Below are 249,316 nucleotides of genomic sequence, written 5' to 3'. Positions count from 1 at the left end.
GCGCGCCGAAAGCACGGTACAATTATCGGTTCAAGATTACAAGTTCGAGCTCGGCGCGATACTTTACACGGTGGTTCGAGTCGAGACGATTGCACAGATGTCGAGAAATTCAGCTTCGCTATTACGTACGACTGCGGACGAACAATTCACATAGGCGTCTTGTGGTGGTATTTGGCTTGTCGAGTGCCGCCACAGCGACCAAATTCCTTAAAAATCGGAACGAACTTTCCGAGCGACCAATATGATATCTAACATATTGATAACTGTTTCGTATTATTCAAACATATAAAGTAAAAATACATTCGTAACATTTTGTTTAAAGTTATTGTTATAAACATATTGTTTATTTAATAGTAGTTAAAATTTTGTATAGGTAAGACGTGAATTAGCGTTTTCCGTGTTCAATGTGTTTACCGTACCCACCCCGAACTGTAATACGGTTAGGAAGAAAAAGTAATTCTAATCGACAGTAACCAGATGGAACGGCTCAAATTTACGGTTTCGCCGTACATCGTTTGCGTTATAACATAAACCGAGTCAGAATTTTGAAATCTGCATATTTCTTCTAACATCATTTTCAAGAAACTTTGACCGTTCTATAGAATATCCGAGCTTTTCGTTTCCAGCATACTTTCTTGGAGTTTTTTAGGACTTTTTTAGTTTATTGCCTACTTTTGCTACGGTTAATGTTAAGGACACACGGAAGTCACGTGCGCGTCACGCAAGGGTCTATCGATACCAGAACTAAGATTCTGAGACTAAGACCAAGAGTGGCTATCGCGTGGGGAGATCACTTTTCGTTACTTTTCCTCGATTTGTTTATCCAATAGAGTATCTACATCGACCGCTAGGAAGCCAATTCCAAGAAAAATGCCTTTACTCGATCCGCGTGTCCCATCACGCCATCACATCTCGTTAGAAGTGACAGCTGTTAAAAATCTGACGAGACACAGCATAAGACAAATTATGTTCAAACAGTTAACACGTTTATCCGTCACATAATACATAGATATAATTCGCTTAAATAAACATCTTTTTTAAGAAAATTTTTGATATATTATTCGAATGCAAGTGCTTGAATACTTGGATACAAGTCCCAAGAGTGTCTTTCTCTTACAAACATGTCACTTATAGCAATGCATTTTTATACAAACATGAAACCTAATCTGTCAAATGTTGTGGTCTTTATCTTAATAGAACAAAATGGATCATACATAATTCAATAAAATAATATAAAATAAAAAATGTTTTGTACCTATTATTTCCTTATAAAACGAAAGAAACTTCGGGGTCAACCTAATATATATCGAGTCGTAGTTATTCGCTTGAAACAGGTTAGGCAGTAATTTGTCTAGCTGATATCAATCGTCCATGTGAACGAATGCAACTATTATACAACCTCGAGAGTTATGAAAATTAAATTTCAGATGATATGCAGTGCAATTTATTTGCGATAGAACGATTCGAAACTCTTATTTTATGGTGATGTATCAGTTTTTATCAACTATGCCATGAATCGTGCAGCCAAGATTCTAATGTCATTACCTATGCATCAGTATGGTATAGTTAATTATAGTATAATAATAAAAGCGTAAAAGTAAATCGAAGGCATCCGAGGGAACAGGATTAGAATTAGAATTTTAATGTTTTAAAAAAAATATATCCTAAGAGGTTGCCAGTTTTGAAATCTTTCTAGCTGCATTCCGTCTTACATGAATTTACGAAGAACTTGATTTAAATCAGAGTACTATCTAGATTAGGAAGATTCTGCAAATCTGTAACGCTAACGAAATTTTATTCATTTTTTTCCATCTGATCGACACATTCGGTAAGGGTCTTTCTTCTTTAATCTTCACATTCTTTTCCTTCATCGACATTCATTTTGATGTATGATGATATGACATAGCCATAAATTAGCAATAGAAAAACCAGGGGACCTAACGAACATGCTGCAGGCCATCGAAAACAACAACGTAGACAGTGCCCCAGGATCAGAAAACAGTAACAGCATGGCCACCTTTGACCCGGACCAGGGCGGCACCCCCGGCAACACCCCTTCCGTAAGAGCCAAACCCATACCTATAGTATTATAAACCTTCTCAAAATCAACTCTGGACACTCTGTTCTAACATTCTTAACCGTCATTCTGTTAAATTCGCATAATAAACTCTGCCAGCATATCTAAAGTCTGAATTTTTCTTGTCGTGCTCGTGAAACGTTTAAACCTATGCGAAATCATTCGAACGACGCGACGAAACGACCAGTGATTTCTTAATTTCACCATTCCCCGTTTCTTCGACGTGACACTGACAATGTTGATATAAGCCCCGTAACTGTGTTACAATTGCAAAGGATTGTGTTCAACTTATGCAAGATCTTAAATTATTACGACATAATGCATAGTAAACATTCGTTTTATTTCATTGGTAATAATTTCGTTTCTTTTTAACAAACTGCTACATTTTATTTCTTCGTGTGTACATAATGACGACTTTAAAGTAAAGACAAATTTAACAATTCATAATTCTTCAAGGTCGCCAAAAGTTGTAAAGCATACAATTTTTAATACTATTATGAAATCGAGTAAATAATATGTGTCATTTGTTAGAAATTAAGTCGCTTTCTGTCAATATGAAATTACGACAAAATCGACAAAATCTTTGCTGGAATATTTAATAAACACAATACGAAAATTCTCAAAGTTTAACCCAAATTCTGCACTAAATAAGAAATGTTCGCTAATAATATCAGACAGTATTTCGTTTTCATATGGTACACAAATTTTACATATTGTCGGAATTTTGACAATGGAAGTACGTTATAGCATCTAAGTTTGATTAAGATTGTGAAACATCACAATTAAACTCCACAATATATTAATGATTTCTTATGATAAAGCTCTTCTATTTTTTGCACCGAATCAAAAACTGTATGGTCAAAAATTTCCTTAGAATTTTTGTTAGTCTTGCTCTCATAGATTGTGATACCTAGCACTAAGTTTACGGGACCCGTCAATTTGACGGATTTCGAACTTCGAAATGAAATATCTCGAAAACCATAGCACCAATTTTAACCATTTTGCATCGCAAATTAATCATTTCATCTAAAGGATTTATACACAAAATTATTTTTTCCTAGGCTTTCTAATTTTTAAAATCTGTATGTAGTATACCTATCTCTCTACGGGACCCGTCAAATTGACGGGTAAACGATACGCATTTTTCATTAAAAAATCGATTTATTCAAATTAAGTCTTAAAGGAACAATATTAGGCATCACGTTTAAATAAATTATTAATAAATAAAAAGTCTTTTTTTTAAATCATCACGAAAAAAATAACAAATAACATTAACATTAATCATATCTATTGAGCACATTTTTTGCAAGTATACTGAATGTTGTTTGTGCATTTCCCGCATACGATCTTTTTGCAATATATACAATAATTATTACTTCTATTTTTTTTTGCAATAACCCACTTGGCAACTTCTTCGCACTTCTGACGTTGAAGGTGACAGAAATGAAGCATCTGATCTTTGGCAAATGTTCTCCTCGTTTTCTCCAGTTAATTTCTCGGCTAAACAAAAAGTGAATTCCTTTCTGGATATTTTCGATCTGGTACATTCTTTATATAGTATCCACGCGTTTATCGTTACCAAATCCAAAATATTGAAAAAGACTTGAAGGGGCCATCGGAATCTCCCTGCTTTCACGCTATATTTGCGTGCCATTTGATCAACACCATACTTTGTTTTATTATAATAAGCAATGGCTTCTGGAACACGTTTATAATTATCTTCTATTCGTACACCTGTATGTTTGGTTCTTAGAATGAGGACTTTTACTTTAGGTTTACTTTTATACACAGCAAGTGTGCAGTTTTCTGATTTATATATCAGGTCTGTAAGTATGAAACCTAGGAAGTAGGAATTTGCCTATAGATGGCCCTAGCTGATAATGTAGTTATCGCTAAACTGCGTCATTGATGCTTTGTTGACATCTCACAAACAATTTCGACTCAGAACAATACAAGTTTCATACAACAGCATAGTTTGTAATAGCGTTGAACGTGTCAAATTTTGTGCCTGGAAACTACGATTTACGGACAGCATTGATTATTTCTTACCATTTGAAGAAAACTGCTGCAGAATCGCATCGAATGCTTGTCGAAGCTTACGGTGAGCATGCTTTTGGTAAATCACAGTGCTTTGAGTGGTTTAAAAAATTCAGAAGTGACAATTTTGACGTGAGGAACGAAGAACGTGCAAGACCACCGAAAAAGTTTCAAGACAGCGAATTGCAAGCATCGTTGGATGAGAATGACGCTCAAACGCAACAACAACTCGCTGATCAATTAAGCGTGACACGAGAAGCCGTCCCCATACGTTTGAAAGCCATGGGAAAGGTGGGAGAATGGGTTCCATATGAACCGAATGAAAGACAGCAGGAAAACCGAAAAATCACTTGCGAAATGCTGCTCGTCAGATACAAAAGAAAGTCATTTCTCCACCGAATTGTGACTGGCGATGAAAAGTGGATATATTTTGAAAATCCTAAGCGTAAAAGATCATGGGTAGCTCCAGGCGAACCACCGACATCGACTACAGGACCAAATCGCTATGAACGGAAGACAATGCTCTGTGTTTGGTGGGATCAGAAGGGCGTGATCTATTATGAGCTGTTAAAACCTGGCGAAGCCGTTAATACTGAGCGCTACCGACAAACGATCGATTTGAATCAAGCTTTGCGTGAAAAACGACCAGAATATCAAAAAAGGCAACACAAAGTAATTTTGCTTCGTGATAATGCACCATCGCATACAGCAAAACCGGTTAAGGAAACGATCGAAGCGTTCAGTTGGGAAATACTTTCGCACGCGGTTTACTCATCAGACTTGGCTCCGTCCGATTACTATTTATTTGCATCGATGGAACACGCATTTTCTGACCAGCACTTCACTTCTTACGAAAATGTACGAAAATGGCTCGATGACTGGTTTGCCTCAAAAGAGCGACAGTTTTTTTGGTGTGGCATCCACCAATTGCCAGACAGGTGGGAAAAATGTATAGCTAGCGATGGGCAATACTTCGAATAAAATATTTTTAATCATTTTCATACAATAAACGTGTATTTTCTATACAAAAATTCCGGTTTCATATTTACATACCTGGTAAATTTGAGAAAAACAATGTCATCTTGTCCTTTTTTCTCTTGAGTATCGAGTTTCATCTTTACCCATATAAGGGAAACCATTCAAAATATATTTTGTTTGGACGTCAACTGTTAACCACAACTTAATGCCAAATTTACGAGGCTTATTCGCGGTATATACTGCGTAAACCTGCATCGGGCTTTCCTTGGAAACAATTGTTCATCTATTGAGATATTTTCATATGGCTTGTAACAGGTCTGGCTATTACTTATAAATCTGTTCCATATTTCGGATATCAGCGAAAATTTATGTGTTTGTAATCTTTCGGAGGCTTTCAATGATCTCGCTTCATATGCGCCCCGGGTATATACGATAGAAATCCTAGAAAACTACGCAACTCAGCAACTGTGATTGTCCAGTCTTTTTTCAAAACTCGATGCGCCTCGGTTTCAGTGCAATCGTTTCCGTGTTCCATTGCGTGTCCGTCAATTATCAATTCGAAGGTACTAGTTACATAACCCGACATAATATTTCGGGTATATATTTATCCCCGAAATGTAAATATGAAATCGGAATTTTTGTATAGAAAATACACGTTTATCGTATGAAAATGATTAAAAATATTTATCTGTCTGGCAATTGGTGGATGCCACGGCAAAAAAAACTGTCGCTCTTTTGAGGCAAACTAGTCATCGAGCCATTTTCGTACATTTTCGTAAGAAGTGAAGTGCTGGTCAGAAAATGCGTGTCCCATCGATGCAAATAAATAGTAATCGGACGAAGCCAAGTCTGGTGAGTAAGCCGCGCGCGAAAGTATTTCCCAACTGAACGCTTCGATCGTTTCCTTAACCGATTTTGCTGTATGCGATCGTGCATTATCACGAAGCAAAATTACTTTGTGTTGCCTTTTTTGATATTCTGGTCGTTTTTCACGCAAAGCTTGATTCAAATCGATCGTTTGTCGGTAGCGCTCAGTATTAACGGCTTCGCCAGGTTTTAACAGCTCATAATAGATCACGCCCTTCTGATCCCACCAAACACAGAGCATTGTCTTCCGTTCATAGCGATTTGGTCCTGTAGTCGATGTCGGTGGTTCGCCTGGAGCTACCCATGATCTTTTACGCTTAGGATTCTCAAAATATATCCACTTTTCATCGCCAGTCACAATTCGGTGGAGAAATGACTTTCTTTTGTATCTGGTGAGCAACATTTCGCAAGTGGTTTTTCGGTTTTCCTGCTGTCTTTCATTCGGTTCATGTGGAAACCATTTTCCCACCTTCTGGATCTTTCCCATGGCTTTCAAACGTATGGAGACGGCTTCTCCTGTCACGTTTAATTGATCAGCGAGTTGTTGTTGCGTTTGAGCGTCATCCTCATTCAACGATGCTTGCAATTCGCTGTCTTGAAACTTTTTCGGTGGTCTTCCACGTTCTTCGTTCCTCGCGTCCAAATTGCCACTTCTGCATTTTTTAAACCACTCAAAACACTGTGATTTACCAAGAGCATGCTCACCGTAAGCTTCGACAAGCATTCGATGCGATTCTGCAGCAGTTTTCTTCAAATGGTAACATAAAATCAATGCTGCCCGTTCAAAACTCGACAAAATTCGACACGTTCAACGCTATTACAAACTATGCTGTTGTATGAAACTTGTATTGTTCTGAGTCGAAAATGTTTGTGAGATGTCAACAAAGACTTTTGGCATCAATGACGCAGTTTGGTGATAACTACATTATCAGCTAGGGCCATCTATAGGCAAATTCCGGTTTCATGCTTACAGACCTGATACCCCTAGATCCGCTTGCTTTCGGTTTTATGCACTGTGTCCCGTCAATTGCAATTTCAATTTCACCTATTACATTTCAGAATATGCTTGGAATGCTCGTCCTCGAGCATCTCATCCTCGGAGTCAGAACTAAAAAGAATACGCATCCTTTTCTTGTTACGACACACTTTCAAGAAGTGTTCCTCTTCACTATCCGAAGATCCTTCTATCTCTCCGCTTTCAATGTATTCAGAGCTTTCACTGTCAGCTTCGCATTGGCCTAATTCATACTGATCTTCTTCGAAGGTATCCTCAGAACAATCTTCATTGATGTTGACAATTTTGTTCAATATCTTATTATATCTCTTGGATTTACTCATGATTGCTAGAAAAGGAGGATTGTTCAAAATAAGAAAGTATTGTGCCCAAATTCAATTATCCTATTGCAAATACTTACAATAAGTGGAGACAATAATGGGAAATGTCTACAATAACTGAAACTTTTGCACATTTTCTTTGAAAAACGGATTGTTTATGAAATCAGCTAAGCCGTCAATTTAACGGGTCTCGTAGAGATTGATATACTACGTACAGATTTCAAAAATTAAAAAGCCTAGGAAAAAATAATTTTGTGCGTAAATTCTTTAGATGAAATGATTAATTTACGATATAAAATGGTTAAAATTAATGCTATGGTTTTCGAGATATTTCATTTCGAAGTTCGAAATCCGTCAAATTGGCGGGTCCCGCAAACCTAGTGTCAATGTTATTGTTATTTCTTTAGTGATAATTTAAAAAAAGACTTTTTATTTATTAATAATTTATTTAAACGTGAAGCCTACTATTGTTCCTTTCAGACTTAATTTGAATAAATCGATTTTTTTAAAGAAAAATGCGTATTTTCGTTTACTCGTCAATTTGACGGGTCCTCGTAAAGATAGGTATATACGAAACGCCCGTAAACCTAGTGCTAGTGAGAAAATAATATGTACAAAATTTCAGAGTGACTGGACAATGGGAACCTGTGGCTCGTTTGAGTTAATGTTTTAAAATTTTTTACTTCACGTCAATTTCGAACATAATCGTGTTTCGCTCTTTGACAAGTGTCTAGCAGAATAGAAAGCTAGTAAACGAATATTTCAATAATTATAAAGGTATAAATTAAGGAATTTATTATAAAAACATTGTGACGTTTTTAAATATATTGTTCCAAATATTATGGTAAATGTAAATATCTATGATATTAGGGAATACAGTAGCTACAAAAGGTACATACCCTTATTCTCCAATGAAGCATTTTTTTTCTTGGATTCTACATACATTCCATTGCCATAGTATCAAATTACTCGAAGATGGTATTCCGCTGGGGATAACCATCCACGTGTTATTTAGCAATCAAGTTAGAAAAATTTACCAAATGTCCGGCTGGACAAATTGTAAAGTACAAATTAAATAATAAAAAAAAATTGTATCAAATTTTTACATATTTAAAATTTATACATATGAGAATACTACTAAATGATAAAAAGTTGATAGTAAGTTGGACCTAATTAATTCGTATATAAATGCAAGAATAAATGTAATGGTACAAATACTTTTTGTGGCCATTGTACGAATATATTAGGTCATTCCATAAGCTCGTGCCGTTTTTCGAGCGGTTATATATGTTAAGATTGTTTACATACCTTTCAGCTTCATGAAAAAATGTAATCCCCCTCTCGTTGTACAACTTCTTCCCATTTTTCATTATTCCGTCTCGATAAAAGTTCTCTTGTTTTTCTTTAAAATATGAAATGTATACACAAAGGTCGGCATGAACTTATGGGATGACCTAATAATAATAGAAACAGTAATACACTTAAAGAACAATGATTTTGTATTAAATTTGGCTTCTGCACCAGAGATAAATATTTTAATCTACATAGTATAATATATATTATATTTAATATAATAAATCGTTACAAACTACAATGTTTTCCATATTTATCAATAACAATAAAGGAAAATAGTATCATTTTCAATTTTTTATACAAAATAACATGGCTATTCTGTACAGTGCCTCTTACTTACATTATCTTTTCATACATAGTGTAAAAAAGGTGTTTTGTGCCAAGGTTATAACATAATAACTTTTCACTATATTATAAATCATGATATTAACAGTTCTAAAGCTTGCTTTTACGTAGTTTAAAAGTAGCTGCTAAACACAAATGATCACTTCCAACTGCAAAATTAGGTATTGTAGGTAAAGTGTTGCATCTCGTGGCTGTGGGTAAATCATATATCTCAAGAAGTTCCAGATCGCTATAAAAAATATAATCAACAGTGATCCATTTGCCCTGATTTGTCGTAGCTTCTTGTTCTCCGTGACAATTTTGATGTTTGTATACACTATTAAAATGGAAAGGATGAGTTAAGGTGCCAGAACAGAAATTAACACGATAATCATGTGCAATTTCTATTGTTTGAAAATCAGTTGTATCTGCTTTCACTTCGCAAAGGTTTGATGAATTATTTTCTGAAGTATCTACATCGTGATGTTCGCTATTTTCCAGCTGCAACAGATTAAATATTCAATTTATCTTCTTACTTTGTAAATTACGCATATAACTCGAATAGAAACAATACACGGTCATATTTCAAAACTCTTAATACGATATATATACAGGGTGTAAAAAAATTATTTGTCACAGCTTTGGCATGTAAGTCTATATCTTTAGATTCCATTGGTGTAGATCTGTTAAGAGAAGTGACGACAAAGTCGACCTTGATCTTAAATTTCGAGGTCAAATTCTCTTTAATATCTTTCTTAAAAAATAAAAAAATAAATAAATTACAAAATAAAGACAACAAACTACCTAAACCTTCTGACCAGCATCCTGTATAAAAACAAAAATACTATAAAATTGAGAAGAAAGCACCTGTATGATTTAATAACTCAAATGCAAATATAGTGCTCCATATCTATGGTACTTACGTACATATAAAAATAAGGATGCTAATTAAAGAACTAGCGTCTACTTAAACATTAGCATCCCAATTTCATACCAAGCTGGATGGATCAACCTAACCATAACCTAACCCCAATCTAGGACTTGTAGACCGTAGACGGTTTTCCATTATACATACCTTATCGATCGTCGATATATTTTATGTGCTAAAGAATAATTCTCAGCGGCTTCACCAATAGTAGACTATGTAAGCTTTATCTACTGCGACACGTAAATATATTACATACGAATAAAATCAGTTATATATACATACAGATATTAAAATTAATAAAACTTTGATATTTTTTCCAACAGAATGGTAGAGTTATGATCATGGTTCCGTTGAGACTTTCAATCCTTGCAACGAGTATTATATGATGCAATAAAAAAACTTGACCTTAAAATTCAAGGTCAAGGTCAATTTGTTGACAGACCTGTAGCAATCCGATGGTATAGGAACATCTGCCAAAGCTATGACAAACTGCTTTTTGAATATTTAAACATTCCTGTACATTGTATATATTGTAAGTAGTTGTTCAGAAATTTATCTTCAACACCAATCCTGTTGAATTTTAAATAAAACTTTTTTGGGGTAAAATGATTTGTCCTTTGAACAATTTTTTCTTATACACATAACGGGTGGTCAGCCTTAACACGTTGGGTGCGGCGTCAGATTTTAGAGACTGACATTGTACTGTTGTAGAAAGGACTAAAACGTCACGTTCATCCTTCTATTTCCATATTGTAATTTTCTTAGTAATATATTCTCCGTGTTTCAATTTTGCATATTTCTTTTAACGAGCTTATTCTTCAATTCCGTGCTCTTATATCAATTGTCGACACATAAATGTAGGAACTTTATTAAATACATCTACACAAATCCAGTGCAATATCCGGTGAAGTATTTTGTAATATAGTCTAAATAAGGAAGCTATATGTGTATCTATGTTCGCAGCACAGTTTGAATGCTTTTATGCCATATATACAACTTTTCTGTTTTAGATATTGCCTAAATACGATTCGCACACGAAATGGGATCAACGAATCGTCAGTGCACAACATTTCTTGCGGATCGTAATATTGTTTGAAATTTTCATTTAGAGCATCAACGATATATTGAATCTTTGATAAACGATTGGATGTATCAATCGCTTCATTATTTTCAAAATGCAGCATCTTCAGGGAAATTTCGAACCGATCGAACTAATCATTATTTTTCATGGGAATGTTTGGGCAAATAAAGGTCTTTAAATCAATATAATTTCATAGATGGAAATTTGATCAGTCCCATCTGTAAAATCAATACCATAACACGCTTTATTTAATTTTTATTCGCTGGTATTCATTTATCCAAACGCTTAGAAGTCTTCGTCGACTGTGCAGCACAGATATTTGTTTATGTGTTTGTATTTTCCAACATTTTGTCTGCAGCAAAAAATTCATAAATATCCTCGATTTTAGTGCAATCCTGCACTTCCGCGGTATTTTCCTTTCTTTTTTTTTTTTTTTTGTCATTATATGCACTTATGAAAGGAATGATATTTGGTTGGTTGCCAATTAAATCAAACCATTCCACATTTTGACCATCGGACCATTGCGTATCTAACAAGTCTCTCTGATTACTTCATTTACTGAGAACGATGGTGACAATAAATTCGATTGACGTAGCTCTCTACATCAGCTCTCGACATGATAGTATTATGGACAACAAGTATTTTTTAAAATAATAAACCAACTAAAGAACTTTGTAAAACACCACCTTAAATAGAATTCGATAAAACTTAGTAAAAAAACAGGATGAAACTTCTTGCTTTCAAATTATGTCTTTACTTATTGATTTATATTGACTAGCTCGCGCTCAGCTCTTTACGCCGGCCAAACAGAAAGCATACCGACATTGATACCGCACCCAACGTGTTAATTTCCAAGATATTCACAAAAAGAACTGTGGGTTTCACTATAGCGTATTCTGCCTATAATCGGTGCCTATAAGCCTATAAAGGATATAAATGTGGTGGCTGGATAAAGTACACACAAGCCCAACCTATATAAATTACCCATAAACAAACGATAACAATTAGGTTTGAGTTAGGCGTTATTTTATCCGGTCACCATAAGGCGACTGCCAACCAAAAGCAACGCATACGTTGTTATGAACCCATAATTATAGAGAGAATTCACCGTAATGGCACAGCTTTTTGCTAATACAGTAGACTCCGCTTTAGGCCTCCGCTTTAATCGGCCACATTTCTAGTAATATGAAAAACATCGATCAGAAGAAAAATTATTGAGATACATATTCCGTCATTATTCACTTTCTTTCGACTAAATTTATTTTTTGCCACTTTTTGCATTGTTTAAGTAGTTGTTCTTTTACTAATTTTATTTTCTATTCATATTAAATTTTTGAATATTGGATTCCATACATCTGCGTTATAAAAAAACTTATACATACAATGTATGTATTACATATGTATCATACTTTCATCCATGGTATGGTCCATTGGAAGCAATGCGTACAAGGAGGAAATTGTGTTTCTTTCCTTATTACGGATTTCACCAAAAGATAATTGGCAATCGTTGGACAGTAAATTCTCAGTCAGTCAGTCCTATCGAACATTAGGGCAGCGTCTTTCAAGTGATCTCAAAAGCATTTTAAATGCTACTTCCACGCCTCTGTTTTCTTATATTTATTGCTTTAACGCGAAGTACACTACATATCGTGTTGTAAGCGTAAGCGAAATATATTGACTATTGCAATAAAATTAAAAGTATTGGAACGTTTGGATAATGATGGACAAGCAACGATTTGAATATCGGGAAGAGTGCACTGAAGAACTGGCGAAGAAACCGGAAAACGTTCCAAGACTTGTAAGATAATCGCGAAGTTCGAACGCCCGGCACGACCGCCTGTCCTTCGTCACCTTCGGCTATGAAAAAGCAGGCGTCAACACTTTAAAGGGCGCTATAAATTAGGCCCTTATCCGCGTGGCGTGCAGACCAGCGGTCTGAAAGAGATAGTGAAAGAGATAATGAAAACACGTAAGAAAAACTCTGATCTACTGCGTGGCTGTAATGCGGAGGGTACTCGTCATTCATTGTACAGTCGTCACCACGGACGAACGTAAAAGCAAAATCACGCGAGTTCATCATATTCCGAGCTCGTAGAACGTGTTGTAGGCGGAACTACCAAACTACCGCTTGGATGCATCCTACAGACTTTAGCGTAAAAATACAATCGGAAAGAATGCTGTCGAACATATGCTCAATGAAAAAAAGTAAAAATAAAATAGTTAATGATGCCTTATGGATATGGCTCGTGCAGGAATGATAAAAAGTTATTAGCGGGCCAATTTTAGAAGAAAAAACAATCCAATTGCGCAAGAAATTTACCGGTGCAACACGGTGTGCATTATTTAAGTGTTTGTGACGAAAAAATTAGCAGACCAAAACGCTGTAAATGAATTTTCAAAGAAATTTGTAGACATTATACAGAAGAAAAATCATAGCCTATTCTATCCTTATCAATCAAGCCTTTTCTTTTCCTTGATAATGCTCCCATGTATCCGAGAAATATTTTTTTTTGGTGAAATAAAGGTGATGATTTTAGGTGATTAAGTTGCTGCTACAACTTTGATGCAACCCATGCATCATGGTGTTATAATTAGCCTGAAAAATACATTATAGAAGAAAACTTCTATCACAATTGCTCGAAATAATAACCAACCAAGGAAGACGACTTATTGCCGCCCTTAAGAAAATTAATATTACAGATGTTATTATATATTGGTATCTGCTTCTGAAGAAAGCCCAGCATCGACGTTTTTAACATGATGGAAGAAATTATGACCTGATGCGAAAAAATTCGTCGAGGGAAACTAGTTGCGAAAAGAGCTATGTGTCAATGATCGAACAGATCACGATAAAAATATTGCTTTGCTCAATGATTTCAATCTTTTGGCCGGATGCGAAAATTCAGAAATAGACGATGTCGCTAAATAGCTTATAAATGATAATATTTTTGAGAATGAAATGTTAACGGATGACGAAATTATCCAAGCAATTAGATGATGGAAGACGAAGAATTAAATAATTCAGCAGTTTTGAGTGCAGATAAGAGCGAAGAAGTGAGTCATGCAGAAAGCAAGACTGCAATTGAAACTACAATGAGATATGTTGAGCAACAAGAGAATCATTTGCAATTAATATTTTTATTTTAAAAGAAGTGGCGTGATATCGCGTTAATAAACAAAATTAAATCAAAGAAACAGAAAGAAATCACCGACTTGTGCGTAAAAAATAATATTTAGTAAACATTGTTTATATATACATATGTATGTATTAGGTGTATGCAATAAACATTATTCATATACTTATACGTTACCGAACAAATTCAGAGTCTACTGTATCTCGGCAACTAAGACTGATCGCCCATCATATGTATAGGGAAAAATTGTTCAAAATGTTGATTAGTATAATATATTTCAAAATGATCGAAATCGGAGAGAAGATAGTTTTCCTGGAGCTTCACCTCCATTAACTATTTATTAATTATTAACGTACCATCACTTTGTCTGTTCCTTCTCCACGTAGTCTCTGTTTTAAGACATTAAAATGTTGACAATTATCAGTAATGCAAAGCCGGGGAGGAATAAGAGAATTCGATAGAGACCGGTAGCCAGTTCGTTCAAGATTCTTCCCTCTGCCTTGATATTCAAATACTCCCTCTACAATAAATTTGTATACTCCAGAATGGGGCTGCAAGTTGAAATCACCTGCCAGTATGATTGGAAGATATTTGGCACCCGTCCTGTTCATAAAATAACAGATTAGATATATTATATGTATGAGCGTAATTAATGTTTCCGTAATAAAACATAGTCACAGAAAATAATATTTCAATTAAATTCTCGACGAAACTGTAGAATAGCTACGTTCTTTCCGATTTCCATGATTGTTTAACATGTTATAGAAATCAACATTTTAAATAAGTTTTTCCTATATACATAACTGTCGGGCGGCTATAGTTTCCGAGATATCTGCAAAAAATTATAGATACCACTACAGTGAATTCTACCAATAATTGTGCATTCGTAACAGTGTACGCGTTAATATTGCCAGTCGCCTGTATTTTGTTTGTAGTATATAAACGAGTATAGTTTATAAACGATGTTTGGGCGAGATAAATTTTATAAAAATAATAGGTGAATGAGTAATTGATACTATTTTACGAAATAGGAGAATTAATATTCAATCATGCAACGGCGGTCAGATTGAAAAGACCAACTAATATTTAATGATAACCAACGATTGGTGATATTCATTTTTAGTTGAATTATAACAGATATTTCTTACAATTTTGCATATGCAGTTGCGCACGGAACTTCACCCATGCTCGTCCTACCCTCGTTTATATACATGAACAGAAGATAAGTGTTATGTTTTGACTAGGTCATTCTATTCAGCCGATTGCAACTAATGCAGCCGCAGCTGTTGCCACGGGTGCACAACTATAGGCAAAATTTACTGTGTGGTATCGATAAATTTTTACGAATATATCGAAAACTATAGCCGACCGACGATTACATGTATAGGAAAAAGTTGTTCAAAATTTTAAACTTTACTCAGCAAACTCAAAAATCATCGAAATCGAAGAGATCTATTTTTTCTACAGTTTCGCCAGTTTCTTCAAAAATTAAAAGACCCATACGCTGCGTTTCAGGGTACGATCATACAAACAAATCTCGACAATCATATACCAAAGCCTAGGGAAAACCGTCCGAAAATTAAATCGTGATTAGTTGTAAAAAATCAACATAGAAGATAAAAAAGTTCTCATTCTGCGCATCCGTGACATACTATAAATGTCTAAAACAGAGACAGAGATTCCCAATCATCTGTCTTTGTCTTGTAGGAATTTGGGGGACTTTGTTGACCCTTCGTGTTGATTTTTCGCAACTAGACGCAACTCAATTTTTTCAGCCAGTGTCGAGACCTGTTTATTTGATGATCGTGTTTCATGGTTACGATACGTATAGATATACCAGGATCATAGGTATACCATTGTGTTCGGCTACATAGCGCAACAGATCATACACCGAAACCGGGACACAGCAGTCCTTTATAACTGAAATTTCAAGGAATGTTCTCTTATATTTTCCAAATTTTTAAATCCGCAACTTCCAAAAAAAATTTGCAAAATAATAATTTTCAATATTATAAAATTAATGTTTCGGTGTAAGAAAATTGTATTGGGATATATTAAGCCTTCTAAGTAAAACTAAAAAGAACGCAACTCAATCCGACAAATAATTTCCGAAATAAAAATTATCTAGTGCACCTCAATTTCATAAAATTTTTTTTCTTTTTTATTTATTTCTTTATATTTACAATTTGTCCAATTTGGACATTAGGTCGAATTTTTTAGCAGTTATATTAACATGTTAGTGGCTACCCCCAGCGGGGTACCATCCTCGCGTTTAGTAGATTATATCCTTCGCGAGGTCTGCTGGGTACTTCCTTTTTAGCCTTCTGTCCATGTTTATGGTTTTGAACGTTTCAGCAGCTAGCCGATTTGGGTGTGTTGCTATTCTTGTTTTGTATTTTTCTGCGTATCTGTTAGTTGCTTCCTTGACCGTTGGGTTTCCTAGGTCCCTCCGTATGTCCTCATCTCTAACGTACCATAGTGCGTTTACTATCGTGCTAAGTATTTTAGCTTGCATTGTTTCTATTTTATTTAAATGGCTCATTGCTGCTGTCCCCCATAATGGTATTCCGTACGTCCAGATTGGTTTTATGATCGTTTTGTATAATTTTAACTTATTTTTTATGCTTAATTTGGATTTTCGACTTGTTAGCCAATACATTTGTCTTCTTGTTGTCTGTATTTTGTCTATTATTGATTTAGTATGCTGTTTCCATGTGAGTTGTGTATCTAAGCGGAGTCCTAGGTATTTGACATGCTTTGTTTATATTATGTGCGTGCCGTTCAGAAGGATATTTGGTGGTATCTGTTTTCGCAGCGTGAAAGTAATATGGTTGTATTTATTGGGGTTTGCTTTTATTTGTTTTTCTTGTAGCCACTTTTCTATTTTTGTGATATGTTCTCGTAGTAATTTGACTGCTGTTTCTGGGTTAGTGTGCCTGACTAGTATAGCTGTGTCGTCCGCGAATGTCAGTACTTTGCTATTAGTAGTTGTTGGTATGTTAGCCGTGTATAATGTGTATAGTATTGGGCCTAGGACGCTTCCTTGCGGTACCCCTGCCTTGATATCTTTAACTTCAGAGTATGTGTCATTGATTTTTATTACAAAGGTTCTGCTGCTTAGGTAAGATTTTATTAATTGGTGTATTTGCTCCGGGAATTGTTTCCTAATTGTTTGTAGTAGGCTTTCATGGTTTATTTTGTCAAATGCTTTCTCTATATCCATAAAGGGGGCTGTGCAGTATTATTATTTCGTTGATAAGCCTGTGCATTTGCTCTATCGTGGAGTATTTGTTTCTGAATTCAAATTGATGATCCGGTATTAATTTTTTTATCTCTATTATTGGTTTTATGCGATCATATATTATTTTTTCCAGTATTTTGGAAAATACTGGAAGCAGTGAGATTGGTCTGTAAGATGCAGTTTGGTGTGGGTCTTTGCCTGGTTTAGGTAACATTTTGATCTGTGCTAGTTTTCATGGTTTGGGAAAGTATTGGATTCTTAGTATCGCATTGAATATTATTGTCATTAGTCTTATCGCTTTTGGCGGAAGGTTTTTCAAGATTTTGCCATTGATTGGGTCGATTCCTGGTGCTTTGTTGTTTTTTGTTTTATCGATTATGTTTCTAATTTCTTATGTTTATGTCTTATGATTATGTTTCAAATTTCTGCTGTTGTTTTAGGTATGGTGTATTCCTTGTCAGTTGAGGTACTACTGGTTTACGCATCCTCATCCGTATGACATTTGTGGTTGCTGTTGTTGATATTATATGGCATAAATGTATTGCAAAGGTGATTGGAAAATTCTTCAGCTTGTTCTTCGTTGCTTCTTGCCCATGTGTTATCTGCTTTTCTGATTGCTGGGACTGATTTTATTGGCTTCTTTATTTTTTTCGTAGCTTTAGAACAATTGTTGCGCGGTAGATCTGCATTCACATGTTGCAATATTAATTTTTGACCATCAAATTGTTAACACAGCCGCTAAAAATCGCGTTGTCACGAAATGTCTTCTGCACGTTGAGATGTTCTATTATTCCTGCATTCTGATATATTCCGAACTAATCTGTAATTTTTCTGTTGCTTCGTAAATTCGCTATTCTCACATTAGATGAAAATATAAATGTGAACATTATGAATGAAGACAGTTAAAGAATTATCAAAACTTCAACATTATTTTTCGAAGGGGTCATTTGCCGCCCATGGTTCCTCTAAGACTTTTGTTCTTTGCCATACGTAGAGTACGTTGCAATAAAGAATAACTTTGATCTTGAAAATTATGCTGTCACGAGTCATTTTTATTTTGCGATTCGTCTATTAGAATTAAATCGGTAAATCGCTTCCGATTTCGATGATTTTAGAGTATATCGTATATTTACAAAATAATTAACAGAAATGATTTACAATGTACAGGATGTATAAAAAGTAAGTCCAAACACTATAATAGTGTAGTATCGTGGAAATATTAGGTATAAATTTTTCCTGATACTATTTATAATTTGTAATTTATTTACAATAAATTAGTTATACAGATATTAATGAAACAGAAAACGATGATCGTTTAATATGGAACTAAATGTAACAGCCTTACTCTAATTCGATCACTCTCGCAACTGGACAACGCCAACAACTCAATCTCTCAGCTACGCTAGTAACTCACGCGACTCTCCACTTCACTCCACTCTCAACAACGCTAACACTTCTCGCAACTCGACAACGCTAACAACTCTTCTCTTCGACTCCTTGATAAACTCTGACCTCTCGACTCACTCTCGCTTCTCGATCAACCGCTCAACGCTTCTCGATCAATCGCCCAATGTTTCTCGATCAACAACTCTTTAAATTCAAATCGTCCTCCTCCACTAGCGTTATTTTTTCCTCTCTCTAATCGCATCCTGTTAACGCTCCGCAAGAACTAGGTGGCTTTAGTCGCATAGGCTTTTTTCCCGATGTAAACTAATAACCGAAAGACAGACGACATTGTTTTGATCGATTTCTAATTAGGCTTTTTCCTCACGATACTACAATAGCGTGATTCTACATCTCTGTATCCCTCTGGCGAAGATTTGTAAAAAAAAGTCTATGCAAAATTGACTTTGAGCACAATTTTCAAGACCAAATTTTTTTATAGCAACACCTTGTACTTATTACGAGGAACAAAAGTCTAAAACGATTTTGGGATATATTGTAAAGCTCAACAATTTCAACTAACCAGCGCTCGGCCTTAGTTTTCGAATTCTTTGCAAAAATATCCCACCACGCGGCCTTAATTTTCAAACTGGGTTGGGTAGTAACCTACTAATACTACTAAGTAGTATTAATTCAGTCGCCGTGAGGCGGTTAGGTAACATTATTTAAATTTTAAAGAACAATTAAATAAATTCGTTGGATCTCAGTAAAGTGAAACGGTGAAATGCTGGTCGGGCGGATTAATACTACTACTTAACTCGACTCAATTTGGGTTTGTTAAATCGTTGTTGGGGTTGTTGAGAAATGGTTTCGGTTAAACTTAGCTTTAGTAGGCAAATCGCGAGGTAAAAATGACGAAACTTTTGGGGCTTTTTTTTAGACTAATGTTAACTCTAGATTCAGCACTAAAGTAGAATTTAAAGATACTTATAACTGTTTGGGACACATTTTTATGATATATCGCTTACTTACATAACCTCTTTTAACATTGATATGTTTTAAACTTTATTAAGTTTAAAAAGAAACGGTGATACTGACCAAATTACTCATTATTACCGAAATTTGAAACTTATAAGACGGAATTTCTAAAGTACGTCCACCGTACGCAGCTGCTTAAACCCGAATCACACGGGCGACATCACACCACCCATATGCGGCAATCACGTAACGACACCGCTGCGATGTACGCGTCTGATACTTGTATTTATACACATACCACGCGTTGGTATGTACATAACATACGACTGTATCGATAACATGGCCAGAAATGCTTCTATTTTCCGACAAATGAGTTTCAAATGTTACGTTGCGTTTAGCGCTCGCTCCACCATCTCGGAAGCAGTCTAAATACAAACTCGATGAAATTCAATTGTGGCGGTCGAATTAGTATCTATTAATTGTTATTAAATATCTTTATTTTAAAAATACATTTTTAGTTAATAAAAGTTAATAAAAACGTGTCCATTCTTGAAATTACTATCGACAAGATTTCAAACAAAATCTACTTGATTTTTACTTAATCTAAAAAGCTGTATAGATGTTGTATCATTCAGCAAATGGTTTCTGATTAATATATTACAATAATAACTTTCCTCGACAAAAGCACATTTCTGTTATTTGCTTTTCTTTTTTTTGTTTTAATCATCGGAAGTGCCAATAGTATTTCTTCATCTTCTTCTTCTTTTAATATCGGCACAAGTAAATTTATATTACATTCATTAAGAAAACTGATTTGGGTTTCACTACACACGACCTTTTCGTTTGACAGACAACAATATACATACTAAACGCACCGGGACTTTTTCCAAGTACGAGGCTCTTAATGTGGTCGCTAAACCTTTGAATTTAAAACCTCGAAATTTATGATTCTCATGAACGCTATTCAGACTGGCAAAAAGACTTTAAAAGAAAAAATATATGCATGTGTTTGAAATTTACAGCAATGGGTATAAAACTGATTTGTCAAAAATATCTTTGCCGAAATATAAATCGTCGTCTGATTATAAATCGTACCGCCCATTGTACAATGATCTGGAAATCTGGTAATTTGTGGTAAAAATCAAATTTCACAACTTTAATTTAAAAGCATTTCTTTTCTTTTTTTTTTTTATGAATTTACAATCCTCTAAAGCTTCGAAATTCAGACACTTCTCCTTTGATATGATTACGTTATTAAATATAAAGTTATGAAGATCAAATAATGAAATTTTAAATGAAACTAATTATTTTAATTACTTATTATGCAACCAAAATAGAACCGATATTATAGAATCAAAATATAGGTTTTGCAATTTAATCATAAAAAATTAACTGTTATTAAGTTTTATTAATGGTTATTAAGAAAATAATTTCGTTCTAGCGTGCACCTATGTAAAAATTGATTCTTTTTCTTACATCTTTTTAAGGAATTTAACTATACCTCAACTCCACAAATTAACTAGAATACTAGTATAATAGAAACATATTTTTAAAATAATATTTAATAATAATTAATTGTTATTAAAAAAATGTAAACGTTTTTATTAATCTTCATTCATTTTTATCAAATAAGAATATATTTTTTAAATAAACATATTTAATAAAAATTAACTTGTCCACGGACTTTCGGTTTGATTCGGGACGAGGGTAACTCGCGGACGAAAAGCTCTGTGGAAAAAGTGAAGTATGAAGGGAAAAAGGAGAAGGAAGCACAAAGTGACACGAAGAAGAGAAAATAAAGGGTGAGCATACGAGGGGAAAGTGAAAAAAGAGCGAAAAGAAGCCAGGAACGAGAAAGAGATAGAAATTAGAAAAACTAGAGGAGAAGAGGTTAGGAAGTCAGAAGCGCGGCAAACAAAGTAAGGTAGGGCAACAAACAGAGGAAGACCAAGGAACATGGGTAAAGCGGGAGATAAGGCAGATTTCAAAGACAGATTTCGAAGAAGATTGGATAAATACAGCTTGTCAGAAAAAGAGACACCAACCAGGAAGAAAGTAATGGAGGTAATGATGGAAAAATTGAGAAAATGGAAAGAGGGCTCGAGGCAATGATAACGGAAATAAAAGAGATATTCGAAAAGCAAGTGTAGGAGATGAAGAAAGAAATAAAAGAGGAAAGGGAAAGAAGTGAAAGAGAGAGAGAGAGAGAGAGCCAGAGAGACAGAAGAGTGGGAAAGGGAGAAGAAAGATCTATTGGGCAGAATCAGAAGAATCGAGGAGGAGAAGGACAGAGCAGAGAGAGAGAAAAGAAGAAAGAACATAGTAATAAAAGGAGTAGATTGGAAAGAAGGAAACAATGAAGGAACAGTAAAGGAGTTCATAAGAGAAAAAATGAAAATAGGGGCAGAAATAGAAAGAACACATATGATAAGGGTGGGGAACAAAAACACAATAATAGTGGCGACGATGAAATCAATGGAGGAAAAAATAAGAATAATGAAGGAGAAAAGAAAACTGGAAAAGGGAATATACATAGATGACGATCTGACAAGAGAAGAAAGGGAGATACAGCAACGAATAAGAAGAATAGCCAGAGTAAGAAGGGAAGAGGGCGAATGCGTAAAGATTGGATATAAGAAACTAAAAATAGAAAATAGATGGTACAGATGGAACGAAAATGAGGAGAGGCTGGAGGAAGAAAAAAAGAGAGGGGAAGAAAAATGAAAAAAGGGAATAAGGGGGGGGACTACAAAGGGGATGAAAATGTACTTCAGGAATGTAGCAGGGTTAATAAGTAAGGACAAGAGAGGACAGAAGAGAGGGGAAAAAGGATAAAGGAATCCAAATATAATATACATTACAGAAATTCAGATGTGGAAACAAGATCAAGGCAAGGGAATACCGGAAAGAAGAGGGAGAAAAAAGATGCAGACTATGTAGAAGGAAAGAAGAAGACCTGAGACATGTGATAGAAGAATGTGAAATAACGGGAGCACCAAAGGACATAAAAAAAGTACTAAATGAGATGGGAGAAGGTTTAACAGAACCGAAGGCAATAATCGAGAAGAGAAGGGCAAACGACAGGAAGGATGTACAGCAAGGAGACTAAAGCCCAAAGTTGCAATACTTTTTAGTCATTAGTAGTTCCTAGTTTTAGTGTTTAGAGAATAGGATAACTAAGAGAGTGCAATAGAATAGAGTGAAAAAGAGGGGAGGTAGATGTATAAGAAAAGAATTAGACCTAAGAGATGTAAAACCGAAAGTTCGTCCAAAGCCGAAAAGCACGGACTAAGCAATAATAAATAAATAAATAAATAAATAAATAAACTTGTCCACCACAATCAGATCGCACTGACTTGGATCTAGACCACAATCGCATAATCATATGATCATTTATTTGATCGTGGTCTAGTCCTAGACTGCTTTCAAAGCAATCGATCGTCAGATCCGTGCAACTAGCACAGGCGGACGATAGATATCGCCTACGTGATTCGGATTTAGTACGTAAGAAATCAGCTTTTAAAAAGAATCACTTTCAGGAAATTCATTTCAAGACTTGATAACATTGACTGGTTATAAATTTCAATAGACTTATCGGTTTTAGTCTTTTTTCTGTAAAGATAAGCGAAAGTATTTCAAAAAACGATGAATTTGTTGGACAGTAGGAAATTTTCACTTCCGTAACATAATTTTCAAAGTTTTACAATGTAAGTATAATAAAAAATCAAATATTTATTCCGTATTATTTATTTACTTAATATTCCGATGTAATTTAAAATGTATTGCTTGCCCTTCGTTGAATAAAAACTTAAACAAATAAGATAAATTACTTACATTGTATTCTCCAGGAAAGCAATCCTCTCAATTTCTGCTAAAAGAAGTTGAGTTTGTCCCAATCTCACATCATGTCGTCTCGGATTGTAAAGTAGATGGGTTGTAGCAATCACCAATTGTATTTCAGGATTTTTTTTAACTGCCAGTTTTGCAATAATTCCAACATTATCTCTATTCAACAATTCTATACCAGATTGATAAAGCTCAACTTTTGCATGGTCTATTAAAATAAGCTGATCAGATCGATACAGGAATAGCAATCCATCTTTTTTATCGTTTGTTCGTTTTTTATATAAATAGTTATAACCTAACTCCTGGAGCGGAACCAAAAATTCTTCCAAATGTTCTTCTTGCATTTCTTGAAGACAAATCACCTGAAATCACCAACCACATAATTTAAAAAAATCTCTTTAGATACTCTTCTATAAATGATAACTTTAACAAAAAATAGAACTTTGAAATAGAAATAATTATAGTAAAATTGAAAGGAAATCACAATAAGTTCTTAAGTAACTTTTAATCACAAACACCATCGATATTTTATGTTACAAATCTATTTTCTATTATATTTCAAACTTATTTAATACTATTCACCATCTAATATCGTTTCTCGGTTAAATAAGCATATTAGATAAAAACAGGTTAGTTTATAATTTTTGACGTAAGTATGCCAAAATATATTCCTAGAATACCAACGTATAATGATACCAAAACTCTAATTAGATTGGTAACAATCTCATTGAATTCTATGTATTATGCTTAAGTCAGCAAGCTCTAAAATATAGCAACGAATTTTATGCTACAGATTTCAATAAAGATAGGATGATACGAAAATGAAGTTTTTTCTACAAATCTACAAATACACACATGAAGATATAGAATAGAATATTATACGGGGTGTATCAAAATTATTTGTTATTATACCATTGAGATCTGTTAAAACAATGATCGACAAATCGGCTTTGACCTTGAAATCTTCCACTTAATTTTCGTTTTATCTTATCTTTATTGAAACGTATAACACAAAATTCGTCGTAACATAAATAAGAAGCGGAAGCCGCTAAATAAATAAAAATAAATGTGCATGCATTATTTGAGACTCTACTAATAGGATAACAGTTTAAATATTAGGGAATAAACATGATTTTACACATTTTACTGCATTCATACTCCCCAATCAAAAACTCGAAAGTAACAGTTCGTATGGCAATAAACACTTTGTCGTATGATTTCAGAAAACTTAATTTATCAATTTTATTGTTAGATTGATTAGCTTAAGATTGGTAAAACAGAAATCCGCCTGTTGGTGACCGAGACAAGATCCAACGAAAGCCATTTTACTTGTCAAATAATGTTATATAGTATCATTTATATAGTAGCAAAGCTGATTCTCCGTTTACTTATTATATGCTTAGATAGGATACCTAAACACGATACCTCAAATCTAATTGTCTTGTAACTTATAACTGATTTCTTCGCGGATCACTTCGAGACAGTCTATACAAATTCTAAAAATGACGCTACTTCATGTGATGCTACTTCAATGACGCTACGTCTGTATTAGTATTCTAGGCACAGCTAATTCTCTATTAGCATTAGCGACGTATATAGTGAACGTCTGAACATCAACAAGAGTATAGATGAAGATGAGATCCCTGATTATCAATATTTTATATGAATTATGAGTTCATTTTGTTTAGGACTTATTTCAACTTCTGGCTACTCTCCCAGTCAATGGAAAACAAGCACCAGTATAGAAATGCGGCGAGGATAAGAATACTGACATTACTAATTACAGATCCATATCCCTATTAAATGTCATGGGTAAGATATTCGAGAACATTGCGACAAAAAAAGAACTTGTACTCGTCGTCGACGTTATTTCAAACGATCAGCACAGCTTCGTATCTGGTTGCTTCACATAGAGGGACTGCCGTGTCGAAACGCAATCTGTGTTTTAGTAGTTGTGTTCTGCTTACGCGAGTCCTTGCGTCGTTGCACTTTATACATTTACGTACACATTATATAAAGAAGGGAAGTGTAAAAAAAGACTGCAGCCCGATCCTAAACTTTCGGATCAATGGAAATTTGTAAAAAAAAAAAAGTTGGTGCAGAAATGACCGTGACCTTGAAATTCAAAGTCAAATTTTTTTATTATTTATGCAACAGATGTAAGAAAAGTAGCGTTTATCGATACAAGTTAACAATCCCAATCTATCATTACACATATCGCATATCTTCCTTTCTTTGTTCCTTCTTTTCTTTGCTTTCTTTCCTTTCTATCTCGCTATTTAAACAGTCCCAAACTTGCTCCTCATTTCGGTCCCTAGTTTCCCCTAAAATTACATATAATTCTCCATTTCGAATGATAAAAGCCACGTTCAATTCGATGCATTTCACTTCGGCTGCTTTTGAAACAATGGTAACTCCGATAAGTATTCGGAATCGTAAGTAAACATAATAAAATAGCAAAAATCTTTTCTTTTCGGCAGAATTTATCTTTAATCGTAAAGTATACGGAAAGTATACTCAATTTAACGTTAACATTCAACGGACATAAATTACGAAACCGAACTATGAACGATATTCACTCAGCAAAGAGACACAGCAAAGAAAAGATTGCAATAGTGCTGAATCTGGAGAACAAGGTGGCCCATGAGGAGCAGGAGTGTATTCTATTCACGATAACACAAACGTTTCATTCAAAAATTGGTGTAAAAGTCCCATTCTCGATAAAACCTTCGAAATTATTGCATGTGGTCTTTCGCGAGTCCAAATCTTAACATTTGTTAATTAAGGATGCTACATAATTATAACTTAAGTAGCATCCAATGACAAAAGTTTCGTCGAGTGACAAAGCTATTTAGAGTGCTCGAGTGCAGTGAATTTTATAAAATTGTAAATTTCCTCTCGTATTCGCCGCACTGTTATATGATTGATTCGACGATCTGTTCTTCTGCTCGTTAATAAATATGCATGAGCAAGGAATGATAATTAACCTACTCTTCTTTAGGAATACGGAGCCGGTTTGATCTTCGATATGGATTTAAATGTGGCAATACTAATTCTTCACACTGTATTCTGATATATCTGTAATTTCCAGCTACTTCATCAGTAATATGTTATTTTTCTTATTAAAAAAAGTAAATGTAAATATAATGTACTACAAATGTAAATATAATATAATAAATGTAAATATCGCAACTAATTCGGAACTAGTCAAATCATGAGGACTTAGAGCCTCGTTCAAAAGGTTCTGCAATGTCAACTCAGAAACAGTTCTTCTTTTACACATCTAATAAAATCTCCTTGTAAAGGAGAATAGCTATAACCGATTCTAGAAACTGCGATTTTATGACTCGTCATTGAATTGTTAACAATGATAAAAATTAATTTAAGAAAAATTGACGTAAGTACCTATTGAAGGATTGACGCTATGAGATAGAAAACCCATAGAATGACATCACAAAAGATATATTATAAAAAGTTCAAATGAAGAAATGATAAACATTAGACACGAAGGAACAGATATTGTGCAAGATCATAAAATATCAATATCTATTTCATGCTATTATATGAAATACAAAGCTAAAAATGCTATTGAATGGTTTAAAAAATAATGAGAATGATCACACTTTTGAAACACACAACGACGAAAATGGCATAACACTGATCCAAAAAAAAAAAAAAAAGAAAATAGGTATACCAAAAACAAGAAAATAAAGAAGAATTGGTTTCCAAAAATATAAATGCATTCTATGTATCAAATACGGTACTTCGAAACACAATCTGAATCAAATATGACTAATAACATAATAATGTCCCAAACGCAAAAATACATTAATATTTATAAAATCTTTAAGTGAACTTCATTTATATTATTATTATATCTATATATATATATATATATATATATATATATGTCTATATATTATTATTCATTTCTATTATAGATCAGAGGAAAGTGGGGTAAAACCGGGTGTCTAATACATTTTCATAGTAGAAAAGATCAGAGAACAAAACACGCTTTGAACAGAGGCAGAAATCTTAGAATCAACTAGAAAATTATAGTTTTCTTCTTAAAAGATACGATGCTTATTGTTAGATGAAAGGGAAATATGATTTTGTAGTATCCAGGTGAACCTGCCTGTGTGACGTCCTCATAGATTTTGACGAGGCCTATTTTAATTACTTGTTGTGCCGTACATATAACGAGAAACATAATAAGAACGGGCGGTCGGACCGTGAAAAAATTTATTTTACTTTAGTACTATCTAATACACAAAAAGCAAGCATACGAAATTTCATTGAGTTTGCTGGTATGATTATATGCGGCATATCGTTCTATCGTTTTCGACGGTACATCGAATCAGTAAGAGAGCCGGTGGCATAAATACTCATGTTACCGAATTATCACATTTGCGGTAAAACTTTAATGATAGACGAACAATGATAGAATTTAAACCTAATGTGCCTAACTGCTATTTCCCGAATCGGGAATAAACAGATAACTTCTGGTTGGTTGGTTTTGAAGCTGTTTACTTACGTCATCGTGCATATAAATTTTGTTGATGCTATAAGATACAGGACAATTAGCTTTAATAGAAAAATTTATTGTGCCTCTTCAAATTCTATCACCACTCCCTAGTCGACCATTCAGAAAAAGATTACTCGAAGTTCTTTAAGTGTCTACGGTTACGAACATAATATAAGACTGTGGGCACAGATAACAGACATAAACTTCTCTTACCCGTTGCACCTTGTGATCCATGACTTTATGTGAACGGTATTTTATTTTTTTCCAGAATAATATTTCAAGATCATTGGGGTCCACCCACCCATTTTTAATATTTTTTATTTTTGTTTTTTTTTTTTTTGTTATATGCATGTCACAACAAAGTATTATAATTATAATAGTTCTCGTCAAAATCCGTGTGATTGACCGGTATACCAGTACTCAGTTTTATCCTATGGGTATAGATAAAACCGGGTAGGTACCTATGTAAAATTACAGTGTTTCGCTTAAATCGAACGTTTCAATTATTTCTTGCTACTATCAGCCCCTTAAGCAGCAGAAGAAATTTTGTAGGTCATTCGCACGGGAACTGTAAGTGTGTGGGAAGTATGTATTATTTTAGATTATAGAATCGATTCATCAAGCAAACAATTAACTCGAGCAAATACCAGTCGTATATATCCTCTCCTAGCTTAAGGGATTAACAATAACAAAAAAAAAAACTAATAAGAATTTTAATGGTTCCAAGGCGTCTATCTAGTGGTGACAAAAAATGCTCTGTGAAGATTATCTTCGAGGTTTCCTCAAGGTCATCAAATTTTGTTTTATATACTAACATCCATTGTATATAATGCAATGTTATACTTGAGATAAAGGCGAGTTCAACGATCCAAATGCCATGACCTTGAAGTGACCTTGAATACGAAAAACAGAATTTCAATTGGAAGAATGTAAATCACCTTATTTTGTTAGATGTTTAAAGTGGTAGCCGTCCACATCGATAGATTTTCTCATATGGTCGGGGAACCAGCTCGGATCTATCACCACGAATTGAGTGCATATGACAGCTCTTCTCTTAGAAAAACAATGGTACCCGGTTTTACCCTGCTACCCCCTACTTCAAGACAAAATAACAGGCCACTCAACAATTTTTAGTGTATTTTAAAGTTAATACAATGTAATAAAATTTTAAAGATTATATAATATATATAAATTATATCTGCCCTTATTATTAGTAACATGATAAAGGACTGAGAGCTGTTTACATATTTTCATGGCAATCTAACCTACATATTTATGTGAAAAATGGATGCGATAAAATGATAGGACATGTAAGATAATTTGCGTAAGACAACTACACTCCTCGTCAAAAAGATAACCCAGGTGTGCTATCTTTAATTTCTCGGTGACGCGTGTAAAGTTTTTCGTCTGTAACGTATAATATCAAAACACTGTGAGCTCAGAATATGCGGTTCGTTGAAAATAATTAAAAATATTATGAGGTCTAGTGTGTAATAAAAAAGAAATTGTTTCATTTTAAGAACGAAACGATAACACATGTACAATAAGAAAATAATAATCAACATAAATTTTAACTAACAATAATTACTCATCAAACGTATATACTTATTTAATAATGGGTACATCCCCCTTTATTTTCTATTACTTCTATTATACGATTTGGTATCGATTTATATAGTTTCTGGATATAATTTTGACTTAACGTATCCCATTCGCGTACAATTGCATTTGAGGTGTAATAGTAGTCGTGTCGATCGTTGTGTGGTGATAGTACCGGTGTTAGTGTAGAGGCAGAGATAGATTCTACTGTTGGTATAGATATCGCTGCTGGGGTACTGTTGCTTTTCTTCTAATTTAGATGTCGTGGAAGAAAAATCGAACGCTAAGGCGCTAAACACTGCGCTGCCGTCGTCCGACACTAGTTGCTGTCGAATGCCGCCACACATTTTTTAATTCTTGTACGTGTTGATACTGCTTTCCATTCGCGTATACGCCGTGAACAAGTTCTGCCCAGCAATTTTCAATAATATTAAAGACCAGGGAGCGTGCAGACCACGGCAAAATAGATATATTATTTTCATTAAAATATGATTGGATCAATCTTGATGTGTGTACAGATGCATTATCTTGTTGAAAGATATAATCAGGTCCAGAGATGCGTTCTGCATGATTATTTATTTGTTCTTTGATTAAATTTATGTATCGGATCTTTATTATATATGTACCCTTCTCCATTTCTTTTTCCAATGCATTTTTTCTTTTGCAAAGCGTAAACGTTCTACTTTGTGTTTCATTGTTAACGAAGATTTCTCTTTCAATTTTAGCCTCTTACATCTTAATATCTTTGCAGGATAGTAGAACTCGACGAACACTTGAAACACTGGCACTAATAGTAGATTTATCCATTATTTGCTTCGTTGTTAACTGCGAGTTGGAAGCTACACGTAAAATTATTCGCTTATCACGATCGGATAACGATGACGGCCGACCAGTACTTTTCTTTTCGCCATAATCTTCAACATTTTTTAAAAAATTGTATATTACTTTACGATTTCTTCTTATTACTTTTGATATTTTTGCTACTGATAACCGTTACTGTTTTAATTCAAGAATTTGCTTTTTTCAGACTCGTTTAGTTTTTTTCCGCGTCCCATACTTGCAAATTTATATAACATTGTACTGTAATCTTTACTCGTTGATAGATCATCAACTACTGAGCAATTTCTAAACATATTAACAGAGTGTGTTATCATTTCGTTCTTAAAATAAAACAATGTTTTTTGTTACACACTAAACCTCATAATATTTTCAATTATTTTCAACGAACCACATATTCTGAGCTCGTAATGTTTTGATATTATACATTACAGACGAAAAACTTGACACGCATCATTAAGAAATTAAGGATAGCACACCTGGATTATTTTTTTGACGAGGAGTGTAATCATTTTTATAAAAAAGTTATCTTTTACTTTACTCTTTGCTAATAATATCAATAATTTCTGGAGTATACAGTTTATACTTGAATAATAATTTATATGAAGATTTATAGATTATTTTAATGTAAATTTCGATTCTTGCTTAATTATTGTGATTTCGTATCGTTTATGCAATTAATGATATGATCTAAATAAATTATGTATACAGAAAATGTTATAAAAAGGGTCCAGTACTTAATGGGCCTATAGTATTCGCCAAAAGGAGTAAAAAATGCCTAATCTACATAGGTCCTAAAAGCTATCCTTTAGATGTAAAATCAACTTTTATTATGTATTAATGTTCGATATCGGGAGTTTTTTCACAACACATTTAATGTAACTATAACCGATGAAATCAAATGGCGTTGTTGCAAATTCAATCAAGCATGAAAAAACGCGTTCCATATGAAAACACACATAGTAACATAGAACGATGTTGGCGCTAGTACGAAGGACACGGGATGGCTTCAAGTTCGTCAAATAATTTATGAGCACACTATTTCTCTTTCGACACGGAAGAATTAGAAACATTAATTCAACATTCTAAATACAAAATTATTACTGTCAACAAAAATTACTGTATAAATTGAAACATAGTGTAAATGGCACAGTCTTCACTATTGTTAACAACATCCGATTACTATTTTAATGGAGAAATATGCATCCTTCGGAACTAACATACAAAACACATGTTCTGATTTTTTCATGTTTAATTTCCAACGACTATACATTTGTAGAGAAAAAAAATAAACGACAGATCAGATTGGTGCAGCAGCGAACCCGGACCCCTTCCGCTTGCCAGACGCATGCTTTCGAAGTTAACCTACCCAGGCCGTCAACGAACATTTTCTCTCAAACTCCTAACTCTCAAATGGCTACACATTTAAAGCGTTACAAAGAGATATCCAACGCTAATAACTAATAAAAATTAATTTCACATCGGAATGATCGTTTTTAGGACTTATATTGATTACACATTTTTTACTCTTCTCTGTGAGTATGTAATCTAAGGCCCCAAATTATTGAACCCTTCCTTTTAACATCTTGTACATATATTTCGTGACGACACGTCCCAAATTCCTATTATGTTAAAATTAGGACACTCAAATATACATCCTATTATGCATTATACATTATATTATTATTAAAGAATTTTTAATAACCGTCGCTATATCGCTATATGGTATCATATGATATTATTTCTTCATGTATAGGTTGCCCTTTTCTCCTAAAAAATCTTATATTGGTAATATCATACTAATTAATGCCTTAATTATCGCATCTTGTACTTGTGTGCCATCTTATTTTTATAACTCTCTCGCTCGAAGCATTTCCTTTTTCATTTATAAAAATGAACAAACATGTCCATAAACAAAGTTTTCGCATTGCCAATTCTATTATAACATCAACAATTTTCCTCTAAATTGTTTTCGTTGCATATTCTGCATATGAATGTCTACTCCTACTTTCTCTGCAATTTATCTTCATGATTTGAATTATGTTCCTCACACTCACATTTTTCTTTTTAAATTTAAAGTGGTTTTGTTTTAGTATCTTTGAACTCTTTTCCACGAGAATTTGATAATTAATATTATAACTAATTATTATTACCATTATTAATATCACTTTACAAAAACTGCTTCAATACAATTAAATACGTATTTATTGAGATCTTACTTATTATCCCATCATTTTGTCAGACCTGTTTTTTATATAAACAAATCAAATACCTATAAAATTCCTAACTTCTAAAAAACTTAAGCAGCAATCGAAGCTTTTCTATGTTACCATGAAGAAACAGTGTATATGCCTCTGGATCTATAAAAAATCTTCTTACATTGCATTAACTTAAAGAAACACAAAAATTCCTGAGGTGTCCTATCGTTTATTGTATAGGGTGTATCTATATTTTTTGTCCTAGTTATAAGAAAAAGGGAGTATATCTCTGTATAAAGAAAGCCATAAATCATGTTACGATAACAGATACGTATAAAATTTAGAAGCACCTCATTAAGTACCTATTGAATCAATTTATTTAATCGCTACTTACGCGATTCTTGTTTGGTAGAGTTCATAATCCCTTTTCTCCGACGGAGAAATATATTAAGGAGTCAGATTTTTAGCCCTCTAGCACAGATGAGGTTCAGGATAAGCCTAGTTCTTACGGAGATAGTATATAGTATACCGGCTACAAATTAGAGTACTTTGATATAGTGCACAATTTATATCCACTAAAAAAAGCAACAGTCTAACAATTTTCTAACGTCGGCAGCCGTAGTAATTAAAACACATTTGAGGACAATTTCACGTGACCACATTTTGATATTATGTTACAATTTTTTGTTGCTGATACTGTACAATTCAGCAAGTTTATCTATACTTCTAATAGTGCAATGTATACGAACACGCGATTGTTGTACTCGTATTACAAGTTTAAACCAATCGGGCTGCACGATACTACCGATGCCAAATCATAACTACACTGGAATTTAAATCATGTATGTGTTATTAAACCAAGTTTAGACGCACAATTAGTGACTATCCTATTGTTTTTTGCAAATTACAGAACGTTTCTTATCACAACTACTTTCTTACTCTAAGTGCTTTATGTTGTTTCTAATTGTTCAAAAATTGAAATTACATTAATTTCATTAATTTTCATTTGAGTAATTTTTCGAGAACTTTCGCCGCACCTACGCAGAAATAAAGTTTCATTTCACACGGATGCGGAGACAAATTACATACATCGAGATTAATTGCTATCTACTATCTACTATCGAATACATATAAACTGGCGATTTCTATAATGAAAAAATTTGAATAGGAAAAGCTTTCCAGTACATGTATTGAATATATTAGATACACTTCATAAGATCTAAACTTCTTCCGCGCCTAATTGATTTAGAAATTGGAGTAACTGCAACAAAATAAATGATTTCACCAAGTTCAATAAGTTTAAAATATGTTGTCATGGTCAACATCCCGAACAACTTCGCCTTCTAAATGTTACTTGTCACTCGACTTTAATTTCCGAGATATTTGTAGAAATATATTTGATGTTGTATGTTGTATTTTGCTGTCTACAACATGTATGTTATTAGTCTGTGGTATTCCACAGTATAAACCATATTGCTTAATATCAAATTAAGCAATTCATTTCTATTTGTCTTATTATTCATTACTTTACTTTATTTTACAGCGTGGGCAGCCGAATAATTATCTAACTCAAACTTAACCCATTGACTTTTCTTTTTCTGAAAATGATCGAAAATGGTTATCAAAAATGAGTTAGATTGAGTTGTATAAAAGTACAGACGCCGTGAGCCGTGAGACGTCCATTTATGCCAGAATGAAGTGCAATCATAAGTAACGTAAATTGAACTAAAGCTTTTTTCGAATATTCCAGAAACCAAAACCGAAAGACGGGAAGAACATGTATAAGCAAAAATTGTTCAAAATGACCTTTAACCTTGACAACATATTTCAATGTCATTGAAATCCGTGAAGTCGTCTACTTTATAAATAACTACTGCAATTAATATCAGAATGAATGATATTTAATGATTTAAATATCATTTTATGCATGAATTCACATACAACGCTGCAGCTCATGTGGAATTGATTGTGGGGTTACAGATAGTCAATCACACCTCTCATAAAGTTTACTCGATCGAAACTGGAACCTTCTACCTGAGTTATCACAAATTTATATCTTATAGAATAAATATCAGAATGCGATGAACCTAGCGGTGTGACATCCTCATTGATTTTGATGAAACTTTTTTTAATTATCTTGTTCTGACGCGTATATAACGAACGAAATAATAAAAATGATCAGTCGAATCTCAATGACCTCTAAAAAAAATAAAATGCCGTTCATACCACCTTTTTTTAAACTTCTTCTATTCTCTGATAGTATTCGATAAATAGAGACGAAATATAACGGTTGACCAAAGGACATAGGAAAAGTACTAAATGAGACGGGAGAAGGTTTAGCAGAACTGAAAGCAATAATAGAGAAGAGAAGAGCAAACGACAGGAAGGATGCACAACAAGGAGACTAAAGCCCAAAGTTGCAATAATTTTTAGTCATTAGTGGTTCCTAGTTTTAGTTTTTAGAGAATAGAATAACTGAAAGAATAGAATAATTCTAGTGCAATAGAATAGAGTGGAAAGAGGGGAGGAAGATATGTAAGAAAAGAATTAGACATAAGTGATGTAAAACTGAAAGTTCGTCCAAAGCCGAAAGGCACGAACTAAGAAATAATAAATAAAATATAACGGTTTAGACTTTAGGAATCCATTGGTTTAAAAGTTATCGTCAATAGATGAATCGATTTGGCAAATATCATTTCGGACAAGAGTTACCGGTGGTCGCAAAGTCGAAAAAATGTGTAGCACAACAAATACTACAACGATAACGTTCATAGCGCCAATAAAGCCTAATGCTTTAAAGATCTATCTCTACTACATAAAACAGAGTAAGCCATACTATAAACTAGGATAGTATACTATTTTTTTTTCAGGGTCGTTGAAGTCCGATTGCCCGTTTTTATCATTTCTATTATTATATACACGTCACAACAAAATAATTAAAAAAAAAGTCATTATACCGGATATATGATGATGACAAGTCCATGACAAATTGACCCATGCTATATATAAAATAAATTTAAAATACTACAATGATATTTTTTATATTTTCAATAATGTTTTATTTAAAAAACTACAAAATAAAAGTTTATTTTCAATTTGCAAACTAAATAATAGAAGTAACTTTTTGCACACTAAGAAGTAATTAATTAATAAAAAGTTTCAACTTTCCTGAATAGAGGAAAAAAAATTATATCATTTAATAGTTTCTGGTATCTCATTGCAAACGTTTGTAACTACCCTATTTAAAATTTCGTAGTTACAGTTACTTCCAATTTTAACTGCTATTGATTCTATTATTTGATTTGATTCTATATTGATTCTATATTGGACTGCCAAAATTGGAAGTGATATCAAAATCGATGTGGGCCTTCAGTGCTTGATAGCAGGATTACTATGATAGCGAGATGAATACCCTGTACCTCATCTGTGCTTCTAATATTATATAGAAATATATACACAAAATTACTTTAAAAAACTAACGTTAGCTTGTGCTCCTAAAATCTCTTGCAAGAGAAGCTGCCTCCTAATCTTCCAAGACAGTGCCTGTTTGTCATGAGCCTTGTACAAAAATGGATATGCTTCCAATAGATATTGTGCCAAAATATTGAAGGATAATACTCTCAGAATAAAAGATTCTTCAGAATTAGAGGTCAGCTTCTCTGGAAAAATTTATATAATGAATATCAAACATTTCTTTCTGTGATATTAATACTACTTCTTACCTTTCTTAAAACGTATCCATTGTCTCATTGCTTTATACTTCTGTTTATCAGACATGTACTTATCCATTAAAAACATTGGAGTTTCAACACATGCATTTGTCCCAAGAACTGTTTGCATGTTACTTTCACATGTTAAATTTTCTGGTAAAAAATTTAATGGAATTTCATAATTATTACTAGAAGCGTAATATGTTTCCAAGAATGGTTCCATTGATGCCTGATTTAATTTCTGTTGTGCAGCTGAATTTGCCATTGTTCCCACCAAATTGTAGCAAGATAGTCTCTCAGATGTTAATATGTTTTTACAAAAATTTCTCAAAAATACTTGCTTCGCAGCTAGTCCGGACATATGAAAGGGTAAAAATGGAACAATATCATAGTAATGATGCTGAAAAAACAACAAAGCTATGTTTTAATTACTAACCTTCAAAATTCTTATATAATTACTTTTATGTTATTAAAATTTGAATATATTCACAATGAATTTTCATTTTTTATTAATACTCCATGATCTTTTTCTTTTATTAATTAACTGATTATTTTCTTACTAATAATCAATTTAAAATAATTTATGAATATTTTACCAATAAAGTAATTAAGATCCTATAGTATTGCAATAATTGATAATGATTAGACTATGTGGATGTTTATACATTTATGAAAAATTTAAATATACAAAAATCTATAGAATACATAAAATATTCAACAATATAAAAGGAATTCAGAATAAAGTATTTCTTCTAATATTAAAAGCATCAAAAGTACTTCTATTCATGTTCCATTTTTATGTGTTCGTAAAAACACGTTTTTACATGAATATCCGCAGTCTAATAACTAAATAACAAGAAATTATAAATAAGTAAAAAAATATGTTTACTAATTTAATATATACTTCTTTATATTATCAAAAAGTTACTTTTTCCAATAATATTATAATAATACAATATAAATTACTTAATAATAATATAATAATAATAAATTTCTAATATTTACATTATAATGTTTTCTAGTATTATACATATATGTATTCTATTAAAATAAATCTATATATATATTATATTATATAATGTAAAAGTTGGTGATTCACTCATCAATGCTCATTCCAAACCGCTGTACTTAGAAGAGCAAAATTTGGACAGTATACTTATTTTATTATATAGGCGTAGGATGAAAAAGAATTTTCAGAAATACAGATCCTAAAGAGATTAAAAAGTGGTACATTTTTTTAAAGGATACTCATTTCCTATGAGTTGCTGAAGTTGAGGAAATGGAAGTCAGCATAAGAGCTCCTCATTAAAAATAAACAAATATTTGTTCGAATGCTTTCTGAAATTTATCTTATAAAGGGTGGTCAAGTAGAAAGTGATAAATATATTGTATATATAAGTCAATTTTGAAATTGAAGAATGTATTAAATATATGATATTAATTATCAAAATAAAACAATTATTAAAACTATTAAAATATATAGATAATTTAACTTTTCTTTATATTAGAAAACATTTTTAAATCATGTAAATTAACCTAAATGTTTAAATATACAGCATGGACTAAATAGCATGTTACAAGATATATTTTTAAAATATCATTGGAAATATTGATTCTATTATTTTTTTAATTAAATAAAACATATGGTTTAATTATATGGTATGCACCAATTTTTGAGATGACTACTACATAATGTAAAGGTTAAGGGTAGAACCAGATATTAATAAATAAAAAAAGTTTGTGTGAACATATAGATAGCAAGACATTTCCATGCATGTATTGAAATACAAAAAAATCATTTTCAGCATCGTCTATAAAGATAATCAAATTATACTATATTGTATAAACAGATCCAAATAGGACATATGTTGATATAAACATTTTTATTGCTTTTAAGCGCTAAATCCTTCCCTTAAATATTGCCTACTTATTATAAAACAGCCTTTATAAATTCCAAGTAATATGTTGTGTACAAAAAAGAAATTTCTGTTTGAGAAAGTGCATAAAGAAAAATTTTAATTAATTGAATTGGTAAATTTTCAAAGCTATCTTTTACTGTTTTCTTAAATCTTTCCATAAGACTATATCTTAATTACTTCACTGATTTTATCTTACAAGGAAATGGCAAGAACTGTGAAATGTTAAATCAGTTGGATGTGTATACATTCAATACTTTAAGTTATTCTTAAAACAGCTCCAAAAGGATTTGAGTACATGGCCCACCGTTTTCAGGAAATTAATAAATTCTTTTTATATCTTACTTTATAAAGTCCTTTTAATACTAATATTATGTTATTTTAATTTTAAATTTTTACAGTTTATTTTGATAAATTTTTAATTATTTTTAATTATTTCTTTCTTTTTATTTTTTATATTAGTCCTGCATATTCTTACACATGTCCTGGGAGACAAAGGGCCACACATTCAAATTCTTTTGGAGCTATTTTACCATCGACCTAAAGCATCGAATGAACATAAAATGTGAATACAAAACTTATACAAGACTTTGCAGTTCTTGCCATCTTCTTGTTAGATATTATACAAAACACTTAATATATATCAATTAATTAGAAAAATTAATTCATACATTAACTTAAAATTGAATTTATACAATTTCAAAATTCAGTAAAAAATTAATAAAAATGTTTAAAATCTGTATACGTTTATATATAATATTACACAATAATAATAATGCTCTTTATAAATTACAATAACTAATTATTTAGAAATATTTCATTGTATAAGTATATACAACATAAAATTGCACAGATTATTTATATAACTGTACTATTTTCATATTTTTAATACATATACTATTTTTACATTAATATTGACCAATACTAGACAATTTTAAATTTTATCATATATTCAGGATGTTATATGAACATAATATTCCAATCAATCCTTATAATATATGTATAACATTATCATGATGCAATAAACATCTTATGTAATAATTTGCATCTATTATTAAATACATAGTAAACTTTTTACATTAAATAAAAGCTGCAAAATATGGCTTCAAAATCAAATTTCAAATTTAATAATAAATCTTTAAAATACTTAAAATATTCTATAATTTATTAAATATTTTTTGAAAAAAATGTATTAAAGTTAGAACTACTCTTTGTTGAATGCTTATTATATTGAGTAATATTCTAAACATTATGTTACTTAAACTAGATTCTCTTTTAAGAATAAAGGTTTTATGAAAGTAATATATAGATTTAGAACATACATAATTTTTTTAGTAAGTACCTTCTTGAATAACTTTTAAGTTTATTTGTATATTTGTCTGCAATAATAAAATCACGTTGTTTTCATATTTAAATGGATTTAATTTTTTGATTTAGTTAGGCATTTTTACAATGAGAAGATATCTATGTTCCATTTATATTATTCAAATTTTCAAAAATGATTTGGAACACTTAATGATATAATTTAAGAATCCTAATATATTAAAAATTGTATTTTCTTTTTTCTTAAGAAAATATTTGTTTGAATTTTTTATCTGTTTAAATTACTTATAGTTATTCAATAAAATAAAAAAAGGCTTCTTAATATGAATTATGGGTTACTTAATTTTTATAGTATTTATGACATACAAATTAGAAATTATTTGGAAAGTTCTAACAATTAAGATGATTATTTAAAAATGTTATGCAGAATGTTATATTTGTATCACTATTTTAATATTTTAATAAAGTATTTTTGTCGAAATTCAATTTGAAGTATAAATATTGTAAATAGTACATATGTAACATAACAAAATTATAACAAATAGGAAGGACAAATTTGCAAAATCATGTAAGCTAAAACCATAAGGATATATGTAACATTATGATTTTACACTAAATGAAAAATTTAGGATACGATATTAGCACTAGAAATTTTTATTTATATAATTTTTATAAATGAATTCATTATGAATATATGTAACTCAATAAGAAATAATATTAACCTTATTGTATAATATGAGATGATACATAGGAAAAGAAAAAGTAAAAAACGAATAATGTTATCATACCTCAGATTTGTAACGAAAAAGTCTGAAGAAGACGTCAAGTCTTTTAACGTAAATTTTCCGTGGTAACTTGCTAGCTGTATTCATTTATTTATTAAGTAGTGGGGATATTAATACATAACTATACGCAGGTGCATAGGTTAGGTTATGTCATCTGTTGTCAGAAAACGTAAGCATATTTTCCCCACCCGTGCAAACATACATATGTAAGTAGATACTGTCGCGTCGTCATAATGTACAATAGACAATTGATACAATAGTCAATTTCAAAATTCTGTAATTATTTGGATGTATTCAATACTTATATCTCGACAAACTATATATCAAATAACTAAATAACAATATAATTAAAATTATATCTTAATAAAGAGAAAAGTTCATACGTGATTATATATTAATTATACTTTAACAAAAACTTTTGATAGACACATACCGTTATTTTTTACTCTAAAAGTTGTATAATTCATTTGACCATTTTAACTCATTAATAATCTTTATCGAAATTTAAAATTGCTGTAAAAATGTATACACATTTATTTAATTGATCTGTATTATTAGACGAAATTATATCAAAGAGGAAATGAGAGCGCTGACGCTTATGGTTCCGGTTGTTCCCGAACTAGTGCTACCAACAGCGGCCAAATGTCGAATGTTTTTACGCTAGCACATACAAGAACCTATAAAGTTAGAAATGTTCTATTTTGTTACAAGAGCTTCATTATACGGTACCACAGAAAAGTTCATGCCGAAATAGACAAATATGAAAATAACAGAATTGCGTATAATTAAATTTAGTTGCGTCTGAAAGAGGAATTAATTGTTTATTATAGTCTTTTAGAGAAGAAAAGAATATCTTTCCTTTTGAATGTTAATGGATCAGTGGAATGATATTTAAGTTTAACATTAAATTTACTTTCTTCATGATAATGTTTTTGTTATAATAAAACCTAAATTTCATTTTAATAGTAATTTCAGTAGTTGATAAGCTGCGAATAATATTTCTGACGTAATGTATCTATTTTGTATATGTATTCGTTTATAAAAATGATAAATGGTGATAATGGTAAAATATACAATTATTTAGAAATTTGCCTTTATCACAGATTTTCATGGATTTTGAGGCCTACTGTCGAGACCATTATTCTAAACACATTTGTGGTATTCACGTAATTGTTGCTCAACCCTAGTTCCTATCCAAAATATTTGCAAAAAACTGTCATTACTAGCTCATTGGATCTGGCCTATATATGTGCATCTGTGACAGAGGCACAAATCACAAGTGTAACCATAGCCGACTCGTTGGCCGCTTTGTTCATCGTTTAGCGATCTGTTTATGTTTATATTTATCGGCCATCATTTCCTTTATCTTTCTATCACATTTTACGAATCTAAATAAACAGCTTCTGCGAATACTTCGTTCAAAATAGCATATGCAAAACTACAGCTTGTTTTCAAAAATTTTACTTCAGTATAGATCTTTGTTATTATCTTTTATTAAATTTGTAATTATTTTTATAAGTAATTTGTGATTACTTTATGCGGGCGTTATCGGTCATCTCATAGTTATTCAAATTCGATACATTGATGATATTAACTTTACCACTATGGGGGATAGTGTCACGACCAGCACCCTTCAAATCCGATGGTCTGATGATGGAGATAAAGATGTGGCGGCACTTGGCGACAATGTATTAGGTCATCCCATAAGTTCATGCCGACTTTTGTGTATACATTTCACGTGTCGATTTATAAACAGACGGTGATAAGGGACCAATGCATTTGAAAAATGGGAAGAAGTTGTACAACGAGAGGGGGATTACATTTTTTCATGAAACTGAAAGGTATGTAAACAATCTTAACATATATAACCGCTCGAAAAACGAAACGAACTTATGGGATGACCTAATATATCGCTAAAGTGCCTAATGAGTTGTAACATCAAACCAAATCTCAATCCACAACAGAGACCAGGCCACACACCGAGGGCAGGATGGCATCCAGATGTATACGCATCCTTACTGCGTACCCTCGATAGTCTTAAGGACTTACCAATAAATCTTGTCATTTTCATAATTAAGGTCCTTCAGACCAAAAACAAGCATCTTCTATTTCCAATGTTCTTTACATTTTGTTTACTACGGAAGATACGGAAAGTTAGTTTTCTCACGTTCGATATTTTCCGTTAGCAACTTTCTCTCAAGGGCGGCTAAGACCCTTCCTGGTACATCAGGGTTCTTGTGCTCCAATCAAAAGCAATGTCTATCGCTCTCGCTTCCCTAAACAAAATTGTCCTTAACGAATCAGCTCATCTCGTGGCCTCAGACACACCCACCCCTAGCTTTCCTCCGCCACAATATCGTCAGTAAAAATTGATAGTTGCGTTACGACTCAACTATTTTATTTTATCATCCAACCCTCAACTTTACGTGACATTTTGACGATCCTGCCAGGATAGTGAAAAGTGCTCGTTGAAAAAAAATAAGAAATCCAACCTACGGGAAAAGGATCAACTTGGACCACGGTCATCTCTAACGACAAATCCACTATCAACGAATCCGGAAGAAACCTGCAAAGCATAAAGCATCTACGGAAGCTAACAACTCAAGGTAAACGCTGGATTCATTTCTTACTTATAGAGATAGGCGACCTAACTTTGAATAAGACTTAGAGGAAGAGTTGGAAATATTCAGAATGATGTCGAAAGATAGAGCATTTACCGGCAGAGACGATGACAAACTGTCACAAATTATCAAAATGATAAACAAACTACGAAAAGAAAACGCGCAAACGCAAATATGCATAGACACTATGACCAAACAAGCAAGCGAAGAGGGTCAACTCCTCGATAAAGGAATCGAAGTGCTAAGAAAAACAATTGCCGAAATGAAGTTAGGAATTGGAAGTCAGGAAACTATTAAAAAAGCGACTAGTGGGAGTTGTCAGCTTAGTTCTTAATAGTTTGAGTTTAGTTAGTCTTAGTTCTTAATAGTTTGAACAAAAGCTTGGAGAAAAAAAGACGTTACTGTAGAAAATGAAGAGATGGTTTTGAAAGAATTTTCAAAAGAATTGCAGTCTAATGTAGAAAATTCTTATGAAAAGGAAGTATCAATTGACACCGATTCATAGGATTATATTTTCATTAAAACAGAGTTAATGTTTGATGCCAATAGCTTGACAGAACACCAAAAAGGGCCTTTGAAACGAAGGAAAGAAGATATTGCAACATTGTATAACGATTTGTCACAATCTTCGTCACAAGATACCCAAAATTTACAAGAATGGTTTGATAAAAAAAGTAAAAGTTTAGGAGAAGCAGAGAAAGATCATAACAAGAAGGATAATATTTCAATAGGAAATATTTTGGACAATGATGCAAATAAAGAAAACAAAATTGAAATGAAGGAATTAGAAGCAGTTAGTAAATCAACTGCTGAAAATGATACAAAATCAATAGACAACGTTGAACGAAATATATCATTAAAATCCGTACAAAAAGCAAAAGATAATGCTTACAGTAATGAGTGAAAATTTGTGTAAAATACAGTAATGTAATGAAAATTTGCTTATAGAAAAAGACCAAATGATGACAACGAAAAATGCTTGTGACAGTGCAGAACCAAAAACTTCAGTAGATCTTATGTCGAGAGATTTAGATGCTAATACACAAGAGAAGTCTTTAGAAAATAAAGATGATAAAAGTCTATCTCCATCTATGTTAGATAGTAGTAAACGGCGCAATCTTTATAATGTTGCTGTAAAGCCTGCTACTTCGCTAAAATTTGAAGAAATTGTTTACAATCAACCAAGACAGTCAAACACAAATAAAATTTTGCGAAGCGCTTTAAAGACGAAATTAATCGAAGACAAGTCTCAAATAATTAATAAACAAAAAGCATCGGAAAATGTAGAAAATAAATTGACCAAAGAAAACAAAGGAGGTATTAAACAAAAATCAATTTCAGATAGTGAAAGCGAAACAACTGATGCGCGTCAACAAAAGAAAGTTCTTTTAACGGACATGCTGAGCTACTGATAACGATAGGTGTAAATCTATAGAAAATGACAATGCAGTAACGAGTGTAATAGCAATTGATGAAGCGAATTTAAGCCAACGTAGTAGGAATAAAATATCTCGTTTACGTATAAATATGGTATTTGATAGTCCCTTATCACGTAGTCGGCGATCGAAGAGTTGTGATGATAAAAAACAACCAGAAGAAAACAAAGGTGCTAATATTGCAAAGAGAGAAGCGAAACATAGAGGTAGACCTAGGAGATCGGATAAAGTTTTTTTTTTTTTTATTTATTGAAATTCACAATTTGTCCAATTTGGACATTTGGTAGAATTTTTTAACAGTTATATTAGCATGTTGGTGGCTACCCCCAGCGGGGTACCATCCTCGTGTTTGCTAGGTTATGTCCTTTATGAGGTCTGCTGGGTGCTTCCTTTTTAGTCTTCTGCCCATGTTTATGGTTTTATACGTTTCCGCAGCTAGCCGGTTTGGGTGTGTTGCTATTCTTGATTTGTATTTTTCTGAGTATCTGCTAATTTCTTCCTTGACCGTTGGGATTCCCAGATCCCTCCGTATATCTTCGTTTCTGACGTACCAAGGTCCGTTTACTATCGTGCTAAGTATTTTAGCTTGCATTGTTTCTATTTTATTTAAATGGCTCATTGCTGCCGTCCCCCATAGTGGTATTCCGTACGTCCAGATTGGTTTTATGATCGTTTTATATATTTTTAATTTATTTTCTGTGCTTAGTTTGGATTTTCGGCTTGTTAGCCAATGCATTTTTGTCTCCCTGTTGTCTGTATTTTGTCTATTATTGATTTAGTACGCTGTTTCCGTGTGAGTTGTGTATCTAAGTGTAGTCCTGGTATTTGACTTGCTTTGTTTGTGTTATGTGCGTTCAGAAGGATGTTTGGTGGTATCTGTTTTCGTAGCGTGAATGTAATATGGTTGCATTTATTGGGGTTTGCTTTTATTTGTTTTTCTTGTAGCCAATGGGACTGGTTTTATTGGCTTCTTTATTTTTTTTCATGGCTTTCCATAGGGAGTAGTTGGAGTTCTCGTGTGTAGGGAGCGTCCCTATGAACTTTGCGAATTCGTTATTGTTGTGCTCTTTTATTTTGTTTTTTTATTTCCTTTGCAAGTTCGTTTAGGTGTTTTTTGTTTTCTCGAGTTCTATTTTTTTGCCATTTTGCTTTCGCTTTTCTTTTTTCTTTAACTTTTCGAGTATTTCTTGCGGAATTGTTATTGTTTGTCTGCTGGTTGGTTCGGGTGTCTTATTTTGCTGTTAGTGTCTTTGGTTATCTTTTGTGTTATTATTTTTCATTTAATACCTTTTTTTGTTAAGTTTATGGCAGGTTCCGCCTCCTTGCTTTCGGTTTCATTATCGTTGTCTCCTAGTACGGGCTAAGTTGCTCAGCATGTGCTATTAGGCTTAAAAATTACTATGCCCTTTATCGCCTAAACTGCTTTGCATTTATTCGTATAAGATTTATCAAATTTTAGGAATGCTTTGGTCAATTTTTAAATCTTAACAGCTACTACAAAACAAATCACAGTCATTTTATTCTTTACTTACATGTTATTTTTGTTTATAGAAACAGTGCCCAAAATTTCTACCATCTGTTGTCAAACATCTAATATGTTTCCGCTGATAAACAATAAACTAATTTTTTAAAGCGTTCAATATGTAACGTAAATCATGGAAAATAAAACATTCTGATAGTAATAACGACAATAGTACCATTAACTCTTTGCACTCGAGAGATGACTTTCAATCACCACGGCATTCCGTACTGCAACTCCAGTGGCGAGCGAGAGACAATAGTTTAATAGACAATAGTTTATGCTAGATTTCGACATCTCCAATTGATGAGAGTGCAATATTGGTTCGTAAATTGGTTCCTTAGCTATTTGTGTTCTTTGTTAAGAAGTGTAAAGTGTTAGACTTTAAAAATGGAGATAAAATATTTAATCCCATATCCCTCCTAAACTATGGTTCAACTATGGTATTGTAACAACGTCTCCAACGTTAGTTCGGATTCGACGATCATGGCAAAAGTATTATAGTTTAGAAACCCTAAAAAAGTGGTTTTCGGAAATGAAATTAGCTCAAATGAAGATGAACTTGATTTTGAACTGTTGAAAAATGAGATTAATTATATCAAGAATGCATCTTGGTGAATGCTATATAAATTATCATACAAAGAATATAGAAATTAATATTACAAAACCATATTTTCAAAGATGTAAATATAGATAAATTATTAGAATATGTTTTTGTAAGGTAATTTGTATATGAAATCATTTTACACTAACTGTGAGACACGCGTCACGTATACGCTAAATCATCTGGCGTAGCTGCTACGTCCGGCCGAAAAAGTCCTCGAGTGCAAAGGGTTAATAAAAATAATGATAATAGTAATCAACGTTACATAATAATATTAATAATACCGATAATAACAATAGCGATAATAATAAATTGTACACATTATATATGGTATCACTTTATTATTTGAATATGTAAATAAAAAATTTTATAACTGAAAAACATCGTACACACGATTTGCAATAATCATAAATTTTACATAACTTTATTTTTCTGTTGATAGTACTTCTTAAATATCTTTGAATTGTAATGTTTAAAGTATAATTTTTGAGAAATACTTCTCGTCAAATTTTGCAGTTAACATTACGATACATAATATAAACTAAATAAGGAAATTTCCATTGAATTACACGAAAGAAGTTAAAGATAAAAACATTTTAACATTACATGCTAAGATAACCATGAGCTTGATTTCGACGACGACCAATCAAGTATGCGATCAATACTATAACCACTAATCCTGCCAGTGCACAGCCTACTGCTATTGGTACAACATCCGGTGTATCAAAAGCGCAATCTTTAGCTGAAAATTAATAATAAATATAATTAATAAATATTAGTAACGCTAATGATGTTTTAAACAATAATCATTGCATATTATTTATATTTCTAGCATTTTTCGTATTTTATATTAAATAAAATATATTTTATAACATAATATTGCAAATTATCATTTATTATATGCCTTTATTCATTTGTGGAATCTTGACGTACAGAATGAGACACGGAAAGCGTGAGAATTAACGCAATTTAGAATGGAAACTTGTTTCACGTAATATAAATTTTTGCACCCGAAGACAAAAGATATAATGCATAATTACTAATGCTAATAAAATTGTACTTTTTCAACTCATAATTTCATTTGTAATATAATTTTCAATTAAGTAATATACACTTGAACAAATTTAATAATTATAGTTGAAAAAATATTATTAATTTTCGTTGATTTTGACACGTTTTTACAATTAGTAAGTGAATTTTTATTTTCAAAATCGTTCAAAATATTTTAAGCTTTCTATAACAAACTTTTTAAGAGCAAGAAGCTATTTTTACTGATTTTTCATGTTTTTGATCAATATGGAATGTATAGAAATTTGAGAAACATATCCAAAGACTTTCTCTATAGCGTATCAATTTTTTACATGGGATTCTTTTTCTCTCTACAGTAATGTTATTAACGTAAAGATGAAATGGTAAAACATACCTAGTTATGGCAAAAATAAGACACAAAAGATGTAATTATTAAACACATTGCCCAGAAATTAGAAAGTTGAAAGTCGAGAATTTCTTTATAATCTTTGGATAATCAAAGACTATTATTAATTTTTTCTATAAAAATAAAAGAAAGAAAAGAAACGAAGAGAATTCTTATACACATACAGGCCTTTATGCCACGTGTTGATTTGCACGCGGAGGGTATTACAATACAAATACCCAAATCCACGCCATTCCGCACTACCTGACCATGAACCATTAGACTTTAACCTTACCTTTGCACATGGCCCAACACTAAATTTTCCCCATTACGTAGGGCACTCAGGATCCTCTCCTTACCCCTCAACTCCTACAAACTCAACATATAAAAACTGCGAGCATTCGACCACGAGACTAGTCTTGAGGTTAGGTTGGCCGTGATTTGAACAACTATTTTAATATTTTGTAAATTCGCTACTTTATTGTAATATTGTACTTAATCAGTTTGATGAATAAAAGCATATAAAAATATTAAAGGACAGTCAAGTTAAGCTATTGCTCAGCTCTTCCTTTTTTATCACGACGATTTTACGTGACATTTTGGTGATCCTGCCAGGATTGTGAAAAGTGCTCGTTGGGAAAACAAGGACATCCTACCTACGTGAAAAAGGATTCAACTTGGGCTACAGGTCATCCTCAACGACAAACTCACGATCTACGAATCTGAAGCCTACAACTCGATAACGGATATTCTACGAATATCAGGTAAAGTTTAATTCTTTTGTTCGATATAGACGTTCTATCTTTGACAGCCAATAAAATGTCTAAAGCACCAACAAGTGAAGACAGCGAAATTAGTCTAAAGCAAATACTAGACGCGATACAGAAACAGAACAAAATTCACGCGAGAACTAGCGCCGAAATTCAACAACAAATCCAAATACTAACCGAACAAGCAAGCGAAGAAAAGGCCTCGCTAAAGAAATCGAACTGCTAAGAAAAACAGTTACCGAATTGAAGTTAGGCATTGAAAGTCAGGAAACAATTATGACCAAAGATTTGAATTTGTAACTAACACCACAAAAGGAACCGCGAAATCGAGAAACAGGGATCGTGTACCTGTAGCGAGCGCATCCGAAACAATATTTGATCCTGAAAGCGATAACGATGACGAATACCAAGACTACAATGAACCACGACACCAGACTATGTTATCAGCGAAAGACGCAATAAGATACATTCCAATTTTAAACGGTGACGATGATGTTGGAGTGAAAGATTTCATAAAAGAAGTACGTGCTATGCGAATGCGTTGTTCACAAAGAGATTTGTTATTGAAAGCCTTTAAAGTCGATAAAATAGTAGATAAAGCCGCGCAAAGTATTCGTAACATACCTATTGAAAATTATGCAGATTTACATGACGCTTTGAAATCCAACGTAACAATTCAAGTAACATCTGATGAATACGAAGAACAATTACGCTATTTGAAACAAGGACGTGACGAATCTGTTCAAAGTTTCAATATCCGATTCCGCCGCATATTAAATAAACTTGCGTATGCAATAACTAATAAAAATCCATAACCGATTACACGACGAATAATGATTGAAGCCACCGCGAGAAAAGTAAGTCGAATTTATTTAAAAGGACTTCGACACGACATAGGACGCATACTGTTAGTAAATGAACCATTTTCATTGAGCGAAACAGAAAAGAAAGCCGTCGACATTGAAAGATACCTACGAGAAGAACAAAAGGAATGGAGAAGGACAGGTACTCGATTAACAGTAACGTATAACCGACTTAGTAACAGACCGATACAGACAAGCAACCGACCACTACCTGCCACACGTAATAATCCAATCAACAAAAATGTTTCGTCATTTTCTAAAACGGAACGTATAACATTTGCTGAGCGACAACAAGTAAAATATTTCAAATGTGGTAAATTGGGACACGTTGCACCGCAATGTTAAAATTTTCAATTAACCAACGACAGAAACCTACCACCTTCACGAGTAAACCAGATCAGAACAAGATGAGAAAGAGGATCAACAGCAGCAGGAAGAAACGTTAACTTTGCAGGACCAAAAACAATCTAAGGAGGGGGGTATGTGACAGCGACTGTACCCAAATCCAAGTCATTCCACACTACCTGACCTATTATAGATATTTAAAAATTGATCGATATGTCCCTGATAATAAGACCCGATAAATCTCCTTACACAAATGGATATACAGGTTGGACCAGCTAAATATCTGTCTATTGTTGTATGAAATAACCTCTGATAATAAAGTTGCACTGTTTCAACGAATACGTGTAACGGTAAAAATATTTTTCTCTTAGAGTCATTTTTTTACGAGATTTCAAGATTATTGGTATTTTTCGAATGGAATCATATAGTTATATCTCGTAAAAAAACAAAAAAGTTTATCGATCTTATTAACCATACTGTCCTCCCAATCATTTAATTTTGACACATTATACGAACCATATATAAGACAATCTAATCGGATCAAGACGATTCTCAATACAACCACACTTATTCTGCAGTTTATTATCTTATATCTTAAATATATTATATTATATTATAATATATATGTCGGGTTGGCGTTACGATTAGAGTTAGGGTTAAGGGCGTAAAACGAATCCCTATTGACACTAGACGTGATCATTATGCAATAGAGGAGATATTTACCAGTGCAAACATGACCATGATGGAATTGGACAAGTAATCGCGATAATTTGATACTCGAGAAGCTAATGACGATGATCCTAGGCTCAATAACGAATCCACGGTCAACGGGATGACGAACTCTACTCTTCTTTAGCGTCTAAGTTGTACTCAATGTTAATGTATGGGGCAATCACTACGTATCCGAGAGTTACTTGAATCGTCGTCGAGATCGTACCGGAGAGTGACTCTCCGTCTCGACGATGCCGTCGAGGAAAACTATAATGGGTGGGTCTAAGGGCATGAGATCCTCGGATTCGTCAAAGAAAGCTTTCGTTCCAAAGGTGAGGGAAATTAGCGCTGTTGCTAATTGGTCGATCTCCATATCGGCGTTTTGAAAGAGATGCTAGCCGCCCTTGAGGGGAGGTTGTTGACGGGGGACATCGTTCGTGGAAGATAGGTTTCTCCTATCTTCCCGTAGTTGCAACAAAGACTACTTGTCTATATGAAGGACTTTGCTTGACCAAATCTTAAGATTTATTGCGGGTCCTCACGTTAGCTAAACATATACTGCGGAGGTATGTTGACATCTGGAGATCATCTTACCCGGAGTATAGAATCTGCGTGTGGCGGGCCACGGGACAGAAACCATTGAAATATCCACTGCCACGTGTCGCCACGACTATTTCCTCTAAGAAGAGGTATAGAGTCACTCCGTGCCCCTGTTAGATAAAACGTTCATCCCTTGACCGCGGCTACGCTCGGCGACCGGCCGCCGCCTCGAGCCCAAGCTCACTATCACAAATCTCGAACAATCGGAGTGACATTTGTTTAATCTAAATTACGACATTACGGTATTCCCGAGAATCCAAGGAGAGGTTCCGGTGTTTTTTCATCTCCGACATATATATATATATATATTGTGATTTTGATATTTTTTTATGAATTTCTATAAGTATGTGTATAAATGCACAATCTATAACATGTATGATAAAATGTAAAATCGTTTATGGTACAGAATGTTTACAATCTTTTTGGCTGTGAATAATGCAAAGTAAGCTACGAACATGTGTTGTTGCATTGAAACATATACGTTATGTCCGCTGTGGTTCATTTTTAAATGTCTATTATTAGTAATCAAAGCCTTAATTTTTTTATTTTTCGTTTTTATCTTATTTTGACTGATAAAAGTACTCTTTAATCCTTTTACCAGTAACCTTTTCACTATTTACTATATACTATACAAATAAATTAATTTCTGCATCATATACAATTAAGTATTTTAAATATTTTATACTTATACTTACCTAAACCAAAAACGGTAGAATTATCTACTTTAAATGCTTGAAATTGTAAATCTGATATAGTTAGATATCCAGATGTTTCATTACTGTTATTTTGTCTTAAGTTGAGCGTCTGTTGTTTCAAGCATCTGTAGGAATTTGATACTTTCACCACAAAATTAGGTGCTTTATGCGCCAGAATCACTGATGTATCTGTTAAGAAGGATACACTCATATAATACGGCAAAATACATAGGATACGTAAAGATATAAAAGAATTATATGTATGTACTATGATATAAAAGGATTAACGAATATGTTGTTCAAGTTCTGAGAAATTGCCGTAAAGTTTTCGTATTAACATCTATTACATTACTCAAACTATTATACATACATAATGGATATTTTAAGATTAGATGACCGACCAACATATGGCTCATGTATTCCACGTTTTAAAAAATGTTAACAAATTCATTGTTTTTGATAAAACTCTAATATTTGGCTCTACATTTTACTTTTGAATTACAGTAGGAAAAAGAGAATTCGAATTTTAGAAAATTGTTTTTTGTATTGGTACCATATAATATTCTAAGACTTTTGAATGTGCGCACGTGTATGCAAGTATGTATGTGAAATACATCAATTCTTCATACAAATTTTCTCCGTTTTGAGATATAAATATTTGTTTTTCAGATATATACTAGCAATAAAAGTGGCATTTGATATATGACACTAATATCTTATTCTTGATATCGCAGGCAGATTCTTGTTTAACGAATTAAGAAAGCGTACTTCATTCATGCTGCTTCATTCAACGTAATACTTACAAGTGAAAAATTTTAACAAATCAGATATTATCAGTTTACGCATTTCTTTTCATTAATTCAAACATTTATCTATGACATCGAGAGAAAGAGTAAACGAACGAGAGAAAAAGAGAGAGAGAGAGAGAGAGAACACTCAATACTCAATTTCTCAATTACTAACAAATTAATTATTGAAACTAAACTATTGCATTCTTTAAAATTATATTAAAACCTAAATTCAGGTTTCGACAGTAAGTGTTCAGTAATCACTGTTTTATGATATTTCGTCAATACGTAATAATTTACACACTATCTATCGTATCATATACAAATTGCTGTTATGCTTATGAAGATATTGTGTCCCGAACTATGCAGAGCAAGTTAATTCGCATTCAATCAATATTTTTTGCAATCAGGGATATGTTACTATAATACATCAATTTGTCATCTTGCGTGATACTGTAATTTGAAGATATTTTTTTCTTAAATTGATACATAAAATTATAAAACAGCAAAATGCAATGATGGATATGTTCATTCTCAAAGTCATTATAAAGGAGTATTAAACAGTGTAAGTGGTCGAATAAATCAATTCCTTTTTCTTACATTCTTTTTAAAAACGCATGTTTCAAAGGATTATCTCTTTAGATAGAAATATGAAAACATATACTTATAAAATTAGTGACGATATTGCATTTTCCGTATACTAATATTCAGCATGTAACGCTACAAACAGCAAGGATATACTGTGTAGCAACTAAATCTTTTAGAAACAAAATATTCAAACAAGATATAAATGGTATTAACACACATATTACTGAATTTGTACATTATTATCATTATTCGGAAAGCAGCGAAAACATTGCAGCATTTTCTCCGTTTAAATTGTTGTTAATCCTCATTGTTGGTTATATGAGTTACATGAAAGCATTTGCACATTATTATTAGCGAAGCAATGTACTTGCCAATATTACAAAAATACCAATAAGAAACGTATCGGCAAAACCATGCTCCAAGCGCAACAAAGCAGCACGAGGGTTATTCGCATGAAAAATTAAACAATATTGGCAATAATGGCAATCTTAAGGATGCTTAAAGTTGCTGTATGAGTATATTAGCTGCTCAAGAATATCTGGCTGAATTATAGATCATATATTAAAATATCTGTTATTAAAATTTTAGACGAATTTTTTCTCGTGACGATATTTTTCGATTTCATTTATAGTAAATAAGAAATAATTGAGATCAATTATTTTAGAAAATGCTTATTTCCGAGAAATTTATCTTTACTACATAGAGATCTTATGGTTTATTGTTTAAAAAAAAAAACCGTTCAATTTCCCCACAAAAATCAATCCTTCACCATTTTGTTGTTTATTGAGATATTGAAATTTCCCCAGATAGGACTACATATCAACTTATGACGTAATTACTGCCAATGCTAATTATTCTAGTCAAAGAGGAAATTTTGAAGAGGAATATATTAGAATCAATTTGACGAGATTGGCTTAAAAGTCTTTGTCACGTTCTTCAGTACTAAATATAATACTAAATATAATAAATTGATTTTCTACTTATATTATTTGCTTGAAAAAAATACTCGAATATATCTCTACTTTTCAAGACATGAAAATAAGAAAAACACTTTTTTGTTCCTAAGAATTTAATTCGTAAACATGTTTAGTTACAGAAAAATAATAATAGTAATAAATACTAATAAATAATTTTCGAGATACAAAAGAAAATCAGGATGAAACAAAAATTTAGTGTTATCTACCATCACTTACGAGTGATTCATAGGATTTAGCTAATGCCTTAATATAATATTTACAAGATATGTATTTTGTTCCTTAGTATAAATGAAAAAAGATAATAACATACATACAACTGTATGTATCAAGATAGAGACATTTTAGAAATAAGCGACATACGAACAGATGTTCCACAGAACTACAAGAAAGACAAGAAAGTTTTAAAGTTAAAATATGAAATCTACTTACATACATACATACTTATATATAAATGTACACTCCTGCTCAAAAGTCTTAAAACATGAATTTTTAATAAATTTCTTAATATTTGATAATATTTGGAGATTATGAACTTTAAATTGCATGCATGTTTTAATAAAACTGTTAACTAGTAAGTAGTAGTATATTACATGTAAGTGCATGAAAGGTCGCCACTATCATAGATGGGTTCTACATCTGTGGTTTGAAGATTAGGTTAAGAAAAGTAACATGCAAAACTGACTGTGAAGCAAAGCTTCAAGGTCAAATATTTTTTGTAATATTATATTATGCACATTGGAAAGATTAATCTCATAACAAAAATCACGGACCATAAATGAAATGGTCTCTTAAAACGTTACATACTTTAGTTTCTAAACTGACATTATTCTCAGTGTGTTTACATTTTGTAGCTAGAAAGAACGTAAATAGAAATATCGATTGAAGCACCTATCTTCATGACTTCCAATTCCTCGAATGTTACTTATTGCACGAACAAATGTTTAAAAAAAAAATTAAAAGTCATTGTAGAGGATACAATTTGACATCATGAATGTCAACTACATTTCTTCTTAAGAACTATACTTCTTAACGTACTGATCGATCCACTTCTTTATTCTACACAAAAAGTATGTAGTAAGATGTTTATGCTGTAAACGAAAATCGTTAGTTCCTGAGATATTTATTACTCCCATTGTTTTGTTCTACAAACTTCTAAGTAAAAATATGCATGAAACTATATTCTATACTTCAATTGGTATTACAATCTCTTTCATTTCGTAGAAAGAAATATATGTAGATTTTTTCATATTGAAATATGTTATTTCATTAAAATCAGATGTATCTCACAAACCAGCAGTTTTTTTGGCACAAGCATGTCAATACTTTTTATAAAGAACAACGAATTGAATCGATTCTTGCAATAAAAAACATGATTCTATCAAAAGAAACAGGTTTAAAATTGAATTATTATTCAAACTATTTCAGATTTCAGTTATGGCTTCATTTTGTAATTAAATATATCTTACTAACACTCTCTCATGAATGACTAGAAATGCTTTAAGACATATCAAAATTACATATTAATAATTAAGATCTCTTACTTAGTGTAGTATTTGGAAAATTTGTTGGTGGAAGAATGAGCTCCAAATGATGAAGAGAGTAGTCATTCTCAGTTACATTTCTTATAAAATGCAGTGTCATACTAGCATTAGTTACATTTTTAGAAGACCATTCTAATGTCAAATTTTGTTCCAACTTGCCACAATATCCACTTGCTTTCGTAGTTGCATTGTCTGCTGGTATATCAAATACCTTAAAGAATTTCTGAAAAAATACATTTTTTATTGTTTCAATATTAATATAGTACTAACTGATCATTATAAAGATATTAATAATTATTTTTATATGAACTATTAAATTAAATACAAATAGTTGTGTAAAATCTGAAAGAACTCGTATAATAGGTTGTTGAATTTGTCTTAATATCAGCTACAATAGTATGAAATTGAAAATATATAGTGTCATTTAAAAAAGTCAAGGTGACTTTGACTTTTTATCCCTTTTGAAATTTCTTATCTTTGTACTAATTTTCACCCTATTGGAAGCTGATTGACTTGCATTCGAAACATTTTTTTATCACATTATTGGAAGTGCCTGAAAAATCGTAGCAATAGTTACGCCAAAGATCCTTTATAAGGAGCTGAACTTTGAAGGTTATAACATTACTTCGCATCACGTTAATCAAAGTCAATTAAATATCTAATGAGATAGGACTAGAATTCTTTTTCCTATTATTCGTTAACCAGATTAATCCTATAGAATCGCCGAGACAGTACAAATTCTATTCGACATCTCATTAGGCTGCTCTTAAAATTAGTCCTCGTATTATCAGTACGTCAAAACCGAACACTATATCACTATATAAAGATATACTAGTATTGATAATATACTACAAGCCACAACACTTTGAATTTACAATACATGTAGTAATGTCTCCGAATGAATTGCGTCCAACTATTCCAAAATCTAACATTCAAAACCAACAAATTGACATAAAAAGGATTTAGTTTCAAAAATTTTTTGCCTTTGTGCAATTTCACAAAACATTTTCATCAATTTTAAATTTACCTCAATGAATAAATCTATTTCAGTTCAACTGTTTAACAATGTGTGGTAAGACGTTCACTACGAAATTTTACTTAATTTTCATAGTTGCTGTTGCGAGACATTTTTTGAAACGACAAAAATGCGAGGTTTACCCCACACCACGAAACTCGTTACATATGAAATGAAACAATATAAACAGATATCAATACCTTTTTTACAAAAGTGTTGCATCTTTGCATTCTCACTTAAGATTAATTTTCATTGAATATAATATTTTATTAATTTAGATCATTAAATAATACCTGTTTCGATATAAACAATTACCAAATGATGGATATCTTTAATTGCACAATAAGCGTTCAATAAAATACTCGTTTAGCTCACACCATGTACGATGTTCGTTGCCACAATAACCAAGACTGTTTTGGTTTCCAGAGTCTAACATAAATATTCTAAATAAGAAGTAGATAGTATTCAAACGATATTAAAGATGATTAAAACGTTTTTTCTACAATGATATGGAACATTCACCTTTTCAAATGGCTTTGATATAATTTTTTTAGCCAATATTGTCAATATCAAAAAAAATTTAGCAATAGTACATTAATAACTTACTTAGGAAATCTTTCATTTACTGTATAAAAAGGTATATCAATGTGTATTAACATTAGCGTATCTTTTTCTGTCAATTAAGAAATCTCTGAAAATATGATCTTAAAGAAAATCATTTCTTCATAACAATATATTGTCCCTTCAAGAAAAATACTTCATGCTTTAACAATGTGCAATGGAAATATTGGTAGTGTTGAGTTTGGGTGAAAGACTAGTGTATCGCATCGCGGTAAACACGTTAAAATGGAAACCACGAATTTTCACTGATTATGATTACCTTCCAACCTGCGAATTCGCGGACAAACACAATTTTTATGTGGAAAGAAGACCCATAAATGGGCAATGGATATTTTCAAGATAAATGTTGACTTCAAGAGAGGCAGATCCGATGACCTTGACCTTTACTTTGATATGTGTTATCAAGGACACCTCCTTTATTAACGCTCAAGAACTTTTAGCTATCGCTCGTTATTGTTTATAAAGTTATTAATTATTAAATATACGACACAAAAGAGATCCATTTTGCAATAAAGTTGATATATGTATGGCGTAACATTTGGTTATTATTGAATGAAAAATTTATTTAAAACTTTAACACTTAAAATAAAAGAACGTAACCTAACTTAATCTGTCCTTAGGACAAGTTTATTTGAATTTAATTCAATAATCAGTTAGATTATGATAGGTTAGATTATTTCAAAATGAAGGTACAATGTTGAAGTTCCAAATAAATTTTTCATTCAATGATAACCAGATATGAATTTATTGGCAAAAGCTTGCAATTACTATTTAAATAATATAATATACTATTGGTGAAAGAGATATACTAACGTCGCAAATTGAAGTATTAAATGATGACAATTAAACTAATTGCATCTATAAAAATAGTTTGAATATTAGGTTGCCAATGTCATTTGTAAGTTAATCTGTAAAAGTTATTTGTAATATATATTTGCATTATTTGCAATATGTATAAAAGGTAGCAAATTGTATATTTTTAAAACCCCCCCTTCCAAATGGTATGTTATAAACAATTTTCTTAAATATACTATAGCACAAAGAATTCCTAATTTGACTCACGAGTTGCTGCCTAGTTTGATTTTCGAGATACATATGTATGTTTTAACATCTGATTAATTTTTGCAGGTATAATCTCGCTATATTTCTTCCACCAGTAGTATAGTATGTACCAAATTATAGTGAAACCTCAAATTAAAATATCAAGAAGCAGCATCGAGTGACATCTTTGGTTCCAGGGCCACTGAGAATCATACATTATATTCTATTTTAAGGATTTATGCAATAGTAATGATAATGATTTATGACTGACGATGTTCCATTTACAATTAAAAAGACAAAAAAATATTTCTTATTACTTCAATAAATTGAATAACGAGTAAAAGATATTATAGTACAAATATAAATTTGGTAATTATATATTTTGAGTGACTTTGATTATATATTACAAAGGTCAACATTTTGAATAATTTCATTTATACATATAACTGTCGCTCGACTTTAGTTTCCGAAATATAGTTGAATTTGTACATATACAAGGTGTGTCCTCTAGGATTAATCACTAAAAATGTATGAGGTTATAACATATATGATTCATTTCAAATTTACAATAAGAACTCCGAATCGAATCTTGAGTAATGAAAAAGCTAGTCCGAGCCCGGCCGATTTTTACCGATCTAATTCGAATGTATCGGGTTAACCGTGGCGATCGAGCTATCCGACTTGATTAAGCTACTCGAATATTCGTATGCCTTGGGTTCCAGCCCGAGCTCGCCCGAATTTCACCAATCTTACCAACCAGTAATTTCGGGTACTTGCACATCTTTATTAATCACTATTTTTTAAACATTTCCGATAATCTGCCAAAAAAATGTTCTGGACAAAAGTTAATGAGTTTCGGGTCCGCCGCATATTTGGATATTAAAAATATCCAAACAAATTTTTTCAATGAAAAGCCAGTCATCTTGATTTTTTTAAATGCCATCATATATGTATTCTGAACTTTACAAAGTTATAGCAGATGAATTCAATGACTTACTATAATATGATCTTGAATTCAGAAATTTAGGTTCGATCAACAACTGTAGTGTATGATACAAAATGGTATTATCGTTATCGTTGGATTTATTTAATAATCTTAAAGTTATTTTGAATGTATAATTTGATCGAAATAATATAATTTTCCATATTAACATTTCTATTGATTGAACCTAAATTTCTGAATTCTAAGTCATTGTAAGGTCATGACATAGTAGTTCGTCCAATTTGTCTTCATAACTTTAACTCTGTGAAGTCCAAAATATATGGCACCATTTCACAATAATCCTGATATTTCATAAAATAAATTTTTGGAAACTTTTATGTTTATATATATATATAATAAATATGTATATATTTATTTATAATAATATTTATAATAAAAAATATATATATCAATTGTTGGTTATATAATAGATAAAAGGAGATAAGTACAGTTTATATAGAATTTTATAGTACTCTAGTATTAGTACTAATTAGAAAAATTGCAACTATGATATTAGAAAATGCAATTACCAGGTTATTAAAGCCCTATTACCGACGAAACAAAAATTCTGCTATACATATATCCAGCACAATGTTACTTGCGAAGTCAATATAAAATCGATGAGATTTGCTGTTTCTCCTTTCTACATTATTCCTATAAAATTGTATATAAATTATAATTACTTCTTTTTTTCTACTATCTAACCCAAACTAGTTGCCAACCCAATAATATGAAAAATATTTTGGTGTATATATTGGAGACTAAAGTCGAACAATAGTTATATGGGTAAATGAAATTGCTCAGAATAATGATCTTAATAACATATGTCAGAATCAATGAAACCATTAACGTGTGGCCTTGTTTATATAAACATAATTAACATAAATATTAAATTATACTTAATTAACATAATTTACAATATAAAACATATTGCCTTTGCATCTTTGTACAGCCCTGATTCATTTATCCCTATATCTAAACATGTTCATTTCATACCAAATTGATTTTATGACCTCGCTATACTGTGGTGAGAATTATATATATATATATATAAATATATATTATATATATTCTAATTTGTCATATACCATGATAATGTCTAAATAATATAATATATTCTGCACCTAAATAATACAAACCGTTTTGTTGTCATTAACATAAGAGATATTAAACTCCACAGACATCTGTACTACAATACAGGCTTTGTCTGTTCCATTACCAACTACCCACTTCCCAGCAGTATCAGAAGACAATGTAGAATTTACTGTAGCTTGTATAACTGCTGGGTTAATTGCTGTATGTAAAATCTGTTTCGTAGTTGTTTCATTTCTATAACTTAAGGTGGCTGATGTATCTAGTGACACAGCAGATGATTGGTGATCATTAGAAATAACTGTACGAGTTTGGATAGGACTTTGAGTCGTTAAAACCTCTTCTGGCTTTAATTTATTTTTGTTTGTGTCTAAAGGAGCTGACACAGGTATCAGGGAAAGTATCTTATTTGATGGAACATTTGTTTCAAAATGTTGCTCATTTTGTAAAGATGTTCCATTAGTGAGAATACCTTCATTTTTAGATAAAATATTTTCTTGACCTTCACCTGTTGTAAAATTGAAATATAATCAAATTAATTGAACACATTTACATTGACTTCTAAGTTAATATAATAAATTGGATATACATAATTTCATCATGCTAATATTCAGAACATTGTATAATTTGTGTACATGCACAGTGCATACATGTTTTTAATATATGTTCAAAACTATGATCTCTAACTAAAATGTTGCTTATTTATGAAGTTGAGCTCTATATGAAGTCTTGAAAGTTGTTTCACATAAATACATTTCCAATATCCCAATTTTTCTAGACTTCCTTTAATATTTTATATCAATGATACTGTTTGGGTTAGAGCATTTAAAATGCTTGTAAAATATCAACTATACAACAAGCTTTCAAAACTTATTAAAATAACCAAGACCTTTGAGATTTTCGAAACTTCCAAGACTTCTAAAATTTTCAGGAGATTTATGGTACTGAATTTTATTCAATGTAACACATATTTTTATCCACATATACATATTTGATACAATTTGACTTAATTGACAACTCATCAATATAGATCCTTAATCCTATGAACATCGTTTAGTGTTTGATATACATATAATAATAAAAGAGTTAAGAACTATAAATAATAAAAACTTATGTAAATACGAATTGCCAAAATCTTTGCTTGTATCAATATTTTAGTTAGATTAATGAAATAATATAATTTTATTTCTAAACTATAACATACAAAATTTATTGCAGGAAATATAAGAATAATACAAACTATATTTCGAAATATTAATTTAAGTAATATTTTTATCTGAATTTTTACATAGAAAATAATTTATTTGTTAAAGTAATTCTTATTAATTAATTAATTTGATAATTTTAAATATCTTATTATTATAGCTTTGATTTCTAAAATTTTACCATAAGTTACAATATTTTATCACAAGACAGTATGTTGTATTTAATATCGTAAATACGTTAATGAGAAATAATGTATAATAAAGATAATAAAATTAAAATTAAACCATAAATCTACAGCTGATGTAATTTTGTAAGAAGAGACCTTATAAGTTATATGTGTTTCAGGGAAAAGTAGAAACAAGAAATATAATTTCACGATACATAGAAAATGTTCATAATCCTCTGCAGAAAAAATAAAAGTGTATTTGAAAATTCATACCCAGAACGTGGAGTGCAGTAAAGCAAAGGAGTAGTAAAAACTTTGACATCATTAGAAATTCCAAATTTGCTAGAAATAAGCAAAATCCACTAAAAATTTGAATGTTTATAACTATTATGAATATTAGACACCAATATCAGTTAACGCAAAGTATGTGAAAATACACCGCGTATGACGACACAACGTAAATGTCGATACAATTCTATGCTCTGTAGTTCCTTGAAAATGTTATTCACAAACACATATTGGACAGACTAAAGTACATATGTATGTGTTTTCATTAAGGGTTGGTTCACATTATTTCGAATTAGGTACGTTCTTTTAACATACAACACAAAAGTGAACTAAAAAATGATCTAAACTTATTTACTTTATTATTAAGCAAAAAAAGGTATTATTTATATATTTTTAATAAAGTAAAATCAATAAATATATTAATCTAGTCACGAGTGTATACACACGATCATCGGTCTAATAACTAACTACATATATCGTAAACCATATGTTTTCAAAATGTTTTAATTTAATGCTATATTTATTAGAATAACTTACTTTCAATTCTATTAAATTTTTATATAGTTTGTAAAACTACTTTTCTAAAAGGTATATGAATTGATAAAATTTGATTAAAATTTAATTGAATTAGAATCAATTATGTTTCTTGTGTAAAAAGAATTATTTGTTACCATAATATAAAATTCTATACAAAGTAAATCCGACCTTCGACAATTACTATTATACATTTCATATAGTTATATAATTATAATGACTGGTAATAAATTGAGTACCGAAACGATCCTTAATGTATAATTGTGTTGTGTACATTCTTTAATTGAGCAGTATTTTATTTACATGTTCTTATGCTCATACTATATATATTTTATTTTCTATCTATGTAAAATATGTATATGTATATCAAAGAAGAAATTTTCTCTCTGGTAATATATATATATATAATACACGTAGATACATATGTGTGCACATTATATTACAATCAAGTATGCAATCATGTACTTTATACGAGAAAAACGGAGGATGATTCAGCTTTTATGTTATTGATACATGTATGTGTATAATTTAAAATTTAAATAAATGAACAAAAAGACTGAAAAATCTACCGTTAGTAGTTTGTCATCATATCATTAGAGAACTGAAATCTAACCCACGCTTCCACTTAGTTTCCCAATACATATGTGGTTTGTATTTCTTCCTTGGTAGAATCAACGACAATCATATATATGATCATGGTATTAACTACAAAGTATATAGGTAGTAGTATGATGTATTTGCAAACTTTAAGTATATCAGTACATGAGAATTTTCTATTATGAAAGCTTTTCATTGTTACATGAAGTATAAAAAAAACACAATTTCTTTTTTAAAACATTATATTAAAAAGAAACATTTAGTATGAGTCTTTAGCTCAATATATTACATGTTTATCTATATTATTTGTCTATATTTGTATTACGTATTTATAAAATACTTACAAATATTTGTGCGTTAAATCTATCATAACAAATTAAAAGTAAGTAATCTTCATTAAAAAGAATAAAATATTTCATAGTTTTTATGGAAGTATTAACTAAAATAAATATGTTGAATAGTTAACCTATCTTTAGCTTTAAAATTTCTATGTATATACAAAGATTACATATTAATATATAGGTTAAGATACCTACATATTTAGTAAAGGAATACTACATATATAAAATATGTACATCTTTCATTCGAACTAATGTTGCTAATTAATATACTGCTGAGATTTTATTTTTAAATATTATTGCATGGTTGTACTATCTTATTTACAATAAAGGTTTAGATTTCGTGAAAAAAGAATTATATAAACAAAACTTGTACCAATAATTTTCATGAAAATATATAATTGAGAGAGAGAGAGAGAGAGAGAGAGATTTTTAATCTATTTTAAATAACTAGACATTAATACTTTATAAAATTGATAACAATATATAAATATCAAAATAAATCTTAGGTTAATTTTTACAAAATATATACAGATGGTCACAAAAAGATTCAGATACTGCGTATTTTTAGTTTCTAAGCTGTATATTTTTAGTAGACATTCAAAGACCAATAAAAATTACTGTTATACTATACTATGAAGATAACAAGAGAAAAAATCTTTTGAGTTATTGTTTATTGTTGTCTGTATATTACTGAATAATACTGAATACTGAAAGAGTGAGAATTTTTGTCATAGAAAGTTTCAGACATAAGATACATACTTGTAAAGTTGCAAGTGTGCATTATTTTTGTTATCAATCTGTTCAGAATAAGTCGCAAAAGTTTGAAATTGAATATTTATATTTGCTTTTTATACATGATTACCATGTAAAAAAATATAACAAATTAATTTTGTAAATTGTGGTACATATATTTCATAATAATTTAGTTTCAATTATAGTATTTTCAATCATAATAGTTCCAATTTTTTTAAATAGAGAGTAATTATGATTGTCGAAATAAAACAAAAGATATATTAAACACATATGATGACATAAAAAATCATATGAAGTTAATTGTTTTAATCTCATGTCTTGTATATCATTAAATTTACCTTAATAGTTACTCTCAGATGATATGATATATAAGCAATAGTTTTCCAATTTGAAGAAAAAATAAAATTATTTCAATTACTCGCGACATATTTATTTCCAACATTTAGTTTATATAATTTTACTGTTTGAAAATAGTAATGAAACTTTTAGTTCTTCCATTTTTTCTTTTTTCAATAGCTGTTTGTTGCAACAGAGATATTAATTCATAACAAAGCAAAAATTTTAAAAATTTATATTACTAATCAATATGTAGAAGAAAAACCATTTTATTAAATATTATGTATTATTTTTAGAAATAATGGAGTCGGATTATGATGAGGATCGTGGAGCTTGGACAGAAGAAATGACAAGAAGTGAAGATTGCTTAGGAGAAGATAGTTTTGATAATCCTCAAGAGATATTAAATGAATGCTTGGATAAATTTAAAACACCAGATTACATCATGGAACCTGGTATCTTTGCACAACTTAAAAGGTATAGTGATTTATTAAATAGTGCAGTTCACATTAATTTTACTCATTATAGATATAGTATATTGAATGTATCTACGCAGTTTGCTTCAGAATTTGAAACATATTGCTGAATTATAAGCCAGAGATATTTAATTCTTATATTGGTAAACAAAATGATTTAGATATTATACATTATATTATATAAGATATTAGGTAATTATTTAGAAGTTTAGTTTTAACAGTGATTTCACTGATTTTCGAATATGTTGTAAAATCCAACATTTGGAACAACTTTTCCTTTCACGAAAATGTCGGACTCTCTTAATTTCCAAGATATTCCCAAGAAACAATCTATAGTGTTAGTACCACACACATCAAATCCTGCCTATAATTGTACATCTGCAACAGGGTATGCGTTGGTGTTGGTTACTGACCGACCCATGTCAGTTGGATAAAACAACACCTAACTCAAACCTATATGAACTATAAATAGAAGATAAATATAGGGACAATAATTTACCATAATTTTACCATAATTTTTAACCTTCTTTTTCTGTAATTCACTAAATGCAATTATAAACAATTTATGCCAGAAGTTTGTATGAAGTTAGAATATAGTATAGTATTAGAGTGAATTGTCACTTCCTCTTGCATACATACACTTACTAACAAAAGTTAAGAAATATTATGATCGCTTGGAAATTACTGTATATTTTTTATCTCCTGAGGTACATTGGATAAAATTAAAAATACTATAAAGAGATAATAGTCTACACATGAAGTTAAAATATTTTTTTTTTATATATTCGTATGAGACCTACAATTAATATTGGATCAGGTGAGCAAAATAAAACTTCATGACAAAAGTTAAGAAACATACTTTGTTTGATATACATATAACTGCTTTTAACAAAAACTAAAGGAAAAATAATCTAATAAGATGTTAGATAACTATTGGATTCAATGACTGCATGTCATCTGCATGGCATTGTCAATTGTACACAACAGGCAGTCGATATTTCACACTATATTTTTGTAACGTTTTGCATCAATCCCCTTTTATTTGCAAAAAGTTGACTTTCTAGTTGATATTAAATTAATTCCGTATGTAATGTTTAATTGGGTTTAAATTAGGAGATTGACTTGGACTTAATTATATTAGCATTTTATTCCAGAAGAAATGTTATATAATCAATTTAGAGGAATGTTTTTGGTTCATTATTGTGTTGTAATGATCACTTTATTGACATTTTCACATTTGCACATGGCAACATATATGTTTATAAAATATTGCAGTACACAAATCTGTCCATAGTTCCTTTTATTTGTATTAGCAGATCAGGATCATTAGTCCCATCATGTTATCATCTCCAAATTTCATTGTTTATTTTAGGTATTTAACATTAAAACTTATTGTATGTTCATTATGGACTGTTATCTGTTTATGGTATTTTTAATTCTAATTAATGTATCTTAAGATAAAAAATATACACTAATTTTTAAATGATAATTATGTTTCTTTACTTCTGTCAGTAAGTGTATGTGTTTCAATACAGAAACTTAATTTTTTTTAGTCATTACTCTTCACAAGTATGACCACAATTTGCAAAAATTGTTTTCTGAACACACATATATATATATTTATTGTAATTTAATTAGCGAATAAATGATTTAGATTAGAAACTCATTTCTATTCTCATTTCATAAAGCATCCAGCTATTATGTGTTTTATATGGATACTTAGGTATTCCAGTTACCAAACAAACAAATAAATAATATGTTTAAAATTTTTATAATTAATTTTAATAATTAACCCTTTTATCAGGGTTACATGCATATTGGAATTCACATTATTATAAAAGTAAACTCATACTAGTTATTTATAATATAAAATGCAAAAGTTGTCAAAGCTAAGAGAGGCAGAAATATATATTACTACAATATAGCGAACATAAATACAAAAATATCTAATGAAGAATTGTTCAAACATTCTTTATTTATGTTTCTGAATGTGTTTTGAAATGCATAACAGGTTGAGAATAATAAAAGTACACAGTTTCTTTCATGAAAAATAATTAATATTAAAATCGCCAAAAAGCTAAAATGTTTTATTGTACTCTGCATATTAAATCAAACGTTTATGAAAAATTATAATGTTTTAGGCTTCCGTACACCCGTATCGCTCGGGTTCTCGAAATTCAATTCGGGTACCAGCATGAGTGGGCAGTGGGAGTGTGCAGATCATTTCGAGTTTTGGGATTCCGAGCTTCGAGACGAATCAGAAAAAATTCGGGCGGGATCTTGATATACTTGTATTACTCGAGGTTCCGAAATTCGATTCGAGTATCAGCAATGTATCAGCATGCTAAATAATTAAAAGCGGGCAGTCTAATTTCGTGTCAATTCGACAAGTCGAATGGAATCGGCAAGGCTCAGAAGCCCGAGATCCAACTATTAGGAAATATTAAGAGGAGATAAAGATATAAAAAGAAACAATGATAATAAGCTTTACATGAATAAATATTCATATTCAAAATTTATATTTAAAATTTTGGAAGAAAATTATTTTTATTTTAATAATAATTTTGCAAATTTGAGATTGTAGGATATTTGATTTCTTTGTACAGAGTTTGTAGCGAATAGTGTGTTTTTATTTGCTTATGGTTTTTTAATTTTAGTTTTATATATATTTTGTTTTGTGAAGTTATTGCACTATTTTGTAATTACTTTATCTCCTCTTAATAGCTGGATCTTGGGCTCCCAAGCCTTAAGTCAATTCGTACAATTTTAGTCGAGCTGACACGAAGTTAGACTGTCTGTTCATGCTGATACATACTTCTATAGTTGATACCCAAATCGAGTTTTAGGATCCCGAAACATTCGGAAGCCCGAGTGATATGGATATAGAGATCCCGCCCGAACTTCTACTGATCCGTCCCGAAACCCTGAGAAACAGGGAGAGTCTGCACATTTCTATATTTTTTAGCAAATCTCATAATAATCATTTCATGTTTTCACATTAAACAATCATGAAAATACTGAAATAAAATTCTCTATTATAGAATTTATAATTATTACACAAAAATTCATTATGTATATTTAATGATGAAATGGAAACTAAATATTGATGATATTCCTCTTACTATATTCATTAGTTTTATCTAATGAATTCTATTAACATAACATTGTTATTACCTGTAGATATAGGTAAATAATGGATTCATAATTTTATAAAAAATTAAATAATGTTACATATATGATGAAATTTTCATTTAATGGTACAAAAATATACAAGTAAACATTCTTTGATTTTCCTACAAAGTGTCTTAATAAAGTATATATAACTTAATCTTTTTTGCTTTTTATTTATTTTAAACAACTATTTAGATTATTATATGGAATGATTACAAAAAGCATTTGGAAGCCATTATATTTATTATAACATTTATATATTAATTAATTAGGTCCCAGTATATTAAATTTCATATCACATGATAGTACTATAGTATAGTAATATTAATTATATAGTAATGTTTTCATGTGATTATAAATCTAGAATTTGATAAAGGAATGCTTTATTAGAAAGTAAAGATATGTGCTTTTTGTAGCCACTGTAGATGATGTTAATTTCAATATGTGTATTTAATTATGCACTGGTACACTATTTGTGAAATTTAAATATATATATATTTAAAATTATATCATTATTTTCCCCACTTTATAGATATTTTCAAGCTGGTGGAAACCCAGAACAAGTGATAGAATTGTTATCTAAAAACTATACAGCTTGTGCTCAAATGGCAAATCTTCTTGCAGAATGGCTTATTCTTGCTGGAGTTAAAGTTACAGATGTACAAGCAATGGTAGAAAACAACTTAAAAGATATGATATTGAAAACATTTGATCCCAAAAAAGCAGATAAAATCTTTACAGAGGAGGGTGAAGTAAGTTTTTTAATCCTTCATTGATTTTTGAATTAAATATTAAATCTTAGTTAATACTTAAAGTTCAATATTTTGTGTATCAGACTCCTGCTTGGTTAACGGAAATGATACAACATCCTACTTGGCGGTCACTTATTTACAGACTTGCAGAAGAATATCCTGATTGCTTGATGTTAAACTTCACTATAAAGGTAAAATTTTTATTAAAATATTGCTTTTATTCAAATAGGAATTGTCGGAAGTATTGTTATTACATATATAGATAAATATAATAGTAGTAATAACTTTATACATATAAGAGGCGTGCTCTTTGAATTAAATTCTTTTGCATTATTTCTAGTGTATTATTTGAATCATTTAGAAGTCATGCTAACTAACTCTATAAATTAAAATACATAGAAAAATGACAATTACAAACATTTTTAAATGTACCTCAGAATTTACCAATTTTTGTGCTTATAACAAATAAATCTATGAAAATAAAGTTTTTTTTAAGATGTTGAATATTAAAAAAATAATTTGCGCAGAATTCGAACTCGATTGAATAACGGAAAAGCATGCCCCTGGGTCCTTAAACATTAAAATAATTATTTAAGTGTTTATAAAATCAGTTTTATTCGATTATTTTCTAAATTATCGATTATATAAAAATTGTATCAGACGAAAGTTATGAACATAGCCAAAATGCACTTTTTATATTATACTCCTTTTTTTCCGTATAACGCACGGTTTTTGAAAAAATAAATGAAAGATTGTGTTACGATCTGGTCTTGATCTTCGGTGTTCGCAACAGTTAGATTTTTCGAGTTATATTTAAATCAAAATGGTAGTTGTTGCCACTAGAAATAGTTATTAACTATTTCGATTAATTCGACTCTCATTCGCTTGTCATACTCTTCTATGAGCGCAGCACTATTTTGAGTTTCCAAACTATTGTATCCTTGATGTTCTAATTCGTTACTATAACCTTATGGGTAGCGTTAACTAGCTTATCAATGGTACTGTTGGAAGACTGACTGTATAAATCGTTGATGACTAATAAGATGGTCGGTTTTACTTCTTGACTGTTTAATCAAAGACTGGATTAGAATAATTCTAGGCTTCGCAAAGACTACTATTCTTCCGAACTTGATATTAACTCGCGATAAATTTTCTTGATAAAATTTCTGAATGACTGAACTCAATAACTGAACTGAACTCTATTTTAACTGACTGAGCTTTCTAACTGACTAACCGAACTGATTAACTGACTCTCCTTTTACTGACTGAATTCTTGTTTTTAAGTGTTACCCTTATTTATACTAAGATTATCATGGCTAATTGTCACGTGACAGGTTATTCCATGATAGCACAGAGTTTTAGTACGTGATTATTTCTGCGGACGTTGCAATCTTCGTTTCTACCGGTATTTTTCAAGAAGTATTAGGGTTTCAGCTAATATGGTTTTCGTGGAATTATTATTGAAGTTTCCCCTTTTTAGAAGTCGTTGCTACAGCATTCTTCTTGCAGTATTAGTTTCTGCTGATGATAGGTCATACTCCGCTAAACATGTGGTTACCTTTGCTAATGCCGATACAACGCAATCCGCGCTCTCTGACATCTCAACTCATATTGTTATTAATTCGTTCTTTGTCCCCTAGTAACCCCTTGTCTTTTGTCCTAGCCTCGCTACATACATGCTCAGCAAACGCTCGTTTATAATTCACACGACCCAGGCCCCTCATCGATGATGCTACAATAATAATTTTGTGTATTTGTTTATTAATTTATTGCGATATTAAAGTATTTATACGCGTAGTGTTTGTTGTTTCCTTTAAGTTTTCCGTTTTTAATTTCATTCGCCTAGAGTTGTGACTCGCGCTATTTGCGAGTTACAGCGTATCGCTTTACAGCTCCTGCGGAGCGCGAGACCTGACAGAATGCCTGAAACTGTTGCATAAATATTCTTTCAGTTTTAAAAATTAGAAAACGTTTTAATCATTTTTCATCAGTAAAGGCTAAAAATAATGTTTATTTTGTATTTTCATCTCCAAAGAACTATTTTTAAAAAATTTCGTTAATTTCTTGAAAAAGTCGGGAAATTGCACAATTTTTGTACATTAGTGAAGTAAAAGCTGATAAACAATGTGTAATAAGGAAAAAGGACGTTGCATGGAAAATGAATTTTTTATTTATTTTTAACTTCCTCTGTTTATAAATATTTGCCTGCAGACAAAATTTCTTTTTTATAGAATTAATTGTACATTTATTGTACTTTTTTATAGAATTAATTGTACATTTAGAAACAATGAAAAAAGTTCATATAAATATATCTATATCATACTTGTCTTTAGCTGACATTTGACTAACTTTGACTTTGACATGACGAGTTTTGTGTTCTGTCATTTGTTATTTCTTTATTTTTGTAGAATGCTAAAAATTATCACCTTGTATTTCAAGACAACCTTGTAGACTTATAAGTAGCAGTTCAATCGATTCAAATTCAGGGGAGAAAATTTTCCCCAAGAACCACTGAGAAAATAACCAATATAATAAAAATAATATAATTTTGCACAATAAGAAGTAAAGTTAAAAGAAAAAAGTAAGTCAATAAGCATCAACACAGAAAGATATTCTTCTATATATAAGATATTTTACTAACTTGATTAATTAATACATAAGTGTACTAGTATTATAAAACATAATACTAGTTGGGCTTTATCCAAGAAAAATGTAATTCGTCACTCAGATTTCTAAAATTTTGGATATAATAATTTCTTTTTTCGTGAATACCTGTTTTTTAATTAATAGTCTCATTTCTCTTGAAAATAAAATATGAGCCATTCGTTGTGAAAGTGGGGCAAGTTCACTTTTGAAAAAAGGTGGATTTCATATTGTCGTAGCTTTTATTAACCGTTTGAGTCCCAGGGGTCTTTGAAAAAACAGGGTCGAAAAATCCCCGAACAGCGCGATAGCGCTTCTCTTAATTGATTGCGAAGAGGAACAGGCGGTGCGATAGCGCTCGTCATATTTGTTACTTTAATAACGTCTACTTTAAATACGTCTATATTATTATATATACGTACTATTAGTTTATAAATATTTTAAGTTTTGTTCAATAAAAATTATTGAGAAGATAACAATGAAATACAAAATACCTTCAGTCGTCTGTAGCGCTCAAATGTACTGGGACTTTTCGACACAAAATCTAAACAAAGCGATCGCGCAGCTTAGGACTCAAATGGTTAAATATGAAATTTTACTTTACAATAAATTTACCATCCATATTTAAATATCTAATGTTTTGATCAGTGTACATTTGGTTGGTAATTTGCAAATTTTGGTAGATGCAAAATCATTTACTACATATGAAAGTGGAACAACCCCATTTTCTATACAATGTCCCAAAACTGCTATTAAAATATCGATAATTAATTAAACATTTCTATTTTCTGGGCATTCTTATCTACCAAATAACGCAGATTTTAGAATTATGGAAATGGCATCATGAAAATCAAATGCTTTGTACATTTCTCGAGATTATTACAAAATCATGATAGAATATTAGGAAGAAACGAAATTTTGTTTATACAAAATGAAACACGGGGAATTCTTCCGACGAAAGCTTTAAAAAATGCAATTCTAAAAGAGTAAAGAATATTGATAAGGAGGAGACAAACTGACTGGAAATTCATATGTTGGATGAGGTTTATAACATATTGTTAACCGGCAATTTTACTGAGAATTTATCTCATGTTACCAGCTATTATTTCGTAATTGGGTGTGGAAGTAAAACAATATAAATGAACTTTAATAAATTTTATTTATTATTCAACTTTTAATATTTCTTTTTCGTATGATAAACAGTGCAACAATCACCTACGTTTAATGGTACACAACAAATATATCTAGTTTTGCTGCGTTTTCCTTTCGAAGAGCATACTCTATGCACTATGCTGACCAACAATTGCATTGTATGATCTCCAACAGTGCACTAAGAAAATGATGCTGATGCGAAAAGAAGCGCATCACGAGTTTACTCGTGGCCGCTTGGTAACGTTTGGCCATGAAAACACGAGTTAACTCGTGACCGATCAACAATGTGTTAAGAAGTACCCATGTACTGTTTTGTATAAAACATGATTGGAAGACTTTCATAATTCTAAATTTACTACCATCCATCGAAGGAAGGCCTCAAACTTTAAAGTATTGAATTAACTTACTTTATTGTCTTACATACCTCCTGTATATCATGAATATTTTAATGTACTTGCACATAACACTCTAAAATAAAAGATATTATTTTGTTCTGTAATAAATGTTGTAATAAATTATAATTAAATAATAATTATATAAAAATTTAAATTAAAAAGAAATTTTATTGTTCACGATTTTTATAATTCATTAATTATGAAAATGAGGCAACTCTATTTCAGATTTATAAAAACACCTTTTTTCGTAATGTATTCTTATAACGTTATTATATTACGTTGCGTAGTAAATTTACCTGTGTTAAAAGTATATATAACATGGTGAAACCTTTCTAGGGTGTACTTGTATTTCTTAATTGTATGAACTACGAAACCTTAAATATCTCATTAATAAAGAAAATTAACTTACCCTATTTTTATAATAAGTAGCTTATATGTATTTATATTTGGAAGAATTCAACTCAGTATATCTGAGATTTGTTCGTCTTTATTGATTTATTAATTTCACGGTCATAGAAATTTCTAGTTAAAAGATAACTAGCAGATTGAAATTTGTACACAAATTTTGTACATATATGTATCTTCAACCGACATATTTCAACTTTTATTATATTACACAAGTAATTTGTTTGCAATAATATAATTTTTGCATAATTATATATGGAATATTTTACAAATATTTAATATGTACTGTAAAAATTTTATTGAATTTTTTGTATATTTTCTACATTTCTTACAGCTTATATCTGATGCTGGATTTCAAGGTGAAATTACGAGCATTTCAACAGCTGCCCAACAAATTGAAGTATTTTCACGAGTTTTAAAAACTGCAATTGCTGGATTTTTGCAAAATACAGAAGATTGGCAGTCAAGTATACAAGAATGTGCAGTACGTATTATTATTTATGATTTATATTCTGAATCAATTTAAAGTTTAATATGTGTATATTATATTTCATACACATGCAGAATAAGATTTTTAGAAAGTCTTTTAAGCATAAAGCAATGTCTTTTATAGGAATTCAAGGGCAATATAATATGAAAAAAGGAATTTGTTATGTGAAGGCACTTATATTTTTTTGGATATAGTTTTTGAATGTATTTATTTTCCAAATTCTATACCAAAAGCATTCTATATAGAGTGATTCATTTTTTAGTGTAACTTATATTTATAAAATTGGATTCCAATTTAAATCTAGTTTCCAAAGTGTTCATAAATAATGCTGCATTTTCACATTCAATTTATTCTAACTTATTTCATTGGAATCGAGATTTGGTAATTGCAAGAAAATGTAAATGACTTCCAATCAACTATTTATTTACTATTCTCTCACAATATATTATTCTTCCAGAGTAATGTCATTTTTATGCGGGCAATAACATAAAATCTGTAAGCCAATAGCTTTGATAGCAAAACTAAATAAAATTTATGCCTGGCTGGGTGGACATGGACATGGGGTGAGACTGTACACTGTTAAACTTATTCAAGTGGTATAACTCGAAAGTGGTATTTTGCTGAAAATATAGAAACTGAAACTTGTTGTGTTAGGAAATGGAAAAATAAAATAAATAAAAAATCAACTCATTAATGTAGTATCTCAATGGGTCTTAGAGGAAAGGACACGTAATGATGTTTTGATTTAATTAATAATATTCGAAGCAACGAAATGATTACAATGCTGTCGTACGTCTTATTTTCATACGCGGCTTTCGACTTCCCGGTTCACACTCTCCGGCTTCTACACTCGCTCGCTCTCGCTTCTCAACTCACACTCTGCACACCTTTTGCATCCGTCCTCTCTGGCTTCTCAACTAACACTGCCTTTAACGTTTCTTTGTCTTTTCCCGTCGTTCGAGACACGTGTCCCCAAACGCCCGTGGCCAGGGTCACGCAGGCCCTTTCCACGAAACTATCCACTTAAAAAGAAGACCGACGACACATTGATGTACCCGACGATGCCGCGGCTCTCGCGGCATTGTTTATGGTTCGGCAGATATCTTAGGCCTTTTGTCCACGATACTACATTAATGAAAGTTCAACTCTGGAAGTCCATTAGTACAGCAAATCCTTCCTGGTAACTCATTAAAGTCTGTCCGAACGATAATTGCAATTTTCTAATTTTATTTAGGCTAAAACTTCGTGTAACAGTAGATTATATCCGGAAATATATTTGAAAAACTCATGTCAGACCATTGAAATCGCCGTGCGGTATCATAAGCCGCGTGTTACCTGATGCGGGTGTCTCAACTTTGTATAAATAATAAAACACTTCTCTCAATCATCTTAAACTTCTCAATCGTCATCCTCGGAATTCTGATCTTCGCCATTCTGATATGAAATCAAGGATCCAATTCAAAATGTAAATCATTATCCGAAAACATATGGTAATAATTTTTACAATAATAAAACTGATTATTCATTAAATTGAATGAAAAAAAGAGAAAAATAAATTATGTTTTCCGGAATCATGTTCTTCGTGTCAATTGTTTGCTAAGATTTTAAAAAAAATTTAATGCTGCTAGGGTATTCTTTTACATATTTCAGGATATAATCTGCTGTTACATAAAACTTCAGTCTAGATAAAATTAAAAAATTGTAGTTACCATACAACAGTCTTCCATGAAATACCGGAAAGGATACTTTTCCACTAAGCTGAGGATAATTACTCCACTGGAGGAGTTGATTTTTTATATATTTTACTGTTTCATTTTCAACTTCTGTACTTTTCGCAAAATTTCACCTTTCAAGTTTGACAAGTTTGACAGCGCATTTCTCTATCTTCCATCCCTACGTTCGCCCAGCCAGGGATTGAATTTGTTCATTTTTGTTATCAAAACTATCGACACACAAATTTTTAAAGTTTATATTGACCATTATATTGACTACGTACCAGTGACGCTAGTTCCAGGACTATATACAAGGTGTTCGGCTACAGGTGTAGAATAATTTAAGTGGTGATTCTTGAAGCTAAAATAAAAGAAAAATCAAGAATAAAAAATCATGTTTTCGGCTAATTTTTAATTTTTAATAACTAAAAAACAAAGTAGGAAACGCAATCTCTTTATTCTTGATTTTCATCTTATTTTAGTTTCAGAAATCATCCCTCAAATTTTTTTACTCGTTGTATTAACCGAATGTATAGTCCTGACTATATGTATAGTTTATGCCAGGCATCATTATCTTCATACAGTATAGATTTATGATATGTAATTCCTTTAACTCCAGCTTAATGAACGCTTTCGTTTTCTGGGAGTTTCTGCTTTCTTTTAGATTTTAATTACCTTTTCCCTTCCTGCTCGTAGTTGCTTTTTATTATAGAGAGACGATATACATATGTTTAGAATGTTACAGTATATATTTGTATTACAGTAAAAAGTATATTTTTAAAATATTATAATGTCTTTATATAATCTTTTTCTGACAGAAAATGGTATGTCATGGACAACACACTTACGTCTACAGTCAAGTATTGTTGCAAATTCTTGCACAAGAATCACGTGGTGGATTTATGATGAAAAGGCTTTCTCAGGAAATCACTAAATGCGCTCAACAGAAGTAAGAAAAAGTTTTTACTATTTTATCGAGTATATACAGTCAGAGTGTTCAATTGTTCTCAACTTAGAATCAATAGAATCTAATAATAAAGAATATTAATAAGTTTGTTTTCCAAATTTCTCTAACTTGTTTAAATTGAGAGCATAAACAAACAGAGACTACATAAATTATCAATCGTTTTCTTAATATTTTGATTATCTTAATCTTTCAGCCACACGATAAAATGTATTAGGTCATTCCATAAGTTCATGCCGTTTTTCGGGCGGTTATATATGTTAAGATTGTTTACATACCTTTCAGTTTCATGAAAAAATGTAATCCCCCTCTCGTTGTACAACTTCTTCCCATTTTTCTGGTAGGGCCATTATTCCGTCTCGATAAAAAGTTCTCTTGTTTTTCTTTAAAATAATTTTCTAAGCTATTTTTGAGAATGTCAATATTTTCAAATCTTTTACCTACTAAAAAGTGTTGTAATGCTCTGAACAGGTGGTAATCAGATGGGGCAATGTCTGGGGAATATGGGAGATGTGGTAAAATCTCGCAATTAAATTCAGACAATTTTTTTGTATCGCTTTTCGCGACATGCGGTTTAGCGTTGTCGTGATGGAAGATAACGTTGTTCCTATTCGCTAAACCTGGTCGTTTTTCAGCTAGTGCTTCCCTTAATTTTTCTAACTGAGTGCAATATTTGTCTGAATTAATGGTATCACCACTAGATAAAAGTTTAAAATAGAGTATTCCTTTATAATCCCACCATACACACAAAAGAACTTTACGTGGATGTAACCCTGGTTTTGCACAGCGTTGAGTTGGCTGATTTCGTTGGGACCAGCTACGTTTCCGTTCAGGGTTTTCGTAAAGTATCCACTTTTCATCACCAATTACCAGACGTTTAAGGAATGTTTATTACGCGCAAGTAATGACATGCACGCTGTCGTTCGTTCAAGACGGTTCCGTTCCGTAAGTTCATGGGGCACCCAAACGTTCAACTTTGACACCATCCTCATCTTTTTTAAACACCTATGAATCGTTGTCTTAGGTATTTTCAGAATATTTAACATCTCTTGAACTGTCAAACTTCGTGATTTTTCAACAAGATCCCGAATTTTATCTTCGTCTGTCTGAGGAGGACGCCCGGAACGTTCCTCGTCTTTTAAACAGAAATTCCCAGCTCTAAAACGTTGGAACCACTTCCTACAGGTGCGAGATGAAAGCGCATTTTCTCCGTAAACAGCACATATGTTTTTCGTGGCAATTGTTACAGAACTTCCTTTCTGAAATTCATATAACATGAGATGTCGAAAATGGATACGCATTTCACTTATGATTTTTTACTGTTAGAAGTCACTGTGTTTACTATATTACGATCTTATACCCACGAAAATCTGCTCTAACCTGTTCTCGATCAGCTAAGCTCAAGTGCATTGGCCCCTTATCGCCGTATGTTTATAAATCGACACATGAAATGTATACACAAAAGTCGGCACGAACTTATGGGATGACCTAATATCATCGATCATAGAACATCGTATACATGCATATGATATTACATTTGATAATGTCATGTAGCAAGCATACAACGTATATAAGTATAGTAATGATAATGATAGTAATGACTAGTTACAATAATTAGAGGAAGAGACTAGTAATAGTAACAGGAATAGAGAGAAATGCGAAAATTGTGTAAGCTTTAAAGATTAATGTTTGTTGCTTGTTTATTTACTAATATAGGGAAATTTTGGATTTTGTCAGAAAATAAACATAATATGCCGTTTTTTTTACGTGATGGAAATCTTCGTAGATACTGCACTCGGGGGAGGGGGGGGGATTGCAGGGTAGTACCGCATTCATATAAATTAAAATCTCAGAGTGGTGTCTCACGGACATAATGCCTAGCTAGTAATGAGATTTATTTGTTTAAACTTATTTTACATTGTAAATAACAATAAAAGTTTATTTTAAAACTACACATCCTTATATGATATTTGAGAATAAGGATATCTGTAGATACAAGTCTGTGGCTGTTAGAGCTTGAAATTTTCTTTATGTAATATTATCATTCAAAATAACTTCGTTGTTCTTGACAAGATTAAAAAATGGAGAAAGGACGTATCTTCTATCGAGAATGGAGTAATTGAGAAAAAACGTATAATATTATGCGAAGGTTTATGAAATACTGTGAATAATAAGATAATAAAATCTCGCCCTCTTCGCTGTATTATCTGATATTCCTTTATTCTGGACCACATAGACTTATTTGTCAAATAATATCGAGTACCGGCACGACTAACCTGACTGAGAGGCATCCGTAGCGTTTAATAGGTAATTTACTTTAATGGATTGTCTTATGATCTGCAACATATAAGAAATTAGAGAGGCTATGTGAGTATTTGATTAATTTTATTCCACAAACACGGCCGTCTCTGCCATATTGTTTATATGATAGCGAAATATTTCATTATTTTAAGTTTACTTCAAATACTGTCTACAGTACGCAATGTATAGTTTAGTATATATTGTTCTCCGGAATGATTTCTGAGATTACTAAGATTGTAGTACTCTCGAGACAAGGCAAGCAACAAACATCCCATGATATGATAGGAACATACAGTATAACGTCTACTGGTGTATCGGTATGTACGTTAACAGAATGTACAAAATTCCATACAGTCTGGTTCTCGAACGGCTATGCCACAATTCGCACTGGATTTAGAATATCAATCTGAGAAGGTTGATGCAGCATGATATGTCCGTTGATCTTAAAATTGTCTTTTGGGTTTGGCTCTTTCGGATTTTAAATTTCTGTAACTTCAAGCATCCTTCTTAGAAATCACCATCTATTTTTGTGATGTCGCCGATGTTCGAAGGGATGTCGTTATCGGTATCATTATCAGTATTATTCTGCGATACATTTCTTTTTATTTTTAACTGCTTGTCGTATTTCGCGTTTACTTGTTAAACTTTGCAGGCAAATCTTCCGTTATCTTATATGGATCCTCAAATCCTTGTCCTCATTTCGCCGAATATCTACCGTTGACTTTTACTAAACATAGAATGATTTCATATTGCGTTTGCTTTTTTTGTCAAACCTACTTTTTTCATATGTAGCGTTCTTCATAATGTTGTTGATTGTCTTATCGCGTTGGACCGTGTGAAATAAGCATTATGGAATTTATTACGTCTTCTTCCCTCCTCAATCCGGGAAATATAATACGGTATTTTTATCTAAGAATACTACTACATAGCGTTCCAGCGTTCCAAATAAACGCGTCTTTTGCGCGTTATATACTACATAAATAATTTTTAATTCATTTAATGTAACATAATCTATCTTATTCCTTTACATATTTGATTTATACGCTTTTTAAGAAATCGTAGAGGAATAGAAGAAAAAATTTATCTCTTTAAATTTTTTAATTGTTTCATTGTTCTATTAACTCATCATATAAAATAGAACTTAGACATAAAGTCACGATCTATTAGGGAGTATTCTTCGAAAAAGTTGTCGTTCAGATTTTGCACAATTTCAACGAATCTCGCATATTTATTGTTAATTATGAAAACGTTCCCGGATAGTCACGAGAACATGTGGTTTATTCAATATTCCAATTTAAATATCTTATTCATTGTATCTTCAGTAATAAATATAGATGTAATATTGTTCGATATTTTAATAATTTTTATTTCATAATTTTCGCGCATTACGACGCGTTTGTAATCTTCGCAGAACAACAATGTGATCGTCGTTGCTTTGTGAACAGTTCTTGTATTAATAATAATTTTTATATTTCCAATCTGCGTTTTTCAATGCCTTACTTTTCTCTCTGGGTAGGCTCAAGTAGTTCCCCAACGTAGTCGTATATTTGTGGAGTTTTTTTTCCTGACAAATTGATCCTCAATAAGACATTTTTAGTATTGGCATCTGTGAGGTCTATAATCGTTTTGATGCATCTAAATATACGAATGCTTGTCGGGACTCCGTCTTCTTATGGTGGATTTTCATAGTCAATTTTGCCGCATCACTTAGTTTTCATTCGTCTCTCAGTCAGGATAAATCAGTCAGGAACCCATTAATTTTAGAGCTAAAACAAGGTGTTTAACTGAAAAATAATTCTAATATAATGTTCCTATGCGCACTCTTACAGACATGATGAACTTTCTTGTACTTCGTTCGGTATTTTTCATTTTTAACGATTTGAAGATTTTCTTCTATGTCGTAATTCAAAATTTGTTAACGATTACTTTCTATAAATTGAATGCTATTATCTGATTTCAAAAAAAAAGTTGGTTGTTTCCCTATTTAGTAGATACATATATTATTTTTATATCAACTGTTTGCTTTCTGAAAATATTATATTAACATTAATGAAATATATTGTTTTCTAGTCTTTGTTTGAAATCATTTTTATCAAAAACAACTCACAAAATTGTTAGCAAAAGCTGTTTATTGAAGTGTAGGTAATTTGTTGTCTATTTATTCTATTTGTTAAAAATATAATTCACGTTGAATTCATGGGGATAACCATCATTTAATTAACACCGAGTTTTAATTAATTAAAAATTTAATTATTACAACATTATTGTACTTATTTTATAATTCATATATATATTATATATGTATATACTTTTTACAGCCATCATGATGTTACTCCAATAACAATGGCACTTAATGGAGCTTCAAGTAGCCCTAGTGCATGTCAAGCACTTGCATCCATGTTATCACGGAATACCTTAAATCCTGCTGATATTACTGTATTATTTCGAAATTATTCTACTGCGGAACCACCTCCTATAGAATTACTTCGTAATCCACAATTCTTAGGTATTAATATACATAATGTATAAAATTGTAATTTGTTGTTTTTACAGCTACTATAATATATACAAAATAATAATCTATTAATTCCAGAACTATTAGTTGATGCACTTTTTAAACCGGGTGTAAAAATTAATCCTGAGCATAAATCTAAATACATATATTTATTAGCTTATGCAGCTAGTGTATGTGATATTCCAGCCAAGAAGGGGCATTCACGGAAATTAAATAAGGATGAATTAAAAACAACTATTCAAGCTATAGAAAAAGTCCATAACATTTGTAACATTAATAAAGGATCTACTGAATTGATAGCAGAATTACAAACTTTATATCAGTGCATAAGGTATAATGTATACAAATTATATTAGTGGTCATATGATATTTCTTATTTCTATATATAGTAAAATCTACATTCTTTTAGATTTCCTGTTGTAAGTGTAGGTATAATTAGATGGGTGGAGTGTACTGTAACTGAACCATCATATTTTAAATTGTGCACGGAACATTGTCCTGTACATCTTGCATTACTTGATGAAGTTGTAGTTTGCCATTCTTTACTGCATCCAAAAGTGTTACAACTTCTTGTACAGTTATTTGAAAGTAAACAAGACGAACTGGAAATACTTGTGCAGGTAAGAATATTTTAACCATATGTTTAACAATTAATATCAATATGCACAGTGTATACTACAGAGTGTATACTACAGAGTGTATCCACTTTAATTTACTATCGCAAATATTTCGAAAAGTACGCTAGGTAGAAGAATATACTTTTAGGACAAGATTACAAGAGATCGATAGAATGTCGTGAAATATAACAGGATGTTGCAGATGAAGGTATTTAAGATTGATGACAACTACGTATATTTTTTTAGTGGAATCATATAATTTTTAATACACTGATCGATACAACTAATTCCCTATAAAAAGGTATTAACATATTTGTATTAAAAAATAATTAATTTATCCTTATATTTCCTGAAATGGCACGGCGTATTTCTTTCTGCAAAATGATGAATAGTAATGAGAAAAATTTAGATATTTTCTGTATGATTTTATTAGAAAGTTTATGACATAGCACAATGAAAGTAATGAATTGGTTTAAATTTTTCAATATTCAAAGATATTAACTTAATTGTTAATGCTTGTCTTCTTCCTCTAAAGCTTTAAAGAGTTGTTAGCATTTTTTACATATTATTCATAGCATTATGATACTGCGGAATGTGTTTATAATCTATCCTTTTTGTGGAAAAGAACTCGTTAGTTTATCAACTATTGTGGTTTAGTATGCATAAACATTTTCTTTTACATAACCTCAATGAAAGAAATTCATGACCGTTAAGTCGCCAGTTCTTGATAATCATTCCAGAATTTCCACGACAAATCAACAATATTTATAATGTAAACGAATTCAAACAATTCAAAAGGTTTTAAGCACGACAATTCTACACAAGCGAAGCATTATTATGTTGATACTAGTGTGTGTACAATATTAGTAAATTCAAATTATAAGTGAATTCGATATTTGGTTTTTAAGGAAATTGAGGTAAATCGTATACATCGAGGTTCTTACAAAAAACGTAGTTCTACAATATAACCATTGCCCAAATATTTATCGATCAATAATAATCGTAATTGATTTATGCCAATAAGGATTTTCTCCCGGTTAGTATTAGTAACTGTCTGTTCAGTAAACCAACATTATCAAAGATAGTTTTGTTGATAAATTACACATAATAGAAAAAATAGCATCTTTCTTCCGCCTACCAATAAGAATTTATTTGGCAATTGTTGCGTTGAGTACATCAGATGTAAATGATACTGCTGCGCTGCCTTCGTAACTCTTTCGCTACGGCAGTGTGCTCCATCGAAGTGACACCGCTGTACGGGCCACCATGCCGCCGGAATAGCGGTACTGAACGGAGCACTGCGACGGAAAGCGTGCATATGTCATCGCGCGGACGTCATCTATAGGCGACGCTCGTACACACAGGTCGTCACGGATGTCGCCTATAGGTGACACTCGTAGCGAAAGGGTTAAGGATATCAGATACAGTAGCTCGTGAAATATTATGTATTAATTTAATGTAAGCTACTATTTGTTTTTCATTTTCTTTTCTAAAAAAGACTGGCGTTGGTACTTCTTTCGGACTTGAAACGCTTCTTGTTCTTATCAAATATCCTCGTTCAACTTTGGTATAACAATGTTTTGACTGTTATATAAGTGGGATGTGTTATATCGCACGATAGATTATCGTAGAATAATTATCATTGCATTTCCAAAGAAACAACAAAAATTATGTCAACTATATCTGATTCTTGAATTCTTTTCATCCACTACATCTATTTTTCATGCTCACAATGAAAGCATTTTTGTTTAATTATCTCCTTAGGAAAAACCTGCTTCGTGTCGTTTTAGAGTTATAAGTATGTGTATCAATATCATCTTGTAATAGTAAAATTATAATATTTCCTATATGTATATATATTTGATATAAATAGGTTAATACTTATTTTATAGGAGATAACAATTTCGTTTGCTCCATCGATTAGTTTATTGAAAGTTATATGATTTCATTTAAAAAAATGTGTGTAAGTTTCGCCTAATCTTAACATCTCCATCGCATAACAGTATAGCTGCATATCATACAATTAACCGCCGAAAAATTGAAAAAGTTTTCCTAGTTGTAAAAAATCAACATAGAAGACAAAAGGGTTCTCGGTCTGCACATGCGTAACATGCTATGAATACTTCAGACAGAACAAAGACACTTTACTGATTTTTGTCTGTCTCACACAAACGCGGACTTCGATGACGTTCCATGTCGATCTTTCACGATTAGACACAACTCAATCTTTAAACGGTTTCCCCTAGCAAGTGTTGAGATTTGTTTATATGATCAGAGAGGGAATGAGAATACTCACGCCCGTATATCGAGTTGATTGGTCTTTATACAAGTGTTACACAAGAGGTAAAGTATTGCACGGGTTAAACTATAGCATCTACAAGAACCTATTGAGATCCACATTAACATAGATAAGAATCTATTTAGTTCACACTAGCATAAACAAGAAGCTATTTAATTCTATCACCGATGAGATACGGAATAGATCCATCACTTTATGGTACTTTTTGTCGCATGTTCTGAAATATCGACGTAAAATTAGATGTTTCGCTTTGCCATTCAATGATTTAGAATGGTGAAGTTAGGAATTATTTCCAATCGAATTATCAAATTATCAAAGTACAGTTAACAGAAGTGAAATATTGTCTTGTCTAGTCGTGAAAAATCAACATGGAATGTCAACAAGATCCGCGTTCTTGCGAGACAGACTAGGATGAATAGAATGTCTCTGTCTATGCTTGAAACATTCATAGTATGTCACGCATACGCAGAACAAGAACTTTCTTATCTTCCACGTTGAGTTTTAAAAACTAGTCAAGACTCAATTTTCAGGCGGCTTTCCGTAGACTTCGGTATAAGCGTCGAGAGCTATTTATGTATTCGTGGTACAAATATTGCCGAAGACATGGTTGCCATATCGCATCTTAAGAAAGTGTTACATTTCACGCGTAGTTGCCATATTCCTATTAGTCTGCTTATAAAGAAAAAGTTCAATTTCGCTTGAAAGAATGGTCTAGTTCAGCGGTCCTTAACCTATGGTCCGTGGAACTCCGAGAGCCGCGAAAGTCTCATACACAAGTTATTATATTATTCGAATAAAATGTATTTAGTAAATTTATTTATTTATTTATTTATTTATTTATTTATTTATAATAAATCACTTCTCTCTAAATTTGAAGGTTCTTTATGAGCGTTTCAAATGTACATATTTGGCACATTAGGGATTTAAATTTTGAGTCAAATCGTGGTATTTAAAGAGAATCCGTGATAAACAAAAGGTTACGAATTACCGGTCTACTTGTAATATCGCTCGGTTTTAAAATTAACCTAATGTGACAAGTTTTTTCTTATAAAAGTAATATGTTTAACATGCATATGTTTAACTCGACAGTGGAAACGTAAGAAAAAATGAAAAAGGAAAACAAAATATTACGTTTGAAATTACATATGTTTGAAAAAAACTTAATAATCTGCTGCAGATTTGAATGTACGGGTACTCGAGATTACAGGCTTTGGCGTAGTGGGTACTCGCAACGTAGGAATGCTTGGGTTGCCCGATACTTTTTAGGTAATTCGACAGTTTCGGACCGATTTCAAGGGTTCTCTCTCTCTCTCTCTCTCTCTCTTTCTCTCTCTCTCTCTCTCTCTCTCTTTCTCTCTCTCTCTCTCTCTCTCTCTCTCTTCCAAAGACGATCTACCGAATTGAAACTGCCCGACCGCTTGAAATATAGATTTTTAGAATAGTGTTTTTCTTCTAAGGATTGACTCATGCACAGCTCGAAAAGTGAGAAGATAGATATAACAAGAGAAAACGAGATAGATATGGCACTTCAATGGGATGCCGCAAGTGAAAAACATAATCGGTAATTATGTAGAAAAGGGGATATTTCACGTTTGTCGATTTTTCTAATACGACTTAACAAATCAAGACGATTTCTTTTGCATCTCATAAGGTATGTTTACCTGCTAGATACATTACAAATTTCTTTTGCATTTGTTTTTGTAAACTATCTGTTTTGCAAAAATATACTTTTTATGTATGTTCCCCGATTGCTCTGGACTAGATTAAGCATCAAGATGAAAGCATTTACATTTTGTAGGTAATTCACTGATCGGTCCCATTTGCGAAATATTTCATTTTCTTCGTTGTTAACTATTGTTGTTACAAATTACCTATTATTCACCCATTTCATTTCATTGTATCTGATCGTTCTCCCGTTCGTTCGACGGTAGAAACGATGAAATTGAGCAGTCTCTGGAAGTGTACCTCGTCCTATGTGTAGGTTCTTGTACATAAGTTTGTCGCTCAAAGCTGATTTTGTCCGTGTTTTTTATTACTAATTTCTCGTTTCAAGTACACTTGTGTCTTGTATTTATACGTTGTTTGTAGGAAGTAGACCTCAATTGTTTTTTCGTGAAAGAAGCCCTCGTAATTTTTGCATTTCCGCAAGTGCTCTTTCGTCATGCGGTTTATTGAAAATTTTGTTCGGTGCTAAATCAGATATGGCTAATTCGTATCCTTGAATCTGCTTCCAATTGATTCTTTGTCAAATTTTATAAGTAATAAATCCAGCAATTACCTCTCTCCCAGCTGATCTCTTGGAAAGCCATGTAAATTTCTTTACGATTCTCATTGCGTCGTTTATCAAGCAAACAGAAATTGGTATGTTTTGTCGCAACATAACTCGTGATCCCTCGACTAATGTTATTGTATGCAACAATTATCCACGATTGTTTACATTTGCAGGAATAACATTTTCTTGTATACTTGTAGTCTTAAATGAATTATTCGCAAATTCTTGTAAGATACCATTGAGATCTCATTAATAATCAACTATCATGTATGACGCCACTTTCATCTCTCCTATTCAAACTTCCGTCTTGTCATAGACTGATACGATATAATAGTGGCTCTCTCAATAGGCAAGGAGCCTTCGGTCATCGAGCCTTTGTGTTATTACAAAGAATAAAGGATCTGGCCACTTAGTGGGGAAAGCGATAAGTTTTTCGAAAAGAGGACTGTGAGAGATCTCTATGTGAAGTGCCATGGCATTTACGCCAGAACCTTTATTCCGCCGAGAAGCATTTTTCTCTAACAAGCATATCTGTGATTCTTTTAGTCTCAAAATGTTTGCTAGACAATGTAAAAATATAATTGAAAGTGAACGGAATAGCGATGAAGAAGTAGTTAGTTTTATAAGAAAGGCTAAAAATGAAATTTCATCAAGTTCAAGTTCGGATAATGAGGATGCATATGACAATGGACAACTTGAGGAAATATTTAAAAAACTAGCTATAGAAGAAAAGGATGAATTGATCAATACTGACTGTTGGTTCATTGAACAATATCCAGTGAAACAAGTTTAGCAGCAAACGAGAATCATTTACATTTACCGGGAAATGTGGACTTTATTAATTACCACCTTTATGAATTACCTCTCGATATTAAATTGGGTGAAGCGCTTTCATTATTTTTGAATGAAAAAGCGATAAGCCTTCTAGTCACGGAAACGAACAGATGTACAGATCAAAAATCGCTTCAACATCCAAGCATTGAACACGCTCGAATGAAGAGATGGAAACCCACTACTACCAAAGGAATGAAAACATTGTTGATTTAGATGGGTCTAGTACAGATGCTGCTAACTAAATGTTGGACAACGGACCCTATTTACAACTTTCTGTTTCCGCATATCATAATGTCTCGTAATCGATTTGAATTATTATTAGCGAATTTGCACTTTGAAAACAACGAAGACATAGAACCTAATAATAGATTTGGAAAAATGTTACCACTTGTATACATACTAATGAACAGTTCTCAAAAAGTCTTTTCACCAGACCCAGATATTGCAGTCGACTAGACAATGGTTCCTTGGAGAGGAAGACTAATATTTAGGCAGTACATACCGACTAAATTCCATAAATATGTGTAGCGGCACTCGACAACAAATACCGTTTGCACTGAGCTTTCAAAAAAATTGTTAAACGAAGGGCGTACCTTGTTTGTCGATCGTTTTTATACTAGTTATGAACTAGCATTTAAATTTTTCAATGTCAAAACACATGTTGTTGGAACCGTATGTCACAATAAGAGATTTATGCCAAAATACGTTGTCTTACCCACTGAAAAGAGGTGAGATGATATTACTGGAAGATAATGATGGTATTGTGGTACCAAAATGAGAGATGTCTGTGATGTTAAAATATTGTCGACAAAATATGCACCCGTTATGGTATCAACTTCGGATTCCTTCACTCATCGCGATCGTTTACCGAAAATGAAACCTTTAACAGTAACAGTTTATAATAATGGAAAATATCTTACCGGTGGTTCCATATTCTACACTAGTATGTAAATATTATGTAATTCTACAGTTGTACGGAAAAGTTCATATCTTTCTATTTGAAACACACAAGTATGAGAATAACCAAACAACTAAGTTGGCCTAAAAAAGAGAAATTAACTATTTATTATATTCTTTTAATGATAAAAAAGAAACTCCTTTCTTTTAAGCGGTAATGGATCAATGGAATGATGATTTCAATATATCTTCAATAGACAATAGCTTTTTAAATTTAACATTAAATTTGCTGTCGGTGAAATTGTAGAACCGTTACGTTTTTTCTGACTTCGATGATTTTTTAATATGTCGTCGGGTGCATGATTCTGAACAACTTTTTCCTGCACGTGTAATTGCATGTCGATCATAGTTGCGAGATATGCGCCTAGTGAATTCTGCTTATAATTTTGTGCCTGTAACAGCGTGCGCGTTTAATATTGGTTGCCGGCAGCCTTGCGACCCAACTGAAACTTAGCTATTGTTTATAGTATATACAATGATTCATAAAAGTATTCGACGCTCGTTATTGAAACATTAAAGAATAAAAATATATGAGATACGTTTGATATTTCGAGGTAATACTATAACCACTGTAGAATACAGGTATGAGTATTGTGTACGTAGAATTTAAAGCGAACCGAATAATATTTATAAAAGTTAGAATACTCATTACAAAAATACGCAAAAAGGGGTGACAAAATTATTGGAACGCTTGGGGCGATGTCTACATTAAATTCACGTTATAAATGTTAGTATCGATGAATTCAGTTGATGCTAAGACATTGTTTAGCGAGTTAAATGTTGTAATCAGTTACAATTATCAGAGTCATTATGGATTCGAAAAAGTCTGAAATACAAAAGTGCGAAAAGTGAATTAATATTAAAACTGCAGAAAGCAGGACAATATTTCAGAAAAATAGTCGATCTCTTTAATAGAAGCAAATCGACGATCCATTATATTATGAAAATATGAAATAACATAGGAAATCTTACAAATAAAGCCTAAATATGGTCTGGAAGAGTTGACGCGTCGAGGGGAAAATATAATTACTCGTAAAAAATATGGGTATATCGGCTCCGCAACTGCAGACAATTTTTACGTTAGAGTTGCAAAGAAGAGCCGTATAAAGCCATACAAAAGAGACTAAATTTTGCGAAAAAATGTGTTACTAAAATAAAATTATCTTACTAAAGACATTAATTTCTGGAATACTGTCATATTTTCCGCTGAAATTAAATTCAACATTTTTCAGTTTGATGGATTCAATTATGTGTAAAATACATAGTACTAAAATGGAGATGTGAAATTTAGTTCTGATGGTAAAACACGGAGGTGTTTCTGTCGTGATGTGGGGTTGTATGACAGCCAATGATGCCGGAATCTAGTATTTATAGACAGGATTTTAGACAAATACAATTATTTAACCGTTTGAGTCCCAGGGGTCATTGAAAAAAACAGGATCGAAACATCCCGAATAGTGCGATAACACTTATTTTAATCGATTGTGAAAAGAAACAAACGGCACAATAGCGTTCGTCATATTTGTTACTTTATGAAATACATCTATATTATTATATATGCGTAATATTAGTTTATAAATATTTCAAGTTCTGTTTAATAAAAATTATTGAGAAGATAACAATGAAATACCAAATACGGACGTCAGTCGTCCGTAGCGTTCAGATGTACTGGGTCTTTTCGACACAAAAACTAAACAGCGCGATCGCGTTGCTTGGGACTCAAACGGTTAAATATATTAAAAGGAAATCTGAAGTAAACAACTTCCACTTTCAATCGGATAATTATTCAAAACTATGTGCTTGCATTATGAAAGAACGGATACTATAGAATACATCTCTCAACCTAAACATGCTATCTGCGCTGAATCCAATAGAACATTTTTACTCTGAAATGGGTAGAAAATCAAGTATATTATTGAAATATGGAATAATCATAAAACATAGATATTACACAGAAATTAGTATATAATATGGAAAGCTCTCTTAGAAATATTATTCGAGCCAAAACTGGATTAACTAAATATTAATATACCAGGTAAGATATACAAATAATAAGAAATAATGTATGCGTTCGAATATTTTTATAGTCTTCTTTTTGCATATATCTGTAATGAGTATTCTATAACTTCCATAAATATTAACCAATTAACTTCATATTCAAATAGCAATCTTAAAATGTGTATCTTACTATAGTTATATTATTATGTTGAAATATCAAGTGTATCACATATATTATATTTATATGTATAGACGGTATCTTGTTACTGCATACCGTTGAGGTGGTATTACACGTATTGATTTGTCTAATAAAGAGGCGCGTGATAAAGCTGTAATAGTCAATTATATATAAATCACTTTAAGTACAAGTACAGAGATAGCGTATTCTGTCGTAATCATCGCTCGCTCAATGCTATTCAATTCTTTAATTGTTCAACTATTCGAATATATTAGCTCGCTTTCTAGACTGGTCTTAGAGAGGATGTTCGTCTATTTATATTTTGATCGGTGGAGTAATAGAAAGTTCAAATTTGATTCCGCTTGACGATAACACATAACGGCGATATTGTTTTGTACGGAGTACGTTTACTTCTAAATCTCGTAAATTGAAACGGCATTGATACTCCGAGGCACAACAACATGAGTCACTCTCGATTCGTATCGTCCTATGATTCATATGCCGCTACATCGTGACTCGTTACTTAGTTCGGTTGTTCCTATGAGATTTCGGAAAAAGCGCGCACCAGGGATACATTACCTTCAAGACAGAACGTACATCACACGTCGTAATAAAACAGCGTACAGTCGCTTTTCTAGTCACTTGGACGTTTTCGCGCCCTTATACTCGATCAGATAGTCTCTCTTTATAACCCCCCAAAATGACAGCTAATCAAAAAACTACATCAACCGCTTACAATAGCTATCGACAAATAACATTATTTCCACGTAGCTGAAGAAATCCGACCTATGATTGACGACCGTTTTATGACGGACTCTAAACATCGAACAGACTCCGCACACTCAAAAGAGCTGCATAGTGAGATGTGCTTTCGCTTTTGTATCGGCCAGACCACACTACTACAGTGACGAAACTTTTTATTTCCTTAACTTTTATTAACAAAAGATTTCATTAACATGTTAGTGAGATTTTCTTGATTAAAACGAATCCAAACACAATATTATTATAAAATTCGGTTATACTTTAATTGGACATATCAATCTTTCTTTTTCAACCGTTGATCGATTGGCCGGACTTGCCTCTGTGTAATACCAAAAACTAGGTCCTAACTGTTGAGACAATATCTTAAGCTTAGTTCATACTAGCAGACAATTGTTTACAGAGCCGTATCACAACCAATCAGCATATGTCTTTCATGAAAAATCCGCAGAAAACGGGAGACAAAACTCAAGTCTAGAACTAATTCTTTGATAAAAACTGTGTCCACACTGATAGACAACTGTTGGTAGACATGCATCATCCGGAGGGAAAAAAACCCCGTAAAAAGCACGTCCGCGGACAACTATTAGATCGTCCGGAAAATTCTTTCTTTTCTTATTTTGTTTTGTTTAAGTAAACAAACAACCAGATCACTCTACCGTCAATCGTGTGGTCACTAGTTATCCTCTAGTAAGACAAGAAAACAGTTCTCGACGTTAGTAAAAAATGTATCGAGTGTTTTCTGCGTGGTGAAAAATGGGAGACTAAAAGATGCATTTTGGTCATGTTATGTTTCACTGCTTTAAAAAAGACAGTACGCCTAAAAACACTGCAAAGGAGATTTGTAACGTTTATGGTGATCGGTTTATAACTGTTCAAACAGTCCGTAATTGATTTAGGAGGTTTAGAGCCGGAAATTTTAATCTGGAACATGAAGATCGCAGCGAACATCCATCCACCACTGATACTGACCTTATCAATGCCTACCTCGATGAAAACCCAAGGTCTAGTGTTCGTGAGATAGCAGATGCTTTAAACATTCCGCGAACAACGATTCATGAGCATTTAACAAAGCTTAGGTACGTTAATCGCTACGAAGTGTTGGGTCCCCCATCAACTGACGGAGAGCAATCTCCTGAATCGAATCTCGACATGCGATTTTCTATTTCAACGCAACAAAAGAGAGCCATTTTTCAAAAAATTAATTACTGGGGATGCAAGTTGGATTCTCTACGACAACACTGCGCGCAAGCGATCTTGGTCGAGTCGAGATAAGTGTCCTCCAACGGTAGCAAGACCTCGACTTCACCCGAAGAAGGTACTGCTTTCAATTTGATGGGACTGGAAGGGTATCCTCTGCTACGAATTAGTTCCGGAAGGATAAACGATCAACAGTGAAAAATATTGCACCCAACTCGAAAAACTTAAGGAAACCATTATCACAAAACGTCCTGAAGTGGTGAACAGACGTAGCGTCGTGTTCTACCACGATAACGCGGGGCCACACGTTTCTTTAGCAGTGCGAACGAAGCTTCTAGATGTTTACCACATCCTCCATACTCTCCAGACCTTGCACCATCGAACTATTATTTGTTCCTCTCCCTAAAGAATTTTCTTCGCAATAGAAAATTCAAATCAGTAAACAAAGTGAAAAACGACCTCGAAGAATATTTTAAAAGTAAATCAAGAGAATTTTGGAAAAATGGCATTATGAGGCTCCCGGAGAGATGGCAAAAGGTGATAGAAGAGAAAGGATCATACATCATTTAAGAAAGGTACACAGAAGGAAATATATTTTATACTTACCTCCTATTTACAAAATGAAAAGAACTTTCCGGATAACTTAATATTACTTCCATTGGGACAGAAAGCAAGAGACAATGAAAAATGTGTTCTTTCCTCGTTTTGGATCAACGGTCCCGTTGTGCAATGCGCCGCTGTCAAGAAAGGCCTTGACTAGAGGTCCTTTTCTCTTCACAGTTTCCTAGTTTAGGAGAAATAAGTTTTGTGGACCCATTCGAAATGTCGCAGTTGTTCTCTTTTATTGTCCCTATAATCTGTCCAGCAGGATAAGAGAGCAGACACAAATAAAATGTGATTGCAGCGGCCGCAACTATTGGCTCTCGTCTCGTTGAATAAATTATAGCTGCATTCTTGTTTATGGATTTTTCCCTCGAGTGATCTCTTAAGCGTTTGAGTCCCAAGCAGCGCGATCGCGCTGTTTAGTTTTTGTGCCGAAAAGACCCAGAACATTTGAACGCTACGGACAACTGACGATATTTTGTATTTCATTGTTATCTTCTCAATAATTTTTATTGAACAAAACTTGAAATATTTATAAATTAATAGCACGCATGTATAATAATATAGATGTATTTTATAAAAATAACAAATATGACGAGCGCTATTGCGTCGCTTGTTTCTCTTCGCAATCGATTAAGACAAGCGCTATCGCGCTGTTTCGGACTTTTCGACCCTGTTTTTTCAAGGACCCCTGGGGCTCAAATGGTTAATATAGCCGATTTTTTCGCCGAGAGTATCTTTATTACCGCTAAGTCAAAAGCTGAAAGTGATCCACACGCTTTTCGAACATTTAGATAACACGCACTATCGCGGCGATAGAGATTATTGACATTGCGACGATCTACATCCTTCGGGCGACATTACAGCTCTCTGATATGATTGTATCTCTACCTAGCAACATCCTACTTATATTCTATTATCTACAATGTCGCCCTCGATCTTCGACAACTTTTCACGAAGCATTTTCTTCTTCTAAGGATACTTCTTAAAATATTTGCAATAATACAAATAAAATCAAATATTCTATATAATTAAAGTTATTTTGCGGATGTTTTAAAATATCTTCGTAATAAATTTGACATATATTATTCCGTATTTTTGAATAACAACTAATGAACTTTTATTTTGAAGAAAAATTACTATTTTGATTGAATATTATTTTAGAGCATCAAAAATTATTGACTTCTTTTATGTACAATTATACGAAATTTTTTATGTTTTCGATGAGTTAATGAATCTGAAAATGCAGGTTTGAAGTTGCGAAATTTAGTGGTTCAGAAATTGCAATTATGTAAAACTAACCATTTTTAGGATATTGTTACTTTAACGCCATATTGGCTTCTACCCATACCTCATCCAATGAGTGAACCGCACAGAAGAGCATTCACGTACTCTCGACTTACGCTTACCTTTTAAAAAATGTAATATCTTCGGATTTCGGCCATCAACAATGCCATCAAATCGATATTCTTATGACGGAAAAAATGTCGATGTAAACATTCGCATAGGCGATCGACAAATATGTCATCATGGAAGCGACCTTTTTTTAGTCTTTAGTTGGTTGCCAATTGAATTTTATTTTTTGAGTATGCATACCATAAGAAGTTGTAATTAAATTCGCGAAAAAATTAGCTTATACTAACGTAATCGACCGTCTCACGACGCCTGGGAAATAAATCCTAATCCGGACCAAAACCAATGTCGTTTTATCTACAAATTCCACGCTGTGATTAACTGTTTTATGTACGTATCCTTCTACAGCTAATCTGGCATAACTTTTGAAGTGAATGAGAAGGAATAAAAAATAAAACAAAAGACTATAAAAAAGCGATAAAAAAGAAAATAAGACGAAAATAAAAGTAACGACGCAAAAATACACAAGTGAATACCCCGGAGACATTGGAAAAAGTATTATGAGGCAAGTATAAAAGTTATATCAGGGTGAAAGATCAAACATACGCAAAATACATGTAGCCAAATACATTTGACTTAACCCGTCAAAATGACTGCAATTCACGTGCATTCAGTGGTTCCATGGAGTCCAATCATTGTACGGAACATGGATAGAAGCCAATATGGCGTTAAAATAATGTGCAGTATATTCTGGAAATGTTCAATTTTATATAGTCATAACTTTTGAACCACTAGATTACGCAACTTAAAACTTGTATTTTCAAATTCTATGTATCGAAAAATACAAGATTAAAAATACAAAAAATCAATATTTTTTTGTCCTTGAGTAAAGTTCAATCAAATTTGATATAATATAATCAATTACTTGATATAGAATGAATTTCTTTTAACATATATATCGAAAAGAATGTCACTCTTAAGGCATATAGTTCCGAGAATTATGTTACCCAAAAGATTAAAAAAATAATTCATTCTTCAGTTTCGCTTTTTTCATTTGTAATCATTTCATTCTTAGTTGTGCCATTTTGGGCATTCATTATGAGTAAGTTTATAATTTATTATTAATTTGTTTAACATGTATTTAAACAAATAGTTAAGAAAACGAATGTAAAACGAATGTTAGTAGCTTTTATATTTATTATTTTAATTTTATACTTATTATTTTTGTGAATTAATAACCTTTCTCCTTTAATTTTCAGTTGGAAATGAAAAAAATGCTAATTGATAGAATGGTGAACTTATTAAGTAGAGGTTGCGTGGTACCAGTAGTGTGTTACATCAAACAGTGTTGGCAACGTGGAGACACAGATGTATCGTTAATTAGGTATTTTGTTACAGAGGTATTGTAAAATTATTTTTTAAATAAATATGTACATACACAGCATGCTTAATGATACTAAGATGATATTGTATTAGGTTTTAGAAGCAATAGCTCCACCATATACAGCTGAATTTATTCATTTATTCCTTCCTATGGTTGAAGATGAAGAAATTACAGGTACAATGCGTGGTGATAGCGACAATGATCTTGTTTCAGAATTTATAGGTGAGTTTATAAAATCTTACATGTAGATTATATTTAATTTCTGATCTGTCTTTTTCAGTACATTGTAAAGCACATTGCCCGACTATAAGATGATCTATCGAAAGGAAGGTGGATTAAATTAAAAGGATTAAATTAAAGAAGCTCATAATATTATTAGATATTTTTACTTCATATAAGAATGTTGAATTGCTATATATAAATTCTTTCTATACTATTTTATTAGATCCTTTTCTTATTTCATATACAATATCCAAGGATATGCATATATATATTTGAAGAGTTGGATGATTTTTTCCTCAATCTGTGATATAATTTATGGATTTTCTGCAACAAAAATAACGAAATGTAATTTTTGTAACTTACCAAATTTTTTAAATAAATGAATAGAATTAAATAAGTTTAATTTCTGCTCGATAAAACGTTAAAATGTTAAACAGTCCATAATAAAATGATAACATATATTATATATAACATATGCTTCTTAACTATATGTTAGTGTATATCACTATTAGTATTTAATCAATTATGATGCACAAGGTATCTCTTAACATACAAAGCATATATTCATGGTATTATACAATCCTAGAACTAATGCTTTTATATAAAAATGAGATGAAAATGTTCAATATTACTTTTGCATGGGAACTGTTTCCGAATAAATCCTCATTTTCACTTAAAAGGGAAAAATCTATTATAATTTAGATTTTAACGATTTCTAATTGTATATGTACAGTATGGGATTAGTTTGTGACAATATCTTTATCGATGCCAGTTTTATCGACATCATTTATATACCAACAGTGTCTTCCTCGACACTCAGAGATACTCACTCAGTTCGGTGAAATGAGCGTCGACGAAAATATTGTCAGTGATTTCAACATGTCGACAAATAAACAATGTCGACGAAACCGGGGTCAGTCAAATGGTGATGAAAACATCAATGGTGATCAGAAACCAATCCACAAGGCGAATTCTGGTCCGAACCTAGACTTAATGACCGAACCGAACTATAACTCTGTTCTTATCGTAGATAGAAAGACTGCTTTGTTTGCATTACATTGCACTATTTATTATCATATAGTTCGATTTTTCACAGAAATGCATCGGCACAGTTCCAAATGTACATTTTTTTAAAAAATGGAATCTTACGATTTTATTTGCATTAACTGATTCTTTGTGCCATTTTGAACAGAAAGGTATTAGGATACAATGCCAAAAAAAATTAATATTTTGTAAGATATTACAAATTTAATGAAACTACAGGAAAGCTACCTCATCTTTGATTCTGATAATTTTGAAATATGTTATAGATATCAATATTTTGAACTACTATTTCTTATACACATAACCAGCGGTCGACCTTAGCATTCGAGATATTCTCTAAACACTGTTGATATCACTACAGTATGTTTCAGTCTATAGTTGTAAATCTGTGCCGTACGTATGCGTAAAACGTATGCGTCAGTATTGGTTGTCAGATATTTATCTTCTGTTCATAAACGAGTATTTATAAATGTGTACAGTTGTATATGCAAGGCTGCAAGAAATATTTGTTATAACTTATAACTCGAAAATCATCAGTGAAAATATCACCAATATAGTGGGTTTGGGTTAAATTTTTCAATCCGACTGCCGCGGGGCGACTAGCAATGTTTATATAAATCATAAAATAATTATAAAAATAGGGGAATGAATAATTGATATTAGTTTACGAAATAGAAGAATTGTTATTGTTTCATGTAGCATTGTCAGCTGTGTTGAAAACCCAAACCCAATTAATGTACATTAATGATATTCATTTTTAATTGAGTTGTAACAAACATTTCTTACAGCCTTGTATATGCAATTGTGCACGGGATCTATAAATAAAAGGTAAGCAGCTGGTGACCAGCAATATTCACACATACGTTATAGAATGTACTATATACAGAATAATACAATGTCCTCTAAAAAGAACCGGCAATTTTTCGCGAATATCTCAGAAACTAAGCGAGCTCAGCTTAGTGTACAGAAAAGAATTAATCAAAATATTGAGTTTTACAACATATTAAAGAATCATCGAAATCACACTAATTAATTAATATGTAAATGCTATAATAAATACACTGATATGCCAACACTTTTTGTATGCATTGTAGGTATATGTATATTACTGAACGCGATACATTGCAAGTTATAGCTAAGTATACGTGTACTCGACGAATTTTCGACATCGATTTATTCAGAATTAAAATCTTGTATGAAAAATGATTATTATATATTTTGTTTCTATTTTATCATATCAAGCCTTCTTGGATTGTACTATCTATGATTATACCGTTCGATTATACCTTGTACTTATATAAATTTCACACATTTCACACATTTATATAGTAGGTATGTTAGTAGCAAATTATTTAATATTGAACAGGGAATCTCCATGTCTAAATCTCCTTGCTGTTATATTTTATGCACTAAAATAATTGTGATAAATAATGGTCATGCATTCTTATATAAACATTTCACGCTATATGAAATCTGAATTTAAGACTTACACATTATTGTACATTTACGCATGTTTATTTGTTTATTATTATTGTTTTTCAGCTGTAATAAAAAAGTATTATTGTAAGTGATATATATATATATATAATTTACTATGCTATAACGTACGCACTACGTGTCCTGTTAACACACTGTTGAGCAACTATTTTATGACAAAAATAACGCATACTACCGAGTATTTTTATAATTGAACAAAAATTGATTAGAAATTTTAGTGTTTTCATTAAATAGCAAATGATAATTAACGCAAATTTATATTTAAATAATTGCGTAAATTAATGTATATGCAATCATGAGTACATTTGGGTTTGGTTAATACTCTGCTAATATGTATCTATGTGTTCAGAAAATTCATGAGAGAAGATTCTTTTCCTACGTGAGAAATTATCCTTATCACATACCGTGATATTTCCACAATTCAGCAGAATAAAATTATTACGTCAAAAGAATACTAATTTTATTGAAGATTGTGTCTGTACGTTTTAGGGAATCTTCTAGTAATGTAAAATGTTATATTGAATGGAATGTTGAAAACAGTTTTATATATACTAAAAGCAATTCAATATTTATAAAAAAAACTACTTAGAAGGTATTAGATTTATAAAAAAACAAAAGTATTAGGAAAATCGTTGTAGAAGTACTCTTGTAAGAGAGACAGAAGCAAGGTGATACATTTCTTAGTCCTCAATTTTCTAAATTTTCTTTTAAGATATACTTTTCTCCCTACTTATATTACAAGTAAAAATTTGGGAAAATATAATTTAATTGAATCAAAATAATTATAATATTTGGAATCTTCAAAATTTGGACGAAAGAATAAACGAAAGATTTAATATTGGATTTATATGAGGTATGAGTGATAGAGACAGACAACCTTAATAGCAAGACGTATTAACGTTTCATAATTCTTTGCTATATAAGATACTCTATGAAGCTAGAAAGAAATTCCCTACAAGAAAACGAGAGTCTGTTTGGTTATTTCTGGTGAACCCATAATTATAAAAATATATATACATATTGGCCGAAAGTTTACATGATGTAAATCAATGAGTAAAGTCACATATCAGCGCATGAAAGAAGTACTTCTTTGGTACCAAGGTTGGTTGGTTTGGTTCACTTTTGTATGGTATACCAAATGAAAAGGTGAATGCCTGTAATAGTCAGATAGGTTTGAGAAGCAGAGGTAATGAATTAAATATATTTCCTAAATTATATCATAAGATGGGAAGTGAGAAAAGAAGGGGAGAATGATTACCGTTTTTGTAGGCTTAAGAGCTGCCTTTGATACAGAAGACAAGAGGAAAACTGGCATGGACAATAACAGTTAGTGGAGTAACAATAAGTGGTTGATAGAAAAAATTTTAAATGTACATATATAAAAAAAATCTTATGCAATGTAAAAGTATGGGAAAAGAACGAATGTCTCTGAACAGAGAAAGATAGGAATGTTCTCTAAGCTATTTGGTATTCAGTTTATTTATAGCGAATTGGTGGAAGAAAAACACAGGCTGAATATGACAATGAGGGCTATGAAGGACTATGTATTTAGTAGATTAAACAGAACTATTGCCGACTGTGACAAAATCTAAAACAATGAGACACAAATAATATCTCGTGATTTCATCCAAAATATCATGACAAAAATAGTTTTCCATCTTTTTAACTATGATACATCTTACCACAAAATTAAAGTTAATAGCTATGCCAATACATAAAAATGAGAAAGTAGTTGCTCTAATATTTCAATATGTAATCCACATTTTTCAACATTTCTTAGCGTTTTTTAAATTCTTTTACAAATATTCTCTAACATACACACTGTGTCTATAATGTCCTAGAATTTTTTCAGAATTTTAACATGTCATTAAGTAGGCAAACAACGGATAATCCGAGTTTACCCTGTGACTATCTTTTCAGTCAAGATAAAGGGTTGAGAATTGGCTTATGATGTTTCCTATTGGTAAACTATTGAATGATTCATCACATATTAAAATCTATTCAAGGTCAGTTTTGATCTCCTTAATCTGCTATACATGTAATATGTATATATAAAAATTTAACATTATGCATGTATTTTGTATTGTGTACAATAATTTTATATATATATCACACATTTCTGTGTATATATCTATGACTGTAAGGAAAAACGTTGCATATCACACTTATTCAGTTACTAATGTTTCATGGTCCTTTCTATGGTATAAATGCATATTTCCTTCACTTTGCATAATACTATATATTTGTACAATTAATGTAAATAGCAATAAGCAGAATAGAAATAATTTACGAATACTTTAAATAGAACGAGCAGTTCAAATGTTCAATAGACTTGCGTTATTCTGCCCAATCATATGGCAGTTAAGTTGTTTTTCCGAATCAAAATATAAACACAATACGCGAGCGTTCTTTTGTTAACGCGTTTCTGTTCAGTGCAATCTTGCATTTTATATGACGAATGTCTTAGAATTATTTTAGCAAAATTTAATAAACACATGCATCAAATTCAACAATACTATACAAGATGGTTTGCCAGATATTACTACTTCAATTCATGTGACTGTTATTATTTGCAGCAAGAAATGTTTGGATGGAAATTGAATGGTTCTGGGAGGTGCATATTCTGATCTTATCAGTTCTTTTATGAGTGGACGCATCAGGGACTTGTGAAGTTTAATTTTGCATTTGACTTAACAGGAAGGTTACCTTGATTTTTTTAAACGGAATCATACATTTTTTAATACATCAATCAATGCAATTTATCCCTGCACAAAAGTATTAACCTATTTATACCAAAAAACAATTAGTTTAACAAATATTTTAACTTTGATTTGTGAAATTTAATGTATGAAAGACGAAGACAGCGTGAACATGCAACAGGACCGCTTAGCGTCTGTCCTTGTCTTTTACACATTAAATTTGACAAATTTTTTTTTTGGTATAAACCAGTTAATATTTCTATATAGGGAATGACGAGCCGCATGAATCAATGCATTAAAAGGTATATGATTTCATTTAAAAAATCAAAGTTGACTTTCATAAGTTCCTGATATATCAAAGTTCATACAGACAAAAAAATTATTAACATGAGAATTCACCTCTCTATGAAACTATTTGAATCAATGTGAACCATTTCTCGCTGCAAATAATAACATTCACATGAATTGAAGTGGTAACATCTGGTGCAGGATATTTCATATAGTGAAATATAATACATATGTGCTAAAATGGATCTAATTGTCCAATATTTTTCAGATACTGATTTATGGATATGGATCAATTTTTGAAGATACATGATTTCTAACTATGCGTAACTAAATAGTATACTGAAATAATATAGCTTTACATCAAACAGAATACAAAACCTAGTAACTATAATTATTTTTCCTGCAAATATAGAATAGAATGTTTATATGTATGATTATAGTATAACTGTATAAGATAGTAACACAAAATAATGTACTATTCTTGATAAAATAAAAATATATGTAGAACATAATTTTGGTCATTTTATTTTATATAAAATAATTCATGGTATAAGCAGATTAATGAAAATAACCTAATGCATATGAATTGAATATTGAACTTCGATTGAATTATGTTATTTTCTTGAACTTATAAAACTTATTTTTATGCATTTTTTCTGAGAAATACATGAATCCTATATTAATTAATGCTAGTTTAATTAATGCATAAATTTAAACATTTTGAAATTGTGACATGCAGCATTTTTCCCTACAGCCACGGATATATATGTACACATCTTACATAATATATATATATATATATATATATATATACCCACGTTATTTAAAAATATTACTGTATCTTTCTGTATAAATAATACAAAATAAGTTAAAAATTACAGTTATATACTTACTAATAGGTTTACCATCTTTCCATTGGGTAAATTTTACGTTTATTTCATCACGTTTTAGGGCATCTGATCGGAGCTCTGCTTTTAAAGCTTGTCTAACAAGTCTGGCAGCTATTTGCGAATAATTAATATAACTGAAATGTGAACATAGATTATATAATATTTTTCAGTAATGGATATTTAACATTAAAAGCAAATATCTTTGAAATAAATATTTTACTTTAATCCCGCTTGCCTCCACGCAGACATTTCTGCTGATAGCTTTGTTTAAAATAGTACTTTTAATTTAACTCCAATGTGATAAATCGAAACTGATTTAAATCGTTTTTTAACCGAATCTCTTATATCTGCATCTAATTTCACGATCTTAAGTCGTAAGCGTAAGTCGTAATGAACAACGGTTGTATAACTCCTTGCAATAACTGTCTTGTATACACACTCAGATTTGGAAACTCCAGTGGAGGGGATAAAGCTCTTTTGGGTTAAAAAATGTCTCTCAAGGCGCTTCAATCGATTTGTTAGGCTTGGTTCTGTAGCGCGCCTTGTGTTTGTAATTTGCAATCTCCGATACGACTGTGTCTATAACTGAACTGTACTCTGTGTTATATCAATCTACATTTATTTACACAATTAATTGTACCGTGTCACATAAAATATTGTATGTTTACTTTAAATACATTGAAAGATTGTTATAAAATTATAATTATGAAAAGTCTAATTTATATTTTTCACCTTCAGTGGTAAGGATAACAAAGGTGGCGTTAAATGCATAAGTTTAACAAATGGATCGCAGCGCTATGGCTAGCGGCTGATTTATAAAACACACCTCCGGATATTAAGAACCTTATCCCTTCCACTGGAGTTTTCAGACCCTGTGTATACGACCGTGGTAAGAAAGGACCGCGATTATATAAATTGGTCTTAACTACTCAATGTCGAAAGCATTGATGAAACCGTCTGAAAATTGAGTCATGAAGAATCAATATAGAAGACAGGATTGTGAATATCTTAGCAGAGACAAATGCACTCTACTGATCTCTATATTTCTCGCAAGAACGAGAACTTTGCTTTGTTACATGTTGATTTTTCACGACTCAATTTTCGGATGGTTTTCCCTAGCCAGAGTCGAGATCTGTTTATATGATCCTAGAAGAGCATGAACATATATAACAATATTAGTAAGAACATAGATATTACAGCTTTAAGATAGATACTATTATAAACTAACTTAGAATTTCAGAATTTTAATTTCACTTATAAGGATTGAAAAGTTATATGACATATATGACATATGAAAAATATATATCTGTATTATTTGAATAATTACAAATATACACAACTCAATATAAAAATTTGAAAATAAAACTAGGAATATTTTCGACATATTTTTTAAATTATTGATTAATTCATTATACAATCGCATATAATATAGTGCAGTATAATTTAAAGAAACAATCATTAAGAATTATATAAAAAGAATATTTTATTACTAGGGAAATTTCATGTAAACCGATAAATAATTACATTTTATACAAAATGTAAATGTATGAATGGAACATTCCGTAGCAGCTGGTCACTGGTCACTGACTTCTAGGAAGTTTCTAGCAAGATGTCGGAGGGTGTTTTGCGTGACAAGCCGCTAGTATGCTTTTGGACGATATGACTTGCTTATTGCAGTGTATGTATACAAAATTCCGGCCTATATTAAATCCCAAAGTGTTGCAATATTGCTGAAGTTAAAATTGAAGTTTTAACTACTATTATAATATTAAAAAAACAAGAAAACTAGGACTATTTGCAAAAATTGTGTCAGTGCGTGTACCACTGCCAAGACCAATATTTGGAATGTTAATTTTTCTTCTGATTGCGGGGTAAAATTTTCAGTTTAAGCAAAAACTTTTATCAAAATTGACAAACGCGTTATTATTATTTAAAATTGGGATGGGAGCTAAAGCAAGTACTGTTGCACAATCTGCTGGAGGCAATGGACAATCCTCTACTGGAGCAAATGAAACTGCAATGCAAGGATTTTCTATGCTACGTTCTCTTCCTGGAGGTGTTAGCATGTTACAGCATCAACATCAGCAAGGAAATCAATCACAAACTTCTAGAGTATCCGGAGATAGTAGGCAACGTGCTCGTTCTTTAAGTTCAGTACCGGATCTCTCATCTGGTGAACAAAGTAGTCTTGCTTCCTCAGTTGGAGTTGGAGTTGGTCAAGCACTTGGTTTGCCACAACTTGAATCAGATGATCCTGATGAAGACAGTGGACGAGTTTACTCAGCACATAGCTTGCCATCCCATATCTGGTCTCTCAACGGTAAGTTTATTATTTTATAGCAAATACATTATAACATTCAAAGTGATGGCTCTGTGCCTGTTTTAGTTACTATTGCTTTTATAAGCATATATTATAGTGGATACATGTATTATGTATATATATATGATATATATATATATATATATACATATATATACACTTTATACACATACGTATATCTGCATATAGTATAATAAATATACAAACGATGTAATGTAAAATATTCTAAATAAATTTGTAACTCTTTTGTATGAAATTATGATTAAATTTGTATAATCTAAAAAAATTAGAGGAGTAAACTTGTATTAACTAATATGATATGAATGTTATTGATTACATAACTTTCTATGATATACAGATCTCTAGAATAATCATAAATACAGATAAGCTTCTTAGTTTTCATTTTTGTTTATTTTAGAAAATAATAAAGTAGGTCGTTATATTCTTATTTTGTTTTTGAATATTACATGAATTTCATTAAGTATAATAATGTCTTCAGTTTTTAATCGATTATATTTATTAACCGTATTAGAATTTCAAATAGTGCATTATAATCGTTGTAAAATTTTGAGAAAATAGAAGTAAGGTTATGTTGAGGTCTAGAAATTTTACGAAATAAATGAGAGTTGAAATAAAGCATACCTGCTTGACTCATGTTGTCGTAATAGTTGGCCCGGTAACCATACATATGTGAATCGATTGTATTTTAACCTAGGTGCGTAAATTTTAAATTGCGGTTGTAGAATAAAAGTAATTATAGCAATGAATTTCGTACGATTTTAAAATATTGTCTATGTGATGGGTATGTTAAAATTATTTGAATTTTATTATGGGAATTGTAATAAGTTCATGTCTGAATGAATCTGAGGCAGAAGTTGTTCCAGTAAATCAAGTGAGAAGAATTTTTTATGGTATAACTTTTCTTAGTTTCACGTTAATAAGTATTATGATGTAAAAACAACAAATAATTATTTTATTTTATATTCAAGGTCTAAAATGTCCTGTTTGCTCCAAGTTTGTTCTACCAGACGATATTGAATGTCACTTGGTTATGTGTTTAACCAAACCACGTCTTAGTTACAATGGTAAGTTAATATTTTATGTCATCTGTTTTTACATACATACAATAATTTTAGACTTTTTGATTACTACATATGTACTATTACATTTTTCAATAACTGATATATAAGGAGAATAAGTGTTTTATACATGTGTGAGTAATGTAATTCATATAACTCAAATATCTCAGACAATTTAATTAATTTTAATTATTTTGATACAAAATTATTTCAGATAGCTCCAAAATTTCTGTCAAATTAATTTTCTATTCACTTCTTTCTAAATGGAAACTTAAGTAAAGGAAAGTGTTTTTGTAATATATATTAGGCAGTAAGAGGCTATATAACAATTTCTATATATAATAATAACATTGCATAAAATATTTTTTTAAAACTGTTTCTTTTTGTTACAAACATTTGAAGTTTAAAATGATATATATCAATTGATTTGAATTTTATGAAATAGACATGATGCAAATAAGCTCATTATATTGAATTAAATTTATTAAATGTTTAAATTGTTAACTATGAACATGTAAACAGTTATTTATTTCAAACACAACAGTGCTTTTAATGTAAAATAGTATCCGAGGTGTTATTGCGATAGATGCTTTTCTTATTTTTTGCTACATTCTTTGTGGTTGTTTCGTATTTAAAGAAGTACATCCTTTGCGTGTGTCTGTAGAATAAGTAAATGGTGTAAATAATAAGTGATGAAAAAGTATGAAATGACTGCTGAATAGTTTCTCTTTTCTAATATTCATTTTTAGTTTATGATATATTTAAATTTTTTATTTTATGCTTTCCTTTCTTTACTATATTCATAGAATAAAAATTACTACATTTGACATGCAGAATCAATACAAACAATAAATTTCGTACCTTGAGTGAGATTAATTTAAATATTCATTTAAAAAATATTGAGTATTGCATAATATGATTATATTATGTATACCAATCAAATTTATAAATCTATTTATGAAAACAATGAATTTTGGATATTTTAATCTCGTAATCTTAACCTACTCTATAAACATTTATGATTTTTGAAAGAGTGGTTGAAAAAAGATATGCCAAATAAAAATTATTGCTTTTTTAACATAGATTGTGAAAATAATTTATGTGTGTCCTCATTTAAAACTTTTTCATTGAATCATTAATTTATTTCTTAACTTGTATTTAAAAGTTTTTGGAACCTCTAATATTAAAAACTATATGATTAAAATTTATCATGTGATTTTTAAGAAATTTAACTACTATTGTTTATTTAGCCCATTGTTACTAAGACCTGTAACAAAGAAAATTGTATTTTTTTTTTATACATGTATGGTACAGGAGATTGGAACAAAAGTATATTTAATTTCTGACTGCAATTAAAAAGGAACGTTAAAAGAAAAAAATTAATGGTTCAAGAAGAAGTACATTTTCATGATCATATTTCTAAAGTAATTATTGTTATTCATAACATCAGTAATTAACAAATAAAAGACTTCTCTTCTTGTTAAATTTTATAAATGCATCATATTTCTATAAAGTATTCTTTAATTTGTAGAAGAATTTTTGTGAGGGTTATCGACGGAATATTATTTTCAATAGATTTTTGTGTGCCCATGGAATAATGAAACTATTTAAATAATTTGCAAAAGAACAAACAAAAACCAATTTAAAAAATAGCATCGTATGCATTATAGTTATTGTTAAGAAAACATGTTTGTGGAAAATAATCCTCTCGAACCTTTTTTTTTTCTTTCTATATTTTCTTTCTGCAATCAGAAAAAAGATATGTCTTGCCCTAGTTGATGAAGCATTCTATATATACAATATGCATAAAAAGTAAAATTTTACACCTTTGGGTCGATGCCGATTTGTAAATAAAATTTATGCAAAATTAGCGAGCATAATCCTTAAGACTACAATTTTTTTATAGCAACATATTGTACTCATCACAAATGCCCCTTCTCTCGGAAAAAAAATATTAAAGTTTTAATAATTCTTAAAGTAGCTTTATACACAATGCGTCTACATTCTGCAGTTAGATCCCAGAAAAGTAATATCTGTTATTGCAGTTAGACGTTTCAGATTCTCCGTTGTATATCCCATATCTTCCCTTCTTTCTTTTTTGTCTTTCTTCTTTTTCTCTTTCTGTCGATATAAATAGCCCCGAACCCTGAACCAGGGTCATTTGTGACCTAGGGTTTGGTACCTTTATTGGTTGCGAATAGAATACGTCGCAATAAATAACATTTTCTACCTTGAACTTTTTTTTGCAAATATCCACCGGTCCAGGGCCGTAGAATCGTGCTACAGTCGTTTTTATATTTACTATTTATACAAATATATACCATGGAACATATTTAGGACAATGTACATTGTATACAATAGAATCTGGTTTATGCGAACAGGTTGGAGGACAAAGCAATTTGGATAAATGAACAATTCCTATAATAATAAACGTTCACACGCATATCCATTATAAGAATAAGTGTTTATATGTATTACGAAATTACGCTTGATCATAGTTTGGATAATAAAGGCTCAGCATTAACTTTGAGCATAAACGACGTGCGGATAAACGAAGTTCTACTGTATATACATATATAATGTAGAATACATTATGCAGTGTGCTAGGTAAATTATCACAACCAAGTATTGTTTAAATAAAAGAAAATGTTAAAAAACTATTTGTTGGAGCTTTTATAATTATAAAGGTTATATTATTTCTGGTATATATAATATATAGTATTTTTAGATGGAGAACTAAGTTCAGAACTTTTAAGGACATTTCTTTTTTTTTTTTAAGTGGAATGCTACATTTTTGACTAGATGGTGATGTAAAAATGAATACAAAGATATACTATATTATTATTTGCCTCGACAGACATAATTTATTTTGTACTAGTAAAATCAGTATGCATAGAAATATTTATTAATTTTTACTTTACTACTTGAAAACCTTTAACATTAAAACAACATATAACAAATAGTCAAACTATCTTCCAATAATTTCCAAATATACTTGCATTGCTATTTGTGAATAATATACATTGTATATTTTCTTACTTATTTTAACTGTAAAGATTACAGAATTGCTTTGGCATATCTCATAAAATTTTATAGTTTTGTTATAATTAATATTTCAATTTTAATAAATATTTCAAGTGTTTTTTCTATGGTTAATTGTATCATTATTTTTAAATAACTTTTCTAAATTATATTTCATTATTAATTTGTTTTGCATGTTATTCATAATAGAATATTTAAATATTTCATTATGAAGTTTCCATCTTTCTCAATAGTATTACGAGTCTAGTGATTGTATATGCCTTTGTATGAGGGGGGGCTTTCACTATTGCATTTATCTAAAGAGCACAGAAAAAAGTTTTTGGTAATTCATATTTTCTAAAGTTTTGTATGATTATTAAATCCTCAAACATTAATTTTGTTTTGATATAAGTTTGATATCAGTATAATATGATATTTTTATTATATCCAAAATTTCTTGAGAATTTTACTGAATATCCACTGATAAGTTATCAGTTCATTGCATTAATTTTTTGTATCGTATATTGCATCGTATATTGCAACATACAAGCACATTGGTATTGGAGTAGGATCTATCTTTCATATTCCATAATATGAAATTCATCGCTAGGAACATAAGCGTTTCACTTTGTACGTAATAATTCTTTACAATCTAATAGCAAAGTATTTATAGCAGAGCATATAACATTTTCTTTCTTATTTTCATTTGTACACACAGTAACATACTTCTGCGATTTGTTTGGAAAAGTAGAAAACACTGTGTAGTTTTTATTTCCATACATACACATATACTTCATAAATTTCTAGTACATTATAAATATTATATTATAATAGGTATATATTTATAAATATATATTATACAAATATATAAGTATATATTTTATACATGGACTAATATATGGATATTATATATGAATATATTTATGAATAATTTATAATTTAAATCTTAAAACATTCGTTTATTTTAATCAGTCGAAACTTCATTAATAAATGGAATTACATACTCATTTATTTTGCAAGTAGTGTAAATCCATTTTCTATAATTTGTAGCTTATTTGAATACTTGGGACACCAATAATTAGAAACAAATGATTTTGAAATTAAACAACAGTAGTGTTTTCTTTGCTCTTATTTATAAACAAAAATGGATTAAAAGATAAAACATAAATTTTAAATAATTAAAATATAATGAATTGTACAATTCACTAGTTTTAAAAGCGATGTAAGTCCATTCATGACCCAGAAAAGAAATATTGGTCTTGTTAATTCCCACAAAAATTATTTATGAGCTAAGTAGCCCTTATTAGGATTTTTCAATCAATGAAAACACGAACACTGCAATATCTTATAATAAAGAAAAATGAACTTACATTATTTTCAAAGGTCCATATATAAAAGTGCACGTGTATGTGTAAATATTATAATAAATAAATAATTGTATATAATATATATGAATATATATACACACATATTTTTTAAAAAATGTTTAATAGCTATATGGATAACATTAGAAGCTTTCTTGTATTTCAATTCTTTAATATAGTATTAACCACTTGTGTGGGTAATAATAAGCTACTCAAAAGTAGGGTAATGTTAGAAGTTGTTACATTAATGATAAAGATATATATTTTATAATATATACTGATTTTATTTGCATATTTAACAGCTAGAATTATATAAAAGTTAAAGAATCAAATAGTTACATATTAAATTATGTTGGTTATTTTGTACATTGTGCAAATAAAAAATAATAAAATTTTACATTTCCCACATCACAATAATTAATGTATTATATTCTTTTCTGTTTTCATTATAGAAGATATATTATCTGATGAAAAAGGTGAATGTGTTATTTGTCTTGAAGAATTACAATCTGGAGATGTTATAGCCCGTCTACCTTGCCTGTGTATATATCACAAAAAGTAAGTTTTTATATTACATTTAATAAAATCATAACTTTAAACAACATTCATTGTGTGCATAAAATAACTTTATTGTTATGTACATTTTGTAAATATAGATAATACTATGAAAATAATAAATGATAATTAATATTTTTCAGTTGTATTGATAAATGGTTTCAAGTGAACCGTAGTTGTCCTGAACATCCTGGAGATTGATTCATACCCATTGAAGTTGTAATAGCACAATGCAACTTGTTAATTTTAAAGACTCTTATCAAAATGAGAAAAAAGTGGGAGGAAATGAAAAAAATTTGAAAAACACTAGTCAAGATGGCTGCTAGTCCACTGTGCTGGTTGGTGTATGCAATTGTTTGACTGAATGAGCTATATTCAATTTGAATATGAAAGCAGACATTTAACTAAATCCTTGATTACTACCTGTAAGCAGGGGACTTAAAAAATCGCCATAAAATTCAACGATACAATGCTATTATCTATATGTATCCGTAATTAATCTATTACTGCTCTGTAGCTTACCATTAATTGTACCATATTTACAAATTTTACTTAGTTTTACATTTTGGAATCGGATTAGGGATAATTAGGCTAATCTGTTATTGATTAATATATATTGTTTTTGGAGAAGGGAATATCAAATGAAATGTAGTCAAAAGCCATGAATAACAATCAGGCAAACTTTATATTACACAATTTAATTGCAATTTTGATGATTTCATTATAAATCTGTCGTTCCATTTTTGTTATTTGTTGGAAAATGTACTCCAGAAAGGATATTTTTGATACTTTCATAAAAGAAAGAGTTGGATATATAAAAGTTTTAAGGAACAGACTTTTAGTAATAATGATGTTGATGCTGTAAAATAACAGTAAAAGATTAGGTTTCTTTATTAAAATTTCAACTTTGTGATAAATTCCATTTATGTTTTTAGAGAATAGAAGTCCTGCAGTTATGAGATATAATTTATTGTTAAAGTTATATCATAATTAATATCTTTTCTACATGATAGGAGTTAACTCATAGGAGTTTTTATAACAAAAATAAACATGGTCTGTCAATTTTCGAATAATACATGCGTTGTATATATCTGGATTAGACTTGTATCATATAAGATAAAAAGTCTAATAAAGTAAAAATTTCAAACCAAATACAATTATAAAAGTGATTTAAGCATTCGGTATAATATCTATGATATTATAGGAATAAAAATAAAAGTTCTCTATGTTAATAAAAGAAAAAAATAAAATTTAGTATTGTTTTCAACATTATGAAAAACGATTTAATGTTATTGTTGTTTACAAATTATTTTATCTCAGGACGTAATATTTTTAAGAGACATATAAATAACTGTTTTCTTTATAAGCATTCAATATATTTTAATTATGATAGAGATAGATAAAAAATGTATGTGTTTATATAGTAATTTTTATATTTCAGTGTCACGACATAATATCCTTGCTTTATGCTTTAGATAATATCAAAGAAATGATTCAATTTTTTTGTGGAATATTGAGTTAATGAAGTCATTCTTTTGTATAAGCAGCCCTATATTTACTTTGTTATTTATGGGATAAATTTGAATACAGCAGATAAATCAGATAATTTACACATATGTCATAATATTACATGAAAAAATGTATTTTGTACATATATTTTAAAACTAAATGAAAATTTAATATTTTATAGAATATACTTATCGTGTTACAATACATCCCAAATATAGGCGTCTTTTAAAACAGTTTACATTATTTTATGAATTTTTGTTAGAATGTTATTGAATGTTCGAATATTTTTTTATATTGAAATGAAATATTCGAATTTAAAAACTATAAAAAATAATTGTATAATTCTTTCAAAAAATAGATACAGTGGTGGACAAAAGTAATGACACAATATAATTTTTAAAATAAAAAGCATAAGAAAATAAAAAGTATAAGCATAAAAAGATTGAATTCCAGTCTTTATTTTTTAAGAAACCTTTATCTTAGATGTTCTAGTGTACTATACAATAAGTAGTAAAAGATAAAGTGATATAAAAATAATAAAATTACGCCTTTTAAGAATTTTTATATGAGGGTAAATGTTGACTTTAATGATATTATGATTTTTGTTTTACAATAATATAGAAGACATAAAAATGAGTTCGATCAATGCAACATATAACTTGTTTATATGCATAATATGAAATTTATAGCAATAAAAAAGGGAGCATTTAACCCTTTCGGAACGCTTAGCTTATATGTTGTATGGACGAAATACAGTCAACCAGAACATTTAGCTTATTTATCATATGGAGATCTTATTGTGACTCCAATAAACAATTTACTTTATAACACTATCTCTGTAAAAAAAAAAAAAAAAAAAAAAAATTATGGAAGGAATAGAAGCTAAAAGGCAATTATCAGGAACCAGTAAAATGACCAGTAGCTTCGAATCTTTGCTCTGTTTCATAAAAAGACACTTTGAGAGATTTTACCACAAATAAATAAAAATAAAGATAAAGCGCATGATGTGCTATTTCAAACGTGTAGAGGAGGAAAATATAAGAAAGATAAGAGATACTCATTGGCCAAATTGTAATCTATTCAGATTTTATTTTAAAACTTGCCATATTAGAAACATTTTTTATATCATACTTTGTTATTCTATTAAGTACTGAAAGGGTTAAATTATGTATGTACTTTCTACAGAATAATAAGGAATCAAACTTACGAACATGTATTATTTTGCATGCCAATAAATGTTACATTTTTTCTATAGGTTCGATAATACATAGCGGATTTTGTTGTTGCAGACATTATTCGCGCGTTTCTATAATATATAGAAATGTAGTACTGTACAAATGGAATTCACCTGTATCATGTTTAAATTTCATTCGCAATGGTATAAAAGAAAAAAGAGAAGATAATAATATGATGCTGTTAAAAAAAATCGTTTCTTTTGGAAAATTACTTTAAAAATATTTGTTGCAGTGTTTTATTGTTATATTTTCGTAGATCATTCGAGAATCAAGCGTACTTTTAGAGTGAATATCTAGTATATAGGAACTACAAATTTACACACGCAATTTCACGAATCAGCTGTCATAATACTTGAGCTAGTATTGATAGTAATTTGTCAAAAATGTATTATTACGTTTCTTTAATTCTGACAATGAACATTAACTTATATATATGTCCGCAGAAACAATATAACGTGTATAAAGTGTGAGAAAGTTTTGTGTTATGGCTAAACTCTGTTGAAGAAACATTCCACAAACGTGATCTGGAAATTCGATTATTGTGTTGTATTATGTAGATCGTGATATTCATTGTATTGTATTATACTCTTCACAAAATATCAAGAAGAAATCATATGCTGCAACTCAATATTTGATGGACGAGATTGCTAACATTATAGTTTTTCAGGTCTGCTGATATAAAACGGTCATAGCCGTTAATGTTCTAAAATTTCTCTGAGGTAAGATGTTTAAGCCGCTCTTATAGTCATATGTATATCCTATGAGATATGGAAAATATATTGTAACATAAATCTCGAAAGTTATGCGATCTGATTAGCGTGATCGATATCTTTCTGGTGAAAAATGCGAAGACAAAACGAAGAACAAGTAGTCCGTGTTGTATTTCTACATGGGAAGACTACATGCAAAATTTTTTTCTGGTAAGATAAATTAGTTGCGAGTAATTTTATAGTGAATAATTATATCAACTACTATATTCTATTTTCGCAACAACTTTGAAATAATTTTACAAAAATTTTCTATAAAAGTTGTCTCGTATTTGAAAATGCGACAATTGAGAGAGAGAAAGAGAGAGAGAGAGAGAGAGGGATGGGAGGGAGGGAGAGGTATTTTGCTAAGGAGAATGATAATATTCATAATAAAATACAGAATGATAATGAGAAATAGGTCGAAGACACGAAGAATAAAGTTTAATTTTGATTTAAATTTATCTACGGTGGAAATTGGTTTGGAGAAAATGTAACATTTGTTTAAATTGGAATGTTTTGGAGTGAACTTAATTTTAATTTTTTCAAATGATTATAGAGACAATAAGGTTATAAGACAGGAACGAACCCATATAAAATATAACAGGAAAAGTCGAAAAATCTTTCCAACTTCTGTTACTTACGAAAATGAAACTGAAACACAAAACACAGTATTTCGATATTGTCGAAGTATCATACCTGTTTTGAGCAGGGTAAAATACATTTTTCCGGCATTAATTTAGTTCACAACGCTTTATTATTTACAAAGTACAATAACGAATACAACACGTGAGATGAATACATACATACTGAAAATTTCAATAAAATCAGTTGATGCAAAAATGTATACTTATTATTTATAGCCAATATGTATACGAAAGCATTTTTCAGTGTTCCGATATAAATTTAGAATAACTCCATATGAGAATTTACAATTTTTGCAGCAACTTGACGAACGTAAGTGTTTGACCATATTCGCGTTCGCAGTATAACGCGTCAGAGTCGTAAGTTCCCGTCTCGATACGATAATCGACGCCACGAATCAGCCGATCCCCTATATTGGTTAAGATAATAGGGGTAGTTTGAATAACTTTGATACTGAGTTCACAGTTTAAATATCACTATTTATTTCCAACAGCTTTTGAATAATATAAGTGTTTGTGAGTGTTGCAACTGAAGAGATTTTGTTGTGTTCTTATCGAAGACCGAATAACAAGTTAAAGTGTGTTCTGACCGAAGAATTGACAGCAAGTGTTTTTTTTATCGAAGAGTTGTTAGCAAATAATGTTCAACGAAGAAACCGAAGACGTGCTTTCCGGTAGAAAATTACCGATTCAATTTGAAGGTTCTCTGCAGCTGTTGACTATTCTTCGGATTCTATATTTTTTTTAATAAAATAATGTAAAACGTTAGCTTAAATAGTAATGGAACTTTTATAGTATTTTAAGAGAAATATTTTAAAGAACGATCAAGTCGCGACACATGATTAGTTCAGATTTAGCCTCTACATGACAAGAAAATGAAAAACATCCAATGAAAAAAGATACGAATTTGAGTTCCACAGTAAAGGATCATTTTGCAGAATATTTTTTTGATAGATCTCCATCGATTTGAAGACGTAAAATGTAGCTATGATAGTCGTGACCAATATTTTCTTACGTTCCATACTGTTTGTAGTTATGTTGTATATATGTTTTGTATAGGGCATACAGCTTTTATCTGCAATAAAAGATCTATTGCAGTATTTTTCAAATATATCATGAAATGAATATAGGAGCGAAAACAAAATACATTAACGATGCATAAATTGTTTACTTATTCTTAATACAGAGCATATCTTACATATACATATATGTGTATACAAGAAAGCTTCTCTAAAGTTCTGATATGAATTAATGTAATTACACATTATTCAGAACATTTAACTACGTTGAAATTATTTCGTCTATGATAAGGTTTAATCTTCAAGATACGTAACTCCAACTTGTCTTCGAATTTCGTCCTCTAATTGTGCAACTAATAAAGAAACATTGTGCGGTACTTTAGAGCTTTCAGTTACACCTAAAACGGAACAAACCAAGTTAGCAATAATAAACATAGATATGTACAGGTTGCAAAAATGTTATTTTCCGTAGCTTTGGCAGGTGATTCTACAGATCTGCAAAAAACAAGATAGCTGACAAATTGACCTTAACTTTGAAAATCAAGACCAAATTTTTTTTCGCATCGTATTTTATTCATTGTGAAAATTAAAAGTCTTAAAGGAACCAAGGATCGCAAATCAAACGTTCTCTTAAAAAAAATGTTAGAATTTCACTAATTTTATATATGTATGTACAAGTGTATATACATATATACATGTATATACACATATACATATAAGGTGGCATGGTAATCACAGTACAATCTGATAGGGAGGGACTCGACAGGAAGAAATAAGAAAAAAATTTGGTATAATATTTTTTTGCTTGAAGCTTCGTTTTCGAGAGAATCGACTTTGAAGATTTCAAAAGCATACTTAAATTTGGTTAATTTTGAACTGAAAAAGAATAAACAGTCGATAAAAAATTAAACTGCATCAAAAATGTACAATAGCATTTTTTCATAAGAGGCTTTATTTCCAAAAAAAAAATAAATTTGAAAATGTACCATGCGTTTCTATCGGACCAGTACGTAATTAAATATGTTTAAAGTTTATTTTTTTGAAAACAAGTCCTTAAACGGAAAAATTTTATCCTACATTTTTAACTTATTTTCTTTGTGGGATATTTTCTTTTTAGCCTATTTTTCATATGGATTTTGCACGTTTCAGCAGCCAACTGGCTTGGGTGTGTTGCAGTTCTTTCTTCGTATCTCTTTGCATATCTGCCGATTTCTTCTTTGATCATTGGTATTTTTAAGTCTTTACGTAAATCCTTGTTTCTGACATACCATGGGGCGTTTACTATCGTTCTAAGAATTTTAGCTTGTATTGTCTTTATTTTGTTTATATGACTCATTGCTGCTGTCCCCCATAGTGGTATTCTGTACGTCCAGATTGGTTTTATGGTCGTTTTGTATATTTTTAATTTATTTTCTATACTTAATTTGGATTTTCGACTTGTTAGCCAATGCATTTCTCTCCTTGTTCTCTGTATTTTGTCTATTATTGATTTAGTATGTTGTTTCCATGTGAGTTGTGTATCTAAGATATTTAACTTGTTTTGTTTGTCTTATGTGCGTGCCATTCAATTGGATATTTGGTGGTTTCTGTTTTCGTAGTGTAAATGTAATATGGTTGCATTTATTGGGATTTGCTTCTGTTTGTTTACCTTGCAGCTATTTTTCTATTTTTGTTATATGCTCTTGTAGTAATGTGACTGCTGTTTTTGAATTAGTGTGCTTGACTAGTAAAACCGTGTCGTCCGCGAATGTCAGTATTTTGCTGTTAGTATGTTGGCCGTGTATAGTGTGTATAATATTGGTCCTAATACGTTTGCTTGCTGTACCCTTGTCTCGATTCTTTAACTTCAGAATATGTGTCCTTTATTTTTAGATACAAAGGTTTTGTTGCTTAGATATGATTTGAGTAAGTGGTGGATTTGTTCTGGGAAATGTTTTTTGATTGTTTATAAGACGCTTTCATGGTTCACTTTGTCAAATGCTTTCTCGATGTCCATGAAGAGGGCTATACAGTATTGTTTCTTTTCTATTGCTAGTAAATTTTCGTTGACGAGCCTGTGCATATGCTCTATCATGGAGTGTTTGTTTCTGAATCCAAATTGGTAATCTGCTATTAACTTTCCTTCCTCTATTGCTGGTTTTAAGCGGTCGTATATTATTTTCTCTAGTATTTTGGAAAACGTACGAAGTAGTGATGTTAGCCTGTAAGATGCAGTTTGGTGTGGGTTTTTGCCTGCCTTAGGTAACATTATGATCTGCGCTAGTTTCTATAGATTAGGTTCATTATTGAGTTCTTAATATTGCATTGAATATTATTTTCATTAATTGTATTGCTTTTAGCGGAAAGTTTTTCAAGATTTTACCTTTGATTACGTTGATTAATGGTGCTTTATTGTTTTTTGTTTTCTTTATTATGATTCTAATTTCTAGTGCTGTTGTATCAGGTATGGTGTAGTGCTTGTCAGTTGAGGTACTAGTGTTTTGTACATCTAAGTTTGTATGACAGTTGGGGCTGCTGTTGTTAATATTATGTGGAGGAAATGTGTTACAAAGGTGGTTGGAAAATTCTTCAACTTGCTCTTAGTTGCTTCTGTCTCATGTATTGTCTTTAAGTTCCAGATCATTGTTTTATCCTACAGTTGGATCAGTTCCGTGGGTCATTTCAGTTCAGGTGGACGGATTAAATCCGTTGAACAATTAAAATGACGAATTTAATATGCTTTCCCTTGTCAACAATCAATGCGTAATCTTGGGGGAAGACTTGGCCAGAATATAAAATGTAGAAATTTAAATGTGAGTCTGGTTCTATTTAAACAATAGTGATGGTCATGTAGAAGTTGACATGCAGGTATGACTATTACACAAATTCGAAAAGAAAGAAAAAAAGAAGAAATGGGATATCGGATGGTATATCTGTGATTTTCATACGACAATAGTATATAATATATAATTTTTTATACATATCTTTTATATAGAATTAATGTCAATATTTTTGTCCAATAGAACTGTTGAGTTGGAGCCTATGGTTCCTCTGAGACTTTTGCGCTACATGATAAGTAAAAGTACGATGCAACAAGATTTTGAAATGACATTTCAAGATCAAGATCAAATTCAGTGTTGCGACTATTTTTTTGGTGATCTCCATCGATTCAAGCTGTAGAATCATCTGCTAAAGTATTGACAATTGATCTTATACTCTGTACTTTGGTTTGCTTTAACTAAAATTAAACAGACAATGTAATACAAGTTATATGATACAATTAGATTAATGTATGTAAACATTGGTAACACGGATCATTTATGGAACATAATTCGTAATATTAGTAATAATTCTATATAAATGTTGCTATATGGTTCTTTTCTATATAATATATATATAAAATATTATATAATATTATATATATATGTAATATGGATCTTAAAAGTTATTATATTCATGCAAGGATATTACTCTTAATAAAAAAAAAACTAATTTTTCATTAATGAAATCAATGAATCAAATTGACGTAATGCATGGAAATGGACGGACAATTGAAAAATGAAATAAGTCCACAGTAATAAAAATATACAGTGTCCCAATAAAAGTTAAATTTCGAGGTGGACATAATTTGGTTTTAGCAGTTTTCTTGCAGGGGGGAGCGTAAAGGATATATGAAAACTAAGTCAATTTTTTTTTAATAGAATCATATATAATTCTTTTAATATATTAATCGATCTTACTTGGCATCCTCATAAAAAGCGATTAACCTATTTACATATAACGAAAAGTCATTATTTTAGCACATATATTTCAATGTTTATTTTGTACATAAAATATTATCGCATTGATGGACAAGGAAAACAAATAATAAAGCGTGTCTTGCCCTGCCTTTCGTACGATTAATTTTACAGAATAAAAGTTAAAATATTTGTTAAACCAATGATTTTTTGACATAAATAAATTAATAACTTATTATTATTTAATATATTACCCAATATATTAATATACTAATATACAATACATTTGTAATATATAATATATTATCTTTAACATATAGTTACATTTAAAAGAAATTGAGTTGACTTTGACTAGTGCATAGTTTCATTTCAAAAAAATATTGATAATAAAATCTACAAAAAACAATGTTTTAAACGATTTTCACATTTTTGAGTGAGTAAAAAACAAAAAAATAATTTCTACCGTGTATGTGTGTAACGCCTAAAGTAATGGAACAAGTGCGTGTAGGTGTGTGTGCGCGCGCGTGTGTGTGTGATGTTGAGTGCTGAGGAATGTATGTGAATGCCGAAACTTTATGACAGAAGGCGACAATATACGATGAACCCCAGTATGTTTAACGGGATGCTAAAATAAAGGGTGCCGATTAAAGAATTAAATATGGATATTTAAATATCCTTAAGATTGTCATATGAGTAACATAGTTAATTGAAGATCCCTATATGACTTATTAGTAACTATATTTAGTTAACTAAAAGATATTGAAATATATAATTATATATATTTATGGAACATTATTTACTGTCAATTATTCGACGCAATAAATTTTTTTCGGAAACAACTAATAACAAAAGAGAAGCTTTTCGTAAGTATGACATTATCGTCATCGACACTTGAATTTAATTGCTATCTTGGCACTGGTAAATCTAGTTAGTAAATATAGTTAGTAAAGAATTTTCAGAAAGAAAGTCAACAGTAAAAGATGAATGCTCCAAGAAGGACTATATTTTTCAGATGTTTGTTTAGGATGGATCATTCTACAAAGATCTTCTAATGCATATCGCAAATTTAAATTCGCGTTGATCACTGTAATATCTCTTGTTCTTGTTTAACCATTCCATTGCTATAGGACATAGGGCACATATAATGCATATAAGACATTCGCTACTTGTATCTTATATCGAAAAATGCTACCGCGGATGGTTTATACAGAGGTACAATACAATTGATGATGCGCCTGGTTTAATAATATGTAACTAAAAATTCTAAAACAGAATTATAATATTTTTACAAACTTGTAACTACATAAGAATGCTCATTTTGAGGTAGTTAAAGGAGTGTTACGGATACCGCTGAGATTGTACTGTTTCATATTTTTCGGTTAGTAAAGATTAAGTGGCATTCAAACGATTCAAATGTTTTTGTTGTTTGGTTAAAGTGAATATTAATTAATTGGTAATTTGTGAATAATACTTTGAATTTAAAGAAAATCTCAAAACACGCTAAAGTATAGGTAAACAGTACCTGCTAAAATGCAATTGCGAACTTCATTAGCTTCATAAACAAATCCAACGCTGTTGATAAAATTAAACTTATATTCAGTTTCAGGAAGTGGTATATTTATTTTACCACTTGGCAATTCTACCGTTGTAGGACACCAAAAGTTCGGAACTTTTATCATTCCTTTTGTACCAATGATGTAAGCTTCATTCGGTAAATCAACTAGACAGTGAGTAATAATGGTTGCAGTACGGTTTCCTTTGTAAAGAAAGGTAGTAGATACAGATTGATCAACCCCCTCTTCATTTAAGCACCCAGCAGCTTGTACAGTATGAGGTGTTTCGTTATTAAATATTAAACAAGCAAATTGAATTCCATACACGCCCAAGTCCAATATGGTACCGCCTCCTAGACTTTTTATGCTAAACAGATTAACGTATTTTGTAATATAATAAGTTTGACTTAAATATATAATGCATTTTGCAATGTATTATGCATTTAATAAAAATTAATAGATTTTAGCATACTGCCTAGAATAAAGAATTAATGAATATTACAGATACACAGAAATTAAATTGCAGTCGTTAATACACAACGTATTATAAATGTAGGAAGTTTGATGCTGAGTCATTTACCTATAGAAATATTTGGAAAACGTCAAAAACGCGGAATACAAGAAGGCGAAGTAAATTGTATAAAATATGATTTATTGTATCGATTTCAATATACCGATATAGAGGGTATATCTTATAAGATTTTTTTTTTTTTATTTAATTTGCACTTTAAAAATTTGTCCAGTTGGACATTCGGTAAATTTTATCCTTTGAGAATGACCAGTATTTTTCAAGCATTTCCGATAATTTTACAAAGAAGTGTTTTAAATAAAAGTTAATCAATTTTTGTTTCACTACACATTTGGATATTAAAAATTTCCGACAAATTATTGCTTAATAAAAGGTCAACATGACCTTGACTTTTTAAAGTGGCACCGTATACAATATTATATATTTTGAGCTTCCTAGAGTTGTAGCTGATCCCAAGAAGAATTCAAATTCCACCATACTATGACCTTCAGATGACTTTGAATTAAAAAATTTAGATTGGATCAACAAAAGGAAGATGAAAAATTACTTTATTTCGATCGAATTAGATATTCAAAATAAAATTAAAACTGTCAAACTAATAAGCTTATTTGAAGAATTCGCCGACAACACACAATAATACTGCTTCGCATTACACACTACAATCATCTACTGCTTATTGCTCCAATTTAAATTTCCGAGTTCAAGGTCAATTTTCAAGGTCAAGGTCAATTTTCAATTCATGTCAAGATTATCTCAAAATCATGATATAGTAGGTTATTGTACTCATTTTGACGATTGCAACAACTCCGCGAAGTCCAAAATACATACATAGAGGATCCGGCCGAATAATATGTAAAAGTGGGCACAATGTGATCTTTGTGAAAAAATAAGAAAGGGATATCGAATAACATTTTTTCACTTTCGGCTTGTTTTTCGAGAAAATGAAGTTTGAAAATTTTCCGAATATACTTGGCTAATTTTAGATTGGACAGAATCGACAGGAGGACATTCTACTTATGAAAATAAGTCGAAAATATAGAACAAAATTTTTCCGTTAAAAATTTTATTTTCAGAAAAATAGCGGTTCGACATGTTTAGTTAAGAATTAGCCTAGTACATACGTATGATAAATTTTCAAATTTATTTTTTTGTACAGAAACAAAGCGTCTTATGAAAAAATTTTATTCTACATTTTTGACTTATTTTTGCACGTATGATGATCTCTTGTGGATTATTTATTCCTCACCAGTCCGAAATTAGCTATGTTCAAATATACTTGATAAATTTTCAAGCTCGATTTTCTCGAGAACAGCCGAGAATGAAAAGCCTTTATTCTATATTTTTTTCTTACTTTTGTACATAGAATTGTGTCGTGTCCGTTTTTACATGTTATTCGGCCGGACTCGATACACGTTGTCATTTAAAAACGTTGAGGTGGTCTTGAATTTTCATGGAAAAAGTGTTGAGGTTTATCTCGTAATAGACAGAGGAAATGTGTGGATGAATGTATAATAGAAATATATTTAAGTCTAAGTATAGGTACAGTGTATGCTAGTCCAGATCCGAACGCTGGTAGCGTTATTTTACAAAAGAGCTCCGAAGCCATGGGCCTATGGGTGTTTATATAATTAAGAAATACTGGTCTATCTGTGCCCCGCTGCATCATCTGTGCAAGGCATGTTCCTAGAAAAGGCTATTTTTTCCTAAAAGTGAGAATCACTTCAACAAAAAAAATTATTGAGAAATTTTTAATATCCAAATGTACAGCGAGCCGAAAACTAATTAATGTCTTTTGTTCAAAATAATTCTTTAGCATATTTGTACTTTCGAGCTATCACGGGGAGATGCGGTCGCGAGAATACGCGTCGACGGAAGTCGTAAATTCCCGTTACGATTATAATAATGGACACCACGAATAGTTCGATCACCTGATTTCGGTTAGGATAATAGGGGTGATTCAGTTAGTATAACACTATGATTCACAGAATTATAAATTATGTATTTTCAACACTTTATACAATCACACAAAGTAGTAACGCCGTTGATTATGATATGGATTATGAGAAGGATTATTCTTAGATGATAGAATCCGTATATATGTTGACCTTGACTGTGCGTTGGTTATGAGAACCAATATAGTGATTCTCCTGATGGCGTAGAAACAGTAGAAGTAGGAGCAGTCGGAGCAGTAGGAACAGTCTGAGAGATGAAGGAACTGTAGGAACTCTGGGCACCGTGAGAGCCGAAGGAACTCTCGGACATGTAGGTATTGTGAGAGCCGAAGAAACTCTAGGAACTGTAGGCACTGTGAGAGCCGAAGGAACTCTGAAGTTTGTTCTGATGTGATTACGAAGGAAAGCTCAGTATGGGTGTGCCCTTTGAACAAAGAACGCGGATTCGTTGCTTACATTTTTAGTTAGGAAAGTGAGGGCAATGATCCGCGATGCTGATTGGTTATGACCGATGTTTGGGAAGGAAGATGGGAGGAAGCCTCTTACCAATGTGATTCATGGGCGACATTATTTATGGGAAAAACCAGCTTTTCCGTTATGCAATTATTTCGTTTTTCCCATTAGGTAACTACTTCCTTTCTCCGTAATTTGGAAGAATGTACAATAGACCTAAGGACCTTTTAAGTACCAGTAATAAACTGAAAATACTTGTACGATTAAAGCTTCCTGCCAACTAATAAGACTCGGTTTATGGTGGGGCCTTAGGTTTATTGAGGGTTTCTCTAACGGTGCTTGGGCCTTGACGGTTAGACAATGAAGGACGTCGCGCGGACCTTTTCACGCGAGGTTACAATATTATTGGAAACACTCGAAAAATTGTGGTTAGTATTAAACAATATACCCTGTATATCTTATAGGAATATTGAAATATACATACATACATATTTTATATATATGTAACTTATTGTATCTTAGGCATATATATATGTAGGAAAATGGTATAGTGCTAGTAGATTTGGTAACGGTATGATTGTTACGATATCGTTTGATGCTCCGGCAATCTATGTTTGCGCAATCACTATTCGTCACTCACTATCTTCGTTACAACGATTCTTTTTAAAATACGCTGACAACAGTCTATGACAACGCTGATAACACTCTATGACAACGTTGACAGCACACACTCGACGGTATCTGTGCTTTGAAGATTTGTAACAACGATAATGATACTGTTTTTGGACTTTCTCTCAACTTTGGCTATGTATTAGGTCATCCCATAAGTTCGTTCCGTTTTTCGAGCGGTTATATATGTTAAGGTTGTTTACATACCTTTCAGTTTCATGAAAAAATGTAATCCCTCTCTCGTTGTACAACTTCTTTCCATTTCTCAAGTGCATTGGTCCCTCTCTAGGCCAAATACTATACACATTATACACGGCGAACATACCAACAACTATCAACAGCAAAGTATTGACATTCGCGGACGACACAGCTACACTAGTCAGGCATACTAACCCAGAAACGGCACTCAAAATACTACAAGAACATATCACAAAAATAGAAAATTGGCTACAAGAAAAACAAATAAAAGCAAACCCCAATAAATGCAACCATATTACATTCACGCTGCGAAAAAAAATATCACAAAACATCCTATTGAACGGCACGCATATAACACAAACAAAGCATGTCAAATACCTAGGACTCCACTTAGATACACAACTCACATGGAAACTACATATCAAATCAATAGTAGAAAAAATACAGAAAACAAGGAGACAAATGTGTATTGGCTAACAAGCCGAAAATCCAAATTAAGCATAGAAAATAAATTAAAAATATATAAAACGATCATAAAACCAATCTGGACGTACGGAATACCATTATGGGGGACGGCAGCAATGAGCCATATAAACAAAATGGAGGCTAAAATCCTTAGAACAATAGTAAACGGACCTTGGTACGTCAGAAACGAAGACATACGGAGGGACCTGGGAATCCCAACGGTCAAGGAAGAAATTAGCAGATACTCAGAAAAATACAAATCAAGAATAGCAACACACCCAAACCGGTTAGCTGCGGAAACGTACAAAACCATAAACATGGACAGAAGACTAAAAAGGAAGCATCCAGCAGACCTTATAAAGGACATAACCTAGCAAACACGAGGATGGTACCCCGCTGGGGGTAGCCACCAACATGCTAATATAACTGTTAAAAAATGCCACCAAATGTCCAAATTGGACAAATTGTGAATTTCAATAAAAAAAAAATAAAAAAAAAATTGGTCCCTTATTGCCGTATGTTTATAAATCGACACATGAAATGTATACACAAAAGTCGGCACGAATTTATGGGATGACCTAATATATCGACGACTGTTCTGACACACAAAAAGTCCATTTGTATGCAGTTTTAATGTAAAGAAAATAAAAACCTTTATATCCAACCTAGCAAATCTTAACATTAAAAATTGTCTCAGTAGACACCATCTTTCTTACTTACATGCAGTATTGTGAATTATAATTTCATCCACAATTTTAATTTTAAAATGCATACAAAGGACAAAACAAACATCGTTTACGTACTTGAGTCGTTGAACATCTGGCATTCTAAATCCGAAGGATACAAGAACTTGATGAACATCTCCAATACTTCCGGATTCAATTTCTTTTTTAAGAGTTTCATATATAGGAAAACATCTACTCCAAATACCTTCCATTAAGAACAACTTCTTCTGCTTTGCTAAATTTATCAACTCTGTTGTTTGCTTCAAATTCATAGTTAAAGGTTTTTCACATAAAACATGTTTCCCATGATTTAACATTAACTTTGCAATGTCAAAGTGTTGAGGATGTAACGTTCCAATATATACGACATCTGTAAATGTAAAAAAATACAAAACAATAGATTACAACAATTTTGTGTTATTTCACAAAAACTGGCTATCGTATTTAGCTTTCGGTATTTCAGAGGTGCGTATCTGTAGAGTAATTGCGCATGCGAAGTTAGAAATTGTCGAAGTGATGAAAAAACGAGTGGTAAATGAATTGCGTGTATGATTTCCTTGCCGAGTGGCGAGTATGTACAGTGTACAATGTACAGGGTGTATGAAAAGTATGTGTAAAAACCACCGTAGCGTGATTCTAAACATCTGGATCGGTGGAGATTTGTAATAAAATGTTTGTGCAAAATTGATCTGGAGCATGATTTTCAAGGCCAAATTTGTTTTCTATTGTAACGTATTCCACTCATTATGAGGATAAGAGGTCTCAAAGGAACCATGGTATGGGTCGCACTCAAGCGAGGAACTTTTTTTTTTATTTATTTATTAAAATTCACAATTTGTCCAATTTGGACATTTGGTGGAATTTTTTAACGGTTAAATTAGCATGTTGGTGGCTACCCCCAGCGGGGTACCATCCTCGTGTTTGCTAGGTTATGTCCTTTATAAGGTCTGCTGGGTGCTTCCTTTTTAGTCTTCTGTCCATATTTATGGTTTTGTATGTTTCCGCAGCTAGCCGGTTTGAGTGTGTTGCTATTCTTGATTTGTATTTCTCGGAGTATCTGCTAATTTTTTCCTTGACCGTTGGCATTCCCAGGTCCCTCCGTATATCTTCGTTTCTGACGTACCAAGGTTCGTTTACTATTGTTCTGAGGATTTTAGCCTGTATTACCTCTATTTTGTTTATATGGCTCATTGCTGCCGTCCCCCATAATGGTATTCCGTACGTCCAGATTGGTTTTATGATCGTTTTATATATTTTTAATTTATTTTCTGTGCTTAGTTTGGATTTTTGGCTTGTTAGCCAATGCATTTGTCTCCTTGTTTTCTGTATTTTTTCTACTATTGATTTGATGTGTAGTTTCCAGGTGAGTTTTTGATCTAAGTGGAGTCCTAGGTATTTGACATGCTTTGTTTGCGTTATATGCGTGCCGTTCAATAGGATGTTTGGTGGTATCTTTTTCCGTAGCGTGAATGTAATATGGTTGCATTTATTGGGGTTTGCTTTTAATTGTTTTTCTTGTAGCCAATTTTCTATTTTTACGATATGTTCTTGTAGTATTTTGACTGCCGTTTCTGGGTTAGTATGCCTGACTAGTATAGCTGTGTCGTCCGCGAATGTCAATACTGTGCTGTTGGTAGTTGTTGGAATGTTCGCCGTGTATAATGTGTATAGTATTGGGCCTAGGACGCTTCCTTGTGGTACCCCGGCCTTGATGTCTTTAACTTGAGAATGTGTGTCCTTAATTTTTATTACGAAGGTTCTGCTGCTTAGGTAGGATTTTATTAATTGGTGTATTTGCTCAGGGAATTGTTTCCTAATTGTTTGTAGTAGACTTTCATGGTTAATTTTATCGAATGCTTTCTCTATGTCTATAAAGAGGGCTGTGCAGTATTCCTTGTTTTCTAGTGCTACTATTATTTCGTTTATAAGCCTGTGCATTTGCTCTATCGTGGAGTGTTTGTTTCTGAAACCAAATTGGTGATCCGGTATTAGTTTTTTTGTCTCTATTATTGTTTTTATCCGGCAATATATTATTTTTCCAGTATTTTGGAAAATACTGGAAGCAGTGATATTGGTCTGTAAGATGCAGTTTGGTGCGGGTCTTTGCCTGGTTTATGTAACATTTTAATCTGTGCTAATTTCCGTGGTTTGGGGAAGTATTGAATTCTTAGAATTGCATTGAATATTATTGTCATTAATCTTATTGCTTTTGACGGAAGGTTTTTCAAGATTTTACCATTAATTAGGTCGATTCCTGGCGCTTTGTTGTTTTTTGTTTTATCAATTATGTTTCTAATTTCTTGTGCCGATGTTTTAGGTATGGTGTATTCCTTGTCGGCTGTGGTAGCAGTGGTTTGTGGATCCTCCTCCGTATGACTTTTGAGGTTGCTGTTGTTGATAATGTGTGGTGTGAATGTGTTGTAGAGGTGGTTGGAGAATTCTTCAGCTTGTTCTTCGTTGCTTCTTGCCCATGTGTTATCTGCTTTTCTGATTGCCGGGACGGGTATTATTGGCTTCCTTATTTTTTTCGTGGCTTTCCATAGTGAATAGTTGGTGTTCTCGTGTGTGGAGAGTGTCCCTATGAACTTTGCGAATTCGTTATCGTTGTGCTCCTTTATTTTGTTTTTTATTTCCTTTGCAAGTTTGTTTAAGTGTTTTTTGTTTTCTCGGGTTCTGTATTTTTGCCATTTTGCTTTTGCTTTTCTTTTTTCTTTGATTTTGTCGAGTATTTCTTGCGGGATTGTTATTGTTTGTCTGCTGGTTGGTTCGGGAGTAGTGGTTGTCCTTGCTGCTTCCTGAATAGTTGCTGTCAATGTTGCTACTGCCTGTTCTATGTGTTCGGGAGTTTTTAACGGGATGTTGCAGTTTATTTTGCTTTCTATTATTTCTTTGAAAGTTTGCCATTTGGTGGTTTTATTGCATAGTGTTTCTGGTTTGCTATAGTGAATTGGTTTGTTTCTGTATTCAATTATTATGGGTGTATGATCGGAGCTGAGCTCGAGGTTGGGTGTTATTTTTAGTTTATTTGTGTTTAGTCCCCTTGTAACTGCAAAGTCCAGAAGATCTGGTTTTTTGTTCAGGTCAGTCGGCCAATGTGTCGGTGTTCCTGTGGATAATATATTGAGGTTATTATTTCTAATGTATTTTTCCAATGTTCTACCTCGAGGTGTAATGTTTCTTGACCCCCAAAGCGTGTGCTTTGAGTTGTAGTCTCCCGCTCCGATGTACTTGTCCCCTAGGTCCTGTAAGTATTCTTCCCACATTTGTGTTGTTATTTTGTGTCGCGGAGGCACGTATACTGCTGACAACTGGAAGTAGTTGCTGCTAGTTTGAACTGTAACAGTGGTTGCTTGTAAATATTCTTTGTTAACTTGGCTGTGTAGATAATGTTTGATATCGTTTCTGACTATCACTGCTGTCCCTCCGTGAGCTTTTCCTGAGGGGTGTTTGGTATCATATATGGTGTAGTATGGTATTTTCAAATAGCTTTTTGTAGTGAAGTGTGTTTCTGAGACAAGTAGTATGTCTATATTATTATTGTATATGAATGTTTTAGTTTCGAGGGCCCGTTGTTGTAGGCCGTTTGAGTTCCAGGCTGCTATTTTTAGAGTGTCCGTTTTTATTTTTTGCTTAGCACGTTTGTAATTAGTTGTAGCATGACTGTGATTTGTTGGGTTTGCTGTTTGAGTACTGCGTTTTGTTCGCTTATCATTCTGGTTAGCATTTCGGTGTTCTTTATGGATTGTTTGAGCAGTTCTTTGATTTCTGCAGTGTCGTTGTTACTATTGCTGTGGTATTGGTTGTGTGTATGTGTTGATTGGCTGGTTACTTGAGCATAGCTTAGACCACCAATGGTGTTGGTGCTGATAGGTTTGGTGTTTGTTGCTTGCTCTGTACTTGGAATTATTTCAGGTTTTGTGCTGTCCTGTTGGGCTTGTGTGTTAGTGATTGACCTGCTTCGTAGGGGCGGGAACAGTTTACGTTGTAATTGTTTTCTTACTTCACATCCTTTATAGCTGGCTGGGTGGTTTCCGTTACAGTTGTAGCATTTAACCTCCTCTACTTTTCCCGTGAATGGGCAGTGTGTCGTGAGATGATTTTTTGCGCATTTAACGCATGCCGGGGTTCTATTGCAATAGTTTTTAGTGTGTCCGTATTGTTGGCACCTTATGCATTGTGGGATTTCTTTTTTATGTCTAGGTGGCTCCACTTTTACTATTGTGTTTAGTAATTTTTCTATATCGTATATTTCTTTGTTGTTGTTTTTAGGTTCTAGTTCAACTAGGAATAGCGGTAATGGTTGTTTGGTATCGTATTTGTTGATGTTATTAATTGACCTTACCTGGTGTCCGATTTTTGCCAGTTCTTCACTTATTTTTCCGGTATTTGTTTTTGAGTGTAGTCCCCTGATTACTGCTTTGTAGCTTTTGTCGGTTTTGAGCTGAAAAGTGTGGTATGCTGCGTTTTTTTCCTTTAGTGATCTTGTAATTTTTGTGAATATTTCTGGGGTGTTGGTTTGCATTTTCACCTGGTCTATTTTTATCTGTTTGATGATATAGTTGTCTTTCCCTGCGATGTTGTTTAGTAGTTCGATGAGGGGGTCAATTATTTTTGCGTCTATGTATATCGGTGGTGGTTTGGGAGTACGGTTTGTCGGTCTTTCCGTTGGGTCCGTTGCTGCCTCTTCTGGCAGTGCGCTGAATGGATTGTGCAGCTTGATATCTTGTAGCCACTGTTTTTTTTCGTATGTATCGATTTTCCTCGCGCTTGCGAGCGGGGTTACCTTCCGTTTTTTGCTGGAGGTTGCCACCGTCCAGCTTTCTTCCTGGTGTATTGGTATGTTTTGTTCCCCGTCGGATTGTGTTGTTTCCATAATATCATAATTTTTCTCTACATATGTAGAGTCTGTAGCTTTATTTATGAAAAATGTTTCACCGGAGTTAATTATTTTTATTGGTGGAATCTGCATGATTCCACGTTTTGTCTATTTTTGGCGTTAACTTTGTCCCTTTCTCTTCTCTCTTGCCGCACTTTCACTGGAGCACTGTTTCGCACGTCCGTTTAGGTCGCCTGCCCAGGCGGAACTGTGAAGCGAGGAACTGAACGTACGTTCTCTTGCCCTTGCGTGCTCTTGCGTTTCCAGAGAGAAGGAGAGTAAGGCGGATTTGTTAGATTCAATAACGTTCAAAAACGTTTATAAAAAGATTATTTCTATATTAATTCAGCTTAAAAAAACATGAAACATACCAATATTCTTGTCTTCCGCTAGCTCTACATAATTGTCGAACGCCTTTTTAATTTTATGTAAGCTAGAAAAGTTCTGTGCCCTTGATAGTTCACGTGCCGCTACTGCAAGAACTACATGTTCGGATTCTGGTAATGTTCGTAAGCATGTTACAAAATCATGTGATATTTTTCCAGCACCTGCTATACCCCAATGAATGGACATCTGTAATAATGTAATTTTAAAAGAAGCTAATTATTTACTAAATAATATAGTGGTAAACAATTATAAATTAATTTAAAGTTATAAATAGTAACATTGTTATTCTCTTATATACTAGAATTGATTGAGAAAATCAGTACATGTTTTCAATTGGTATTTCTTATTAATGTATATATATGTCGGAGATAAAAGAACACCGGAACCTTCCCTTTGGAACTTTGGGAAGATCCCTTAGTACTGTAATCCAGATTTCACCATAGCCGTACTAAGAAATTGTTGTCATTCGATCCGACTGTACTTATTCGAGATTTGTGATAGTGAGCTTGGGCTCGAGGCGACAACCAGTCGCCGAACGTAGCCGCGGTCAAGGGATGAACGCTTTGTCTAACAAAGGCATGAAGTAACTCTATAGCTCTCCTTAAAAGAAATACTTGGGACGACGGTAAGCATTTCAACGATTTCTGTCCCGTGGCTCGCCACACGCAGACTCTATTCTTCGAGTAAAACAATTACCAGATGTTGACGCTTCTCCACAGCACATGTTCAGCTAGCCCGAGGACCCGCTATAAATCTTAAGATTTATTTAACGAAAGTCCTTCAAACCGACAAATAGTCTTTGTTCCAACTACAGGAAACTTGGAGAAATCTATTTTTCTCACGAACAACGCTATCCGATAGCAACTTTCTCCTAAGGGCGGCTAGCACCCTTCCCTAACCACCAACATGGAAATTGACCAATTAACAGTAACACCAATTTCCTTCACTTTCCGAACGAAGACTTTTCTCCACGAATCCGATGATTTCGTGCCCTTAGGCACACCCATCATAGTTTTCCTCGACAGCGTTACCATGATGGAGAGACACTCTTCCGTACGATTTTAACGACGATACAAGTAATTCTCAGATACGTGATTGCCCCATGTATTAACACTGAGTACAACTTAGACGCTGAAGAAAAGTAGAGTTCGTCATCCCGTTGACCGCGGATTCGTTATTGAGCCTAGGATCATTGTCATTGGTTTCTCGAGTATCTAATTATCGCGATTACTTGTCCAATTCCATCATAGTCATGTTTGCACTAGTAAATATTTCCTCTATTGCATAATGATCACGTCTAGCACCAATAGGGATTCGTTTCACGCCCTTAACCCTAACTCTAATCTTAACGCCAACCCGACATATATATATTTTTTTTTATTTATTTATTAAAATTCACAATTTGTCCAATTTGGACATTTGGTGGAATTTTTTAACGGTTAAATTAGCATGTTGGTGGCTACCCCCAGCGGGGTACCATCCTCGTGTTTGTTAGGTTATGTCCTTTATAAGGTCTGCTGGGTGCTTCCTTTTTAGTCTTCTATCCATGTTTATGGTTTTGTACGTTTCCGCAGCTAGCCGGTTTGGGTGTGTTGCTATTCTTGATTTGTATTTTTCTGAGTATCTGCTAATTTCTTCCTTGACCGTTGGGATTCCCAGGTCCCTCCGTATATCTTCGTTTCTGACGTACCAAGGTCCGTTTACTATTGTTCTAAGGATTTTAGCCTGTATTACCTCTATTTTGTTTATATGGCTCATTGCTGCCGTCCCCCATAATGGTATTCCGTACGTCCAGATTGGTTTTATGATCGTTTTATATATTTTTAATTTATTTTCTATGCTTAATTTGGATTCTCGGCTTGTTAGCCAATGCATTTGTCTCCTTGTTTTCTGTATTTTTTCTACTATTGATTTGATATGTAGTTTCCATGTGAGTTGTGTATCTAAGTGGAGTCCTAGGTATTTGACATGCTTTGTTTGTGTTATATGCGTACCGTTCAATAGGATGTTTGGTGGTATCTTTTTTCGTAGAGTGAATGTAATATGGTTGCATTTATTGGGGTTTGCTTTTATTTGTTTTTCTTTTATGTTTTTGTTTTTATTTGTTTTTTTTTTGTTGGTATGTTCGCCGTGTATAATGTGTATAGTATTGGGCCTAGGACGCTTCCTTGTGGTAGCCCGGCCTTGATGTCTTTAACTTGAGAATACGTGTCCTTGATTTTTATTACGAAGGTTCTGCTGCTTAGGTAGGATTTTATTAGTTGGTGTATTTGCTCCCGGAATTGTTTCCTAATTGTTTGTAGTAGACTTTCATGGTTAATTTTATCGAATGCTTTCTCTATGTCTATAAAGAGGGCTGTGCAGTATTCCTTGTTTTCTAGTGCTACTATTATTTCGTTTATAAGCCTGTGCATTTGCTCTATCGTGGAGTGTTTGTTTCTGAAACCAAATTGGTGATCCGGTATTAGTTTTTTTGTCTCTATTATTGTTTTTATCCGGCAATATATTATTTTTCCAGTATTTTGGAAAATACTGGAAGCAGTGATATTGGTCTGTAAGATGCAGTTTGGTGCGGGTCTTTGCCTGGTTTATGTAACATTTTAATCTGTGCTAATTTCCGTGGTTTGGGGAAGTATTGAATTCTTAGAATTGCATTGAATATTATTGTCATTAATCTTATTGCTTTTGACGGAAGGTTTTTCAAGATTTTACCATTAATTAGGTCGATTCCTGGCGCTTTGTTGTTTTTTGTTTTATCAATTATGTTTCTAATTTCTTGTGCCGATGTTTTAGGTATGGTGTATTCCTTGTCGGCTGTGGTAGCAGTGGTTTGTGGATCCTCCTCCGTATGACTTTTGAGGTTGCTGTTGTTGATAATGTGTGGTGTGAATGTGTTGTAGAGGTGGTTGGAGAATTCTTCAGCTTGTTCTTCGTTGCTTCTTGCCCATGTGTTATCTGCTTTTCTGATTGCCGGGACGGGTATTATTGGCTTCCTTATTTTTTTCGTGGCTTTCCATAGTGAATAGTTGGTGTTCTCGTGTGTGGAGAGTGTCCCTATGAACTTTGCGAATTCGTTATCGTTGTGCTCCTTTATTTTGTTTTTTATTTCCTTTGCAAGTTTGTTTAAGTGTTTTTTGTTTTCTCGGGTTCTGTATTTTTGCCATTTTGCTTTTGCTTTTCTTTTTTCTTTGATTTTGTCGAGTATTTCTTGCGGGATTGTTATTGTTTGTCTGCTGGTTGGTTCGGGAGTAGTGGTTGTCCTTGCTGCTTCCTGAATAGTTGCTGTCAATGTTGCTACTGCCTGTTCTATGTGTTCGGGAGTTTTTAACGGGATGTTGCAGTTTATTTTGCTTTCTATTATTTCTTTGAAAGTTTGCCATTTGGTGGTTTTATTGCATAGTGTTTCTGGTTTGCTATAGTGAATTGGTTTGTTTCTGTATTCAATTATTATGGGTGTATGATCGGAGCTGAGCTCGAGGTTGGGTGTTATTTTTAGTTTATTTGTGTTTAGTCCCCTTGTAACTGCAAAGTCCAGAAGATCTGGTTTTTTGTTCAGGTCAGTCGGCCAATGTGTCGGTGTTCCTGTGGATAATATATTGAGGTTATTATTTCTAATGTATTTTTCCAATGCTCTACCTCGAGGTGTAATGTTTCTTGACCCCCAAAGCGTGTGCTTTGAGTTGTAGTCTCCCGCTGCGATGTACTTGTCCCCTAGGTCCTGTAAGTATTCTTCCCACATTTGTGTTGTTATTTTGTGTCGCGGAGGCACGTATACTGCTGACAACTGGAAGTAGTTGCTGCTAGTTTGAACTGTAACAGTGGTTGCTTGTAAATATTCTTTGTTAACTTGGCTGTGTAGATAATGTTTGATATCGTTTCTGACTATCACTGCTGTCCCTCCGTGAGCTTTTCCTGAGGGGTGTTTGGTATCATATATGGTGTAGTATGGTATTTTCAAATAGCTTTTTGTAGTGAAGTGTGTTTCTGAGACAAGTAGTATGTCTATATTATTATTGTATATGAATGTTTTAGTTTCGAGGGCCCGTTGTTGTAGGCCGTTTGAGTTCCAGGCTGCTATTTTTAGAGTGTCCGTTTTTATTTTTTGCTTAGCACGTTTGTAATTAGTTGTAGCATGACTGTGATTTGTTGGGTTTGCTGTTTGAGTACTGCGTTTTGTTCGCTTATCATTCTGGTTAGCATTTCGGTGTTCTTTATGGATTGTTTGAGCAGTTCTTTGATTTCTGCAGTGTCGTTGTTACTATTGCTGTGGTATTGGTTATGTGTGTGTGTTGGTTGGCTGGTTACTTGAGCATAGCTTAGACCACCAATGGTGTTGGTGCTGATAGGTTTGGTGTTTATTGCTTGCTCTGTATTTGGTAATATTTCAGGTTTTGTGCTGTCATGATGGGCTTGTGTGTTAGTGCTTGTCCTGCTTCGTAGGGGCGGGAACAGTTTACGTTGTAGTTGTTTTCTTACTTCACATCCTTTATAGCTGGCTGGGTGGTTTCCGTTACAGTTGAAGCATTTAACTTTTTCTATTTTTCCTGAATATGGGCAGTGTACAGTTAAGTAATTTTTTGCGCACTTGACGCAGGCTGGGCTTCTGTTGCAGTAGTTTTTAGTGTGTCCGTATTGTTGACACCGCATGCATTGAGGTATATCTTTTTTGTGTCGTGGTGGTTCGACTGTTACTATTGTGTTTAGTATTTGTTTGATATCATATATTTCCTTGTTATTGATTCTGGGTTCAAGTTCTATTAAGAATAGTGGTAGTGGTTGCTTTGTGTCGAATCTTGTTATATTGTTTATTGTTCTTGTTTGATGTCCAATTTTAGCTAACTCATCGCTTAGTTTATGTATGTTGGTTTTAGGATGCAATCCTCTTATGACAATTTTATAGCTCCTTTCAGTTTTAAGCTGATACGTGTGGTAGATAGCATTTTTTTCTTTTAATGCTTTTATAACTTTCCTAAATGATTCTGGTGTGTTTGTTTGTATTTTTACTTGATCCAATTTTGTTTGCTTTATTGTGTAGTTGTTTTTCTCATCTAGATTATTTAGTAGATCGATGAGCGGGTCTATTATTTGGGCCTCAACAAAGATTGGTGGTGGTTTTGTAATATGGTTTGTTTGGATAGTGGTTTTATTTACGGGGTCAGCGTCTATTTCTTCAGTTAGTAGAGTTGAAGGAGTTACTTAATGGTAATTCTTGCAGCCATCGCTGCTTTTCTGTAACTGGGTTTCCTATGGCACTTATGTCTGTGGTTGTTTTGCGTTTTTTGCTAGCCTTCACTGGCTTCCAGCTTTCGTCCTGGTAGTATCTTTCATGTTCTGAATTGCCATCTTCCTGTCCCCGATGCTCTTTTGTTTCTTCTGTCTCCATGTTAATTTGTTTGGTTTTTATATAATATGTTTCTCCTTTTGTTGCTATGTTTATAGTTGGTATCTGCATTGTTATTTTATTTCCTCCTCACTATCACTTTGCAGCACTATTACTTTGGAGCACTTTTTCACTATTCACTTATACCTGGAGAGTACGACCGTCTAGACACGTCCGTCCTCCTCGGCTGTCCGAGCAGGAGTGAGGTCCGTGACCGTGGCTACGTTTAGTAACCAGTTGTGTCACTTCGAGCTCAAGCCTACTGTCATAAATCTCGAGCAAACATAATCGGATTAAATTATAGACAACTACTTCTGAGCTTTATTATTTATTATTATTTTACCGGGGTTGTCTGTCCTCAAAGCAGAGGAAGAAGGAGGAGGGGTTTTTAGTGGGTATGGCAACAACATCCGCCCGAGTCCCACATAACCCAGTGATGCGGGTCACTGGGCATGCGCAACAGCATTTTCCCCTCCTCACGCAAAAAAAAAAACACATTACATATCTTACATTTTGTTTATGTCATAGTATCAGGTAATATATATTAACTATAAATAAAGGCTAGGCGAGCTTGAGTATTTCATTGAGTATTCCTATTATATATCCTTCATATTGCAGTCCTGTGTACAACTGCATAGTGAAAAAAATTATCATTAATGACCTGCGTTAAGTTTGACTTAATCTTTAAATCCAACTGTCACACCGTAAAACGGCTGACTATGATTTTGGATAATAAATAATAATATAATTACAATTCATATTAGCCTTTTACATCGTATTGCTATTATTAAAAATTGCAAACATCTCAACCATAATATCAAGGAATTTAATTGTTCGACTGTCAAAATTGTCGTCGAAATAGATTTTTAGAAAAATCTCTTGCAGTCTCACATATGCAGTTGTAAACGATTATTTAGTTTTGTAAAATTTAACATCAAGGTAAACAGATCAATGACTGATGGATGTAAACAGATCGTCAAGCGGCTATGCTAGTGAGCTTCACAAATACACACATATGGGCTGAATTGACTGTAGTGGTATCGACTGTTTTTTGCAAATATCTCGATAATGAAGAACCCACGAGTAACATACAACGGCAAAAGTAATTCAAAATGGCTGTAAGATAAACAAACAGAAGAAAACCCCAATAAATGCAACCATATTACATTTACACTACGAAAACAGAAACCACCAAATATCCAATTGAATGGCACGCACATAAGACAAACAAAGCAAAAAGTTAAATATCTAGGACTCCAGTTAGACACACAACTTACATGGAAGTAGCATACTAAATCAATTATAGACAAAATACGGATAAAAGGAAGACAGATGTACTGGATAAGTAGTCGAAAGTCTAAGCTCAGCATGGAAAATAGACTAAAAATTTACAAAACGATAATAAAACTAATTTGAACGTACGGAATACCACTATGGGAGACAGCAGCAATGAGTCACATAAATAAACTCGAGTCGCTACAATCGAAGATACTCAGAGCAATAGTCAACGGCCCCATGGTATGTCAGAATCAAGGATTTACGGAAAGACCTAAAAATACCAACGATCAAAGAAAAAATCGGCAGATATGCAAAAAAATATAAGAAAAGAATGACAACACATACAAATCAGCTGAAACGAGCAGAAATCTCATAAAAAGAAGACTAAAGAGAAAACACCCCCCTGATCTCACTAAAGAAATAAAATAGAAGAGAAATAAAATAAACTAGAAGATGGTATTCCGTTAGGGCTGGCCATTCACATGTTAGTTAGCAATAAAGCTAGAAAAATTGACCGAATGTCCAGCTGGACAAATTGTAAAGTACAAATTAAATAAAAAAAAAAAAAAAAAAAATGGAAATTTACAACGTGACTTCAGTCCTCTTCATGCGTGGATTCGATTTCTGGAATGCATCATTCATATATCTCGCAGAATGAGAACTGAAAAATGGTAAATAAAACAAAAAGACGACAAAAAATAGCTTCTTCATTGAAAAAAAGAAATATAACAGTTATTCCTAAACCTGCAGGTAGCGAGAATTCAAATGACGAGAACGCAGCTCGTCGAGCATTCCAACAAACACAAATATTAGCAAACACAATAGGTGTAAACATCAACCTACCCCAGAATTTACGAACGATTGTAATAACAATATCTTGTCAATTTCCTATAGATTTAAAGAAATTTAAATCACATTGTTTTCACAATGCAAAATTATTTAAAACGGCATCCTCGTGGTATCCAATGCCACAAACAATACACAAAATTTTAATACGTAGCAGGCAGATTTTCAACAATGCATTTTAATCTCAAGGCCACTTAGCAGAAGACGCAGCGGAATCTAAAAACAAATTTTACAAATATGATAGACAATTTTCACGCTTGCAAAAATAGTTGTAAGAACAATTTACAGCATACATATATTTAATAGAGCTACGGAAACATCAGATCCATATATCTCATGCATTAGCCTTAAAAACAGAGTTCATAAGCAATAACTAAAGAATTTAAGTAAATCAAAAGTACCGTCATTATTACGTACCTCATACATCCAATCAGAACCATTAACCATCAACATGTAACATAAATCCAGAACAAGCAATGGACGAAGAAGACCAGTCTGCTGATAATGAAGAATGCGAAGAAAATTTGCCAATATTTAGACATTTAGACAATTCAGAACTAAACTCGGGCGAACTATTATTATAACTGTGACCATATTTTTTTATTTTACTTTTACTATTTTCTTCGGTATATCTTTTATTATTTTTCCCAGTATTTTATTACAAATAGATAGATTAGATTAATGAACAGAATCTGTTTGATTTCTGCGAAGATCCGCTGCACGAGGTTTTCTTATATTTCTGTTGACAGTCCGCTAACATAACCGAATAAAACTGATCCAATATCAAATCTGCGGCCTTTCTGTTCACAAAAGCTAATAGCAGAATCCGTTAATGCAGATTTGGCTGGTAGTGCAACTGGTTTAATAGAGTAACGTTAGTCCTGAAGAATCACGGTGACGTATATTATGTACGTTAAGTAATAAAGAACAATGCTTTTATATAAATATTAGAATATATTAAAATACCAGAATTATAGAATATTAGAATATATGAGAATACCAGAGTTATAAAATATTAGAATACGTTAGAATATTAGAATACATTAAAATATCAGAAATGTAGAATATTAGAATATAGGTTAGACTATACGTTATAATAAAGGCAATTTTTGAGCTTTAGAAAAAAATTCATACATAATTTATCATGTTTAAATGTTACATTTAGTCCCATTTAAAAAGATAAGAAGAAGAAGATTCGCCTGAAGATTCTAGAGATATTTTTACATAAATAAGAGTAGTATTTTTACTTCTAATAACAAATAGGTTGAAGAATAATTGCGTATAAATATTTAAAGAAATATAACTCGTAAATACGAATATGTGTATACATTTAGTAATAAAATTAAATATCGCTAATTGTATATGTATAATAGAATAATTACATAAAATCTTGTCAATATCAACATTAGATACATATAAATATTCTTTTTTTATATTAGATTATTCATATAAAAGTTTATATAACCTAACCCCAATCTGGAAAACAATCATGGATTTCAATGACTACTGACAATTGAATATGAACAGAATTATGTGCATTCATCATTATTATGTTTGAAACTTATAACCAATTGGGATATAACAGCAAAAAATCATATAACAGAGGTCTTAGGAAAATATGTACTGTTCTTTTTATCTTCATAGAATGTTTGCGTAAAAGATTTCAAGTAAAATTTTGTTACAAAACTGCATGTTACTCTTCGTGTTTTTTAGGCTTTGTAACACATGAACACAACTTTTAAATTCATACAATTGACAATTATTAAGTTTAATATTGTGTCACTTAAATTTAAAAAATATTAAATAGGATAAATGTTTTAAAATTTATGTAGATATTGTAGCTGCTGTAAGTATTATACAGGGTATTCCTCCAACTCTGTTCACTTCATTTTTATTGTTTCAAATAATAAGAGAAGAATAAGAATTATTTACAAAAAATTAGGAGGAAGACATACTTTGTTGTAATAGTTTCTTTGTAGGCGAAAAGGTAAAACGCTCTGTAGAATTTGTGTTGTCAAGGCATATAACTTTTATGTCTGACTTCAATAGAATAGGGATTATATTGAAAATAATTCCTCATACATTTGAGTTTGTCGAATTTATTACTTGCATTGTGAAATATTTCTGTTATATTTTGCAGTGTTACTGATATACTACCCAACAAAACATCCAAAAATAACAATTGTAAGGTTCGAGCAGGCCAAAAAATTGTGTTTCTGGTATGAAAAATATGTGTGGTTTAGACTTTCACAATGTCTCAATATCAATATTCTTGTAAGAATAACGCCAACAATCTAACACTGCTGTTTATAATAGTCACTATTTACTGTTTGTTTGTATCTAAGATATTAAACGTGTACTTATCTAAGCAAAGGTTGTACTAAATTACAAGCCTCATTACGATAAACAATATATGCACACATACACATCTAAAAAACACTAATAAAAATAATCTTTCTGTAAAGAAAGATAGAAGGAATCTTAGTAACACTGAATTTTACAATTAATCTAATGAAGTACTTTTATGTTCAGTATTCAACATTTTATGAAATTGGAATATAAGACATTTCACTTAAAAATGAAACTGACATGAAGGTCTTAAAAGGTCTTGAAAGGACTCTGAAGATCTTTTGTATATGATATCACCATATATATATATATATATATATATGGTGATTATATATATATATATATATATATATAAAAGAAAATACATCGTCATTATATTAGATCTGTTTTAGAATCTAAATATATTTTATAACTAACTATTTTCTGTTATTTAAAGTAATAAGAGATATTTCAGATAGACAAAGTTGGTATACATCTTTTATAATATCCTTTTGTAAGTTAGATTTAGGATACTCAGTGATTTGTTAAAGTATTTGAAGACGACCTCTAAATCTTTATTATACATGAAAATTGTAAAATAATATCATTCTTAATAGTTCGCTTAATAATGTTAAAACAGTCTGATAGAAAACATTTGTCGCTATATCTATTTAATGAGGCTTATCATTTTGTTAGGCTATAAATCTCTTAAATATACTATAAATATTTACACATATTAATAAGTCTGTAAGTAGTAACCAGTCATACGAGGTTCTAAACATGGTTTCTTCTAAGTTACATGTACCATTTTATGATCATATAGGAGATATACATTATATTGTATACCTAAACAAATATTTTTTGAGCCGTTTGCTTAAATAAGAGAGAATTTATTTTAGTATAACCAAAGAAAAAAATCTAAATATTTTCAAAATGTATATGATTGACTGTTTTCATAATCACTATTACTAATATTTATTACTAGTAATAGTAGTTAGCAATACTAATATTACCAACTACTACTACTAATACTTTGTGGTCGTGTGCTTTTTGCACTAACAGCAGCGACACGGTAAAGTCCTAAGTTTTTATGTTATTCATTTCTGGTGGTTTTAGACAAGTCCACAGTAATTTTGTAAATAGGTAGATGTAAAATGACAAATGATAATATTAATTAAAATCGTTTTACATATTGTTTTTGGAATATACAGTAAAAAATTCATCTAATTGGAAATTTGCTGTACGTATATATATATAGATACATATCTTTTCTTTCTTTTTTTTTTCTTTTTTTTTTTATTTATTTATTTATTTTTATTTATTTAATTTGTACTTTACAATTTGTCCAGCTGGATATTTGGTAAATTTTTCTAACCTAACATACATACATATGTATGCAATATCTATATAGATGTATATTACAATATTATAATATGAATGATTTCTTATATGTATAAAATTAAATTATAACTTACAATGTTCATAAAAGGTGACCTTCAGGGATATTTAAATTGTTGTCTGTTTTAGAACTTTAAGCGCTACATATATACATAGAACACGAACGTGAAAACCACTAACTTTCAATTAACCTTTTTATGAGATATGGACGTCACAGCAGAAAGGAAGTTTCCTCATAGATAGAAGATTAGAGATTAGAGATAGAAGGTCATAGATTAGAAGATTAAAAATATGTCATACTATCACAATTATATAATAGAGGTTTATGTAATGGATGGAGTGTTTAAAGTGTTCAATTTGTTAATAGTAATTTTGATGGAAGTGCAGAAATGCTACCTACCTTTCCATTTCGATGATTCTTAGACATGTTGTAAAACTAAAAATTTCGAACAACTGTGAGACTGCAATAAATGTCTATTATAACCATAGATATACAAAGAGTTAGAGTACGCGAGTCATATAATCTTAAATTATCGTGTAAGTGGATGCGATATAGGAGTAGAAAGAACGCTGCATAAAAGTGTCTTCTGTCCTTGTCTAATCAGGCATGACACTGACAATGTTTGTGTTGGCTATACACTTATATGTTTGCTATACGAATGAGCATGCGTTATTAGACAAGGACACAAGAGGCCTTTATGCAGCGTTCTCTTTCGCTTTCGCTTTCGCTTTCTCAGCTCGCCCTCGCACTCTATCCTTATATCTCTATGATTATAATTTACAGCTAAATTAAAAGTGAATATGATCTATGTTTCCGATTTGGTTTAGATTTTTCAATGCCGTTGCCAGAGGGTTGGGTTGCATGAAATAATAACGAATCAATTATTAGAATAGTAGGCGAATGATTAATTAGATAACATTATTCTATGAAAATAATATTTTTTATTATTTCACGTAGTGTCGTCAGTCGCCTCGCGTCGGTCGGATTTGAGAAGCTAACTCAAACTCAATACATAGATAATATTCATTTTTGATTGAATTACGACAGATATTTCTTACAGCCTCGAGTATGTGGTTGTGCACGGTGTTTTAAGTTCGCTTGATCCCTGTTGATAACAATGGTTAAGATTACTCTATTTACATATTACAGTATAATAAGTATACTGCAGCAATCTTTTCGAAGGCGGCGTAAAATGTCGTAGATTGCATTTGGTATGGCAATGCTCGAGTGCCATGCTATAAAACTTTAACTCGTTTATATTTATATTATTTAAAATCTCGGCAACTTTATATTTATTTGTATTAAATTGCAATACATTATAACAGAAAGTCCTTATAACAGTACATTATAACAGAAAGCTTGTATCTGTACTGATACAAATTACAGTAAATGTATTAATAGCGTGCGCGTTAATGGAATTATGCGGGATGTTCGGCCACAGGTGTAAAAATATTTAAGGGGTGCTTCCTGAAACTAAAATAAAGTCAAAATCAAGGATAAAAAAAATTGCGTTTCGGGCTCTGTTTTTTTAGTTATTCGCAATTAAATATTAGTTTCTTTCTGAATGGACTCTCCACTACTATCTTGTTACATAACATGTTTAGATTTTAGAAATTTGGTAGGAGGGTAAAACAGTTCTGGAAGGGCAGGATCATTTCAACAGCCAAACATAAAGTACAAACATAAAGTTTAATTTAGTAGAGGTTTAGGTTATTCTACTGTAGATATTTTTGAGCCTTTCCGTTTTTAGTTTTCTAAACGTTTTGATTTCTTTTACTTTTAAATATTATTTGTCATTCATTTACGATTTTTCTTACAAAGCGTCGCGCAAGATGGTTTACGTCGTCAAATGTCATAATATTCTTCTCTACGATTTGTGCTAGGTAAGCCTATGTTTTTTTTTTTTTTTTATTTATTAAAATTCACAATTTGTCCAATTTGGACATTTGGTGGAATTTTTTAACGGTTAAATTAGCATGTTGGTGGCTACCCCCAGCGGGGTACCATCCTCGTGTTTGTTAGGTTATGTCCTTTATAAGGTCTGCTGGGTGCTTCCTTTTTAGTCTTCTATCCATGTTTATGGTTTTGTACGTTTCCGCAGCTAGCCGGTTTGGGTGTGTTGCTATTCTTGATTTGTATTTTTCTGAGTATCTGCTAATTTCTTCCTTGACCGTTGGGATTCCCAGGTCCCTCCGTATATCTTCGTTTCTGACGTACCAAGGTCCGTTTACTATTGTTCTAAGGATTTTAGCCTGTATTACCTCTATTTTGTTTATATGGCTCATTGCTGCCGTCCCCCATAATGGTATTCCGTACGTCCAGATTGGTTTTATGATCGTTTTATATATTTTTAATTTATTTTCTATGCTTAATTTGGATTCTCGGCTTGTTAGCCAATGCATTTGTCTCCTTGTTTTCTGTATTTTTTCTACTATTGATTTGATATGTAGTTTCCATGTGAGTTGTGTATCTAAGTGGAGTCCTAGGTATTTGACATGCTTTGTTTGTGTTATATGCGTACCGTTCAATAGGATGTTTGGTGGTATCTTTTTTCGTAGAGTGAATGTAATATGGTTGCATTTATTGGGGTTTGCTTTTATTTGTTTTTCTTTTATGTTTTTGTTTTTATTTGTTTTTTTTTTGTTGGTATGTTCGCCGTGTATAATGTGTATAGTATTGGGCCTAGGACGCTTCCTTGTGGTAGCCCGGCCTTGATGTCTTTAACTTGAGAATACGTGTCCTTGATTTTTATTACGAAGGTTCTGCTGCTTAGGTAGGATTTTATTAGTTGGTGTATTTGCTCCCGGAATTGTTTCCTAATTGTTTGTAGTAGACTTTCATGGTTAATTTTATCGAATGCTTTCTCTATGTCTATAAAGAGGGCTGTGCAGTATTCCTTGTTTTCTAGTGCTACTATTATTTCGTTTATAAGCCTGTGCATTTGCTCTATCGTGGAGTGTTTGTTTCTGAAACCAAATTGGTGATCCGGTATTAGTTTTTTTGTCTCTATTATTGTTTTTATCCGGCAATATATTATTTTTCCAGTATTTTGGAAAATACTGGAAGCAGTGATATTGGTCTGTAAGATGCAGTTTGGTGCGGGTCTTTGCCTGGTTTATGTAACATTTTAATCTGTGCTAATTTCCGTGGTTTGGGGAAGTATTGAATTCTTAGAATTGCATTGAATATTATTGTCATTAATCTTATTGCTTTTGACGGAAGGTTTTTCAAGATTTTACCATTAATTAGGTCGATTCCTGGCGCTTTGTTGTTTTTTGTTTTATCAATTATGTTTCTAATTTCTTGTGCCGATGTTTTAGGTATGGTGTATTCCTTGTCGGCTGTGGTAGCAGTGGTTTGTGGATCCTCCTCCGTATGACTTTTGAGGTTGCTGTTGTTGATAATGTGTGGTGTGAATGTGTTGTAGAGGTGGTTGGAGAATTCTTCAGCTTGTTCTTCGTTGCTTCTTGCCCATGTGTTATCTGCTTTTCTGATTGCCGGGACGGGTATTATTGGCTTCCTTATTTTTTTCGTGGCTTTCCATAGTGAATAGTTGGTGTTCTCGTGTGTGGAGAGTGTCCCTATGAACTTTGCGAATTCGTTATCGTTGTGCTCCTTTATTTTGTTTTTTATTTCCTTTGCAAGTTTGTTTAAGTGTTTTTTGTTTTCTCGGGTTCTGTATTTTTGCCATTTTGCTTTTGCTTTTCTTTTTTCTTTGATTTTGTCGAGTATTTCTTGCGGGATTGTTATTGTTTGTCTGCTGGTTGGTTCGGGAGTAGTGGTTGTCCTTGCTGCTTCCTGAATAGTTGCTGTCAATGTTGCTACTGCCTGTTCTATGTGTTCGGGAGTTTTTAACGGGATGTTGCAGTTTATTTTGCTTTCTATTATTTCTTTGAAAGTTTGCCATTTGGTGGTTTTATTGCATAGTGTTTCTGGTTTGCTATAGTGAATTGGTTTGTTTCTGTATTCAATTATTATGGGTGTATGATCGGAGCTGAGCTCGAGGTTGGGTGTTATTTTTAGTTTATTTGTGTTTAGTCCCCTTGTAACTGCAAAGTCCAGAAGATCTGGTTTTTTGTTCAGGTCAGTCGGCCAATGTGTCGGTGTTCCTGTGGATAATATATTGAGGTTATTATTTCTAATGTATTTTTCCAATGTTCTACCTCGAGGTGTAATGTTTCTTGACCCCCAAAGCGTGTGCTTTGAGTTGTAGTCTCCCGCTCCGATGTACTTGTCCCCTAGGTCCTGTAAGTATTCTTCCCACATTTGTGTTGTTATTTTGTGTCGCGGAGGCACGTATACTGCTGACAACTGGAAGTAGTTGCTGCTAGTTTGAACTGTAACAGTGGTTGCTTGTAAATATTCTTTGTTAACTTGGCTGTGTAGATAATGTTTGATATCGTTTCTGACTATCACTGCTGTCCCTCCGTGAGCTTTTCCTGAGGGGTGTTTGGTATCATATATGGTGTAGTATGGTATTTTCAAATAGCTTTTTGTAGTGAAGTGTGTTTCTGAGACAAGTAATATGTCTATATTATTATTGTATATGAATGTTCTAGTTTCGAGGGCCCGTTGTTGTAGGCCGTTTGAGTTCCAGGCTGCTATTTTTAGAGTGTCCGTTTTTATTTTTTGCTTAGCACGTTTGTAATTAGTTGTAGCATGACTGTGATTTGTTGGGTTTGCTGTTTGAGTACTGCGTTTTGTTCGCTTATCATTCTGGTTAGCATTTCGGTGTTCTTTATGGATTGTTTGAGCAGTTCTTTGATTTCTGCAGTGTCGTTGTTACTATTGCTGTGGTATTGGTTGTGTGTATGTGTTGATTGGCTGGTTACTTGAGCATAGCTTAGACCACCAATGGTGTTGGTGCTGATAGGTTTGGTGTTTGTTGCTTGCTCTGTACTTGGAATTATTTCAGGTTTTGTGCTGTCCTGTTGGGCTTGTGTGTTAGTGATTGACCTGCTTCGTAGGGGCGGGAACAGTTTACGTTGTAATTGTTTTCTTACTTCACATCCTTTATAGCTGGCTGGGTGGTTTCCGTTACAGTTGTAGCATTTAACCTCCTCTACTTTTCCCGTGAATGGGCAGTGTGTCGTGAGATGATTTTTTGCGCATTTAACGCATGCCGGGGTTCTATTGCAATAGTTTTTAGTGTGTCCGTATTGTTGGCACCTTATGCATTGTGGGATTTCTTTTTTATGTCTAGGTGGCTCCACTTTTACTATTGTGTTTAGTAATTTTTCTATATCGTATATTTCTTTGTTGTTGTTTTTAGGTTCTAGTTCAACTAGGAATAGCGGTAACGGTTGTTTGGTATCGTATTTGTTGATGTTATTAATTGACCTTGCCTGGTGTCCGATTTTTGCCAGTTCTTCACTTATTTTTCCGGTATTTGTTTTTGAGTGTAGTCCCCTGATTACTGCTTTGTAGCTTTTGTCGGTTTTGAGCTGAAAAGTGTGGTATGCTGCGTTTTTTTCCTTTAGTGATCTTGTAATTTTTGTGAATATTTCTGGGGTGTTGGTTTGCACTTTCACCTGGTCTATTTTTATCTGTTTGATGATATAGTTGTCTTTCCCTGCGATGTTGTTTAGTAGTTCGATGAGGGGGTCAATTATTTTTGCGTCTATGTATATCGGTGGTGGTTTGGGAGTACGGTTTGTCGGTCTTTCCGTTGGGTCCGTTGCTGCCTCTTCTGGCAGTGCGCTGAATGGATTGTGCAGCTTGATATCTTGTAGCCATTGTTTTTTTTCATATGTATCGATTTTCCTCGCGCTTGCGAGCGGGGTTACCTTCCGTTTTTTGCTGGAGGTTGCCACCGTCCAGCTTTCTTCCTGGTGTATTGGTATGTTTTGTTTCCCGTCGGATTGTGTTGTTTCCATAATATCATCATTTTTCTCTACATATGTAGAGTCTGTAGCTTTATTTATGAAAAATGTTTCACCGGAGTTAATTATTTTTATTGGTGGAATCTGCATGATTCCACGTTTTGTCTATTTTTGGCGTTAACTTTGTCCCTTTCTTTTCCCTCTTGCCGCACTTTCACTGGAGCACTGTTTCGCACGTCCGTTTAGGTCGCCTGCCCAGGCGGAACTGTGAAGCGAGGAACTGAACGTACGTTCTCTTGCCCTTGCGTGCTCTTGCGTTTCCGTCGAATTCGTCTAGAACAATACAGTTTGCCGGTCAACGGGAGAAAGTCTTTCGCAATTGTTGTTTGAAATAAATCAGCTTGGCTTCATTGAGCGACAGGAATAAGTGACAAGCCTGAGCAAGAAAATGAACGCGTCTACGACAGAAAACATAAAAATGCGACAGGGTATTAAAATCGACGATGCGTGATGATCGGATACGTGATTCGGACGTCGCACCGGGAGTAGATAAGGAACTGGTACCGAAATTTGAAAGCCCCTACGTTATTAAAAAGATTTCAGAGAAAAATAGATATGTTGTTACAGATATAGGTGGGTTTTAATTAACACGTATGCCCTTTACAGGAATAGTAAGAGTCGATCAGATGAAATTTTGCATTTCAGAGGATAATTAACAATTAATAATTCGATTATTTATAAAGCACACCTTCTGTCATTTTACTTTTGTATTTGCGTGATTACCTCGAAAATGAAGGTAAATTCGTCGGCGATATTTTCGATATGTGTGTATACCCATGCGATATACATAGGTTAAGAATATATTTTTGTAATATTTATCGGAAATCCGTGTCTACGTATGCATCGCATTATTTTAGATTTATTGTTACATCAGTTTTGGTTTGATTTTGCCGTCGGAATATCTTGCATTTCATTTGATTACATCGTACTGACAAGCTCTGTTTGGATTCGTTCTGTAGTTCGTATTTCTTTCGTTTATGTTAATGAGAAGTCGTAAATTCGTGACTATTATCAAGGTCGTCACTATTGTCAGGAATGGCTGTAGACGGTTATTTTACGACTTTCTCAATTAGCCTCTTTGGAAACTTAGAGACAGTCCAGACCATCACGAGCTCTGAAACAGTTAAGCATCCCTAAATATGCCCTGACCGTTTTTCCATCGTATTGTGTGCTAAACGCTTCAGTTGAAATCCAGGCATCTTTGTAAAGTTTTAATCCTTCTCCTTACACTTTGTACTCATCTTAACAATAAAGGTTATCTTTATATATGTATTTAGAATATGTCTATATATTGTAGTATCTTTAATTTTGCGCCACCTTCGAAAAGGTTGCGGTATATATAATATGCTGTTTAGTAAGTGAATAAGTAATCCTAACTATTGTTATACGTGCGTATAAATAAAATATAAATAAGGTTGAAATTATTTAATCCTTGTAACATTCCTTATTTGTATAAATACAAAGAAAATTATTTGTCACTTTTCAATGCATTTCAAAATTGATAATATTTCTTTGGAAAAGATTTTTCATCTTATTATACATTCTTTAGTGTAGCGACCAATAATACAGGGTGAACGTAAAACGGTTTTCATTGTTATTGATAAGGCGGTAATTTCTTTCTATCTATTTATTACTTGTTTCGTTTTTTTATACTTATTAATGAATAAACAATTGTGTGGGCTATCCAGTGTTGTATGCGAATAAGGAATAAACCAGCTATACTGCGCCAGCAGTATTATACTTTGAACAGTGACAGAGAAGGATATTTCTATAACTTAATAGTGTGTCAGACATCATTTCGCGGCGAACAGATTTCCGTCGAAAATGAATAATTCGCAGAAGATCGTATCCTGTGACGATTTATGCCGACTAAAGAATATACAATGACCACTTAGATTTATATGTCGGGTTATCGTTAGAAATTTTAGGCGTGAAATAATTAATAAGTATAACAAAAGCTATTGACAATGTTCCTGGGCTCAATAACGAATCCACGGTCAACGGGTAAACTCTTTGTACAATGGAATACATTTTGTAGCACGCAGACACGTTAACTCAGACGCTGGGTTACTTTCAGACTGACAGCCAAGACGATGACAGTAAACTCTCCAAGGTGATTGCAAAATAAAAGACAGATACAGTCACATATGTCAAATACATATCGATCGGGAATATCAACAAATTCCCAAGCGCCGTAACTAGGCAGTCCCGCGTAAACCAGCATTGCTCCTGATCGAGACTTGATTGCTTATACAGCGTGTCCCTCAACATCGGTACCTCCTCTGTAAGACATTTCGTTCATCCCGTGACCGTGGCTACGTTCGGCGACCAGTTACGTCACCTCGAGCCCAAGTATTGGGGATCTTCCTAAAGAAAGGCCCGATTTCCCTACATCTCCGACATATATAAAGATTGACGTTACTGTCGTTGAAATATTTGGGATAATTTTGTATCTGTCTGTTTCCCCTTGCCTATTGAGAAAGGCACTGCTATAACCGCATGACAGGACAAAAGTTTGAACAGGAGGAACGAAAGTGACGTCATAAAAGATAGTTGATTGTTGATGAGATCTCAATGGTATCTTACGAGAATTTGCGAATAATTCATTTAAGACTGCAAGAATTCAAGATATATAAAAAGATATTTGGTGACATAAATGTATTTCTCTTCGATGACATCTCTTTCATGCAATTATTCCCAGCAAAAGAACATTGTTGTATTGTATAAAAACAGTGGTGTGCTGTAAAGATTAATTTATAGTACCAAGTTTCATTCTGCGAACTCATCATTAATATGAGGTAAAAGGATCATACAGAGTTTATCGACCTATTAGATAATTTACAGTTTGGCGAAATAACAACTTCTGAGTTTGAAATACTATGAGTGCGAAGGAGTGATATAGCAGTAAGAATATTCCAGATAGTAAGATTCGTAGACGAATATAACACAAAAATGATTGATGAATTAGCGAAATTACGTGTGTACGTTATTCATTCAGTAGGCGAGAGTCGGGAAGCAGCTACATGCGAGAAAAAAACTTCCGAAAATATTATTCATGCAGATGTAAATAATCATGGATAACTGTTGCATGCAATAACATTAGCCGAGGGATCACGAGTTATGTTGCGACGAAACATACCAATTTCCGTTGGTTTGATAAACGACGCAATGGGAATGGCAAAGAAATTTATATGTCAGTACTTCGAAGAGGTCAGCTGAAAGTGAGAGAATTGGAAGCAGATTCAAATATGCTGACGGTTACATTCCCATATCTCCAGTAATAGCAATATTTCAACTGACGAAATGTTACGGAGATGTTGAATAAAGAATGTCATCGCTTGTGCTAAGCTGGACAGTAGCGGTACACAGATTACAAATGGCTATAATAGATAGGACCGTAATTGATCTTGGCAAAGAGAATTTTGCAAAAGTGCAAATCTATGCCGCTTCTAGTCGTGTGGAAAGTTTAGGCAGCTTGGACATATCTGATCTAGCATCGAATGAAATTTTTAACAAACCATGTGACGAAAGAGCACTTGCAGCGACCAGTTTCCATGGAGAAACGCTCACACACAAAGAAATGAAATTGGCGAATAATAACATATCATTCGCAATAATAATAGTTAAGGATGGAAAAGTAGGAAATTTGCAAGCTATCTCTACAAGACGTATAAGATTGACGTATAAGATACGTCACAATAGCTTAATTCAATCCAAAGTAATCAATAAACCTTTAGAATTCTATCTTGCTTTTGGCATCTAATGTGAACAAATGGTTATTTATAACAGTGTCCTCTGCGGGAACCAATGCGGCTTCGCAAATCGTGCCCAAAGACGAGCAGGTTATTATCCGCTAACTGTGAGAGGGCGATTGCGAAAACCGGTAGGCGTTTTCAGCTACTGAAGATACCGTAACCCGTTGCGATTCTTTCAACCGCAGCAGGGTCGATGGTTACAACAGCGAATAGTTGTTTGTAGATATTTGCTATTATTAATTATTATATCAGGAAATCAGAATTTATATTTCAAACGAATATATATTTCAAATCGAATTTATATTTTCAAAATAACGCCCTTGTAAGTTGGTAATAAGTTGAACGCCCTTCGCCGACAAGAGGTCGGATTGATAGCTCGTCTACGCACTACCTCAAATTCTCTTGCAGCCGCCTCATTCTCGCTTTTGGTTCGCTTCTTAGAACTCGCGACAGAATTTGTTTGTACAACTCTACAATTCGCGCGATGCTCGGTGCATCTTACAAAAACTTCATCGCAACCGTCCGTGTCGTTTCCACCCGACGCTACTGCGGTTATGTTTGTCGCAACCGATTCATCTAACGAAATTTTGTTCATTACGACGGTGTCCTTGAGACAAGCACTCGTGGGAACTACAACTGCCTGCTTGTGTTGCACGTTCTCGACACGAGATAGATCTACCTCACGCCCTCCCGTCCCTATGTCTACTTTAAGGACCTCTGGAAACCCATCGGAATTCTCGTTTTTTATTCTACTAATGGAGATATCTCCCCTCTTCATGTTTATCTCGACGGTATCCAGGAAGTCTGTACCTATCAACAACGAGTGTTGCATCGCAGTGTTCGGAACTACGTGTATCGTTATATGATACAATTCACCGTCTATAATAATATCTGTCGGAAATTTCCCGAGCGTAAAATTTCTTTTAGACCCGATACTGTGAAATTCAATAATGTCTCGACTTAATTTGGGCGCTCCGATTCTTACATACTGATTATACCGCATCAAGATTAACTCGCTACCGGTGTCTATCAGCGCGCTCAGTTCGAAATTTCCGATCTTCACGTCTTTACCACGCTTCGTCGGTAACAATCGAAACACACTACCAACCTCTTTAATGGACTCGCTCAGATTGTCGCACCTCGATGCAATGTATCCGTATTCTCTACACTTGAAACATTTAAGTCCCCTCGACTTGTTCGGATACTCTGCACACACGTGTTCTTCATCACCGCAATTATAACACCTTTTATACTTCGCTACATCTTCCGACTGCTTGTATCTTCCATTGTCCTTAGCTCTTACCGGTCTCATAGTTGACTCTGCTATACGGGATTTTTGTTCTTCATAGATGATAAGATTTTCTTTTAGCTCCTTTATTGATTTAGCCCCGTACAATATTGTTTTATTGACTTCTTTGTCTCTTATTCCATCTATGATGTACCTTATCTTTGCTGCTTCTTCCATATTCATTTGACTGGCTATACCAAGCATTCGGTACATGTACGCTGTACATCCTTCGTCGTCTCTTTTTTTTTTTTTTTTTTGTTTCCTGCAGTTTGCGGTGTATTTGCCAAGTGTTAAATTTTTTCGAAAACTCCCTTATCAGACCTTCTTTTAACTCGCGCCAAGTTCTAGCATGGCACTCATAATTCACAAATATTTTTGCCGATTCGTTTATCAACTTTTTTGCATAAACTACCTTTTGTTCTTTTGTCCACCTACATATGCTTGCAGTTTCTTCGAACGCCTCGAAACATTGATTAATATTTTCGTTGTTTTCGCCTGTAGAAACTTCTAAGGCGTCTTGGACATCCTGAAAACTTACTGTTGTATACCTACGTGCTTTCCTACGGAATTTGTCAGGTTTTTGATATACACCTCGCACGTTCCTTTTGCTTTCTCTTTCGTCTTCTTCGTCGTCTTCAGTTTCGCTTTCGTCGTCGCTCTCTTCTTCCGACGACGTATTCTCTTCTTCCATCGCCGCCTGTAGTCTCACACGTAGTTCAGCTTTTCTTTCTCTCGTCTCTAGCCCCATACTAGCAAGACGTTCTCTTAATTCTTTTGTTCTAAGCTTCTCGAGATCTTCGTCTTCATCTCGATCACGATTAGTTTTTGGTATTGCCCCTGAACCTTGCTTCTCCGTGGTCTTTTTACCGTTTGCTGGATCTTTAGGACTTGGTTGTCCAGTACTATATGCTCGACTTAGCCTGGCAACCAACACGGACCTTGCACCAGATATTGGTAGATTTAACTCGTGCAAGCTTGTTTCCTAATTCTTCCAGCGTTAGATTTTCCTCACTTGAAAACTGTTCTTCTTCACAATTTGCCATTTTCAACTCTTTTCTTTTCAGCACGAGTAGTTCCGTAAAACGTGTCGTTCTCTGTCTGGTTTCAATCCCGGACGAGCCCCCAAAATGTAGCATCGGAAAGGATAGGATTAGGATAATTTAGATTTGTAAAATTCTCCTAATGCTATTTATTTAAGATAAATAAAAATAACAGAGATTTATTGGACAGAGAACGATAAATGTTCAACTTGAACTAAACGCAAAAATCTTATTCTACTGAAATCACTCTCGCAACTCTATAACTTTAACAACTCAATCTCTCAACAACGCTAGCAACTCAGGCAACTCCGCTGACTCTTTCAACTCTACAACTCTACTCCTCCGCTTCTCGACTAACTCTGTCCTCTCGATAAAACGTTCTCACTTCTCGATCAACGTTATTTTGTCCTTTTCCTAATCCGGTCCTGTTTTCGTGCCGCAAGGACTAGGTGACTTTAGTCAATAGGTTTTTCTCTTATGTAAACCTACAGCCGAAGGTCAGACGACAATGTTTCGGTTTGTTTCTAACCAGGTTTTTTCCTCACGATACTACAATACACATGTATATATATATATATATATGTCGGATTAGGGTCAGGATTATGGAGAGGGGCGTTTGCCCATAAGCTTACTGACTGTTTCGCACCACCTCATTGGGTCAGCGCCCGCCAGTTCAGGGTTAAAAAACGGTAGCGAAAATTTGTCAAGTTCTACACTCTTTTTCTTTGTTAGCGTATGAAATACGTCACGCATGAAATCCATTTGCTGTTTCATCGATGTTAACAAGTCCTTGTATCCCACTTCTGATGTCGGATTAGGGTCAGGATTATGGAGAGGGGCGTTTGATGAGTTCTCAATAAAATTAGCCATTGCCGTGATACAATAAAGAGTTTACTAGCACAGGCTTATCAACAAGATTAGGCACTCGTAGCACTAGTGATAATGACCTTAGGTTCGAAACGAATCCGCGGTCACGGGATGATAAACGTATGTTCTCGCACAGTTCAAGTCTAACTCTTTGTTAATTAGATGTGAGGTATTCACTGGTTGTAAGGTGGTACTGTCATTCGTCGATGAGATCGTACGAAAGAATGAATCTCCGTCTCGATGATGCCGTCGAGGAAAACTATAATGGGTGTGTCTAAGGACATGAGATCCTCGGATTCGTCAACGAATGCTTTCGTTCCAAAGGTGAGGGAAATTAGCGCTGTTGCTAATTGGTCGATCTCCATATCGGCGTTTTGAAAGAGATGCTGGCCGCCCTTGAGGGGAGGTTGTTGACGGGGGGCATCGTTCGTGGAAGATAGGTTTCTCTTATCTTCCCGTAGTTGCAACAAAGTCTATTTGAAGGACTTCGCTTGACTAAATCTTAAGATCTTATAGCGGGTCCTCACGTTAGCTAAACATACACTACAAAGGCATGCCGACACCCGGCGATCATCTTACCCGGAGAACAAAATCTGCGTGTGGCGGGCCGCGGGATAGAAACTATTGAAGTATTTACTGCCACGTGTCGCTACGGCTATTTCTTTTAAGGAGAGGTATAGAGTTACTCTGTGCCTTTGTTAGATAAAACGTTCATCCCTTTGACCGCGGCTACGTTTGGCGACTGATTGTCGCCTCGAGCCCAAGCTCATGATCATAAATCTCGAATAGTCGGAGCGGCATTTGTTTAATCTAAGTTACAACGTTACGGTATTCCCGCGAATCCAGGGAGGGGTTCCGGTGTTCTTTCATCTCCGACAGATATATACTATTACGTATTAACGTATAACGTTATATAGTATTGCCATATCACGTATAACGTTGTATAGTATTACCATATCACGTATAACGTTATATAGTATTACCATATGACGTATAACGTAATATAGTATTACGTAATAACGTATAACGTTATGTAGTATTACCATATCACGTATAACGTTGTATATTATTACTATATAACGTATAACGTTATATAGTATTACCATATCACGTATAACGTTATATACTATTACGTACTAACGTATAACGTTATATACTATTACTATATAACGTATAACGTTATATACTATTACGTAATAACGTATAACGTTATATCGTATTGCCGTATCACGTATAACGTTGTATATTATTACTATATAACGTATAACGTTATATAGTATTACCATATAACGTATAACGGTGTATACTGTTACGTACTAACGTATAACGTTATATACTATCACGCAATAACGTATATCGTTATATAGTATTACCATATCACGTATAACGTTGTATAATATTACTATATAACGTATAACGTTATATAGTATTGCCATATCACGTATAACGTTGTATATTATTACTATATAACGTATAACGTTATATAGTATTACCATATAACGTATAACGGTGTATACTGTTACGTAATATCGTATAACGTTATATAGTATTACCATATCACGTATAACGATATATAATATTACGTATTCACGTATAACGTTATATACTATTACGTACTAACGTATAACGTTATATACTATTACGTAATAACGTGTAACGTTATATACATTTACTATATAACGTATAACGTTATATACTGTTACGTAATAACGTATAACGTCATATAGTATTACCATATCACGTATAACGTTATATACTATTACGTACTAACGTATAACGTTATATACTATTACGTACTAACGTATAACGTTATATACTATTACATAGTAACGTATAACGTTATATACTATTACGTAATAACGAATGACGTCATATAGTATTACCATATCACGTATAACGTTATATAGTATTACCATATCACGTATAACGTTGTATATTATTACTATATAACGTATAACGTTATACAGTATTACCATATAACGTATAACGATATATACTATTACTATATAACGTATAACGTTATATACTATTACTGGATAACGTATAACGATATATACTATTACGTATTAACGTATAACGTTATATACTATTACGTAATATCGTATAATGTTATATAGTATTACCATATCACGTATAACGTTATATACTATTACGTACTAACGTATAACGTTATATACTATTACGTACTAACGTATAACGTTAAATACTATTACTATATAACGTATAACGATATATACCATTACGTAATAACGTATAACGTTATATAGTATTACCATATCACGTATAACGTTATATAGTATTACCATATCACGTATAACGTTATATACTATTACGTAATAACGTATAACGTTATATAGTATTACCATATCACGTATAACGTTATATACTATTACTATATAATGTATAACGTTATATATTATTACCATATCACGTATAACGTTATATACCATTACGTACTAACGTATAACGTTATATACTATTACGTAATAACGTGTAACGTTATATACATTTACTATATAACGTATAACGTTATATACTGTTACGTAATATCGTATAACGTCATATAGTATTACCATATCACGTATAACGTTATATAGTATTACCATATCACGTATAACGTTATATAGTATTACCATATCACGTATAACGTTATATAGTATTACCATATCACGTATAACGTTGTATATTATTACTATATAACGTATAACGTTATATAGTATTACCATATAACGTATAACGATATATACTATTACGTATTAACGTACACCGTTATATAGTGTTACCATATAACGTATAACGATATATACTATTACGTATTAACGTACACCGTTATATAGTATTACCATATAACGTATAACGATATATACTATTACGTATTAACGCATAACGTTATATACTATTACCATATAACGTATAACGTTATATACTATTACGTACTAACGTATAACGTTATATACTATTACTATATAACGTATAACGTTATATACTATTACTATATAACGTATAACGTTATAAACTATTACTATATAACGTATAACGTTATATACTATTACTATATAACGTATAACGTTATATACTATTACGTAATAACGTATAAAGTCATATAGTATTACCATATCACGTATAACGTTATATAGTATTACCATATCACGTATAACGTTATATACTATTACGTAATATCGTATAACGTTATATAGTATTACCATATCACGTATAACGTTATATACTATTACGTACTAACGTATAACGTTATATACTATTACTATATAACGTATAACGTTATAAACTATTACTATATAACGTATAACGTTATATACTATTACTATATAACGTATAACGCTATATACTATTACGTAATAACGTATAACGATATATAGTATTACCATATCACGTATAACGTTATATAGTATTACCATATCACGTATAACGTTGTATATTATTACTATATAACGTATAACGTTATATAGTATTACCATATAACGTATAACGTTATATACTATTACGTACTAACGTATAACGTTATATACTATTACGTACTAACGTATAACGTTATATACTATTACTATATAACGTATAACGTTATATACTATTACTATATAACGTATAACGTTATATACTATTACCATATAACGTATAACGATATATACTATTACGTATTAACGTATAACGTTATATACTATTACGTAATATCGTATAACGTTATATAGTATTACCATATCACGTATAACGTTATATACTATTACGTACTAACGTATAACGTTATATACTATTACGTACTAACGTATAACGTTAAATACTATTACTATATAACGTATAACGATATATACCATTACGTAATAACGTATAACGTTATATAGTATTACCATATCACGTATAACGTTATATACTATTACGTACTAACGTATAACGTTATATACTATTACGTAATAACGTGTAACGTCATATAGTATTACCATATCACGTATAACGTTATATAGTATTACCATATCACGTATAACGTTATATAGTATTACCATATCACGTATAACGTTATATAGTATTACCATATCACGTATAACGTTATATACTATTACGTAATAACGTATAACGTTATATAGTATTACCATATCACGTATAACGTTATATACTATTACTATATAATGTATAACGTTATATATTATTACCATATCACGTATAACGTTATATACCATTACGTACTAACGTATAACGTTATATACTATTACGTAATAACGTGTAACGTTATATACATTTACTATATAACGTATAACGTTATATACTATTACGTAATAACGTATAACGTTATATAGTATTACCATATCACGTATAACGTTATATACTGTTACTTACTAATGTATAACGTTATAGACTGTTACGTAATAACGTATAACGTTATATAGTATTACCATATCACGTATAACGTTGTATATTATTACTATATAACGTATAACAATATATACTATTACGTATTAACGCATAACGTTATATACTATTACTATATAACGTATAACGATATATACTATTACGTAATAACGTATAACGTCATATAGTATTACCATATCACGTATAACGTTATATACTATTGCTATATAACGTATAACGTTATATACTATTACTATATAACGTATTACGTTATATACCATTACGTAATAACGCATAACGTTATGTAGTATTACCATATCACGTATAACGTTGTATATTATTACTATATAACGTATAACAATATATACTATTACGTAATAACGTATAACGTTATATAGTATTACCATATCACGTATAACGTTATATACTGTTACGTACTAACGTATAACGTTATATACTGTTACGTACTAACGTATAACGTTATATACTATTACGTACTAACGTATAACGTTATATACTATTACTATATAACGTATAACGTTATATACCATTACGTAATTACGTATAACGTTATATAGTATCACCATTTCACGTATAACGTTATATACTATTACGTACTAACGTATAACGTTATATACTATCACTATATAACGTTTAACGTTATATACTATCACTATATAACGCATAACGTTATATACTATTACCATATAACGTATAACGGTATATAATATTACGTATTAACGTATAACGTTATATACTGTTACTATATAACGTATAACGTTATATACTGTTACTATATAACGTATAACGTTATATACTATTACTATATAACGTATAACGTTATATAGTATTACCATATAACGTATAACGTTATATAGTATTACCATATCACGTATCACGTTATATACTATTACGTACTAACGTATAACGTTATATACTATTACGTACTAACGTATAACGTTAAATACTATTACTATATAACGTATAACGTTATATACTATTACTATATAACGTATAACGTTATATACTATTACTATATAACGTATAACGTTATGTACTATTACCATATAACAAATGACGTCATATAGTATTACCATATCACGTATAACGTTATATGGTATTACCATATCACGTATAACGTTATATACTGTTACGTACTAACGTATAACGTTATATACTATTACTATATATCGTATAACTTTATATACTATTACTATATAACGTGTAACGTTATATACTATTACGTAATAACGTATAACGTTATATAGTATTACCATATAACGTATAACGTTATATACTATTACTATATAACGCATAACGTTATATACTATTACTATATAACGTATAACGTTATATACTATTACTATATAACGTATAACGTTATATACTATTACTATATAACGTATAACGTTATATACTATTACCATATAACAAATGACGTCATATAGTATTACCATATCACGTATAACGTTATATAGTATTACCATATCACGTATAACGTTATATAGTATTACCATATGACGTATAACGTAATATAGTATTACGTAATAACGTATAACGTTATGTAGTAGTACCATATCACGTATAACGTTGTATATTATTACTATATAACGTATAACGTTATATAGTATTACCATATAACGTATAACGATATATACTATTACTATATAACGTATAACGTTATATACTATTACTGGATAACGTATAACGTTATATACTATTACTATATAACGTATAACGTTATATACTATTACGTACTAACGTATAACGTTATATACTATTACTATATAACGTATAACGTTATATACTATTACTATATAACGTATAACGTTATATACTATTACCATATAACGTATAACGATATATACTATTACGTATTAACGTATAACGTTATATACTATTACTTTATAACGTATAGCGTTATATACTATTACGTAATAACGTATAACGTTATATAGTATTACCATATCACGTATAACGTTATGTACAATTACGTACTAACGTATAACGTTATATACTATTACTATATAACGTATAACGTTATATACTATTACTATATAACGTATAACGTTATATACTATTACGTAATAACGTATAATGTTATATACTATTACATAGTAACGTATAACGTTATATACTATTACGTAATAACGTATACAGTTATAAAGTATTACCATATAACGTATAACGATATATACTATTACGTATTAACGTATACCGTTATATAGTATTACCATATAACGTATAACGATATATACTATTACGTATTGACGCATAACGCTATATACTGTTACGTAATAACGTACAACGTTATATAGTATTACCATATCACGTATAACGTTATATACTATTACGTACTAACGTATAACGTTATATACTATTACTAAATAACGTATAACGTTATATACTATTACTATATAACGTATAAAGATATATACTATTACTATATAACGTATAACGTTATATACTATTACTATATAACGTATAACGTTATATACTATTACGTAATAACGTATAACGTTATATACTATTACGTAATAACGTATAACGTCATATAGTATTACCATATCACGTATAACGTTATATAGTATTACCATATAACGTATAACGTTATATACTATGACGTACTAACGTATAACGTTATATAGTATTACTATATCACGTATAACGTTATGTACAATTACGTACTAACGTATAACGTTATATACTATTACTATATAACGTATAACGTTATATACTATTACTATATAACGTATAACGTTATATACTATTACGTAATAACGAATAACGTCATATAGTATTACCATATCACGTATAACGTTATATAGTATTACCATATCACGTATAACGTTATATAGTATTACCATATGACGTATAACGTAATATAGTATTACGTAATAACGTATAACGTTATGTAGTATTACCATATCACGTATAACGTTATATAGTATTACCATATGGCGTATAACGTAATATAGTATTACGTAATAACGTATAACGTTATGTAGTATTACCATATTACGTAAAACGTTGTATATTATTACTATATAACGTATAACGTTATATAGTATTACCATATAACGTATAACGATATATACTATTACTATATAACGTATAACATTATATACTATTACTGGATAACGTATAACGTTATATACTATTACTATATAACGTATAACGTTATATACTATTACGTACTAACGTATAACGTTATATACTATTACTATATAACGTATAACGTTATATACTATTACTATATAACGTATAACGTTATATACTATTACTATATATCGTATAACGTTATATACTATTACCATATAACGTATAACGATATATACTATTACGTATTAACGTATAACGTTATATACTATTACGTAATATCGTATAACGTTATATAGTATTACCATATAACGTATAACGACATATACTATTACCATATCACGTGTAACGTTGTATATTATTACTATATAACGTATAACGTTATATAGTATTACCATATAACGTATAACGATATATACTATTACGTAATAACGTATAACGTTATATAGTATTACTATATCACGTATAACGTTATATACTATTACGTAATAACGTATAACGTTATATACTATTACGTACTAACGTATAACGTTATATACTATCACTATATAACGTATAACGTTATATACTATCACTATATAACGTATAACGTTATATACTATTACTATATAACGCATAACGTTATATACTATTACTATGTAACGTATAACGTTATATACTATTACTATATAACGTATAACGTTATATACTATTACTATATAACGTATAACGTTATATACTATTACTATATAACGTATATCGTTATATACTATTACGTAATAACGTATAACGTTATATAGTATTGCCATATCACGTATAACGTTTTATACTATTACTATATAACGTATAACGTTATTTACTATTACGTAATAACGTATAACGTTATATAGTATTACCATATCACGTATAACGTTGTGTATTATTACTATATAACGTATAACGTTATATAGTATTACCATATAACGTATAACGATATATACTATTACGTATTAACGTATAACGTTATATACTATTACGTAATATCGTATAACGTTATGTAGTATTACCATATCACGTATAACGTTATATACTATTACGTACTAACGTATAACGTTAAATACTATTACTATATAACGTATAACGTTATATACTATTACTATATAACGTATAACGATATATACCATTACGTAATAGCGCATAACGTTATATAGTATTACCATATCACGTATAACGTTGTATACTATTACGTACTAACGTATAACGTTATATACTATTACTATATAACGTATAACGTTATATACTATTACATAGTAACGTATAACGTTATATACTATTACGTAATAACGTATACCGTTATATAGTATTACCATATAACGTATAGCGATATATACTATTACGTATTAACGTATACCGTTATATAGTATTACCATATATCGTATAACGTTATATACTATTACGTATTAACGCATAACGTTATATACTATTACCATATAACGTATAACGGTATATAATATTACGTATTAACGTATAACGTTATATACTATTACTATATAACGTATAACGTCATATACTATTACTATATAACGTATAACGTTATATACTATTACTATATAACGTATAACGTTATATACTATTACGTAATAACGTATAATGTTATATAGTATTACCATATCACGTATAACGTTATATACTGTTACGTACTAACGTATAACGTTATATACTATTACGTACTAACGTATAACGTTATATACTATTACTATATAACGTGTAACGTTATATACTATTACGTACTAACGTATAACGTTATATACTATTACTATATAACGTATAACGTTATATACTATTACTATATAACGTATAACGTTATATACTATTACTATATAACGTATAACGTTATATACTATTACTATATAACGTATAACGTTATATATTATTACGTAATAACGTATAACGTCATATAGTATTACCATATCACGTATAACGTTATATAGTATTACCATATAACGTATAACGATATATACTATTACGTATTAACGCATAACGTTATATACTATTACCATATAACGTATAACAGTATATAATATTACGTATTAACGTATAACGTTATATACTGTTACGTACTAACGTATAACGTTATATACTATTACTATATAACGTATAACGTTATATACTATTACTATATAACGTATAACGTTATATACTATTACGTAATAACGTATAATGTTATATACTATTACATAGTAACGTATAACGTTATATACTATTACGTAATAACGTATACCGTTATATAGTATTACCATATAACGTATAACGATATATACTATTACGTATTAACGTATACCGTTATATAGTATTACCATATAACGTATAACGATATATACTATTACGTATTGACGCATAACGCTATATACTGTTACGTAATAACGTACAACGTTATATAGTATTACCATATCACGTATAACGTTATATACTATTACGTACTAACGTATAACGTTATATACTATTACTATATAACGTATAACGTTATATACTATTACTATATAACGTATAAAGATATATACTATTACTATATAACGTATAACGTTATATACTATTACTATATAACGTATAACGTTATATACTATTACGTAATAACGTATAACGTTATATACTATTACGTAATAACGTATAACGTCATATAGTATTACCATATCACGTATAACGTTATATAGTATTACCATATAACGTATAACGTTATATACTATTACGTACTAACGTATAACGTTATATAGTATTACTATATCACGTATAACGTTATGTACAATTACGTACTAACGTATAACGTTATATACTATTACTATATAACGTATAACGTTATATACTATTACTATATAACGTATAACGTTATATACTATTACGTAATAACGAATAACGTCATATAGTATTACCATATCACGTATAACGTTATATAGTATTACCATATCACGTATAACGTTATATAGTATTACCATATCACGTATAACGTTGTAGAGTATAACCATATCACGTATAACGTTATATAGTATTACCATATCACGTATAACGTTGTATATTATTACTATATAACGTATAACGTTATATAGTATTACCATATAACGTATAACGATATATACTATTACGTATTAACGTATACCGTTATATAGTATTACCATATAACGTATAACGATATATACTATTACGTATTAACGCATAAAGTTATATACTATTACCATATAACGTATAAGGTTATATACTATTACGTACTAACAGATAACGTTATATACTATTACTATATAACGTATAACGTTATATACTATTAGTATATAACGTATAACGTTATATACTATTACCATATAACGTATAACGTTATATACTATTACTATATAACGTATAACGTTATATACTATTACGTAATAACGAATAACGTCATATAGTATTACCATATCACGTATAACGTTATATAGTATTACCATATCACGTATAACGTTATATAGTATTACCATATGACGTATAACGTAATATAGTATTACGTAATAACGTATAACGTTATGTAGTATTACCATATCACGTATAACGTTATATAGTATTACCATATGGCGTATAACGTAATATAGTATTACGTAATAACGTATAACGTTATGTAGTATTACCATATCACGTAAAACGTTGTATATTATTACTATATAACGTATAACGTTATATAGTATTACCATATAACGTATAACGATATATACTATTACTATATAACGTATAACATTATATACTATTACTGGATAACGTATAACGTTATATACTATTACTATATAACGTATAACGTTATATACTATTACGTACTAACGTATAACGTTATATACTATTACTATATAACGTATAACGTTATATACTATTACTATATAACGTATAACGTTATATACTATTACTATATAACGTATAACGTTCTATACTATTACCATATAACGTATAACGATATATACTATTACGTATTAACGTATAACGTTATATACTATTACGTAATATCGTATAACGTTATATAGTATTACCATATAACGTATAACGACATATACTATTACCATATCACGTGTAACGTTGTATATTATTACTATATAACGTATAACGTTATATAGTATTACCATATAACGTATAACGATATATACTATTACGTAATAACGTATAACGTTATATAGTATTACTATATCACGTATAACGTTATATACTATTACGTAATAACGTATAACGTTATATACTATTACGTACTAACGTATAACGTTATATACTATCACTATATAACGTATAACGTTATATACTATCACTATATAACGTATAACGTTATATACTATTACTATATAACGCATAACGTTATATACTATTACTATGTAACGTATAACGTTATATACTATTACTATATAACGTATAACGTTATATACTATTACTATATAACGTATAACGTCATATACTATTACTATATAACGTATATCGTTATATACTATTACGTAATAACGTATAACGTTATATAGTATTGCCATATCACGTATAACGTTTTATACTATTACTATATAACGTATAACGTTATTTACTATTACGTAATAACGTATAACGTTATATAGTATTACCATATCACGTATAACGTTGTGTATTATTACTATATAACGTATAACGTTATATAGTATTACCATATAACGTATAACGATATATACTATTACGTATTAACGTATAACGGTTTATACTACTTCGTTAAAACGGATAACGTTATATACTATTGCGTTATAACGAATAACGTTATATACTACTACGTTATAACGTATAACGTTATATACTATTATGTTATAACGAATATCGTTATATACTATTGCGTTATAACGAATAACGTTATATACTACTACGTTATAACGTATAACGTTATATACTATTATGTTATAACGAATATCGTTATATACTATTACGCTATAACGTATAACGTAATATACTATAACGTTATAACGTTAGCGTTATATACTATTACGCTATAACGTATAACGTTACACTGCATCACTGTATGACGTTTAACGTTATATACTACTACGTTATAACGTATAACGGTTTATACTACTTCGTTATAACGGATAACGTTATATACTATTGCGTTATAACGAATAACGTTATATACTACTACGTTATAACGTATAACGTTATAACGTTAACGTTATATACTATTACGCTATAACGTATAACGTTACACTGCATCACTGTATGACGTTTAACGTTATATACTACTACGTTATAACGTATAACGTTATATACTAGTACGTCATAACGAATAAAGTTATATACTATTACGATCTAACGAATAACGTTATATAATATAACGTTATAACGAATAAAGTTATATACTATTACGTTATAACGTGTATCGTTATAAGCTATTACGTTATAACGTATAACGCTATATACCATTTCGTTGTAACGTATAACGCTTATTGCATCACTATATGGCGTGTAACGTTATATGCTATTCCGTTATAACTAATAGCGTTATATACTTCTACGTTATAACGAATAACGTTATATAGTTTTACGTTATAGCGAATAACTTTATACACCATTTCGTTTTAACGTACAATGCTTATTGCATCTCTATATGGCGTGCAACGTTATACACTATTACGATATAACGGGTAACGTTTTATACTATTACGTTATAACTTATAATGTTATATAATATTACGTTATAACGTATAACGTTATATACAACTTCGTTGTAACGTATAACGCTTATTGCATCACTATATTGCGTGCAACGTTATATACTATTACGTTATAACGTATAACGTTATATACTCCTACGTTATAACGTATAACGTTATATACTGTTACGTTATAACGAATAACGTTATATACTGTCATGTTATTACGAATATCGTTATATACAATTACGTTATAACGATATAACGTTAACGTTATATACTATTACGCTATAACGTATAACGTTACACTGCATCACTGTATGATGTTTAACGTTACATACTACTACGTTATAACGTATAACGTTATATACTAGTACGTTATAACGAATAAAGTTATATACTATTACGTTATAACGAACAAAGTTATATACTATTACGTTCTAACGAATAACGTTATATACTACTACGTTATGACGTGTATCGTTATATGCTATTACGTTATAACGTATAACGTTATATACCATTTCGTTGTAACGTATGACGCTTATTGCATCACTATATGGCGTGTAACGTTATATACTATTACGTTATAACGTATAACGTTATATACTACTACGTTATAACGAATAACGTTATATACTAATACGTGATAACGAATAAAGTTATATACTATTACGTTATAACGAATAGCGTTATATACTATTACGCTGTAACGAATAACGTTATATACTATTACGTTATAACGTATAACGTTATATACTCTTACATTATAACGAATAACGTTATATACTATTACGTTATAACGAATATCGTTATATACTATTAAGTTATAACGTATAACGTTATATACCATTACGTTATAACGAATAACGTTATATACTATTACGCTATAACGTATAGCGTTATACTGCATCACTGTAAGACGTTTAACGTTATATAATAACACGCTGTAAAGTATAACGGTCTATACTACTTCGTTATAACGGATAACGTTATATACTATTGCGTTCTAACGAATAACGTTATATACTACTACGTTATAGCGAATAAAGTTATATACTATTACGTTATAACGCATATCGTTATATGCTATTACGTTATAACGAATAACGTTATATACTATTACGTTATAACGTATAACGTTATATACTGTTACGTTATAACGTATAACGTTATATAATATTACGTTCTAACGTATAACGTTATATACTATTACGTTATAACGTATAACGTTATATACTACTACGTTATAACGAATAACGTTATATACTATTACGTTATAACGTATAACGTTATATACTACTACGTGATAACGAATAAAGTTATATACTATTACGTTATAACGCATATCGTTATATGCTATTACATTATAACGTATAACGTTATATACTATTACGTTCTAACGAATAACATTATATACTACTACGATATAACGAATAAAGTTATATACTATTACGTTATAACGCATATCGTTATATGCTATTACGTTATAACGTATAACGTTATATACTACTACGTTATAACGAATAACGTTATATACTATTACGTTATAACGAATAACATTATATACTACTACGTTATAACGAATAAAGTTATATACTATTACGTTATAACGCATATCGTTATATGCTATTACGTTATAACGTATAACGTTATATACTGTTACGTTATAACGTATAACGTTATATAATATTACGTTCTAACGAATAACGTTATATACTACTACGTTATAACGAATAAAGTTATATACTATTACGTTATAACGCATATCGTTATATGCTATTACGTTATAACGAATAACGTTATATACTACTACGTTATAACGTATGACGTTATATACTGTTACGTTATAACGTATAACCTTATATACTGTTACGTTATAACGTATAACGTTATATACTATTACGTTATAACGTATAACGTTATATACAATTTCGTTGTAACGTATAACGCTTATTGCAGCACTATATGGCGTGTAACGTTATATACTATTACGTTCTAACGAATAACATTAAATACTACTACGATATAACGAATAAAGTTATATACTATTACGTTATAACGCATATCGTTATATGCTATTACGTTATAACGTATAACCTTATATACTACTACGTTATAACGAATAACGTTATATACTATTACGTTATAACGAATAACGTTATATACCATTACGTTATAACGAATAACGTTATATACTATTACGTTATAACGTATAACGTTATATACTGTTACGTTATAACGTATAACCTTATATACTGTTACGTTATAACGTATAACGTTATATACTATTACGTTCTAACGAATAACATTATATACTATTACGTTATAACGGATAACGTTATATAATATAACGTTATAACGGATAACGTTATATAATATAACGTTATAACGTTACCGTTATATACTATTACGATATGACGTATAACGTTACACTGCATCACTGTATGACGTTTATCGTTATATACTACTACGTTATAGCGTATAACGTTATATACTAGTACGTTATAACGAATAAAGTTATATACTATTACGATCTAACGAATAACGTTATATTCTACAACGTTATAACGTATAACGTTATATACTGTTACGTTATAACGTATAACGTTATATACTGTTACGTTATAACGTATAACGTTATATACTAATACGTTATAACGGATAACGTTATATAATATAACGTTATAACGGATAACGTTATATAATATAACGTTATAACGTTACCGTTATATACTATTACGATATGACGTATAACGTTACACTGCATCACTGTATGACGTTTATCGTTATATACTACTACGTTATAGCGTATAACGTTATATACTAGTACGTTATAACGAATAAAGTTATATACTATTACGATCTAACGAATAACGTTATATTCTACAACGTTATAACGTATAACGTTATATACTGTTACGTTATAACGTATAACGTTATATACTGTTACGTTATAACGTATAACGTTATATACTAATACGTTATAACGAATAACGTTATATAATATAACGTTATAACGAATAACGTTATATACTATTACGTTAAAACGTATACCGTTATATACTCTTACGTTATAACATATAACGTCATATACTGTTACGTTATAACGTATAACGTTATATACTAATACGTTATAACGGATAACGTTATATAATATAACGTTATAACGGATAACGTTATATAATATAACGTTATAACGTTACCGTTATATACTATTACGATATGACGTATAACGTTACACTGCATCACTGTATGACGTATAACGTTTTATACTATTACGTTCTAACGAATAACGTTATATACTACTACGTTATAACGAATAAAGTTATATACTATTATGTTATAACGCATATCGTTATATGCTATTACGTTATAACGTATAACGTTATATACCATTTCGTTGTAACGTATAACGCTTATTGCGTCACTATATGGTGTGTAAAGTTATATACTATTACGTTATAACGTATAACGTTATATACAATTTCGTTGTGACGTATAACGCTTATTGCATCACTATATGGCGTGTAACGTTATATACTATTACGTTATAACGAATAACGTTATATACTATTACGTTATAACGAATAACGTTATATACTATTACGTTATAACGTATAACGTTATATACTCCTACGTTATAACATATAACGTCATATACTGATACGTTATAACGTATAACCTTATATACTGATACGCTATAGCGTATAACGTTATATACTATTACGTTATAACGAATAACGTTATATACTATTACGTTATAGCGTTAACGTTATATACTATTACGCTATAACGTATAACGTTACACTGCATCACTGTATGACGTTTAACGTTATATACTACAACGTTATAACGTATAACGTTATATACAATTTCGTTGTGACGTATAACGCTTATTGCATCACTATATGGCGTGTAACGTTATATACTATTACGTTATAACGTGTAACGTTTTATACTATTACGTTCTAACGAATAACGTTATATACTACTACGTTATAACGAATAAAGTTATATACTATTATGTTATAACGCATATCGTTATATGCTATTACGTTATAACGTATAACGTTATATACCATTTCGTTGTAACGTATAACGCTTATTGCGTCACTATATGGTGTGTAACGTTATATACTATTACGTTATAACGTATAACGTTATATACAATTTCGTTGTGACGTATAACGCTTGTTGCATCACTATATGGCGTGTAACGTTATGTACTATTACGTTATAACGAATAACGTTATATACTATTACGTTATAACGAATAACGTTATATACTATTACGTTATAATGTATAACGTTATATACTCCTACGTTATAACATATAACGTCATATACTGATACGTTATAACGTATAACGTTATATACTGATACGCTATAGCGTATAACGTTATATACTATTACGTTATAACGAATAACGTTATATACTATTACGCTATAACGTATAACGTTACACTGCATCACTGTATGACGTTTAACGTTATATACTACAACGTTATAACGTATAACGTTATATACTAGTACGTTATAACGAATAAAGTAATATACTATTACGTTCTAACGAATAACGTTATATACTACTACGTTATAACGAATAAAGTTATATACTATTACGATATAACGTGTATCGTTATATGCTATTACATTATAACGTATAACGCTATATACCATTTCGTTGTAACGTATAACGCTTATTGCATCACTATATGCAGTGCAACGTTATATGCTATTCCTTTATAACTAATAGCGTTATATACTACTACGTTATAACGAATAACGTTATATACTTTTACGTTACAACGAATAACCTTGTACACCATTTCGTTTTAACGTATAACGCTTATTGCATCTCTATATGGCGTGCAACGTTATATACTATTACGTTATAACGAATAACGTTATATACCATTACGTTATAACGAATAACGTTATATACTATTACGTTCTAACGAATAACGTTATGTACTACTACGTTATAACGAATAACGTTATATACTATTACGCTATAACGTATAGCGTTATACTGCATCACTGTAAGACGTTTAACGTTATATAATAACACGCTGTAAAGTATAACGGTCTACACTACTTCGTTATAACGGATAACGTTATATACCATTGCGTTATAACGAATAACGTTATATACAATTACGTTATAACGAATATCGTTATATACTATAACGTTATAACGCATATCGTTATATGCTATTACGTTATAACGAATAACGTTATATACTATTACGTTATAACGTATAACGTTATATACTGTTACGTTATAACGTATAACCTTATATACTGTTACGTTATAACGTATAACGTTATATACTATTACGTTATAACGTATAACGTTATATACTACTACGTTATAACGAATAACGTTATATACTATTACGTTATAACGAATAACGTTATATACTATTACGTTATAACGTATAACGTGATATACTATTTCGTTATAACGAATAACGTTATATACTATTACGTTATAACGTATAACGTTATATACCATTTCGTTGTAACGTATGACGCTTATTGCATCACTATATGGCGTGTAACGTTATATACTATTACGTTATAACGTATAACGTTATATACTACTACGTTATAACGAATAACGTTATATACTACTACGTGATAACGAATAAAGTTATATACTATTACGTTATAACGTATATCGTTATATGCTATTACGTTATAACGTATAACGTTATATACTACTACGTTATAACGAATAACGTTATATACTATTACGTTATAACGAATAACGTTATATACTAGTACGTTATAACGAATAGCGTTATATACTATTACGCTGTAACGAATAACGTTATATACTGTTTCGTTATAACGTATAACGTTATAGATTGTTACGTAATAACGTATAACGTTATATACTGTTAGGTTATAACGAATAACGTTATATACTACTACGTTATAACGAACAAAGTTATATGCTATTACGTTCTAACGAATAACGTTATATACTACTACGTTATAACGAATAAAGTTATATACTATTATGTTATAACGTATATCGTTATATGCTATTACGTTATAACGTATAACGTTATATACTGTTACGTTATAACGTATAACGTTATAGACTGTTACGTAATAACGTATAACGTTATATACTATTACGTTATAACGAATAACGTTATATACTACTACGTTATAACGAACAAAGTTATATACTATTACGTTCTAACGAATAACGTTATATACTACTACGTTATGACGTGTATCGTTATATGCTATTACGTTATAACGTATAACGTTATATACCATTTCGTTGTAACGTATGACGCTTATTGCATCACTATATGGCGTGTAACGTTATATACTATTACGTTATAACGTATAACGTTATATACTACTACGTTATAACGAATAACGTTATATACTAATACGTGATAACGAATAAAGTTATATACTATTACGTTATAACGAATAGCGTTATATACTATTACGCTGTAACGAATAACGTTATATACTATTACGTTATAACGTATAACGTTATATACTCTTACATTATAACGAATAACGTTATATACTATTACGTTATAACGAATATCGTTATATACTATTAAGTTATAACGTATAACGTTATATACCATTACGTTATAACGAATAACGTTATATACTATTACGCTATAACGTATAGCGTTATACTGCATCACTGTAAGACGTTTAACGTTATATACTAACACGCTGTAAAGTATAACGGTCTATACTACTTCGTTATAACGGATAACGTTATATACTATTGCGTTCTAACGAATAACGTTATATACTACTACGTTATAACGAATAAAGTTATATACTATTACGTTATAACGCATATCGTTATATGCTATTACGTTATAACGAATAACGTTATATACTATTACGTTATAACGTATAACGTTATATACTGTTACGTTATAACGTATAACGTTATATAATATTACGTTCTAACGAATAACGTTATATACTACTACGTTATAACGAATAACGTTATATACTATTACGTTATAACGAATATCGTTATATACTATTAAGTTATAACGTATAACGTTATATACCATTACGTTATAACGAATAACGTTATATACTATTACGCTATAACGTATAGCGTTATACTGCATCACTGTAAGACGTTTAACGTTATATAATAACACGCTGTAAAGTATAACGGTCTATACTACTTCGTTATAACGGATAACGTTATATACTATTGCGTTCTAACGAATAACGTTATATACTACTACGTTATAACGAATAAAGTTATATACTATTACGTTATAACGCATATCGTTATATGCTATTACGTTATAACGAATAACGTTATATACTATTACGTTATAACGTATAACGTTATATACTGTTACGTTATAACGTATAACGTTATATAATATTACGTTCTAACGAATAACGTTATATACTACTACGATATAACGAATAAAGTTATATAGTATTACGTTATAACGAATAAAGTTATATACTATTATGTTATAACGTATATCGTTATATGCTATTACGTTATAACGTATAACGTTATATACTGTTACGTTATAACGTATAAAGTTATAGACTGTTACGTAGTAACGTATAACGTTATATACTATTACGTTATAACGAATAACGTTATATACTACTACGTTATAACGAACAAAGTTATATACTATTACGTTCTAACGAATAACGTTATATACTATTACGTTATAACGTATAACGTTATATACTACTACGTTATAACGAATAACGTTATATACTATTACGTTATAACGAATAACGTTATATACTATTACGTTATAACGTATAACGTTATATACTATTTCGTTATAACGAATAACGTTATATACTATTACGTTAGAACGTATAACTTTATATACAATTTCGTTGTAACGTATAACGCTTATTGCAGCACTATATGGCGTGTAACGTTATATACTATTACGTTATAACGTATAACGTTATATACTACTACGTTATAACGAATAACGTTATATACTATTACGTTATAACGTATAACGTTATATACTATTACGTTATAACGTATAACGTTATATACTATTACGTTATAACGTATAACGTTATATACTACTACGTTATAACGCATATCGTTATATGCTATTACGTTATAACGAATAACGTTATATACTATTACGTTATAACGTATAACGTTATATACTATTTCGTTATAACGAATAACGTTATATACTATTACGTTATAACGTATAACGTTATATACTCTTACATTATAACGAATAACGTTATATACTATTATGTTATAACGAATATCGTTATATACTATTAAGTTATAACGTATAACGTTATATACCATTACGTTATAACGAATAACGTTATATACTACTACGTTATAACGAATAAAGTTATATACTATTACGTTATAACGCATATCGTTATATGCTATTACGTTATAACGAATAACGTTATATACTACTACGTTATAACGAATAAAGTTATATACTACTACGTTATAACGAATAACGTTATATACCATTACGTTATAACGAATAACGTTATATACTATTACGCTATAACGTATAGCGTTATACTGCATCACTGTAAGACGTTTAACGTTATATACTACTACGCTATAAAGTATAACGGTCTATACTACTTCGTTATAACGGATAACGTTATATACCATTGCGTTATAACGAATAACGTTATATACAATTACGTTATAACGAATATCGTTATATACTATAACGTTATAACGTTAACGTTATATACTATTACGCTATAACGTATAACGTTACGCTGCATCACTGTATGACGTTTAACGTTATATACTACAACGTTATAACGTATAACGTTATATACTAGTACGTTATAACGAATAAAGTTATATACTATTACGATCTAACGAAAAACGTTATATACTACTACGTTATAACGTTATAACGTTAACACTATATACTATTACGCTATAACGTATAACGTTACACTGCATCACTGTATGACGTTTAACGTTATATACTACAACGTTATAACGTATAACGTTATATACTAGTACGTTATAACGAATAAAGTAATATACTATTACGTTCTAACGAATAACGTTATATACTATTACGTTATAACGTATAACGTTATATACTACTACGTTATAACGAATAACGTTATATACTATTACGTTATAACGTATAACGTTATATACTACTACGTGATAACGAATAAAGTTATATACTATTACGTTATAACGCATATCGTTATATGCTATTACATTATAACGTATAACGTTATATACTATTACGTTCTAACGAATAACATTATATACTACTACGATATAACGAATAAAGTTATATACTATTACGTTATAACGCATATCGTTATATGCTATTACGTTATAACGTATAACGTTATATACTACTACGTTATAACGAATAACGTTATATACTATTACGTTATAACGAATAACATTATATACTACTACGTTATAACGAATAAAGTTATATACTATTACGTTATAACGCATATCGTTATATGCTATTACGTTATAACGTATAACGTTATATACTGTTACGTTATAACGTATAACGTTATATACTATTACGTTCTAACGAATAACGTTATATACTACTACGTTATAACGAATAAAGTTATATACTATTACGTTATAACGCATATCGTTATATGCTATTACGCTATAACGAATAACGTTATATACTACTACGTTATAACGTATGACGTTATATACTGTTACGTTATAACGTATAACGTTATATACTGTTACGTTATAACGTATAACGTTATATACTATTACGTTATAACGTATAACGTTATATACAATTTCGTTGTAACGTATAACGCTTATTGCAGCACTATATGGCGTGTAACGTTATATACTATTACGTTCTAACGAATAACATTAAATACTACTACGATATAACGAATAAAGTTATATACTATTACGTTATAACGCATATCGTTATATGCTATTACGTTATAACGTATAACGTTATATACTACTACGTTATAACGAATAACGTTATATACTATTACGTTATAACGAATAACGTTATATACTACTACGTTATAACGTATAACGTTATATACTATTACGTTATAACGAATAACGTTATATACTATTACGTTATAACGTATAACGTTATATACAATTTCGTTGTAACGTATAACGCTTATTGCAGCACTATATGGCGTGTAACGTTATATACTACTACGTTATAACGAATAACGTTATATACTATTACGATATAACGAATAACGTTATATACTATTACGTTATAACGTATAACGTTATATACTATTTCGTTATAACGAATAACGTTATATACTATTACGTTATAATGTATAACGTTACATACAATTTCGTTGTAACGTATAACGCTTATTGCAGCACTATATGGCGTGTAACGTTATATACTATTACGTTATAACGTATAACGTTATATACTATTACGTTATAACGTATAACGTTATATACAATTTCGTTGTAACGTATAACGCTTATTGCAGCACTATATGGCGTGTAACGTTATATACTATTACGTTCTAACGAATAACATTAAATACTACTACGTTATAACGAATAAAGTTATATACTATTACGTTATAACGCATATCGTTATATGCTATTACGTTATAACGTATAACGTTATATACTACTACGTTATAACGAATAACGTTATATACTATTACGTTATAACGAATAACGTTATATACTACTACGTTATAACGTATAAAGTTATATACTATTTCGTTATAACGAATAACGTTATATACTATTACGTTATAACGTATAACGTTATATACAATTTCGTTGTAACGTATAACGCTTATTGCAGCACTATATGGCGTGTAACGTTATATACTACTACGTTATAACGAATAACGTTATATACTATTACGATATAACGAATAACGTTATATACTATTACGTTATAACGTATAACGTTATATACTATTTCGTTATAACGAATAACGTTATATACTATTACGTTATAATGTATAACGTTACATACAATTTCGTTGTAACGTATAACGCTTATTGCAGCACTATATGGCGTGTAACGTTATATACTATTACGTTATAACGTATAACGTTATATACTATTACGTTATAACGTATAACGTTATATACAATTTCGTTGTAACGTATAACGCTTATTGCAGCACTATATGGCGTGTAACGTTATATACTATTACGTTCTAACGAATAACATTAAATACTACTACGATATAACGAATAAAGTTATATACTATTACGTTATAACGCATATCGTTATATGCTATTACGTTATAACGTATAACGTTATATACTACTACGTTATAACGAATAACGTTATATACTATTACGTTATAACGAATAACGTTATATACTACTACGTTATAACGAATAAAGTTATATACTATTTCGTTATAACGAATAACGTTATATACTATTACGTTATAACGTATAACGTTATATACAATTTCGTTGTAACGTATAACGCTTATTGCAGCACTATATGGCGTGTAACGTTATATACTACTACGTTATAACGAATAACGTTATATACTATTACGATATAACGAATAACGTTATATACTATTACGTTATAACGTATAACGTTATATACTATTTCGTTATAACGAATAACGTTATATACTATTACGTTATAACGTATAACGTTATATACAATTTCGTTGTAACGTATAACGCTTATTGCAGCACTATATGGCGTGTAACGTTATATACTATTACGTTATAACGTATAACGTTATATACTACTACGTTATAACGAATAACGTTATATACTATTACGTTATAACGTATAACGTTATATACTATTACGTTATAACGTATATCGTTATATACTATTACGTTATAACGTATAACGTTATATACTATTACGTTATAACGTATATCGTTATATACTATTACGTTCTAACGAATAACGTTATATACTACTACGTTATAACGAATAACGTTATATACTATTAAGTTATAACGTATAACGTTATATACTATTACGTTATAACGAATAACGTTATATACTACTACGTTATAACGAATAAAGTTATATACTGTTGCGTTATAACGAATAACGTTATATACTACTACGTTATAACGTATAACGTTATATACTACTACGTTATAACGCATATCGTTATATGCTATTACGTTATAACGAATAACGTTATATACTATTACGTTATAACGTATAACGTTATATACTATTTCGTTATAACGAATAACGTTATATACTATTACGTTATAACGTATAACGTTATATACTCTTACATTATAACGAATAACGTTATATACTATTATGTTATAACGAATATCGTTATATACTATTAAGTTATAACGTATAACGTTATATACCATTACGTTATAACGAATAACGTTATATACTACTACGTTATAACGAATAAAGTTATATACTATTACGTTATAACGCATATCGTTACTTGCTATTACGTTATAACGAATAACGTTATATACTACTACGTTATAACGAATAAAGTTATATACTATTACGTTATAACGCATATCGTTATATGCTATTACGTTATAACGAATAACGTTATATACTATTACGTTATAACGTATAACGTTATATACTGTTACGTTATAACGTATAACCTTATATACTGTTACGTTATAACGTATAACGTTATATACTATTACGTTCTAACGAATAACGTTATATACTACTACGTTATAACGAATAAAGTTATATACTATTACGTTATAACGAATAACGTTATATACCATTACGTTATAACGAATAACGTTATATACTATTACGCTATAACGTATAGCGTTATACTGCATCACTGTAAGACGTTTAACGTTATATACTACTACGCTATAAAGTATAACGGTCTATACTACTTCGTTATAACGGATAACGTTATATACCATTGCGTTATAACGAATAACGTTATATACAATTACGTTATAACGAATATCGTTATATACTATAACGTTATAACGTTAACGTTATATACTATTACGCTATAACGTATAACGTTACACTGCATCACTGTATGACGTTTAACGTTATATACTACAACGTTATAACGTATAACGTTATATACTAGTACGTTATAACGAATAAAGTTATATACTATTACGATCTAACGAATAACGTTATATACTACTACGTTATAACGTTATAACGTTAACACTATATACTATTACGCTATAACGTATAACGTTACACTGCATCACTGTATGACGTTTAACGTTATATACTACAACGTTATAACGTATAACGTTATATACTAGTACGTTATAACGAATAAAGTTATATACTATTACGTTCTAACGAATAACGTTATATACTACTACGTTATAACGAATAAAGTTATATACTATTACGTTATAACGTGTATCGTTATATGCTATTACATTATAACGTATAACGCTATATACCATTTCGTTGTAACGTATAACGCTTATTGCATCACTATATGCAGTGCAAAGTTATATGCTATTCCTTTATAACTAATAGCGTTATATACTACTACGTTATAACGAATAACGTTATATACCATTACGTTATAACGTATAACGTTATATATTATAACGTTATAACGTTAACGTTATATAGTATTACGCTATATCGTATAGCGTTACACTGCATCACTGTATGACGTTTAACGTTATATACTACTACGTTATAACGTATAACGTTATATACTACTACGTTATAACGAATAACGTTATATACTATTACGTTATAACGAATAACGTTATATACTATTACGTTATAACGTATAACGTTATATACTATTTCGTTATAACGAATAACGTTATATACTATTACGTTATAACGTATAACGTTATATACAATTTCGTTGTAACGTATAACGCTTATTGCAGCACTATATGGCGTGTAACGTTATATACTATTACGTTATAACGTATAACGTTATATACTACTACGTTATAACGAATAACGTTATATACTATTTCGTTATAACGAATAACGTTATATACTATTACGTTATAACGTATAACGTTATATACAATTTCGTTGTAACGTATAACGCTTATTGCAGCACTATATGGCGTGTAACGTTATATACTATTACGCTATAACGTATAACGTTATATACTACTACGTTATAACGAATAACGTTATATACTATTACGTTATAACGTATACCGTTATATACTACTACGTTATAACGAATAACGTTATATACTATTACGTTATAACGTATACCGTTATATACTATTTCGTTATAACGAATAACGTTATATACTATTACGTTATAACGTATAACGTTATATACTATTACGATCTAACGAATAACGTTATATTCTACAACGTTATAACGTATAACGTTATATACTACTACGTTATAACGAATAACGATATATACTATTACGTTATAACGAATAACGTTATATACTATTACGTTAAAACGAATAACGTTATATACAATTTCGTTGTGACGTATAACTCTTATTGCATCACTATATGGCGTGTAACGTTATATACTATTACGTTATAACGTATAACGTTATATACTACTACGTTATAACGAATAACGTTATATACTATTACGTTATAACGAATAACGTTATATACCATTACGTTATAACGAATAACGTTATATAATATTACGCTATAACGTATAACGTTACACTGCATCACTGTATGACGTTTAACGTTATATACTAGTACGTTATAACGAATAAAGTTATATACTATTACGATCTAACGAATAACGTTATATACTACTACGTTATAACGTGTATCGTTATATGCTATTACGTTATAACGTATAACGTTATATACCATTTCGTTGTAACGTATGACGCTTATTGCATCACTATATGGCGTGTAACGTTATATACTATTTCCTTATAACGTACATCGTTATGTACTACTACGTTATAACGTATAACGTAATATACTATTACGTTATAACGTATAACGTTATATACAATTTCGTTGTAACGTATAACGCTTATTGCACTACTATATGGCGTGTAACGTTATATACTATTACGCTATAACGTATAACGTTATATACTATTACGTTATAACGAATAACGTTATATACTGTTACGTTATAACGTATAACGTTATATACTCTTACGTTATAACGTATAACGTTATATACTGTTACGTTATAACGTATAACGTTATATACTACTACGTTATAACGAATAACGTTATATACTATTACGTTATAACGAATAACGTTATATACTATTACGTTATAACGTATAACGTTATATACTGTTACGTTATAACGTATAACCTTATATACTGTTACGTTATAACGTATAACGTTATATACTCTTACGTTCTAACGAATAACGTTAGATACTACTACGTTATAACGAATAAAGTTATATACTATTACGTTATAACGCATATCGTTATATACTATTACGTTATAACGAATAACGTTATATACCATTACGTTATAACGAATAACGTTATATAATATTACGCTATAACGTATACCGTTACACTGCATCACTGTATGACGTTTAACGTTATATACTAGTACGTTATAACGAATAAAGTTATATACTATTACGATCTAACGAATAACGTTATATACTACTACGTTATAACGTGTATCGTTATATGCTATTACGTTATAACGTATAACGTTATATACCATTTCGTTGTAACGTATGACGCTTATTGCATCACTATATGGCGTGTAACGTTATATACTATTACGTTATAACGTATAACGTTATATACTGTTACGTTATAACGTATAACGTTATATACTACTACGTTATAACGAATAACGTTATATACTATTACGTTATAACGAATAACGTTATATACTATTACGTTATAACGTATAACGTTATATACTGTTACGTTATAACGTATAACCTTATATACTGTTACGTTATAACGAATTACGTCATATACTAATACGTTATAACGTATAACGTTATATACTGTTACGTTATAACGTATAACGTTATAGACTGTTACGTAATAACGTATAACGTTATATACTATTACGTTATAACGAATAACGTTATATACTACTACGTTATAACGAACAAAGTTATATAATATTACGTTCTAACGAATGACGTTATATACTACTACGTTATGACGTGTATCGTTATATGCTATTACGTTATAACGTATAACGTTATATACTATTTCGTTATAACGAATAACGTTATATACTATTACGTTATAACGTATAACGTTATATACAATTTCGTTGTAACGTATAACGCTTATTGCGGCACTATATGGCGTGTAACGTTATATACTATTACGTTATAACGTATAACGTTATATACTACTACGGTTATAACGAATATCGTTATATACTATTAAGTTATAACGTATAACGTTATATACCATTACGTTACAACGAATAACGTTATATACTATTACGCTATAACGTATAGCGTTATACTGCATCACTGTAAGACGTTTAACGTTATATACTAACACGCTGTAAAGTATAACGGTCTATACTACTTCGTTATAACGGATAACGTTATATACTATTGCGTTCTAACGAATAACGTTATATACTACTACGTTATAACGAATAACGTTATATACTACTACGTTATAACGTTATAACGTTAACACTATATACTATTACGCTATAACGTATAACGTTACACTGCATCACTGTATGACGTTTAACGTTATATACTAGTACGTTATAACGAATAAAGTTATATACTACTACGTTATAACGAATAACGTTATATACTACTACGTTATAACGTTATAACGTTAACACTATATACTATTACGCTATAACGTATAACGTTACACTGCATCACAGTATGACGTTTATCGTTATATACTACTACGTTATAACGTATAACGTTATATACTAGTACGTTATAACGAATAACGTTATATACTACTACGTTATAACGTTATAACGTATAACGTTATATACTGTTACGTTATAACGTATAACGTTATATACTACTACGTTATAACGAATAACGTTATATACTATTACGTTATAACGAATAACGTTATATAATATTACGCTATAACGTATAACGTTACACTGCATCACTGTATGACGTTTAACGTTATATACTAGTACGTTATAACGAATAAAGTTATATACTACTACGTTATAACGAATAACGTTATATACTACTACGTTATAACGTTATAACGTTAACACTATATACTATTACGCTATAACGTATAACGTTACACTGCATCACTGTATGACGTTTATCGTTATATACTACTACGTTATAACGTATAACGTTATATACTAGTACGTTATAACGAATAAAGTTATATACTATTACGATCTAACGAATAACGTTATATTCTACAACGTTATAACGTATAACGTTATATACTGTTACGTTATAACGTATAACGTTATATACTACTACGTTATAACGAATAACGTTATATACTATTACGTTATAACGAATAACGTTATATACTATTACGTTAAAACGTATAATGTTATATACCATTACGTTATAACGAATAACGTTATATGCTATTACGCTATAACGTATAGCGTTATACTGCATCACTGTAAGACGTTTAACGTTATATACTAATACGCTGTAAAGTATAACGGTCTATACTACTTCGTTATAACGGATAACGTTATATACTATTGCGTTCTAACGAATAACGTTATATACTGTTACGTTATAACGTATAACGTTATATACTATTACGTTCTAACGAATAACGTTATATACTACTACGTTATAACGAATAAAGTTATATACTATTACGTTATAACGCATATCGTTATATGCTATTACGTTATAACGTATAACGTTATATACTATTACGTTATAACGCATATCGTTATATGCTATTACGTTATAACGTATAACGTTATATACTATTACGTTCTAACGAATAACGTTATATACTACTACGTTATAACGAATAAAGTTATATACTATTACGTTATAACGCATATCGTTATATGCTATTACGTTATAACCTATAACGTTATATACCATTACGTTATAACGAATAACGTTATATACTATTACGCTATAACGTATAACGTTACACTGCATCACTGTATGACGTTTATCGTTATGTACTACTACGTTATAGCGTATAACGTTATATACTACTACGTTATAACGAATAACGTTATATACTATTACGTTATAACGAATAACGTCATATACTAATACGTTATAACGTATAACGTTATATACTGTTACGTTATAACGTATAACGTTATAGACTGTTACGTAATAACGTATAACGTTATATACTATTACGTTATAGCGAATAACGTTATATACTACTACGTTATAACGAACAAAGTTATATACTATTACGTTCTAACGAATAACGTTATATACTACTACGTTATGACGTGTATCGTTATATGCTATTACGTTATAACGTATAACGTTATATACCATTTCGTTGTAACGTATGACGCTTATTGCATCACTATATGGCGTGTAACGTTATATACTATTACGTTATAACGTATAACGTTATATACTACTACGTTATAACGAATAACGTTATATACTATTACGTTATAACGAATAACGTTATATACTATTACGTTATAACGTATAACGTTATATACTATTTCGTTATAACGAATAACGTTATATACTATTACGTTATAACGTATAACGTTATATACAATTTCGTTGTAACGTATAACGCTTATTGCAGCACTATATGGCGTGTAACGTTATATACTATTACGTTATAACGTATAACGTTATATACTACTACGTTATAACGAATAACGTTATATACTATTACGTTATAACGAATAACGTTATATACTATTACGTTATAACGTATAACGTTATATACTATTTCGTTATAACGAATAACGTTATATGCTATTACGTTATAACGTATAACGTTATATACTCTTACATTATAACGAATAACGTTATATACTATTATGTTATAACGTATATCGTTATATACTATTAAGTTATAACGTATAACGTTATATACCATTACGTTATAACGAATAACGTTATATACTATTACGCTATAACGTATAGCGTTATACTGCATCACTGTAAGATGTTTAACGTTATATACTAACGCGCTGTAAAGTATAACGGTCTATACTACTTCGTTATAACGGATAACGTTATATACTGTTGCGTTCTAACGAATAACGTTATATACTACTACGTTATTACGAATAACGTTATATACTACTACGTTATAACGTTATAACGTTAACACTATATACTATTACGCTATAACGTATAACGTTACACTGCATCACTGTATGACGTTTATCGTTATATGCTACTACGTTATAACGTATAACGTTATATACTAGTACGTTATAACGAATAAAGTTATATACTATTAAGATCTAACGAATAACGTTATATTCTACAACGTTATAACGTATAACGTTATATACTAGTACGTTATAACGAATAAAGTTATATACTATTACGATCCAACGAATAACGTTATATACTACTACGTTATAACGTATAACGTTATATACTATTACGCTATAACGTATAACGTTACACTGCATCACTGTATGACGTTTAACGTTATATACTACAACGTTATAACGTATATGCTACTATCGTTATATGCTACTACGTTATAACGTATAACGCTATATACCATTTCGTTGTAACGTATAACGCTTATTGCATCACTATATGGCGTGTAACGTTATATGCTATTCCGTTATAACTAATAGCGTTATATACTTCTACGTTATACCGAATAACGTTATATACTGTTACGTTATAACGTATAACGTTATAGATTGTTACGTAATAACGTATAACGTTATATACTATTAGGTTATAACGAATAACGTTATATACTACTACGTTATAACGAACAAAGTTATATACTATTACGTTCTAACGAATAACGTTATATACTACTACGTTATAACGAATAAAGTTATATACTATTATGTTATAACGTATATCGTTATATGCTATTACGTTATAACGTATAACGTTATATACTGTTACGTTATAACGTATAACGTTATAGACTGTTACGTAATAACGTATAACGTTATATACTATTACGTTATAACGAATAACGTTATATACTACTACGTTATAACGAACAAAGTTATATACTATTACGTTCTAACGAATAACGTTATATACTACTACGTTATGACGTGTATCGTTATATGCTATTACGTTATAACGTGTAACGTTATATACCATTTCGTTGTAACGTATGACGCTTATTGCATCACTATATGGCGTGTAACGTTATATACTATTACGTTATAAAGTATAACGTTATATACAATTTCGTTGTAACGTATAACGCTTATTGCAGCACTATATGGCGTGTAACGTTATATACTCTTACGTTATAACGTATAACGTTATATACTACTACGTTATAACGAATAACGTTATATACTATTACGTTATAACGTATAACGTTATATACTACTACGTTATAACGCATATCGTTATATGCTATTACGTTATAACGAATAACGTTATATACTATTACGTTATAACGTATAACGTTATATACTGTTACGTTATAACGTATAACGTTATATAATATTACGTCCTAACGAATAACGTTACATACTACTACCTTATAACGAATAAAGTTATATACTATTAAGTTATAACGCATATCGTTATATGCTATTACGTTATAACGAATAACGTTATATACTATTACGTTATAACGTATAACGTTATATACTGTTACGTTATAACGTATAACCTTATATACTGTTACTTTATAACGTATAACGTTATATACTCTTACGTTCTAACGAATAACATTATATACTATTAGGTTATAACGAATAATGTTATATACTACTACGTTATAACGAACAAAGTTATATACTATTACGTTCTAACGAATAACGTTATATACTACTACGTTATAACGAATAAAGTTATATACTATTACGTTATAACGTATATCGTTATATGCTATTACGTTATAACGTATAACGTTATATACTACTACGTTATAACGAATAACGTTATATACTACTACGTTATGACGTGTATCGTTATATACCATTACGTTATAGCGAATAACGTTATATACTACTACGTTATAACGAATAAAGTTATATACTATTACGTTATAACGAATAACGTTATATACCATTACGTTATAACGAATAACGTTATATACTATTACGCTATAACGTATAGCGTTATACTGCATCACTGTAAGACGTTTAACGTTATATACTACTACGCTATAAAGTATAACGGTCTATACTACTTCGTTATAACGGATAACGTTATATACCATTGCGTTATATCGAATAACGTTATATACAATTATGTTATAACGAATATCGTTATATACTATAACGTTCTAACGTTAACGTTATATACTATTACGCTATAACGTATAACGTTACGCTGCATCACTGTATGACGTTTAACGTTATATACTACTTCGTTATAACGTATAACGTTATATATTAGTACGTTATAACGAATAAAGATATATACAATTACGATCTAACGAATAACGTTATATACTATTGCGTTCTAACGAGTAACGTTATATACTACTACGTTATAACGAATAAAGTTATATACTATTACGTTATAACGCATATCGTTATATACTACTACGTTATAACGAATAACGTTATATACTATTCCGTTATAACGTATAACGTTATATACTGTTACGTTATAACGTATAACCTTACATAATGTTACGTTATAACGTATAACGTTATATACTATTACGTTCTAACGAATAACGTTATATACTACTACGTTATAACGAATAAAGTTATATACTATTACGTTATAACGCATATCGTTATATGCTATTACGTTATAACGTATAACGTTATATACTACTACGTTATAACGAATAACGTTATATACTATTACGTTATAACGTATAACGTTATATACCATTACGTTATAACGAATAACGTTATATACTATTACGCTATAACGTATAACGTTACACTGCATCACTGTATGACGTTTATCGTTATATGCTACTACGTTATAACGTATAACGTTATATACTAGTACGTTATAACGAATAAAGTTATATACTATTAAGATCTAATGAATAACGTTATATTCTACAACGTTATATCGTATAACGTTGTATACTGTTACGTTATAACGAATAACGTTATATACTATTACGTTAAAACGTATAACGTTATATACCATTACGTTATAACGAATAACGTTATATACTATTACGTTATAACGAATAACGTTATATACTATTACGTTATAACGTATAACGTTATATACTATTTCGTTATAACGAATAACGTTATATACTATTACGTTATAACGTATAACGTTATATACAATTTCGTTGTAACGTATAACGCTTATTGCAGCACTATATGGCGTGTAACGTTATATACTCTTACGTTATAACGTATAACGTTATATACTACTACGTTATAACGAATAACGTTATATACTATTACGTTATAACGTATAACGTTATATACTACTACGTTATAACGCATATCGTTATATGCTATTACGTTATAACGAATAACGTTATATACTATTACGTTATAACGTATAACGTCATATACTGTTACGTTATAACGTATAACGTTATATAATAAAACGTCCTAACGAATAACGTTATATACTACTACGTTATAACGAATAAAGTTATATACTATTAAGTTATAACGCATATCGTTATATGCTATTACGTTATAACGAATAACGTTATATACTATTACGTTATAACGTATAACGTTATATACTGTTACGTTATAACGTATAACCTTATATACTGTTACGTTATAACGTATAACGTTATATACTATTACGTTCTAACGAATAACGTTATATACTACTACGTTATAACGAATAAAGTTATATACTATTACGTTATAACGAATAACGTTATATACCATTACGTTATAACGAATAACGTTATATACTATTACGCTATAACGTATAACGTTATACTGCATCACTGTAAGACGTTTAACGTTATATACTACTACGCTATAAAGTATAACGGTCTATACTACTTCGTTATAACGGATAAAGTTATATACTATTACGTTAGAACGAATAACGTTATATACCATTGCGTTATAACGAATAACGTTATATACAATTACGTTATAACGAATATCGTTATATACTATAACGTTATAACGTTAACGTTATATACTATTAAGCTATAACGTATAACGTTACGCTGCATCACTGTATGACGTTTAACGTTATATACTACAACGTTATAACGTATAACGTTATATACTAGTACGTTATAACGAATAAAGTTATATACTATTACGATCTAACGAATAACGTTATATACTACTACGTTATATCGTTATAACGTTAACACTATATACTATTACGCTATAACGTATAACGTTACACTGCATCACTGTATGACGTTTAACGTTATATACTACTACGTTATAACGTATAACGTTATAGATTAGTACGTTATAACGAATAAAGTTATATACAACTACGATCTAACGAATAACGTTATATACTATTAAGTTATAACGTATAAAGTTATATACCATTACGTTATAACGAATAACGTTATATACTATTACGCTATAACGTATAGCGTTATACTGCATCACTGTAAGACGTTTAACGTTATATACTAATACGCTGTAAAGTATAACGGTCTATACTACTTCGTTATAACGGATAACGTTATATACTATTGCGTTCTAACGAATAACGTTATATACTACTACGTTATAACGAATAAAGTTATATACTATTACGTTATAACGCATATCGTTATATACTACTACGTTATAACGAATAACGTTATATACTATTCCGTTATAACGTATAACGTTATATACTATTACGTTATAACGTATAACGTTATATACTGTTACGTTATAACGTATAACCTTATATACTGTTACGTTATAACGTATAACGTTATATAATATTACGTCCTAACGAATAACGTTATATACTACTACGTTATAACGAATAAAGTTATATACTATTAAGTTATAACGCATATCGTTATATGCTATTACGTTATAACGAATAACGTTATGTACTATTACGTTATAACGTATAACGTTATATACTGTTACGTTATAACGTATAACCTTATATACTGTTACGTTATAACGTATAACGTTATATACTATTACGCTCTAACGAATAACGTTATATACTACTACGTTATAACGAATAAAGTTATATACTATTACGCTATAACGTATAGCGTTATACTGCATCACTGTAAGACGTTTAACGTTATATACTACTACGCTATAAAGTATAACGGTCTATACTACTTCGTTATAACGGATAAAGTTATATACCATTGCGTTATAACGAATAACGTAATATACAATTACGTTATAACGAATATCGTTATATACTATAACGTTATAACGTTAACATTATATACTATTACGCTATAACGTATAACGTTACGTTGCATCACTGTATGACGTTTAACGTTATATACTACAACGTTATAACGTATAACGTTATATACTAGTACGTTATAACGAATAAAGTTATATACTATTACGATCTAACGAATAACGTTATATACTACTACGTTATAACGTTATAACGTTAACACTATATACTATTACGCTATAACGTATAACGTTACACTGCATCACTGTATGACGTTTAACGTTATATACTACTACGTTATAACGTATAACGTTATATATTAGTACGTTATAACGAATAAAGTTATATACTATTACGATCTAACGAATAACGTTATATACTACTACGTTATAACGAATAAAGTTATATACAATTTCGTTGTAACGTATAACGCTTATTGCAGCACTATATGGCGTGTAACGTTATATACTATTACGTTCTAACGAATAACATTAAATACTACTACGATATAACGAATAAAGTTATATACTATTACGTTATAACGCATATCGTTATATGCTATTACGTTATAACGTATAACCTTATATACTACTACGTTATAACGAATAACGTTATATACTATTACGTTATAACGAATAACGTTATATACTACTACGTTATAACGTATAACGTTATATACTATTTCGTTATAACGAATAACGTTATATACTATTACGCTATAACGTATAACGTTACGTTGCATCACTGTATGACGTTTAACGTTATATACTACAACGTTATAACGTATAACGTTATATACTAGTACGTTATAACGAATAAAGTTATATACTATTACGATCTAACGAATAACGTTATATACTACTACGTTATAACGTTATAACGTTAACACTATATACTATTACGCTATAACGTATAACGTTACACTGCATCACTGTATGACGTTTAACGTTATATACTACTACGTTATAACGTATGACGTTATATACTGTTACGTTATAACGTATAACCTTATATACTGTTACGTTATAACGTATAACGTTATATACTATTACGTTATAACGTATAACGTTATATACAATTTCGTTGTAACGTATAACGCTTATTGCAGCACTATATGGCGTGTAACGTTATATACTATTACGTTCTAACGAATAACATTAAATACTACTACGATATAACGAATAAAGTTATATACTATTACGTTATAACGCATATCGTTATATGCTATTACGTTATAACGTATAACCTTATATACTACTACGTTATAACGAATAACGTTATATACTATTACGTTATAACGAATAACGTTATATACTACTACGTTATAACGTATAACGTTATATACTATTTCGTTATAACGAATAACGTTATATACTATTACGTTATAACGTATAACGTTATATACAATTTCGTTGTAACGTATAACGCTTATTGCAGCACTATATGGCGTGTAACGTTATATACTACTACGTTATAACGAATAACGTTATATACTATTACGATATAACGAATAACGTTATATACTATTACGTTATAACGTATAACGTTATATACTATTTCGTTATAACGAATAACGTTATATACTATTACGTTATAATGTATAACGTTATATACAATTTCGTTGTAACGTATAACGCTTATTGCAGCACTATATGGCGTGTAACGTTATATACTATTACGTTATAACGTATAACGTTATATACTATTACGTTATAACGTATAACGTTATATACAATTTCGTTGTAACGTATAACGCTTATTGCAGCACTATATGGCGTGTAACGTTATATACTATTACGTTATAACGAATAACATTATATACTACTACGTTATAACGAATAAAGTTATATACTATTACGTTATAACGCATATCGTTATATGCTATTACGTTATAACGTATAACGTTATATACTACTACGTTATAACGAATAACGTTATATACTATTACGTTATAACGAATAACGTTATATACTACTACGTTATAACGTATAAAGTTATATACTATTTCGTTATAACGAATAACGTTATATACTATTACGTTATAACGTATAACGTTATATACAATTTCGTTGTAACGTATAACGCTTATTGCAGCACTATATGGCGTGTAACGTTATATACTACTACGTTATAACGAATAACGTTATATACTATTACGATATAACGAATAACGTTATATACTATTACGTTATAACGTATAACGTTATATACTATTTCGTTATAACGAATAACGTTATATACTATTACGTTATAATGTATAACGTTACATACAATTTCGTTGTAACGTATAACGCTTATTGCAGCACTATATGGCGTGTAACGTTATATACTATTACGTTATAACGTATAACGTTATATACTATTACGTTATAACGTATAACGTTATATACAATTTCGTTGTAACGTATAACGCTTATTGCATCACTATATGGCGTGTAACGTTATATACTATTACGTTCTAACGAATAACATTAAATACTACTACGATATAACGAATAAAGTTATATACTATTACGTTATAACGCATATCGTTATATGCTATTACGTTATAACGTATAACGTTATATACTACTACGTTATAACGAATAACGTTATATACTATTACGTTATAACGAATAACGTTATATACTACTACGTTATAACGAATAAAGTTATATACTATTTCGTTATAACGAATAACGTTATATACTATTACGTTATAACGTATAACGTTATATACAATTTCGTTGTAACGTATAACGCTTATTGCAGCACTATATGGCGTGTAACGTTATATACTACTACGTTATAACGAATAACGTTATATACTATTACGATATAACGAATAACGTTATATACTATTACGTTATAACGTATAACGTTATATACTATTTCGTTATAACGAATAACGTTATATACTATTACGTTATAATGTATAACGTTACATACAATTTCGTTGTAACGTATAACGCTTATTGCAGCACTATATGGCGTGTAACGTTATATACTATTACGTTATAACGTATAACGTTATATACTACTACGTTATAACGAATAACGTTATATACTATTACGTTATAACGTATAACGTTATATACTATTACGTTATAACGTATATCGTTATATACTATTACGTTATAACGTATAACGTTATATACTATTACGTTATAACGTATATCGTTATATACTATTACGTTCTAACGAATAACGTTATATACTACTACGTTATAACGAATAACGTTATATACTATTACGTTATAACGTATAACGTTATATACTATTACGTTATAACGAATAACGTTATATACTACTACGTTATAACGAATAAAGTTATATACTGTTGCGTTATAACGTATAACGTTATATACTACTACGTTATAACGTATAACGTTATATACTACTACGTTATAACGCATATCGTTATATGCTATTACGTTATAACGAATAACGTTATATACTATTACGTTATAACGTATAACGTTATATACTATTTCGTTATAACGAATAACGTTATATACTATTACGTTATAACGTATAACGTTATATACTCTTACATTATAACGAATAACGTTATATACTATTATGTTATAACGAATATCGTTATATACTATTAAGTTATAACGTATAACGTTATATACCATTACGTTATAACGAATAACGTTATATACTACTACGTTATAACGAATAAAGTTATATACTATTACGTTATAACGCATATCGTTATATGCTATTACGTTATAACGAATAACGTTATATACTACTACGTTATAACGAATAAAGTTATATACTATTACGTTATAACGCATATCGTTATATGCTATTACGTTATAACGAATAACGTTATATACTATTACGTTATAACGTATAACGTTATATACTGTTACGTTATAACGTATAACCTTATATACTGTTACGTTATAACGTATAACGTTATATACTATTACGTTCTAACGAATAACGTTATATACTACTACGTTATAACGAATAAAGTTATATACTATTACGTTATAACGAATAACGTTATATACCATTACGTTATAACGAATAACGTTATATACTATTACGCTATAACGTATAGCGTTATACTGCATCACTGTAAGACGTTTAACGTTATATACTACTACGCTATAAAGTATAACGGTCTATACTACTTCGTTATAACGGATAACGTTATATACCATTGCGTTATAACGAATAACGTTATATACAATTACGTTATAACGAATATCGTTATATACTATAACGTTATAACGTTAACGTTATATACTATTACGCTATAACGTATAACGTTACACTGCATCACTGTATGACGTTTAACGTTATATACTACAACGTTATAACGTATAACGTTATATACTAGTACGTTATAACGAATAAAGTTATATACTATTACGATCTAACGAATAACGTTATATACTACTACGTTATAACGTTATAACGTTAACACTATATACTATTACGCTATAACGTATAACGTTACACTGCATCACTGTATGACGTTTAACGTTATATACTACAACGTTATAACGTATAACGTTATATACTAGTACGTTATAACGAATAAAGTTATATACTATTACGTTCTAACGAATAACGTTATATACTACTACGTTATAACGAATAAAGTTATATACTATTACGTTATAACGTGTATCGTTATATGCTATTACGTTATAACGTATAACGCTATATACCATTTCGTTGTAACGTATAACGCTTATTGCATCACTATATGCAGTGCAAAGTTATATGCTATTCCTTTATAACTAATAGCGTTATATACTACTACGTTATAACGAATAACGTTATATACCATTACGTTATAACGTATAACGTTATATATTATAACGTTATAACGTTAACGTTATATAGTATTACGCTATAACGTATAGCGTTACACTGCATCACTGTATGACGTTTAACGTTATATACTACTACGTTATAACGTATAACGTTATATACTACTACGTTATAACGAATAACGTTATATACTATTACGTTATAACGAATAACGTTATATACTATTACGTTATAACGTATAACGTTATATACTATTTCGTTATAACGAATAACGTTATATACTATTACGTTATAACGTATAACGTTATATACAATTTCGTTGTAACGTATAACGCTTATTGCAGCACTATATGGCGTGTAACGTTATATACTATTACGTTATAACGTATAACGTTATATACTACTACGTTATAACGAATAACGTTATATACTATTTCGTTATAACGAATAACGTTATATACTATTACGTTATAACGTATAACGTTATATACAATTTCGTTGTAACGTATAACGCTTATTGCAGCACTATATGGCGTGTAACGTTATATACTATTACGCTATAACGTATAACGTTATATACTACTACGTTATAACGAATAACGTTATATACTATTACGTTATAACGTATACCGTTATATACTACTACGTTATAACGAATAACGTTATATACTATTACGTTATAACGTATACCGTTATATACTATTTCGTTATAACGAATAACGTTATATACTATTACGTTATAACGTATAACGTTATATACTATTACGATCTAACGAATAACGTTATATTCTACAACGTTATAACGTATAACGTTATATACTACTACGTTATAACGAATAACGATATATACTATTACGTTATAACGAATAACGTTATATACTATTACGTTAAAACGAATAACGTTATATACAATTTCGTTGTGACGTATAACTCTTATTGCATCACTATATGGCGTGTAACGTTATATACTATTACGTTATAACGTATAACGTTATATACTACTACGTTATAACGAATAACGTTATATACTATTACGTTATAAAGAATAACGTTATATACCATTACGTTATAACGAATAACGTTATATAATATTACGCTATAACGTATAACGTTACACTGCATCACTGTATGACGTTTAACGTTATATACTAGTACGTTATAACGAATAAAGTTATATACTATTACGATCTAACGAATAACGTTATATACTACTACGTTATAACGTGTATCGTTATATGCTATTACGTTATAACGTATAACGTTATATACCATTTCGTTGTAACGTATGACGCTTATTGCATCACTATATGGCGTGTAACGTTATATACTATTTCCTTATAACGTACATCGTTATGTACTACTACGTTATAACGTATAACGTAATATACTATTACGTTATAACGTATAACGTTATATACAATTTCGTTGTAACGTATAACGCTTATTGCACTACTATATGGCGTGTAACGTTATATACTATTACGCTATAACGTATAACGTTATATACTATTACGTTATAACGAATAACGTTATATACTGTTACGTTATAACGTATAACGTTATATACTCTTACGTTATAACGTATAACGTTATATACTGTTACGTTATAACGTATAACGTTATATACTACTACGTTATAACGAATAACGTTATATACTATTACGTTATAACGAATAACGTTATATACTATTACGTTATAACGTATAACGTTATATACTGTTACGTTATAACGTATAACCTTATATACTGTTACGTTATAACGTATAACGTTATATACTCTTACGTTCTAACGAATAACGTTAGATACTACTACGTTATAACGAATAAAGTTATATACTATTACGTTATAACGCATATCGTTATATACTATTACGTTATAACGAATAACGTTATATACCATTACGTTATAACGAATAACGTTATATAATATTACGCTATAACGTATACCGTTACACTGCATCACTGTATGACGTTTAACGTTATATACTAGTACGTTATAACGAATAAAGTTATATACTATTACGATCTAACGAATAACGTTATATACTACTACGTTATAACGTGTATCGTTATATGCTATTACGTTATAACGTATAACGTTATATACCATTTCGTTGTAACGTATGACGCTTATTGCATCACTATATGGCGTGTAACGTTATATACTATTACGTTATAACGTATAACGTTATATACTGTTACGTTATAACGTATAACGTTATATACTACTACGTTATAACGAATAACGTTATATACTATTACGTTATAACGAATAACGTTATATACTATTACGTTATAACGTATAACGTTATATACTGTTACGTTATAACGTATAACCTTATATACTGTTACGTTATAACGAATTACGTCATATACTAATACGTTATAACGTATAACGTTATATACTGTTACGTTATAACGTATAACGTTATAGACTGTTACGTAATAACGTATAACGTTATATACTATTACGTTATAACGAATAACGTTATATACTACTACGTTATAACGAACAAAGTTATATAATATTACGTTCTAACGAATGACGTTATATACTACTACGTTATGACGTGTATCGTTATATGCTATTACGTTATAACGTATAACGTTATATACTATTTCGTTATAACGAATAACGTTATATACTATTACGTTATAACGTATAACGTTATATACAATTTCGTTGTAACGTATAACGCTTATTGCGGCACTATATGGCGTGTAACGTTATATACTATTACGTTATAACGTATAACGTTATATACTACTACGGTTATAACGAATATCGTTATATACTATTAAGTTATAACGTATAACGTTATATACCATTACGTTACAACGAATAACGTTATATACTATTACGCTATAACGTATAGCGTTATACTGCATCACTGTAAGACGTTTAACGTTATATACTAACACGCTGTAAAGTATAACGGTCTATACTACTTCGTTATAACGGATAACGTTATATACTATTGCGTTCTAACGAATAACGTTATATACTACTACGTTATAACGAATAACGTTATATACTACTACGTTATAACGTTATAACGTTAACACTATATACTATTACGCTATAACGTATAACGTTACACTGCATCACTGTATGACGTTTAACGTTATATACTAGTACGTTATAACGAATAAAGTTATATACTACTACGTTATAACGAATAACGTTATATACTACTACGTTATAACGTTATAACGTTAACACTATATACTATTACGCTATAACGTATAACGTTACACTGCATCACAGTATGACGTTTATCGTTATATACTACTACGTTATAACGTATAACGTTATATACTAGTACGTTATAACGAATAACGTTATATACTACTACGTTATAACGTTATAACGTATAACGTTATATACTGTTACGTTATAACGTATAACGTTATATACTACTACGTTATAACGAATAACGTTATATACTATTACGTTATAACGAATAACGTTATATAATATTACGCTATAACGTATAACGTTACACTGCATCACTGTATGACGTTTAACGTTATATACTAGTACGTTATAACGAATAAAGTTATATACTACTACGTTATAACGAATAACGTTATATACTACTACGTTATAACGTTATAACGTTAACACTATATACTATTACGCTATAACGTATAACGTTACACTGCATCACTGTATGACGTTTATCGTTATATACTACTACGTTATAACGTATAACGTTATATACTAGTACGTTATAACGAATAAAGTTATATACTATTACGATCTAACGAATAACGTTATATTCTACAACGTTATAACGTATAACGTTATATACTGTTACGTTATAACGTATAACGTTATATACTACTACGTTATAACGAATAACGTTATATACTATTACGTTATAACGAATAACGTTATATACTATTACGTTAAAACGTATAATGTTATATACCATTACGTTATAACGAATAACGTTATATGCTATTACGCTATAACGTATAGCGTTATACTGCATCACTGTAAGACGTTTAACGTTATATACTAATACGCTGTAAAGTATAACGGTCTATACTACTTCGTTATAACGGATAACGTTATATACTATTGCGTTCTAACGAATAACGTTATATACTGTTACGTTATAACGTATAACGTTATATACTATTACGTTCTAACGAATAACGTTATATACTACTACGTTATAACGAATAAAGTTATATACTATTACGTTATAACGCATATCGTTATATGCTATTACGTTATAACGTATAACGTTATATACTATTACGTTATAACGCATATCGTTATATGCTATTACGTTATAACGTATAACGTTATATACTATTACGTTCTAACGAATAACGTTATATACTACTACGTTATAACGAATAAAGTTATATACTATTACGTTATAACGCATATCGTTATATGCTATTACGTTATAACCTATAACGTTATATACCATTACGTTATAACGAATAACGTTATATACTATTACGCTATAACGTATAACGTTACACTGCATCACTGTATGACGTTTATCGTTATGTACTACTACGTTATAGCGTATAACGTTATATACTACTACGTTATAACGAATAACGTTATATACTATTACGTTATAACGAATAACGTCATATACTAATACGTTATAACGTATAACGTTATATACTGTTACGTTATAACGTATAACGTTATAGACTGTTACGTAATAACGTATAACGTTATATACTATTACGTTATAGCGAATAACGTTATATACTACTACGTTATAACGAACAAAGTTATATACTATTACGTTCTAACGAATAACGTTATATACTACTACGTTATGACGTGTATCGTTATATGCTATTACGTTATAACGTATAACGTTATATACCATTTCGTTGTAACGTATGACGCTTATTGCATCACTATATGGCGTGTAACGTTATATACTATTACGTTATAACGTATAACGTTATATACTACTACGTTATAACGAATAACGTTATATACTATTACGTTATAACGAATAACGTTATATACTATTACGTTATAACGTATAACGTTATATACTATTTCGTTATAACGAATAACGTTATATACTATTACGTTATAACGTATAACGTTATATACAATTTCGTTGTAACGTATAACGCTTATTGCAGCACTATATGGCGTGTAACGTTATATACTATTACGTTATAACGTATAACGTTATATACTACTACGTTATAACGAATAACGTTATATACTATTACGTTATAACGAATAACGTTATATACTATTACGTTATAACGTATAACGTTATATACTATTTCGTTATAACGAATAACGTTATATACTATTACGTTATAACGTATAACGTTATATACTCTTACATTATAACGAATAACGTTATATACTATTATGTTATAACGTATATCGTTATATACTATTAAGTTATAACGTATAACGTTATATACCATTACGTTATAACGAATAACGTTATATACTATTACGCTATAACGTATAGCGTTATACTGCATCACTGTAAGATGTTTAACGTTATATACTAACGCGCTGTAAAGTATAACGGTCTATACTACTTCGTTATAACGGATAACGTTATATACTGTTGCGTTCTAACGAATAACGTTATATACTACTACGTTATTACGAATAACGTTATATACTACTACGTTATAACGTTATAACGTTAACACTATATACTATTACGCTATAACGTATAACGTTACACTGCATCACTGTATGACGTTTATCGTTATATGCTACTACGTTATAACGTATAACGTTATATACTAGTACGTTATAACGAATAAAGTTATATACTATTAAGATCTAACGAATAACGTTATATTCTACAACGTTATAACGTATAACGTTATATACTAGTACGTTATAACGAATAAAGTTATATACTATTACGATCCAACGAATAACGTTATATACTACTACGTTATAACGTATAACGTTATATACTATTACGCTATAACGTATAACGTTACACTGCATCACTGTATGACGTTTAACGTTATATACTACAACGTTATAACGTATATGCTACTATCGTTATATGCTACTACGTTATAACGTATAACGCTATATACCATTTCGTTGTAACGTATAACGCTTATTGCATCACTATATGGCGTGTAACGTTATATGCTATTCCGTTATAACTAATAGCGTTATATACTTCTACGTTATACCGAATAACGTTATATACTGTTACGTTATAACGTATAACGTTATAGATTGTTACGTAATAACGTATAACGTTATATACTATTAGGTTATAACGAATAACGTTATATACTACTACGTTATAACGAACAAAGTTATATACTATTACGTTCTAACGAATAACGTTATATACTACTACGTTATAACGAATAAAGTTATATACTATTATGTTATAACGTATATCGTTATATGCTATTACGTTATAACGTATAACGTTATATACTGTTACGTTATAACGTATAACGTTATAGACTGTTACGTAATAACGTATAACGTTATATACTATTACGTTATAACGAATAACGTTATATACTACTACGTTATAACGAACAAAGTTATATACTATTACGTTCTAACGAATAACGTTATATACTACTACGTTATGACGTGTATCGTTATATGCTATTACGTTATAACGTGTAACGTTATATACCATTTCGTTGTAACGTATGACGCTTATTGCATCACTATATGGCGTGTAACGTTATATACTATTACGTTATAACGTATAACGTTATATACAATTTCGTTGTAACGTATAACGCTTATTGCAGCACTATATGGCGTGTAACGTTATATACTCTTACGTTATAACGTATAACGTTATATACTACTACGTTATAACGAATAACGTTATATACTATTACGTTATAACGTATAACGTTATATACTACTACGTTATAACGCATATCGTTATATGCTATTACGTTATAACGAATAACGTTATATACTATTACGTTATAACGTATAACGTTATATACTGTTACGTTATAACGTATAACGTTATATAATATTACGTCCTAACGAATAACGTTATATACTACTACCTTATAACGAATAAAGTTATATACTATTAAGTTATAACGCATATCGTTATATGCTATTACGTTATAACGAATAACGTTATATACTATTACGTTATAACGTATAACGTTATATACTGTTACGTTATAACGTATAACCTTATATACTGTTACTTTATAACGTATAACGTTATATACTCTTACGTTCTAACGAATAACGTTATATACTATTAGGTTATAACGAATAATGTTATATACTACTACGTTATAACGAACAAAGTTATATACTATTACGTTCTAACGAATAACGTTATATACTACTACGTTATAACGAATAAAGTTATATACTATTACGTTATAACGTATATCGTTATATGCTATTACGTTATAACGTATAACGTTATATACTACTACGTTATAACGAATAACGTTATATACTACTACGTTATGACGTGTATCGTTATATACCATTACGTTATAGCGAATAACGTTATATACTACTACGTTATAACGAATAAAGTTATATACTATTACGTTATAACGAATAACGTTATATACCATTACGTTATAACGAATAACGTTATATACTATTACGCTATAACGTATAGCGTTATACTGCATCACTGTAAGACGTTTAACGTTATATACTACTACGCTATAAAGTATAACGGTCTATACTACTTCGTTATAACGGATAACGTTATATACCATTGCGTTATAACGAATAACGTTATATACAATTATGTTATAACGAATATCGTTATATACTATAACGTTCTAACGTTAACGTTATATACTATTACGCTATAACGTATAACGTTACGCTGCATCACTGTATGACGTTTAACGTTATATACTACTTCGTTATAACGTATAACGTTATATATTAGTACGTTATAACGAATAAAGATATATACAATTACGATCTAACGAATAACGTTATATACTATTGCGTTCTAACGAGTAACGTTATATACTACTACGTTATAACGAATAAAGTTATATACTATTACGTTATAACGCATATCGTTATATACTACTACGTTATAACGAATAACGTTATATACTATTCCGTTATAACGTATAACGTTATATACTGTTACGTTATAACGTATAACCTTACATAATGTTACGTTATAACGTATAACGTTATATACTATTACGTTCTAACGAATAACGTTATATACTACTACGTTATAACGAATAAAGTTATATACTATTACGTTATAACGCATATCGTTATATGCTATTACGTTATAACGTATAACGTTATATACTACTACGTTATAACGAATAACGTTATATACTATTACGTTATAACGTATAACGTTATATACCATTACGTTATAACGAATAACGTTATATACTATTACGCTATAACGTATAACGTTACACTGCATCACTGTATGACGTTTATCGTTATATGCTACTACGTTATAACGTATAACGTTATATACTAGTACGTTATAACGAATAAAGTTATATACTATTAAGATCTAATGAATAACGTTATATTCTACAACGTTATATCGTATAACGTTGTATACTGTTACGTTATAACGAATAACGTTATATACTATTACGTTAAAACGTATAACGTTATATACCATTACGTTATAACGAATAACGTTATATACTATTACGTTATAACGAATAACGTTATATACTATTACGTTATAACGTATAACGTTATATACTATTTCGTTATAACGAATAACGTTATATACTATTACGTTATAACGTATAACGTTATATACAATTTCGTTGTAACGTATAACGCTTATTGCAGCACTATATGGCGTGTAACGTTATATACTCTTACGTTATAACGTATAACGTTATATACTACTACGTTATAACGAATAACGTTATATACTATTACGTTATAACGTATAACGTTATATACTACTACGTTATAACGCATATCGTTATATGCTATTACGTTATAACGAATAACGTTATATACTATTACGTTATAACGTATAACGTCATATACTGTTACGTTATAACGTATAACGTTATATAATAAAACGTCCTAACGAATAACGTTATATACTACTACGTTATAACGAATAAAGTTATATACTATTAAGTTATAACGCATATCGTTATATGCTATTACGTTATAACGAATAACGTTATATACTATTACGTTATAACGTATAACGTTATATACTGTTACGTTATAACGTATAACCTTATATACTGTTACGTTATAACGTATAACGTTATATACTATTACGTTCTAACGAATAACGTTATATACTACTACGTTATAACGAATAAAGTTATATACTATTACGTTATAACGAATAACGTTATATACCATTACGTTATAACGAATAACGTTATATACTATTACGCTATAACGTATAGCGTTATACTGCATCACTGTAAGACGTTTAACGTTATATACTACTACGCTATAAAGTATAACGGTCTATACTACTTCGTTATAACGGATAAAGTTATATACTATTACGTTATAACGTATAACGTTATATACCATTGCGTTATAACGAATAACGTTATATACAATTACGCTATAACGAATAACGTTATATACTATAACGTTATAACGTTAACGTTATATACTATTACGCTATAACGTATAACGTTACGCTGCATCACTGTATGACGTTTAACGTTATATACTACAACGTTATAACGTATAACGTTATATACTAGTACGTTATAACGAATAAAGTTATATACTATTACGATCTAACGAATAACGTTATATACTACTACGTTATATCGTTATAACGTTAACACTATATACTATTACGCTATAACGTATAACGTTACACTGCATCACTGTATGACGTTTAACGTTATATACTACTACGTTATAACGTATAACGTTATAGATTAGTACGTTATAACGAATAAAGTTATATACAACTACGATCTAACGAATAACGTTATATACTATTAAGTTATAACGTATAAAGTTATATACCATTACGTTATAACGAATAACGTTATATACTATTACGCTATAACGTATAGCGTTATACTGCATCACTGTAAGACGTTTAACGTTATATACTAATACGCTGTAAAGTATAACGGTCTATACTACTTCGTTATAACGGATAACGTTATATACTATTGCGTTCTAACGAATAACGTTATATACTACTACGTTATAACGAATAAAGTTATATACTATTACGTTATAACGCATATCGTTATATACTACTACGTTATAACGAATAACGTTATATACTATTACGTTATAACGTATAACGTTATATACTATTACGTTATAACGTATAACGTTATATACTGTTACGTTATAACGTATAACCTTATATACTGTTACGTTATAACGTATAACGTTATATAATATTACGTCCTAACGAATAACGTTATATACTACTACGTTATAACGAATAAAGTTATATACTATTAAGTTATAACGCATATCGTTATATGCTATTACGTTATAACGAATAACGTTATGTACTATTACGTTATAACGTATAACGTTATATACTGTTACGTTATAACGTATAACCTTATATACTGTTACGTTATAACGTATAACGTTATATACTATTACGCTCTAACGAATAACGTTATATACTACTACGTTATAACGAATAAAGTTATATACTATTACGCTATAACGTATAGCGTTATACTGCATCACTGTAAGACGTTTAACGTTATATACTACTACGCTATAAAGTATAACGGTCTATACTACTTCGTTATAACGGATAAAGTTATATACCATTGCGTTATAACGAATAACGTTATATACAATTACGTTATAACGAATATCGTTATATACTATAACGTTATAACGTTAACATTATATACTATTACGCTATAACGTATAACGTTACGTTGCATCACTGTATGACGTTTAACGTTATATACTACAACGTTATAACGTATAACGTTATATACTAGTACGTTATAACGAATAAAGTTATATACTATTACGATCTAACGAATAACGTTATATACTACTACGTTATAACGTTATAACGTTAACACTATATACTATTACGCTATAACGTATAACGTTACACTGCATCACTGTATGACGTTTAACGTTATATACTACTACGTTATAACGTATAACGTTATATATTAGTACGTTATAACGAATAAAGTTATATACAACTGCGATCTAACGAATAACGTTATATACTATTGCGTTCTAACGAGTAACGTTATATACTACTACGTTATAACGAATAAAGTTATATACTATTACGTTATAACGCATATCGTTATATACTACTACGTTATAACGAATAACGTTATATACTATTCCGTTATAACGTATATCGTTATATACTGTTACGTTATAACGTATAACCTTAAATAATGTTACGTTATAACGTATAACGTTATATACTATTACGTTCTAACGAATAACGTTATATACTACTACGTTATAACGAATAAAGTTATATACTATTACGTTATAACGCATATCGTTATATGCTATTACGTTATAACGTATAACGTTATATACTACTACGTTATAACGAATATCGTTATATACTATTACGTTATAACGAATAACGTTATATACTATTACGTTATAACGTATAACGTTATATACTGTTACGTTATAACGTATAACCTTATATACTGTTACGTTATAACGTATAACGTTATATATTCTTACGTTCTAACGAATAACGTTATATACTACTACGTTATAACGAATAAAGTTATATACTACTACGTTATAACGTTATAACGTTAACACTATATACTATTACGCTATAACGTATAACGTTACACTGCATCACTGTATGACGTTTATCGTTATATACTACTACGTTATAACGAATAGCGTTATATACTATTACGTTGTAACGAATAACGTTACATACTGATGCGTTATAACGTATAACGTTATATACTACTACGTTATTACGAATAAAGTTATATACTATTACGTTATAACGTATAACGTTATATACTGTTACGTTATAACGTATAACGTTATAGATTGTTACGTAATAACGTATAACGTTATATACTATTAGGTTATAACGAATAACGTTATATACTACTACGTTATAACGAACAAAGTTATATACTATTACGTTCTAACGAATAACGTTATATACTACTACATTATAACGAATAAAGTTATATACTATTATGTTATAACGTATATCGTTATATGCTATTACGTTATAACGTATAACGTTATATACTACTACGCTATAACGAATAACGTTATATACTATTACGTTATAACGAATAACGTTATATACTACTACGTTATGACGTGTATCGTTATATACCATTACGTTATAACGAATAACGTTATATACCACTACGTTATAACGAATAAAGTTATATACTATTATGTTATAACGTATATCGTTATATGCTATTATGTTATAACGTATATCGTTATATGCTATTACGTTATAACGTATAACGTTATATACTATTACGTTATAACGAATAACGTTATATACTACTACGTTATAACGAACAAAGTTATATACTATTACGTTCTAACGAATGACGTTATATACTACTACGTTATGACGTGTATCATTATATGCTATTACGTTATAACGTATAACGTTACATACTATTTCGTTGTGACGTATAACGCTTATTGCATCACTATATGGCGTGTAGCGTTATATACTATTACGTTGTAACGTATAATGTTATGTACTACTACGTTATAACGAATAACGTTATATACTATTACGTTATAACGAATAACGTTATATACCATTACGTTATAACGAATAACGTTATATACTATTACGTTATAACGTATAACGTTATATACAATTTCGTTGTAACGTATAACGCTTATTGCAGCACTATATGGCGTGTAACGTTATATACTATTACGTTATAACGTATAACGTTATATACTACTACGTTATAACGAATAACGTTATATACTATTACGTTATAACGAATAACGTTATATACTATTACGTTATAACGAATAACGTTATATACTACTACGTTATAACGAACAAAGTTATATACTATTACGTTCTAACGAATAACGTTATATACTACTACGTTATGACGTGTATCGTTATATGCTATTACGTTATAACATATAACGTTATATACCATTTCGTTGTAACGTATGACGCTTATTGCATCACTATATGGCGTGTAACGTTATATACTATTACGTTATAACGTATAACGTTATATACTGTTACGCTATAACGTATAACCTTATATACTGTTACGTTATAACGTATAACGTTATATACTCTTACGTTCTAACGAATAACGTTATATACAGCTACGTTATAACGAATAAAGTTATATACTACTACGTTATAACGTTATAACGTTAACACTATATACTATTACGCTATAACGTATAACGTTACACTGCATCACTGTATGACGTTTATCGTTATATACTACTACGTTATAACGAATAGCGTTATATACTATTACGTTGTAACGAATAACGTTACATACTGATACGTTATAACGTATAACGTTATATACTACTACGTTATTACGAATAAAGTTATATACTATTACGTTATAACGTATAACGTTATATACTGTTACGTTATAACGTATAACGTTATAGATTGTTACGTAATAACGTATAACGTTATATACTATTAGGTTATAACGAATAACGTTATATACTACTACGTTATAACGAACAAAGTTATATACTATTACGTTCTAACGAATAACGTTATATACTACTACGTTATAACGAATAAAGTTATATACTATTATGTTATAACGTATATCGTTATATACTACTACGTTATAACGAATAAAGTTATATACTATTATGTTATAATGTATATCGTTATATGCTATTACGTTATAACGTATAACGTTATATACTATTACGTTATAACGAATAACGTTATATACTACTACGTTATAACGAACAAAGTTATATACTATTACGTTCTAACGAATGACGTTATATACTACTACGTTATGACGTGCATCGTTATATGCTATTACGTTATAACGTATAACGTTACATATTATTTCGTTGTGACGTACAACGCTTATTGCATCACTATATGGCGTGTAACGTTATATACTATTACGTTATAACGTATAATGTTATATACTACTACGTTATAACGAATAACGTTATATACTATTACGTTATAACGAATAACGTTATATACCATTACGTTATAACGTATAACGTTATATACTCCTACGTTATAACGTATAACGTCATATACTGATACGTTATAACGTATAACGTTATATACTGATACGCTATAGCGTATTACGTTATATACTATTACGTTATAACGAATAACGTTATATACTATTACGTTATAGCGTTAACGTTATATACTATTACGCTATAACGTATAACGTTACACTGCATCACTGTATGACGTTTAACGTTATATACTACAACGTTATAACGTATAACGTTATATACTAGCAGGTTATAACGAATAAAGTTATATGCTATTACAATCTAACGAATAACGTTATATACTACTACGTTATAACGAATAAAGTTATATACTATTACGTTATAACGTGTATCGTTATATGCTATTACATTATAACGTATAACGCTATATACCATTTCGTTGTAACGTATAACGCTTATTGCATCACTATATGCAGTGCAACGTTATATGCTATTCCTTTATAACTAATAGCGTTATGTACTACTACGTTATAACGAATAACGTTATATACTTTTACGTTATAACGAATAACTTTGTACACCATTTCGTTTTAACGCATAACGCTTATTGCAACTCTATATGGCGTGCAACGTTATATACTATTACGTTATAACGAATAACGTTATATACCATTACGTTATAACGTATAACGTTATATATTATAACGTTATAACGTTAACGTTATATAGTATTACTCTATAACGTAAAACGTTACACTGCATCACTGTATGACGTTTAACGTTATATACTACTACGTTATAACGTATAACGTTATATACTAGTAGGTTATAACGAATAAAGTTATATACTATTACGATCCAACGAATAACGTTATATACTACTACGTTATAACGTATAACGTTATATACTATTACGCTATAACGTATAACGTTACACTGCATCACTGTTTGACGTTTAACGTTATATACTACAACGTTATAACGTATATGCTACTATCGTTATATGCTACTACGTTATAACGTATAACGCTATATACCATTTCGTTGTAACGTATAACGCTTATTGCATCACTATATGGCGTGTAACGTTATATGCTATTCCGTTATAACTAATAGCGTTATATACTTCTACGTTATACCTAATAATGTTATATACTTTTACGTTATAACGAATAACTTTATACACCATTTCGTTTTAACGTATAACGCTTATTGCATCTCTATATGGCGTGCAACGTTATATACTATTACGTTATAGCGAATAACGTTATATACTATTACGTTATAACGAATAACGTTATATACTGTTACATTATAACGTATAACGTTATATACTATTACGTTATAACGAATAACGTTATATACTATTACGTTATAACGAATAACGCTATATACTATTACGTTATAACGTATAACGTTATATACTACTACGTTATAACGAATAGCGTTATATACTATTACGTTATAACGAATAACGTTATATACTATTACGTTATAACGTATAACGTTATATACTGTTACGTTATAACGTATAACGTTATATACTGTTACGTAATAACGTATAACGTTACACTGCATCACTGTATGACGTTTAACGTTATATACTACTACGTTATAACGAATAGCGTTATATACTATTACGTTGTAACGAATAACGTTACATACTGATACGTTATAACGTATAACGTTATATACTACTACGTTATTACGAATAAAGTTATATACTATTACGTTATAACGTATAACGTTATATACTGTTACGTTATAACGTATAACGTTATAGATTGTTACGTAATAACGTATAACGTTATATACTATTAGGTTATAACGAATAACGTTATATACTACTACGTTATAACGAACAAAGTTATATACTATTACGTTCTAACGAATATCGTTATATACTACTACGTTATAACGAATAAAGTTATATACTATTATGTTATAACGTATATCGTTATATGCTATTACGTTATAACGTATAACGTTATATACTACTACGTTATAACGTATATCGTTATATGCTATTATGTTATAACGTATATCGTTATATGCTATTATGTTATAACGTATATCGTTATATGCTATTCCGTTATAACTAATAGCGTTATATACTTCTACGTTATACCGAATAACGTTATATACTTTTACGTTATAACGAATAACTTTATACACCATTTCGTTTTAACGTATAACGCTTATTGCATCACTATATGGCGTGTAACGTTATATACTATTAAGTTATAACGTATAATGTTATGTACTACTACGTTATAACGAATAACGTTATATACTATTACGTTATAACGAATAACGTTATATACCATTACGTTATAACGAATAACGTTATATACTGTTACGTTATAACGTATAACGTTATATACTATTACGTTATAACGAATAACGTTATATACTATTACGTTATAACGTATAAAGTTATATACTATTACGTTATAACGAATAACGTTATATACTACTACGTTATAACGAACAAAGTTATATACTATTACGTTCTAACGAATGACGTTATATACTACTACGTTATGACGTGTATCATTATATGCTATTACGTTATAACGTATAACGTTACATACTATTTCGTTGTGACGTATAACGCTTATTGCATCACTATATGGCGTGTAACGTTATATACTATTACGTTATAACGTATAATGTTATGTACTACTACGTTATAACGAATAACGTTATATACTATTACGTTATAACGAATAACGTTATATACCATTACGTTATAACGAATAACGTTATATACCATTGCGTTATAACGTATAACGTTATATACTATTTCGTTATAAGGAATAACGTTATATACTATTACGTTATAACGTATAACGTTATATACAATTTCGTTGTAACGTATAACGCTTATTGCAGCACTATATGGCGTGTAACGTTATATACTATTACGTTATAACGTATAACGTTATATACTACTACGTTATAACGAATAACGTTATATACTATTACGTTATAACGAATAACGTTATATACTATTACGTTATAACGAATAACGTTATATACTACTACGTTATAACGAACAAAGTTATATACTATTACGTTCTAACGAATAACGTTATATACTACTACGTTACGACGTGTATCGTTATATGCTATTACGTTATAACATATAACGTTATATACCATTTCCTTGTAACGTATGACGCTTATTGCATCACTATATGGCGTGTAACGTTATATACTATTACGTTATAACGTATAACGTTATATACTGTTACGTTATAACGTATAACATTATATACTGTTACGTTATAACGTATAACATTATATACTCTTACGTTCTAACGAATAACGTTATATACTACTACGTTATAATGAATAAAGTTATATACTACTACTTTATAACGTCATAACGTTAACACTATATACTATTACGCTATAACGTATAACGTTACACTGCATCACTGTATGACGTTTATCGTTATATACTACTACGTTATAACGAATAGCGTTATATACTATTACGTTGTAACGAATAACGTTACATACTGATGCGTTATAACGTATAACGTTATATACTACTACGTTATTACGAATAAAGTTATATACTATTACGTTATAACGTATAACGTTATATACTGTTACGTTATAACGTATAACGTTATAGATTGTTACGTAATAACGTATAACGTTATATACTATTAGGTTATAACGAATCACGTTATATACTACTACGTTATAACGAACAAAGTTATATACTATTACGTTCTAACGAATAACGTTATATACTACTACGTTATAACGAATAAAGTTATATACTATTATGTTATAACGTATATCGTTATATGCTATTACGTTATAACGTATAACGTTATATACTACTACGTTATAACGTATATCGTTATATGCTATTATGTTATAACGTATATCGTTATATGCTATTATGTTATAACGCATATCGTTATATGCTATTACGTTATAACGTATAACGTTATATACTATTACGTTATAACGAATAACGTTATATACTACTACGTTATAACGAACAAAGTTATATACTATTACGTTCTAACGAATAACGTTATATACTATTACGTTATAACGAATAACGTTATATACTACTACGTTATAACGAACAAAGTTATATACTATTACGTTCTAACGAATAACGTTATATACTACTACGTTATGACGTGTATCGTTATATGCTATTACGTTATAACATATAACGTTATATACCATTTCGTTGTAACGTATGACGTTTATTGCATCACTATATGGCGTGTAACGTTATATACTATTACGTTATAACGTATAATGTTATATACTACTACGTTATAACGAATAAAGTTATATACTATTATGTTATAACGTATATCGTTATATGCTATTATGTTATAACGTATATCGTTATATGCTATTATGTTATAACGTATATCGTTATATGCAATTACGTTATAACGTTTAACGTTATATACTATTACGTTATAACGAATAACGTTATATACTACTACGTTATAACGAACAAAGTTATATACTATTACGTTCTAACGAATGACGTTATATACTACTACGTTATGACGTGTATCGTTATATGCTATTACGTTATAACGTATAACGTTACATACTATTTCGTTGTGACGTATAACGCTTATTGCATCACTATATGGCGTGTAACGTTATATACTATTACGTTATAACGTATAATGTTATATACTACTACGTTATAACGAATAACGTTATATACTATTACGTTATAACGAATAACGTTATATACCATTACGTTATAACGAATAACGTTATATACCATTGCGTTATAACGTATAACGTTATATACTGTTACGTTATAACGCATAACGTTATATACTATTACGTTATAACGAATAACGTTATATACTATTACGTTATAACGAATAACGTTATATACTATTACGTTATAACGAATAACGTTATATACTATTACGTTATAACGTATAACGTTATATACTCCTACGTTATAACGTATAACGTCATATAGTGATACGTTATAACGTATAACGTTATATACTGATACGCTATAGCGTATTACGTTATATACTATTACGTTATAACGAATAACGTTATATACTATTACGTTATAGCGTTAACGTTATATACTATTACGCTATAACGTATAACGTTACACTGCATCACTGTATGACGTTTAACGTTATATACTACAACGTTATAACGTATAACGTTATATACTAGCACGTTATAACGAATAAAGTTATATGCTATTACAATCTAACGAATAACGTTATATACTACTACGTTATAACGTATAACGTTATAACGTTAACGTTATATACTATTACGCTATAACGTATAACGTTACACTGCATCACTGTATGACGTTTAACGTTATATACTACTACGTTATAACGTATAACGTTATATACTAGTACGTTATAACGAATAACGTTATATACTATTACGTTATAACGAATAACGTTATATACTATTACGTTATAACGTATAACGTTATATACTCCTACGTTATAACGTATAACGTCATATACTGATACGTTATAACGTATAACGTTATATACTGATACGCTATAGCGTATAACGTTATATACTATTACGTTATAACGAATAACGTTATATACTATTACGTTATAGCGTTAACGTTATATACTATTACGCTATAACGTATAACGTTACACTGCATCACTGTATGACGTTTAACGTTACATACTGTTACGTTATAACGTATAACCTTATATACTGTTACGTTATAACGTATAACATTATATACTCTTACGTTCTAACGAATAACGTTATATACTACTACGTTATAACGAATAAAGTAATATACTATTACGTTCTAACGAATAACGTTATATACTACTACGTTATAACGAATAAAGTTATATACTATTACGTTATAACGTGTATCGTTATATGCTATTACATTATAACGTATAACGCTATATACCATTTCGTTGTAACGTATAACGCTTATTGCATCACTATATGCAGTGCAACGTTATATGCTATTCCTTTATAACTAATAGCGTTATATACTACTACGTTATAACGAATAACGTTATATACTTTTACGTTATAACGAATAACTTTGTACACCATTTCGTTTTAACGCATAACGCTTATTGCAACTCTACATGGCGTGCAACGTTATATACTATTACGTTATAAGGAATAACGTTATATACCATTACGTTATAACGTATAACGTTATATATTATAACGTTATAACGTTAACGTTATATAGTATTACTCTATAACGTAAAACGTTACACTGCATCACTGTATGACGTTTAACGTTATATACTACTACGATATAACGTATAACGTTATATACTAGTAGATTATAACGAATAAAGTTATATAGTATTACGATCCAACGAATAACGTTATATACTACTACGTTATAACGTATAACGTTATATACTATTACGCTATAACGTATAACGTTACACTGCATCACTGTTTGACGTTTAACGTTATATACTACAACGTTATAACGTATATGCTACTATCGTTATATGCCACTACGTTATAACGTATAACGCTATATACCAATTCGTTGTAACGTATAACGCTTATTGCATCACTATATGGCGTGTAACGTTATATGCTATTCCGTTATAACTAATAGCGTTATATACTTCTACGTTATACCGAATAACGTTATATACTTTTACGTTATAACGAATAACTTTATACACCATTTCGTTTTAACGTATAACGCTTATTGCATCTCTATATGGCGTGCAACGTTATATACTATTACGTTATAACGAATAACGTTATATACTATTACGTTATAACGAATAACGTTATATACTGTTACGTTATAACGTATAACGTTATATACTATTACGTTATAACGAATAACGTTATATACTATTACGTTATAACGAATAACGTTATATACTATTACGTTATAACGTATAACGTTATATACTACTACGTTATAACGAATAGCGTTATATACTATTACGTTATAACGAATAACGTTATATACTATTACGTTATAACGTATAACGTTATATACTGTTACGTTATAACGTATAACGTTATATACTGTTACGTAATAACGTATAACGTTACACTGCATCACTGTATGACGTTTAACGTTATATACTATTACGTTATAACGAATAGCGTTATATACTATTACGTTGTAACGAATAACGTTACATACTGATACGTTATAACGTATAACGTTATATACTACTACGTTATTACGAATAAAGTTATATACTATTACGTTATAACGTATAACGTTATATACTGTTACGTTATAACGAATAACGTTATATACTATTACGTTATAACGTATAACGTTATATACAATTTCGTTGTAACGTATAACGCTTATTGCAGCACTATATGGCGTGTAACGTTATATACTATTACGTTATAACGTATAACGTTATATACTACTACGTTATAACGAATAACGTTATATACTATTACGTTATAACGAATAACGTTATATACTATTACGTTATAACGTATAACGTTATATACAATTTCGTTGTAACGTATAACGCTTATTGCAGCACTATATGGCGTGTAACGTTATATACTATTACGCTATAACGTATAACGTTATATACTACTACGTTATAACGAATAACGTTATATACTATTACGTTATAACGAATAACGTTATATACTATTACGTTATAACGTATAACGTTATATACTATTTCGTTATAACGAATAACGTTATATACTATTACGTTATAACGTATAACGTTATATACTATTACGATCTAACGAATAACGTTATATTCTACAACGTTATAACGTATAACGTTATATACTGTTACGTTATAACGTATAACGTTATATACTACTACGTTATAACGAATAACGTTATATACTATTACGTTATAACGAATAACGTTATATACTATTACGTTATAACGTATAACGTTATATACAATTTCGTTGTGACGTATAACGCTTATTGCATCACTATATGGCGTGTAACGTTATATACTATTACGTTATAACGTATAACGTTATATACTACTACGTTATAACGAATAACGTTATATACTATTACGTTATAACGAATAACGTTATATACCATTACGTTATAACGAATAACGTTATATAATATTACGCTATAACGTATAACGTTACACTGCATCACTGTATGACGTTTAACGTTATATACTAGTACGTTATAACGAATAAAGTTATATACTATTACGATCTAACGAATAACGTTATATACTACTACGTTATAACGTGTATCGTTATATGCTATTACGTTATAACGTATAACGTTATATACCATTTCGTTGTAACGTATGACGCTTATTGCATCACTATATGGCGTGTAACGTTATATACTATTTCCTTATAACGTACATCGTTATGTACTACTAGGTTATAACGTATAACGTAATATACTATTACGTTATAACGTATAACGTTATATACAATTTCGTTGTAACGTATAACGCTTATTGCATCACTATATGGCGTGTAACGTTATATACTATTACGCTATAACGTATAACGTTATATACTACTACGTTATAACGAATAACGTTATATACTGTTACGTTATAACGTATAACGTTATATACTCCTACGTTATAACGTATAACGTTATATACTCTTACGTTATAACGTATAACGTTATATACTGTTACGTTATAACGAATAACGTTATATACTATTAGGTTATAACGAATATCGTTATATACTATTAAGTTACAACGTATAACGTTACATACTCCTACGTTATAACGTATAACGTTATATACTGTTACGTTATAACGTATAACGTTATATACTACTACGTTATAACGAATAACGTTATATACTATTTCGTTATAACGAATAACGTTATATACTATTTCGTTATAACGAATAACGTTATATACTATTACGTTATAACGTATAACGTTATATACTCTTACGTTATAACGTATAACGTTATATACTGTTACGTTATAACGAATAACGTTATATACTATTAGGTTATAACGAATATCGTTATATACTATTAAGTTACAACGTATAACGTTACATACCATTACGTTATAACGAATAACGTTATATACTATTACGCTATAACTTATAGCGTTATACTGCATCACTGTAAGACGTTCAACGTTATATACTAATACGCTGTAAAGTATAACGGTCTATACTACTTCGTTATAACGGATAACGTTATATACTATTGCGTGCTAACGAATAACGTTATATACTACTACGTTATAACGAATAAAGTTATATACTATAAAGTTATAACGCATATCGTTATATACTATTACGTTATAACGTATAACGTTATATACAATTTCGTTGTAACGTATAACGCTTATTGCAGCACTATATGGCGTGTAACGTTATATACTATTACGTTATAACGTATAACGTTATATACTACTACGTTATAACGAATAACGTTATATACTACTACGTGATAACGAATAAAGTTATATGCTATTACGTTATAACGTATATCGTTATATACTACTACGTTATAACGTATAAAGTTATATACTATTATGTTATAACGTATATCGTTATATGCTATTACGTTATAACGTATAACGTTATATACTAATACGATATAACGAATAGCGGTATATACTATTGCGTTATAACGAATAACGTCATATACTAATACGTTATAACGTATAACGTTATATACTGTTACGTTATAACGTATAACGTTATAGACTGTTACGTAATAACGTATAACGTTATATACTATTACGTTATAACGAATAACGTTATATACTACTACGTTATAACGAACAAAGTTATATACTATTAGGTTCTAACGAATGACGTTATATACTACTACGTTATGACGTATAACGTTATATACTACTACGTTATAACGAATAACGTTATATACTATTACGTTATAACGAATAACGATATATACTATTACGTTATAACGTATAACGTTATATACTATTTCGTTATAACGAATAACGTTATATACTATTACGTTATAATGTATAACGTTATATACAATTTCGTTGTAACGTATAACGCTTATTGCAGCACTATATGGCGTGTAACGTTATATACTATTACGTTATAACGTATAACGTTATATACTACTACGTTATAACGAATAACGTTATATACTATTACGTTATAACGAATAACGTTATATACTATTACGTTATAACGTATAACGTTATATACTATTTCGTTATAACGAATAACGTTATATGCTATTACGTTATAACGTATAACGTTATATACTCTTACATTATAACGAATAACGTTATATATTATTATGTTATAACGAATATCGTTATATACTATTAAGTTATAACGTATAACGTTATATACCATTACGTTATAACGAATAACGGTATATACTATTACGCTATAACGTATAGCGTTATACTGCATCACTGTAAGGTGTTTAAAGTTATATACTAACACGCTGTAAGGTATAACGGTCTATACTACTTCGTTATAACGGATAACGTTATATACTGTTGCGTTCTAACGAATAACGTTATATACTACTACGTTATTACGAATAACGTTATATACTACTACGTTATAACGTTATAACGTTAACACTATATACTATTACGCTATAACGTATAACGTTACACTGCATCACTGTATGACGTTTATCGTTATATACTACTACGTTATAACGTATAACGTTATATACTAGTACGCTATAACGAAGAAAGTTATATACTATTAAGATCTAACGAATAACGTTATATTCTACAACGTTATAACGTATAACGTTATATACTGTTACGTTATAACGAATAACGTTATATACTATTACGTTAAAACGTATAACGTTATATACCATTACGTTATAACGAATAACGTTATATACTATTACGTTAAAACGTATAACGTTATATACTCTTACGTTATAACGTATAACGTTATATACTGTTACGTTATAACATATAACGTTATATACTGTTAGGTTATAACGTATAACCTTATATACTGTTACGTTATAACGTATAACGTTATATACTGTTACGTTATAACATATAACGTTATATACTGTTAGGTTATAACGTATAACCTTATATACTGTTACGTTATAACGTATAACGTTATATACTATTACGTTCTAACGAATAACGTTATATACTATTACGTTATAACGAATAACGATATATACTATTACGTTATAACGTATAACGTTATATACTATTTCGTTATAACGAATAACGTTATATACTATTACGTTATAACGTATAACGTTATATACAATTTCGTTGTAACGTATAACGTTATAGACTGTTACGTAATAACGTATAACGTTATATACTATTACGTTATAACGAATAACGTTATATACTACTACGTTATAAGGAACAAAGTTATATACTATTACGTTCTAACGAATGACGTTATATACTACTACGTTATGACGTGTATCGTTATATGCTATTACGTTATAACGTATAACGTTATATACCATTTCGTTGTAACGTATGACGCTTATTGCATCACTATATGGCGTGTAACGTTATATACTATTACGTTATAACGTATAACGTTATATACTAGTACGTTATAACGAATAAAGTTATATACTATTACGATCTAACGAATAACGTTATATTCTACAACGTTATTACGTATAACGTTATATACTGTTACGTTATAACGTATAACGTTATATACTACTACGTTATAACGTATAACGTTATATACTATTACGTTCTAACGAATAACGTTATATACTATTACGTTATAACGAATAACGATATATACTATTACGTTATAACGTATAACGTTATATACTATTTCGTTATAACGAATAACGTTATATACTATTACGTTATAACGTATAACGTTATATACAATTTCGTTGTAACGTATAACGTTATAGACTGTTACGTAATAACGTATAACGTTATATACTATTACGTTATAACGAATATCGATATATACTATTACGTTATAACGTATAACGTTATATACTATTTCGTTATAACGAATAACGTTATATACTATTACGTTATAACGTATAACGTTATATACAATTTCGTTGTAACGTATAACGCTTATTACAGCACTATATGGCGTGTAACGTTATATACTATTACGTTATAACGTATAACGTTATATACTACTACGTTATAACGAATAACGTTACACTGCATCACTGTATGACGTTTAACGTTATATACTACAACGTTATAACGTATAACGTTATATACTAGCACGTTATAACGAATAAAGTTATATGCTATTACAATCTAACGAATAACGTTATATACTACTACGTTATAACGTATAACGTTATAACGTTAACGTTATATACTATTACGCTATAACGTATAACGTTACACTGCATCACTGTATGACGTTTAACGTTATATACTACTACGTTATAACGTATAACGTTATATACTAGTACGTTATAACGAATAACGTTATATACTATTACGTTATAACGAATAACGTTATATACTATTACGTTATAACGTATAACGTTATATACTCCTACGTTATAACGTATAACGTCATATACTGATACGTTATAACGTATAACGTTATATACTGATACGCTATAGCGTATAACGTTATATACTATTACGTTATAACGAATAACGTTATATACTATTACGTTATAGCGTTAACGTTATATACTATTACGCTATAACGTATAACGTTACACTGCATCACTGTATGACGTTTAACGTTACATACTGTTACGTTATAACGTATAACCTTATATACTGTTACGTTATAACGTATAACATTATATACTCTTACGTTCTAACGAATAACGTTATATACTACTACGTTATAACGAATAAAGTAATATACTATTACGTTCTAACGAATAACGTTATATACTACTACGTTATAACGAATAAAGTTATATACTATTACGTTATAACGTGTATCGTTATATGCTATTACATTATAACGTATAACGCTATATACCATTTCGTTGTAACGTATAACGCTTATTGCATCACTATATGCAGTGCAACGTTATATGCTATTCCTTTATAACTAATAGCGTTATATACTACTACGTTATAACGAATAACGTTATATACTTTTACGTTATAACGAATAACTTTGTACACCATTTCGTTTTAACGTATAACGCTTATTGCAACTCTACATGGCGTGCAACGTTATATACTATTACGTTATAAGGAATAACGTTATATACCATTACGTTATAACGTATAACGTTATATATTATAACGTTATAACGTTAACGTTATATAGTATTACTCTATAACGTAAAACGTTACACTGCATCACTGTATGACGTTTAACGTTATATACTACTACGATATAACGTATAACGTTATATACTAGTAGATTATAACGAATAAAGTTATATAGTATTACGATCCAACGAATAACGTTATATACTACTACGTTATAACGTATAACGTTATATACTATTACGCTATAACGTATAACGTTACACTGCATCACTGTTTGACGTTTTACGTTATATACTACAACGTTATAACGTATATGCTACTATCGTTATATGCCACTACGTTATAACGTATAACGCTATATACCAATTCGTTGTAACGTATAACGCTTATTGCATCACTATATGGCGTGTAACGTTATATGCTATTCCGTTATAACTAATAGCGTTATATACTTCTACGTTATACCGAATAACGTTATATACTTTTACGTTATAACGAATAACTTTATACACCATTTCGTTTTAACGTATAACGCTTATTGCATCTCTATATGGCGTGCAACGTTATATACTATTACGTTATAACGAATAACGTTATATACTATTACGTTATAACGAATAACGTTATATACTGTTACGTTATAACGTATAACGTTATATACTATTACGTTATAACGAATAACGTTATATACTATTACGTTATAACGAATAACGTTATATACTATTACGTTATAACGTATAACGTTATATACTACTACGTTATAACGAATAGCGTTATATACTATTACGTTATAACGAATAACGTTATATACTATTACGTTATAACGTATAACGTTATATACTGTTACGTTATAACGTATAACGTTATATACTGTTACGTAATAACGTATAACGTTACACTGCATCACTGTATGACGTTTAACGTTATATACTATTACGTTATAACGAATAGCGTTATATACTATTACGTTGTAACGAATAACGTTACATACTGATACGTTATAACGTATAACGTTATATACTACTACGTTATAACGAATAAAGTTATATACTATTACGTTATAACGTATAACGTTATATACTGTTACGTTATAACGAATAACGTTATATACTATTACGTTATAACGTATAACGTTATATACAATTTCGTTGTAACGTATAACGCTTATTGCATCACTATATGGCGTGTAACGTTATATACTATTACGTTATAACGTATAACGTTATATACTACTACGTTATAACGAATAACGTTATATACTATTACGTTATAACGAATAACGTTATATACTATTACGTTATAACGTATAACGTTATATACAATTTCGTTGTAACGTATAACGCTTATTGCAGCACTATATGGCGTGTAACGTTATATACTATTACGCTATAACGTATAACGTTATATACTACTACGTTATAACGAATAACGTTATATACTATTACGTTATAACGAATAACGTTATATACTATTACGTTATAACGTATAACGTTATATACTATTACGTTATAACGAATAACGTTATATACTATTACGTTATAACGTATAACGTTATATACTATTACGATCTAACGAATAACGTTATATTCTACAACGTTATAACGTATAACGTTATATACTGTTACGTTATAACGTATAACGTTATATACTACTACGTTATAACGAATAACGTTATATACTATTACGTTATAACGAATAACGTTATATACTATTACGTTAAAACGAATAACGTTATATACAATTTCGTTGTGACGTATAACTCTTATTGCATCACTATATGGCGTGTAACGTTATATACTATTACGTTATAACGTATAACGTTATATACTACTACGTTATAACGAATAACGTTATATACTATTACGTTATAACGAATAACGTTATATACCATTACGTTATAACGAATAACGTTATATAATATTACGCTATAACGTATAACGTTACACTGCATCACTGTATGACGTTTAACGTTATATACTAGTACGTTATAACGAATAAAGTTATATACTATTACGATCTAACGAATAACGTTATATACTACTACGTTATAACGTGTATCGTTATATGCTATTACGTTATAACGTATAACGTTATATACCATTTCGTTGTAACGTATGACGCTTATTGCATCACTATATGGCGTGTAACGTTATATACTATTTCCTTATAACGTACATCGTTATGTACTACTAGGTTATAACGTATAACGTAATATACTATTACGTTATAACGTATAACGTTATATACAATTTCGTTGTAACGTATAACGCTTATTGCATCACTATATGGCGTGTAACGTTATATACTATTACGCTATAACGTATAACGTTATATACTACTACGTTATAACGAATAACGTTATATACTGTTACGTTATAACGTATAACGTTATATACTCCTACGTTATAACGTATAACGTTATATACTCTTACGTTATAACGTATAACGTTATATACTGTTACGTTATAACGAATAACGTTATATACTATTAGGTTATAACGAATATCGTTATATACTATTAAGTTACAACGTATAACGTTACATACTCCTACGTTATAACGTATAACGTTATATACTGTTACGTTATAACGTATAACGTTATATACTACTACGTTATAACGAATAACGTTATATACTATTTCGTTATAACGAATAACGTTATATACTATTGCGTTATAACGAATAACGTTATATACTATTACGTTATAACGTATAACGTTATATACTCTTACGTTATAACGTATAACGTTATATACTGTTACGTTATAACGAATAACGTTATATACTATTAGGTTATAACGAATATCGTTATATACTATTAAGTTACAACGTATAACGTTACATACCATTACGTTATAACGAATAACGTTATATACTATTACGCTATAACTTATAGCGTTATACTGCATCACTGTAAGACGTTCAACGTTATATACTAATACGCTGTAAAGTATAACGGTCTATACTACTTCGTTATAACGGATAACGTTATATACTATTGCGTTCTAACGAATAACGTTATATACTACTACGTTATAACGAATAAAGTTATATACTATAAAGTTATAACGCATATCGTTATATACTATTACGTTATAACGTATAACGTTATATACAATTTCGTTGTAACGTATAACGCTTATTGCAGCACTATATGGCGTGTAACGTTATATACTATTACGTTATAACGTATAACGTTATATACTACTACGTTATAACGAATAACGTTATATACTACTACGTGATAACGAATAAAGTTATATGCTATTACGTTATAACGTATATCGTTATATACTACTACGTTATAACGTATAAAGTTATATACTATTATGTTATAACGTATATCGTTATATGCTATTACGTTATAACGTATAACGTTATATACTAATACGATATAACGAATAGCGGTATATACTATTACGTTATAACGAATAACGTCATATACTAATACGTTATAACGTATAACGTTATATACTGTTACGTTATAACGTATAACGTTATAGACTGTTACGTAATAACGTATAACGTTATATACTATTACGTTATAACGAATAACGTTATATACTACTACGTTATAACGAACAAAGTTATATACTATTAGGTTCTAACGAATGACGTTATATACTACTACGTTATGACGTATAACGTTATATACTACTACGTTATAACGAATAACGTTATATACTATTACGTTATAACGAATAACGATATATACTATTACGTTATAACGTATAACGTTATATACTATTTCGTTATAACGAATAACGTTATATACTATTACGTTATAATGTATAACGTTATATACAATTTCGTTGTAACGTATAACGCTTATTGCAGCACTATATGGCGTGTAACGTTATATACTATTACGTTATAACGTATAACGTTATATACTACTACGTTATAACGAATAACGTTATATACTACTACGTTATTACGAATAACGTTATATACTACTACGTTATAACGTTATAACGTTAACACTATATACTATTACGCCATAACGTATAACGTTACACTGCATCACTGTATGACGTTTATCGTTATATACTACTACGTTATAACGTATAACGTTATATACTAGTACGTTATAACGAATAAAGTTATATACTATTAAGATCTAACGAATAACGTTATATTCTACAACGTTATAACGTATAACGTTATATACTGTTACGTTATAACGTATAACGTTATATACTACTACGTTATAACGAATAACGTTATATACTATTACGTTAAAACGTATAACGTTATATACTATTACGTTCTAACGAATAACGTTATATACTATTACGTTATAACGAATATCGTTATATACTATTAAGTTATAACGTATAACGTTATATACCATTACGTTATAACGAATAACGGTATATACTATTACGCTATAACGTATAGCGTTATACTGCATCACTGTAAGGTGTTTAAAGTTATATACTAACACGCTGTAAGGTATAACGGTCTATACTACTTCGTTATAACGGATAACGTTATATACTGTTGCGTTCTAACGAATAACGTTATATACTACTACGTTATTACGAATAACGTTATATACTACTACGTTATAACGTTATAACGTTAACACTATATACTATTACGCTATAACGTATAACGTTACACTGCATCACTGTATGACGTTTATCGTTATATACTACTACGTTATAACGTATAACGTTATATACTAGTACGTTATAACGAAGAAAGTTATATACTATTAAGATCTAACGAATAACGTTATATTCTACAACGTTATAACGTATAACGTTATATACTGTTACGTTATAACGAATAACGTTATATACTATTACGTTAAAACGTATAACGTTATATACCATAACGTTATAACGAATAACGTTATATACTATTACGCTATAACGTATAACGTTACACTGCATCACTGTATGACGTTCATCGTTATGTACTACTACGTTATAACGTATAACGTTATATACTAGTACGTTATAACGAATAAAGTTATATACTATTACGATCTAACGAATAACGTTATATTCTACAACGTTATAACGTATAACGTTATATACTGTTACGTTATAACGTATAACGTTATATACTACTACGTTATAACGAATAAAGTTATATACTATTACGTTATAACGAATAACGTTATATACTATTACGTTAAAACGTATAACGTTATATACTCTTACGTTATAACGTATAACGTTATATACTGTTACGTTATAACATATAACGTTATATACTGTTACGTTATAACGTATAGCCTTATATACTGTTACGTTATAACGTATAACGTTATATACTATTACGTTCTAACGAATAACGTTATATACTATTACGTTATAACGAATAACGATATATACTATTACGTTATAACGTATAACGTTATATACTATTTCGTTATAACGAATAACGTTATATACTATTACGTTATAACGTATAACGTTATATACAATTTCGTTGTAACGTATAACGTTATAGACTGTTACGTAATAACGTATAACGTTATATACTATTACGTTATAACGAATAACGTTATATACTACTACGTTATAACGAACAAAGTTATATACTATTACGTTCTAACGAATGACGTTATATACTACTACGTTATGACGTGTATCGTTATATGCTATTACGTTATAACGTATAACGTTATATACCATTTCGTTGTAACGTATGACGCTTATTGCATCACTATATGGCGTGTAACGTTATATACTATTACGTTATAACGTATAACGTTATATACTAGTACGTTATAACGAATAAAGTTATATACTATTACGATCTAACGAATAACGTTATATTCTACAACGTTATTACGTATAACGTTATATACTGTTACGTTATAACGTATAACGTTATATACTACTACGTTATAACGTATAACGTTACATACTATTACGTTCTAACGAATAACGTTATATACTATTACGTTATAACGAATAACGATATATACTATTACGTTATAACGTATAACGTTATATACTATTTCGTTATAACGAATAACGTTATATACTATTACGTTATAACGTATAACGTTATATACAATTTCGTTGTAACGTATAACGTTATAGACTGTTACGTAATAACGTATAACGTTATATACTATTACGTTATAACGAATATCGATATATACTATTACGTTATAACGTATAACGTTACATACTATTTCGTTATAACGAATAACGTTATATACTATTACGTTATAACGTATAACGTTATATACAATTTCGTTGTAACGTATAACGCTTATTACAGCACTATATGGCGTGTAACGTTATATACTATTACGTTATAACGTATAACGTTATATACTACTACGTTATAACGAACAAAGTTATATACTATTACGTTCTAACGAATGACGTTATATACTACTACGTTATGACGTGTATCGTTATATGCTATTGCGTTATAACGTATAACGTTATATACCATTTCGTTGTAACGTATGACGCTTATTGCATCACTATATGGCGGGTAACGTTATATACTATTACGTTATAACGTATAAAGTTATATACTACTACGTTATAACGAATAACGTTATATACTATTACGTTATAACGAATAACGATATATACTATTACGTTATAACGTATAACGTTATATACTATTTCGTTATAACGAATAACGTTATATACTATTACGTTATAACGTATAACGTTATATACAATTTCGTTGTAACGTATAACGCTTATTGCAGCACTATATGGCGTGTAACGTTATATACTATTACGTTATAACGAATAACGATATATACTATTACGTTATAACGTATAACGTTATATACCATTACGTTATAACGAATAACGTTATATACTATTACGCTATAACGTATAGCGTTATACTGCATCACTGTAAGATGTTTAACGTTATATACTAACACGCTGTAAAGTATAACGGTCTATACTACTTCGTTATAACAGATAACGTTATATACTGTTGCGTTCTAACGAATAACGTTATATACTACTACGTTATTACGAATAACGTTATATACTACTACGTTATAACGTTATAACGTTAACACTATATACTATTACGCTATAACGTATAACGTTACACTGCATCACTGTATGACGTTTATCGTTATATACTACTACGTTATGACGTATAACGTTATATACTAGTACGTTATAACGAATAAAGTTATATACTATTAAGATCTAACGAATAACGTTATATTCTACAACGTTATAACGTATAACGTTATATACTGTTACGTTATAACGTATAACGTTATATACTACTACGTTATAACGAATAACGTTATATACTATTACGTTAAAACGTATAACGTTATATACTATTACGTTCTAACGAATAACGTTATATACTATTACGTTATAACGAATAACGATATATACTATTACGTTATAACGTATAACGTTATATACTATTTCGTTATAAGGAATAACGTTATATACTATTACGTTATAACGTATAACGTTATATACAATTTCGTTGTAACGTATAACGTTATAGACTGTTACGTAATAACGTATAACGTTATATACTATTACGTTATAACGAATAACGTTATATACTACTACGTTATAACGAACAAAGTTATATACTATTACGTTCTAACGAATGACGTTATATACTACTACGTTATGACGTGTATCGTTATATGCTATTACGTTATAACGTATAACGTTATATACCATTTCGTTGTAACGTATGACGCTTATTGCATCACTATATGGCGGGTAACGTTATATACTATTACGTTATAACGTATAAAGTTATATACTACTACGTTATAACGAATAACGTTATATACTATTTCGTTATAACGAATAACGTTATATACTATTACGTTATAACGTATAACGTTATATACAATTTCGTTGTAACGTATAACGCTTATTGCAGCACTATATGGCGTGTAACGTTATATACTATTACGTTATAACGTATAACGTTATATACTACTACGTTATAACGAATAACGTTATATACTATTACGTTATAACGAATAACGTTATATACTATTACGTTATAACGTATAACGTTATATACTATTTCGTTATAACGAATAACGTTATATGCTATTACGTTATAACGTATAACGTTATATACTCTTACATTATAACGAATAACGTTATATACTATTATGTTATAACGAATATCGTTATATACTATTAAGTTATAACGTATAACGTTATATACCATTACGTTATAACGAATAACGGTATATACTATTACGCTATAACGTATAGCGTTATACTGCATCACTGTAAGGTGTTTAAAGTTATATACTAACACGCTGTAAGGTATAACGGTCTATACTACTTCGTTATAACGGATAACGTTATATACTGTTGCGTTCTAACGAATAACGTTATATACTACTACGTTATTACGAATAACGTTATATACTACTACGTTATAACGTTATAACGTTAACACTATATACTATTACGCTATAACGTATAACGTTACACTGCATCACTGTATGACGTTTATCGTTATATACTACTACGTTATAACGTATAACGTTATATACTAGTACGTTATAACGAAGAAAGTTATATACTATTAAGATCTAACGAATAACGTTATATTCTACAACGTTATAACGTATAACGTTATATACTGTTACGTTATAACGAATAACGTTATATACTATTACGTTAAAACGTATAACGTTATATACCATTACGTTATAACGAATAACGTTATATACTATTACGCTATAACGTATAACGTTACACTGCATCACTGTATGACGTTTATCGTTATATACTACTACGTTATAACGTATAACGTTATATACTAGTACGTTATAACGAAGGAAGTTATATACTATTAAGATCTAACGAATAACGTTATATTCGACAACGTTATAACGTATAACGTTATATACTGTTACGTTATAACGTATAACGTTATATACTACTACGTTATAACGAATAACGTTATATACTATTACGTTATAACGAATAACGTTATATACTATTACGTTAAAACGTATAACGTTATATACTCTTACGTTATAACGTATAACGTTATATACTGTTACGTTATAACATATAACGTTATATACTATTACGTTATAACGAATAACGTTATACACTATTACGCTATAACGTATAACGTTATATACTATTTCGTTATAACGAATAACGTTATATACTATTATGTTATAACGAATATCGTTATATACTATAAAGTTATAACGTATAACGTTATATACCATTACGTTATAACGAATAACGTTATATACTATTACGCTATAACGTATAGCGTTATACTGCATCACTGTAAGATGTTTAACGTTATATACTAACACGCTGTAAAGTATAACGGTCTATACTACTTCGTTATAACGGATAACGTTATATACTGTTGCGTTCTAACGAATAACGTTATATACTACTACGTTATTACGAATAACGTTATATACTACTACGTTAAAACGTATAACGTTATATACCATTACGTTATAACGAATAACGTTATATACTATTACGCTATAACGTATAGCGTTATACTGCATCACTGTAAGATGTTTAACGTTATATACTAACACGCTGTAAAGTATAACGGTCTATACTACTTCGTTATAACGGATAACGTTATATACTGTTGCGTTCTAACGAATAACGTTATATACTACTACGTTATTACGAATAACGTTATATACTACTACGTTAAAACGTATAACGTTATATACCATTACGTTATAACGAATAACGTTATATACTATTACGCTATAACGTATAACGTTACACTGCATCACTGTATGACGTTCATCGTTTTGTACTACTACGTTATAACGTATAACGTTATATACTAGTACGTTATAACGAATAAAGTTATATACTATTAAGATCTAACGAATAACGTTATATTCTACAACGTTATAACGTATAACGTTATATAGTCTTACGTTATAACGTATAACGTTATATACTATTACGTTCTAACGAATAACGTTATATACTATTAAGTTATAACGTATAACGTTATATAATATAACGTTATAACGTTACCGTTATATACTATTACGCTATAACGTATAACGTTACACTGCATCACTGTATGACGTTTATCGTTATATACTACTACGTTATAACGTATAACGTTATATACTAGTACGTTATAACGTATAACGTTATATACAATTTCGTTGTAACGTATAACGTTATAGACTGTTACGTAATAACGTATAACGTTATATACTATTACGTTATAACGAATAACCTTATATACTACTACGTTATAACCAACAAAGTTATATACTATTACGTTAAAACGTATAACGTTATATACTCTTACGTTATAACGTATAACGTTATATACTGTTACGTTATAACATATAACGTTATATTCTACAACGTTATAACGTATAACGTTATATACTGTTACGTTATAACGTATAACGTTATATACTACTACGTTATAACGAATAACGTTATATACTATTACGTTATAACGAATAACGTTATATACTATTACGTTAAAACGTGTAACGTTATATACTCTTACGTTATAACGTATAACGTTATATACTGTTACGTTATAACATATAACGTTATATACTGTTACGTTATAACGTATAACCTTATATACTGTTACGTTATAACGTATAACGTTATATACTATTACGTTCTAACGAATAACGTTATATACTATTACGTTATAACGAATAACGATATATACTATTACGTTATAACGTATAACGTTATATACTATTTCGTTATAACGAATAACGTTATATACTATTACGTTATAACGTATAACGTTATATACAATTTCGTTGTAACGTATAACGTTATAGACTGTTACGTAATAACGTATAACGTTATATACTATTACGTTATAACGAATAACGTTATATACTACTACGTTATAACGAACAAAGTTATATACTATTACGTTCTAACGAATGACGTTATATACTACTACGTTATGACGTGTATCGTTATATGCTATTACGTTATAACGTATAACGTTATATACCATTTCGTTGTAACGTATGACGCTTATTGCATCACTATATGGCGTGTAACGTTATATACTATTACGTTATAACGTATAACGTTATATACTACTACGTTATAACGAATAACGTTATATACTATTACGTTATAACGAATATCGATATATACTATTACGTTATAACGTATAACGTTATATACTATTTCGTTATAACGAATAACGTTATATACTATTACGTTATAACGTATAACGTTATATACAATTTCGTTGTAACGTATAACGCTTATTACAGCACTATATGGCGTGTAACGTTATATACTATTACGTTATAACGTATAACGTTATATACTACTACGTTATAACGAATAACGTTATATACTATTACGTTATAACGAATAACGTTATATACTATTACGTTATAACGAATAACGTTATATACTATTACGTTATAACGTATAACGTTATATACTATTTCGTTATAACGAATAACGTTATATACTATTATGTTATAACGAATATCGTTATATACTATAAAGTTATAACGTATAACGTTATATACCATTACGTTATAACGAATAACGTTATATACTATTACGCTATAACGTATAGCGTTATACTGCATCACTGTAAGATGTTTAACGTTATATACTACTACGTTATAACGTATAACGTTATATACTAGTAGGCTATAACGAATAAAGTTATATACTATTACGATCTAACGTATAACGTTATATACTAGTACGTTATAACGAATAACGTTATATACTATTACGTTATAACGAATAACGTTATATACTATTACGTTAAAACGTATAACGTTATATACTAGTACGTTATAACGAATAAAGTAATATACTATAACGATCTAACGAATAACGTTATATTCTACAACGTTATAACGTATAACGTTATATACTGTTACGTTATAACGTATAACGTTATATACTAGTACGTTATAACGAATAAAGTAATATACTATAACGATCTAACGAATAACGTTATATACTATACTATTACGCTATAACGTATAACGTTATATACTATTACGTTATAACGAATAACGTTATATACTATTACGTTATAACGAATAACGTTATATACTATTACGTAAAAGCGTATAACGTTATATACTAGTACGTTATAACGAATAAAGTAATATACTCTAACGACCTAACGAATAACGTTATATTCTACAACGTTATAACGTATTACGTTATATACTGTTACGTTATAACGCATAACGTTTTATACTGTTACGTTATAACGTATAACGTTATATACTACTACGTTATAACGAATAACGTTATATACTACTACGTTATAACGAATAACGTTATATACTATTACGTTATAACGAATAACGTTATATACTATTATGTTATAACGAATATCGCTATATACTATTAAGTTATAACGTATAACGTTATATACCATTACGTTATAACGAATAACGTTATATACTATTACGCTATAACGTATAGCGTTATACTGCATCACTGTACGACGTTTAACGTTATATACTAATACGCTGTAAAGTATAGCGGTCTATACTACTTCGTTATAACGGATAACGTTATATACTATTGCGTTCTAACGAATAACGTTATATACTACAACGTTATAACGAATAAAGTAATATACTATAACGATCTAACGAATAACGTTATATTCTACAACGTTATAACGTATAACGTTATATACTGTTACGTTATAACGTATAACGTTATATACTGTTACGTTATAACGTATAACGTTATATACTGTTACGTTATAACGTATAACGTTATATACTGTTACGTTATAACGTATAACGTTATATACTGTTACGTTATAACTTATAACGTTATATACTCTTACGTTATAACGTATAACGTTATATACTGTTACGTTATAACGTATAACGTTATATACGGTTACGTTATAACGTATAACGTTATATACTATTACGTTATAACGAATAACGTTATATACTGTTACGTTATAACGAATATCGTTATATACTATTAAGTTATAACGTATAACGTTATATAATATAACGTTATAACGTTACCGTTATATACTATTACGCTATAACGTATAACGTTACACTGCATCACTGTATGACGTTTATCGTTATATACTACTACGTTGTAACGTATAACGTTATATACTAGTACGTTATAACGAATAAAGTTATATACTATTACGATCTAACGAATAACGTTATATTCTACAACGTTATAACGTATAACGTTATATACTATTACGTTCTAACGAATAACGTTATATACTACTAAGATATAACGAATAAAGTTATATACTATTACGTTATAACGCATATCGTTATATGCTATTACGTTATATCGTATAACGTTATATACCATTTCGTTGTAACGTATAACGCTTATTGCGTCACTATATGGTGTGTAACGTTATATACTATTACGTTATAACGTATAACGTTATATACAATTTCGTTGTGACGTATAACGCTTATTGCATCACTATATGGCGTGTAACGTTATATACTATTTCCTTATAACGTACATCGTTATATACTACTACGTTATAACGTGATTCGTTATATGCTATTACGTTATAACGTATAACGTTATATACCATTTCGTTGTAACGTATGACGCTTATTGCATCACTATATGGCGTGTAACGTTATATACTATTTCCTTATAACGTACATCGTTATATACTACTACGTTATAACGTATAACGTAATATACTATTACGTTATAACGAATAACGTTATATACAATTTCGTTGTAACGTATAACGCTTATTGCAGCACTATATGGCGTGTAACGTTATATACTATTACGTTATAACGTATAACGTTATATACTACTACGTTATAACGAATAACGTTATATACTATAACGCTATAACGTATAACGTTACACTGCATCACTGTATGACGTTTATCGTTATATACTACTACGTTATAACGTATAACGTTATATACTAGTAGGCTATAACGAATAAAGTTATATACTATTACGATCTAACGTATAACGTTATATACTCTTACGTTATAACGTATAACGTTATATACTGTTACGTTATAACGTATAACGTTATATACTAGTACGTTATAACGAATAACGTTATATACTATTACGTTATAACGAATAACGTTATATACTATTACGTTATAACGAACAACGTTATATACTATTACGTTAAAACGTATAACGTTATATTCTACAACGTTATAACGTTTAACGTTATATACTGTTACGTTATAACGTATAACGTTATATACTGCTACGTTATAACGTATAACGTTATATACTGTTACGTTATAACGTATAACGTTATATACTGTTACGTTATAACGTATAACGTTATATACTGTTACGTTATAACGTATAACGTTATATACTATTACGTTATAACGAATAACGTTATATACTATTATGTTATAGCGAATATCGTTATATACTATTAAGTTATAACGTATAACGTTATATAATATAACGTTATAACGTTACCGTTATATACTATTACGCTATAACGTATAACGTTATATACTGCTACGTTATAACGTATAACGTTATATACTGTTACGTTATAACGTATAACGTTATATACTATAACGTTATAACGAATAACGTTATATACTATTACGTTATAACGAATAACGTTATATACTATTACGTTAAAACGTATAACGTTATATACTAGTACGTTATAACGAATAACGTTATATACTATTACGTTAAAACGTATAACGTTATATACTAGTACGTTATAACGAATAAAGTAATATATTATAACGATCTAACGAATAACGTTATATTCTACAACGTTATAACGTATAACGTTATATACTGTTACGTTATAACGTATAACGTTATATAATATAACGTTATAACGTTACCGTTATATACTATTACGCTATAACGTATAACGTTATATACTGTTACGTTATAACGTATAACGTTATATACTGTTACGTTATAACGTATAACGTTATATACTGTTACGTTATAACGTATAACGTTATATACTGTTACGTTATAACGTATAACGTTATATACTGTTACGTTATAACGTATAACGTTATATACTGTTACGTTATAACGTATCTACGTTATATACTATTACGTTATAACGTATAACGTTATATACTGTTACGTTATAACGTATAACCTTATATACTGTTAGGTTATAACGTATAACGTTATATACTATTACGTTATAACGAATAACGTTATATACTATTATGTTATAACGAATATCGTTATATACTATTAAGTTATAACGTATAACGTTATATAATATAACGTTATAACGTATAACGTTATATAATATAACGTTATATCGTTACCGTTATATACTATTACGCTATAACGTATAACGTTACACTGCATCACTGTATGACGTTTATCGTTATATACTACTACGTTATAACGTATAACGTTATATACTAGTACGCTATAGCGAATAAAGTTATATAGTATTACGATCTAACGAATAACGTTATATTCTTCAACGTTATAACGTATAACGTTATATACTACTACGTTATAACGTATAACGTTATATACTGCTACGTTATAACGTATAACGTTATATACTATTACGTTAAAACGTATAACGTTATATACTAGTACGTTATAACGAATAAAGTAATATACTATAACGATTTAACGAATAACGTTATATTCTACAACGTTATAACGCATAACGTCATATACTGTTACGTTATAACGTATAACGTTATATACTGTTACGTTATAACGTATAACGTTATATACTGTTACGTTATAACGTATCTACGTTATATACTATTACGTTATAACGAATAACGATATATACTATTATGTTATAACGAATATCGTTATATACTATTAAGTTATAACGTATAACGTTATATAATATAACGTTAAAACGTATAACGTTATATACTAGTACGTTATAACGAATAAAGTAATATACTATAACGATCTAACGAATAACGTTGTATTCTACAACGTTATAACCTATAACGTCATATACTGTTACGTTATAACGTATAACGTTATATACTGTTACGTTATAACGTATAACGTTATATACTGTTACGTTATAGCTTATAACGTTATATACTCTTACGTTATAACGTATAACGTTATATACTGTTACGTTATAACGTATAACGTTATATACTACTACGTTATAACGTATAACCTTATATACTGTTACGTTATAACGTATAACCTTATATACTGTTAGGTTATAACGTATAACGTTATATACTACTACGTTATAACGAATAAAGTTATATACTATTACGTTATAACGCATATCGTTATATGCTATTACGTTATAACGAATAACGTTATATACTATTACGTTATAACGTATAACGTTATATACTGTTACGTTATAACGTATAACGTTATATACTGTTACGTTATAACGTATAACGTTATATACTGTTACGTTATAACGTATAACGTTATATACTACTACGTTATAACGAATAAAGTTATATACTCTTTCGTTATAACGTATAACGTTATATACTGTTACGTTATAACGAATAAAGTTATATACTATTACGTTATAACGTATAACGTTATATACTCTTACGTTATAACGTATAACGTTATATACTGTTACGTTATAACGTATAACGTTATATACTGTTACGTTATAACGTATAACGTTATATACTGTTACGTTATAACGTATAACGTTATATACTGTTACGTTATAACGTATAACGTTATATACTGTTACGTTATAACGTATCTACGTTATATACTATTACGTTATAACGAATAACGATATATACTATTATGTTATAACGAATATCGTTATATACTATTAAGTTATAATGTATAACGTTATATAATATAACGTTAAAACGTATAACGTTATATACTAGTACGTTATAACGAATAAAGTAATATACTATAACGATCTAACGAATAACGTTATATTCTACAACGTTATAACGTATAACGTTATATACTGTTACGTTATAACGTATAACGTTATATACTGTTACGTTATAACGTATAACGTTATATACTGTTACGTTATAACTTATAACGTTATATACTCTTACGTTATAACGTATAACGTTATATACTGTTACGTTATAACGTATAACGTTATATACTACTACGTTATAACGTATAACCTTATATACTGTTACGTTATAACGTATAACCTTATATACTGTTAGGTTATAACGTATAATGTTATATACTACTACGTTATAACGAATAAAGTTATATACTATTACGTTATAACGCATATCGTTATATGCTATTACGTTATAACGAATAACGTTATATACTATTACGTTATAACGTATAACGTTATATACTGTTACGTTATAACGTATAACGTTATATACTGTTACGTTATAACGTATAACGTTATATACTGTTACGTTGTAACGTATAACGTTATATACTAGTACGTTATAACGAATAAAGTTATATAGTATTACGTTATAACGTATAACGTTATATACTACTACGTTATAACGAATAAAGTTATATACTATTACGATCTAACGTATAACGTTATATACTCTTACGTTATAACGTATAACGTTATATACTGTTACGTTATAACGTATAACGTTATATACTGTTACGTTATAACGAATAAAGTAATATACTATAACCATCTAACGAATAACGTTATATTCTGCAACGTTATAACTTATAACGTTATATACTGTTACGTTATAACGTATAACGTTATATACTATTACGTTATAACGAATAACGTTATATAATATTATGTTATAACGAATATCGTTATATACTATTAAGTTATAACGTATAACGTTATATAATATAACGTTATAACGTTACCGTTATATACTATTACGCTATAACGTATAACGTTATATAATGTTACGTTATAACGTATAACGTTATATAGTGTTACGTTATAACGTATAACGTTATATACTGTTACGTTATAACGTATAACGTTATATACTGCTACGTTATAACGTATAACGTTATATACTATTACGTTATAACGAATAACGATATATACTATTATGTTATAACGAATATCGTTATATACTATTAAGTTATAACGTATAACGTTATATAATATAACGTTAAAACGTATAACGTTATATACTAGTACGTTATAACGAATAAAGTAATATACTATAACGATCTAACGAATAACGTTATATTCTACAACGTTATAACGTATAACGTTATATACTGTTACGTTATAACGTATAACGTTATATACTGTTACGTTATAACGTATAACGTTATATACTGTTACGTTATAACGTATAACGTTATATACTGTTACGTTATAACGTATAACGTTATATACTACTACGTTATAACGTATAACCTTATATACTGTTACGTTATAACGTATAACTCTATATACTGTTAGGTTATAACGTATAACGTTATATACTAGTACGTTATAACGAATAAAGTCATATACTATTACGATCTAACGAATAACGTTATATTCTACAATGTTATAACGTATAACGTTATATACTGTTACGTTATAACGTATAAGGTTATATACTGTTACGTTATAACGTATAACGTTATATACTATTACGTTATAACGAATAACGTTATATACTATTATGTTATAACGAATATCGTTATATACAATTAAGTTATAACGTATAACGTTATATAATATAACGCTATAACGTTACCGTTATATACTATTACGCTATAACGTATAACGTTACACTGCATCACTGTATGACGTTTATCGTTATATACTACTACGTTGTAACGTATAACGTTATATACTAGTACGTTATAACGAATAAAGTTATATAGTATTACGATCTAACGAATAACGTTATATTCTACAACGTTATAACGTATAACGTTATATACTATTACGTTATAACGTATAACGTTATATACTGTTACGTTATAACGTATAACGTTATATACTGTTACGTTATAACGTATAACGTTATATACTACTACGTTATAACGAATAAAGTTATATACTATTACGATCTAACGAATAACGTTATATTCTACAACGTTATAACGTATAACGTTATATACTGTTACGTTATAACGTATAACGTTATATACTGTTACGTTATAACGTATAACGTTATATACTATTACGTTATAACGAATAACGTTATATACCATTACGTTATAACGAATAACGTTATATACTATTACGCTATAACGTATAACGTTACACTGCATCACTGTATGACGTTTATCGTTATATACTACTACGTTATAACGTATAACGTTATATACTAGTACGCTATAGCGAATAAAGTTATATAGTATTACGATCTAACGAATAACGTTATATTCTACAACGTTATAACGTATAGCGTTATATACTATTACGTTATAACGTATAACGTTATATACTGCTACGTTATAACGTATAACGTTATATACTATTACGTTAAAACGTATAACGTTATATACTAGTACGTTATAACGAATAAAGTAATATACTATAACGATCTAACGAATAACGTTATATTCTACAACGTTATAACGCATAACGTCATATACTGTTACGTTATAACGTATAACGTTATATACTATTACGTTATAACGAATAACGTTATATACTATTACGCTATAACGTATAACGTTACACTGCATCACTGTATGACGTTTATCGTTATATACTACTACGTTATAACGTATAACGTTATATACTAGTACGCTATAGCGAATAAAGTTATATACTATTACGATCTAACGTATAACGTTATATACTCTTACGTTATAACGTATAGCGTTATATACTGTTACGTTATAACGTATAACGTTATATACTACTACGTTATAACGAATAACGTTATATACTATTACGTTATAACGAATAACGTTATATACTATTACGTTAAAACGTATAACGTTATATACTAGTACGTTATAACGTATAAAGTAATATACTATAACGATCTAACGAATAACGTTATATTCTACAACGTTATAACGTATAACGTTATATACTGTTACGTTATAACGTATAACGTTATATACTGTTACGTTATAACGTATAACGTTATATACTGTTACGTTATAACGTATAACGTTATATACTGTTACGTTATAACGTATAACGTTATATACTGTTACGTTATAACGTATAACGTTATATACTGTTACGTTATAACGTATAACGTTATATACTAGTACGTTATAACGAATAACGTTATATACTATTACGTTAAAACGTATAACGTTATATACTAGTACGTTATAACGAATAAAGTAATATACTATAACGATCTAACGAATAACGTTATATACTATTACGTTATAACGAATAACGTTATATACTATTACGTTAAAACGTATAACGTTATATACTAGTACGTTATAACGAATAACGTTATATACTATTACGTTAAAACGTATAACGTTATATACTAGTACGTTATAACGAATAACGTTATATACTATTACGTTAAAACGTATAACGTTATATACTAGTACGTTATAACGAATAAAGTAATATACTATAACGATCTAACGAATAACGTTATATACTATACTATTACGCTATAACGTATAACGTTATATACTATTACGTTATAACGAATAACGTTATATACTATTACGTTATAACGAATAACGTTATATACTATTACGTAAAAGCGTATAACGTTATATACTAGTACGTTATAACGAATAAAGTAATATACTCTAACGACCTAACGAATAACGTTATATTCTACAACGTTATAACGTATTACGTTATATACTGTTACGTTATAACGCATAACGTTTTATACTGTTACGTTATAACGTATAACGTTATATACTACTACGTTATAACGATTACGTTATATACTACTACGTTATAACGAATAACGTTATATACTATTACGTTATAACGAATAACGTTATATACTATTATGTTATAACGAATATCGCTATATACTATTAAGTTATAACGTATAACGTTATATACCATTACGTTATAACGAATAACGTTATATACTATTACGCTATAACGTATAGCGTTATACTGCATCACTGTACGACGTTTAACGTTATATACTAATACGCTGTAAAGTATAGCGGTCTATACTACTTCGTTATAACGGATAACGTTATATACTATTGCGTTCTAACGAATAACGTTATATACTACAACGTTATAACGAATAAAGTAATATACTATAACGATCTAACGAATAACGTTATATTCTACAACGTTATAACGTATAACGTTATATACTGTTACGTTATAACGTATAACGTTATATACTGTTACGTTATAACGTATAACGTTATATACTGTTACGTTATAACGTATAACGTTATATACTGTTACGTTATAACGTATAACGTTATATACTGTTACGTTATAACGTATAACGTTATATACTGTTACGTTATAACGTATAACGTTATATACTGTTACGTTATAACGTATAACGTTATATACTGTTACGTTATAACTTATAACGTTATATACTCTTACGTTATAACGTATAACGTTATATACTCTTACGTTATAACGTATAACGTTATATACGGTTACGTTATAACGTATAACGTTATATACTATTACGTTATAACGAATAACGTTATATACTGTTACGTTATAACGAATATCGTTATATACTATTAAGTTATAACGTATAACGTTATATAATATAACGTTATAACGTTACCGTTATATACTATTACGCTATAACGTATAACGTCACACTGCATCACTGTATGACGTTTATCGTTATATACTACTACGTTGTAACGTATAACGTTATATACTAGTACGTTATAACGAATAAAGTTATATACTATTACGATCTAACGAATAACGTTATATTCTACAACGTTATAACGTATAACGTTATATACTATTACGTTCTAACGAATAACGTTATATACTACTAAGATATAACGAATAAAGTTATATACTATTACGTTATAACGCATATCGTTATATGCTATTACGTTATATCGTATAACGTTATATACCATTTCGTTGTAACGTATAACGCTTATTGCGTCACTATATGGTGTGTAACGTTATATACTATTACGTTATAACGTATAACGTTATATACAATTTCGTTGTGACGTATAACGCTTATTGCATCACTATATGGCGTGTAACGTTATATACTATTTCCTTATAACGTACATCGTTATATACTACTACGTTATAACGTGATTCGTTATATGCTATTACGTTATAACGTATAACGTTATATACCATTTCGTTGTAACGTATGACGCTTATTGCATCACTATATGGCGTGTAACGTTATATACTATTTCCTTATAACGTACATCGTTATATACTACTACGTTATAACGTATAACGTAATATACTGTTACGTTATAACGAATAACGTTATATACAATTTCGTTGTAACGTATAACGCTTATTGCAGCACTATATGGCGTGTAACGTTATATACTATTACGTTATAACGTATAACGTTATATACTACTACGTTATAACGAATAACGTTATATACTATAACGCTATAACGTATAACGTTACACTGCATCACTGTATGACGTTTATCGTTATATACTACTACGTTATAACGTATAACGTTATATACTAGTAGGCTATAACGAATAAAGTTATATACTATTACGATCTAACGTATAACGTTATATACTCTTACGTTATAACGTATAACGTTATATACTGTTACGTTATAATGTATAACGTTATATACTAGTACGTTATAACGAATAACGTTATATACTATTACGTTATAACGAATAACGTTATATACTATTACGTTATAACGAACAACGTTATATACTATTACGTTAAAACGTATAACGTTATATTCTACAACGTTATAACGTTTAACGTTATATACTGTTACGTTATAACGTATAACGTTATATACTGCTACGTTATAACGTATAACGTTATATACTGTTACGTTATAACGTATAACGTTATATACTGTTACGTTATAACGTATAACGTTATATACTGTTACGTTATAACGTATAACGTTATATACTATTACGTTATAACGAATAACGTTATATACTATTATGTTATAGCGAATATCGTTATATACTATTAAGTTATAACGTATAACGTTATATAATATAACGTTATAACGTTACCGTTATATACTATTACGCTATAACGTATAACGTTATATACTGCTACGTTATAACGTATAACGTTATATACTGTTACGTTATAACGTATAACGTTATATACTATAACGTTATAACGAATAACGTTATATACTATTACGTTATAACGAATAACGTTATATACTATTACGTTAAAACGTATAACGTTATATACTAGTACGTTATAACGAATAACGTTATATACTATTACGTTAAAACGTATAACGTTATATACTAGTACGTTATAACGAATAAAGTAATATATTATAACGATCTAACGAATAACGTTATATTCTACAACGTTATAACGTATAACGTTATATACTGTTACGTTATAACGTATAACGTTATATAATATAACGTTATAACGTTACCGTTATATACTATTACGCTATAACGTATAACGTTATATACTGTTACGTTATAACGTATAACGTTATATACTGTTACGTTATAACGTATAACGTTATATACTGTTACGTTATAACGTATAACGTTATATACTGTTACGTTATAACGTATAACGTTATATACTGTTACGTTATAACGTATAACGTTATATACAGTTACGTTATAACGTATCTACGTTATATACTATTACGTTATAACGTATAACGTTATATACTGTTACGTTATAACGTATAACCTTATATACTGTTAGGTTATAACGTATAACGTTATATACTATTACGTTATAACGAATAACGTTATATACTATTATGTTATAACGAATATCGTTATATACTATTAAGTTATAACGTATAACGT

General features: G+C 30.3%; 7 protein-coding genes and 2 long non-coding RNA genes across 31 annotated transcripts; 4 read left to right on the top strand and 5 right to left on the bottom strand.

Moving 5' to 3' along the window:
* Positions 1–8,839: 8,839 nt before the first annotated feature.
* Positions 8,840–40,597, bottom strand: LOC100642857 (protein angel). Its single transcript, XM_012314131.3, has 6 exons — positions 40,459–40,597; positions 36,444–36,831; positions 36,202–36,380; positions 23,551–23,924; positions 14,471–14,717; positions 8,840–9,472 (listed from the first exon to the last, which is right to left on the bottom strand). The coding sequence occupies exons 1-6, from the start codon at positions 40,540–40,542 to the stop codon at positions 9,083–9,085; spliced, it is 1,662 nt and encodes a 553-aa protein (XP_012169521.1). The 5' UTR covers positions 40,543–40,597; the 3' UTR covers positions 8,840–9,082.
* LOC125386045 lies at positions 40,558–41,225 on the top strand. The gene is made up of 2 exons (XR_007225872.1): positions 40,558–40,661; positions 41,014–41,225. It is a non-coding gene; the product is annotated as an uncharacterized LOC125386045 (long non-coding RNA).
* Positions 41,226–46,959: 5,734 nt separating this feature from the next.
* LOC100650854 (lysosome-associated membrane glycoprotein 1) lies at positions 46,960–62,572 on the bottom strand. Its single transcript, XM_003399234.4, has 5 exons — positions 62,324–62,572; positions 60,726–61,186; positions 55,928–56,150; positions 52,034–52,222; positions 46,960–47,377 (listed from the first exon to the last, which is right to left on the bottom strand). The coding sequence occupies exons 1-5, from the start codon at positions 62,373–62,375 to the stop codon at positions 47,238–47,240; spliced, it is 1,065 nt and encodes a 354-aa protein (XP_003399282.1). The 5' UTR covers positions 62,376–62,572; the 3' UTR covers positions 46,960–47,237.
* LOC100651610 (negative elongation factor D) lies at positions 48,048–96,945 on the top strand. 14 transcript variants are annotated; one of them, XR_007225780.1, is made up of 13 exons: positions 62,574–62,634; positions 65,196–65,376; positions 69,079–69,298; positions 69,382–69,489; positions 74,228–74,377; positions 76,914–77,044; positions 81,679–81,866; positions 81,954–82,206; positions 82,285–82,495; positions 82,641–82,700; positions 85,969–86,057; positions 86,249–86,442; positions 96,205–96,279. XR_007225780.1 is itself a non-coding variant. In XM_048410249.1 (12 exons), the coding sequence occupies exons 2-12, from the start codon at positions 65,201–65,203 to the stop codon at positions 96,642–96,644; spliced, it is 1,743 nt and encodes a 580-aa protein (XP_048266206.1). In that variant the 5' UTR covers positions 48,048–48,813; positions 65,196–65,200; the 3' UTR covers positions 96,645–96,945. The 14 variants fall into 14 exon arrangements, 11 of the variants coding, with proteins under 11 accessions (XP_048266206.1, XP_020721216.2, XP_048266210.1 ...); XR_007225782.1 differs by lacking the exons at positions 82,641–82,700; positions 96,205–96,279 and adding exons at positions 92,689–93,564; positions 93,657–93,945; XM_048410249.1 differs by lacking the exons at positions 62,574–62,634; positions 82,641–82,700; positions 85,969–86,057; positions 86,249–86,442 and adding exons at positions 48,048–48,813; positions 96,422–96,551; positions 96,610–96,945 and having other exon boundaries at positions 96,205–96,345.
* On the bottom strand, positions 96,700–103,757 carry LOC100643009 (protein stunted). 3 transcript variants are annotated; one of them, XM_003399408.4, is made up of 4 exons: positions 103,190–103,757; positions 102,973–103,103; positions 99,086–99,137; positions 96,700–96,875 (listed from the first exon to the last, which is right to left on the bottom strand). In XM_003399408.4, exons 1-3 carry the CDS (start codon positions 103,216–103,218, stop codon positions 99,124–99,126), a joined length of 174 nt encoding a protein of 57 aa, XP_003399456.1. In that variant the 5' UTR covers positions 103,219–103,757; the 3' UTR covers positions 96,700–96,875; positions 99,086–99,123. The 3 variants fall into 3 exon arrangements, with proteins under 3 accessions (XP_003399456.1, XP_003399455.1, XP_048266219.1); XM_048410262.1 differs by having other exon boundaries at positions 96,847–99,004; XM_003399407.4 differs by lacking the exon at positions 99,086–99,137 and having other exon boundaries at positions 103,190–103,734.
* A 772-nt stretch (positions 103,758–104,529) lies between these two features.
* On the top strand, positions 104,530–114,023 carry LOC100649187 (E3 ubiquitin-protein ligase znrf2). The gene is made up of 4 exons (XM_003399376.4): positions 104,530–105,289; positions 106,279–106,374; positions 111,206–111,311; positions 111,452–114,023. Exons 1-4 carry the CDS (start codon positions 104,911–104,913, stop codon positions 111,507–111,509), a joined length of 639 nt encoding a protein of 212 aa, XP_003399424.1. The 5' UTR covers positions 104,530–104,910; the 3' UTR covers positions 111,510–114,023.
* A 1,509-nt stretch (positions 114,024–115,532) lies between these two features.
* LOC100649548 (trans-1,2-dihydrobenzene-1,2-diol dehydrogenase) lies at positions 115,533–143,811 on the bottom strand. Of its 8 annotated transcripts, XR_007225784.1 has the most exons (7): positions 143,615–143,811; positions 139,906–139,986; positions 131,969–132,170; positions 126,800–127,091; positions 121,700–122,097; positions 116,641–116,859; positions 115,533–116,517 (listed from the first exon to the last, which is right to left on the bottom strand). XR_007225784.1 is itself a non-coding variant. In XM_048410255.1 (6 exons), the coding sequence occupies exons 1-6, from the start codon at positions 143,639–143,641 to the stop codon at positions 116,756–116,758; spliced, it is 1,104 nt and encodes a 367-aa protein (XP_048266212.1). In that variant the 5' UTR covers positions 143,642–143,811; the 3' UTR covers positions 116,591–116,755. The 8 variants fall into 8 exon arrangements, 7 of the variants coding, with proteins under 7 accessions (XP_048266212.1, XP_048266213.1, XP_048266214.1 ...); XM_048410255.1 differs by lacking the exon at positions 115,533–116,517 and having other exon boundaries at positions 116,591–116,859; XM_048410256.1 differs by lacking the exon at positions 115,533–116,517 and having other exon boundaries at positions 116,591–116,859; positions 139,906–139,983.
* Positions 140,209–142,156, top strand: LOC125385977. The gene is made up of 2 exons (XR_007225785.1): positions 140,209–140,396; positions 141,629–142,156. It is a non-coding gene; the product is annotated as an uncharacterized LOC125385977 (long non-coding RNA).
* Positions 143,812–153,554: 9,743 nt separating the features above from the next.
* LOC105667083 (transcriptional regulator ATRX) lies at positions 153,555–155,183 on the bottom strand. The gene is made up of 4 exons (XM_048409957.1): positions 155,161–155,183; positions 154,553–155,078; positions 153,961–154,224; positions 153,555–153,569 (listed from the first exon to the last, which is right to left on the bottom strand). The coding sequence occupies exons 1-4, from the start codon at positions 155,181–155,183 to the stop codon at positions 153,555–153,557; spliced, it is 828 nt and encodes a 275-aa protein (XP_048265914.1).
* Positions 155,184–249,316: the final 94,133 nt, after the last annotated feature.

This window comes from Bombus terrestris, chromosome 11 (genome assembly GCF_910591885.1).
Source record: "Bombus terrestris chromosome 11, iyBomTerr1.2, whole genome shotgun sequence".
NCBI classification, from domain to species: Eukaryota; Metazoa; Arthropoda; class Insecta; order Hymenoptera; family Apidae; genus Bombus; species Bombus terrestris.
Note: the sequence above shows the minus strand (reverse complement) of the source record. Positions and strands in the feature narration are given on the sequence as shown.

Bases quoted from the DNA above. Each gene is read 5' to 3' on its own strand.
- LOC100649187 (XM_003399376.4), top strand. From the start codon at position 104,911: ATGGGAGCTAAAGCAAGTACTGTTGCACAATCTGCTGGAGGCAATGGA. The intron at 106,375-111,205 runs GTAAGTTAATAT...TTTTCATTATAG, and splicing joins ACCACGTCTTAGTTACAATG to AAGATATATTATCTGATGAA. The intron at 111,312-111,451 runs GTAAGTTTTTAT...AATATTTTTCAG, and splicing joins CTGTGTATATATCACAAAAA to TTGTATTGATAAATGGTTTC.
- LOC100643009 (XM_003399408.4), bottom strand. From the start codon at position 103,218: ATGTCTGCGTGGAGGCAAGCGGGATTAAA. The intron at 103,104-103,189 runs GTAAAATATTTA...TTCACATTTCAG, and splicing joins TGGAGGCAAGCGGGATTAAA to TTATATTAATTATTCGCAAA.
- LOC100649548 (XM_048410255.1), bottom strand. From the start codon at position 143,641: ATGTCTAAGAATCATCGAAATGGAAAG. The intron at 127,092-131,968 runs GTATGTTTCATG...TTACATTTACAG, and splicing joins AGCGGAAGACAAGAATATTG to ATGTCGTATATATTGGAACG. The intron at 122,098-126,799 runs GTACGTAAACGA...TAATCTGTTTAG, and splicing joins CCAGATGTTCAACGACTCAA to CATAAAAAGTCTAGGAGGCG.
- LOC100651610 (XM_020865557.2), top strand. From the start codon at position 62,589: ATGTATGTGTTTTCATTAAGGGTTGGTTCACATTATTTCGAATTAG. The intron at 69,299-69,381 runs GTAAGTTTTTTA...TTTGTGTATCAG, and splicing joins TCTTTACAGAGGAGGGTGAA to ACTCCTGCTTGGTTAACGGA. The intron at 69,490-74,227 runs GTAAAATTTTTA...CATTTCTTACAG, and splicing joins TGTTAAACTTCACTATAAAG to CTTATATCTGATGCTGGATT.
- LOC100650854 (XM_003399234.4), bottom strand. From the start codon at position 62,375: ATGATGTCAAAGTTTTTACTACTCCTTTGCTTTACTGCACTCCACGTT. The intron at 61,187-62,323 runs GTATGAATTTTC...ATTTTACAACAG, and splicing joins TACTGCACTCCACGTTCTGG to GTGAAGGTCAAGAAAATATT. The intron at 52,223-55,927 runs GTAAGAGATCTT...CCTTCTTAACAG, and splicing joins TTTTCCAAATACTACACTAA to ATACATCAGTGATTCTGGCG.
- LOC105667083 (XM_048409957.1), bottom strand. From the start codon at position 155,183: ATGGCAAATTGTGAAGAAGAACA. The intron at 155,079-155,160 runs GTTTTCAAGTGA...ATCTGGTGCAAG, and splicing joins GCAAATTGTGAAGAAGAACA to GTCCGTGTTGGTTGCCAGGC. The intron at 154,225-154,552 runs GTAGTTTATGCA...AAATCAATAAAG, and splicing joins GGTGGACAAAAGAACAAAAG to GAGCTAAAAGAAAATCTTAT.
- LOC100642857 (XM_012314131.3), bottom strand. From the start codon at position 40,542: ATGAATACAGCTAGCAAGTTACCACGGAAAATTTACGTTAAAAGACTT. The intron at 36,381-36,443 runs GTAAGAAGTAGT...AAATTTTTCCAG, and splicing joins ATGGATACGTTTTAAGAAAG to AGAAGCTGACCTCTAATTCT. The intron at 9,473-14,470 runs GTACGTTAATAA...AATCTGTTGCAG, and splicing joins AAGGAACAGACAAAGTGATG to CTGGAAAATAGCGAACATCA.